We start from the raw sequence: 288,358 nt of genomic DNA, 5'->3' as shown, positions 1-288,358 counted from the left end.
TGACCTTTCCTCTATCCCAATGTCACCCCGTAGGTTTATACTATTACCTTTCACATAACCTGCTACAATTGCTTCTTACTATTCTTCTTGATCTAGTTTTTCCTTTTGTAAGTTAATAAATCTCCTTTATTGTTTAACCTATAATAACCTTTTTAAAAAAGAAAACACGAGGGGCGCCTGGGAGGCTCAGTGAGTTAAGCCTCTGCCTTCTGCTCAGGTCATGATCTCAGGGTCCTGGGATCGAGCCCCACATCGGGCTCTCTGCTCAGCAGGGAATCTTTTTCCTCCTCTTTCCCTGCCTGCCTCTCTACCTACTTGTGATCTCTCACTCTCTCTGTCAAATAAATAAATAAAATCTTAAAAAAAAGAAAAAATGAAACACGAGTAACCCACTCCCTGACATAAAACCATGCAATGGCTTCCCAGAGGATGGTGGCTGTGTATGCTGTAATAAGAAAACCTAAATCAACTGGGCTTAAACAATAAAGGGAATTTGATTCAAATTTTAAAAATCTAGAAGTAAAGCAACTCAAAAATCTCATCAAATTCCATTTTCTGCATTCTCCAGCCATCCCCAGTGGTATCTCCCAATCATAGTTCCTAAGAAGTCTGTAAGACACAATTGGGACAGCAGATTTTCTTGTTCATGTCCAAAAGGAGGAAGTAAGGGTCCAGTGGTTTACCCCAGTTGGTTCTCTTGGGTCACAGGCTCACCTTTGAAACAATGACTATGAGCAGAGGACTGGAGGAAGCTGATTGGCCTAAGCCAGCCAGGGCCCATTCCTGGAGCTAGAGATGGAGTTAGCTTCCCACTGAGGGGTGAGGGTAATGCATGAAGATGGAGAAGAGCCAGAAAATCCGGCTGCCTTGGTTCAGGCTGCTGTAACAGAATACCACAGAATGGGTGACTTAAACCACAGTCATTCCTTCCTCACAGCTCTGGAGGCTGGAAGTCTGAGATCAGAGTGACAGCATAGCTGGATTCTTCATGAAGGACTCTCCCAGGTTTACAGACAGCTGTCTTCTCCTTATATCCTCACAAGACGCTGATGGTCAGGGAGGGAGAGAAGGGGAGAGTAAGAGAGAGAGACAGCGGGGGAGGGAGAGGGCGCTCTCCAGTCTCATCCAAGGGTACTAATTCCGCTCCTGAGAGCACCATCCTCATGACCCCCTCGCGACCCCCGAGCCCCACCTCCTCACAGCATCACACTTGGAAGTTAAGATTTCAACATACGGATTTTAAGGCGACACAAACATTTAGTCCAGAACAGAGGACTAAATGGGGAAAACAGAGGTTAGGTAGGCAGCCAACAATGTCCACGATTCATGACCTGTAAGGTATTAACAATCCCTTTTCCTCTCCTAGCCTTCTTTCCAGCAGTCCCGTACCAGTGTCCCTCTCACCATATCCAGGGACAACGGTCCTTTTGTTACCCTTTAATGCCAGGAAGCTCACTGGCACCTCAGATTATCTGCATTCACTGCTCCTGCCTACATCACCCTTCTTCCGCAGCTCTTCACACAGCAGATTCCTTCTGTTCCTCTGGTCTTAATTCATAAGACTGTCTCTTTCTCTGTGGTTTGTTTAATTAAATGAACTGTGACGGATGGACACACCAGCTCTCTAACCATGGGGTCCTAGAAATCACTAAATTTCTGAGAGATTTTGGCACACACAGTGTAGTGACTTAAAAGTTCAGTCTACCTTTAATTACTATAATTTATATATAATCAACTGGAAGAGAAGTTTTATTTAATTTTAAAATAATTACTTATTGGTCATTTTCCCCTTTGAAAGAAAAAGAAACTCTCAGAGGAACATAAAAAAAAAAAATCTTGAAACCTTGCTTCTTCAGCAGAGAAGAAGTCCTGTTATTTCAGCAACAACCCCACTAAAAGAAGAAATATAAATCAACACCTTTGGAGCTGTTGAGCCAGAGACATGTTTTCAATGTCCGGAGCAGCTGCAGTAACTCTGCTTACAGGAGGCCATGTTGCCATCTGATCAGAAGCACTGTCTGAAAGCGTCCCAACTCTCACTATATTGTGATCATTCCTTTTATGAATATTGAGAACTTAGACTGACCCATTGTAGTGCATAAAATCACTAAATTAAACTTTTAGGAAGATGATTGATCTCTGAAAATTAAATACTGTAGATGAAAACAATCTGCAATATTTAGCACTTTTACTATTGCAATGACTTCAAAACTATTAATTGTTATACAAGCTTGCAAACATGTTGTGATATTTTGGAAAAAAGCTGGGGTTATGATAATTGATGTAGAGGAAAGTAAATTTTATAGGTCTAATGTCAAGATAAAACAAGGTACCAGAAACCTTTGATGCAGGAGATGCCTTTCATTGAAGAAAAGGGAAGAAATGGGCAACCCCAGCAGTTGTCCCTTTTCACTAGGTCCCTGTGAGACCTCATTCTAGCAGAGACCCAATTAATATTGATTACCAAGTGTCTATACAACGACAGTTCTTTGAGCAAAAACACATATATCTGTAAGGCAATGATGGGATGCTAATGCTGGCCTCATTTTAGAGCCTGCTAGATCTTGGACAGTCTTTGACTGTTCAGTTCAGCAATGCTTCAACCATTTAAAATGGTTTGTCATTTCCTTGTTTATGTATCCCATTGTTGCAACTATAGCATATGCCAGATTCCAGCATCTGATAGGTTGAAATATAATTTTTTTTTAATGACAGAGAGAGACAGCGAGAGAGGGAAAACAAGGAGAGGAAGTGGGAGATGGAGAAACAGGCTTCCCGCTGAGCAGGGAGCCCAATGCAGGGGGTGGGGGGTTGATCCCCAGGACCCTGTGATAATGATGGGAGCCAAAGGCAAACGCTGAATGACTGAGCCATTCAGGCACCCCCATAGGTTGAAATATAAATGAAAATGTAGCATGTGCATTTTACCAAAGTAAGATACAATCTATTGTAAGAAAGATTTATACATATATTATATATATGTTTATATATTTACATATTTTATATCCATCTATATATATATATATCACTAAAAACAATGAAAATGTTGATAATCTAACAATAACACATGATCAATTGTAAAAAGCATTCCCCTTTAAAAGCTGGTAAAACATTGAAAAATGTGCATCCTAGAATAGATGAGGTATGTTTGTCAAAGACAGAATGTAGTGCTAATCTTGATTTCTTTTCCTCAAAAGATTTATTTATCCATTTTAGAGAGAGAGAGAGAGTGAATAGGGGAAGGGGCAGAGGGAGAGAATCCTTCAAGCAGATCTCCCTACAGCACCCCTGTGCTGAGCACAGAGCCTGATGTGGGGCTGGATCCCATGACCCATGAGATCACAACTCATGAGATTACAAACTGAGTCACAAGCAAGAGTTGGATGCTCAACTCACTGAGCCACCCAGACACCCCCACTATCCTTGATTTCTCAGCTTAGAATTACTAAATCACAGGGATGACTGGGTGGCTCAATTGGTTAAGAACCTGCCTTTGACTCAGATTATGATTCCAGAGTCCTAGAATCAAGCCCACATTCTTCTCCCTCTCTCTCTGCCTCTATTCCCCTTGCTTGTGCTCTCTCTAATAATTTTTTTAAAAATCTTTAAGAAAAAATAAAAATACTAACTAACAGTTCCGTGGATCTCAGCAACTAGTTGAGCTACGAAAAGGTGACTTCTTGTATTTTGCTTCAAGTTCGAAAGAGGTAGTTTTAAATGCATTAAATATTTTTAGGTATATCTGGAATTGGACATTTTCAGTCTATACACCTAAAAGGCACATTGAGCTTTCTGACTTTACTTTCATTTGCCTCTACACTTTTCAACATAGAATGAAAGTTTTGGAGATAATGCTTAATAGATGTTTGACCTTGAACAAGCTATATCACCTCTGGGTTTTTTTCATTTGTAAATGAAGATATCGGTGATAAGGGCTCTTTTATAGCCTTGTTGTAAGACTTCAGTAAGGTGTGTGAAGTGGTAGGAATAAATGGTGCCTAGCCCATAGCAAGCACTGAGTAAATGGAAGCTCTAATTATTTCACATCCATTCAAAATACACGTGTTAAGTAGCATACAATTAAGTTCTATTGACACGCCCATTGGAAGGGGGAATAGGAAAGGAAAGCATTCCAGATATTATTGCTAATTTAGGAACCACCTCAAAACTTCGTATCTTAAAAGCGCTATTTTGTTGTGTACCCTGATTCTGGGTGTCAGGATTTCACACAGGACATAGTTCTATGATGTTGGGGGCCTCGGCTGGGAAAACTCAAAGGTAGGGGAGGATAACTCATCAGTCAAAGGCCATAACCATCTTTCTTTTCTTTCTTTCTTTCTTTTTTTTTTTTTAGAGAAAGAGAAGGGGGGAAGGGGTAAAGGAAAAGGAGGAGAGAATCTTAAGGAGGCTGCATGCCCAGTGCAGAGCCTGATGCAGGACTTGATCTCACAACCTGAGATCATGACCTGAGCGGAAATCATGTCGGATGATTTCCTGACTAAGCCATCGGATGCTGAGTCGGATGCTTAACTGACTGAGCCATCCAGGTGCCCCAAGGTCATAACCATCTTAAGGTATCTTTGCTCCTCTGTTTGGCAGCTGATGCTGGTTGTCGTTTGGGACCTCAGCTAGTCTGTCAGCCAGAAAATGTGCATGGATATTCTCCTTGTGGTCTGCCAGCAGACACTGGGGTGCCCTCACTGTGTGGTAGCTGGGTTCCCAGAGCAAGCATCCCAAGAGAGTCAGACAGCAACTGTGTTGATTTTACAGCCTAGCATTAAGTCACAGAGCACCACCAGATTTATGAAGAGCCCACATTTTAACAAGAGGAATGTCAGAGTCACATGGGAAGAAGAGCAAGTGAAATGGAAGATGTCATCACAAGCTGTTTGGAAAACACCATCTGCCAGAGAGAATGAGAAAAATGTGAGGGACAGAGACAAAATTCAAGAACAACCTGAAAGGCGAGCACTTCTTATGGCATAGCCGTGCACCAAAACATTTGAGAGAGACACTTGTTGACATTTGAAAATGTCTAGTAACTACCAGCCTAGTGCAGAAAATCATTCAGAACTATCAAAAATATGATTATGTTCATATACTCAGAAAGAGAACAGGTGCTAACAAAATTCTCATAGTCGCTTTTCAAACTAAGCTGATCAAAGCTAAGAAGAAATAAAGTTGTTTTTGGATATGTAGATACTCAGGACCTATCATAAACTAAGTGAGGAGAGACATTCAGTAGAACTAACATGTGCCTAGAAAAGCAAGCTAAAACAACTCTGGTCATAAGGGTTCTGGCTTTTTTTAAGATTAAATTAAAGAATTCATATGAATTAAAAAGTGACTTTCCTTGTGCATTCATATCCAACGTGCTTTAGTATAATATTTACTTTTTATATCTTATTTTTGAAACATTATGAGATTAGTGTCACTGCTCCCACTTTATAGATAAGAAAGCTGAGCCTCAAGAGGCTAAAAATTTGCCTTTCTACCTGAACCCTAATTCCCTGCACTTTCCCTTCCTTACACAATGCTTTTGATTTGATTTATCTTGTAGAGGACGTTTTAAAGTACCAAAATAGACATTTCTGGCCAGAGTTTGAAACAGGGAAATAGAATTCAAAGTACTATAGAAAGCTTTATATTTTTAACTACCAAAAACATTTTAAAGAGGGCACTGAATGTCCCAGTCAACAACAAGCTCAACAGGCCCTTGAAGCAACACAATTTGAGAGGGGCCCATCACACAGGGCCTGTCTTGACAGAGAGGATGTTTGTGAGGACAAAGAAACGGGATGAACTTCAATCAGAAGTCAGGGAGACTTCTTAAGGAAAGAAACGTGAATTTTTGAACAAAAAAGTATAAATATTCATTGGTAGTTTCAGAAATCATTAGGGACAAATGAGTAAGAGAAATAGAAATCTGAAGCTGACTGGGCTAATTAGCTAGAGAAATAAATATAGATGTTAAATCAGTGCTTCTGAAGCTTCATGGTACCATTAAAAAAATCACATTGACAGCAAAACATTTCAAAAGTTTTAACCTGGAAGATTCTTCTTCAATAGGCCCACTTTTTTTCTTTGTTCTTTAACTTCTTAGGCTGTAACCTGAACTCCTTAGAGACATAGTTACATTTGCATTTTTCTCACTGCCTAATTAACATGCCCATCCAGATTTCTGTCAGATAATAAATTATTTTATTGAGCTAGTAAACTCTTTTTATGCAGAAAGCTTTCTTTACAGACTGCACAATAAAGGCACTTTATTGTGGTTTGTGACTTAAACCAAAACGAATGTTGGGTGTTTTTTTTAAAATATGTGTCACAACGCAAAACACATGATAGAACTGAACTTTAAAATGTAATCTATTCCTGATACTTTCATCTAAGCAGTACATGAAGCTCTCCTATAGCATTGGCTACTATCTAACACCTTACTCAAGAAGTTAGCGGAACTTTATCATTCTTACATTGTAAAGTGAAAACAACTCACAGGTATGGCCCATAGCAGAAAATGGAAAAAGCAAATATAGAGTATTAAATTACATTCTTCCTACAAATAAGACAGTTCTGACTATTTAAGTGGGGGGGGGGGAGCCCTTTGCTGAAGCCTCTCACAGTAACGGTTGACATAATAGCATTTTATAACAAAATGGCAGATTCACCCAAGCTATTAATTGCACAAATTGGGAAATCTCCACATGAGAGTAATTTTAAATGCTTCATGTGCAAGTATGCGTGTGCCTCCCACACACACACACACATAGAGTAAGTAAAGAAATAAGAGGGAACCCTCTCTCTTTCTCTTTTTTTTAAAGATTTTACGTATTTATTTTGGGGGGGGATGAGCACATGAGGGGCAGAGGGAGAAGGAGAAGCAGACTCCCCACTGAGCAGGGAGCCCCCAGGATCCCAGGATCATGACCTGAGTCGAAGGCAGAAGCCTAACCGACTGAGCCACCCAGGTGCCCCTCTCTCTTTTAAGTGTCCTTATATATTACCTAAAGCTAGTTACTGGTGGTTTAAATCCTATTCAAAAGCTTCTATATCGCCTTTTACGAAGACGGCACCGAAAGCTAAGAAGGAAGCCCCTGCCCATCCCAAAGCGAAGCCAAAGCAAAGGCTTTGAAAGCCAAGAAAGCGGTGCTGAAAGGCGTCCACAAAGATCCGCACATCACCTACGTTCCAACGACCCAAGACTCTGCGTCTCCGAAGGCAACCCAAATACCCTCAAAAGAGTGCCCGCAGGAGAAACAAACTTGACCACTATGCCATCATCAAGTTCCCCCTGACTACTGAGTCAGCCATGAAGAAAATAGAAGACAACAACACACTTGTGTTCATTGTGGATGTCAAGGCCAACAAGCAGCAGATCAAACAGGCTGTGAAGAAGCTCTATGACATTGATGTAGCCAAGGTCAGCACCTGAATCAGGCCTGGTGGAGAGAAGAAGGCATACGTTCGGCTGGCCCCTGACTATGATGCTTTGGATGTTGCCAACAAAATTGGGATCATCTAAACTGAGTCCAGCTGGCTAAATGTAAATACAGTTTTTTCATGATTAAAAAAAAAATAGCTTCTATATCTGAGACATGATTTTTTAAGCTTTAGGTTCGAAATCTAGAATAACCAATTAAGAATGTGTTCATTTGTTTGTTTGTTTTACCATTTTACCATAACACTATCATTTGGGGTGGGGGGTGGGGGAGATAGCAATTAAAATATTCCTGCAGCTAGCAAGAGAGTACCAGGGGATCTGTGTTTGCTATTTTTTTCTGGTTCATCTGACCCAAGATGGATGGATGGACTTGAACAAAATCGTCAGAGGCTGATCCACGCTTCCTGGTTTATGTAAATACTCTGGCTACCGTAAGCCAGTCCCTACAAAGAGAGATAATTTCAGATCCCGACATCTGATGAAGGTTCACCCTCCTATAAATGATGGCTACTCAAAGGGCCATGCTTTACCATCTTCAACACATCTTCAAACACAGAGAAAATATTCTCTTTGGGAAATGACCATAAATTATTCATTTGTACCCAAGGATTTAAAGTCACATCTGTTATTGAGAAGGACATACTTTGAGCCATTTTTCAGGCTTTGATTTGGAACTTCAAGTGGGACCCAAGGGGAAGGTAACTGGTTAGTTAGCAAAAGCCCATACTCACATGCTGAGCACAGAGAAGCCTAAGATTTGTTAGAAGAGGTTTTTTTAAGAAGGAACTATATATACTAAAGTATATGAAAAATCCCCCTGGATTAGAAACTGCAATTTCCTTCAACTAGGTTTTTTTTGTTTTGTTTTGTTTTGTTTTTCGTCTGTGTGTGTGTGTTTTGTGGTTTTTGCTTGCTACCTTCAGAGCACTCAGAGCCTCCCAGACACCCTTAAACACTATCAGGCAGTAGACTGACAAAGACTGCTGACTTAGTTAACAGATCTGAAACTCCCCCCCCAAATCCTCAGTGAATGCCTCATTCATAGGACATAACATGAAATAGACTAGTTAAAAAATAAAGTAGTTTATTTTGAAGTTTAGATCATTGGATCCAGGTATTAAATGGAGAACAAATAAAAAACAGTCTGTTTTTAATATATAAGAGAAGTTGTATAAGAAGCATTTATCTCAACCTACTGATACTGTTTTATGTTAAATTGTTCAAGTTTTTAATTAATTTATTGTCTTAAATAGGTTAATGTTCCCACTTGAAATCTTATTTACACCATTTTCTGGCATAGACCCACTTTTCCAAAGGCATATCAAAGTTTAACGTCAACCTAGCCGGATGTTCATTATCATACTACCATAAAGTCCAAGTTAATGAAAATTGACACTGTGACTTTATGGCAACACAAAGGCACTGTTCCAAAGTGGTACTTACCCTTTATACATTTGTATTATGAAAAGTGTTTAAGCCAAAGTTAACTTTCTTTTCCTTCTACTGTACCTAAAAGATTCATTAATGGCCAAGATTTGGATTGAAAGAATAAAAAAGGGACCAGAAATAAATGATGGTCTGTAAAAATTATTCCCTCTCCTTCAGAGTCATGAAGCTACTCTAGGGCTTTCCAGAAATAACTCATAGACCAAAATAAACCTGGAACAAACATCTTTGGGTCTTAGGGTCAAGGTAAACCACAATCCTTCCTAAAAGCTCAAATTTGAAGTACCTTCCTAAGTGTTCCACTGACCAGTGTTAAATAACAACATAATCTGATTTTTAGCTTGGGGTACCTGGGTGGCTTAGTTGGTTAAACTTCCAAGTCTTGATTTCAGCTCAGGTCATGATCTTGGGATCCCAGGATCCTGCCCCACATGGGGCTCCACACTCAAGGCAGAATCTGCTTGAGAATTCTCTTTCCCCCTGCTCGTGCTCTCACTCTCTCTCTCTCCCAAATAAATAAAAATTTCTTTAAAATCTGCCTGTTGGCTTAAATAAAGGACAATTTACAGGAATGCTTTGCTGGCTATTTGATTCACAGTCACATCTCTGGTTCCCTGCAGCACTCCTTAGCCATGTGTATCGTGGTCAAGCACCCATATTTTGAGTGGTGCTAGACTCAAATCCCAGTTTAGCCATTTCTTAACCTATGTTAGTTTATTATTTTTAACCTCTGTTAGTTTAGATAAGTCATCTAATTTGTGTCAAAGCCTCTGCTTCTTTATGTAAGAAATAGTAATATTAATACCCACTTGACATATTCTTTCAAGAGAGAGAAATAATGGAGCAAAATGCCTAGCTCAGAGCCTAACAATTGTCTGATTATGATGATTATTTATTCAATAAATGTTTTTATCCAGTATCACCACTGTTACCTTTTATGAGTTCCAAAGAATCATGAGTCAGATAAACAGGACTGAATCCCATCCTGATAGTCATGTATTTAGAGCTCTTTACTGCAACAATCCAAGTGTAAAAAAAGGAGAACATTGTGCTCACCTGCCACTAGGAGGCATATTTTCTGCCAACCTGTTCATGTACTCTAGCATACACCATCTGTATGTGAGGGCTTTATAGAATATTTGCATCTCATGTTTATATTGTTTAATAATTGTTTGAAACTTGGGCCTTCATTTTTTTTCTATCTGCAGGTCTAGCCTCCATGCCTGCCTCATCTGTATGTTTTGGTATATAAACAAAAATTCAGGGCGCCTGGGTGGCTCAGTGGGTTAAAGCCTCTGCCTTCAGCTCAGGTCATGATCCCAGCATCCTGGGATCGAGTCCCACATGGGGCTCTCTGCTCAGTGGGGAGCCTACTTCCTCCTCTCTCTCTGCCTGCCTCTCTGCCTAGTTGTGATCTCTGTCTGTCAGAATAAATAAAAAATCTTAAAAAAAAAAAATTCAGTCTTTAGAATCAGACAGACAAAAGTTTGATTCCTGGCTCCAACAATTACTAGTTGTGAAACCTTGGGCAAATTACTGACTTCTACAAACCTATTTACTTCATCTATAAAACTGGAATACTAATTGCCTTATGATAGTATTGTGAGTATTAGAAACAAATAATTGTATGTTCTTGGCACAGAGTTGACTCTCAATGGGTGAGAACAAAACTGTTTCAGTTTTTGTGTTATTTCTGCCTAATTCTAAGCTTTAGTCTTAAGCTAAGCTATTTTGGTCTATCCAAGAATAAAGATCTCATTCTGAACTTCCATTTGGGGACAGGATAAAGTATCTGTGCTTCTCTTATTTCTCTTGCTAAGTACAGCTATAAACTATGGATGTTATATTTTAAAAAGAGAAAGAGACATAGAGAGACAGGGAGAAACCAAGAGAGAGAGAACCTCTCAAGACAGAAAGAAAACAAACCAGATAGAGAACTTGAGACCCAAAGAATGGCACTATATTGGGTTCCCTGGGTTTTCTTCTTGCCTCAAATATCCTAAATGTGGTCAAGAAGAAGTTGGCAACCTGAAACAACTAGTGAATGCACACAAAATACACAAAATAAGCTCCAAGAAAAACCTGCTCTTCTAGTCAGAAGACCAGGAAAGAAACAATCCAGCAAGACATAAAAACTTTTAGACAGTAACAACAGTCCTCTAGCCAAAATCTATGGGAAAATCTGTATCTTCCCTATAACCGTTGTCAGCAAAGACTAAGCAGAAAGCCAAGACTTCCATCACCATTTGGTGATAATGTGGCATCACTCCCAGGTGAGGTGGTGTCAAGAAGACCAAGAGGGAAGTGAGGACTTTCACCTGTCTTCCCATCTCTCTACCCTTGGGTTGTCAGTAAAGGCTATGTAGGGAAGAGTAATGAGGTACCCCTTCATTTCCCAGGCAGGATGTTACCCCTGGAGGTCCAGTGGGAAGTCTGAAGTCCCACACTTACACAGCAGTAACAAGGCCCTCAACCCTAAAGACTGTGTTAACAGAGGTTGAGTGGAAAACTTGGATTTCTATCACCACTGAGCAGTAAGGAGATGGCTCCCTACTTCCCTCATCCATATGGTATCAGATGTGTCACTAAGAAAACAGATTTAAATAAGACCAGAATCTCATAGCATAATGCCAAAAATATCCGAGATCTATTAGAAAAATAAAACACTCATCATACCAAGAACTAAGAAAATCTCAACTTGAGTGAGAAAAAAATATAATCAATAGTGTCAGTGGTGTGATGATACTAATGTTGGAATTATCAAAGAGTTTAAAACAGTCATCATAAAAATACTTCAATGAACAATTGCAAATATACTTGAAATTAATGAAAAAAATGGAAAGTCTAGCAAAGAAAGAGAAGACATGAAGAAATTTTTAAATGGAAAAACACAACTGAATTTTTTTTTAAAGATTTTATTTATTTATTTGACAGACAGAGATCACAAGTAGTCAGAGGGGTGGGCAGAGAGAGAGGAAAGGAAGCAGGCTCCCTGCTGAGCAGAGAGCCTGATGCATGGCTCGATCCCAGGACCCTGGGATCATGATCTGAGCCAAAGGCAAAGGCTTTAACCCACTGAACCACCCAGGTGCCCCACAACTGAATTTTCTAAAAAGTGGGTCGACTCACTAGCAGAGTAGAGAGAAACAAAAAATCAATAATCTTGAAGAGAGAAGGGGAGAAAATCAATCTGAACAACAGAATAAATACGTTGAAAAAAAAAAATAAATGAACACAGTCTCAGGGACCTGCGGAATTATAACAAAAGATTTAACATTCATGTCACCAATATTTTGGAAGAAAAAGAGAAAGACTTTTGGGATTGAAAGTCTTTGGAAAAGTAATACTTGACAAATTCCAAGTTTGGCAATAGACTATAAACCCACAGAATCCAAACAGGATAAACCCAGAGATATCCACAGCAAGACATATGATAACGAAACTTCTGAAAACTAAAGACAAAGTCTTGACAACAGAGAAATGGCACATTATTGTATCTACTTACAGGGATAAAACAATTGAAATGACAGCAGATTTCTCATCAGAAACCCTGGAAGCTAGAGAAAGGGACACTTTTCAAATATTGAAAGAAAGAAAAACAAAACAAAACTGTGAACCCAGGATCCTGTGTTCCATGAGATATTCTTCAGGAATTAAATGGAAATCAAGACATTGTCCAGTAAAGGAAACATGAGAATTTGAGAACCTTTTGCCAGTACCTACTCTAAAAGAATGACTAAAGAAGGGGCATCTGGGTAGCTCAGTTATTAGTATTTGCCTTCGGCTCAAATCATGATTGCAGGGCCCTGGGATTGAGCCCTGCATTTGAGCCCTACTTCAGGCTTACTGAAGCCTGCTTCTCCCTCTCCCACTCCCCCTGCTTGTGTTCCCTCTTTTGCCATCTCTCTCTCTCTCTCTCTTCAAATAAACAAATAAATATTTTTTTTAAAAAGCATGGCTAAAGAAAACCCTTAAAACAATGCAAATGTTAAAAGAGTGAACCTAGGAATTTCAAGAAGGAAGGAAAAATATAAAAAGTAAGCATTGGATAAATGCAATGGATGTGCTTTCTTCTCTTGAGTTTTCCCAATTATGTTTGATGCCTGAAGCAAAAATTATAATATAGCATGTAGTGCTCAAGATATGTAAAGGAAATACGTTAAGACTCTTATATTAAAAGAAGGTAAAGGGACTCAGAGGGAAGTAAAGTTTATCCCCTTTACTCAAGTTGGTAAAATGCTAATGGCAGTAAACTGTTATGTATATATAACTTAATACCTAGAGCTACAACTAGAAAATATAAACAGATACACTCAGAAATACTATGGATAACTCAAATGGAATTCTGAAATGTTGAAGTAGTTAAAAACAGGACTATCCTACAATCCAGCAGTTGCACTACTAGGATACCCAAATACCCAAAGGATACCAAAATACTGATTCAAAGGGGGCACATGCACCCCAATGTTTATAGCAGCATTATCAACAATAGCTAAATTACAGAAAGAGTCCAAATATCCATTGACCAACGAATGGATGAAGAAGATGTACTATATATGCAATATTACTCAGTCATCAAAAAGAATGAACTCTTGCCATTTTGCAACTGTGACTGAAACTAGAGTGTACTGTACTTACTGACATAATTCAGTCAGAGAAAGATATACCATATGATTTCACTCATATGTGAAACTCAAGAAACAAAACAGGTGAACATAGGAAAGTGAAGAGGAGAGAGAGAGAGAGAGAGTGAAACCACCACAAGAAACACTTAATTACAGAGAACAATCTGAAGGTTGACGGAGGGAAATGGGTGGGGGATGAGCCACATAGGTAGGTGATGGGCCTTAAGGAGGGCACTTTTGTGATAAGCACTGGGTATCACATGTAAGAAATGAATCAATAAATTCTACACCTAAAACCAATTTTACCATATATGTTAACTAGCAAGAATTGAAATAAAAAATTGGAATTAAAAAGAAGTTTAAGTAACCTACAGGAAGACAGAGTGGGAAATCCTTATTCTTCTAGAATTTAGAGTTGGGTAAAAATTGTTAATGGTTTAGTTGTGTTCTTCATCAATACAAAGCTATCCCCCAGCGTCAGCTTCCCTATAATGTGGCCACTGATTGTAACACATTGGTTTACACGCAGTGGGGTCCTCTAACAGCCATTACAGTATTGAACTCAATAGTCATCAAAATTTGTTTTTGAGAAAAACAATACATAAGGCTGATGATTTGAAGACCAAGAGGCCTATTTTTCCCAAAGAGTTAATATAGCCTTGGACCAAGCAAGATCGCAGGATCGGGGTACTTGGACTACCCTGAATTGTACCCTATCCCCCTCCCTCATACACATACATAATGGCTTTTCTTATATTGCATGTTGGCAAAAGCTGTCAGCTATACTTCTGTGCCGGCTTTTCAAAGAGACAGTCCTGCACCTAATATTAGTAACACTACTGGTATCTTCCATTCATTGGGCTCCTCTTCCATACCTACATTACCAGGTATCTTGTAATATTACTGTTAATCTTTAAAACAAGTCCTGGGGGGAACCTGGTTGGCTCGGTGGGCTAAAGCCTCTGCCTTCGGCTCAGGTCATGATCCCAGGGATCGAGCCCCCATATCAGGCTCCCTGCTGGGGGAGCCTCTCCCTCTCTCTCTGCCTGCCTTTCTGCCTACTTGTGATTTTTGTCTGTCAAATAAATAAAATCTCTTAAAAAAATTTGTTAAAACAAGTCCTGGAAGCATATTATCTCATTCACAAGTGTCCAATCCAGATGCCTAACTTGTATCTGTCTCCACTCAGTCGAACTGTGGCTGTGGAGAGAATTTTTTATCCAAAAATTGTTTTTTCACTACTTCACAGTGTTTGCATTAGGAGAAGATACCAGGAGAAATCCTGAGATTAGGCATGAGAAAAATTACCGACAAGAATTATAATCACAGGCTCAAAGGCAACCTAAAGGTTGTGTAGCCAGAGTGGAATGACTACATGGACATCCAAAAGAACAAAAGAAAAATCTTTATGGCCACCATGAAGTAAGAGAGGGAGTCATCAAACTACCCTGATAGGTTCTCACATAGATGAACTTCTTAAGCTCTTTTTATGCAGGAATCAAATATGTATGTGAATTCTCTAAATTGTAGGATAGCAGGCATTCAAATGCCTCTGGACATAAGGGGACAATCAAAGGGCTAAGTCTTTTTTAATTTTTAATTTTATTAAATAGGCTCCATGCCCAATGTGGGGCTTGAACTCAATGACTCTGAGGTCAAGAGTCACATGTTCTACCAATAAAAACAGTCAGGCATCCCAAGATGAGTCTTATAGACAGATTCTGATGCAGTGACTAGGTTTCTATTCACTTTCTTGAGGGTTTTTGATACACTTTCATGTCAAATGCGACCTAAATCTGGTCCTGAAAATTCCCCTCACCATCTTTCATGTAACAGGCTGCCTTTTCTTAAAGAGTGAGACAATTGAGATCTTGCCTAGTCTTGTGCTAAAGCAGCAAGTATTTGACGGAATCCCTCAGTCCTCTGAGCCTATTTCCCCATCTGCAAAGTAAAGAAGCTAGAGCAATTGATCTGTAAAATCAATTCCAAATGTAAAAAATTCCATGATCCCACTGAAAATATTTTAGAGATAAATCTCTAGCCCTGTTTGAGGAATATAATATTTATAATTCCTGTTGGCTCTGGGTTAGTACTCAATGTAGACTATTTTTTTCTGAAAGATAACACAATTTCACAACGACCAATCTTTGTAAAATTTTTAGTGTGTTAAAAAAAAAAAAGTGTGCTAGTGGTATCGAGCTATTTCAACTGTAGAGAACACACATTAATATCGCTGCTCTCTCATACAACATTTATTTTTCTATTTTCAGCTTCATGGCCATAAACTTCTCTTTCCACATCAGTCAAATGTTATTGTTTATTATTATTATTATTATTAATTTCACTATGTTTCCACATAGTCAGATAATTGACTATTAGTGGGAACCACCACACAAAGGATGTTGACAGATCAAGGCAAACCAGTCACCAGGATGAAAAATACAACTCAAATCACAAGTACCCCGAGCAGGAATTCAACACATTTGTGAAATAAAGCGACAGCCTTCAGCGTAGCTCTGGAGGTGCAAGGTGTTAGAGCGAGCCCACCCTTTTAAGCCATAATTTTCCTGACGTCCAGGGAGGTAAAGAGAGCTGCCCTCCTCTCTCCAACAACAGTTTTAAGAGTCAAACGGTAGGATGTCCCTAAAAGAACTTCGTGCACACAGAAGCATATGGACATGGAAATGTGTATGTACCTCTAGCTTTCCAGGAACAGGTTGCGCGTTATCCTATCAACTGAGCGGTAGTCTGATGCTCTAAAATCAGTAGTAAATCAGTATAAAACATGGTTTTATACTACTGCAACATTTCATGAAGTTTGTTCCATGGAATGTTAATAGATATTATGCAAATAACAGCAACTGTAAAACCCCTTACAAACTTTACTTGATCAAGGAGTTTGGAAAAAGCTTGGTTAGGTGAAGTTCAATAGACCTCCTTCCCGTGGAACTTCCTAATGTCTTTAATACGCTCGTGGGCAACACACCAAAGGCACCATATAATGCAGTCATTTCTAAGCTTATTTGACTATAAAACCACTTTCCCTTGGGACGTCTCTTGGCGGTAATGTCCACCGAGTATCATTAGGAAACAGAGCACTAATAAAAATGTGGGAGTTTGGTACAACAGGCTGAATGAAGCAGAACCCATTCAGCATATGCCTCCAAGCTGGAATTCCAGACAGACACACAGAAAGACATCAGAGGAGTGGTGCTGATTCCAGCTGGGTTAATCACTCTTTTAATGACATTAGGATAAGTAAGGCTTCTGGGCAGCAGCTATTTTAGACACAAGGCTTTTTTTGTTTGGTTTGGTTTGGTTTTTTGGTTTTTTCCCACTTCCCAGGTTTTGGTTTTTGTTTTTAAGATTTTATTTATTTATTTATTTGACAGACAGACAGACACAGTGAGATAGAGAGCAGAAGCATGGGGAGTGGGAGAGGGAAATGTTGGCTTACCATCGAGCAGGGAATCCCGATGTGGGGCTCAATCCCAGGATCCTGGGATCATGACATGAGCTGAAGGCAGACAGACACTCAACAACTGAGCTACCCAGGCAACCCCTACTTCCCAGATTTTAAAGTAAAGGCTCAGGTAAGCTGATGTTGTTTGGCCAAAACTTACCCACCCACATCACGGAGCTGTTCTCCCTTCTCACCCCACACCTTGAACTCATATTCTATTATCTCATGTTCTGCTCCTTTTGCTTTTCTATTCAACACTTATGATCCTAAATTTCCTGGGTCCCACCTGGACATCCTAGTGGAAGAGAGCATATGATGGTAAATAAGAACTCACACAACTCTGGATTTGAGTTCTAGGTTCAACACTCACAACCGACTAGCTGGGTAGCCTCAGGCAAGTTATTTCACTTTCCCTGGCCTCTATTTCCCCCAGAGTAAAGAGAATAAGATGGGCATCCTTATTATTTAAATTTAGGAACTGAATAAATTTAAATAAATCCTTTCCTATCCAAACTTCCACTACTTCCTGTCTGAAAATCAGGAACCAATTATCTTGCTAGTTAGTATCATATCCCTTGTTCTCCAACTTTGCTATCCAAACACAAAATAAATTTGACAGCAAGGAATATTTGTGGGACCTACTTCATAGAGTCATTGTGATGATTAAAGTGGTGACTATTTGTAAAGCACTTTGAGACTGGTACATAGTATTTCCTATTTCTATTGTTCCAATCAATATGACATAAAAATTCTATTCTATTAATACAGACCTCTTCTATGCAATTTGTTTTTACTTAACAGAAGCTCTTGGTACTGTGATCCATATATTAAGGGACCAACCCTCAAATTTTACTTGTGTGTTCATTAGCTTGTTTTTACCTGAGGATCTTTTTTAGGAAGGAAAAAAACATGAGGGTATGAATCAGCAGACTTCATTTCTAGTCAAACTAATTTCTGGCAAAGTACTAGTCATAACCCATCAGGCAGGGATGTAACGTATCTCAGTTTCCTCCTCAGGAAAATGGAACACATACCTGTTCTTTTTACCTCATGGGGTCGAGAAAGAAAATGAATGTAAACGTGATCTTCACATGCAATGCTGAGGAAAGAGGCTGCTTTTCACTCCACCCAGACCACTGCTTATTCTACTTGTGGACTATGACCTCAGGATTAGGGTGCAAAGACACACATGAAACTCACAGTCATGAACCAATCCATTCATGAGTGTATTTCACACTGTTTAACACACTGTTGGTCGTACCATAGGATGTGTTGGAAACAATATCCACTCAAGCCATAAACACTTCATTGAACACCAACTAGGTACTAGGAGCTGTTCTTGGTGCAACAGTGGTTGAATCCTGGAATAAGTGACTCATTACCTACAGAAACAGATGTTCCTGTGAATTTTCCCTCTAGCCTACCATATTGCTGGTCCTTATCAAGTTTTTTATATTCTTTGCTCCAGCCTCCTTCTCTGTAAAAATGGCCACCCGTTTCACGAGACTAGGACTATTCATAAAATCACGTTACTCAAGTGTGTGCATTTCCTCAAAAGGAAAAGTATAACTGAAAACCAGTTTACTTATCAGTAAAGTACCAGGGGACTGATTTCCAACTGCAAATGCTTGCTTTGTTGTTCATTCATTTTTTCCCCCTCAGAAATTTAATAAACTTTATCTAAAGGTCATGAGTTCTTCCTGAATAGCAGCAGCAAAGGTATTTGTATAGTATTTAATATTTAGCCAACCCTTTACAACTTTACTGTTTCTCTTCCTCCTAGCAACCCAAATTAGTTCATTACTATCATATTCTTCTTAGAAATGAAGAAGCTGAGGTCCCAAGCCCTACATGAGTGACCAAGCATAACATCAACTTTAGCCTTACTCTATCAGTCAAGTGAGAAGGAAATCATCAAATTGGACACTTTCAGCTTTTTAAAAATTTTATCCCCAAAGAAAAATTGACTGTGCAAAGAAGAATTAATCCTAGCAGGGAGGGAAAAAAAGGCTCAGATAAAATACGAATCTAGTGCTTTACAATAAATATTATTGTGTTATTTAATATAAAAGAAATTCTTCTTTCCCTATTTTCAATATCTTTTTTCCCTTACCCCAAGTATCTGCTAAATTATCCATGAAATATGCTCTCAGCTTATCTTAGACTAATGTAAAATTCTGAAAAAAGAGAGAGATAGAGAAGATAAAATTCCAGGAAACGAAAAACCTTGGGTGAGAAACACACAGGTGAAGTCACTAAGAGTGAATTCCAACAGCCCAGCCCCTGCGGTATGAGTTGTCGAATTCCAAAGCAACGTGTTCTTCTGAAGAAAGTTAAAAGTGGCACCTGTCTGAGATCACTTCTAAGTCATGCTCTGCCCTCAACTGGGCCCTTGCTGACCCTTAGTTTCTATGTTCTTATTTGTATCTCATCCCACTCACGTCTTGTACTTCACGCCCAACACATAGATTCTGCAAGTTACCTTGATTCTGGTAAGTGGATTTTGACCATTTAGGATGAATGAAAGAATCTTTCCCTTCTCCAGTTCCTGATTCGCCTAAGCAGACAAAACCATCTCTCACTGGCAAAGGAGAGGAAAACAAATCACACCGAGCTTCATCGGCTACCCTCTCCCTCCCCGCATGTCTCCCTGCTGCTCAAGAATAGATACTCCACCTTCTTGCCAAGGAAAACACTTTCAGCAAAGTCCCTCTGCTGCTTCCCTATGGCTGTTTTCAGTCTTTATTTTCCACCACCCCTCAGAGAGACTATGTGTAACATCCATGAAAGTTAAACTCTGGGGGCACCTGGGTGGCTCAGTCAGTTAAGCATCTGACTCCTGATCTCAGCTAGAGCCCATGGGTTGGGCTCCACACTGGGCATAGAACCTACTTAAAAAAAAAAAAAAAGTTAAATTCTAGAAGCTAAATTTTCCAGAAATCTCTGTCTGCATAACAGTTGGGGGGATTAAGAACTTTTCCCCCAAGGCCTATAAGTTCTCTCCGTATATTTATCTCTTGAGAACCTCTGAATTATTTTTAAGAGAGTAAGACTTGTACTATTTGTCTATGCAATAAATGTTGTCCATGAAGATAGTATAACTAGAGAGGAGTAACAGTTTGAAAAGGGGAAGGTAGAAGGACTCTGCTACTTGGTATAACATGAAACCTTGGCAAAGGACTTGCTGGGTTCCAGATGCTGTTCTTAGTACCTTAGGGATATGACCTCGTTTTTTTTCTTCTAAAACACTCTGTAGAGTATCTACTTTTTTATCCCTAGCTTACCATGAGGAAACCAAACTGTAGAAAGATTAGTAAGTTACCTACGGTCCCTCAGGTAATAACAAGGATTCCAACCCAAGAGCTGTCTTCATGTCCCATGCTCAGAACATGGCTTCCTGCTGCCCTGCAGGGCTGCCCACCATCCAGGCTGATGCAGGGCCCTGGTGACCACAGCTCCATGTAGACCAGTTTTTATAGTTGCTTATGTTTTTATGTTTTAAAAATTACCAGTATGTCTTCCCTCCCAAAAGACATCTTGCATACTGTGGGTAACCATCCCTGAAATTCTGTCATTAGAATCTGTGACTGTTTGGGCAAGTGTCTTTCGTCCCCCATCCCTGCTTTAAACAGTAAACTCCCTGAGAGCAGGTTGCGTGTCTCCTTCCTCTTTGCACCTTCCCGAAGGACCTAGTACAAGGCCATACATGCAACAAAACTCAGAAGTAAATTTCTAGGTGCAAAGACTCAAATTAGGTTCTCATTGAGTCTGAAAGGAAGTTTATCCTCCAGCATTCTAAGGACGTGAAGTGGGTAACAACCTGAAACTAATATCAGCCAGGACCCAGGACCAAGGCAGGGACAGGCTTATCAGATGACTCTGGTCACTGCAGAGCAAGGATCCCGAGGCAGTGCTGCAGGGATGCAAGACAGGCCCAGCCTGCTGAAACAGGAAGTGATGTGGCTTTCAGGAAGAACCTTCCCCGACTCAGCCATCCCTAGGGCGAACCCTGAGAACAAAGTGTACCCTCTACAACACCCACCCAGAACTCTGCTCCGTCCTTTAATCTAAAGAATTCATTCACCCAAACATCCCAGGGCTGTTGCCCAGTGTTCTCAGTTCCATGGAGACTGGACATGGTGCCTTCTGTGGCATCAGGAAATTTCCACAGCCCCTTGGGGTCTCTCGGGCTTTGTCTCCCACTCTCTCCTCCTCGTGCACCCAGCTCCAGCCAGCTGGCCTCCTCCACTCCATGGAAGCTCCTTCCTCAGCACTTCTGCCCTTGGTCTTGCCTCTGCCTGACTGGTACCCTCACCTGGTACTCTATGGGGGCTTCCCTAAACAGCTGATTTAAAATTACAGAGGCCCTTATGATCACAGACCTGTACCCCTGGGGCAAGTAATACATTATATGTTAATTAAAAATAAAATAATAAAATTGCAGAGTCCCACCATCCATGCTCCATGTCCCATCACTTGCTCTGCTTTCCTCTAACCGACTTACCTCTATCTAACACGCTATATGTTTGACTAACTTATTTTAATTATTGTCAGCCTTTCTGCACTAGAATATCAATTTCATGAGGCCAAGAATTTTGCTACTTTAATCACTAATGTATCCCTGTGCTTATAAAAGTACCTGGAAATGGTGGCATATCACAACTACTTTTTGATTGAATGAAGTTTCCTTCACTTTTGTTAATGATTCATTACCACCTAAAATACTTATGCACTTGATATGTACATAGATATAGAAATAAAGTCATATACACACACATAAATATGCATAGATATGTATACATATATACATATGAACACATACATATGCTCCTGGAGAGTATATTAGATATATTAAGAACATGATTAATACTAAAGACTGAGTGTTCTTGGAGTAAACACAGACATCCTAGGAAATATGTGAACTCACCCTCTATCCCATTAGCTTACTTTCTTAGATGTTTACACTGGGGCACACATATCCTGAACATTATCACTTCTCCTTCTGAGAATAAATAAACAAAAGCAGGAAATAGAGGCCTTCTTCTAACCCTCCAGAAAGAATTACATAGTATCGTCATTTTACCCACCATTTTACCCACCTCTATCTGGTCCCCATCTGCTACACAGAACATTTGTAATTACCACCTGGCTCATCCCAGGCTTCCTGCCAGTTCCCCTCCTCACCTACTTCCCTTCCTTAGTCTCCCTCTCATCAATCAATGAGTAAAGTCTAGGGCTGGCTCCACCAGGACCTTAAATAAAGACACTCCTTCATCACCATGGCAATAATCACCCCTCATACAACATTCTCTATACTGTGCCACTGGATCCTCTATTACTTCAAGTAAATACTGAGAGAAAATTAATCACAAGAGCGTCCATATGCACAAATCAATTCAGACCTGAATGTAGCAGGTTGCTTTTATACCCCACCCGTCTCCAACTGACAGTTTCAGACAGTGCCAAATCGTTCAGGAAAAGTGACTTTGGTTCAAGACAGAGAGCTAAAACTGAGAGAGAGCCCTTCTGAAACTAGAGCCCTGGGGAAAAGGGGCTAAAAAATTCCACCCTGTGGCCAAGAAATACAGAAAAACAACTTGTCTTTGCAGAGACCTGGTAAAGGAAGTCAAAATAAAACAAATGTGGTCTTGTGAAAAAGCAAAGCTCTTCGTCTATCCTACGTGTGGGTATAGAAATGAAGTTTACGCTATCCCCATTGTGCTGGAATCTTCTAGAGGAGAATAACATAAAAATTGCTCTCACCAAAGATACTACTCAGGCACCTGCCACACACAAACTCAGAACTTCTCTATAGAAATTTATCTACAACCGAGCAATTGGATTCCTGCAGAAAAATCATCCCAGTGGAAGATGAGTTCACAAGTAAAGATATAGATTTATATAAAAAAAAAAAAAAGACTCCCCAACAGAGAGTCAACAAGGAAAACAAATGAAAGTTTTGTATAGCGTATAGCACTGCCAATTCAAATACATAGGTTTCAATAAATATTTAAGAGGAAAGAAACAATAATGGTATAATGCTATAAACAGGAGGACCAATAAAGAACTCAACCAAGCTTCTAGAAGGGAAAAATAACACCATTCACAAACAATCAGCGCATACCATATCCATGAACTGTGGTGGTGAAAGTGGACTATCACCCTGGTGCCCTCCAGGAAAACCTGGAATGAGTCCATTTACATTTTATAAAAAGGAACTTTTCTAAGAGGTCAAAGGGTAGCACTCTGCCCCAATTCTAGCAATGAGAAAGCACAATAATTCTCTTCAGAGCCCCAGGGGAATGATACTGACAGAGGAACAACATAGGAGGATCCCGACTCAGTTGGGGTTTACACAACTTCTTGTCGTAACATAGTGCTGTGTCTAGTGAATACACAGGCATCCTTGGAAGAGGAGGCTTGAGGACAGCAAGTTGAGTTGCTGAGACAGACACTGAAGGTCCAAAGAGGGCCCAGGGGTCTTTTGAGTCTTACCAATAGGTAAAGGCAGCACTGTCCCTTTTCTTTTCCTTTTGTAATAAACACTGAGTGCAGATATATGACCGTAGATTTACTTTTTTCTTGGCCTTTAGATAATCAGACAGACTAAACAATGCATTTTTGTAGCCATATCTTTGATGCAGACCCATGTTGGAAAGAAAACATTAAACTCTTTCTACTTACCCAGCTCCTGGCAATAAGCTAGCATCCAGTGACCCCCTGGGCACCACTTTTGCATCGGTAATGTCCTTCTTCTGAGCATAATACATCTTTGTTGCATTATCTCCTAACCTGAATTGTTCCTCCAGAGTGCCTTCCAAAAGGGAAAATGGACACAGAACCAGAAACTCATAATGGTTTACAAAGCTCCCTCTGAGAGCTGTCTTTTTTTTGGGGGGGGGGGACTGTGAGCTGGCTTGATCTATTGGTCCACTGACACCTGCAGGGCTTCCTAGTGGAAGGATGTTAGAGGATGTACCATTGTTTCCAGTACAATATGCTTTGGGGATTAGTTCTTTTTAGGTTTAGTCTTTCTTGCATCACATGCCAGAATAAATATTATATTACTTCATAAGAGATCTCTAGTTTAATCTAGCTCAGAACATGTAGTTAGTCAACAAAGGGAGGCACTTTTGCCAAAATTCAGTAAGGTATTCAATTGGAAATGGTTACAAAAGTAACACCCAAAGCCAATAGAAATAAAAATTTTATTTTTATTTACGACAGTAATTTTGCAGAAAAAAATCCTGCACTAAAATTCATGGGTTAGTTTAGTAATCCCCAAGAAATCGTTTTAAGTCCTTTTATTCCACTTTTCCATAGTCCAGTAGTACTAAACTACCCAATTGACTCTAATAAACAAAATTGAGCAGGAAAAGCTTGTGACAAATGGGGCTGCAAGGGGAAAATGGTCTAACCATGACACCCAATTTACTACCAAGAACCAAAAGAATATTCAACACGGGATGGGAGGCCAGTTACATTTTGAGAAAATTGTGCTTACATTAGCACCTTAAAAAACTTCAGAAATCACACCTATATACATTAATAACTTAAGACATACGTTAAAATGTATGATTTCAGAAATTTTAATTATCTTCACAGATTTTTTTTGCCTTATTTCCTTTCCCCATCTTCAGAAAGCCATTAACCCCAGTTTCCTAAACCAATCTGAGCTGTAGATGATACAAACTTTGGACATGTCACATAAAAATCTTTTGCAATCATTTTGAGGAGATGAAGATTTTCATTTAAAAGCAGTATAAAATGAGCCTGAGTAGGACTAGTGAAATGAATTAGATAAGACTAGACTTTAAGTCATATATGTAAGAGGTCCTTGTGTCCATTTGAATTTTTTAAAAATTTCCTATCCATAGTTTGGTGCTTAAAAAACAAAAACTTTCCCAATATTAATTTTATCATTTTAAACAGAATGACCCAAAATATTCCATATGAAAACCTCCTTATAGCATGTCTGCATTTCATGCCCTGAAGACACTCAAAATCCCTTAAACTATCTTTACAGGCTCAGGAAATTGACCGAATTCATCAAATTGTTTAACATTTACAGTGATTAGTTGGTAGGATTTCTTTTACTTAAAGTTTTTAATTTGGCAATCCAATATAAAAATAAGAATAATATAAAACTGGTTTAAGTGTAATTAAGACTCACTTCTAAAATTACATCCTAAATATTCACAGAATTAGAGCCCATTTTTTTTTCATTGTGCAGTGTCTAAAAGCCTACAAATAACGAACAAATGTGATATTTTCCTATAAGGACAGATAAGTAAAATGCGATGTGGTGAACACCACAGAATTTGGTCTTGAAATGATGACGAGGTCTTAAAGAAATCTGGAAGAAAGTAAATGTTCTGTGTTTGCTTTCAGGGCTGACTTATTGCTGAGGACTGAGAATAAAGTTATTACAGAATGAGTCACCTGGAAAACACAGGCAAATAGAAGAATGCTGAGAACATGAGGACGTGTTACTCTTTCATTGGTACTTTAAGGATAAAACATAAAAACTGGATATTGCAAAGTGTCCCAAAAAGATTAATTTGTGAAAGCAATACATGATTGCATTTCTTTCTTTCTTTCTTTTTTGAGATTTTATTTATTTATTTGGCAGAAAGACAGAGAGCACAAGCAGGGGAAGCAGCAAGCTGAAGGAGAGGGAGAAGCAGGTTTCCCACTGAGCAGGGAGTCCAAGGCAGGTCTCCATGCCAGGACCCTGGAATTATGACCTGTGCCAAAGGCAGACATTTAACCCTCTGAGCCACCCAAGCACCCCTGCATTTCTTTAAATAACCATTATAGAAGGTTGGGGGTTTTTTAACCCCAAATTATCCAAACTCAGATTTTGAAACCAATTCTTCCATTTGGAGAAAAAATATAACAGAATTCACTGGCATGCAAAAGACACACACAAGCACACTCAAGGCAAATTTGGAATCACAGATCACAAAAGGATTATTCTGATCTTCCAAGAAAGATCAAATATATTCACAATTATATACTCAATTATATGCACAAAAAATGTTGAGGGTTTGGAACGTTATTTATTATTATTTGACAGATGAGAAAGTTATAAGCATAATAGTACTTTCTTTGTGAGCCTCTTGTATAACAGTAATCAGTGTTTTCTGCTGTAGGTTAAAATATTAAAAATTACAAGTTTTTTGCTTGTTAAAGAAAACTTTGCCAATTTTAAAGTATTATATCCTATGATAGAGTATACCATGTGTTTTACTTACCAAGCTACTATTGATATGTATCATTTTTGTTGTTTCCATATTATATTGCAGTTCATTTATCACCATCCCTTACAAAATGCCTGCCACATCAGGGCAAAGACAGCCAGATAATAAGAGAGAAAACTCTAGTCATGGCCACCTGACAATGTGCTGGTTCACTTTGGATAGTAAAATAATGATATAATGGTTTTTGAAGGAGGGAAGCTTTAAAAACTCCCAGAAGACATTTCCTAGAACTGAAGTCAAAGGAAAGCTATCTCAGAAGGCAGGATTAGGCTTTTAAAAAGTCACTTGCCTCAAGAGGAATGACAGCTTCAGAGGACATCTCTGCTTGTTCAGGGCCCCACCCTCAGAAGTTTATTTGTCATGTAACAATATTGACTCTAGGGTCAAACTCCAACTGCCAAGGACACGTCTCCTTAATGTATTTGAACTCCTTCTTCCATATATGGCTAAAGAATTTATGATGAGAACCAAATATGTATATAAATATTTTAAATCATCCCTATTTCCAGCCTATCCAAACTTTTATATTATTTTTTATAGCTTCTTTCCTATAAGACACATCTCCTCTATGATCTAAAAGGATTTCCAAATGTGGGCCTTTATTCAGGTAAAGCAAGACTTGAAGACCTATGAGACTAGGATTCCTTCCAGTTGAGTACAAAGTATAACATTTCTGATAACTAGGAAGAAGTGTTTGATTGTCTATAAAACAAGTACAGAGAGCTAAATTAAAAAAAAAAATTCTAAAGCTGTGGGCTCCTTGAGACGCCTAATTGATATATGAACACTTAAGTAAGAATGTTTAAGCTGGGGTGAATGGAGTCCTCCAAGGAGGATTCCTCACATGTGTGAGCATTTTTCCTACAGAGAACCTTGATGGATTTTATCACCTAGACCATATGAAGAATTGTCCAAATCATCCTACTTTAATGAGTAGAAGAGGATATTTTTAATTATTATACTCAGCCACAGGCCTAAAAGGAGACTCTTCTGGACAAACTGTATTCATGACCCAAGAAGATAAGCACTACCACAGCAGAGAAGTTGGCTTTTTTTCTCACCTTCCTAAGTGGACGAGTATTATTACCAAGGCTCTGTGCTGAGCCGTGTGCTCAATACTTCCCCTTGAGAGACCCATCCTATCATACAACTTTCAATATAACATGTCAGTGATGACTTTGCAGCCTTTGATACATGTCACAGCCCCAAACTTTAGACCCAGGAACCTCTCTCCATGTGAGAGGTAAGTCTGCTCTTGCTTTGTTCACTCCTGGAAGGAATGGAAGTAAGACTAAAACTGATTAAGTTCCTCAGATCTAATTATTCCTCAGAATAGGATTAAGACCTTCTTTGTCTGAAGTTGAAGATGAAGTTTTGAAAGTATTGGGATAACCTTCATGTGTTTATTTAAGTGTTTGTAAGATATAAGAAAAGATATTTTAACAAATCTGAATATTAGTCTGTGACTCATTAAAAATAACCTAGAATTATGGGGCGCCTGGGTGGCTCAGTGGGTTAAGCCGCTGCCTTCGGCTCAGGTCACGATCCCAGTGTCCTGGGATCGAGTTCCGCATCGGGCTCTCTGATCAGCGGAGAGCCTGCTTCCTCCTCTCTCTCTGCCTGCCTCTCTTCCTACCTGTGATCTCTCTCTGTCAAATAAATAAAATCTTTAAAAAAAAAAAAACCTAGAATTAGAATCTTAATTTAAAGGGTATAGTTGACTGTTTGTGAGCAATATTTAAAAAGGTTCATTGAACTGAAAGTAATATCCAGTAATTTCTATTTATGATATTTACAAGAATTACTAAAGTGCTTAGAAAGGTTTTTCTCATTATGTCTACAAATCTGCCCTACTGGGCAATTTAAATTTTAAGTGAATTAGATGTTCTGGTATTAAATTTATAAATTGTAGTTAAAAGTATTTGGGGGAGTCCCATTAGCAAAGTTTGTAAAAGAGGTTATTGATCCACTGAATTTAAATCTATTAACACAAAAAAATCAATTTGTGATTGTTTAATTGAATCTATTTTTTTAAAGATTTTCACTTATTTATTTGACAGAGAGAGAAGCAGTGAGAGAGGGAACACAAGCAGGGGGAGTAGCAGGCAGAGGGGGGAGCAGGCCTCCTGTCGGGGTCAGGGGGAGCTCCATACCAGGACCCTGGGACCATGACCTGAGCCAAAGGCAGATGCCCAATGACTGAGCCAGCCTGATGTCCACAGATTAAATTTAATCTGATAAATTTAATTTACTGAAATTGATTCTTAAGCCTGTAGATTTAGGAAAAGTTAGGCTTTAAGTTATCACCTTTACTACACTGAATAGCAATTAAACTCCACAAAGTGGGAAACAAATATTTTTGTATGCAAAAGCCCCATCAAACATCAAGATAACTAAAACGGCAATCAAGTATATGTCAAAATACTAATGTTATGCATCTATTTCTCCAAGCAAGAGTTTAGGAAAAGCATATTTATTCAGCAGCCTGATCTGCAGTTAGATAAATATTTCTGAAAAGCCCTCCGTGAGGGGCAAGTCCTTTAGGACAAGAAACTATTCTTTTCCTCTACATAAAGCTCATCACTATTCCATTTGGTTGGGGGAAGGTTAACATTTGCTTATAGGTTCATCTCTTTACTTCCTGACATCAGAAGGAAGCTTGGTAGACAGAAAGGAATACTGAATTAATTATCAGCAATTATGAGGGCTCTCAGTCATCCCTCCACTCATCACTCTTGTGTCACTGGGTCAATTATATCCACACATCTGAATTTATTTTCCTTATTTTTTAAAAGAATTGTGTCTGGTAAGGTTGTTATTATGACAATTTCATTTTTACAACAGTGTGTGTTGAAATTCTAAGCTTCGTGGTGGATTATAATCAAAGATTATATAGGAATTAAAGATTCTGCTGTTAGGGAGTTCATGGACTTAATATTATGTAATGGAGTTAATGGACTGAGACCTAAATGATTATAACTCAGAGAAGCAAGTGATACATTGTGTAACAGTAACTAATATTTCTAAGAGCCTGCTCTGTGCTATGTACCACTGAAGCACTTCACCTCAGTTATTTTATAAAATCTTCCATGGATATTAGAAAGGTCTTAGATATCAGCTTTTTGTCTGATATCCAAAGATATTTGCAAATATCTTCTCCCATTCCCTGAGTTGCCTCTTTGTTTTGTTGACTGTTTCCTTTGCTGTGCAGAAGCTTTTGATCTTGATCAAGTCCCAAAAGTTCATTTTTGCTTTTGTTTCCCTTCTTTGCCTTTGCAGACACATCTTGAAAGAAGTTGCTGGGGCCAGTGTCAAAGAAGTTACTGCCTATGTTCTCCTCTAGGATTTTGATAGATTCTTGCCTCATGTTGAGGTCTTTCATCCATTTCAAGTTTATCTTTGTGTATGGTGTAAGAGAATGGTCGAGCTTCATTCTTTTATATATAGCTGCCCAATTTTCCCAGCACCATTTATTAAAGAGATTGTCTTTTTTCCAATGGATATTTTTTCCTGCTTTGTCAAAGATTATTTGACCATAGAGTTGAGGGTCAATTTCTGGGCTCTCTCCTCTATTCTATTGGTCTACGTGTCTGTTTTTGTGCCAGTACCATGCTGTCTTGGTGATCACAGCTTTGTAGTAAAGCTTGATGTTCTCAGCTTTGTTTATCTTTTTCAACATTTCCTTAGTGATTTGGGGTCTTTTCTGGTTCCGTGCAAATTTTAGGATTGTTTATTCTATCATTTTGAAAAATGCTGGTGGAATTTTGATTGGGATGGCATTGAAAGTAAAGATTGCTCTGGGCAGTATAGACATTTTAACAATGTTTATAAGATCTCTAAAGAACTCCTCAAACTCAACACTCAAAAAACAGATAATCATGTCAGAAAATGGGCAGAAGACATTAACAGACACTTCTCCAAAGAAGACATACAAATGGCTAACAGACACATGAAAAAATGTTCATCATTGTTAGCCATCAGGGAGATTCAAATCAAAACCACTTTGAGATATCACCTTAAACCAGTTAGAATGGCCAAAATTAACAGGACAGGAAACAACATGTGTTGGAGGGCATGTGGAGAAAGGGGAACCCTCTTACACTGTTAGTGGGAATGCAAGTTGGTGCAGCCACTTTGGAAAACAGTGTGGAGATTAAAATTAAATATAGAGCTACCTTATGATCCTGCAATTGCACTACTGGATATTTACCCCAAAGATACAGATGTAGTGAAAAGAAGGCCTATCTGTACCCCAATGTTCATAGCAGCAATGGCCACAGTCACCAAACTGTGCAAAGAACCAAGATGCCCTTCAACAGACGAATGGATAAGGAAGAAGTGGTCCATATATACAATGGAATATTACATAGTCACCAGAAAGGATGAACATCCAGCTTTTGTATCAACATGGATGGCACTGGAGGAGATAATGCAGAATGAAATAAGTCTGACAGAGAAAGTCAATTATCATATGGTTTCACTTACTTGTGGAGCATAAGGAATAACACAGAGGACATTAGGAGAAGGAGGAAAAGTAAATTGGGGTATATCAGAGGGGAAGACCAAGCATGAAAGACTGTGGACTCTGAGAAACAAACTGAGGGTTTGGAGGGGAAGGGGTGGAGGATAGGTGAGGCTGGTGGTGGGTATTAAGGAGGGCACATATTGCATGGAGCACTGGATGTGGTGCATAAACAATGAATCTTGGAACACTGAAAAAATAAAATAAAATTTGTTTTAAAGAACAGCAAAAAAAGATAAAAAGCAGGTCATGCTATCTCTACTTTCAACTGAGATGACTAAAGTACAGAAAGTTTAAGCGATCTGCAGGATTTAGTAGAGAATGTCATAATCATAAAGCTGGATTTGAACCCAAATCACTCTAAATCTACAAATGGCCCTGTTTACCACTGCAGGATACTCCCTCTTAAGGGTGAAATCTAAACTCCTTATAACGACATCAGAGGAGACAGGCTCCCTCAAAACACCTTTCTGAACCTATTTGCCTATTAACTATCCAGAGAGATCTCACTCTAATACCCTCATCCCATTAAATATCCAACAAATAAATAGACAAATAAAAAATATCCAACAAACATATTTTGAAAATTCTTCATTTTCTCCATCTGGAAATCTTGCTTTCCACTACCACTGTAAACATTGTAGTGGATACAAATCTCTATCTTCTCTTTAAAATAACAAGAGCTAATGTCTATATCAATTACTTGTCCCTTATTGGATGAAATTCTCACATGGATGGTTAATTTCCAGTGAGTTTCTATCTTCATTTTTCAATCAGATTGTACCTAACCTTAGGACAGTAACAATGTTTCCAACTTCTTTGGGTGTCCCCATGACAGCTTACTGCCCTGAATGACAATTTTCTAGGTACATGTCTGGCTACCTCAATAACTGACCGTTTCTTATTCACCTTTCTATCTTTAGAGTCTGGCATGGTATTTGCTACACGAATAGGTTCAGTGACTATTTGGTGAAGAAACAAAATAATGTGTGACTACATGAAGTAATATAGTCACATGCCCAGTGCCTACTGGATTTCAATAATTGCTGGTTATTATTGTAATTCTCCAAATTCTGCTAAAAAATAGAAAATAATCTACTTTAAAATCTGCTTACATAAAAGCCTCCAAAAGTATGATAACATAAATGCATAAAACACAAATGTGTAGCATGCACTTAAATAACCTATTGTTAGGGTCACTGGTACTATGTGTAGTTTCACTTGCCAAACATTATCTTATATATCACATTATCAAATCCTACTTGGGGAATCAAAATGTTTATTTATTGGGGCACCTGGGTGGCTTAGTCAGTTAAGCATCTGCCGCTTGATCTCAGATCAGGTCTTGATCTCAGAGTCATGAGTTCAAGCCCCATGTTGGGCTGCATGCTAGATGTGCACTCTATTTTTAAAATAAGATACAGTAATTTATGAACAATAGAGTTTTACACTACTTGGCAAATCTGAAAGACTGATTGTATGATGTCACTGTTAAAAGTAATGAAACATAAAAGAAAAACTGGTACCGTCTACAAAACCCTCACTGCTTCACACCAAGACAGCTATGTATGCCGAAGATACCACAGTCATCATGACATGTGTAATGTATGTTCTAATAATTACTTCCTCCCTGTCATACTTTGGTCACTATGACAAATACTAATGGCACAAAATCAGGCACAGTGATACCATTGAATAATTACGATACCATTATAATTCATTATTATAACAGAGGCAAGATGTTTTCAATTACCAAGTGTATGGTCTGAGTTCTCCCCTCAAAATTCACATGTTGAAATCATAATACCCAGTACCTCAGAATATGACCATATTTGGAGATAGGGTCTTTAGAGATGTAAGTAAGGTAAAATAAGTCATTAGGATGGGCCCTAACCCAAGATGACTGGTGTCCTTCTAAGAACAGATTAGGACACTGGTACAGAAGAAAGGCCATGTGAATATGTAGGAAGAAGATAGCATCGAGGAGCCAAGGAGAGGCCTCACAAAAAATCAAATTTGCCAACATCTTGATCTCAGTCTTCTGGTATCCAAAACTGAGAAAATGAATTTCTGTTGTCTAAGCTGCCCACTCTGTGGAACTGTGTTCCAGCTCATCTAGCAAACTAATACACCAGGTACTTTTTCATTTCTTAATTCATTCAAATCTCATTTAGTACTCAAAACAATTATATATGGTAATAGTAACCCCTTTTTATAGAAAAGGAAACCGAAGTTTCAGGGAAGTTAAATGGCATCTCTGCTTATCCTGTGAGTATGCACCAGGATGCAGGATTCAGACTGAAATCTTGTGATCCCAAATCCTGCCCACTTTCTACTCTGAGCAGGTGATGGACTAGAGGACCCCTGGGCTTTGGTCCCAGCAATGCCCTAAAGGAGTTGTGGGGACCCTTGGAGTCATAACTTTTTAACATCTTTGTTTTTTTCTCTGCACAGTTGAGGGGTTGAGTTGAATATGAATAGACTCAGGGTTCACATAAAAGCTTTCCTAGTTTTAAAGTTTAGCTCAAATCACTGTCTTCCAAAACCTTTTTTTTTTTAAGATGTATTTATTGACTTGAGAGAGAAAGAGCACGTGTACAGACAGAGGGAGGGGGAGAGAGAGAATCACCAGCAGACTCCTGCTGAGTGTGCAGCCCCACAGAGGGCTCATCCCACAGCCCTGAGTTCACAACCTGAGCAGAAATCAAGAGTCGGAAGCTCAACCAACTGAACCAACCAGTCTTCAGTCAAACTTCTGAAGAAATTACCTCTGTAAACTCAGAATTGAAAGAAAATTCAGTACTTGGGGAATCACTATTTTGCCCATGGGAATTTTGGCTTTATAAAAATACATATACACTTGAAATATTATGATCTTAACCCATTTTAAAAGTTATTTTATAGGGTTTGTATCTCATTAGTTAATTTTCTATTACTAAAGATTTACCCATTCTGAGCTTTAAGGATTGTATATGGCTTCATCAACAAAACTCAGGGTTGAAATTTTTTATAGGAAATCAGTCTTGGGTGCCTGGGTGGCTCAGTGGGTTAAGCCTCTGCCTTCGGCTCAGGTCATGATCCCAGAGTCCTGGAATTGAGTCCTGCATCAGGCTCTCTGCTCAGCAGGGAGCCTGCTTCCCTCTCTCTCTTTCTCTGCCTGCCTCTACCTACTTGTGATCTCTCTCTGTCAAATAAATAAATAAAATATTAAAAAAAAAGTCTTAAAATCTTTAGTGAATAACTGTGTAATCTTGAGTGAAAAAAACTAGTTGCAGACCTTAGTTTCTAGGTCTGAAAAATGAAGTAAGTGGCTTTCTGCATGCCTCACAGGAAAGTTTGCAGTTAAATGAGAGAATACCTGTCAATTACTTTTGAACTTTTCTGGGGGAAATTGCTGCATATATTCAACTACAATGTAATTAATAAAAACCCATAGTATTAGTTTTCTTTTTTTCAGTAACTTCCTCAACTTTGAAATACTTTGTGATTGCTTGATTTGTAATTTCTTCACTGCCATTGTGAATATACATTTTGTTTGCCAGGAAGAGGAAGTGTAGGGTGGAAAATAATTTGTACTACAGTGGAGGGTAGCAGGTCAAAGACTGGCAGAGTTAAGAATTGTGAATCATCTCTTGTGTGTTCTCAACTACATAAAGGCAATCTGCCCAAGGGGGAGGGGACAAAAAATCTACAAACCACACACTCCATCCAATCATGTGAAGACAAATCAGCCTTCAGGCAAATCAAATGTCTTCATTTAAAGTTTACCTGGATTTGGCACTCTGCCCATCTTTTCCAAATCTCTTAACAATATACTTTCACAAACAATTAAAAACATGCCTACTGAAAAACATATCCTTTGCACTGTTATTTTTAAAAAACATGGAACTCTTTAGCCCAGGGAAGATCATCCCTGGGGAAAAGGAAAGTTCCTTTCTGGGTTTGCAACATGTAAATACGGGATCAGTGGGTGGGATTGAGGTGTGCTCTGCACATAAATAGGAGCACAAAGGGAGCCAGCACAGCAGGAGGCTTGGACAGCACAGAGGCGGCTGGCTCATACGGACAGGTGGGTGGGGAAACCAGGTAAGACTCCTGACAAGACTCTCCTACAGGGCACTAGCTCTGATGACCTCGTAAAGTTGCAGGAACCCAAGGAGAGAAAAGTTCAAAGTAGTTCCCAGGGACTTGGACCAGGAATAATGGACTTTCCATCCAAGGCTTACTGGGGCCTCTCTTTGGGCAGAGCTGGGAGAGGGCTGTTTCAAGGTAATGCTTTCTCCCTCTAGAAACAAGGGGTTTAGGGTCGGGTGAGCTCTAACAGCGGGCCCTGCGTCCTCTGCCACTGTGCACTGGTCACCATCTAATTCTCTGCTCTCACCCACGGCTGGAGCACAGACTCATGGGCTTGGCCAACCTCAGCTCGGACTGCCCGCTGGGAACTGCATTTCACGATTATCACTGCACCTCAGGAAACACAGTTCTGTCTCTCCATCTGCCATGAAGATATTCTTGTTGCATATGCAGTCTTGAAATTCACGGCATGGGCTCCAGGAGGAGAGATCTGGCTGCTTTCTGGAAGCATTTAGGAGCAGGGACACTGAAACCTTCTGCAGGTTCATTTCCTGCTAAAGATAAGAAGACAGACGTACGGTGACCAGAAAAAGGGCTAGTTCCATAGAGTGTGTGTGTGTGTGTGTGTGTACGCACACACACATACACGTGTGCATCCAAATTCTCTCTCTCCCAGTTAGCATTCTGTTGTGAGGTGGTTCAGGCAGGACCCTTGCAGAGCAGAGTCTACTTATTCTGCAGAGGGAGCAGAGAGCTCTGCAATGAGAATCCAATAGAATGAATCTCAGAAAGTGAGGCCACAGCAGTGTGTTTATATAGCAGGAGCAACAATAGGCTTCAGTGAGTCATCCTGCCAGAAACTCAGGCATTAAGTGCATCTTCCAACCTCTGAGTTACAGGACTATGACAAGGGAGCATGCCGCAAGAACCCTCCATGAGCCCCACAGATCAAATGCTTCACCCCCACGAGTCACGGTTTTTTCCTAACATAAAGAGAGGCTATTGCTATATATAAAAGACAAAAGCAAATGTTTGTTGATAAATTCCAAGGAGTTATTTGCCAGTTAGAGGTTATAGGTCATAGGTTTCTGAATCAACTCATATTTTGAAAGTACAATTAGGCTCACATCAAAGTTCCTGGGATGTGTGTGTGTGTGTGTGTGTGTGTATGTTTCTCTTCTATATGAAAAAGAAGTCTTTGTACTAAGACGGCTGGGAATTGCTGACCTATAGTACACATTCTTATTCGAGTAGAAAATGAAGCAAGTGTACCTTTGCTTTTTGTTTAGGTCTTCTTTCGAATAAGACATATTGTGGCCACATAGTATGATTTGGATAGATGATAATTGGTCAGGTAAAGCCAAGGCATCATCGGAATCTGGTAGCTTCAAACGCTTTTTATAAAAAAGAACAAACGCTCAGCAAAAATTCCCACTCAAACTATCAGAACGTGAGAAGCTTTCCCACCTTAAAAATACCAAGCACTGATAGTCCATCCTGCTTCCTTTGCAGTTTGCTGAGGCCTATACCCATGTTAGTGAGGTTTTTGTGAAAGGAGTTCAGTCTTTGTCTTTCCTGGAATCCCACCTCTAATCATGCATGTGATGGGTAACTGTAGTGATCTGCCAGTGCAACTCTCTTTACTAGTTAGCAACTCCCTCACTCACTCATCAACCTTAACGAACCGTTCTCTTTCCTGTTTATGGACATCTGCTTTGTAGTGGTGTAACTTTTCTGAAGAATTAACTGAAATACTGGAAGGGGGAAAAAAATTTAACAAGGAGATACACAGGGGTTGGTTTCTCTACCTTATAAGCCCCGTAGAATATTTTTGTGCCCCAAAACCCATGCCCACCATCACCTACCGATACAGGCCCATGGAGAGAGTCAAAGAATTGTTTCAGTAGAATAAACCCGCGTGGACATATTTTTGTCACCTCAGAACTAATAAATGGAATTTGAGTGAAAGTTACACGAGGGAGAGTTAGTTGGGCCTAAGTTTTCAGTTATGTGACAGAGTTGGCAGCTTTGAGTTATATAAGGATTCTCTTTACTTAGATCTTATTCTTTAATGGCAACGGCCCCATTTTCACAGAAGGCTAAAGAAGTACGTATATTGAGGGTGATTGTTTCAGGATGGGGAAAACAGGAGCCAGTGCTGCAAAATAGCAAGATGCAGAGGACTTGGTTCTCTACCCATCTCAGGAGGCTTCCTCTCCCTGAATTTCAGACTCTTCATCTATAAAATGAGGCGTGGGGAGTGGGAATGGAGGAGGCAGCCCCAAGGTGCCTTCCAGTGGTAAAATTTTTAAAATCTAAAATTTAAATGTAAATTCCCTTAAATGTAAAAGTGTATACATCTATTTTCCTAAAATACATCTATATACCTATTTCTATAGTGTAGGTTTCTGTGGAGAGCTCCCTCACTATATTTATATCTACGTGGGTCTGTATCTGTTGATGGATCCAAAAGTAGATAGATACTCACACTAGCATTCTTAGGAAAGGTCTGTGGAAGGGAGTGTTTCACACCAGCTGCATGTTTTCCATCTCAGCTAAATGTCAGTTCCTTTGTATCCCAGGGTCATGATACAGTCTAAAGACTGAGAAGGCTCCTAATTCCCTTTTGTTTCACTGATATTTTCCTTGTTGTCCATATCAGATTTGCCATGGAGAAGATCTCGGTGTCAGCATTCCTGCTCCTTGTCGCCCTCTCTTACACTCTGGCCAAAGACATCACAGCCAAATCAGGAGCTAAGAAAGACACCAAGGACTCTGGACCCAAACTGCCCCAGACCCTCTCCAGAGGTAGGAGTCCGCTTCCAGTCAGCTTTCAGTGCCCTTTCATTGAGAACCTGAGGCTTGGGTGCCGAAAAATATTTTTGAACTAAATTTATCAAAGTTGATCATTGTTTTGACTTTCTTTAGAGGGTTTTGCATCTGATTGGTATTCAGTATATATTTATTCCAGACTTTACCACTGCTTTTCAACAGCTTTAGTCAGAAATTATAATAGTTTTAAATACACCCATTCGTTTTGCTCTAGGTTGGGGTGATCAGCTCATCTGGACTCAGACTTACGAAGAAGCTTTGTACAAATCCAAGACAAGGTAAAGATACAGGTTACAGAGTTCTCTCCGAGCTCACAAGAGCACCCTCTAGTGGCACGTTGCTATACAAGAAATCCTGCTCATTAAAAATGACCCAATCTCTCTTTGGTCTCTTACAGCAACAAACCCATAATGATTATTCATCACTTGGATGAATGCCCACACAGTCAAGGTAATTTACTATTCTAAATATAATTTCCTTTATCGGCTTTTAGCTATAGGGACAAGGCTCACGTCACTCATCTTTTTATCCTTAGCGCCTGGCACAGTTAAATAAGACAGTATTTATATGTAAGAAAAATGTATTTTAAAGTAACTTCAAATATTTCCATACTTTGTGCTAACCAGTGGTGCACATTTTGAATGGGGGAAAAAAGCAAACTCTAGGATTCATCCTGACTTCTTGCTTTCTCTTGTAACCCATATCTACTATGCTAGCAAACACCTCCCAAATATACTGCTTTACCTCCCAAATATACCCAGAAGCCAGGCCCAGCTTGAAGGATGTGCAAACTGTGTGTTCACACAAGGCGGGGGGCCTGGAAGGTTTTTGTGCTGGATTTAAATCTCTGGTTGTTGCTGTCTTAATACTTGTAGAATTTTTTAATAAGGGGCTCCATAATTGTGGGGTTTTTTTTTAAGATTTTATTTATTTATTTGACAGAGATCACAAGTAGGCAGAAAGGCGGGCAGAGAGAGAGAGAGAGAGAGGGAAGCTGACTTCCTGCTAAGCAGAAAGCCCCATGTAGGGCTTGATCCCAGGACCCTGGGAACATGACCTGAGCTGAAAGCAGAGGCTTTAACCCACTGAGCCACCCAGGTGCCCCATAATTGTGTTTTGTCCTGGGATCCGTGTATCGTGTAGGTCCAGCCCCGGATCCAGCCACTTCTTACTGACTCCTTTCTACTGCCCTGATCCAAGCCAAGATTCCATCTGATCTAGAATACTGTATCAGCCACCTAACTAATCAGCCCACACTCAGCTCTCCACACTGAAGCCAGACTGAGGCTTCATAAATCAGACCCTTTCGCTCATGTGTTCAAGTGGCTTCTTATCACAAGTAAACGAAATCTGAATTCCTGATCATGGCCTGCAAGGCTGGACATAACCTGGCCCCTGGCTATCTTTGCTTTCCTTCCTACGCTGCCTTTGTGTTTTCTCTACTCCCTCTAACCTGGCCTTTGTGCAGTTTCCTCCAAGCTCATTCCTGCCTCCTGGCCACTGCTCCTGCGGCCTCCTCTGCCCAGCACAACAGACCCCCAAAATCTTCTAATGGATCATTCTCTCCTTTGATGTCATTCTCTCCTTTGATGTCACCTCCTCCGAGAGCTCTGCCTGAAACAGTCTAGAGCTCTTAAACCTCTTGCCTTGCTTTATTTTTCTTCGAAATACATTATCTCCAACTGAAGTTATTAGATATGTATTTGTTTATTTATTTTTGGTCTGTTTCCCACAGAAGCATTTGAGCTTTAGGAAGACAACAAATTATTTTCTTTTTTCTTCTTCTTTTTTTTTTTTTTCCATAAAACAGTTTGTACCACATGACGAGCAATAAATATAGGTTGGGGGAAAAAAATGGATGAATGAATGAATGGATGAAAGAATGAATGAGTGAATGGCAAGCATCAAAGGTAGTGAATGGACTAGATATTACTTCACTAATTGATTGCTAAAAAGGCAAAGTTGGATATTATATTGAAAATACAGTTCAGCTTAAGATATAACAGAGAGCAACAGTTTCAACCAGCGACGAGATGGATATTTACTGATTCTTTGGTCTATTCTAGCTTTAAAGAAAGTGTTTGCTGAAAATAAAGAAATCCAGAAGTTGGCAGAGCAGTTTGTCCTCCTCAATCTAGTTGTAAGTTCAGTTTTCGTCATCACAGACATTTCTCCGCGGCTCATTATGTGAAATGGATGACTCAGGTTTCCTATGCATGTTAGTCATACTGCACTGACTGGGGGCTGTTCCGGAGAGCTCATTTCACAGATGACAGAGAAAAAAGAGATATTTTACTCATCATCTATCTTGCCTGGCTGTGCTTTTATTCAGTAATTAACAATTCCAGGCTGTCTGAAAAATATGCTCTTGTGGTCAAGATTTTCTCTGTTGCTGTAAAAATGCAAGGTCTCTTTGCAGATCTCTTCCTGTGCTCTCTTCCCTGCAGTCCTGATGCTCTGCCCCCCCCCCCTTCTTAGTCCTCAGCTCTTCTCTCCTGGGGAGTGACAGGTCCCCAGCTGTCTAAAGCACCAGCTTTAGCCTCACTCATTCCCACCTTACTTTGCCATCAACACCCTTGCTGTTGGCCAAGCTTTCAGTCCGCAAGGTCTTTCTATTCACATGCAAACGGTTCCACCTTCCTTCCAAAGGGAAACTAGTAACAATCAACAACTCACAAAACCACTCTCCCTAACCCTAGGTCCTCTCCTGCCCTTCCTCCCCCCTTCCACCCGCTACTTTCACTCTCCCTCTCTCTCTCTCTCCCCCCCTCCCTCTTCGCAAGCTGACAAACTTGGCTTCTTCAAAGAACATTCACAGCAGTCGTTCTTCCTCACCTTCCACAGGCTTCTCCTCCTCTTTCTACCTTTTAATATTAGTGACTTGGTGAATCTCTGCCCGCTTCTCTTCCTAATATTTTATATTCTTTTTAATGTTTTATATTCTTTGTGGACAACTTCATCTACATCTGCCTTTAATCAATGCCCACGCACTGGTAATTGCCAAATCTTACCCAAACAGGCAACAAGTTCCAACTTGTGTGTGCAGTTGTGGTCCACATTTTGCATTATTAGCTTAAACTCAATGTGCTCAGTGCTGGATTTATCAGCTTGGTGCGGGATTTTCCAACAGCTCTTCTTTCATTAGTCCGTGTTTCACTGAAAGTTTCATTCGAGATTCCACTCTTACTCCCCCGCAGCAGTCAAGAAACCCTGTCGTTCTAACTTCTAAATATTTTTGCTGTAGGCCACTTCCCTATAAAGTGAGGACCACTGTTTAGTGTAAGAATTTCTCCCTCTGCCTAGGTCACTACAGTATTACTAAATGGCTCCCTGCCTACAAAATAAATCCTAGCTAATCCCACATAGCCTTCAGGGTAATGACTCTAAAAACCAAACTGGGATCATGGTACTTCTAAATCCCTCCAGGGGTTCTGATCTATTTATGAACACAGGCAAAAACTGGCATGGTGTGCAAGACCTCTCACGAGCCAACCCCAAAAGGAGCTTTCTAGCATCTTCTCTCACCACTGCCTCCTGTGTCCTCTGTATTTGAATCCTCCAAAAACACACAGTCCTACCAGAAAGTGCTGTGCTTCTCCTCTACCTTTGGACAAACTCTTCCCATTGCCTGGAGTAACCTTGTGTTCCATGTACCTGACTCCTACTCATTTATCTATTTTTAATTTTATTTATTTATTTGTTAGAGTGAGAGAGAGCACTGTCAGGCAGAGTGGCAGGCAGAGGCAGAGGGAGAGGCAGGCTCCCTGTGGAGCGAGGAGCCCAATGCAGGACTCAATCCCAGGACACTGGGATCATGACCTGAGCCAAAGGCAGCCGCTCAACCAACTGAGCCACCCAGATGTCCCGTCCTATTTATTTTTTTTAAGACTTCTCCCTCCCTAAGTCTTAGTCCAATTTATATAAAGGGTTAAATGCCCTGCTTTGGTCACCCATCGCACCTGCATGGCCTCCATAATACCACACCAAGTGGATCCTCGGTATTCATTTTCCTACCTGTGTCTCTCAGCTGACCCATGTTCCTTAAAGATGAGTGCCACAGACAAGCGTGTTTGTTTCTGTAATTTTCCAAAACTGACCTGTTTTTTTCACTACTCTATTTCCCCCATCTCTCTCATCCAAGATGTCTTCCCCACATAACTGGAACTCCCTCTTTATTCTCCCTTCTTGAATTTTTTTGCTCATGTTCCTTCAGCTCTCTACCTCAGGTTCCGCACTGCGTTTGGCTCTATCTTATTTATTATTTCATGTGTGTAACTCACCTCCTCATCTGTATTATCAACTCTCTGGGGAAGAGAGATGCCTTACAGTATTTCAAGATGTCTCCCCCAGTAGAAGACATATTTCTGTTTGACAGTACCTGAAGAACAGACAAGCTAAAACTGTCTTTTTTTAAAATCTTAGTATGAAACAACTGACAAACACCTTTCTCCGGATGGCCAGTATGTCCCCAGGATCATGTTTATTGGTAAGTAAAAATGACAATGAGATCAAGCACACTGATAATTGCCCAAGCACTTTGCTAACTCTTCCTCGGAGTCCCCCTCCCTCATCTGCCACTCCATCACGGCCAATGTCACTGCCCCACCGTAGCAAGGGGTGTAACATTCCCTTATGTGTCTCAACATTTCTTCATTACAAAGTTCAAGCTTCTACCTATTTCTTCCTTTGTTTCTCATCTGCACATGTAAACTTATCTTGTCCCATCACAAGTACATCGAAGAGGGAAGCACCCTGCTAACTTTTAAATGTATTGCCTGTTTTCCTGAGAACCTCAGGCCGGTAAATTCTTATTTTTCATCAGGCGAACTTCCAATTGGTATGCTGGATTTTTCTTTCTGACATTTTTTGGTAATTATTTCTGGGCAAGGTAGGAATATGGCTGCCAGGAAAGAAATCAGAGGAGCCATGCTCCTTCCAGCCGCTGGTACTTTTCACATCCTGTTCCCTCTGCTGGAAAGCTTTTCCTGCTTCCCCCATGCACCTTGTCATCACAGTTGCTCGCTGACCTGGCACAACTAACACCATGTGCCCATGTGGCACCATGTTCCTCTCAGCAGTCATTCTTCCCTCAGTTATAATTTTGCATTTATGGGGTCATGGTATTTGTTTGTTTGTTTAAGATTTTATTTATTTATTTGTCAGAGAGTGAGATCATGCAGAAGCAGGCAGAGTTGCAGGCAGAGGCAGAGAGAGAAGCAGGCTCCCCACTGAGCAAGGAGCCTGATGTGGGACTCGATTCCAGGACCCTAGGATCATGACCTTAGCTAAAGGCAATGGCTTAACCCACTGAGCCACTCGGGCATCCCGGGGGTGATTGTTCAGTATCTATTTTCCCCTGTAGGACTATAGCTCTTTGTGGCTGGGGTTGTGTGATTTTCTTCTGACCATGCATAAATAAATCCATCACACAGCAGAACTCACACTGATCAAGTGGTTCGGGGCTGGGGCTGGAATCCAGCCAAGTCCACACTAAATGCACAGGACAGGGGAGAGGAACACATGAAGGAGTGAAAAGCAGGAGGGCTGAACTCAAGCTAATTTTATACACTCAGTTACGTGAGGATTTAGAAAATTGAGAACGTTTAAATTGGGACTTTATGGGTCATCTTGTGACACTTTGCGCTAGAGTTCTTTTTATAGCATTTATTCCTGTCTAAGGGCATTGTAACCCACATTCCATGCCTTCCAAAAGAACCAACACGAGCTCAGGAGCGCGGACACCGGCTCCAGATTAGAATCACCTGGAAGATTTTAGAAAAACAAGCTGCTGGGCCACACCTCAAACCAATTAAATCAGAATCCTGCTGGGAATGGGAGGCAGGGGGTATTTCTTAAAGCTCTTCAGGTGGTTCAGGGGGGCAGCTTTGTGAGTCTAGGGTTGGGTGTTTCAAAAGCTTTTCTTATGTTAATTTATCGCAAAGAGTAGACCGTGTGTTTGTATCCTCTGCACTAGCAGAAGTATAATAGGTTTTAAGTCTTTGTTGAACAAATAAATGTCTGCTTCTTGTCATTAACATCAGTGGGGCCCATTTCAACATTCTGAAATGACAGATCATCCGCTTAAGTACCAGGGCCAGACTGTGCACACAGCCAACTGGGTCTCACGTGCCTCCACCATCTGATTTTCAGGACATGCTCTTTGGGCCTTTTCAAACCTCTCTGACAAGAGAAGGTTTCTAGGTCTGCATAGATCCTAGTACCTCCCTTATCGATATGCCTTATTTTAAAAATGCCTTCTTTTCCCATAAGTGGATAACTTCAAAATAAATATAAAACATGGGAAAATGGATTTAAAACACTAAGGACTATCATAGGTATGCATAAAGGAAGACTCCTAAATCTTTGTGTTTTAAATACAGCTAGATCACAAAAAAGTAAAAAACAGAGAGGGGCCCTATGTGCTTATTTGAACTTTGCTGCCATTAATGGTTTGCATTCTTTTATTCATTAAAAACAACCTTTTATTTCGAGAACTAGCATTGGAAGTCGGTTTCTAATTAGCTAGGTTGCTCCTGGTAACAGGCTGTGATTACAACATAAGCATTTCAAAAGTTCAAAATGCCTTAGTATAGAATGCCAGGGTTTTCACCAAAGCACCCAACATCCCCCTGCCAGTATGTCTTCTTCTGTTTTCAGGTTGCTATAGATAGGATAGCAGGGTTCATAACCTTGGCTACAAATAGCATTGTGCAGCTGTCGGGGGCTCTGGGCCCTGCTTTGGGGACTGGCAGCCACAGTCTGGGTTGCCAAGTAGATGGACTAGACCTTCATGAGGGGGATCACACGCTGTGTTCCTTTCATTGGCCATGGACAAGTACGTGGGCTTCCTCGCGCAACAGAGCTTCCTTGGAAACGTTGATTCCATTCCCATTTGCTTTTTCATTGTAGACCCATCCCTGACAGTTAGAGCTGACATCACTGGAAGATACTCAAATCGTCTCTACGCTTATGAGCCTTCAGATACAGCACTATGTAAGTGTCGCCTCCCGTGAACGTGTCTTGCTGTTGCACTTACAGTCCACGATGAGGAGGAAGGAAGCTGGGCTCAGACATGCAGAGAATCAGTGTGACCCCAACTAGCCTTGTGCCCTCAGGCAAATCATTTTCACTTTGGTCTCATTTATTTAAGTGAATAATTTGTGAAAGAGTCTTTTGATTGGGTATCTTTTTCTCTGGGAGGATTCTATAACCATATTACCTGCTTCTCAAGGTTTCTTTTTCTCTGGGAGGATTCTATAACCGTATTACCTGATTCTCAAGGTTTCCTCAGGCACCCTGTCGTAAAGAGTCCTACGACAGAATCAAGTGCAATACAGTAACTGTCCTATTACACGAGTAATAGGAATCTTCAGGCCTTCAGTATTTTTTCCAAATAATGAAAGTAAAATGATATGGTCCATTTGGTGATGCTGAGTTTAAATTCAATTTTAAAGATCAGTAGGAAAGATGGTTCCCAGGAGCTGGCAAGATACTCACTATCCCCAGAGTTGCCAAAAAATGGAAAGGAAAAAAAGTTAAACTCAGAGCAGACAGAGCACCTCAATAGGAGACTGTACCTGTTGTGGTTAATAATGAGTCCTTCTGGGAAGACAATTGGGTTTGTCCTAAGAACCAATTCAGCTCAGTGACTAGGGGGCCTGGAACTGTACTGCCCAATATGTGAGCCATGAGCTCCATGTAGCTCTTTAACATCATGTTAATTAAAATTTAAAATTCAATTCAGCAGGCACACTAACCACTGTTTGTTCTCAATGCACAGGCACTGAATATTTTTGTTCATCACAAAAATACCTGTTGAGTGGCACGACCTCCAACAGTGTGCTGGGGAAGCCTAGAGGCTGAATCTGGGCAGCAGCAAAGATGCTCATGGTCCATTAGAAATGCCTCTGGTGGGTGCGGGGAGGACCAGGGAAGCACATTCCAAGTACTAGCCCTTCTCGAGATAATGGCCAGTCTTATAGAAATAAGACTTTGAGCTCTTTAAAAGCACATATCTGGCACGGGTAATATCACAGTGCTTTGGTAGAAAAGACGTGTGAGAAATATTGGGAGAAAACTGGATTGTAGTAAAAGCCATGTCACATACTTTCAGAAAAAAATGTTTAACAAAATTACCAACAATACACCCTATCATGAAATAGCGCCCCATTCAATAATTCAAGTTTAGGGGTTTACTAGAGCTATCGGTATAATTCTGGCGATATCTTGACCTTGGCAACTTTTTCCCTGTTAGTGCTCGACAACATGAAGAAAGCTCTCAAGCTGCTGAAGACTGAATTGTAGAGAAAAAACATCTGCAAGCTTTTCCCTCTGTGTCCGGCCCTGAGACTTGGATCAAGAGGAGATCCTAGAAGACTTTGGAGAATGCAGGCACACTGATGGACATGCTGATTAGATTATGGTTATTGTTACAACAGATATTTTTTAAAAATCTGGTCTCAAGTACACCTGTATGAAAATAATATTGCATACTAGCATAGTAAGCCATGCTTTTTAAAAAAAAAAATTAAATCCTTTTGAGGTATTCAGACTGTTGTTGTCACCCCTAACTTAGTCCTTCGGAGAAAAGCTATTCAGTTCATTCACCCAACAGGACTTTTGTACACATGAAATGTTCAAAGAGGAGACAAAACAGACTTAACTGGAAGTAATGAAGACCAAAGTCAAAGTAATCACTTCACTATAGAGTTTCTCAGTGGGTGACGAGAAGTAGGCATGAGCTTAGTCAACAGAAGTATCAAAACAGAAGATGTGTTAGTGCAAAAGAATGTGTAGAAATGCACCCCAAGATCAGGTACCTCCTTGGAGACAGCCCTTCCTACCCTGACTGGAAACTCCTAGGTATACACTTCACTTCAAGAATTAATTTTAATTAGATTTTGTACAACTGAACCCTCTCAGGGTAAGTCTTTACAGATAGCTTTCTCTATCAGAGCCCTAATTTAGTGAAAAGGTCATTCAAAGAACATCTGTACCCATGAACGTAGCCTAAAGAAATCCTAAGAATTCATCTTACAGTACATTTGGTCTCTCAAGATTTTAGAGCACTGTCCTAGGATAAATTTAGCTGAGTTGTTCCCCTCTTCACCAAAATGTGACTAGCTGGAAGAAGAGCAAAGGGTAATGACATCATGTCTACAGAGCAGAGGTCAGAGGTCTTACCTTTGAAGTTGAGAGAGGTAGTGGCATCGAATAGGGGAGCAGCTTTTGCTACTTTCAACTCTTGATTCTGAATGACAAAAATTAGAACTGTGTATTAATTTCTTCACTACATATTTAATATCACATTCATTGTTACATGGAATTGCTTTTTTACCCAGCCCTGCTGACTTCTTTGGTCCACAAATGGCTGTGGTGGGCTGCACGATGCTTTGAGTATTGAGGTATTGAATAGCTACTTCTTGTCTTGACAAACTTTTCTTTGGCATCATTATCTTTTCCAGGGCAGAATATACATTTTAAATTCTTTTCTCTTTCACAGTACTATCAAAAATCTATGTACTAACTAATAGTTCTGTGCACATATGGCTGATGTAATGACATACAAATCCTCAGTAAAAATATCGGCAGAGGGATTGGGCTCTCTTCTTACAAGTGGGTACATATGTTTAGAAAAAGTTAAATATCCTATTCAGAAAGTTCTCAGAGTTAATGAAGGGGAAAAAAGCATTTTCACTTATATACATTTTTTTAAAGATTTTATTTATTTATTTGACACACAGAGAGACAGAGATCACAAGTAGGCAGAGAGGCAGGCAGAGAAATAGGAGGAAGCACGCTCCCTGCTGAGCAGAGAGCCTGATGTGGGGCTCGATCAGAGGACCCTGTGATCATGACTTGAGCCAAAGGCAGAGAGGCTTAACCCACTGAGCCACCGAAGTGTCCCAATATATACAAATATTTTGAATGACAGATTCTAAGATGTTCAGGTTTCCTCTATAGTACAGCAAAATAAAAATTTAAAAATTGGCAAAAAAAAAAAATTTAAAAATTGGCTTTTTTATTGGGCTGATAATAAGATTAAGTCCTTAAAATTTGTTGAATGACAAAATGTTATTTTAACAACATATATAATTTTTAAGATATAAATACATCTCTGGGAAGTCAAATGTTAAGGTCTCAAGGAAGATGAATCTCCCTTAGAAAAGTGTTAAACAGAGTCATGGTCTCCTCTACTTCTGAGAATTTGTCCTAATGCAAATCAGGAAATCATTCACGAGAAACAAAGTTCTGTGAAGATGTCAATGGCAACATTATTTAAACATACTTAAAAGAAATGGCAACTATCAAATATAGTGGTTACATAGTGTTTTCACACAAAGCGCAGTCTGTTCTCATCTATAAACATAAACATTGTGAAGAAACAAAGAGTAAGTGAGCCAGAATGTAGGTATTTCTGTGCTGTAACTGTAGCTCCGGGAACTGTGTGCACACACCGGTCAGAATGAGAAATGAAGGTGCAAAGGGAGGAAATTCTGCTTGAAGCTTGCGGAGTTATTAGCAAAGCCCGTTTGTTCTTGTCATCTCACAATCTTTCCTTTGTATTCAAATAAACTGAAGGGAAAGCATACCTTGACTATTTCTCCAACCACACAGAACTCGAAGAAAGCTGTAGGTCTAGAGAGCATTATTCCAAACCACTGAAGAAAAATGTTGGTAACACATTGGGAATACAAAATGGTACAGCCACTGTGGAAAACAATATGACGGTTGCTCAAGAACTTTAGCAACGAATAACCATACAATCCAGGAATTCCACTTCTGAGCATGTACCCAAAACCCCTGAAAGCAGGAAAGCTCTATCCGTGCATTCACTTTCAGAGCAGCATGAATCACAAGAGCCAGGAGGTGAAAGCAACCCAAACTCCATCGCTTGCTGAGTGCATCAACAAAATATGGCGAACGCCAACGACAGGACAGTATTCAGCCCTTAAAAGAAAGGACATTCTGACACCTGTTATAATATGGATGAACCTTGAAAACACTATGCTAAGTGAAAAAAGAAAGCAGTCACATAAGGACAAACGCTTTGTTTCCACTTACCTGGGGGATCTGGAAGAGTCAGATTCACAGACACAAAGGAGAACAGTAGTTGTCAGGGGCTAATGGAAGAGGGGGAGGGGAGGGGGAGGGGAGGAAATGGAGGTGGGGGGATTATTTGCCAGGTGCATACTGTCAGCTTGGGAAGATGAAAAAGCTCCTGGGGGATAATGGTTGGGCCACAAAGTGAATGTACTTAATGACACTGTATTACACATTTAAAAAATAGTCAAAATGATACATTTTATACTATGTGTATTTTACCACACGAAGAAAAGAATGTTTTATCATTCTTTTTTTCTGTGGGTCCTACTGGAGGCCCCACACCTGAGGAGGGGAAAGGGTAATTTAGAAAAAGTTGGTAACATAAATCATCTGTGAGTTATTTACATGGTGAGCAAAATGGTTAAACTATTTTCACCTGCTTGAGGACTGCTGTCCTCAATCATCTACAGTGTTTAGCTCTGCTCTGGGTTTTTTGTGTTTCAGGCATTCAATAATCCCAAGTAGCTTCTTTTATCTCCCAAGGTCCTTATATTTAGCAGTCACTGGTGAGCACAGGAGTGGGGGGAAAATAATGTAAAAAAAAAAAAAAAAAAAACTCTTAGGCAAGAACAGAGCTTCCTTCAGTTACTCACAAAGGAAGCGGACTTCAAAATCCAAGTAAAATGAGCCTCGCTTTTTTTTTTTTTAAAGATTTTACTTATTTATTTGACAGAGAGAAATTACAAGTACACTGAGAGGTAGGCAGAGAGAGAGAGAGAAGGAGGCAGGCTCCCCGCTGAGCAGAGAGCCCGACGCGGGACTTGATCCCAGGACCCTGAGATCATGACCTGAGCCGAAGGCAGCGGCTTAACCCACTGAGCCACCCAGGCGCCCTGAGCCTTGATTTTTTAAAAGGTTTTTATTTATTTATTTATTTTACAGAGATCACAAGTAGTCAGAGAGGCAGGCAGAGAGAGAGGAGGAAGCAGGCTCCCTGCTGAGCAGAGAGCCCGATGTGGGGCTCAATCCCAGGACCCTGAGATCATGACCTGAGCTGGAGGCAGAGGCTTAACCACTGAGCCACCAAGTTGCCCCAAATGAGCCTCACTTTTTAAAAAGGCACTTGTCAAGTTGTGACCCCATAAAACCAGATCCTGAAAGTAAGCAACGGTGGTTTCACCTTCCAAGTGGTATCACCGTCCACTGTTTGCCATATAATCTAACTCAGGCAACTCCCTCCCACCCTCATTTGAGAATGAATTCCCAACTCTGATTTTCCTGTGGAGAGTGGATGAGAAGTAGCCTGGCCTATGGCAGAAGGTCTGATTTTCCTCCTTGCCCACTGTCTCAGGGGTATGTTGATGACTACAGTTACCCAGTCAAGATGGTGACAAACAAGAAGACCTCTCTTCTCTTTTCCCTCTCTCTCTCTCTCTCCCTCTCCCTGGGGGTTCAGTGGAGAAATGGGGTAAAGGGCATGATTGGGTTGTTCCCTTAAAATTGTTTAGAAAACACTGACCAATAACACATACCATAACTGCATCTGGCATGAGTAGCCAGGTGTAAAAATTAACCACCAGCCCCCAACATAACGAGTGCATAGCAACTTTACACAAATCCCTTCAACATTTCCACAAACCCGAAAAACTTGGTCTTTAATTTTACTGTCAACTCTAATAAAACTGACCTGTGAAAGATCATATTTGTACAATCACGATGCCTGAAAGTGTCCTTTCCTCCTATGAAATACTATGAAAAAAAATTCTGTTCTAATTTCTTCAATACCAGCTATACAATGAAATTGTTTCATAAATTTACTTGGTGCCTTTTCAAAAGGATGAATAAACTTAAACAGAGTTAAACAAATATTTAGAAAAATTGCAGGAGGTTTTTCGCTTAAGGAAACTAAGAACTTGACACCCCACTTCTGGATGCTTTTCTCTCTCTGAAACGTTGTACACAGCAGCAGAGGACCTAGGTTGAACACGCAGAACTGGTTTTCAGACCAAACTGGCTGTTTTGATCACGCGGTGTCTGAGATGAATTTATGCCCCATGAACTCTGGTTTTAGAAATTGCAGCTTAACATTTTTCCCTTGTATTTGCACTTTATTAACTCAAGTTTCACCCTTCACATCAAGGCTATGTTCTAAGAACTATTCCCCTAAATGGGATACGTAAGTAGGGAATAAGAGAAATGTTAAAAACAAGTAGAGCTTCTTTCTTAAATAAATACTAGGTGGGGAGATGCAGAGAGAGCTCTTGAGTATGCATTATGGACGCTTGTTGTAATTCAAGGACAGACCACTCTGAAACACCTTCCTCTGATCTTATGTGTTTATGGGCAACATTTCTATGCACACAGGCAGCGGTGTTCCTGGAATCGTGGGATCAGCCCGACTTCCGCAGCCTCATTCACAGCCACTGAGGAATCAGGATAGACCTAGTCAGAGGCCTTTCCAGCAGGTTTATAATACACTGCAATGTGAGCTGTAACGTCAGCACGCAGACACAAACCAAGATCGCAGGAGACCTCCCAGGACAGTCTATAACCTTCAGAACTGCCTGCGGGAACAGAAAGCCCAAATTCATCTAACAAGGCTGCTCTTGGTACTTGAAAATGGATTATTTCTTGAGTGGTTAGTCATTAGTTACAATCCACTCTTATAATCCTATAGTTCAATAGCCCTAAAGATTCATGCTTCCCAGGCTCTGATTTGTAATTGGGTTGGCCCAAATAAGGCAACTGCAATCAGAGCACAGACCAAGGCTACGGAAGAGCTCTTCCCAATATAGTCACTTGTACCAAGAGAAGTATTACATGAAGAGACACCAGACTCTCACGGGAACTTCAAAATCTGACTAAGCAAACAAGGCAAATACAGAATGCCTTAAAGTGAAGACAGTATCCAAAAAGCTCACTTGTTCCGTGTGTCATTTACAGTCTCATCTGTGTAAGTGGGAACATCGTTAGTGTTGCCCAGAGCTCAAGATGGCGTTGAAGGATAGCAGACTATGGCACTCTTTGACATCAAGATTATTTTGAGCTCATTATTTCTGAAAACATGCAGACACAGGAATAGCTCTGTAAACAGAGAAGTTAACCCTTCATTAAGAAAAATTTACACTTAAAAAGGAAACCTCTGTACTTAGGAGCATCTCCTCTCTGCAGCATGAGAAGGATTCTGAATCACGAGGAACTTAGCACTGCAGAAGTCACTGACTTAAATCTCACAAGTCTTATCTTTATTTGGGGTCCTTTTCCTGGTGCTTTTACCCTCGTAACTGTCCTTCCCTCCAATTCCCACACCCAACACACACATCTTTATTTCATCTTTGGCTAAAGATAGCATCTAATACGGTGTCTTGGGCCATCTAGGGGAATGATTCCATTTTGGACAACATGTATACATGCTAGTAGATATGCATGCATGTTCATAAACCTGTTTTCCTCTTGTTAATCTCACCTGTACTGGACAGGGCCTAAGACAAGAACTCAGAAGAGTAGAGGGAAAATTATTTTTCCTCCCTTACTTTATCATGAGAATTGCATAATCGGGTTCTCTTGCAAGATCAGCTGGTCTTCTAGAGTCATGGACATGAAATTACCCCATAATACTCTAAAATTCTAAAGATCAACCACTTGCCCTCTTTCTTGACCTAAAACCCGCCATCATGCCAATTACCAATAAAATACTATATTCTACACAGAATGCAAGACAAGAACTTAATAACTGTCAGTAACATGAAAGAACTTACATATTTTCCCCAAATAAATACAAATGACCTCTCTTCTGAAAAACAGTTCTCGGGCACCTGGGTGGCTCAGTGGGTTAAAAGCCTCTGCCTTCGGCTTGGGTCATGGTCTCAGGGTCCTGGGATCGAGCCCCTCATTGGGTTCTCTGCTCAGCAGGGAGCCTGCTTTCTCCTCTCTCTCTCTGCCTGCCTCTCTGCCTACTTGTGATCTCTGTCTGTCAAATAAATAAATAAATAAAATCTTTTTAAAATAAATAAATAAACAACAGTTCTCACTGTGGAGAAAATATTAAACACTGAATCATTTCAAGAAAGAATTTAGGGAGGACTACCAGTAGACATTAGTCCTGGAAGTTCATTTTCGTGGCTGGATTATACACGGAGATAGCAGCACTCAGTTCTCGGTCAAAGGAAACAAAGCAATAAAGGAAAGAATTCCACTTAATCCATTTAGCAATTCTTCCATTACTTTCTTTTAACTGAAACATTCATACACGAGGAGAGGTTTCCATTCTTTAATTTTTTAACATAATATACAGAACCACAATACTATTTCCATTTCAAATTATGGGCGCTTACATTCAAATACGCTTGGATTTGACAAGCTGCTGTTACAATACTGAGAAAATTCATGAAAAAGGTATTTAACAATTTGTAAGATAATCAAGTATCTTTTTGCTACGTGGGCCAATGCATTAATAGTAACTTGTTTAAAAATGCAGTCTTTTGGACCTCAAATTATTAAAAAAGAATATGAAGATTATATAGTCATACTTTCTGAATTTCTCAGACCCATTCCATTTCAAAAGCTGAAGGCAAATGTTACACATCAGAACATTCATGAGATCATATCTGCTCTGTACCTACTTATTAAAATAAAAACCAGACCATACTTTCCTAAAGACACAGCTATTTCTAGGCTACATTAGTGTAATCATAAAAGACTACTAGAACTAAATTATCACTTTTATGTTAACAATTTTCACCACAATACATCTTTCCTAAAAAGATTTTTTAAAAAATGCAGGATTTTGGATTTCCCTTACTGAATTTAACATAATAGACTCTCATACTTTCTGGCTTTAATAAACTTCAACTCTTTTTTCCAACAGGAACTATCTACACAGCACAGTGCGACATACAATTAATTATTCCAGTGAGATGTATACTTAGATTTACAATATGATCAACACAATAGTGCCATACAAAGTTTTTCTGCAGGTAAAAATGCTAAGAAAGGCCACAGTGGACAGTGCCAGACACTGTGAATACAGTAGATTACAGGTACCACTGAGGGTCAGAGGAGACCACAAGTTTCTAATTTTTTTTCAGCAATGGGAAAAGAAAAACATTTAGAGAAACATAAGAATAAAAATATATAATTCCACTGTCAATAATAATGTAACTTTTCAGATACTGCTTTCTTAAACAGGCAAATTAGATGAACTTTAAGTTAGAGAAAGTGAACAAGATCCAAATACGAAAGATGTTTCTTGTTTTCTCATCAAAGGAATGCACTAGGATTAGCACGAGGATCTTTCTGGTTCCTGTATCTGTAGGTCAGCCAAACACCCAGGATCTGGAATGGAAGAAAGAAGAAAAGAAGAAAGAGAAAGTATCATGGTATCTGTTTCTTCAGTTTATCAGTACACAATCCGGTCCCTCTGAAGCACTTGGTTTTCTTTGTTCAAAGAGGAAGAGATTTCTTTTTCCCTTGAAAGTGCTAAAAGTAGCCCAAATTGAAGCCCTAAAAACAAGTAATATGAATACTAGCTCTCCAGAGATGTCTGTATCATAATCCCCAGCACCTGGGAATAGGTTACCTCACATGGTAACAAGAACCAGGCAGATGTGGCTTGGTTAAAGCTATTGAGACAGGGAGATCATATGGGTGGGTTCACTGATGTAGACACAAGGGTTCTTATAAAAGAGGGCAAGACAAAACAAAATCAGAGACATTGAGAAAAGATAAAATGATGTCAGAAGCAATAGGAAGCAGAGTCAGAGAGAAGATGTGGCATGGCTTCCTTGAAGATGGAGGACAAAGCCGTGAGCCACTGAGTACAGGCAGCCTCCAGAAGCTGCAAAAGTCAAGGACACAGCTTCTCGCAGAAAGCCTCCCAGAGAAGCCTGCCTTTCAGGCTTCTGACCCCAGCAGTAGAAGATAATAAATTTGTGCTGCTTTAAGCAATTCCATTTGTGACTATTTGCTAGAGCTGCAAGAGGAACTTTTACTGCTGAATTGTCTGCTGAAACACTGAATAGTCTGGATAGCTAAAATATCACATTATTTTGATAACTGAGAAACAAACTGGGTTCAGGAAAAATTTAGCACTAATGAAAACTCCACAATAACAAATTTTGCTAAAGCAGATCTTTAAAAAATATTCTAATTCCTATCTTTCTCAAGGCCTGGGGATCTCTCATTTTAGAAAAATACTGAGTTGTTACTGTTACTGTTTAATACTTAGTACTTTAGTACTTTAGTATTTAGTACTAAATACTGTTAGTATTTAGAAAAATACTGAGTTGTTACTGTTACTGAGTCGTTACTGTTACTGTGTTGTTTCCCACACTAGGTTCACCAAAGCGTTAACCAATATAATTTTTTTAAATTAAGAATGTGTTCATTCTGTTTCCACTACCTCAAAGTTGATTTACTTAACATAATCAAAAATTCTTTGAAAAAGACAGAAAATTTTAATGTAACAAAATGAACTTCAAATTACACCTTCCACTTTAGATCTGTGCCAACTTTTCATCTAAATTTTGTTTGACTTCATAACTACTCATTAGCCCTTTAAGCTACTTCTAGAGAATTGTGATCAATCCAAAATTTCCTCACTACCAGAGTAATAATCCCTGTGTTATACTAAAACTCACGACTGGCACTGATTATATTTATAACATGTAAGAGCCGATGGAACTATAGTTTGTGAGCTGAATCAAGGAAAGATAAATCTAATTTAAGGAAGTGGGAAGTTTGGGGTGGAGTATATATAATGGGGGGGGGTTTACTTAATAAACACATAAGGAGTACTTTGTGACAGGCTCTGTCGTTCACACTTTCCAATTCAAACAGTCCTCCCAAACACCCTGGATGATGGGAACAGTATCCTTTTACCAGCAAGGGAACTGAGGCAAAGAGGTTAAATAAGAGTCACACAGGTCATGAGGCCTAGAACCATGGTTCAAACCTACAATCTATGCTCTCAGTCATATTTGGGGATGTATGTGTAATCAATCTGACATACTAAAGGTCAATCTGGGGGAACATTCTACCCACCATGGCAACCAGGCTGGTTTTTACAACACTGAAACCCTTGCACACCTGTTGTGGACAGCAACTCCTCAGACACCCCTGCCCCCCTCCCAATCTGCACAAGTATCATTTCCTTCTCCCACCTCAGAAACACAGGCACACAGGGAGAGAGTTTGGGTGAGAATTTTTTGAGCTTTTAAATAGTCTGATTATCAGCCCTGGATATAGGCCAGTAGTGTAAGTTACAGGGAAAACAAAGCAAGTGGGTAAATTAAATGAGACACTCATAACCTGAAGCCTCATTTTACCAAAACTTCATTCCTCCATTTCAGCTGTAAGTGACAAAATCGGACTTTGTCCCATTGTTGAACCATGATCTCATCCCTCCCTCCCCAGGAGAGACTGGAGGGGATGCCACACCCAAAATACAAAAAGATCAAAGTTAGATAACTAATGGATTTTAAGCTTACAAAGCTGGTTAAAATGATCTAAAGAGTCTCAAGAGTAACTTTGATTAGAACTGATCATGAACTCCAGTGATCCCAGAACCTAGGCCTAGTATGCAGCCCACTAAGCATACAGTATATTACACAGAAATATGTGCAGTGAGCCTATACATTATTTTTATACTTATTTATTAAATTGTATGCTTATTTATTACATATAGAAAGGCAGAAAGTAATATGCCAAAATATAAACATTGGTTATTTTTCATTCACATTAGTAAATCCATCCAAATTTTCATGTTCAAAATTTTCTGTATTTTCTAAAGTTTCTACAAAGAATATGTACTAACTTCAACTTGTTAAAAGTTATTACATCTCAGCTATTTTTCAGATTCTAAATCAAAGCTTCTTTTATGGTTTAAATTTATTTTCAGCTATTATAAATAGTTCAAAATCAATCTGTTTCACCAAGGAAAGGAAGTCATTGGTTAGCTTCATCTCTCAGATTCAGTGAACTACTGAATAAAACAAAAAATTAAAAAGTTGGTATACCTATAATATATTCACTACCCAGAAAATAGCAGGTTGGATAAATTATTATTAAAATCTCTAGCCACATATGTAAAATATTAAAATATAGAGCAGGATTCCATGAAAGAACACCAAGTCTTCTTAGCTCTTAAGACACCTAAGACTCATGAGTTTATATTTTTTGTTTTTAAAGATTTTATTTATTTGAGAGAGAGAGAGCATAGGTGCATGGTGGGGGGGCAGAGGCAGGGAGAGAGAGTAAGAGGGAGTGCAGGGCCAGACATGGGGCTTGATCCCACCACCCATGAGATCATGACCTGAGCCTCAATCAGAACAGGTGTTGTTCAACTGACTGAAACACCCAGGCATGCCCCCATGAGTTTATATTCTTAAAAGAATTAATATTTTTTAAAAACAGCAGGGGGAAGGATGAATAGGCAGAACAGAGAAGATTTTTAGGGCAGTGAAAAATACTCTGTATTATATTCTAATGATGGATACAAGTCATTATATGTATGTTGAAATCCATAAAATGTACAAAAGTAAACCCTAATGTAAACTATGGACCTTGAGTGATTATGATGTGTCAATGCAGGTTCATCAGTTGCAACAAAAACACATTCTGTTGAGTAGTGGCGATAATGGGGGAGACCATGCCTATGTAAGGACAAAGGATATATGGGAAATTTCTGTAACCTTCTCTCAATTTTGCGAAGGACTTAAAAGTGCTCTTTAAAAAAAAAAAAGGGACAACTGAAGGTAATGTAACCTGATGAGAAAGAAAGAAAAGAAAATGGAGCTGCTCAAAAGAATTAAATTCTCAAAATAAATTCCAAATATAAAAAGGAAGCCATGTGGCAAAATCTGGCTCACGGGCTATATGGAGATTGCTCATTCCGGTTTTTCTCCTATCTGTATTTTTAAGTTTTCATGAAAAAAAAAAAAATCGTACTTTTAAAAAGGAAATGAAGGAATAATGCACAGAATTGTTTTTAAACAGTACATCAATTTTCTTGAATCAATGTCACAACCAACCCACAAGTAAGACAGCTCTTTCATGAGAAAAAGTGAAATGAAAAAAAAAAAAAAAAAAACAAGCTCAGGATAAGAAGAGATGTCAGTGGAGACTTCCTGTAAGAAATGAGTATTAACTGTGGTCTTTATCTCTACTTTGTTAATAACAACCAAATGTGAATTTTTCATTCTCCAGAGAAGAAAAGAAAACTGAAGAGAATAAAATATACATATATACAGATATATGTATCTATAATGTGCTGTATTTTGACCCAACATCATATCCATGTAGAGTGTATGCATTATCTACACAAATGCAGTATACGCATTATATATACCACATTAAATTTTATTTTCTCCTGTTAATCAATCTCATGCCATTCTGACTCTGCCCAGCTAGAAGGAACTTAAAGGGCAGAAAAAAGTATTCCTTTCCCACCCACTCTAATTTAACCAGCTCATTACTGAAGAACACAAACTGGCCCAAGGGTTTGCAGTTATAAACAACGAACATTCCTTTCTAGTCCATTTAAATAGCCATATGATTATCTCCATGAAATAAAGTGCTATAAATAGAATGTATAAATTTAAAAAATTTTAATTTTCATACATATTGTTAAGTCAACTATCGCAAAAAACATCTGTAGATATTTAGAGTTTAATAAAGACACTGCAAAAGGAATTAGCGTTCCTCCAAAATTATCAAATAACGAGTGTGGTTTTGCTTACAGACACCTATATTATACATAAATGTATTAATCAATATGATAGATATTTTAACATAGTATAAATATATGTGAGATAAATAAGAAATTAATAATAGTGTTTACCTGTAGTTTTTGGAAAGCTAGAGATAATGGGAGACGGGCTTGAAAGGCCATTTTTCAAAGCACATCTTTCTAAGTACGTATGTGAGTGTGTCCTAGACTATATATATTAAACAGCGTGAATGTCTCACCTATTCCAAAATTAAATTTAGAATTATAATTTATCATACAACTCTAATAGGAGAGACTCTAGAAATAACCCAGCCTAAACCATTTCATGTGTTCATTAAATTTTACATTAGCCTCCACCCTATATAAAATTAATGCTAGATCTGTGGGGTCTTCTGTTTTCAAGCCAGGGCTCCTCTGATTATAATACTAGTTCTCAATAAAGATATTTATCAATACATCCCCAAAATTAGGGGCCATGCTAAGGCAAAATGCCATGCCCTCTTGCCGTATAAAACAGAAAACCCCCTGACGAAAATGGAAAGATAAGGAGTTACTTGCACATACCTCTGTAAAGCTGAAGAAGAGACCAATGCCCCCGACAAACCTCAAAACCTCTCCGGCGTATTTTCCTATTATTGGAGCACAAGGTGAGCATGGGTGGCTGCTTTTGACACAGCTCTGTATCAATTTGGGAAAAAAAAAAGAACTTTTATATCAAAGTGCAATTATGAAAAGCAGATAAACACTGAACCCACCTAAAAATGAGTGGCTGGAATATTATATCCAATCTGGGCCTGGGCTGTTTCATAGCATCCTAAATTCTAAAATGGTTCCCACTGGGCACCTGGGTGGCTCAGTGGGTTAAGCCTCTGCCTTGGGCTCAGGTTATGATCTCAGGGTCCTGGGATCGAGTCCCGCATTGGGCTCTCTGCTCAGCAGGGAGCCTGCTTCCTCCTCTCTCTCTCTCTGCCTGCCTCTCTGCCTGCTTGTGATCTGTCTGTCAAATAAATAAAATCTTAAAAAATATACAAAATAAATAAAATGGTTCCTAAGTTTCCCAAGCCCAGTATACACACCTTGAATACCCCCCCACAGCCCCCAGCTTTGAGCATGGATGGGATTTGTGAATACGACAGTCACTCCCATCTTTATCATGCAGTTACACAAAGACACCATCTATGTTAACAGAATGGGGTGATTCTCATGCTGACTTGGAGGCCGCCATGTTGTGAGATGGCTGTACAGTTAGAACCTGAGAGCAGCCTCCAGGAACTGAGGAAAACCCAGCAAGAAAAATGGGACTTCAGCACTACAACTACCAGAAGCTGAATTCGGCCAACATCGGCTGAGCTTGGCAGACCACCCCAGGCCTCGGATGAGATGATCCCTGGCCAACACCTTGATTTCACCCAGGTGAGATCTTAAGTGGAGAACCCAACGAAGCCATTCTCACGCTCCTGATCCATGGAAACTGAGAGAACACCTGGGTAGAATTCATGTGTCACATAGCAGTAGAAAAATAATAATCCCATAAAAGAGGCCATGTTGAAAGGAAATCCAGCTCACAGCTCAGAGAGACGGTAATAGGAGTTTCCTGGAAATTTAAACACGTGTACTTCCTAGGACAGTCAAGCTCCAAATCTAGCCTCATATTGGGGTCGGTCCTGGGACAATAGTACAGCTCTAATTTGTCCATCGCTAACTCAGCTCCCCTGGAAACAACATGAAGTTGTAATGGGGATAAGGGGAAGGAGGAAAGGGGTTAGTTTCATGTATCCTCCCCGCTGGGGATGTTTAACTGGTTAAAAAGCCCCCAAATCCAGGAAAGACCATTCCTCCTACTGCCCTGAGATGCTTCAAAACCAAGATATTTCTACAGCTCTTCTGCGCCTCTAAGACTGATGTAGTCTTATTTTTCTTCCACAACTTGTTCTAGGAGGAATTGCATGGGAAGGAATTAGGGGCAAAGAACTGTGAGCATCTGTGTCTGGCAGGGCTCTGGGATACTTAGTACTCTCAGGAGTGGATATGAGAACAGACAAATGACACACCAGTGTACATGGAATATAATATAGGTTCATGTAAAACATTTTAAAAAAACAACTCAGCATAAGGAATTCCATTTTCTTCATGTTAATCATTATTCCTCTGTATATAATACGTCTCCAGAAAATATCTTATACTTTGTACTTACAGCCAGACAGGTGTCATTTGGGTTAAAACTTCGAAACCCACAGCAGTTTAAATTTCTCTGGATGTCATTTCGAGCACTTGCTGTATTGTTCCAACCCACTTCCAGAAGCTGACCCTGGAAAATGCATGTAATACATACACTGACATGAGTTATCCCTGCACAAAATGTATAGAGCTAAAGCTTGTGATTTTTAATACTGAGTGTACCTAAAATAAATGCTCTTCCTAAGATGATTAAAAGTTTTCAAAGGGTAATACCTAAATCTACAACAAAAATTAAAGCACATTGGGGACACATGGGTGGCTCAGTGGGTTAAAGCCTCTGCCTATGGCTCAGGTCATGATCCCAGGGTCCTGGCATAGAGCCCCTCTTCGGGCTCTGCTCAGCAGGGAGCCAGCTTCCCTTCCTCTCTCTCTGCCCACCTCTCTGCCTACTTGTGATCTCTGTCAAATAAATAAATAAAATCTTAAAAAAAAAAAAATTAAAGCACTGCTTCTATTCCAAGAGTGAAAAGTCTTCATTTTTACATGCTCTTTAAAAGAAGCACTTAGGTCATGATCTCAGGGTCCTGGGATCGAGCCCCGCATCAGGCTCCCTGCTCCGCAGGAAGCCTGCTTCCCTCTCTCTCTCTCTCTCTCTCTGCCTGCCTCTCTGCCTACTTGTGATCTCTGTCTGTCAAATAAATAAATAAAATCTTTAAAAAAAATAATAAAATAAAATAAAATTTAAAAAAAATAAAAGAAGCACTTAGTTCAAAAGATTCTCAGACTGAAACAAATTTTCCACTGCCCTAAACAGAACTGCATATTGTTTCACAAATTAAGAGTTTGAAAAGTGTAATTGCTAGAAAGGTATCACAAATGTTTCACTGCATAATGGTTGGAAAAGGCAGGGTGAACATCTTTCAGCAGTGGTGCTTTTTACCCAGGGAAGGGAAAAATCTCACTTCAAGGATGCCAAAAAGTAGCAACACCTTATGGCATTTCAGGGTTCCAATCAGCCCCACTAATACAATCAGGAACAGCAGATTCTAACTGTCTCCAGTGAAATGCCATTCTGAGGGAAGAGGAGTTATCATATATTCCAATCATTCTCCCTCTTTTTTCCTACACATACTGTGAGGTGTAATAAAATAAGAGAAAAAAAGTCTTTGCTTACCTGTTGCCCCTGGTTCAGGGCTAAGCAAGCACACGATACAGAAAACTGAACAATAAATACAAGTAAGAGAATAATCATGTACTGAGAATTCAAGTTAAGGTATTTCTCAACACTCTTAAAATAACAAAATAGAGGTACTGACAACTTCGGAATGTACTAGAAGGCATTCAACCAGGAAACAGAACAAATGGCGCCTAGAAAGTTTACAAAGAATTTACACAATTATTATTTTCATTAATACACTGTAGATAGTTCATAATAAAAATACTAATATTTAAAGGATAAAATATTAGAATTTCTTTTAAATTGAAATAAAAATCCTTACATGTATAAAATAAGAAATACGTATGGATAAATGTACTTAGGTTTTCTTAGAATTAAAATCTTAAAAAACAATCACTGAAATTCGCAACCACATACTAACCTTTTGGAAAGGGTCTAGAGGTCACTGAATCAGTTCAACTTACCTCTGAATTTGCACGGTATAAAAAGGACTATAATTTGCAGAATACATTCTTCATGATGTGAAAAGGAGAAAGTGGGAACATATAAACATACAGTAGTCTTACCCTAAGAAATATTCCTAATGTTGGTGGAACAAACACACGTAGGGCATGCTAAGAGTTGCTCTCTGGCAATGACTTTCTTAATGAGAATTCTAAATCAGTGGCAGTTATCAGAAGAATAAGCAATAAAAATAAGGACAAACTCAACTGGGTTAAAAATTCTGCTTTTAAAAAAGGATACAAAAAAAAGCAACACCTGATGGTGCTTTACAGCTCCAATCAGCCCCACCAACGCAATCAGGAACAGGAAGATGCCCACGGCGATGACCACGCCGACCACCCGGAGGCTGGAAATCAGCCCAAAACCAATGCCCCACGCCGCGATTCCAATGAGCAACAGACTGACCAACTACAAAGACAACCAGAAGGGTCAGGGATTGGATGGGGGCAGGAGGAAGAGAAGGACAGGAGGAAAACATCAATTTCTATAATAATACAAAGAACATTTTTCAGTGTCTTACAAATGACTGCTCATACTCAATACCAGAATACACACTAGATCTTAATAGATAGTATTGTTTCAACAAATTAATTTAATCCTCAGGCATGCTTTAAAATAAGTAATAATGAGCTATGAAATTGTTATGAAGCCTCAGAGGTCATCTGGCTTACTAAGCATAACTGATTTCTGCCTAAGCTTTTGCCATCATGGCGTATGTGAGACTCCCAGATGCCAACACAGCTCAGTCCAAAGTATTCATTTCTTCACATGGACATTACTTATGCTTCCTTCAAAGCCAGTTGTGACCTTCTCTATGATGCTTTCCTCGTTTTCCATAAACTGTTCTTTGAAGTTGGTTCTATTGTTCCCCTCCCCACACTCTCATTCTGTTGCCAAGCCTGTCTCTCCTAGAAGACTAAGAGTGCCTTGCGAGGGGGGCACCATCTTCTCATCTGTCTCTATTCCCAGAACCTATCACAGAACCCGGGCCTTGCAAACAATCAAAAATTTCTCAAAGAATTGTTGGAAAAAAATTGCTTTAGGTATCATCGTGTATCCTATGAGAATTTAGAGAGAGAGAGAGAAAGAGGTCATTAAAACTCTTCAGACAATGTAAGAGACTAGCTCTTTTGAGTAAAGTGGTATACTGAGCAAGATGAAATTATTTTATACTCCATTTATTTATATACTTATAAAACAAAACTAAGTGAAGAAGTAGAACACGTGCCTGAAAATCAGCCATTACCTGTAATAGACAAAGTTACAATCACTTCTTTAAAATAGCAAATGAAGAACACACCATGTAAATATGATGTTGAACTGATAGAAGATGAAGGTGAAACAGGTATGTGGGGGGGATGGGGATTGGGGTTTGGGGCAGGAAAAAGGCCATATCCTCTGAAGGTCAGCCGTTTCCTGGAGCAAGGTGACAGCGTCATACACAGTAGAGAGGAATCAAAATACGTAAAATATACTTCCTGGCATCAAGACCCAATAAACTTTGTTTTGAAAGATAAAATAAATCACCACTCACTCAAAAGGATTTTTACTCAAATATTTAATTTTTTATATATGAAATCATAGCTTAGAAACACAAATTCTAAATATCTTCATATCTAAAATGCCCTCCATGTGTACAGATACAAGTAAAACTGCTTAATATTGACAAAGAACACGTATTTGTATTTTTAAAAGCTTTTATTTATTTGAGAGAGAGAGAGAGAGAGAGCCCAAGAGAGCACAAGCAGGGGGAGTGGGAGGCAGAGGGAGAGGGAGAAACAGATTCCCCACTGAGCAGGAAGCCTGATGTGGGGCTCAATATGGGGCTTGATCCCTGGACTCTAGGATCATGACCAGAGCCGAAGGCAGACACTTAACCCACTGAGCCACCAGGCGTCCCCACCTGTTTCTTTTCACTTATGACAAAGCAGATCTAGAGAAGAAAGACACTGTCTGTAGCATGCTAGAACCAAGTCACGGAGTTACATGGAGTTGCTGTTCTCCGCGGTACTTAGTACACCTAGAAGGCTTTTGTTTTCAAAGGGAAGAAATTCTCAGAACGTTTGTAACCCAAAAATGGCCTGGTCCCTCTTGTTGTCTCAAATGCTCCTCATCAACAGGTCCGTTTGCTTCTGGCTTGTTCTTCTCTTCTCACTCACCATCTTCTCATGGCTTCCCACTATACTGGACTGAGAAAAAGTCCTCTGCTCCATCACAAGCGAGCTTACTTCCAACTCCATGGCATCCAAATATAGCAGGTTTCCTTCCACAAGGGGTGAAAGAAGAGGTGAGAGATGCGGGCACCGGCCTCCACACTGCACCGTGGTACCAAACAGGGAAGGTGCTCTGCGGGCGCAGCACATCAGAGCAACGCGCTCTATCCATCAGGGTTCTCCTGAGAAGGAGATCTAACAGATATATATTTAGAAATAGAGATTTATTTTAAGGAATTGGCTCATGCATTTGTGGGGCCAGCATGTCCAAAATGTGTGGGAGGACAGCAGCTTGACAATTCAGGCAGGTTTTCTCTGATACAGTCTGGAGGAAGAATTCTGTCTTCCTTAAGAAACCTCAGTCCTGGGATGCCTGGGTGGCTCAGTGGGTTAGGCCTCTGCCTTCCACTCAGGCCCTGATCTCAGGGTCTTGGGATCGAGTCCCACATCAGGCTCTCTGCTCAGCGGAGAGCCTGCTTCCCCCTCTCTCTCTGCCTGCCTCTCTGCTTACTTGTGATCTCTCTCTCTCTCTCTCTCTCTATCAGATAAATAAATAAAATCTTTTTAAAAAAGAAAAGAAACCTCAGTCTTGGGGTGCCTGGGTGACTCAGCTGGTTGGGCGTCTGCTTTCAGCTCCGGTCATGATACAGGGTCCTGGAATTAAGCCCCGCAAAGGGCTCCCTGCTCAGTGGGGAGTCTGCTTCTCCTTCTCCCTCTGCCCCTCCTTCCTGCTCCTGCCCTCGCTCACACGCTCTCTTTCCAATAAATAAAATCTTCTTAAAAAAAAAAAAAAAAAGGGAGAAGAAGAAGAAGAAAGAACCTGTCTTTGTTCTTAAGTTTTTCCACAGACTGGATAAGGCAGACCACAATGGGAGTAATCTACTAAACTTAAAGTTAATTGAGTGTAAAGGTTAAGTCTAAAACAATGCCTTCAAATCAGTAGCTACAGTAGCATTCAACCAAACAAACATTTGGCACCACTGCCTGGTCGAATTGACAGATAAAATTAACCAGCACATATGCAAACTTCAATTCTTGGGCTTGATGCCTATTGCCCAATTCAATTAAATTTGGGAGCAGGATTGTCACTCTCTATTTCTTTGAGTCTTAGAGTCAAAAAGATCAAAGGCATGAATAATATGATAGTTATAATTCTTTTAACCCCATAGTTTCAAAGAATCCTTTTGGAAGTCTACCAAATCCTTCCTATATTAATGAAATTCTTACAAGTCTAAATAGCCAACAATAAGTAACTACTGCCCACTGTACACCCAAAGCCAGAGACAAGATATCCCAACTAGAACAAAGGTTGGCAAATTTTCTCTATATAAGCCTAGATATTGATCATCCGTCCTCATGGATCACACGGTCTCTGCCACAACTAGTTGATTCTGCAACTCTAACACAAAAACAGCAGTAAACCAATGAGCAGAGCCGTGTTCCAATAACATTTCATTCACAGATACTGAAATTGAAATTCACGTAATTTTCATGTGCACCAAATATTATTCTTCCTATGATTTTTTTAATCATTTAAAACTATAAAGCCCTTCTTTGTTGGCAGGCTATCCAATAACAAGCAGTGGGATGGATATGACCCAAGAGCCATAGCTTGCTGACCTTTGCTCTAGGAGGCAGGGTAGCAGAGACTAAAACGTTAAAACAGGATGAATAATTGCCTTACCGGATATTTTTACAAGATGAGTCAGAGGATGGAACAATAATCCAAAAAAATCTAGATAAATAGAATAGGTCAGAGACTGTAAAGAAATAGTAAAGGAGCAGGTAATGGGCTGAAAAAAAATGACTATACTGTAAATACTACATTATATAACAAAAGAATAGGATATAAATATTCTATTATTTGTAATAAACATATAATAATATTTATTAAACATTTTATAAATATTATTTTATGTGGCAAGAGATGTGACTAAATTAAAAAATCTTAAAAAGAGGAGCTTATCCTGGCTTATCAGGTAGACCTTAGATGTCATCACAAGTATCCTTATAAGAGAGGCAGAAGGAGACACACAGAGAGGAGATGGCCACGTAACGACAGAGGCAGAGGGTGGCATGGCTCGAAGTCAAGGAATGCCCTCAGCTACCTGAAGATAGAAGAGGCAAAGAACAGATTCTCCCCCGGGGCTCTCAGAGAGAGTGCAACCCTGATGATGTCTTCGTTTTGGACTTCTGGTCTCCCAAACTGTGGGAATAAATTTCTATTGAGTTTAAGCTGCCATGTTTGTGGTAACTCATCCAAGAAACCCTACGAAACTAACACAGAACAATTCACACAGTAGGCACTGGACAAGTCAGGAATCTCCATTACAGAAAGCTGCCTGCTATTTTACCACTAGTGGAATCCTACCATGCGGCTGGAGTGAAGTATTCAGGTATCCTTGTCAGCACCCTCCTAGAAGACCAAATGCTTTATTTACAGCAGCAGCATCTCAACAAAATGTGAAAAATGTCTTCTGCTCTGTAAGTTACCAACTTACAGGGTCATTAATAATAAGAATATTTTCCCTTTTGAAAAACAACATCTACAACTAAAAGAGAGAAATACTCTTCCAGGTCACAGACTAGGCATTGTGCTTTTATTGAGAACAGTATCTAGAACATTCACAAATATCTCCGCTCAGATTTTTCTTTTCTAAGTAGGGGAAGAAAGGGGCTACTCCCATCAGTAGACCTCTCTGTCAAAAGTATTTTTCACCAAATTCACTCTGCTGTGTCTCTCACATAGGCATCAGACTATCCCTATCGCTAATACAAAGTGCTCCTTCTTGAAAAACACTGAAGAGAGTTTATCAGCATGTCACTTTAACACATCATCACCAGTTTCATGGCTTAAAAGAACAGATTTATTCTGCTGCAATTTTGGAAGTCAGAAGTCCAACATGGGTTGTTAAATCACATGTCAATAAGACTGCATTCCTTCTGGAAGCTCTGGGGGCAAATCCCTGTCCTTGCCTTTTCCACCTTCTAGAAGACACTTGCATTCCATTGCCTGTGACCACTTCCACCATCTTCAAAGCCGACATCGTAGCATATTCAAATCTCTTAGTCTACAACCTGTTTCCCCAAGCACATCTCCTTCTTTGAGGATAGCTCTCCTGCATCCCTCTTATAATGACCTTTGTGATTACATAGGGCTTTCCCAGATAATCCAGAATAATTGCCCCATCTCAAAATGCTTTACTTAATCACACTGCGAAGTCCCTATTGCTGTGGAAGGTCACATAACAATCCGTAGCCAAAGATTAGGATGTGTACCTTTGGGGGCAGAGAGATATTATTGAGCCTACTTTAGAGGGTTCTGAGGTCATTGACAACTGAGCAACCATAGAATCATTCCTATTCCAAATACTTGAAGATATTGTAAAAGATTGTAATATTTTATTTAAATATATACCTGAGCACCAAGAAACAATGGTTAAGTCCTATAGGCCAGAAAGGAAGTGGAACTGCAAGGTCAAAAATACAATCATAGAGCTGGTGGGGGTGGGGCAGGAGTTCTGGATGGGAAGGATAGGAAGGAGTTCCTAGATCAGAACAGTCCCTAAAAAGGAAGGACTTGGGTTTCAAACCAGGCAGGACTGGGATAGAGAGCTAAGACTACTTACGAGCATTTCTAGAAAGCTATACTTTCAGTGTAAGGTGTTATAGAAAAACTATACTACCACACCCAGGGTGATAGCAAAGATATTTGAGTCCCTTCAGAAAGTGTTTTGCCAGAAAGAGAAGCTCTAGGCCTAGAGTCTGGGTCTAAATGTCACAACCCAGGCATGTAGGAAATGGATTCTGATCAATCAACCAAGCAATTCAGATAAAAGCTGATCACAGGCAGTGATGGGATCTAGGGAAGGAAAACTCTCAGAAGGAAATCCAGAATAATTCAGGAGGGACATCTGCAAATTAGAGTCCTCACACCAGTCCCAAAGACAAAAGAAAAAACTTTTCTGTCAATCAAAAATCACAAAACACATAAGTGAAAAAAAAAAAAAAAAAAAAAGAACTACACTAGAGAGAGAAGACAGACACAGCAAAAGAAGAATTAGAGCCCCCAAGAAGTTGAGGTAATAGAACTAACCAAAATTATGAACTAACTAAAATTATGATGTTTAAACGGACTAAAAAGATAAAAGGATAAAAACAATATGGACAAAAAAAAAATTTTTTAAGAGAGACTTGGAAAAAGAGCCAATAGAGGAAAGCCAAAGTAGAAAGAAGAGAAACGTGTTAGAGGAAAGATAAATAACGCTTCCTTAAAAAAGAAAAGAATGACAGGCCTTCAGAAAAATTATTTTTTAAGAAAAAGAATAAGGCTAAATTCCCCCAAAATGTCATTAGCTGATTAAGAATAGCTATCGAAAACTCAAAACAAAAATCATATTCAATAATAAAACCTGAGAAACATTTCCTTCAAAATTGAGGATTAAGACCAGGGTGTTGTCACCCCTTCTATTCAGCATTATAGTGGAGATCTTAGACAACTGAGTAAGAGTGAAGCTTCAGAGGAAACACAGCTGTCATTATTCATATTAACAGCAGTAGCCACATGAGAAATAAAACAAGAGACTGCAAATATTAAAACTGGTAAGATAGAGAAAAGTTACTATGACCAGAAACAATACACAAACATCAACAGCATCCTGATGCACACCCTCCAAAATTTGTTATTCATTTTTTTAGGATGTGATTTTTAATGGGCCCCACAAATATCAGGTATATATAAGTAAATCTAAGAAAGGTATTATAAGACCTTCAAGGTGAAAATTGTGAAATTAATTGAAGCAAACAAAAAACTGCATTAATGAAGAGATATAACATGTTCATGGGGGGAACACTTATTTATAATAAGCCATCGATTTGCCTCCAATTTAGCCTACAAATTCAATCTATTTCTTTTTTTTTTTTTAAGATCTTATTTATTTGACACAGAGAGATCAAAAGTAGATATAGAGGCAGGCAGAGAGAGAAAAGGGAGTAAGCAGGCTCCCTGCTGAGCAGATAGCCTGATGCAGGACTTGATTCCAGGACCCTGAGATCATGACCTGAGCTGAAGGCAGAGGCTTAACCCACTGAGCCACCCAGGTGCCCAAATTCAATCTGTTTCTAATTAAAGTCTCAATAACTTTTTTTAGGGTGGAACTTGATACAACAATCCATTAATTTCCATGGAAGAATAAATGTCACTTGTTGCCCAAGGACTAGGAACATCTTTTAAGATTAAAGAGAAAAGCTGTATCTGCTCCATTCCTTCTCAGCCCAGAGGCACCTTTGCCAGCACCATGCTTAAGAAATGATCTTAGCAGCAAATCAGCCTTCAACTAACCATTCCAGACTCTCTATTTGTTGTTGTTTTCACCAAGCTCTGAAAAACCTGGGCCTGACTCAACATCTTTGGGGCAGGTTTTATTTATGTTTTTAATCAGTAAAATTAAACAAATAAAACTAAAAAACTAAGTTAAAAATTCAAACAAATATAACAACTTGTTGTAATGGTTCGATAATTAAAACCAAGTAGTTGACACAGATCTAAATAAACCAACAGTGTAGGCTTGGAGGGAGATGAAACTCCAAATCAGTAGGGAGAGAGGAGGCTTTCAATAATAGCACTGTGATAATTACCTGCACATTCTGAAAAAGAATAGTAGTCACTGTCTCACACCACAGATTTAAATCCTAAATATGAAATAAAACCAAACTTTTAGGAAAAAAAAATAAAGAAAAATGTTTTGACATTGTAGTTAAAGAAAAACTTCTTAAACAACCCCCCCAATCAAGTATCATACTAATGTAGTGTCTACTATGTGCAAGGAAGTATTCTGAATGCTTTACATTCACTAACTAATTTCATCTTCACAATAACCCTCAGAGGTAGGTAGTACTACTGCCTCCATTTTCCAGATGGGGAAAGTCAGACACAAAGATGTTAAGTAACTTGCCTAAGATTACACAGCAAGGAAAGGACAGAACTGGGATATGAACACAAGCTGTATGGCAGCAGATTCTGTGTTCTTACCTATCACTCTATACACCACATTAAAATTTTAAGATTCTACACAATAAAAATCATCAGACAGGGGCACCTGGGTGGCTCAGTGTGTTAAAGCCTCTGCCTTTAGCTCAGGACATGATCCCAGGGTACTGGGATTGAGCTCTGGCATTGGGCTCTATGCTCAGCGGGGAGCCTGCTTCCTCCTCTCTCTCTGCCTGCTTCTCTGCCTACCTGTGATCTCAATCTCTCTCTCTCTCTCTGTTAAATAAATAAAATTTTTTTTAAAAATCATCAGAAAATGTAGGATAAGCTCAAAACTATAAGATATTTTGAGCTCATATATATCAAAAAATGCCCACAAATCAATTCAAAAGAACAAAAAGCACAGAGTAAAGCAGACAAAGATAATAAGAGGCAATCTGCCAAGGAAGAATCCAAAAGGCAATCAATACCTGAAAGATGTTAAATCTCATTATACAATCAAGAAAACAAAAATCACAGCAATGGAAAATCATCTCACATGCACCAGATTGGGCAGGATTAAGCCTGATGATACTGAGAGGATCTATAATTCATTCAAGTCAAAGTGTAATTTTTGAAGCCACTTCATAGAACAATCCGGAAGCACCTAAGAAAACTAAAAATACATATCCCTTATTAACTAGCAATTCTGCTTCTAGATTAAAACCCAAAAGAAATACCCATGTCCCCAACTAGACATGATACATCAGGATTTTGCTGCAGCCTTGTCACAGTAAAAAACTGAAAACCACTTCAGAAACCATGACTATGGCATTCATAAACCCTGATGTGACCACACAGTAGAATACAAAAGATTTTTATCTATTTCTATTAAATCAATAAATTTCAAATAAATTACATAAATATAGAAGGCATACCACTTAATAAATTTTCAAGCACACAAAAAGTTACTCTATTTATGTTTTGTTGTTTTGTTTTTTTTTAAGTGGGGGGAGAGAAAGAGAGAGAAAATCTCAAGCAAGCTCCACACCCAGCACTGAGCCTGACACAGGGCTCCCTCTCCCAAATCTGAGCTGAAAGCAAGAGTCAGACGCTTAACTGACTCAGCCACCCAGGTGCCCCACAAAAAGTCATCTTTGTGGTTGACTAATATCTCAAACTGTCATAAGTACATAAACGTGCATGGAAATGACAGGTGTTGATTTTAGAACAGTGATGACTTTTTTTTTTTTTAAGATTTTATTTATTTATTTGACAGAGAGAGATCACAAGTAGATGGAGAGGCAGGCAGAGAGAGAGAGAGAGAGAGAGGGAAGCAGGCTCCCCGCTGAGCACAGAGCCCGATGCGGGACTCGATCCCAGGATCCCGAGATCATGACTTGAGCCGAAGGCAGCGGCTTAACCCACTGAGCCACCCAGGCGCCCCCAGTGATGACTTTTGAGGGGAAAAATGGGAAAGGAGATGGAGGCGGCCTTTAGCAGTGTAACACTTAACTTATAAAAACAGGGAGACATGGCAAAACACTGGCATCTGTGGAATCAGCCTGTTGGGTTCCCAAGAGTCTACCATTATATCTTCTCTGCACATGAAATATTTCCTAACTAAAACCAGCCTTGAAAATGTAACAGCTTCTTTCTTACCATGGCACCAATTTTAAATTATGCTATTTTGCTTTCCTCCGTCAATTGGTCCAACTTTCCTCATTGAGCCTTTGTTTCCACTGTTCCCCAAACACAGGCCCATAAATCAAGATATTCTCAATCATCTCTCAAATATTTCATATTAATTTTAATCTGTGCATCTTCAAGGACTGTCCATATTCTCTCCTATGATGGGCTCCCAGTTAGGAAAAAGGAAGGCTTTCAAATGACGGTAGTATACACCTGAAGGCAGGAGGCAATGATCTGTTATATCTTCACTTGTTTACAACAGAAAGCAAAGGTTTGGACTGGTCACACTTGGATGGTCGCATGTGTGAAAAAGACACCACCCTTTTTCTCCTTCTTGTGCCTAAGTCTCAGGCATAGGCATGTGGACACACACACAAATACACATTCTCATCTGTAAGCTGGAATAGAACATTGAGCTAACCGTCCAATCCGAAACAAATTCTGCAGTTATAACTACAACAGTATGACTGTCCGAACATAAACCTATTTGGGCTAGTCAATTCTGTGATAAACCCCCAAAATATCTTTTAATAAAATAATTGAAAACAACATAAATATTACAATCTGTGTAGCTAATGTTTCTAACACATTGCAAAACAGAGCCCACAAGTATTCATAATTAATTTTTAAAATTAGAAATCCCACCCAAAGGTTCATGTTATGTCTTTAATTAAATTCAATTAATTAAATTTGCCTATCAGAGTTTTTTTAACTTTTACTGTAAAGAAACCCTTTAAAGATAGTAATGAAACTATTTATTTCTGAGTAGTGGTAATTATATGTTTTGGTTGGCTTGTAATTTTGAAGAGAATGGGGCTATATGAAGTCTTCCAAACTAGTGATCTAAAAATTATTGATTCTGATAAAATTAATTCTAACTATATAATTAAAAAGCCTAAGTTTGTCCCTAGAACTTGGTAGACAAAGGAACTGCAAGAATCCTTTGTTCGATAATTAACAACAGTTTCCTATGAGACCAATTGTAATAGAAAGTAAATTTAGACCTATGACAAATAGTTTCCTTCCTTTGGGATACAGAATACTGATAAAAACAGATTATGGATCTGTTAACTCGTTGATAGCAATGTTTTTATGAGCAGGAAGCACCAACCTTTCCTGTTTTCTCTTTAAAACAAAGAGAAGTGTATCGCATGAAAAGAGCTTCTAAAAAGAGAGATTAGAAGAGCTATCATGGAAAAGACACACAAAGCAGGATTAGAAAAGTTAACTACAACTCGCATTACTTCCCCAGCCAAGCCCTGAAAGGAGGAGGTGGGGGCAGACACAACAGTTCACAGAGGGTGGACTGTGAGGAAGGTGCTAGTGGAAGAGACAAGGCAATCCTAACCAGGGCTCACAAGATAGCAGAAATTCGCAGAACACCAAAGCCCAAGGCTACCTGGCCAGTCATCGATTCCCTTCCATTTTATAGTTGATAAGAGTAACAAAAGTCCATGCCCAGTGACACGGAGGCAGAACTGTGGCAAACTTTCTGCTTGGTGTGTTTTTTTTTTTTTTCTCCCTGTGGGAACATATCATAGTGTGTGTAGCATTATATTTATGCAATTTTTAACACCGAGATATAATACTAACAACAATGTTATAGTGCTTAAGATACAGTTCTTGCTTTGTAGCCAGATCCTTGTGGGTTTGCATAGCATCTCTTCAACTTACTCCCCAGGAGACCTGGTTGCATAGCCACATAAAAACAGAAGAGTGAAGTCTTCTACTTATATGACTTTTCCATTTGTTAACTACCAAATTCATTTTACTTCCCCTTTATCCACCCCAGAAATGTTGGCACATACACTGACATTCACACAAAAGTCTATAGTGCACTGTCCAGAGTAAGGGAGCAAGAAGGAAAGTGTTTATCTTCGACATCACTCTAGCACATAAAATTATTCAAAATAAGCATGCATGTACTTGTAAACTTGTGGATACATGCAACACCATTACAGAACAAAGAAAAAAATACGTTGTGCATAATGATCTTTATAATCTAGCTTAAAAGTATGTGTTGAAATATTAAACCACCACACTAAACTTTTCAAATGATGAAGTTGCTAGCATATTCTAGAAGGAGGAACAGAAGAACAAAAGTACCACCCAGAAGAGGAATGACCTCTGTAATAGACATATTTTGCCTAGCACATCCATCTCCTATAAGCCTCTTAATCATGGTGTTTTACAGCCCCATCTGACCACCACCAGCACAGAGACACACAACATAGGTCTCTCAATCCTGGTTGCCCAGCCTCCTATCCACAGTGATTGATCCATGGAATGGGTCCATAAACGATGGGTCAATCAGCTGCTCCTTTCCATAATGAAAGGATATTGAAAGGAAAATAAATGGGTTCCTCTGGCATACCAAGCTATAAGAACAATTAAAATTGATGCTGCCAGTGGCCACTTTGGCACATGGAAAAAATCTATCTTCAAAAAGAATGTAAGCAGTGTCAAGCTGAGCTGAGAAAAAAGGAGCAAGAGAGTTCTGACTCTTTCTGAGCCCCTTGATCCAGCCATACTTGACAATCCACCTCTTTGGATGTCCCAATTCCATGTATGCTTACAAGGGTTTGTGCTCTCTCAAAAACATATTCTTTAAAGCTCATGTAAAACCCATAAGGAATTCTGGTTAATATAAGCTTCATCTCCCAAGTGTTGATCATAAATTTTTTAATATCTTCCAACTTTCAGAGCTTTTGTCTACCTTCACAATTAGAACCACATTCCCCACCTAGACTAACACAAAGTACTTCACCTTGAATGTAGGCTTTTAAAAAACATAAGCACCCCCCATTTTGGCTGAAAAGACCTCCTGGAAACTTGAAGGACAAAACAAGAAGGGAAATCAGTGATCCAGAGAAATGCCCTATACCATCTTCTGTCTGCAAACAGCCTGTCTAGACTTACCAAACTTAACTCCAGCCTGAACTCTACCGCAGAGCAGGTCAGTGGTTGCTTGCAGATTGGGAGCAGGGGTTGTGCAGCAGGAGGGAGGAATTACAAGGGAGGATAAGCAAACGGTGGGGGACAAGGTCTTGAATGTGGCCACTGGGTTCAGAGGTTAATGTATATACCAAAATTTACTAAATTTCTACTGTAAATACATGCAGCTTATGGTATATAAATAATACCTCAATAAAACTTTTAACAAAAGACACAGCTTTCCAAGCAAAAGCATTTTCCAAAAAAAAAAAAAAAAAGCATTTTACAGTATCATCCTTCTTCGGGAATGGAGCAAATCATAATGCCTAGAGTTGCCAATGCAACTTAGTGAAAAGGAAGAAAGTTACAAGCCAAGAAGGGTAGAGAAGGAACACAATGATGACTGGGACATTGATAAGACCCTTGAATCATGTCCCTGCTCTAGACTACCTGCTTCTGGACACATGAAAATAATAAAGCTTACTATTTTAAGCAGCAGTAGCTGGATTTGTATTACCAAGGGCTGGACTCTATTCCAGATACAGTGGTCTTTGGTCTTTTTCTAAAGCCAGTAAGATCTGGTCCTTTCCAGGGGGGCAACCAGTTGTTTCTCATCTTGGAATAAAGTCCAAATCCCAGGCTAACAAATTCAAGGACGTGAAGAGCCTGGATGACTGCTGGAGGTAATTCATTAGCCATTATTCCCCACTTCCAGCCAGACTTCAAATTCTTTCAAAGAGCCTTCTATACTTTAAGTGCCACATAAGCGAGGCACATGTTTTTCTGATATTCCTAGCTCCTGGCAAAGTGCCTGGTACAGAAGAGGTACTCAAAATACACTGCTGAATCAAAGAGCTCATGAAATTGCTCACTATGCTTTAAGGACAGGTAAATGCTTCTTCCCTAAACAGTAATATTTGGGGGAAAGAAACTCAGCCTAATGATGTCTCAGATTATTCTTTCTCTATATAACTTGTAAAAATTGGGGCACCTGGGTGGCTTAGCGGGTTAAGCCTCTGCCTTCAGCTCAGGTCATGATTTCAGGGTCCTGGGATCAAGCCCCACATCGGGCTCTCTGCTCAGTGGGGAACCTGTCCCCCACCCCCCACCACCCACTTGTGATCTATTTCTCTGTGTCAAATAAAATTTAAAAAATAATTTTAAAAAATTTCTTTCTTTCTTTCAGATACCCACCCCATTTCAAAACAAGAGGCAAAAAGCAACTTGAACTATTCTTAAAATATTTCTCATTACTTCTGCATGGTTTTTTTTAGCCTCTGAATTCTACCAGGGTAAGTGAATTGCTTTGAGGATGAAAGAGGAATAGAGAACATTGGACAAAACTGGATTTGATTTTGTATTAAGTTCTTCAAAAATATTTTATCAGCACTAAAGAGAGAGAAGTGACGATAAGTGTGAAGGATAAGAAATCTAAAACAGGAGTAAGATTCAGAGGGACTATACCACCAAAATGTAGCCCAGCATCCACAGACACATGAGGAAAGCAAAGACCACAGACAGCCTTCCCTGTTCCTGCTTCAACATTCCTCACCAGCAATTACACTTGATCACTGAACTCTCCCTCTGAACTTCTGCCTAATGTGGAAAAAAAAAAAACAAACAAACAAAAACTGAAGAACAGCTCAGCGATGACCAAGCATGCGTTTCTAGTATGACGCCAAACATCTGGATAGAAACTTGAAAATTCTATAAATAATCTAGATCCTGTTAAATACCCACACGTTTAGTGTTGAAGCCAGAAACGGAGATCCTGGACCTCCGTTCCTGGTTTCGTTTTTATTCTTCAAATGACACAAAGACACCCCACGTGCCTTTGTCACATATTTTCCTTCCTTATGTTCTCCATGGTGCCAAGCAGATTTTCTATTCACAAAACACATATACATGTTACATAATACCTGCTAAGAAGAAGTTATATAAAAGGATTCAAAAATATGGGATCCTGACTAATGTTCCAAGGGGAAGAGTTCAAGGCGGCCCTCACAGCTGTCAACCAAGTGCCAACTTCCCCCCTACTCCTGCCCGCCATGGGGCAGTTCTGGTAGACAAGAAGTGGGGTTACAGGCACAACAGCCCTGCACTGATTCTCTCATTCAATTAACTAAATGTCAACCATATGCCAGGGCTGTGCTGAGCCATCAGGAGAGGAAAAATGATGAAGACCCTGTCCATACTGTCGAGGGGCAGAGTTTGCCCTATAAAAAGCAGGATAACTGCTCTTTCCAACAACCTCATGGGTCAATTCCAGAACTGAGTCTTAGCCCCCCATCTTACTTAACAGCATTTGAGACAGATGTTCAATTTTGCTTCCTTAAAATAACTTGCATTTGGCTTCAAGGAAACCAACCTCTACCTCTTACCTTCTTGGGCTCCTTTCCTGGTTCCTACTTGTCTTCTGAGCTCTTATTTAAAAGGCCCCTTGGTTCACACCACAGATGACGGCATTTCTCCATCTATCCTCACTAACTTGTGGATCTCATCCAGCATCAACCTTAAAGCCCATTCTCTATGTTGGTGGTCACCAGGATTTTAACTTCCAGCTACTCCTCTCCCCTGAACTCCACTGTTGTCAGCCTCCCTACTGGGTGACATCTCTGTTTGGGTATCTGATTGGAATCACATCTAATACTGAACCCCTTATCTTCCTCCCAAAGCCTCCTCCTCCACCCAGTCTCCCCATTCCTATTAATAGAAGATCCATCCTACCAGTTGCTTAGGCCATAAATCATGAGTAATCCATGGCTCCTCTGTTTTTCTCACACCCCGTTCCAATCCACCAGAAAGCTATGTTGGCTCAACTTTCAAAATACACCCCAAATTGGACTATCTCCCTTACACTGACATCACACCAGTCCAAGCCCTCCACATCTCTTCCCTAAATGACTGCAGTAGCCTTCCATATAATCTCACTACTTCCACTGCGGTGGTCTATAATCCATTCTCAATTCGGTGGCCAGACAACATTTTAAAGGAAAAATCAGGCCCAAAGCTACCAAGGGCTACCCGGTTCACTCTATAGAAAAGCTCTTATCCTTCCAGGGGACTCAAGGCTTTCATACCTGCATCTCACACCTTCTCTGACTCACATCCTACACCCCTCCATGCCCTGCTCACTCTGTCCCAGTCACAATGGACTCATCTCTGTCCCTTGCATAAACCAGGCATTCTCCGCTTCCTCGATCTTCTCAAAATTCCATCTATCTGAAATGCGGTTCCCAGATATCTGTCCTACATCTCCTTCAAATCTTTGTCCCAGTGTTTGTCTTCCCAAGCAGGCGAATCCTGGCCATATATTAAATATGGATTTCTCCTCCCCTACCCACCCAGGCCTCACCATACTTCATTCTTCTTGTGCCATTTCTCTCCACAGCACTTTCTTACCTTTTCATATGATGTATAATTTATTTACTTACTCGCTCACCATCTACTTCATACCATAAACTTAAGACCCATGAAAGCAGCACATTTTGGTTTGCTTTGCTTATTTCTCTTAATGCTCAGTTAATCTTTATTTTTGGAATGAATAAAATGAAACATTATTTGGGAACATCTTATATTTATATAAGATTAAAAATAATGTATTAGACTAATAATATAAAAAATCCTAGCCAACTATGATTTAGAGTACAATTTTATAGGAAGTGGATTTGTTCTTCAAACATTTTAGGAAAACCCGGGAAGTGTATGAAAGGTTGGCCAACAACAGAGGATAAAAGAGTATTTTAAGAAACATATTAGATCCGGGGCACCTGGGTGGTTCAGTGGGTTAAAGCCTCTGCCCTCAGCTCAGGTCATGATCCCAGAGTCCTGGGATCAAGCCCCGCATCGGGCTCTCTGCACAGCGGGGAGACTGCTTCCTCCTCTCTCTCTCTCTTTGCCTGCCTCTCTGCCTACCTGTGATCTCTATCTGTCAAATAAATAAATAAAATCGTAAAAAGGAAAAAGAAAAGAAACATATTAGATCCTAACAGGGATATATAAAAGTAATGTCTACTTATTATTATTTTTTAACCCAATGTTAACTTTAATGTTTTAATATATTTGCCTGCCTCCTAGATTTGACTTTGAATAATTTTTTTTAAAGATTTTATTTATTTATTTAGAGAGACAGAGAGCATGAGGGCAGGGGGAGAAGAAGAGGGAGAGGAGAGAGAATCTCAAGCAGACTCTGTACTGAACCTGGAGCCCAACATAGGGCCTGACCTCCCGACCCTGAGATAACAGCCTGAGCCAAAACCAAAGGTCAGATGCTCAACTGACTGAGCCACCCAGGCACCCCTAATATTTAATCATTTCTGATTAAATATTATAATAATTTTTATCATTTTTATGAAGTTTTCATTAGGAATGTTTTCCAGTGGTGGAAAGGGAACAACCATTTCTGTAAAATCAATTCGAGGAGTATTTAGAGTGTATAGCTTTTACTATACACTCTACAGTTGTTTTTGTTTTTCTTTTTAAAGAAAATGCTACACCCTGAAGGATCTAGCAAAGAGAAAGCTAAGATCCCCGCCAACAATGACAAAAAAAAAAAAAGGTTAATGATCTAGCTGGGGTAAAAAGCAAACACAAAGCTATCTACGATATGGAAAGTTGGGATGGTCAGTGGCAAAGACAAAGTAAAACAAAATCTTACAATACTGACTCTCAGTTCTCACTGTAATTTAGAATTAGCTAGGAAAAAAATAACCACATGCCTTCACTTTCTCCACAGATCTGAATTAATCTGGAGTGGCACTCAAGTAGTAAGATTCCCAAGTAAAAATGTGAGGAAACAATGCCTTCTGACTGAGGAAATAAGAGGCTTTATTTGAGTAACTTTACAAAGACAGAGCAAGGTATTCTAGGCTGAGGGCAGAGGATCAGCAAAAACAGGCAACAAAGGGCATTTTGTGTGGGGAATTCTCTGTGGTGAAAAGATGTCCAGGGCTGCAGATGGGAGTGGCAGATGGTGAAAGATCTCGAAAGACACGTATGGAAGTTGGGTTGATTCTCTAAGAATTTTCACCTATTATCACAAACGGGTTTGGATCACTTGTTTTACAGCGGTAACATAATCTGGAGCATAAATTCAGATGAAAGGGAACACGAACAAAGAGGATCTAAACCTCACCTGCCATCACCAGTGGGGTATGTGTGTGTGTGTGTGTGTGTGTGTGTGTGTGTGTGTTTGAAGTGATAATGGCCCATTTTTAAACCCCTTAAAACTGTATGCAAATCAAGTCACCAAAATATTCAAACCTCACTTTTCAAATATGGGCTGAAATACAATTTTCCCAGAATGAATTGTTTCTTTCTTTGTAATGCCTCTTACATCATTAAACTTTATGAAAGTCAATAACCTTACTCTAAGTAGAGAAATGGCATAAATAGCACATTTTTGTTACCGTTTTTAAATCAAAAGGCTGGAAATTTTACAAACATACTTGGCAAAAAGGCAGACTATAAATATCAGCACAGCAACATCACATGAAAAGCTCAGGTTTTATAAACAGGGAATCATTTTTAAATAAAAAGTGCAAGAAAATAACCAGGCACCACTTAAACATTTTAAATTCATTCAGTAGTTTGAGCGAGAACACGGAGAGAAATAACACAAACCTAAGCACACGTGAAAGTATTAAACAGGAATAATTTGAAAAACGATGATCAGAATTTTGAAAAATAACAGTGTAATCATTTGAAAGAAACAGCAATGAATAGATTTTTCTTTGGCTGAAATACTAGTGTTTCTCATTTATTTTGGAGTTAAGACTGAACAAAATTATAGTTTTCCAGCACTCTAATAACCAGAATGAGACTCAAAAAAATGTATAGGTAAATCATTCCATATTTTACTTACTATACCGCTGTCACTTTTTTTCTTATAACTAAAAGATTAATATTACAACTTTGCTGCCTCCACAGAGCCTGCTTGAGTCAACACCAGCTCTCATGAAGTGCTAGAATTCCAATAGCTTAAAAAATCTTCATTATCACAAGCAGGTTTGTAATTCAGAAATTTAAAATAAACTTTTTCCTCTTGAAGCCGTAACAACTTAATTTTTTCTTTCTGTGGCACATCCAAAGCATTTATCCACATTTTCCCATTTTATCCTAAAAACTCATGAGGGAAGGATGAAAAATATCATCACCAGTTTATAAATGGAAAAACTGAAGCTTGAATAAAGGAAGCTGTTTGGCCAAGATTAAATTCCAAGCAAGTTGTAGAGTTGATATTCAAACTTAAGTTTTCTTCCTGAACCCAATTCTTTCTCTTCCCATAGACTGCAGAGACTTTTTTTTTTTTTTACCTTTATGTATAGTATGTTTTATCTACTTTAAGACAATTCAGTTTCAGGGATATTAAAATGTAAATTCTTGTAAATCAGGGTCTATGAAAGGATATAAATCAGTATAATTTTTGATGCTGTATGGGAATTTTTCCCAAAGCAAGCAAAGTTATGGGGAAAAAAATTGGAAAAAAAAAATCAAGGGGCATCTGGGTGGCTCAGTGGGTCAAAGCCTCTGCTTTCCACTCAGGTCATGATCCCAGGGTCCTGGGAGCGCGTCAGGCTCTCGAGAGCCTGCTTCTCTTCCTCTCTCTCTGCCTGTCTCTCTGCCTACTTGTGATCTCTGTCAAATAAATAAATAAAATCTCAAAAAAAAAAAAATCAAGAAAACAAACTTGGAAAAAATTTAGAAGAATGAATATGGAAAAAGAAACCTCTGAAATGACCCTTCTCATTTTAAGATCAGGTACTTATGTTCTTTACATTCCCAATTAAAACTATTCATATAGGGACGCCTGGGTGGCTCATTGGATTAAAGCCTCTGTCTTCTGAGGGTCCTGGGAGGGTCCTGGGATTGAGTCCCGCATCAGGCTCTCTGCTCAGCAGGAAGCCTGCTTCCTCCTCTCTCTCTGCCTGCTTCTCTGCCTACTTGTGATCTCTGTCAAATAAATAAATAAAATCTTTTAAAAAAATCCCTATTCATATATATGAATATATATTATATATATAATATTTAATACATATACTAAAAATCAGCAGTGCAACTCCTAAAAGTCTCTTCTTCTCTGCTAAGGAAGCACAAGGACATAAATTATAAATCTTCTAAATGTTCACATATTTTAGAATAATACTTATTTCATATCTTAAATTTCCCCACAAATCATAAGTACAATTTTAAAAAGTTGTTTGTCACTCTTTGTCAGAGAATTTTCAATCAGAAGTATTCTAAAACAAATTACTAAACATAAAATAGGCCATTTCCCAAAGTACTTTTCATTTGCATTTATGTCGTAAGCAGTATGAAAAAGATTCATGCTATTTCTACATTTTCTCCCATTTCTTTATAACTTCTTCACTACCCCGACTTCTCTAACCCACAAAGATGTCCCCTCATCCTAAATTTTAAGGTACCTCGAGTAAGTCATTCCCTCCTATCACACTTAATTTTCCCATTCCATGAATCCTAACTAGATGCTGTTTTCACACAGTGGGGAGGTTTTTGTCTTTGTATGCGTTTATTACTTCCCACAGTTCTCAGCAGAGTATACACGGTAGGCAAATGTTTATTGACTGAATAAAGCTCCTGAGTTCATACAAAGAAAAGAGTAATTAAAAAAAAAAAAAAAAAAAAGAGGTTTCACAAAGCCATATTGATTTTAAGGCCCAGTTTGTTTCACTGGTGTCTTCCCAAACTGAGAACAGTGCCTGTCATAAACAAATAAATATTTATTGAGTAAACAAACATTCAGTTTCTTGAAATACACTAAAGTTCTGAAGCCAGTTTTCTTCTTTCTGCTAACACCATGAAGGTGCAAGGAAAGGAATTCTGCTTCTCCTCTTCGTCCGTATCTATAAATAGTTTATGTTCACTACACGAACTTACACAGTACTAGGAATCCTATGGATTAAAATGACCAAACCCAGGGAGCATGGCTGGCTCAGTCGTTAAGCGTCATCTCAGGTCATGATCCCAGGGTCCTGGGACCAAGCCCCACACTGGGCTCCCTGCTGGGTGGGAAGCCTGCTTCTCCCTCTCCCAGTGTTCCCTCTCTTGCTATGTTTCTCTCTGTCAAATAAATAAAATATTTAAAATTAAATTAAATTAAATTACCAGGGGTGCCTGGGTGGTTCAGTAGGTTAAGCTTCTGCCTTCAGCTCAGGTCATGAACTCAGAGCCCCGCATCGGGCTCTCCGCTCAACAGGAAGCCTAAGATCTGCCTCTGCCTATTTGTGATCTCACTCTCTCTGTCAAATAAATAAATAAAATCTTTAAAAATAAATGAATAAATAAAATAAAATGACCAAACCATAAATAACAAGAATCAACTGCACCTTTGGCTAGTGATCAGAAGACCATGACAAGTTTGAGGGATGTTCCTTCAAGCTATTTTAGTGACATGCTTTCTGGTCCAACCATGAATTCGCTCTCATCTGAGGCTCATCTGCAGGCCACCTGAGCATGTGGACAGTCTGGCTCACAGAGTCCTAAGTTCCTCAAGAAAATACTTCAACACAAAAGCAGGCCGTGGCCTTTACACCCGCCACTCCCATATGCAATCCTGGCTTTACTAACACTTTTAGAAATGACCTCAGACTCAATTCTTCAACTCTGTGCAATTTTAGAGGTAGTTATTCTGGTGAGATTGGAACCTATGAAAGGTCTACCTATTTGTACCTTAGAAGTATCTCCCAAGTCTTCAACTTCAGCCCTGCCCCCAATCACTTCACAATTCTCATCTTCAATTATGGAGGGAGAGAGGAGGGAAGATACATAATCTCAGTAAGAGTAGTGGCTCATTTTCGCCATCCGTTTAAGACCTGTTCCAACTTTTTTACCTTTCATTCACCCCCAATCTAAACTGCTCACCTTATTTAAGCTTGCTCACAATATATAAGAAATACACATTAATTCATCTTAAGAAATATCCTTTTTATCTAAAAAGTCTAGGATTTAAAAGGATGCTAACCATTTTACAGCCTTATAAATTTCTAATTAAGGTTTACTGCAACAGCTATTCAAATCAATAGAATACACTTTGAAGATCAGTAAGTTGAATTATCTATGTAAGTCTTAAAATGTTCTTTTAGAATCACCTTTGTCCTTGCTTTCCTAATATACAGTGAATACAACTAGAAGGGACATATCTTGAAAACAACTAGACTTAAAAATAACTTGCCTTTTAATATATACTGCACATTAATCTATATAAATCAACTGTATTATGTACATGTATATATATTGCACCTTAATTTCTATAGACGTTTCAGTCAGGTAAGCATGCAAAGCAGATCTTCCACTGTAAGCACACATTATAAGGCTAAGTGTCTGGTGAGCAGATGACTAAATCATGGGGTGGGAGCAAAAGTCAGGGCACAAAATGGTGAATTTGAAGTTCTAAGCAGGCCCTCCATGCTAATAAAAGAAAATACCTGGAGAAGTGGTCAGCGCTTACTTAATAAACAATCAATATGATCAACATGCTTCAGGTGAGACAAAGGTGGATTTTGCTCGGAAACTTGACACACTCTCCAATTACAAGGAGATGAATCACCAGGTGTTTTTCAATTCCCCTCCCCCATGCCTACTATCAGTGACCCTGCTGATTAGATTCCTACCAACTAGCCAGAAAAGCAGACTTTATTCCACTGTCTCGCCTTCAAAGCTTAACAAACATGTTCATATACAAAGGAACAGTAATGGTAAAATGATCCAGGCTTGCTCTTCTGTTGATGACCACAAGGCCTCTCCATTCCAAGGATGTAACCTAAGCTTGCACAGATGGCCTAGCTCTCTGCTAATGCAGGGGAGCTGGGTTTGTTTTCAGGGTGGGTGCTGCAAACCGCCAGGTGTATTTATAGAAGGGAGCAAGACTAGGATGGAGGGATGATGACAGAATAGGAAGTTTCTTCCACCTGGGAGAGAAGCCCGTGGAAAGATCTGGATCCCACAGTCTAGGTTCTAGTCCTGACTTGCCAACTATGTAAACTTAGTGGGGGGGGGGGCACCTTTTTGGTCTATTATCTTAAGTATAAAATGTAGACAATGCCCCTTGCCTTGGATGGCTTTCAGAACAAGGAACGAAATCCTGGGATGTAGTAAGCAATGGATAAGCGTCAACCTGCTCTCCCATTCTTCTGTTCGCCCAGAATTGCGCCTCAAAAATCATAGAGATAGACTGCCCCTTTAAACTAAAAGGCCCAAGCTTGTTAGGAGAAAAGAAAGAAAGAAAGAAATGACAGGTGGAGGCTTGCTTATTTACTGGAGGATCTCGCTTAAAATGGAGTTAGGATATTAATAAGATGGGAGACCACATGGAAAAAGCATCCAGTATGAGCAAACTAACAAGAAAGAAAAAAAAAAAGAAGAAGAAGAAGAAAAAGAGGAAAAAGAAAAGAAAAGAGAGTCCTTTATGTAAGCACGAAACAAACTTCGGAAGCTGCGGATATCCTGTAAACCTACTCGGTGACCTCAATTCAAATCACAAGACCACGCAGAGCTAACCAAAATGCTCACTATCCATATGCCGCCTTGTCAGTTTCAGACCACGCTATTTTTGCAAAACTGTCCTCAAACCTGAGGCGGCTCTCCCGCCTCCAAATCCGCCCCAGATGGGTCTGGAAGCCAGGAGGGAGTATCAGAAGGAACAGCGATGGGAAAGTGGGAAGGTCTGGTCAAATGACTGAAAAACAAGGCGGTGGGTGAGGGGGCGGGGTAGAGCAATGTGGCAGCGCCGTGGCCAGTGAGCCAGAAAGACGACGGCTTCACAATGAAGGAAAGGAAGAGACTGCGACAAGCGCCGGCTCCCGGTCTCCGGCGGGCACTGATGGGGAGGCCAGGGGCGCGCAGAGCGTGGGAAGACGGGAACCGGGAGCGGAATGAAGTCAGAGTCGCTGGTCAGGCAGGAAAACCAAGGAGGAACCGAGCAGGTGCAAAGCCCGCGGGAGGGGAGGACCGGGCTCAGGGTACTCACTGTGTAGAGCAGGTTCAGCGCACACAGGCAGTTCTTGGAACACGCGAAGCCCCCGCAAACCATCTTGGAGCCTGTGGTTCCCGCAACGGCAGGTAGACGTGGCTCGGGCGGAGCCTCCGGAACAGCCTCTTTGTCCTTGCCTTTGGGGCCTGGCCGAGGCCGGGGTGGGGGGCCCTGGGCTGGGGTTGCAGTGCGCTGCGCGCCCGCCGCGGCTCGAACCCGCTCTGGAACCTGCGGCCGCCGCAGCTGGAGCCAGAGCCCGAGCCCCGCCCAGCCCCCCGCCTCGCCCCGCGCGCTGATTGGCCGCCGGCAGGGAACAAAGGTAGAAATATGCAAATAAATGCGCTCCGCCAGCCGGCAGCAGGGAGGGGCGGGGCGGCCCGGGGGCGAGGGGGAGGGGGCGGAGGCCGTAAGGGACCTAGCTCCCGGCCAGAGCTTGTGACCGCCGCCTCGCTGTCGTTTCCTGGGGAGCAGGTGAGAAGAAGAGGGCGGGGCCCGACGGAGATCCACGCTGGCAGGGCAGAATATGACAGCACCTCTCGGTTCTTGGCCCTGGTGGATGACGTGGCACCATTTTGAATGAGATTTGAAAATTAAGCACCTAGCCTTGTTTGAATGAATAGGTGGAGAAATAAATTAATGAATGTGAAAGATTTAAAAGAGACAACACAGTGAGGGAAAATGAAAAGAAGAAAATAAGTGAAAAAATAAAAGGAGAGAATGAAATCTCTGCTACTCTTAGGAAATAGGTAAAGTACATGGCCTATAAATGTGAGGACTCCTGTCAGGTCAAAATTTTTTCTACAAGGATTTGCAAAATACTAGTAACTATGAATATGTGCATGCCAGAGAAAATCAGGAGAGGTAATTTTGGTCTTTCAATCTTGAATTTCAATAAGCTTTTTTTTTTTTTTTTTTTTTCACAAATAAGGATTGTGCAAATTTTTTTTAAATGATAGAGTCTTCACGTCAGTCTTTGCATTGGCACTATTGAGTGTCTACTCTGGAAATCTTGTATTCTCAGATCCCTCACCTATAGATTGAGTTATTATGTTAAGCACTTTTTGCACAGTGCCTGGCACAAAGTAAGTGCTCAATGCATGTCAGCTAGTATTTGTAGATCTAACAGTTTTTTAATACCTGCTGTGTTCCAGGCAGTAACTAAGCCAATAAAGGCTTGGTTGTTTCCTAGTACCTTCTCCCAAAAAAGGTTCCTTTTATATAAAGAAATGTTCAGATACTTATGTGGAGCCTAAGGGTTCATGTTGAGTAAATTATGTGAAAGCAAATGCTAAATATATGTTAAATAGAACATTGCAGCTGATCAAAATAGTGTTCATGTAGTTTTCTGCTCCCGCTTCTAAGCTCTCTTTACCTCTCCAAACCCTACCACACCAAGAAGGTTTCATTGATTCTTTAGCTTTTGTATTCCACATTAACCTTTTGTAGACACTCAGAACTATTCCAAAAATTACTCTGGAAAATGACCTTCCAACTCAAACAATACAGTGCTGCCCAGCTTTCCTTTCTAAAAGCCAGAGACTTATTAAAGAGGAATTAGCAGGAAGATCTATTTTTCCTCTTCTCATTGCTGGATGCTGCCAATACGCTACCACTTCATTGCTCCCCCAACCATGGCAACTCTTCTTTGACTTCTTCGTAATACCCTCTCCTATCTCTGTGTGGGTTGAGTCTTTAATTTATCTCAGAGAAATGCTACCAATATGTTGGTCAGGGTCCAGTGGAAGGATAGAGCTCATTCAAATATCATAATTAAAAAGTTTAATAAAGAAGCTATTTTTAAAAGTGTGGACAAGTTTAAAGGAAGCCAATAAAGAATAGTGGAACAGTTTAGATCTAGCAAGAATGCGTAATTGCCACTTCCCTTAAGTCTGACCAGCAATTTAGGAAACAGTTACAAAAGTCAAGCAAGAGCTGTAGCTGTAGAAGCATTGTCAGATAAGAGTTATGGGCTTTAATAGAGAAAACCAAGGAACTACTGCAAATTAGAAAAAAAATGAATACAATGGGTTTCTTTTTAGGATTTATAAAAGACCATTTAATCCCATCCTAACAACAATGAGCCAAAAACACTACAAATTCAGTTTACAAAAAAAAAAAAAAAAAGCTATCAGAAAACTGAAGATCCAAAGACACCTAAAAGAACTAAAATCCAGGAGGAAATAAGACATTTTTAGGAAGAAGAGTTCACAGCTGCTTTTATCTCGTGTGGATTGGTTGCAGAAAGAACACTACATCAAATGAGAGACCAAGAATGACTAGCTGATCATTTAACCATCTTTTAATCTCCCCACGTCAACTATGACAGTTCCAGGAGGCCCCAGCCACAGAGTGAGTCTACAACTACTTGCTTTAACTTATAAGCTTTAACTTATAAACCTTCACTTAGTACAAGGGTTACATGTTTCAAAGTCTGTGGTCAGAGAAGAGTGCTCTTTCCCCAGCTATCTCAAGGTTAACATATCTCCCTCCCCCAACCCAAAAAAGTGATTAACAACTGGGGTAAGGATGGGAAAGATGAGAAAGACCCCTACAGAACAATATGGGTCTTTAATCCAAGGCATTGGCTGCTGATGACTAAGGGAGCAGCAGAAGAGAAAAATCCCTCTATGGTACATTGTTACAGCCCTCCAGACATGAGCTAGAACAGTAGGATAAGGAGAGACCTCACAAGGACATGAATGAAAACCAAGAACATGACTGGAGAACAAAGACCACTCCCCAGCAAACAAAATGGTAACAGCTAGGTTGTAAAGCACAGAGACCTTCCAGGGGTCAGAAAGCTGGTGACTGGGTATAAAGTAAAAAAGCTCTCTACACAGACCTCCTTTCTGTAGGAAAAAAGTCTTGATCATTCCCTCAAAAATATTTGAAGCCAATGCTGATTGAATCTATTTAAACCTCTAACAAATTCTGACCCCTCCCAACTATAGTTTAGACCGAGTTAAGCACCCAGTATAGCAACCTGATAGAATAAGGCATGTACCATTTTCTGGGACTAAATATTACTTAATTTATTCTCAATAGTTCTTTTATACATACTATCTGACACATAATAAAAATTATGAAGGTTGTGGATGATTAAAAACTTGGGGCTTAAGGTCAAAAGAAGAAATGGCGAATAGAACCAGACCCAGAGATGATCCTGATGTTAGAATTATCAGACAGGTACCGAAAACTCAATATGACAAATGTGTTAAAGAATTCCATGAAAAACAAGTAGGAAAATATGGGAAATTTTGAAAATCAAGATTGTTGGAAAAAATTTTAAATGAAATGAGAGATACACTCCAAAAAATTTTTAAATGTGATTTAAGCAAACTGAATAAAACAGACAGAAAAAACAAGTTGAAAGTAGGTCAACAGAAATTGCTCAAACTAAAACACAAAGATAAAAAGTCCTCCCTCCCCCCCAAAAAATGCACCAGGGCCTCTGATATTTGTGGGACAAGATCGAATAGTGTGTGTGTGCAGAAGACAAAAAAAAAAAAAAAAAAAAAAAATCAGAGAGAAGACATATATAAAGAGAATAATGGTTAGGAATCTTCCAAACTTAGAACTATTTACCCATGATCCAAAAATGGTCATTTCCACCATCCCCTACTGAGCAGAGGAACATAAGCCTGCCCAGATTCAACAAGAGGGAAACACAGACTCCACCTATTATGGGAGGGTTGCAAGGTCACATTATAGAGGAGCACATATATGGGGAAAACTTCAGTGTATCTTTGGAAAATAAAATCTGCCACAAGTAATGTCCTTTTTCCATATTATGCCTCCAAACTGCCCCTTTGTTGACAAATTGCCCCCTCTTTTTAGAGAGAGAGAGTGAGAGAGTGCAAAAGCAGATGATGGGGGAGGGGCAGAGAGAGAATCTAGCAGGCTCCATGTCCAGCATGGATTCCAACATGGGACTCAACCTCAAGACCCTAACATCATGACTGGAGCCAAAACCAAGAGTCAGATGATTAACCAGCTGAGCCACCCTACAAATTACCTTTGTTTATATGAGGAAAAAGAACAGGAAATTAGACTGTAGTTCTCAGAGAGTTTCAATGGAGACGAAGCTAAGAGACTATATTTTATTCAATGGAAGAGGAAGTTTTATGTTTATATAATAAATTTATCTTTGGCCATAAAATCAATAGAATGGATAACTGAAATTTCTTTTTGTTTTTATTTCTTAAGATTTTATTTATTTATTTGTAAAAGAGAGAGAAAGAGAGAACAAGAAAATGAGCACAAGCACAGAAAACAACAGGCAGAGGCAGAACCAGGCCTCCTGCTAAGCAAGGAACCAGATGCAGGACTCCATCCCAGGACCCTGGGATCATGACCTGAGCCGAAGGCAGAAGCTTAAAAGACTGAGCCACCCAGGTGTCTCTGAAATTTATTTCCTTTAAAAATTGGGTCTCCTAAAGGGGAACCCTCCTACACTGTTGGTGGGAATGCAAGCTGGGGCAGCCACTGTGGAAAACAGCATGGAGGTTCCTCAAAAAGTTGAAAATAGAGCTAACCTATGACCCAGCAATTGCACTACTGGGTATTTACCCTAAAGATAGAAACATAGTGATCTGAAGGGGCATGTGCACCCAAATGTTTATAGCAGCAATGTCCACAATAGCCAAACTATGGAAAGAACCTAGATGTCCATCAACAGATGAATGGATAAAAAAGATGTGGTATATATATACAATGGAATACTATGCAGCTGTCAAAAGAAATGAAATCTTGCCATTTGCAACAACGTGGATGGAACTAGAGGGTATTATGCTTAGTGAAATAAGTCAATCAGAGAAAGACAATTCTCATATAATCTCCCTGATATGAGGAAGCTGAGAGGCAATTTGGGGGATTTGGGGAGTAGGAAAGGAATAAATGAAACAAGATGGGATCAGGAGGGAGACAAATCATAAGAGACTCTTAATCTCACAAAACAAACTGATGGTTGCTGGGGAGAGGGGGGTAGGAAGAGGGTGGTTTGATTATGGACACTGGGGAAGGTATGCGCTACGGTGAATGCTGTGAAGTGCGTAAACCTGGCAATTCACAGACCTGTACCCCTGGGGCTAATAATATATTATATGTTAATAAAAAAATTAAAAATTTAAAAACTTGGGTCTCCTAAGCAAACCATTTTTAATAATGTTTAAGTGGGAATAAGTGGGATGCCTGGGTGACTTAGTCAGCTGGGCATCTGCCTTCAAACTCAGGTCATGATCCCAGGATCCTGGGATCAAGTCCCATATCGGGGCTCCTTGCTCAGCAAGGAGCTTGCTTCTCCCTCTGTCTGCTCTGCCTGCTACTTCCCCTGCTTGTGCTGTTTCTCTCTCTCTCTCTCTCTGACAAATAAATTTTTAAAAATCTTTAAAAAAATATAAAATAAATGGGAGTAAGAAAGATAAACTAAATTTAATCTAATCAGTTTTACATGTAATTTATTGGTTCTTAAATAAGTCTTTAATATGAAATGAATTATTAACAATTGAGGAGATTGGTACCCTCTTCTTCTCCTACTCCTTTGTTTTATTTTTATTATTTTGTTTATTTATTTATTTATTTTGAGCCAGGGAAATAGCATTCTTATGTTCTTGTGCATTGGTCCAGATCCTAGGAGAGGCAGACACCAAGGCTGGACTCTTCCAGTGCAAGAGATTTATTGGAAGACACATCTGTGAGCTTTCCTAGGAGCTACAGGAAGTTGGGAGCACTAGAAGAACATAATGGAGGTCTGACCTCTGTGAAGTAGAGAAGGAAGGAAGGAGAGAGAAGGAGGGAGAGAGGGAGGCAGAGGGGGAAGAAGAAAAAAGAAGAAGGAGGGAGAAAAGGAGATACAAACGTCAGGGCAGTTTTAAGATTTGGCAAGGCCAGAAGAGAGCCAAAGTCAGGTGTCCAAAAAATCTAGCATACTCCCGTGGAATGCAGTTGCCTCAGTATCCCTACCACACTTATTGGCTGGAAACATCAGCACAAATGCAAGGATGGATATCAGAATATAAAATTGAGACTAGCTTCAATTATGCTCTTCACAACAGATCCGAGAGGTGCTTTTTCTTGAAAAATAATTCTAACTATATTTTGCCCTTATGTCCTAAAAATATTTCTGTGGTCACATTTCAAACCATCTTTTAATTTTTCAGTCCTCATCATTTTATCAGGGAAGGAAATTCTCTAAGTTCTTCTGGGTAATCCATTTCAGGTTTTAACAAACATTTAAAAACTCTTCATGGGGGTGTCTGGCTGGCTCTATCAGTAGATCATGTGACTCTTGATCTTGGGGTCATGAGTTGGAGCCCCGCACTGAACATAGAATTTACCTAAAAAAAAAAGCTGTTAAAAATTTTTTTAATAAAAATTCTTCATGCTTTAGATTGAGCTTGACATTGTCTTGAAATTGTTATTGTTTTTTTGCCATTCAAGTTTAAGGTCAACATTTTTAAAAATAATTCAATACAAGGACTTCATTGTGTTCAATAATTTTTTTTTCAAGATTTATTTATTTGACAGAGAGAGAGAGAGAGAGTGAGCACAAGCAAGGGGAACTGCAGGCAGAGGGAAAGGGAAGAAGCAGGCTTCCTGTGGAGCAGAGAGTCTGATGTGAGGCTTGATCCCAGAACTCTGGGATCATGACCTGAGCTGAAGGCAGCCGCTTAACTGACTGAGCCACCCAGGCACCCCATGCTTAATAAATCGTGTGTGTGTGTGTGTGTGTTTTCAATAAATCTTAAGCAAAATAATTCCTAAGCTTTGGTACAGCATTGTTAACTGCTCTACCAAAAGACTTCCTGGACTTCTCAGAAATATGAACATGAAATTAGATAAACATGAAATTGTTCATACGCATTTTATAGTCACAAAAATTATCTGTGATACAGATCATTTTAAATCACTTCAACTGCAGTACACTTTGCTATGCTAAACCTGAAATCATTATTAAATAAATCAAATGCCAATTGTTAAAATATCTGTCAATGATTTTAACTAAAATTGATCCAGCTAAATGATTTCTAATGCCCAATAGGTTTTTTTTCTATTACACATTTTTTTTTGTCCATTATTCCTCTGATATTCTACTATCTCCAGGACAAAAAAGAAAGAACTGTAGAATCTTTCCTTTGAAATGATTTGTAATCTTTTGGTTTCAGTGAAGCATAAGAAATGAGTTTCTTGGCCAAAAAAAAGACAAAGAAACTGATCAGTAGCTGCTTCTCTCCTTCCGACTCTATCTCTTCCACTGTTTTCTCTGTGTTATCCTTTTTGATGTTATGCCAGACTTCAGTGATTGAAAGCGACATATTCTTCCTACAATAATATTGTCTCCCTTTTGCTATGCAGGATGTTTCATTATTGATGCCAAAGGATTTTAAATAATAGTTCATTTACAGGAAACTTTTTCTTCCAACCACAAATTAAACTTGAAGGTTTTTTGTTTTTGTTTTATTCTGTTTTTGCTTTTACCAACTTCTTTTCTTTTCCCTCCCCTGTGTTGTCAACGGGACTAAAAATATGCACCTATAGGACCATTTTGTCATATGCTATGGCACTAAAATCTCAATTTTGAATTTTTGCAACTATTTTTAGTAGTAGATTCAGCTATGATAGCACTGCATGCAATTCCAGGCACTAATGGGCAAATCTAGCTTGATGGCCAGACAAATCCAACCAGACCACTGATCAGCTGCCTCAAATGAGGGGAGACAATCAGCTTTCAGGAGGAGATAATCTGCTCACTCCTTGCCTCTGTTTTCTCCACATCCTCCCTTCCAAATTTTTTTTCATATGCTGCATGAATGAAGTACCAATGAGAGTATAATTTGAAATGAATTGATATTTTTAAGGTTCCAATCACATCCGAAAGAACTTTCTGGAAATCTACCCTACTGATTCTAAGGCCTGATCTGTTTCCATGCTGAGTATTGTAAATCCACTTATGTTGTATTTATTTAGTCCAATAGTTACTGCAGTAAAAATATAATTTTTATATTGAAAGCTAATAATAGTGCCTTAGTGAATACATATGTATCAGAGAACAACAGGTAAAATTGAATAGGAAAAGGTGCAATTAAAGGGGTCAACTGAATTTTTTTAAATAAGCTGACATTATGTTTGAGAAAATGGAAGGAAACCCGACATTTATAAGGAGGACCAGATGTTAAATTTTTTTAAAAACTATCTTTCTGCTTCTTATCTATGAACAGCTTATGAGTTCTAAAAGCAAGATTGATGGAGCATAATGTAGCTCCTGGCACAGTGGAAATCATTCAAGCTGGAAACCACTCAGATGTCCATCAATACTGGAAATGCATAATGAAATCATGCTACAGTCACATGATGGAAACCTATGTCCAAACTGAAAGTGAACAAAATACAGCTACCTCAACAATATAGATGCATCTTACAAACACGGAGTTAGAAGAAACCAGAAATATAAGAATGTATATTGTATAATTCCATTTATATAAAGCTCAAAAACACCAATTCTAATGCAATATTTAGAGATGAGTACTAGAGGGTCAAACTAGAAATAAAAGCAAGGGATTGATAAACATGACAGGAGAATCAAGCATTTGAGGAGCTATGTGAGGAAACTGTAATTGGAAAAAGGCACAGGGGGACTCCTGGGGGGTCAGTCATGGTCCTGGAGGATCCCTTTGTGATTAGATTGTGAAAGAGTGGAGGAGGGGAGAAAAATTTATAGCCTGAAGTAATCTCATATTTTAGACTATTTAAACAATATTCTTGTTATTCTAGAAAAAAATAGTAAAACCATCTGTGTATTTTTCAAAACTGGTTACTTGCACAGATTTTTTGTTTGAATGGTAACTGTTTTTTAGGGAATGAAGCTGATAAATTGACCTTTGTCATTTCACATCAGAGGGTTTTGGATATTAGCCTTATTGCCATAAAGTGCCAATTGTGTCTTCATGATATTTTTGGCAAAGTCTACCACGTACAATTTAGGGCAGCAAGACCTAGTTTTAGGAATTAAAAGTGTGCCAGAGTTAGGTCATATCCTGTTTACACAGGCTTAAATATACTAGTGCACATTGTTTAAAACTTTCCTGAAATAGGGGGCATGGTAAATTTTCTGAGATCGCACAGTGGTCAGAAAATATTTTCATTCTTCTTTGTCATTTTATTAATATCTCGTAGTATATTGAAATCCAGGTTGGATACGGTTTCTCCTTCTAAGTTTGAAGGGCTTTCTCTAATAAATTTTATCTTGCGGTGCTTTTGAAAATTCCACAGTCTTTTTGATTCTGATACTTTGAAGATTTTTTTTTTTTAAATACATACTTGAGAGAGAGTGAAAGCATGGGGAGGAGCAGAGGGGGAGAATCTCCAGCAGACTCCACGCTGAGCCTGAAGCCTGAGCCGGGGCTCGATCCCACAATCCTGAGATCATGACCTGTGCCAAAATCAACCAAGAGTTGTACACTCACGTGCCCCTCCTGATACTCTGGTTACGACAATTTGTATTTTTTTCTCTTTGGAAGCTTGTAAAATCTTCCCTTTGCCCTCAGTTTTCTAAAAATTTGGAGGATCTTTTTAAGAAAAAGAATACCAAAGTACAAAAACAAATGAACTTAAGTACCAAAAATAATTGTTTAAAATGGAAAAAGAAAACAATGAATTCTAAATTTTTAAAAGAAGCGGTAAGTACTACAAACCTCTCGAAATGCCAAAAAATCATATTGTTTTTATTTAATTAGTCGTTTGATATAATCCTATAATACACGTTAACTATATTTTGTCTTCTTACTCTCGGATTTCTTCTTTATATGAAAACCATTTTATAGTGTTTTCTACAAAAAAGATAGAAGCGTAATTCAATCTTTCCTCTAGCACAGTTGATTGAAGTTTAGTTTTTATTATCAGTAATTTAAACGAACATTTTCTGCTTTACAACTTACAGTCACAATTCATTATTGGTAATTCTATATACATTTGGGGAAAACCCCTCATCATTATCTATTTCTACAGAACACATTACCCCCATATTTAGTAGCTCAAGACAATAACCGTTATATTATATCTCATAATGTTAGAGGTCAAGTATTTGAACAGGACTTGACTGGCCAATTCTGTTCCACATGGTATTGCCAGAGCCACTGGTGATATTCAGGCAGCAGCCAGGTGGTCTGGAGGATCCGTCCTCACAGGCTGGGGCTCACCTGGGACGTCCTTTCTCCATGTCATTTCAGGGCCTCTCCATGCGATCTCTGTGAATTTACCACATGTGGCTCAGTGCTCTAAGAACAAGGTGGACACTAACAATCCTCTTAAAAAGTGGGACTCGGAACAGGCACAGTATCTCCACTGGACTTATCAGGCAGAGCTGCCAGAGGCTAGGCCAAATTCAAGGGGAGAGGAAAAGAGACCAGAACTCTTGATAGGAGTATGGTGAAGATTTTTTGTGGCTGTTTTTAATTATACTACAGTGATCCTATTTCAGTTATCTCTCAGCTACCTAACAAACCACCCCTAAAACACAGAAGCTTAAAAAAATAATTTGTTATCAGCCCTTATGGTTCTGTGTGTTTTGGGTACTCAGCTTGTCATCTCTCACTTGAGAGTTCTCATTCTGTTGCTAGCAGTTGGAGGCTAACATTAGAGTGATCTGGAGGCTCAGATTGGCCAGACATACAAGATGGCTTCCTTATTGCACGTCAGGAGCTGGGATGGCTGAGCAGGTGAGGAATGCAGGCTCCTCACATGACTAGCATAAGCTTTCTCACATGGTAATCTCAGGGAAAGTGGACTTCTCCCGTAATCTATTGCTGTTCCTGGAGCGTATGTTTCAAGAAATCTAGACAGAAGCTGCAAGACCTCTTAGAACGTAGCTTCAGAAGTCACCTCTATCAGCTCTACCCTACTTTATTGGTCAAAACCCTGATATGGCCAACCCAGATTTCAGGGGAGGAGACTTAGCCCTTATAGAAGGGCATAGCCCCCAGGAGGCACTGGGGTCTATCTTTGATGCTAGCTGCTACCCTATAATACATTTCTTTAATTTCAAGGCATTTCATAATCTTAAATACTCTTGAATTGACAACACTCAAGAAGTTTGCATTGATGTCCATGTGTAGTGAAATATTAGGAGTTTTATGTAATTCTGATAGGAGAAAACTTCCATTTTGGTGAAGTGTGGTTGAGACAAAATCTCCCATTTACAATTTTACATATCCAACGATTGAAAAAACTTTCTACAGACTTCTGGCCCTATACCTCACAAACCTTATTTTTTAATATTCTTTTTGTGCTTGGTTCCATAGGATAAAGCCATAACACATTATGACTTCTAGCACTGCACCTTCATGTTTCATGGGGTGAGGTGACCCAGTGTAGGTATGAATTTTCCTGGAAGCCAATCCTACAAGGGACTGGCTAAACTATATATGAAATATATGTGGGATAACTAATGACATATGGCAGAGACTGCAGGCTACACAACTATTCACAGTGAACCTAAATGAAATACATCCCCAACTCAACTTCCCCTAATTCAACCCAAATATGTTGACAGGCTCTACAAAGCCATTCAACAAAAGGAAGCAGATTAACAGGGGGAAGTTGGCATAGGGTGAGTCAGGTGTTGAGGGTGAAAATATCTTGTGTTCGCAAATTTTACAAAAACACTGAACTAGGGCGCCTGGGTGGCTCAGTGGGTTGAGCTTCTGCCTTAGGCTCGGGTCATGATCTCGGGGTCCTGGGATCAAGGCCTGCATTGGGCTCTCTGCTCAGCAGGGAGCCTGCTTCCCCCTCTCTCTCTGCCTGCCTCTCTTCCTACTTGTGATCTCTGTCTCTCAAATAAATAAATAAAATCTTAAAAAAAAAAAAAAGACACTGAACTATTTGAATACATTGCTAGAATCCATCCCAAAGCCAGAAAAATGTCTTACTCATAGTCTTCTCCATCCCACACCCACCTTCCTTCCTAGACTCTCCATCAGTTCAGGACAGCTTTCCTGGGGCTTGCTGTGCTAGCCTCTATAACTAGCCTCCTCACCTAGGATTTTAGCCTGCTTCAATCTATTCTCTGTCCTGCAACTAGAGTAATCATTCTAAAGCACAGAAAAGATATGACCTGATTATCAGGCTAGCTTAAAATTTTACTGGCTCTTTGCCATTTGTCCAATGCCTTAACATGGCTTACAAGGCTCTTATCTTTTCTTTTTTAAAAGATTTTATTTATTTATTTGAAATAAATAGAAAGATTGCACAAGCAGGGCAGAGGGGCAGAAGGGCAGAGGGAGAGGGAGAGGGAGAAGCAGGCTTCCTGCTGAGCGGGGAGCCTGATGCAGGGCTCCATCTCAGGACCCTGGGATCATGACCTGAGCAGAAGGCAGATGCTTAACTGACTGAGCCAGCGAGGTGCCCCTTCAAGGCTCTTTTCAAAGCTTGGACCATACCCATCTCTCATCCTAATACTTCTCACTGCCTTCAAGCACTCCTTAATTCAATCACTCCGTATTATTTTAATTCCCTGATATTCTTTCTCTCTAGGTCTTCTTAACTCCTAGGTCTGTGTTGGGTTCCTTAATAGTTAAGTATGGTAGACTAAGCTACAACAGAAGTTTGACCATTGACTTTCATAATCCTAATAATATAGACCTTTATTCCTCACACATGCAAAATTCAAAGTTCGAACATCTGTCTTCTGTGCAATGACCCAAGAGCCTGGAGAACACACACCTGCCATTAAAGCCTCCAGTCAGAAGGGATCCATGCACCTTCTATGCACTCTCCCTTGACTAGAATGAATTGAATAATTGGAACAATTGGTGAACACCACTAACTTGGTCACATTATTCATCAAAGCAACCCTCATCCCAGCTTCTACCAGCCCCGCTGCCATCTTCATCCTAACATTCATAGGTCTTTTGCTTAACTCCCTTTGTTTTATTGATATATGATAAATTTCATGAGAGAAGGAAGCATATTAGTATAGCTTAACATTTTGTTCTCCCCTAGTCTCAGCAAATTCTAGACACTCAATTCATGTCTATTGAATGAACAAACAAATGCACAAAATATTGACACTATTACGTGTTTATTAAAATATTTCTAGCCCCTACTTTCCATAATGCCCTGAATAAAATATAAATTATAACACTTGTTTTTATCTATTCCTTCACTTATTTTTGTACTATACTCCAATGAGATCACTGTAATTTTAAATGTTATTTACTCTATTTTAAGGACCACAAAGTTGAGGTTTTAGGGATCATAAGGAATTCATTACTGGTCACATAGTAGAGCAGCTTGGTTCTAATTCTAGGTCCCAGTCTACATCTAGGTACAAAAGGGCTCATTATTTTGTGCAGGTCTGAGTCACTCAAACCCTGCATTCTAAAGAAAAGCCAGTCTTGAGGACTGCCCTGGACCAGTTCCTCCAAGATGGCCTGAGCCCTTTGAATAGCTTACTTACATGTGTTTGCATGCCTGAGGTCATGGGCTATGTGTTTTTATAGTAAAAGTCTGTTTTGTTCTGGCAGGGCATGTGGGCAGGGAAGAGCCTGGAGTCTGAGTGGCGGTCAGTCATACTGGACTGCTCATCTACGGGACTGACCCCCAATAAAAGCCCTGGACGTGGAGGCGTAGGTGAACTTCCATGGTTGGCAACCCTTGACATGTGTTGTCACACCAGTATTGTTGGGAGAATTAAGTGTGTCCTCCCTGTGAGACCCCCAAGAGAAGGAACTCCTGAATACTTACACCTGATTACCCCTAGGCCTCTCCCCATGCACCTTGTTCCTTGGCTGATTGGTCTGTATCCTTTCACTGTAGTAAAGTGCAACCGTGCATATAACAGCCTTTCTGTATCCTTCTAGTGACTCCTGGAGCCCAAGGGTGGGCTTGGGGACCCCCACCACAGTTCCTAATACACTATGCTAACTACCCTACTGGGTCCTGAAGTATGTTCATTGTAAACTTAGGTTTTCCATTGGAAAATAAATGCTTTTTATAAGTAACATTTGTATCATAAAACATTCCAATGCTAATTTTTAGAGAGACATAGTTTTAAATTTGGTGTTTACTTACAAAATAACACCAATAAGAGATTTTTCAATCACTCCTGTGTTTCTTGGCAAGCACAAAGTAAACTTCCAGTTTTAACCAATTAGCTAAAGCAAAATGAAGTGAATTAGTTTATGCTGCTAAAAGGAAGTTTAACTATTGCCTCATTTTTAAAGAAAATCATAGGAAATATGACTATTATATTTATTTAGAGAAGTGGTTTTTGACATGTGGCATGATACAAATACCACTGATTTGGGAGTCTATAAATCTTGTTTTAGCCACAGATTAGACCTTGGTTAAGCATGACCCTCATTTTACTCATCTAGAACCTACAATTATACTCTACTTGTAATACCTTATTAAATCATAGTGAAGAGAAAAAGAGATAAAACATACAGAAAAAAATCTAAAAACATGAAAATAGTATGAGAATATGAGACTTTGATATATATTCTCAACTCAGTGGCAAAAAAGCAGTATTTTCAGTGCAACTCATTTGTGCTCTTAAGTGGACTCTTTTATAGTAGTTACTTGAATCCTTTACCCTGAAACTCATATTTAAAAGCTTGGGAATTTTAGTCATAAAAATAACATATACTTTTGGGCACCTGGGTGGCTTAGTTGTTAAGTGTCTGCCTTTGGCTCAGGTCATTATCCCAGGGTCCTGGGATCGAGTCCTGTATCAGGCTCCCCGCAGAGCAGGAAGTCTTCTTCTCCCTCTGCCCCTTTCCCCTGCTCATGCTTTCTCTCTCTCTCTCTCTCTATCTCTCTCTCAAAAATAAATAAATAAATAAAGTCTTAAAAAAAAAAAACCTTCTGGAATCTAGTACAGCAAACTCCTGGGTTCCTTGCTAGATTGTACATTGCACAATTTTATGTAACAGACATGGGTTGGCCTATACTATGCCTTATGGGTTGGGCACCTCCCCAGTATCCATTTACTCCAACTACCTTCTCCCTTGATAAACATATACACTAATTTCCCAAGCAGTACATGTAATACAGGGGAAGGTCATCTCACTCTATCTACAAGGATGAGTCTTCGATGGTTTAATAGCCTTCCCTTGGCCAGCAGCTCTAATTCAGATGTAGGCATGTGAAAAAAGTCTGATTAAGGAGACTCTCAGCAGTCTTGCTTGAAATAGTTGGGCAAAAGTTTCCTTTCATAGTGGGCAGATGTAAAGCATGGAATGTGCTGTGGTAAGCATGAGGATGAGGGTAACACAAATAAATCACAACCAATAGAATAAAAAAGAAATGGAGTCTGAGTCACTGGATTGAGTCAATCATGAAGCCCTGTCCTTCTTCTAAACTTGCAGACAGAGGACACCCACATAAGTCTTCATAAGGCCATTGAGTCAAGTATTCCCTGGGCAACCAAAGATATTTTAACAGATTGAATACCTAAATTCTGAAAATACCTGCAGGTACATGTACAATAAGTTCAAATATATGCAGTGAGGTTGTCGGAGGCAGGCCCCTGGCCTAGTTGCCAGGTTAGGATTGCCTCGTGAGACTAAGCAGAGCACCCAAAGAGGAAGTAAACAGCATTGGTTGCTAGCGAAGTTGTTCATTTAGATGCACAGCCTGATTTGCTCGCTCCTGTACCCTGCTCGCTGATTGGTCATGTAAGCGTATATAAGTGTGTAGACTTGCGGAAATAAGGAGAGAGAAGAGAGAGAAGATGCATCCGAACCAGGGCGTCTTGTCGTCCTTGCGGGGCGAGGGCGATATGAGGTGACCAACAAAGCTTCATTCAAAGGCCTGGATAAAACTGAGTTTACATGACAGCGTGTAAGTTAACTGAATTAAAATTGGTAACTCTATGGGAACATTGTAATGAGGCTCATTTTATGTCAGAGTTGTCCAGAAAAAAACAGAACCCAACAGCACAGAGAGGGAGGAAGGAGATTTATTTATAGGAACCCACTTATACAATTATGGAGGCCGAAAAGTCCCATGATTTGCTGTCTGAAAGCTGGAAAAGCCCTTGCATAATTCAGTTTGAGTCACAAGGCCTGAGAACCAAGGGAGCCTATGGTATGTCTGAGTCCAAAGCCTCCCAAATCAGAGAGGGGTCAATGATTTAAGTCTAGGTCCAAGGCTGAAAACTGGAGAACCAGAAGTGCTGATGTTCAAGGGCCAGAGAAGATGGATGTCCCGCCTCCAGCAAAAGGAGGGAATTTGACCTTCCTCTGCCTTTTGGATCTATTTAGGTGCTCAAACAATTGGGTGACCCCTACCCATCTTGGTGAAGTAGATCTTCCTTACTTTGTTTACCAATTCAAATGCTAGTCTCTTAAAACACACTTGGGGACACACCAGGAAATAGGATTTTGACAGCTCTCTGGGCCCCCCATAGTCCAGTCAAGTTGACTTGACTAAAATTAACCGTCACACTCATTAAATAACCTCTCAGATGAACTCAGCCCTGATCTTTTCCTTTTTTTTCTTTACCTTTTGTAATGACTTTGGAAAATTTCTTTATATTTTCTTTCATTTTACTCAAATATCATCCCTACCTGCTCCACCCCAGCAGTCTCTGACTTATGCAGCAATATTTAAGAGATACACGTGTTACTGATACAAGTGGCAGGTATTTTATGCAAAGAGTTACTTTACCATTAATTGAAATCTATTACTAGCAGGCAAAAAGTTTGGTAGGAAAGAGTTAAAATTGGCTGAATATTCTTTTTATTTTATTTTATTTTTTTAAGTAGACTCCATATCCAGCATTGGAGCCCAGTACAAGGCTTGAACTCATAACCTTGAGATCAAGACCAGAGTTGGCATCAAGAATCAGAAGCTTTACCAACTGAGCCACCCAGATGGCCCTGAACATGATATTTAAAATGTGGCTACTATATCATGGTATAAATTGTTGGGGAAATAGAATTAAAAACAACATCTTCTTTCAACCCAGAAATCCTCTCCACAAAGTAATAGAGAAACGTGTGTGTGTGTGTGTGTGTGTGTGTGTGTGTGCTACTGAATAAACATTAAACCAGCATGTGAAACAGGTCATAGGCAACCCTCTAAGTGACTGTAAGAACAGAAAGGACTCACATACCTTCCTGTAGCTAAGCAGATACAACCCATCATATACATATTTGCAAGAAAAATAATAACTACTCCTCAACTAAGAGGATGTGACCACACCATCTGTCACACAGAGATCATCCTAACTTTACCTGGCAAATGAGTGACCATCTATGTTAGCTAATTGGCTTTATCAAGAAGAAAAACATTTATCTTTATGATGGAAGGTAGTTTTGCAACCTGGAGCAGGTGCCCACCTAAGTTAGGCTATCATCATCCCAGGGAAACTGGGAGAGAGGGGTCCCATCTCTCTTGATGCTCACGTCTCAAAGACATGGCTCCCAGGTCCTTGAAAAACATATTCTCCATCATACCACTGGCCAAGTGCCAATCTAGTCTGCAAAAGAATTTATATACATTTCAAAGAGAGGAGAAGTACTGCTAATTACAACTTTTCTGGAATAAAAGGGGGGGAGGAAAAGCTCTTGTTTTCAACAGAGAGAATCAAGCCTCTTATTTTAATTTATATTTATCCTTACATGATGCACATATTTTATTTTAGTGTCCAAGAAAATAAAATGGATAAAATTTCATTCAACACGTATTTCTAGGAATGTCTACTGTGGGCAGGCGTGTGCTGGACAAATCCAAAGTCCTTTATTCTTATTTTAATATTTAAGAGGCTCTGAGCATTAGAAAGTTGTTAAAAATCCGGTGCAGAGATTCTTTCTGTAGCAAAACTTAACCTAAAATGACATGAGACAAAGTGCAGGCTTTTATTTATTCCACTTAGCATGAATAATTTTAAAACATTTTACTGAGAATTATTAATGTGCTTGAATACCAGACAATATCCTACACTCTGCTCAATTAGGTTTAGTGATTGTTTTATTTTAATTTTGGAGGGGGAAAAAAGCATTAAAACATGGCACAGTGAAAGGGAGGAGATTAGATTCAATACACATAAATTGCATCTAACGAATTTAATGCCATGTTATAACCAGTTAATGTAGATATAAGAAGTGAAATGATGAAAGTTCAACTGAGTAAATTTTAAAGATCTAGGTAGCTTTATTAATTGATTCATGAATCAGGCAGCATCCTTTTTAGTAAGTAGAGGGCAGTTCCAAGGACTACAGAAAAGGAAAGGTTTTTGAAGATAAAAGGGGCGTGGAAAAAAGGAAATTATTAGCAAAGATTCCATTGTTTGAGGCAAGGTTGCCCTCCTAAGGGAAACAGAAGGGAACTATCAGTACAATTCCTAGTGCTGACCAGGAAATTCCCACATTTGCTAGTTAAAGTTTACAAATCTGGGGGGCTGGAGCAGCAGTGAAGTTGGGTATTAGGTCTCAGTTTACTGAGTTGGGGACTTAACCTAAGTAATGCCATTTTGAGCCTGTGGTTTTCTTTTTAACAAGGTAGAAAGAGAAAGACAGACTGAAGGAAAAGGAAGATGCCAACATGATGTCTACATACATGGGCAAGGCTCATATTTATTTTTGGTTAAATATCCAGAATTTAGCACAGAGCCTAAAACAAAGTAGACACTCGGGGCGCCCATTTGGCTCAGTTGTTAAAGCTTCTGCCTCTGGCTCAGGTCATGAGGTCCTGGGATCCATCTCCCTGCTCAGCGGGAGGTCTGCTTCTCCCTCTCCCACTCCCCCTGCTTGTGTTCCCTCTCTTGCTGTGTCTCTCTCTGTCTAAATAATATTTTTAAAACAGACTCTTTAAAACAAAGTAGACGATAAATATTTGTCATGAAAGGTACAGGACGGAGGACAGCTGGAAAAGAACAGAAGACAGAAAAAGACATTCATAGCAAAACCACAGAGGGAAAAGGAACAACCAGCCCATTCCTTAAACGGGGGTGGTGGGGTGGGGCGGGGGGTGGGGTGGGTGGCGCGCACTCTGAGCCACAGGACGGCTATGAAGAGACAGGAAGGAAGGGGACGGGGTGACTAAACTATTACTCTGGTGACAGCTGTAGAGAGTGGAGAGAGACTTCAAGGTCTATTATCTTTGATCTTTGAAATGCTAATTCGCTGATTAAAGACTTTCTGACACTTGTTATTTATACTTAAATTTTCAAGGCACAGCACCTCCCCAGGCAGGAAATTATTCTTTCAGTTGCACTGACAGTGACTGAGGAGCTGAGGTGATGGGGTGAAGTCCTGACACGGTCTGAGGCTGTCCACCTTTTCTTTAGAATGAGTAAAAGAGACCCCAGCATCCGAGATGCTTGCACTTGAAAAGAGATGTTACACGGTAGGCAAGAGCATTGTTCTCCCCACCCCTCCCCGATTCTTTGTGTTTGGAAATATCATTCTTGGGCATTCATTCTCTAAGGAGACCTCTGAATAGGCATGATTCAGGAGATCCTTAAACCTTCAAATTGTTCCATGGATGATGTCTCCGATTTTGATTTTTTCCATTGTAAAATGTGGTTGTTCTTGTTAGATCCCAGATTTAATCCAGGTGTGAGGGAAGAACAAGAACCCAGGGACAGGGAGAACGAAGACAAAAGAAACCTGTCTGTGAGGAAATGTTTATCAGTTATTATCAGTTAGGTGATGTTAGCACTAAGTTCCACAAGATTATGAGAAAATTTGAACTTAAGGTGAAAACAGCCTAATTTTAGCTTTTTCTCATCTTAGAGCTGAGGAAGCTTTCATATATACTTTTTAAGATTTTATTTATTTATTTGAGAGAGCAAGAGAGAGAGAAGACAGTAGGGGTGAGGGAAAGGAGGGGCAGAAAGAGAAGCAGACTCCCCACTGAGCAGGGAGCCCAGCACCTCCGGGGTGATCCCAGGACCCTGGGATCAAGTCTTGAGCTGAAAGCAGACACTTAACCAACTGAGCCACCCATATGCCCCGATGCTTTTAAACACACTGATTTGTTGGTTTCACTTCAACATATTTTGAGCCAATTGCTTCAGACTGGCTCTTGCATATTCATATTAAATACACACACACACACACACACACACACGCATGCGCGCACACACACACACACACACACACACACACACCACACTCCAGAGGTAATTTTAATGAAAATCCAGAATTGACTACCTCTGCCCTAGGTGACCAGCTAGTCTCCTGTTATACTGAATACTGTCTACACCACTACAGTTCTCTTCTGACTTAAACACTTTTAACTGCATGTGTTGTTTTACCTCAAACTTAACTCTTGATTTTTATACCTCCCCCTTCATTCTTCTCAGGTTGGCCATCTCCTCCAAGGTACCTTCATCACGGCAAACAAACCTCATCGCCGCCACTGACTCATGGAAAAAACCACCTGACTTCCTGCTGCACCTCACACACCCTCACATTCCATCATCCAGTCCTGCTGATTTTACTTTTGGGAAATCTGTCTCCTTCCCCAGGTCCCTTTTGTCCTTACGGTGCTCCAGTACCCCCTCATATGTACCTGGGTTGCTAAGATGGTCTTTGGACAAGCTTCTCTTCTTCCACTCTCCTTTTCCTACAATTCATCCTCTGCGTACATTTGGTTAGGACTCACTATTGCTCAAGGGCTTTCGGGATCTCTCTTAGGCTAGATGGTTACTAGGGTTAGAATGGAGAAAATGGGGAAGTATTAGTCAAAGGATACAAACTTGCGGTTATGGCTTGAACGAGTTCTGGGGAATCTCTGTGCAGCATGGTGATTGTAGCTAATAATTCCATTTTATATACTTAAAAGTTGCTACAAGAGTAGATCTTAAAAGTTTCCACTACTAAAACAGAATGGTAATTATGTGATAGTAGGAAGAAGTGTTCTCTCCACCGGTGTGCACTCCACAAAATGATCACCACCATTGCACTCCAGTAGTAATCATTTTGCAATATATAAATGTATCGTGTCAGTTTGTCATACACTTCAAAGCTACACAATGTTCTATGTCAATTCTATCTCAATAAGGCTGGAAGAAAAGATAATTCTTGGCTATAAGAATAAAATCCAAATCGTTTCATTTGTCCCAGTCTACTTTTTACAGGCTTATTTCCCAGCCTCCTTCCCCAACTCCCCCAGCTTCTGCGTCTTCACTGACCTTTTTTTCTTTTTCTATTTCTAGGCCACATCGAATCTGGTCTCTTGTGTGGCCTTCATGCAGGATCATTGTTTGTTCTGCCAGAACTGTCCATCTTCCCATCTTTTCTTCCCCAACCCCACACCCCTGTTCCCCACACCATCTCCTGCCATGCTGGCCTGACCAAATTCTGTGCACCTTTAGCTTCTCAAGTTAATGTTACCTTCATTCTAAATTAGATCCATCTAACAAATGCTCTATCACCTTGTATTCTTCCTTCGAAGCATTTCCAATAATTGCAATTAAGTATTTATTTTTGTATTTACATAGTTTTCTTTCCCAGTAAAACTTGAGTTCCTCAAAGTCACAGACTAGGTCCGTCTCCTTAGTGCTGAGTGCCCACCATGGATCACAATACAGGTCTCCCAGTGCTTGAACATTAGATATCTGTTATACAAATGATTAAAATTGGAGCTTCCTCTTTACAGGGCATCAGTATCCATGGGTTTCTCTTGACTGGAAGACTGATACATACTCGTGATTCCCAGTTTGGCTCTAATGGGGAGCTGAGGATGAGGACATCAGGATTGTAAGAAATTGTAGACAATCCTGAGTAGGCGTAGCCCTGAGGTTTCCTAGTAATCTGTGTACTTTTACCTAGTCATTTTTGATAGATTAGCATCCTTGATAAAAGCATGTGCTTGTTGGCCCAGAAGGTTTTGGTGGATTACTGTTGGGTGTTATAGTAAAGCAGAGATCTGTCACGTAAGATGTGATGTAGCTCATGGAACATGAACTGTGGGGGAGGTATGACAGCTAAGAATGCCACTGCAGGCTCCCACTGACACCAGGGAACAGATCTCCAATCACTAACATACGTCAGTCATTCCATCACCCAGTCCAGCAACATCACCACATCTCTTCTTGAGGAGCTATACAATCTAGAATCATCCTTACCTTCTACCACATGGACATTTCTACAGTTCCTCCAGTGTTATATTAGCTATTTAACTAGACTTTCTATTCAATAAGAATAGTGGAATCATTTCTGTTTCACAGGCTGTTTATAGAAATATCAAATGCTTCTGCCACTTTTATTCTGGCCCAAAAATATGTAAACAATCAAAGAGAAATCTAATCTGTTCTTTTTTTGGCAATCATCTAATCATCTAATCACCAATGGAAAAACAATCTACTTTTTTTTAAATGGCAAATAGTAAGTGTAAACAAAAAGGAGGAGTAAGCTCGTAATACCTAGAATTATGTAGGAAGATAGTCTAGGCATAGTTTCTAACATACCCAGCTTTAGCCACTTGGCAGTGACACAGTTAACTAGACTCTAGAACTCATCAAGGAAACTGCTGGGACTTCTGAAGGCATAACCCAGCAGAAGAATGCATAACCTTCCTCCTTCTAGACACCCGATATCATGCGCTCGGTCATCTGCAGGAAGAGCTGCTTGTTTCAATATACAGAGCACCTCCAGACAGCAAATAATGCATGGGAAGCAATCTCGCGGTGGTCAACCAATAGCCACAGCTTGGAAACCTGTTTTCTAGTCTCAGGGGAGCCGTGGAGAATGAGACACATCATGAAACACATGTAGACACCCAAGTCCAGCAGCAGATCAGACCCCCATGAGCAATCTGGGTCTTTCTGCTCAACTTTCTGCATTATCTCTACTGATACACAGGTAAAAGTACAAAGGTGCACAGGTATAATGAAAAAGAAAAAAATTATCTATTTTTAAATGTAATGAGTGTAGGCCAAAGATTTATTCCCCCTCTTTACTATTCTTTTATTGACTATTTTCAGTGTGTGTAATAATGACCCATTATTATGACATAAATGTGTTTATCCATTATTCAAAGAATCTTTTTGATATTATTAACAACTAATATAGTTATATATTGTTACTATATATTATATATTGCTATATAATCTTGTTGCTATATAATATATATCTTGCTATATGATATATGTATTTTATATATATTTAATATATAATATAGTTGCTATATAATATATATCTTGCTATATGATATATATATTTTATATATATATTTAATATATAATATAGTTGCTATATAATATATCCCTTGTTGCTATTATTAACAACGATATAGCTATAATATAATAGTGCTTACTCTGTGCCAGACAATGTGCTTATTATATGCATTTTCTCATTTAATTGTGAGTAATTAAGTAATTTGCATAACTTTATATATGAAATATTGTACTATGAAATAACTTTCATCTCATTCAATTGCAACCTGTGAGAGGTTAATAAACTTTTGTATTAGGGACTGAATAACTTTAATAAAGGGAGGCTTGGGGGAATATTTGTGGGAAAGAAAAATCAAGTCAAAGAAAGTGAAGTCAGATTTCCATGACTTGTTTTCTGTAAAAATTTGAATGACTTAGTTTTGCCAAGCTGGTTCATCAGCTGTAGAATCAGATTAATAATAGCTCTACCCTATAGTTCTGCTTTGAAATTAAAAGATAGCATAATTATTTGGCCTTAGGAAATTAAGCATAATTACTGAAATGAAAATGCTATTTGCCTAATCACATTTATAGAAACCTTATTTGATCACTGTAGGTTTTAATTCAGCAAATGTTTAAATTAGCTCTGGGTGCCAACATTCCCAACTCTGAAAAATTTTAGAAAATGATAGGATACTGCATATTTCATAGTATTTGTTATATTCATGTTTCTAAAAGCAATTTCTAACCAATTTTAGGATGTTCAAAATTGGACATTTCATCTTAATTCTACCCAATACCTTAAAAGACATTTTTAGGCAAACTTGGTCCCAGACAGCCAAAGACCAAGCTTGCTGCTTTATCCTCAGTTCCACCTGGATTACCTAATGTTATTAGTTGGTGTCTTAGTCAGCTCAGTCTGCGATAACAAACTCCCATAGACTGGGTGGCTAACATAACAGACATTGATTTCTCGCAGATCTGAGGAAGTCCGCGATTGGGGTGGCAGCATGGTTGGTTTCTGGCAAGAGCTTTGTCACTGTGTCTTCACAGTGCAGGGAGATAGACACTGTAAGCTCTCTGGTAAGAACACGAATCCAATTACGGGGCCCCACTCTCACAATCCCATCTAAACCTAATTACCTCCCAAAGGCCCCACTTCTAAATACCATCACATTGGGAGGTAGGACTTCAAAATATGAATTTTGAGGGACACAAAACTCCAGTCTAGAACATTTGACTAGGGCTGCCACGGCAAAGGGCCACAAACTAGGCAGCTTCCACAGTAGAAATTCTTTGTCTTCTGGGTATTGAGGGTGGGAGTCTGACATCAGTACATCATAGGGCTGGTGCCTGCTCAGAACCAGGCAGAATCTACTCCATGACTCTCTCTCAGTTGTTGGCAGTTTGAGGGCAACCTTCGGCATTCTTTGGCTTCTGCTGGATCACTCTGATCTCTGTCCTCATCTTCACACCATGTTCTCCTTCTATGTCTGTGTCCAGATTTTTCCCATGACATAAAGACATCAGTCATCAGACGAGGAGCCTACCCCACTCCAGAATGATCTCATCTTAACTAATTACATCTGCAATTATCCTATTTCTGGGTAAGGTCACATTTTAAGGTATTAGGGGTTAGGACAACAAAATTTAATGGGGGACACGGGTCAATTCCTAAAACCTAGTTACTTTTAATATTCGTTAAGACTTAGATAAGGAGATGAAACATTTAGTCCCAGGTATCATAGGCTATATTATTTTTTCACATCACTATAAAATATTATTTAATGTATGATGTGGTCTATGTTTTCTCCCTTGAGAAAATATACTTTTCTTCTGGGAGGAGTATAGGCAATTGAAAGAAAGTTCTGAGCTTCGTGAATGAAAGGCAACTCTCATTTACACAAAGAAATTGAATCCGAAGTGTCATCTGAGAACACTTTGCCAAATCAAATTAGGAATTTGCTGAGTTTCCTGGTATGGTACCTCCAGTGTTTAAAAGTGATTTCTAAATTAGCTATTAAAAAGCATTTAATTTTGCACAAAGCAGCTTTCACTACAGAGCCTTAATTAAAAGTCACTATTCAATTATTTATGTACCACTCAGGGTATTCAAGTGATTTAGAAGGAACCAGCAAGTCACATTTTACAGATCCAGGCCCACTGACACACAACCACCATGGCAAATTTAAAATACTATCACAACTTTCCTTCTTCGTGTTTGTATTTATTCGCCTTTAGGCAAAGCTGCCAGCTAATGCGGTCTCTAACCACATCAAAGCCAAGAAGATGTTGGACATACTTGAATACTCAAAAGTCCAGAGCAATTCGGATCTCAGAAGTTTTACCAGCTTGCAGGAGAACAATAACATTGATAATACAAACAATTTTTTTTTTTTTTTGAGTTGGCTCCACACCCAACATGGGGCCCAAACTCAGGATCCTGAGACCAAGAGTCACAGCCTCTACCAGCTGAGCCAGCTACGTGTGCCAAAACAACATATTTTTTTTAAGAGCTAAGCACTAATCACACCGACAGAAAGAAGATTCTGTTATCTAATGCAACAAGGCATCTGCCACTCTTTGGTTACCAGGAGGCTCTGAGGCCACTGGAGGCTCCCGTCTGGTGGCTTCCAACCCCGGTCAGTTGCATTACAGGTTTCTGAAGAGGAGAGAGTATAAAGGCGTGCCATGGTCTCCCAAAACAAGAAGCAAATGAATGACATGGGTACTCACCACTCCTCTCTGATAACTTGATGATGTCTAAGAGGTGTTCTACAACCTGGACATCTACTGCAGGGGAGACCTACCAAGGCTGGCACTGCCCATCACAGACAAGTAGCTCAGGCAGGAGCCGTGGGTATTAAACTCTAGGTGGAAGCAGGTCATATAGTTCCAGGTGTGGCTTCTTGGGGCAGTGAAGCCTGGAGAGGCAGTGGGGGTTCCCACCAGCTACAGCTTCAACTGGCAAGCCTCAATCTCTCTTTTTATATGCACAGTATCCCAAAAATCTTAGTCCAGTTTTAAGTTTTAATATCTCAGTAGGATAGATACTACAAACTTACAAAAGGAGTATCATTTGGAAGACTCGTTTCTCTACATTTACTTAGTTTTGAAATATTTGGAAAATTAATGGTTAATTTTTTTTTTAGTCCCTCTGAAGACGGTAGACACTGACTAAAACAAAAGATTAAATTAAAAATGTATTATCTGGGGGGCACCTGGATGGCTCAGGGAGTTAAGCACTGACTTCCGCTCAGGTCATTATCCCGGGGGCCTAGGATCGAGCCCCATAGCCCCGCATCGGGCTCCCTGCTCAGCGGGGAGCCTGCTTCTCCCTCTCCTTCTGCACACCCCCCTGATTGTCTCTCTCACTCTCTTTCACGTAAATAAATAAAATCTTAATATATATATGTATATATTGTATGCTGCTGGTGGAAATGCAAAATGCTGCCGCCACTGTGCAAAGCAGGATGGCAAGTCCTCCGAAAATGGGAGATGGAGTCCCACTTCTGAATATGGAGCCAAAAGAATGGAAAGCTGGGTCTCGAGGAGATACTTGCACTCCCATACTCACGGCAGCATCATTCATGATAGCCGGGCAGTCGAAGCAACCCAAATGTCCACCGATGAATGAAGGGATAAACAAAATGTGGAACACATACACAGTGGAATACTGTTCCGCCTTAAAAAGCAGGGAAGTTTTGACTCATGCTACAATGTGGATGAACTTCAAGGACGTGATGCTAAGGGAAATGAGCCAGCCACAAAAAGACAAATACCATACAAATCCACTACTCTGACGTATCTACAGTGGTCATATTCATAGAAACAGAAAATAAAATGATGATTGCCAGGGGCTGGGAAAAGGAGAAATGGGGAGCTGTCGCTTATTGGGAATGACGTTTCAGTTTTGCAAGATGAAAGCGGTCTGGTGATCCGCTGCACAACAACGTGAAGATATTTAATACTACTTCACTGTACATTAACAAGCAGGGAAGATGGTACATTTTATGTGAATAAGTTTTTTACCACAACAAAAAACGTATCCTTCAAACTTTCTCAGTGCTGCATGAAAGTGTGATAAATGTAAATGATTGTATTTTCAAATGATTGGTTTTGGGTTTTTTTTTTTTTTTTAAGATATGAAGCATTTATGCTTCTCAGATTATCAAAACTTAAAATGTCACTGACTTTTGAGTTATCGTACATTTTGGAGCTTCCCTCCATTTGTGCCTGATAGTGAGCCCTAATAGGTTTAGGTTAGTTGAAATGCTCCTGCTCTAAAATCCATGTGGTAAATAAAAGCTTCAGCGTAATTTTTGAAACACTTGATATTTTAGAACTTTGTGTGGATTTGAAATGCACTTGCATTATAGCAGAAATTTCGTAATTACATTTGACATTACTTCCCAGCATATTCTAAAACAAAATTTTAAGTGTATATTTTAGAATAGTTGTAAGAATAGTTTAATTTTTTCTCTATTTGAATTATGAAAAGTTTCAAATATCTTAAAAAGAAAGAGAGATGCTGGGACAGCTGGATATCGATAGTTAAGATTCCCTTGCGTGCCTGTCAAAGGAGTTGGTGGGTCAGAACCCTCACAAAAGTACTATGCTATTGAGGAATAAAGAATTTTGTGTTATGTTTTGAAAGCAGCTGTTTTTAAAATCAACAAAGTATTTACTTACAAAATCAAATTTTACCAGTAACAAGGCTATGGGACACTCTTACTTAAATGACTAAACTTTTCTTTTTCTATGGGTTGAGTTGCTTCCAACAAGATCATTTACAGTAATCATGAGAGCTGGTGAGTCAACTCAGCTTCCTAAGACAAACATTGTTTACAACTTCAAGTGAACAAACACAATTCTCCAAAACAAATATTTTCACAAACACTGCTTTCCATAAAACAAAATAGTTCTAAGGTCAATAGTGCTTAGAGCATATTTAATAAAACAATATTAAATAGAGATACACAAAAAAACAAATAAAAAATTGAAATACTAGGGGAAAGTTCCCTTCTTTTAGGAAACAGACTAAGATATTTTAGTATATTAAGGAACAGGCTGAATGTTGATTTAACTTACTTTTTATGGCAAATAAGGGCTAAATATTCTTTATCTTCCTTCCTTATTTCTCTAAATATATAGTTATGACTGACCTGGTGCTTTGAGTTCTTGGAGTTAATTTGTTTCAGAACTGTTTCATTACTCTTCTCAGTTTTCACTTTAGGAATCATTATTTACAGTAGCTTTTTTTTTTCCTTTAACTTAATCAAGGCTGAATTAAAGTACCCTGAGCTAATCATTTCTTTTTCCCCTTGTAATGGTTCATTGTGAATGCACATTACAACCAACCTTCTTTATATTCTATTGACATTTTGACAATAGTTTTATGTTGAGCAATGCTACGATCTCCTTTCCCCCCACAAAGATACCCATGCCCTAAACTCCAGAACCTGTGAATATGTCTCTTTAGGGGATACAGGAACTTTGCAGATGTGACTAAACCAAGGACTTTAAGATGGGTGTGTCCTGGATTATCCTGGAGTCACCAGAGTCCTGTAAGTGGGAGAGCAGGACGTACAGAACAGAGACTCTGCTGCTGGCTTTGAACAGGGGGGAAGAGACCACAAGTCAAGGAAGACAGGCAGCTCCTAGAAGCCGAAAAAGGCGAGGACCTGGACTCTTCTCTAGAGGCCACACAAGGAACAGAACGTGAAGACCCATTTTATACTTGTGACCCATTTTATACTTGTGACCACCTGAAGGTGAAGGTGGTAAATCTGTGTGGTTTGTAAGCCACGTCTGTGGTGATCTGTTACAGTGTCAGGAGGAAATTAATACAAGAATGGTCTGCAAGCAACTTTCCCTCATCTCCTTCATGGGATCTGAAGATGTTGCCTGTGGTGCTGCTTTTAGGTGTGTTTGTATGGCCAGTACTGCTCACGCAAGTGCCTCCTGTTAGTGGCCTGAAGCGTGGTTGAGACGTGAGGGCAATGGTGAGCTGCCTTCTAGTAAACAGCGGGGTTTCTCCCACGTGTGATGACCTCAGTAACAGATTAGAAAGCCGTTCACTATAATCAAAACACTAACAAATTAAGTTGAAATAAGACAGACTTTCTAGAGGACAATTCAAGGAAATGGCATACCTAAACCCAATTAGTACCTCTAATCAGTAAGTTTCAACTGCTCCCCATCCCTGCTTCATGTCACTTGAGTTTCCTATAAATTTGAGTAGAATATACTCATTTTGAACCTTTATTGTTTCGAGATAAGTCTGGAACAATCAGATAAAATTGATACGAAAAATGTTTCCCAACTGCAATACTTTTATGCTCCTTAATTAAATATCGATCTTTGAGGTTTTCTTTGATTATCCTCTTTCCCATTTGGTTCAGAGCCCAGATTATCTTTGTACTTCTGCTTCCACATACAATTAAGACTGCTGCTCTCTCTCCTTTTATTCTCCCGGGCTGGGTGCTGTGATTGCTTTTTCTTCCCCATCCCCCCCCCACAACATTTGCCTTCCAAGATAATAACCTCAGAGCTGGTGTGTGTCTGTGTGTGTGTGTGTGTGTGTGCATGTATGTGAATGTGCACATCCGTGTGTCTCCATGTTCTCCATTTTTTTTTTTTTTTTCTGCTGAAATCCTGCTGAAAGAAGGCCTGGGAAGAAGAGTTGTTTTTTTTTTTTTTTTTTTTTTTTTTTAACAAGGCAAGGCTTGAAGTTATATTTAGTTCATCCTGGGTTTCACTATTCTAAATGTTAGCACCACCTCCCAATATCCCGATCAAGTTTTGAGAATTAAATCTTTAGCATTATGTGTTTTAATTTAAAAGGTTTTTTTCAGTGTTAATAAAACAAGGAGAAAAATATCCAATTTATCTCAAACAGACACGAGTAGGTACAGGTTTGGTATAGAGGTGAGCAGAGCTGCCTGCATTCCATAGCTCACTATTGTTTTGAACAATGCAAGTTTATCACCTTAGGGGTTTTTGTTGTTGTTGTTGTTTGTTGTTTTTTTTTAAATATAAGTTTTTATTTTTTTATTAACATATAATGTTTTACTAGCCCCAGGGGTACAGGTCCGTGAATCGCAAGGTTGACACACTTCACAGCACTCACCATAGCACATACCTTCCCCAATATCACCTTGGTTTTTAAAGTCAAAAATGTGCCAGAGGTTACCTAACCTACTCCATATTTCTTGGAAAATAGGCTATAATTTTTTCCCGAAACAGTACCTGTGGTGTTCGGAGGCTACACTCCCAGCCGACATGGACGGAAAGTTAGCGGGTCACTAAGCCAGGCCATCCAGCCCATCAGCCCCGGCTCTTCCCTCGCCCACCCCTTTAGTCCTCTCTCCGCTGAGATCCCTTTGCTCTTCAGAAGGAAGAACAACACCCAGAGGCTATGTCAGAAGGAAGAACAACACCCAGAGGCTATGTCAGAAGGAAGAAGAACACCCAGGACAAAAATGTGTTGAGAGTGGGGGCCTTGACGATGCAAACACATTTCACAGGGGCGTTCGGCGGCCCAGCGTCCCTCGGCCAGGAGTTAACTGGATACCGCTATTTGGCAAACCCTTGCTGGTTGGCTGCGACTTTTTTTTTTTTTTAATCCGCGTAGTCTTGCATGAGTTCTATGCACTTTTCCTGAATGCGCACATTTCTAACATATTTTGCAGTCCAATCTTCAAAGGCATCTTCTGTATTCATTTGGTTATTTGCAGATCTTTCACTATTGGAATAGGTCCCTATTTCCAGCATGATTTGAAGAACCGGAATATTTTCCCCACATCTAAAACAATGCACATAGCGTAAGAACCTCTGGGGAATTAATTTGTTTACTTGAAACTTTGTTGGTCATTGTCTTTGAAAAATATTTTTTCTTTCATACACAAGGGCAAGAAACAAACAAACCTTTGGACTCTATCTAAAGCAACTTTAGGAATTAACATTGACTTGACTATTTTTAACCAAAGGATGGTGGAGGAACTGGTCCGTGGCTTTTATTTGGCTTAAAAATTTTTACTATTGAGCATTTTAAAAAATTGTGTTTTGTGGTATTAGCAAGTCTTTAAATATTTCTATTATAACATTCTTTACACTGTCCTGAGAGTTTAGAGATAGGGTTCAAAGGGGTCAGAAAGAAGTTCTGGAGAATCAGCAAGTCTCAGGTCTTATGGTTGAATTATGGGATCACACACACTTAGAAAGATAGATACTCTTAGATTTCATCGTGTCTAACCATCTGATTTTGCAAGAGAAGGACCTCAAGTCCAGAGAAGATAAGAGTGAAGAAGAGAGAGCGCATGGTCTCTTTTATTAATTTTTATTTTTAAGATTTTACTTATTTATTTGATAGAGAGAGATCACAAGTAGATGGAGAGGCAGGCAGAGAGAGAGAGAGAGAGAGAGAGGGAAGCAGGCTCCCTGCTGAGCAGAGAGCCCGATGTGGGACTCGATCTCAGGACCCTGAGACCATGACCTGAGCCAAAGGCAGTGGCTTTAACCCACTGAGCTACCCAGGTGCCCTCTCTTTTATTAATTAAAAAAAAAAAAATTGGAGGGGAAAAACCATAGTTTCTTAAATCACATACATGCACTTGTCCCAAAAATGATGTTACTTCAGACTTTGAACATACATAGCCCTCCAAAGCTATCATAGAAATAAATGAATGATATAGCTCTATCCATCTATCTCCCTCCTAGTGTTTTTATTCCTCTGGTAGAATTCTGACTAACACAGATATTGGTATCCTTGTATCTTGATATCATATTATGATACAAACAATTGAGCCATTGAATAATCTCTGTCATGTAATGAAACCCACCATCTATTTTTAAAGTTATCATTAGTCTATTTTTAAAGTTACCAGTTTTCCCTGTAAAACTACCAGGAAGTAAGGCATTATTTATAATTTTGTGTTTTTCCTATCAGCTAGAACATAACAAGGTATAATAGCTTTCAAAGGCGCCTATCAGGATATAAAACAATCAGAGGCCTTATAATGCCCCAGTCTCCCGAGGTGTGACACTGTGATGCTCACTCACTGTGTGATATTAATTCTGTTATATAAATTATGACCTAAAGGAATGTCCAGTCCCTGGCCTTTTATTTATTTATTTATTTTTTAAATACAGTAGTGAGCATAGCTGCCTTCCTGGTTAAGTTTTGTGTGTGTGCGTGTGGGTTGTTTTTTTTTTTTTTTTTTTTTTGGTCATTGTTTTTGTTTTTAAAGAATATATTTATTTATTTGACAAAGAGAGAGACAGTGAGAGAGGCAACACAAGCAGGGGGAGTGGGAGAGGGAGAAGGAAGCCTCCAGCTGAGCAGGGAGCCAGATGTGGGGGCTGCATCCCAGGACCCTGCGATCATGACCTGAGCCAAAGACAGAAGCTTAACAACTAAGCCACCCTGGCACGCCCCCTGGTTAAGTTTTAACAGATTTTTGTCCCATGGACCTTAAAATAATTTTTATAAAACATCTGCTTTTCTTGCTGCTGCTAGGTAACTAATGTCTGATGGAGATGATATTTAAACTAAAAGAGGATTTCTAGAACCAGAACCCTCTCCTTGGAGCTGTGAGCAATCGAGTTGAACATAAGTTAACCAACTTTCATACATACCTCTGAGTAGGATCTAGGCATGGAGCAGAATGTGAATTATTGTTTGAGTTTATTGAAGTCAGATGCCAGATTCATAGTGGCATAGGCTCTTCCTTGTTATCTCTTAGGTCTCTTTTGACTTTTGGGGGAGGCTGAACCCCACCTGAAACCATTTACAATAACATGATAAATTGTTTCTAACATTAGCTCTCCAGATGTAGAAGCTACAGAGGTCCCCCCCCCTCAGGTTTTTTAATGAGAAAAATGTAACATAATTGAAAAAAGCTTACATGTAGTAAATATGTACATGAACTAGGATAGCTATGGCTATTGTATATATAGAGCTGTAAGCTGGACTAATGGGCTATTTAATAAGATTCCTAAAAGAAGGGGTGCCTGGGTGGCTCAGCCAAAGCCTCTACCTTTGGCTCAGGTCCTGATCTAACTGTCCTGGGATTGAGCCCGGCATCAGGCTCTCTGCTCAGCGGGGAACTTGCTTCCCCTACCCCCCGCCCGCCGTCTGCCTCTCTGCCCTACTTGTGATCTCTCTCACTCTCTGTCGAATAAATAAATAAAATCTTTAAAAAATTCCTAAAAGAATTTATTGTTAAAGTTCCTGCTTCTGGTAATGGCCAAGTAGTATCTATAAGACCAAACTCTCTATAGATAACAAAAACTGTAAACAAAGTAAGAAAAACAATTATTTGAAGTTACTGGAGAATGACCAAAACTCAGGCAGGTATGGTGGAGGGCAGAGAGTGGGAGGAGTTGACACTTAGAGGAAGGCAAGAACAATGGCTGAGTGTGTCTCCTCCATCCTTCTAAAAAAGCGTGTATGTGCGCGCGTGCAGGTCTGTGTGTGTGTGTGTAAATGCTTTGAGTTTGGGGCAGTTCCAAAACATTCATTTGAAACTCCCCCAACCTCTCACCAAAAAAAAATGGAGGTCAGACAGCAAAACAAACTCTTTAAGGGACTGAAAGACAAAAATTGCAATCTCAGAACACCATCCAGTGAAACTATTCTTTAATAATAAAAGCTATTAATAAAGACATTTTCAAGTAAAAATTAAGGTAATTTGTTAGCAGGTCTCTACCTCTAGCAATTCTCAAAATAGAGCCTTTTGGTTTTGGTTTTATCATTAAAAGAAATGATACAAGGTAAAAACTCAGTTCTTTGGGAAAGAAGGGAAGCTTTGAAATGGTACATAAGTGGATAGGTATACAACAAGTATTTTTCAACTAGAAAAATACACCAAACGGTTAAAACAAAAGGTGATTTTGTCTTCTGGAGTGTTTGCTGTTTGTAGACACAGTCTATATGATCACTATTACAAGAAAGGCTGGGAGAGAGGGTCAATACATCTGTACAGTTACAAGGAACTTCTATTTTTTGTAAAGTGTTACAATATTAATTCAAACTAGACTGAAAATTTGTGTTTATTCATTGTAATCCCCAGGGCAACCACTAAAAAGATAACAAAGAGGTATAGCTAGAAGGCAATAAATTAAAATGGAATTCTAAAAAAAAATCAATTAATTATAGAAGTAGGTAGGAAAGAATGGAGAGAGGAGTAAGATCCAGAGGGAAGTGGGAAAGTGGGAAGTAGGAAAACAATCGTAAAATTGTACACTTACATCTAACTATATTAGTAGTGGATCATACATGCCATTAAAAGGCACAGAGTATCAAGATGGACTTTTTAAAATTATTTTTATCTTTATTTTATTTTTTTTTAAGATTTTATTTATTTATTTGACAGACAGAGATCACAAGTAGGCTGAGAGGCAGGCAGAGAGACAGGAGGAAGCAGGCTCCCTGCAGAGCAGAAAGCCCAATGAGAGGCTTGATCCCAGGACCCTGGGATCCTGACCTGAGCCAAAGGCAAAGGCTTTAATCCACTGAGCCACCCAGGCGCCCCAAGATGGGCTTTTTTTTAAAAGTGAGACTCAGTTATATGGTGTGCCTAAGAGTCAACCTTAACATACCAGGACAAAGATAGCTTGGATGAAAAAAGATATGCCTCCTAAAAAGGGCGGAGGAGCTATACTATCAGAAAAAGTGCACTTCAAGATAAAGATTGTTACTAGAGGCAAAGAGGGACATTTCATAATGAAAAATTGTCCAGTTCATGAGAAAGACATAACAATCATAAATGTGTATCTATCTAATAACAGAGCCTCCAGGTATATGAAGCAAAATTGGTCAAATTAAACAGAGCCATGGGCAGTTTACAATCAAGGTTGATTTTGATACCCATTTCTCATCAGTTCATAGAATTACCGAACAAAGAAATCACTGAAGATAGAATCTCTGAACAACTCCATCAACCACCATGACCTCATATATATTTATAGAACATTCCATCCAACAACTGCAGATTAAACATGACTTCCAAGTGCACATGGTACATTCACCAAGGCAGACCACATGCTGTAAAACAAGTCTTAATAAATATACAAGCTCTGAAATCATAATGTGTGTGCTCTCTGATCACAATAAAATTATGGTGGAAAGCAACAGCATGTTAAAAAACAAATATCTGGAGATTTTTAGAATTTATTTATTTATTTTTAAAGATTTTATTATTTTTTTTAAAAAGATTTTATTTGACAGACCGATCACAAGTAGGCAGAGAGGCAGGCAGAGAGAGAGGAGGAACCAGACTCCCCACTGAGCAGAGAGCCCGATGCGGGGCTGGATCCTAGGACCCTGAGATAACGACCTGAGCCGAAGGCAGAAGCTTAACCCACTGAGTCACCCAGGCGCCCCTTAAATATTTTATTTTTAAGCAATCTCCATACCCAATGTGGGGCTCAAATTCATACTCCTGAGATCAAGACTCAGATGCTTCAAGACTCAGATGCTCCAAGCCAGCCAGGCACCCCAATAACTGGAAATTTAAAAATATACTTATAAATAGTCCTTGGACCATTGCCATTACTCATTACATTTCAGAAGCCACTGAGTGTTCGCATGCTATGATGTGAAACAGGTTTTGATGGGAACAAAAGACTAGAGGCCATATGGGCAAAGTAAACAAACAGCTTCTCTAAGCTCTGTGGAAAAGCTTTAAGGTTTGGCCAAAAGAAGATCAATGATCAGTGAGTTCATTTGTTATTTTATCCCCAGCAATACTTGGGCATCAGAACTTCACAATCCTTTGTTTTTTTTGTTTTTTTTTTTTTAAAGATTTATTTATTTTAGAGAAAGGAGGGGGAATGAATGAGCAAGCAGGGGGAGGGGTAGAGGAAGAAGGAGAGAGAGAAACCTCAAGCAGACTTCCCACTGAGCGGGAAACCCAACATGGGAATTGATGCCAGGACCCTGAGATAATGACCAGAGCTGAAACCAAGAGTCTGTTTGTCCAACCGACTGAGCTGCCTGGGCACCCCTTTTACCAATCTTTTGTTACAAGCTACCTAGCCTAAATGGAGTTCTCCTACTTATGCGTGGACACACGGACTTCATCTTTCACTACTCTCTTGCCCTTATGTTCCTCACCATTATCCAGAAATCTAGTTGGAGATATGTTTGGGCATACTTATCTTCTAGATTCCATTGCCATTTGGAAAATCTGCTGCTTGTTACTAAAACCCTGTGTTTGGTGATGAGCATATTGGAAAGAAGAAAAAATGAAATATGTTTTCATCTCATTGCTCAATAAGAAGATGAAAAGAAAAAACATCATTGTTCAGAAGAACTATTACTTTTTACAAGTCATTCCTACACAGTTGGGAATGAGTTCATACCAGCTTTCCAGCTACTTCCATGGCTTGATCTAAACCGTACAGCTACAGGACACTGTTATCTTCATCCTCTCACAGCGCTGAAGCATGCCAGGTCATCTTGCCTCCAGAGATATTTTTTAGTCTCTGATCGGCCTCCAAAAAAAGTGATGCCTTTCACCTCAGCTAACCTCTTATTTGTGCCAAAGCCTGGTCCTGCCTCTGTTCTACTTGTCCTCCTACCCTGTATCTTCAAGAATGTGAGCCAAAGTGGTCTACCACTCAAAGTTTAGGTCCAGCCAGTGTTTTTTGTTTGTTTGTTTGTTTGTTTTTAAACTGAGCCTGCATCAGAATCAGTAGAGTCCTTGTTAAAATAGATTGGAGGAAAAAAAAAAAAAAGATTGGAGGGTCTACCCCCAGAATTTCTGATTTAGCAGGTCTGGAGTGGATTCCAACAATATCCACTTCTTTTTTTTTTTTAATTTTTTTATTAAAGATTTTATTTATTTATTTGACAGAGAGAAATCACAAGTAGACGGAGAGGCAGGCAGAGAGAGAGAGGAAGGGAAGCAGGCTCCCTGCTGAGCAGAGAGCCCGATGCGGGACTCGATCCCAGGATCCCGAGATCATGACCTGAGCTGAAGGCAGCGGCTTAACCCACTGAGCCACCCAGGCGCCCCAATATCCACTTCTAGTTCCCAGGTGATGCTGATGTTGTTGGTTCTGGGAGTCTATGTATAGAAAACGATAGGATTTTCCTGCTCAAAGAGAAAGAGAAAGCTAAGAATCCAGTATTTACTCAACAGATTTCTTTTTTTCTCTTGTAAGAAGTCAAGTCTGGCTGAATTGAGATGTTTCCAATCCTTTCACACCTCTCAAGAATACTTTAGAATTTCAGAGGAAACAGGAGTTTGAGAGAGCAAGGGAAGAAATTATAGAAAGTGTTTAAGCTAGGTTCAGCTCTATGGGATTGGGTTTCTTCTACATCCCAGTTACCAAGGGATTAGAAACCATCTATCCCAGGGTTTTTTTTTTTTTTTAAAGATCTTATTTATTTTGAGAGAGAGAGAGAGGGAGAGAGCACGTGAGCACAAGCCAGAGGAAGAGGCAGAGGGAGAAGTAGACTCCCCGATAAGCAAGGAGCCTGACGTGGGACTTGATCCAAGAACCCTGGGATCATGCCCTGGGCAGAGGAAGATGCTTAACTGACTGAGCCACCCAGGAGCCCCATGGTTCTTAATATGTGGTCCATGGACCAGCAGCAGCAGCAGAACCTGGGAATTTATTTGAAATATAAATCCCCAGGCCCCACCCTAGATGTGCAAGTCAGAAACTCTGGGCTGTTGTCAACAATCCATAATCCACAACCCCTCCAGGTGATTCGCATGCCCATTAAAGTCAGAGAGCTAATGATCTAGCCCATGGAGGCTTCACCTTTCTTAGATCTGTTCTAGGATGGGGGTGTGGGCTGAGTGGCCCACAGTTGTCCAATACTGTGTTGTCAACACTCACAATGCACTCTTCTGGAGTTTGGCTAGACAATACTGCAACAAAGTATTTTTGCTTCCTTTGGAAACAGATTAGGGATAGTTTCAGGATCATTTCATCTGTTATGAGCCCACATGTTATTGGCTCTGTTTTAGAGAATACCACAATCAATGATGCATTTCTGCAGAGTATAATAATCCAAATTCTTACTAAGTACCAATCAGGCTGTGGTCTCAATGCTGAACTTTAAACAAACAAACAAACAAACAAATCAATGTATAGGAAAACATCAGAATGAATTTATGATCAACCTTTTAAAAGGAAATTCTTAAGGCACATTCACTCAGTTATTCATTCAAACATTTACTGAACACCTTCTCCACGAGCTATGCATCAGTCTAAGATACACAACGGAGCAGAACACAACAACCCACCTCCTTTGCTGAAGACATCAGAGACTGCAGAAATCAGTACGGGAATGGGTCTTAGGAACCATCTGCCCTGGTGGTTCTCAGTACCGTCCTCACACCAGGAGGATCAGTTATTCCCTGAAATTTGCCTGCAGACCTTGCCCGAGATGACCTTCTGAGTCAGAAACTCCAGGTGGAGGGGTGGGGGGGGGGCAGCGATCCAGATTAAGCCCTTTGGGTGATCTAGACACACACTGAGGATTCAGAATCATCAACCTAGCCTAATTATATTTTATCTTTCTTAGGTCACAGATCAGTCAGAGAACGGACTGAAATGAGTCTTGTGTACAACATTGGGTGGTGCGCACTGTGAAATCCCAGTTTAAGGCATGATCAGGTCCAGGCCCTTATTTTACAATTAAGCAAAGTAAATACGGAGAGTTAAGTCACTCGCTAATTAGTTAAACAGCTAATTAATGGCAGAATGCCGCCTCCAAGCTCAAGCCAAACGATCCCAAATTCATCTCCGTATTCCTCTGCCTACACAGCAGCAAAAACAAAATGTGGGAGACAGAACACAGAATTGAAGCCCCACTAATCTGTGATTTAATTTTTATTATTTATTTATTTATAAGATTTTATTTACTTATTTGACACACAGAGATCACAAGTAGGCAGAGAGGCAGGCAGAGAGAAAGAGGGAAGCAGGCTTCCTGCTGAGCAGAGAGCCTGATGCGGGGCTTGATCCCAGGACCCTGAGATCATGACCTGAGCCAAAGGCAGAGGCCTAACCCACTGAGCCACCCAGGTGACCCTGTGATTTAATTTTTAAAGAATCGATTTTGCCCATTTAAAAATGGGACTACTCCTTGGAGAAGGCAGCCACGATTTTCTTTTTGTAATGTCTACCATGAGGAAATGTGCGTGTTCCAAAATGATCTCTGAAAAACAGATATTATTCCCTGTGCCAAAATAAAATAGTGTAACTTTTGGCTCATTAAAAAAATAATGTTCTCGGGGCACCTGGGTGGCTCAGGTGGCTAAGTGTCTGACTCGATTTCAGCTCAGGTCATGATCTCAGGGGTGTGGGATGGAGCCCCTCATCTGGTTCCAAGGTGGGCACGGAGCCTGCTTAAGATTCTCTCTCTCTGGGGCACCTGGGTGGCTCAGTGGGTTAAAGCCTCTGCCTTCGGCTCAGGTCATGGTCTCAGAGTCCTGGGATCGAGCCCCGCATCAGGCTCTCTGCTCAGCAGGGAGCCTTCTTCCCCCTCTCTCTCTGCCTGCCTCTCTGCCTACTTGTAATCTCTGTCTGTCAAATAAATAAATAAAATCTTTAAAAAAAAATTCTCACTCTCCTTCTTCCTTTGCCTCCCTTAAATAATAAAAAATGTTCTCATGTTTCACATGCTCTTGCTGAAAGAGCTGGGTATCACTGTTGGTAGAGAGACTGTGCTCATTTAATTACATGCCAGAAAGGAACTAAACACAAAGAACAACAGCAAGGCAAAAAGTTGAATGAAAGAAGGCATAAACAAAGTAATGCTGTCTGCATCCGTTTCAAAGACGGGCAAAATGACTCTGCTGTCAGAACGCAGGATGATTTATGCTGAGGAGGTTAAGGTGGAGATTGGGAAAGGCATGGGGGTGACTCTGGAATTCTGCTAATGTTTCCTGTCTCATTGGATGGCTAGTTACGCAAGTGTGCTGTTTGTACTCAAGCCATAAACTATGCATTTTTATTTGTTTACCGATGAATAATTGAAACCCACAAAACCAAGGCGTAGAGATTTTAAATGTGGAAATATTAGCTCTAAAAAGGTGTTTTTCACAGAAAAATGTTTTACTCACACCTATTGTGCAAGAGGGCCACGACAGTGGAGAAGCATCTATCCGGAGGGACCTTGACGCTTGGACAGAAGTAACTGCTATTAGCTCAGAGAAGGTGAGGTCAGAGTGTTGAATCAGATAAGCCTAGAACACCACATTTGCTCAAATCAGATGATTCTAGAGCCAGGCAAGACCTGAGGTGTTTCCAGGCTGCTGGTTTTCTTGGCTTGAAAATGAAATATTTTACTTTCCCCTACACTTACAATTTTATACATTGGATCTGCTGAATTTCATATCTTGAGAGGCTAACAGTTTTAAAATTTATGATTAAAATGATACTGCCTTGAACTCTGTCTGAAATGGAGTAAAATGCATTCAAATGTATAAATGCAAATTCAGAAAATAAGACCACATTGTGTTAAAAATATTCAAATTCTTTGACCCAAATTCCATTTCTATTTTTTTGAATAAGTATAGATAAAGATTTATGTGAAAATGTTTTGAATGGTTATTTTTATTTATTTAATTTATTTATTTTTCAAAGATTTTATTTATTTGAGACAGAAAGAAAGAACACAAGAGCCGGGGAGTGACCAGAGAGCGAGAAGTAGGCTTCCCGCTGAGCAGGGAGCCTGATGCAGGGCCGGATCCCAGGACCCTGAGATCATGACCTGAGCAGAAGGTGGCTGCCTAACCAACTGAGCCACGCAGGTGCCCCTTAAACGGTTATTTTTAAAAGCAAAAAGTTATAAAATGTCTTATATTGAACCATAGAATCATAAATATGTCCCATACATAGTATGAACAATTATATATATTGTAAAATCATGTTTTTGAAGAGTTATTAATGTGGTAAAATGTTACAGAATATTTAATAAAGAGTAGGACATAAAATTGATGTAGAATGGACTTATTATTTAAAGAATTAAGCAAAACGATATTTGTAAAAATGTAAAAATATTAGAAGTGCTCATCTCTGTGGTAGAAAACTGTGTAATTAGGGGCACCTGGGTGGCTCAGTGTGTTAGAAAACTGTGTAATAGTTTCTTCCAAATTTTTTTTCCAAAATAAGCATGCTTTAGTTTTTTTAAATTAATGAGGTATTGCATGTTCTTTCTAAAGAAATTCAAGTATACAGAGTAAGAAGAAAAAAGTTCTCCTCCTCCCGGCACTGCCCAAGACTAATGCAAAAATAACAAATATTAGAAAATACCATTCCCTTTCTATGTATTTGTAAAGGTACATTGTATAAACACAGCTTTCCTTAATGGGGGAAAATTCTTTTTTTTGGATCTACCTCATTCCCTGATATGGATTTATCACAACTTATTCCACTAGTTCCTTTCTCAGACATTTTATTATTTTTTTTTAAGATTTATTTATTTATTTGAGAGAGAGCAAGAGAGAACAGGGGAAAGGGGGAGGGGGAGATAATATGCAAATAGCTTCCTGCTTTGCACAGAGCCCACCTTGGGGTGGATTTGATCCCACAATCCATGAGATCAAGACCAGAGCTGCAACCAAGAGGCAGACACTTAACCGAGTCACGCATGCACCACCTCTTAGACATTTAGACACAGACATTTTAAGAATGCCTCAGTTCCTCCCAGTTTCATCAATAGAATAATCACTGCACGTATGTCTGTGGGTACACCTATGGGATGGATTCCAGAATGGAAGGGCTGAGTCAAAGAATATGCGTTGTTTTTTTTTTTTAAGTGTTAATATTTATTGCCAAATTTTAACTCAAAAGGCTGTGTGCAAAAGAAAGAACCCATTTTCCCCACACACATTACTGTGGATTATTGGTTTTAGGAATTTTTTCAAACACAGTGAGTAAAATATTTCACCTTATTATTTTGAACATCTCTGATTAACAGAGATGGGTTAATAAGATGGGTTGGCCATCTTTCCATGTTGTCCATTTTAATCGGCTTTTCATACCATTTTGCATTTTTTAAATTTTATTGATTTATAAATGTTCCTTATATTGTAATTTTTATAAAAAGTATTTTCATCTAATCTGTTGAAACTGACCCCACATACATTTGGTGTTTATTTACTCATGTATGAATGTTTCAATATGGAAAAAGTGTTGACATTTTATAATCAGGTTTTGCAGGGAGCTTTGTGTTAATGCTTTTTCCATGCCTGTTATAAAGGTATTTCCTACATTTTCTTTTAGTGCTTTCAATGTTTTAAAATTAAATGAAGAGTTGTGATCTATCCAGACACTATTTTTTTGGTCAGTTTTAAAAATATTTAAGATGCTTTCTTTTATTTGAGTATAATTGACACACAATGTTACATTAGTTTCAGGTGTACAACACAATGATTCAATTCCATACATTATTATGTTTTTGCTCACGGCAAGCATAGCTACCATGTCACCATATGCTATTACAATACCATTGACTGTATTCCCAATGTTGTACCTTTTATTACCATGACTAACTCATTCCTTAACAGGAAGCCTGTATTTCCCACTCCCCTTCACCCATTCCCCACCCACTTGCATCTATATTTGTTCTTTGTATTTATGGGTCAGTTTCTTCTTTTTGTTTGTTCGTTTGTTTTGTTTTTTAGATTCTACATATTAGTGAAATAATGTGGTATTTGTCTTTGTCTGACTTATTTTACTTAGCTTAATATTCCCTAGGTCCATCCATGTTGTCACAAATGCCAAGTGTGTGTGTGTGTATACCACACCTTTTCTATTTTAACTATTGATGCAGATAGTCCTTGCTATTTGAGCATTCCCCCCTCCATGCATGCTTACCTTAAAATCGCTGCCTCAAATTCTGTTTGGGAAAAATATTCTGTGCTTGAAAGTGCTAAATATTTAGTATCCTATTATTGCTATATTTTATAGCTTAAAAAATTGATTTTCTGGAGATCTCCAGATGTTTATTCAATAAAATTGCTAGTTTAAAAAACACTTGCTTGAACTGTGGAGACATTTTTTCATTAATTTGATAGAACGTAGGGGAGAAAAGGAATACAGATGTGGGACTCAGAAGGTGGGACCTTAGTTCCATCTTGGTCACTAACTTTAAGGCTTCAGACAACTCCGTGCCTTTCTAGGTCTCAGTGTGGTCACTTTTGGTACAGTGGGAACAAAGTCAAATATCCTGTAACACACTTTTAATTCGTGATCTCCTAAAATGAAGGGGAAATTCTCTTACTCATTGATGTATAAAATTAAACATGATGTATATAAAGTAAGACATAAAAATTGACAAAATTTTTATTACAAATTGCAATATTCAAAATTTTACCTTTAATAAGTCTATTTTTGTCAAATATAAATACATATTTAACTTAATACACTTCTGAAATATGCCACTTTTCGTAATTGGCAGTCAGCACTTATCAAATTAGATGACCAAATTTATGTTCCAACTAAAATTTTTCATTTTCCATTCAATTAAACACATTAGCATGAACTCTAGGATGCGACTACCACTTCATAATTCTAATTTTTAGCTAGGAGAAAGGGTAGGTAGATAACAGAGGCCTAGAAGGTATCAGACTCCTCTCCCTTCAGGTTCCTGCTTTTCCCTCACAGGACTATTCTCGAAGAACAACACATTCTAGAATTGTTCCTTTGTTTAGTACCAGGTGGTTTCCATCTCTGTAACAGGAGACAAATTAGTATTTTCTTTTATAAAATAGCAGGACAATTGTGAACAGCTAGACCGGAAAGGAAATCTAGTCTGGAAGAGGGGGCATTGCTCAGCAGAATTTCAAGAAAAAGAATATTGGACAGATGTCCATTCAGGGGTACTCTAATCACTCCAAGGTGCTGTAAAGCTCTTTATGCCTGGCTTAGTTATTCTGCATTTACTGTTTCCAGTGTAATGAAAATGACATTCTCACTTACAGATGATTTTTCAAAAGGATCTATGCTGGGGTAGAGAACCTGACAGTGCTCTAATGGGAAGAAAGGAATTCATCAAAGACTGAGTGTTTAACATACAGGAGGAATCATCATGTTACAGATTTAGGTATGAGAGTAAGTCATAGGGAAAAGATCTCCTTTTCTTCTTGAGGACAAACAGGTAACCAGAAAGCTGTCTTTTGATTCAGGATGATGATGTGACAACATAAAGTTCTTCATGTAGTCAACTTGCTGATGTTTGCCACGCATCCTCCTTGTTTCAACTCTTACTTAGGGAAAAATGTTTGTCTTGGAGATAACCATTGCCCTGACAGCAACAGGTGCAGGCCTTAAGTTTTTCAAGAGTTAAGAAAGAGCTGTGTAATAAAACTATGAACTTTCATGAACAGGAAGATGCTTCACTGTTACTACTGAGGACAAGATAATTTAAAGACTAAACTCACTTAGTTAGAAATATAAACAAAGATCTATTTACATATGTACATCAATTAGCTCTCCTCCCAACAGGGAAGAAAGAGCGCTGAGGAAAACATGATAAGTGTGGAACTATGCATTTACATACCTAATAATTATTAATACTATCAACTTATGGTGTTAGTGCTAATGTGCATGAATTTTGGGTCGATTTCTATTTCAGTATGAAGACAAGTGAAATGCACTACTCACGATGGTAGAAGAAACAGTGTTGTTCCTATAGATGACAAGAAATGTAACCATTCACAATGTTGGGTGGAGAAAAAAAGCGTAACAATGAGAGGTCATCTGCTTAAGAAGTCAGGTGCACTGAAGAAATAAAAGCTCTGAGAATATAAGCCCAGATTTTTAAAAAGCCATTTATTTTAAAAAACTGGTTTGTCAAATCACATACACAAGCAGATACACAACTACCAAAGTGGCCCTGTTATAGACACCAGTGGGGCGTTCACCACACAGTACCTGAAAAATACAGCTAAAAAAGAGTAGGAGTCTGTTGAGTATTTAATTTCAGATACCTACTTGACTCCTTGTTGAATGGCTTTAAGTTAGCATATAGTGAGTGAGAGGTAGAGTCCCAAGAATAATAGCTGATGCCTCAGGGCTCCATTTAAAAACAAAACAAAAACGAAAACCATTCCCCCCCCTCTGCACAAGGGAAGCCTATCCTATTTTTTTTTTTTTTTCTTCTTCTTCTTTTTGAAAACTGAAGCCAAGTTTCTCTTCTCAAATGGTTCAGCATTCCCAGTAAAAGTGTTGTGTGGTAGCCTAGGTATTGTGCTTCGTGTGTCATTTAATTTTCTTCACCTTCCGATTCGGATTCTAGGGAGAGAAGAGAAAGTCAGGGATTTTATTCAGAGATTCCTTTAAAATTTTTTTAAAAAGATTTATTTTTTTATAAAAGAGAGAGAGTGTGTGTGTACCAGTGGGTGGAGGTGGGGAGAGAAAGAATCATCAAGCAGACTCCCCAGTGAGCGTATTGGGGAGCCTGATGCAGGGGTTTGGTCTCAAAACCCATGAAATCATGACCTGAGCCAAAACCATGAGTCAAGAGGCTTAACGGATGGAGCCATGAAGGCCTCCATCCTTTTTAAAAAATTTTATTTAGTAAATTCTACGCCCAATGTGGAACTCCAACTCATGACCCTGAGCTGCATGCTCTGCTGACTGAGCGAGCCAGGTGCCCCTAGAGGCTCCTTTAAATAAAGTCATGAAAGAGTTTCTAATATGCTACCCCACCCCAACTCCCCAAAGACATTTTTGTGCCGTAGGCATGCATTTACTAGAGAAGACAGTCATATGTGAGGACAGTAGCAAACTTCGGCTCCTTTTTGCTTTTCAATGAATTTTGCCTTTCTAAAAATGCAGCTTGCTCATAAATATTATTAGAGACTATAATTACTTTTACTTTTCTGGGTGACCTAAAATAAACTTCTCATGCTCAGTGGGATTCACTCTCAGCCATTATTCTTCCACCTAGTGCTCCAATTTTAAATCCCAGTAACTGGTTAAGGTGTTGTAAAAATCTATATAATCCCATAAAATGTAATTGAGCCAAAAATTATCTTTTCCTTTCACAATGGCTGATGATTTATTCCTTTGTTCCCCATTAGAGTGGATAATTTAACAGGCTGAATTTCTTTCTTTCTTTCTTTCTTTCTTTCTTTCTTTCTTTCTTTCTTTTTAAACCACATAGAACATTTCATTGCTTTGATTTCAGAAAGGAAGGCTAAGTTTGCAGGCAAGATGTCTGATATGGAAAACACCCTAAGCACTTGAGTTTTAGGAAAGCAAAAGAAGTCTGTGGAAGAGGTGGATACCTTAAATTAGAGTGAGAAAGTATTTGCTAAGTGGCCACCAAAGTTGTTAAATGGAATCATACCTTCCTCTGCGTTCTGTAGCCACTCAACGAATTTCTTCATCTGGTCAAGAAAAACACTTTTGCCTTTGGCAACGTGTGCCTCTTTGTACCATTTCAATATTGCTTCTTCACTCAGTACGTCAGCTGCAATTTCAAATCAAAGATTTCAAAGTTACTATGGAAATGTCATGTTTTAAAGCAACTTTAGGCCTTATAAGTTAACAGAAAGCAATCATTTTAAATATTAAAAGCCCTGCTATGAAAGAATCCATATCTGAAATTTATCAAGAAGATAGGAACCAAGCTCATTTCCATATAGCATGGTGCTGAATTTTAGGAGTTTGCTTAGCAAATACCTTAGTGACGATGATGACGATATACATCTCATCAGGCCCGATACATCGCAAGCTTATCTGTGAGTCACTACTGGGAGTTGGAAATCTTTCCCAGCACTAATGTGCTGGTAGGAAGTGGGTTATTCTGTAATTTTGCAAATGAATCAGCAATTCCAGCAATTCAGAACACTCTGTGTTCTGCCAACTTCAAACACATTTTGATTAAGCAGCAACCTCAAATGACTGGTCTTTTAAGGGGATATACTCTCTTAGGAGAAAAAAAAGGCAAATAAAAACATGTAACTAGAATGTAATAATGCTATCAACAATTAAATGTGAAGATGAGATATCTGGGTGTATCTCAGGACCAATACACACATTACTCAAAATTCTACATTTATTCTATCACTATGTCATGAATTTCCTATAACATAATATCCTAAACCACAAGAGTAATATTTTCCTTGTACTCTATTAAGATGAAACAGAGACATTAGGTAGACTTCTTACAGGACTCTAACAAAAAGCATTATCTATTAACTACTCATTACCTTAAATTCTAAATTCCACAGATGTGTCATGAAACCCTCAAGGTACCATTAATTTAGATAACTTAATATTAAGAATAGGAGGGGGAACAGGAAAATAATTGTCTACACATTTGCCAATGTTCCAATGGATATTCTTTTGGGATTTCAGAGTGAGAAATGAGATGGAAAGCAGATAAAAAGAATTTATTATTGTACCCAATGCCTGCCCAATAATGCTGAAAATCACACTAATGCTGTTTTTGCAGTTAAAATATAATTTTAACTTACAAAAATGAGAAAAATAATTTGATACTGTTTTCATTGAAATCATCACTGTTTTCATAACCAAAACCTGAAGTTTTTTTTTTTTTTTTTAAAGTTAATAACTGGCTTAGATTCAGTGGAAGAGACCGAATTGACTAAAAATGCCCATGATTGGTTTTAGAAAATATCATGTTTGTTTCCTTTATTTTCATCATTAAATACACTACATTTTGCAAAGGAAGAAGGAAGTCTGGATTTGTTCATTCCTAAGAACTGGGTATAAAAATTATAATCAGGAGTCCTACAAAATTACTCTTAGTGTCTAATCTTTAGCTTCCATTTCCAGCTCCCACTCTCCACTCGGAGCGATGAAAGAACTTTCCTGCCACTTGCCATCAAAGCCCAGTGTCTGTAGAGATGAGGAGCACACACTTCACAGCCAAAGAAATGACTTGTTCTTGTGTAAGACTGCTCTGCACAGATTTTTCAAGAACACTTACTGGCTCAAACATGGATTTTAAAGAAGTCCCTTTTATATAATTTGTCTTTGTAACATTTTTAGATTCTTGTGATTCATTTTTTATAAGATGCTATTTATTCATTTACTTGAGAGAGAGGGCAACAGTGGGGGGCACAAGAGGGAGAGGGAGAAGCAGACTCTCCCGTTGAGCAGGGAGCCTAATGTGGGGCTCAACGCCAGGACCCTGGGATCATGACCTGAGTCGAAGGCAGTCACTTAACCAAGTGAGCCACCCAGGCACCCCAACCAAGATGATTGTGATTTAAAGCACTTAATTTCCAAACTGTTTTGGTCATGCTCTCTATCAGTAAGACAATTTTGAGCATGTACATCGAACATGTTTTTCCATTTATAAATTATATGCAGTACTATAGAGCTATTATAATTTGATGGAATTTAAAATGTCACAAACACGCAGAGAAATACTATTTTACCTCCTCACTTTAATGAACTATGCATGATACAATGCTCATGGTGGAAAGCTGAGTTAGACCGCAGGTGAAGGTGCCTCTTTGCCTCAGGTCTTCCTTCTGAAGACTGAGAGCTCATTCATGTGTTTTATTGCCCCACAGAGGCCGAAAGAGGCCATGCAACTACTACATCACTGGTCAGCCACAGACACCAAATCATTAGGTAAAACTCATCAGATGCCCCGTTCACAGAAAATGAGACAAATCGCAAAGGTGAATTCTCAGAAGAGCCTACTTTAGTAATGAATACTTGCCACAAGACCAAATTTCTGCAACCAGGAAATAAACCATAAGGAAGCAAACTACCCAGGACAACTTCAGAGGCAAAGCCAAACATTGAGTTGAAGAAGAAACTCAACTTCTGTTTAGTGAAAAGTGTAATTTAAAGAGGAAAGAACTTTCTGAGGGATAGAGAACCTTTTCTCCCCAACTAAGGACAATTGGGGAGACGAGTTCATCAACATTGAACAATGGTGTTTGATGGGACCTCCCAGAAATGCCTTGCTAGGAATATAGAGCATCAGTAAAAATACAGTAAGAAAAACACTCTACAAGTACGTGCAGAATTCCTTCAGATTACAAAATATTTTTCTCCATTCTATCTAGCCGAATACTGTAGGTTCTTCCTCCAACATCCCACCGCTTTTCATCCTCCACTGTGTGAGTCTTATTTTGGAAATGAAATGGGGACTATAATTCTCGGTTTTCTTCTATACTTTGAAATTTAGGAGGTCAGGAACTATTTTATCCATCATCTCATTTTCAGCATTTAATGGGAGGCCTGCCATCTACTATGCATTTGATAAAGTCTGATGGACAATTTCATCAATTTGATGAGAAAAACTACTTATTTCTCAATTTGTAGAGTTAAAATTTAAATGCTGGGTTTTCATGAGAATCAAAGAGAAAATATCCTAGTGGTTTAAGAATGGCAAAGCAGGATTTAAGTTAAAATACACATCACTTGCAGGGCACCTGGGGCCTCAGCTGGTTAGTGTTCCACTCTTGGGTTTTGGCTCAGATCATGATCTCAGGGTTATGGGATCAAGCCCTCCATCAGGCTCCCTACTCAACATGGAGTTAGCCTAAGATTCCCTCTCCATCTGCCCTCCCCCAACTCACGCACTTGTATGTGTGTGCACCCTCTCTCTACAATAAATATGTAAATAAAATCTTTTAAAAATATATTTAAGAAAAACCCAAAACCACGTCACTTAGAACTTAGGAGACTCGTTATTTTAGGGGTATCACATAGAGACACAAGTCAAAAATAATTTACCTTAAGAATGCTGAGAACACATGGTGAAAGGGCCATTCAAGTTTTGTTTTAGGACAAGAAAAGAAAGTTTCTTTTAGAAAAATACGCATGAAGGACAGAACTCAACCTAAGAACTATCTGCAAATAATACAATCTATGACAGAGGTACCGATGGTGCTCGAGAAGAGACTCTTCTATTTTTGTGATCTACATGCTTAGACTAGTACTTAGCTTTAGAAAGAAAGGAAGAGAAATTATTTTAAGAAGTGACTAAAGTGGGGGTGCCTGGGTGGCTCAGTTGGTTAAGCCTCTGCCTCCTGGCTCAGGTCATGATCCCAGGGTCCTGGGATCAAGCCCCGCATCAGGCTCCCCCCCCCGCCCCCCTCTGCCTGCCTCTCTGCCTACTTGTAGTCTCTGTCTGTCAAATAAACAATTATTAAAAAAAAAAAAAAAAAGTGACTAACGTGATGTCTGAAAATCAGCGATGGACTATTTTTCTTATTACATAGTAATATAAAAACCTAGATTTTAATATAGAAAGTGAATCTTGACTCAATGACCAATCTCCACTTTTTTCCTTCATTCCTGAAAAGCACTATTACTCACAGTTTATTCACTTTTATTCCCTTACTATTCACATGTTTAAAATAAAATCTTTCAAAAATGGCATTCATTTAAAATAAGTCAGTTTGTCAAGGAGACACGGGGCATCATAGCCTTATTTCTGTTATCCTCAAGTTCTAGAAATACAGGGAAGGTGTGTGTGTACATAACGAGAGAGATTAAATGAAAAGGGACACATTATTTCTATTACATTTTTTAAAAACCTGCTTTGAAGCAGAATGTTCCTTACAATAAATAAAAGGAATCCACATCACTCACTAGAGAAACAAACTAGATCCTATTTGATATTTGTTGAATGTGTATGTATGTGTACATGGAATTAATTATAAGTATAATCTTGGAATAAGTTATTCCAGTGCACAGTATTTATCATTTCTGGCATTCAATAACCCTTTAGCCCACTGTCCTGACCAAGAATCTTGGCATCATCTGGAAATCTGTTAAAATGCAAATTTATGGGCCCAACCCTAGAGCTTTGGAACTAGAATCCCCAGAATCTGTGTTTTAACGAGGTGATTCATACACACAGTAGCACTGGGAAGAGAGTGTGTTAATACATATAAACTGTTCATCAAGCCTTTCTAGGTAGATAAAATACAGCACAAGAACATCCAAATCTGGGGCACCTGGGTGGCTCAGTCAGTTAAGTGTCTGCCTTTGGCTCAGGTCATGATCCCAGGGTCCTGTGATTGAGCCTCAGGTTGGGCTCCCTGCAGGAAGCTGGCTTCTCCATCTCCCTGCCGCCTTCCCTGCTTGTACTCTCTCTCTCTTTCAAATAAAGAAATAAAATCTTGAAAAAAAAAAAAGACCATCTAAGTCCTTGGGGGGGGGGGAGTACATCTCCTAGTACACAGGTGTTTGTCATGTAAGATTAAGTCAAAGAAAAAATACTCTCCAAAAAAGGAAAGAAGGTAAACATGGTAACTCTTTTAACAGTAGGATGGAAAATCATTCCTTGCGGATTCCATCTTTCCGAGAGAAAAAAAAAAGTAATTATTTCATTCAGAAAAACAGACTATATGTATAATTTTGTGGGAAATTATGAAATTACCTAAAAAACAGCATTTAGTTTTCACTTCTCAGTGATGTATTTTCAGTTTCCATTTTACAGTTTCCTAATTTCATTTACAACAATAACTAAGCCAGGATAAAATTGATGCTGACACCTTCCTGTGTTCCCTCGGGTCTGCTCATACTCTCTACAGACTGTACCGACTATTGTTTAAAAAGTGACCACCTCATTAATTAATGGCCTAAGGAAGACCTAATGCTGCTGCTTTTTACTTCTTGGTACCCACATCCGGTTATTTTATAATTTCAGGTCAGTGTTCTTTAGCATTTGGGGCTGAAGAATAGGGAATAACTCAAAGCAGCCGGTTTTGTTGTCAGTAGTTGATGTAAGGAGCACAATGGGGAAGGATGTCGACATTAATGGTTAAACTGGGAAACGGAAAAAGGATTTTAATAGACACCATTACTGACAAAAAGTTATGTGTGTATGCGCATGTGAATGAAGTAAGTCCAATGATAAAATGAGGTGCTCCTGGGGCACCTGGGTGACTCAGTAGGTTAAAGCCTCTGCCTTCGGCTCAGGTCATGATCCCAGGGTCCTAGGATTGAGCCCCGCATCGGGCTCTCTGCTCAGCAGGGAGCCTGCTTCCTCCTCTCTCTCTCTCTCTGCCTGCCTCTCTGCCTACTTGTGATCTCTCTCTGTCAAATAAATAAATAAAATCTTTAAAAAAAAAAAAAAAAAAAAAAAAGAAAGTAAATTGTGTGCTTAGGCTACTAGTTTATAAACAGTTTGCTTTTCTGTAGAGGAAAATACTGGCCACTCACAAAGCAAATGTGAAACCTGTCTCACAGGTCTCTCTACCAGTTTACAATGGAGTCAGCTATGGCTGGTGTTGACAGAATGGCCACCGGCTGGGTAGACACGGCTTCTTCTTGGCTACTGGGTAGCACAGGTGGGTTGGCAATATGACCTGCAGGTTTGGTTCTGATGAGACACCTTGGGTGTCCTTTAAGCCCTGGTTTTAGGATATTAGTATCTCATGACCATGTCTAAGAGGACTTCATTTGATCTGGCCAGAGGAAAACACCAATTATTGAACTTCAAATAGGACTTGGTAGTCAGCATGTTCTCCTGATATAAAAGTTGTGCAAAGAACCTTAATGCTGAGAAGTGAAGTATCACCCAAACACCCGTGGGCAAGACCTACACATCTAAAGAAACTGGATGGCCAATGAAAACCCTGAGACACTTGAACATGTTAATAGCTATTTAAAATTAGCTATTAATCAATAATGTAACATTTCTTTTACTTCACATGACCAAATTATCATTCAAAATTGACAAATTTAAGAACACATAAAAAAGAAAAGAAACATTTGGTTGATGTTAATTTATACTTTTTTTTTTTTAAATTAAATTGCCATTTAAGATTGTAGTACCTTCAAACAAGCATTTTATAATGGTCAAAATGTTATCATTTCTTCAGTTCTCCTTTCCCCCCCCATAAAACTACACAAACTCAGACCAAAAAATAGTTCAGACTCATTTTTTATATACTATAGGTGTTGAGACAGATCAGTTCAAAAGCATTCATTTATTAAAGGCTGTGCCAGTTGTCATGACAACCTAATCCTTACAAACACAATGAAAAGACAGTAAAGTGAAAAATCTAAAAATAGTCACTTCCTTAAAAAACATGAGAATGGTTGGGCCAAATAATTAAAATACAATGTAAAAAGCTAATTATTTCAGTAATTTTAGTCAGCTATTATAGCACCTGGGAAGGTCTAAACATACTACAGGCAACCTTTGGTAGCACTGTTATTAGACCTAATCCTTACAATTCAAAAGCAGACCTCATTACTTTGTGTTATTACAGTCTTTTTCACCATCCCTCCCCACCAAAAGTAATAACCGGTTTATCACCAGTCTTCTGGCAATGTGCCCAGGGGCCTAACCATGCATATAAGGCATTAGTACTTTCTTCACAAAAGATGGCTGCCTCACTGAAACTTGCAAAAATTAGCATGAACCCCAATGTCCCCCTCTGCCTCAACCTTTGCGCTGGGCTTCGAAGAGCTTCAGTAAAACACTGAAAACAGTACACACACACGAAAACAGCAACAAAAAACCAAACCAAAACAAAACCAAAAAAAACCATGGAAACACAGTGGTAGAGCAACATGGATAGATACCTTTATAAAAGAGAACCACGATCTTCTGAAAAGCTTTCATGAAATGGATGTTGTCATAACAATATTCTTGAACCTTCTGGAGGAGTATGAGCTCTGACTGGCCTTGGGAGCTGAACACAGCCAGCAGCGGAGCGTATTGCTGGAACAGAAGTGGGGAGTAAAACCAACCATTAATTTTCGTGGGAGGTACAGGGCCAAGAATACTTGAATTACAGCAGAAATCTGGAGATTTGCTTAGAAAGCATTCACTTTTAGGGATATTTTATTATGACATTATGTCCAATCAAAATTTAATTTTTATTTTTTTTTTTCAAAGATTTTATTTACTTGACAGAGAGATCACAAATAGGCAGAGAGGCAGGCAGAGGGGGGGGGAAGCGGGCTCCCTGCTGAGCAGAGACCCTTATGCGGGGCTTGATCCCAGGACTCTGGGAGACCATGACCTGAGCTGAAGGCAGAGGCTTAACCCACTGAGCCACACAGGTGCCCCCCAAATTTACTTTTTAATCCTAGTATCTTGGGGTGCCTGGGTGACTCAGTGGGTTAAAGTTAACTGACTGAGCCCCCCAGGTGCCCCCAACATGTGTTTAGTTAAGAATTTACCTTCAATATATTTCATAGACCCTTACACCTGTGACATTTTAGGTAGTGGCAAATTTGGAAGAAATAAAGCAACAACAAAAAACCAAAACACCCAGGAAATCTATCTCTGGCCTAAACCTGGGTGAACTGCAGTTGAACCCATGTGTCATGCGTACAGTTAACGAGCTGCAGTTGGCCTGCAACCAGGACTGGTCCCTGTTGACCCTGTACCTTCAGGTGCTTAAGGGCCTGCTCTGCAACCAGTTCTTCTTTCTTGTTCCACTCAACGGCATTCATTATACAGGTCCACAGAAGTCCAATCACCGCTGTCTCGGGAAGGTCATTCCTCTTCATTTCTTCTTTAACATAGAGCACCACCTGCATTTCATGGAGAAAGGAGTCAGAGAGTAAGAGGCAGATGGGAGCTTCCTTTTCACTGTGCCTGGTTAGTCAAAGGCTTTTGGGGGGACAAACATTCAGCTTGGTCCCTCCTTTCCTAGTACCTAGTCTCAGATTACAAGAGGAAGAAAGAACAATGATTTGTTCACAAAGCACAGTTATTTTTAGTCCAAAAATTAATAGGTTCCTGTCCAGCCAGGAGCTGCTGGGGAATAGGAAATAAGAGGGAATCTTTGTTTCTTCGGGGGTAATTCTTTTATGTGCAGGAGCCCCTCTGGGTCCAGCAGAGCTGATTACTTGAGCTGGTTTGATTCTCTGGGGTTTAAACAAGGCAATGGAACTATGAATCTTTACCTCCACCTCTCAGCTTTAAACCCCTTGATGAATAATGGCTTGGGTTTATGCAAGTCCATCCACCACAATATACTCCTTAATATATTGATTCCTTAATACAGAATGATTACTTTGGAGGACCCTCATGCCCCATGTGAGTAAACTGTCAAATGCAAAGGCAATTTTTTTTTTTTATAGGATTCGTATCAATGCAGCAACTCTGAACAGGTTTATTTCCCCCCTTACAACCATGTTTAAATATGCAAATTTATCCTCAAATCTGATGACATGGGATAAAAGATCTGCCCAGCTTTATGTATTTTATATCAAACTGGTTTAGAAAAAAATTTTTATCCCTTTTGAAATACAGTCACAAAGACAGGTTAGGTCCCCAGAAGTGATTAAACACCATAATCTATGTCAAGTTGTACTACTACTCTGTGGCTAGCGCAACTCTTCCCCCCTCCCTGACTTAAGTGAAAAGACACTGTTTCCTTCTCCCTGGCCTGGGACGCAGAGGTGTCAGGAATGGGGCGAGTGGCCTTCAAGAAGAGAAGGAACTGGGAAGCTAAAGAAAGCTGCAAAGACAGGCGACATGTTTGCATCCAGAAGCATCACAACATTTTTTGATTGTCCCTTTTTTTTTTTTTACCCTCCATGGACAATCATGTTCAAGTTCTTGCTTGGGGAAGCGTTACTCAATATATTGCTGACCTTACTGCCATGAGATTTAGAAATATTTTTTGTCCCAACACCTCCATCTGCTGGATAGCATTGGTCTGGGATTTTCCAGTCAAACCACGTAAGGGGCCACGTTGGGCTTAGAGCATGCAGAGTGCTAGGGGTTGGGGACTTAGAAGCAAACAGCAAAAGGAAAGGACTTGATTTAATTTTGGATTATCACGTTAAAGTTCAAATAGGAAGTTTTCTGGAGACAGGACTTTTAAAAACAATTACAAAGACATAGTCACAGCTCTATGAACTACTGTTATAAAAAATGTAATATTTACATTGACAGGGAAACCCAGCTACTCTGAGTGTGATCCAACAAGTCACTGGCCCAACTCATCCTTTTCCATAATATGAATTTAAAAACCATCAACATTTTTTCTCTTAAAATTAAAAAAGAATGAAAAAACTCTATATATTCCTTCCTGGTGATCCATGAAATAGCCAGTGTTGCTTTCAAACACTACCCATATGCTTAACCATATTATATTACCTGTGGTCAAATGGAAAAACCACCATATCATGGCGTATACTGATAGTGGATGGCAACTCTATCTGGCAGATGAGCTAATTTGCTCATCACAGTAGCCTGATATAATAAATCACATGTGTGGAAATGATCACTAATTTCTGGAACAAGCTAGAGGATTCTGAACCAAAACTTTGGCAATGAGCTAGTTTAAATGGTATACACAAGTAGAGGAAGTTCACAGAAGTAGACAATGGGAGGTCTCCTTAAGGAAGGTCAAGCTTGTGCGACACAATGCCATTCCTCTTAGGGCATGGGTTTTGCGGTGAGGGAAGCTGACGGTTCCCCACCTCCTTGATCGGACATTCCTGAGAAAGACGCTCCTGCAGCTCCTTCTGCAGCTCCTTCCTGGTGCCCAGGGACTGCTGGACGCGGAGGAAGTCAGAAAGCTCCTTCAGGCCTGCGTCGGTGAAGTATTTAGCAAAATGATCCACGCTCTGCCTATTAACCGGAAAGAGCTCCTGAAAGACAAAAGGAAAAAGACTGCTAAACAAAAAACCATTCAAATTCCAGCAAGCCTAAAGGACAACATTTTCATATTAAAACAGCACTAAGAATATCTCATATTTGGAATGCCAGAACAGAGAATGATTGCTGAGAAGAATAAATCTTGGGTATATTTCTTGAGCATTCGCTAAGCACCTTCTAAAATTAGGCAGTTTTACAGAGGAAGCAAAAAAAAAAAAGCTAAGCAACTTACATAAACTAGCTTCACCCATTTTGAACCATATTTACTTTTCTTTCACTTTAATCAGAGTGTAGCATGTATGAATACATAAGTAAATCTGCTAAATTAAGTGCAAATAACATGGTAACTTACCAGTTAATAGACAAAAGTCAGTTTTAATAATGGGGAGATGACTTGAGATAACATCAGAAAAACAACATTGACTATTATCTCAAGAACCTCTATTCACATTCTAAGATAATGCTATTATTCTAATACTAGCTTCCAGCTAAAGAGAATTCTTGTCTTATCTGTTAATCATGGTGGCTCTAAATTAAGTCACAGTAAGATCTAATCTAAACCCACCCTACCAAACTCTTTGGTTCATTACATAATTCTGCTGGAAATTTTTAAAGAGAGCAATTCACCATGGCTGCTTGCATATTTTTACCTCATTTCCATTTTACCTTACACAGCTTGGCAGAGTCTCAGTAACACTTAGTCATGTTCTAATCCTGTGTGACTTCAACACCCAACTAAGATATTAAGACAGTTTTCAAAGCTCTCACATTTTTTCAGACTGCTGCAGTCTAAAAAAATAGATCCAAACTTTTATGGAGGTTAGATTTGCACACACGCACGGTCAGTGGCTATATGGCTCCAGTAAAAATCTCAGTAGAAAAATTTGTAATAGGTTTGCCACCACATACAGGGACAGAGCCAAACTCTTCTATGACATGACTCAAAGTTCAATTCTCTGTATCACCCCAAAACTTCCCTTGTTGAGTTGTAAGTTTCAAAATGTCAGAAGAGTTGGTGGGAGCAGCTATTAAACACACGTTCATGTTTAGCAAACATTTCATATAGGACTGAAATTCTGCCATTTGTTCTCCCATTCAAAAGGTCTTCCAAATTCGGGATGCAGGGAACTAATCTGAGTTTCTTCCATGAATCAAAATGTGGTGGGCATTCTCCTCATAATTATGTAAAGTAAAAATTTTTACAGAGGATCAATTAAGTCTCAGTAACGCTAAGTAGCTTGAACAAAATTATGCAGCCAGATATATTTAAAGACGTAACTGAGTATACTCATGGCCAATAATTATTCCGTTATTTCACTCAGGCATTCAATATTCAATTTAGGAAGAAAGGTACTGCAAAGTTTGATCTAAAATTACGTTCAGAGAAATATACCATCAAACATATTACTGGTGGCTTATTTATGAAATATATCCAAAATCCTTATAAGTGACACATAATATACATTGAAGATTATTATTAAGATTAAACTGAAGTCAAGTCAGTCTAAATCCTATCATGACATTTACCGCTTGGAACAGGGTTTGTGTTTGTTAGAAAAACCCTATCCAGATACAAACATCCATCAGATTAAGGTCTCCCTGCTTCTGCTTTTGTTTCTGAGTCCATTCCCAAAACAAAGCCAAAGGGATCCCGTTTAGACCCTAAACACATGTGCACAGTTCTGCTGAGAACTTCTCCAAAGCTTTTCTTTCATCTGACTCACCAAACACATCCTCCCCTTCATATGAGCTTTTGTTTCTGAGTCCATTCCCAAAACAAAGCCAAAGGGATCCCATTTAGACCCTAAACACATGTGCACAGTTCTGCTGAGAACTTCTCCAAAGCTTTTCTTTCATCTGACTCACCAAACACATCCTCCCCTTCATATGAGCTTCCACCCTGCTCAGCCCACCTAGTCACTTTGATTTCTCCTTCTATGTGCAAGGATCTACCCAAAGTCAATGTAAAAGTGGGTTCTTGAAGGCAGGGAACTTTTCTGTCCTGTCCTCTCCTGTCTCCTCAGCTTCTAGGACCATGCCTGGCACAGCACAGACACTCAAATACAGGCTGACTAAAAATTATCAGTGGCAGAAAATAACTGGATTCTATACCTTTCTTCTTCTTTATCATATTCTAAAGACTTTAAAGACCCCCAAAGTGCTATTTTAAGGTAAACTTCAAGAGACAAAGGAATTTTAAGTGATTGAAAGTAAAAGCATTTACAGTTAAAATCATTCTTGGGTTTTCTGAGGGGAAGAGCCCATGTTTAGAATTAGACTGACAGATACCCTTGCACACTGCAATACCTCAAAAGTAAAAAACAGAGGACAGACCAGGTGAACAGAAGATAGCAAGGGTGTCTTTCAATTTTAGACTTTGTTCTAGATTGTGAAAGCAATGTCACTTGCAGAAATCTCTGTCATCTGCATAGCTGTTGAAAGAAATTGTAGAGAGCAGGGAGAAATTCAAGAACAAAATATTACTCTTGCTTTTTTTGGAAAAACATAAAGATAGAGAAATAAAAATATAATCAAACAATTGTGATCACGGGAGCTTCAAATCAACCACAATAAACTTATTTCCTTTCCTAAAAGCCTAAGTATTTCCAAGGTATCTTGGCATAATCAGGGAATCCTGTTTAAACTCTTATTTTGTTAACAAAGTAACAACTACGTGAGATCAGCATCATCCATCTCTAACCTAATGTAAGTGTTTAATTAGGTGGGACTGATGGGACTTATTATTATAACTTTAAACCTGCATAGTTACTAATTATAAAATAAAGTGTTAATTCTGATCAATGTTGACTCAATCCTGAGAAACTACCCAATTTGAAAGTCTCAGTAGTCCCTATGACTCTTTAATTTCATCATTCCATTTATTTACAAAGATTAAGATGGAATTTGTTTCGATCTGCCAAATATACAGAAATAAACGGAACCATGTTCCAAATGAAAACAGAACCAAGCATTTCAGTCACGCATTGTCAAAGCTGCAACTGAAGCATCAAGAGTACAATCCCTTGTCTAGACGACACTTACAAGCAGCCTCTTGTCTAAGTTGGCTTTTCTCAAAGAAGAGGTAACAGAGTTGGCATCCTTTTCTGCCATCCATGCTTTAAAAAGCTTGACAGCAAATGAGGCTGCAATGCCTGTTTAAAAAAAAGAAAAAGAAAAAAGTGAGAGTTTCATTCCTTTCATCAACACCCACTGGGTTTCCTGAAATGAGAAAAGTACTCAAAGACTTGATCTGGTAGAGGTATAACAGAGAGCTCTCCAGGTACAGTTCTAGTCTCTTCTTTAGGCACAGTTCTATTTTCATTACTCCAAAGAGAGCATTTTCATTAGAAGGAAAAAGAGTTAAAATATTTTTCAAAGTGGGTCTCCCTAATGCTAGCCTGGTATAGTTAACTGTAAATTTATTTATTTAGTTTTACCTTGGTTTAAAGCAGATTAAAAGCCCAGTATTTTCTAGTGACTTTGTCTCTACTTCACCATGTGGCTCACCAATAATGTGTTTAACAATAATCCTGAGGTACAACAAACAAATCTTGAGACATAAAAATGAAATGGCAACACATGAACTAATTTGCTAATAAATGATACCAGTTAAAAACCATTAATAGTGACAGATATAAATAAAGCTATATAAGAAAGTACATCATTTACCTTAAAATTTTACTTTTGTAAAAAGCATTTGAAAATGCTCATGAGTTAAGCTATAAAAATATTGATGCTGTTTCAAATTGAACTTTTTTCTCGATATTTTTAAAGAGATGATTAAAAGAGCTATGTTAATCAGAAAACCACTGAACTACATATCCATACCGACATTAGCATTTATTTCCAAATATAAGTAATTATCATTAGTAGATAGTTCTCCGGTGAACACTTCAACTTTCCAAGGTAATGTTACATTTACTTAATGAACAATTCAAATGTAGTTGAAATATTAAACTGGTATTTCTCAAGTGAAGTCTTCACTATTTTTGATCTAAGAAGCTCTATTCCCCTTTCCACTTTCCTAAGAGAATTTCAATTTTGGTTAGGCCAGGTGACTTCTAGTCTAAGTTCTGGTACGACGTCCTTCTGCAATGATTCATTTAGAGACTTCAGCAGAAGCCCATCTGCCCAGAGCATCTCCCTGGCAACTGCTACCAGGCCAAAACTGGTCATGTGGCTTATGGCAGCCAATCAGCTGAAGGCAAGATAAATTATCCTATGTTGAGAATTACTCTTCCACTCAATTTGAGCAGAAAGCATGTGCCATAACTACACCAGCAGACATCTTACAATTACTAGGGAAATCATCCTTGGAGTGAAGTTGATGCTATGAATGGTAGTGAGAAATTATGGGATAAAACATTCAAGACCCAGATGCCATTGTTGTTTCACCTTGTAGTCTATCCGACTTTTATATTTTTTTGTTACATAAGAAATAAATGTTCTTATATGCCAACAAATGTTCTTATATAGCAATTTTAAGTCTTGTCTTTGAGTTAGTTGCAAGTAAAAGTGTCCAGTTGATATATCATTTATACTAACCTCAGCTTTGTCAAATTTTCTTTATTTGAATAAGCAGAGGAACTAGCCAAAAAAGAAAAAAACAAAAAAACAGAAACCATGGCTAGGACAATAACACAGGTGCTACAACCTGGAGGATTTTATATTTGTTGACATGAATTTTTAACACTCCCATTCACCAAGTCGGTGTAAAATTTCCTATATATTTATGTCTTTAAATCAAAATAACAATTAAAATGTGGTATAATCTGTATTTCACTAGAAACAAAGCATTATAATATTTTAAACTAAGAATCCAAATCTTGGCTAAACCTATCACTTTGCATTAACAGTGTTTCTTATTAGAAAATCTGGAGAATTTCTCTGTACTCAAGATTCTCCTTGGTGGGATAATCTTATTCTCCTTAGCTATTTGCTGGGTGCAGAGTTGGGAAAAAAGGGTAATTTGTATTAATATGTTCCTACTTAGGAAGCAAAAGTTTAAGCCTCTAATTTCTAAAGATGGTGGAGAGTATAAGAAAAAACTGTATGGTAAAAGAACTACATCATTTCCGTAGCAAATGTATTTTCCTTCCCTCCCTTTTCTCAAATTCCAATACAAAAAATTTTAAATATACAGAAATATACAAAAAATTGAATAAATTGAATTTATTCACTCATATACCCACTATCTAAATTTTAATACTTTTATGCTTGCTTCATCACTGTCCATCTGTCTATCTATCTAATAATTTTTGATATATTACAAAGGAACTTACAGATCTCATGTAGGATTTTAATACAAAGAAAGACAAGTATTTTTTGTTATAAAGACTAGGATAATCTAATATAATTAACATATACTGTTTACATTTTACGTTGATTTATCTAAGTGTGAAAATGGCTCACAACATCAATAAGATGTGCAATATCACCATTTCTCTTCAGGAAAACACTTCAAAATGTCATAATATTAGCAACATATTAGTAACAATCACAGAGTCAGAATTATCATAAATCTAAGCTATGTTTCGCCAAAAACTATAGAAAATCTCTAAATAATATCTTGACTCTCAATTTACTAATCTTTTTTCAGCCAAAAGAAAACTATAATCCATTTCACTGCAGGCATCAATGAGGCTGGGACTTCAACATTTGTAGGAGAAAAACTAAGTTCTAAGCAGAAACAGATGTTTTCACAAAAGCTCCTTTATTTTTAAGAAAAAAATAACTCTTTGTTTTGTGTTACATTATAACTCGAATATCATTATCCTCCTCCAAGAGCCCACTTTTGTTGTATTCCCTAACCAAATGATTGTATACATGCCTATCAAAATTCTTAATGCCTTAAAATTAAAGCAAGACTTTGATGCAACCATCTGGACTTTTTTCTAAAACTGAGATAATGAATATCTTAAAATGTGATCAAAATGAATATCTGAGCACAAGATTTTGAGAAGTAATGGTTTAGAAGAATGGTTCTAACAGGGAAATAAACATTCAGGGCAGGAGAGGGGGGCATTTGGAAACAAGAAGGGGCCTTTTTCGTTATACTAAATAGAGGTGGGTGCTACATGTTGGCATTTTGTGTCCGAGGGCAAAGAGGTTAAATGTCCCACAAAGCACAATGAAGCACTTTCTCAGCAAAATATGCCAGTGACAACTAAATGGAGAGAAATGGCTTAGACTACAACAACTTCAGGGTATCTGACCTAGGCATTAAGTCATATACCCCAAATTTCAGTTTATTATTGGTTTTTCTTTGTACAGAAGTGTGCATATTCTTTCTTCCAATTCCCCACAATAAACATGTACAATTCTTACTGTTTAAAGATAAACAGAAAATCTCTTACATGGAGAATGGGTGGGTAGCAGATCACAGGAAGAAGAGGTGCTGGTATTTTCGTAAGCATGTGTGGCTTTACTTTTCACATTTGCCAGGTAAGAAAACACGAAGAGTCCTTACCTTCTTTGACTAGGCTGTCGGTGAAGAGACTGGTAAGGATGGTGGCGGGAAGGGTGCCATTGCCCAGCAGGATCCCCGACAGCATTGCCAGCTTCGTCTGCTCTGTTTCGGAAAAGGCTTTAAGGAAGAGGAGAAGCTGTGGGTCAAACAAAAGAAACCATGTCTATAAAGCAAAGGACTAAAGTAGGAAAAGAACGAACAGAACATCCATGCATGGCTAGATGTGAACAACCAGTTGGTCATACGCAGAGCAGAATTCTTGTTCATTAGAAACACATACATAGGTTCACTTAGAAACTGGATGCTAAGGAAAGTGACTTTCTCAGGCATGGTTCCTTTCTTCCAAGTTTACCTACACATAGCTATAGATAACATCCATGGGAACAAAAAGAGATATTTGGAGAACAGTGTGAATAGGTTACATAAAAAATTTACATTTGACTTTGCACAGGACTAAGAGTAAGTTTTACATAATGAGCATAACATTTACTGAAATACATTACTGTCCTTCACATTTTTCATTTTTGAGGGTGCCTTTGTCCCCCCCCACTACATCTATCCATTTCCTTTGGGCTTGTTATAGCACAATGAACAAAAACCAGGAAGAAGTCCGTAAGTTTTGACATCAGCATTCACTTGTCTGAATTCAGAGCATGTAATAATTCTTTAAGACAAGAGTCTTGGGTGAGAAAGGTTTTCTAAGTTCTTGATGCTCTTATAAAAATAACAAGACTCAAACTTGCTATTTCTTGGATCATGCAGCTTTACCAGCCCTGGTGATGGGGTAATGGAGGATCTGACCCAAGTTCTTAATGGAGAAAAGGCCTCTGATGTAAGTTGGAAAGAGCAGTTTTGGAGGGGAAATCAAAAAAGTAGCAACCCTAAAAAGGTTAAAGGAAAACCAAAGTAAAGGGGATTATACCCCACCTTCCATTTTTAATTCTAAGAATATTCAGCAATGCCCTCCTCTTTCCTAAGGTTCCCCCACCTAATGGGTTGACTCGATTCCATGACTATCTTCTCTGTTTCATAGTCCTGGGGCGTGTTACCAAGATCCCCAGGGCTCACTATCACTATTGGGTGAGGCCTTGCTGACTTTTTCACTACTTTGCACCAACCAAATGCCATTTATTCTGTGCAGCCCAAAGGGCAGTATTGATTTACTATCCCTGACAATTAAAGAATTATTACATTAAGAGAAATTATCGGATTCTAAATATTTGTATTATGAGTAAGCGGCAGAACTGGGATTGAACTAGTCCATTTCACTCCCATATCCCAGTAGGCATAATAGGTTATGCCTATTAAAGTCTCAATGAATTAAAGACAAAGTCATAAGAAAACACCAAGGGAATGAGAGCATCAATGGGGGAAGCTCCAGGGAATACCAGGAACAAGGGAGAGTAAAAGGACTGAGAAAATCATAGACCCTTCCCATTACTTTCACCTTTTCCTCTGATTGTAAAGATGATTAAGATTCAAGTGAATAATGAGAAATGGCTTCCAAAATAAACTTTTTTTTTTTTTAAGATTTTATTTATTTATTTGTCAGAGAGTGAGTGAGTGAGAGCGAGCACAGGCAGACAGAGTGGAAGGAAGAGTCAGAGGGAGAAGCAGGCTCCCTGCGGAGCAAGGAGCCTGATGTGGGACTCGATCCCAGGATGCTGGGATCATGACCTGAGCCGAAGGCAGCTGCTTAACCAACTGAGCCACCCAAGCGTCCCCCAAAATAAACTTTTAAACACTACTTTTGAAGCACATCAATATACTCACATTCATTAAAAATACTCCATTATAACAAAATAGTGCAAAAGATAGATTTTTTAAATTAATATTCACATTGGTCAATTACATATATATTTTTAAAGATTTTATTTATTTATTTGACAGATGGAGATCACAAGTAGGCAGAGAAGCAGGCAGAGAGAGAGGAGGAAGCAGCTTCCCTGCTGAGCAGAGAGCCAGATGCGGGTCTTGATCCCAGGACCCTGGAATCATGACCTGAGCTGAAGGCAGAGGCTTTAACCCACTGAGCCACCCAGGCACCCCTGGTCAATTATATTAATCAATGTTAAAATCAGATGCTGTGTGTATTCCAGAACATCCCTTTAAAAATGGATATATTGTGAAAAATAAATAGTTCTTCAAAGCATATTCATCACATGAATATAATAGCAAAGGAAATTTTCAAGGTACAAATGAGCTAAGCGAAATAAAAATATGAATGGTATTATTAGACAAAAGTGGTAAAATGCTTATTTAAATGCTTTACATAATTTCCATTATTTCACATTTCTATTATTTCCTCTCCTTTATTTAATCAAGTGCTTGTTATTTTGTAGGCACCTAGCAATGTAATGATCACATTTTTTTCCCAGTTAAAAAAGTTTTAATATACAATAGTAAGAATAAAATCGACTACCACAGAATAATAAAAATGTGATCTCCTCTCTAACCCTGCTTCCTTAGAATTAAGATTATTAGCTATTTAATGGGTGTACTTCCAGATTTTTAAATGCACTTATATAGGTCTCCTATTATAAATAATTATATAACCATATATACATGTATATAAATATATATAAACACGTATTGTTTTACCTGAATTATACATTTGTAACAGTTAAAACTTGTCAAGGGTACCAGCTATTTTTCCGATTCCTTTCTCTGTGTTAATACCTACAAAAGACTTGATCCTCATTTCACAGAAAAGTAAACTGAGGCACACAGAATTTAAGTAATATGCCTGAGGTTAAACAACCACATGGCTGCTTTGCACCTTCTCCAACTTGTCAGGGACATTCTCCCTAATCAATTCAAGTGGCTACTCTTCATTGTTTAAGGAATGATTTTACTGTCAAGAGCTTCCCTTATGTGTGGATCCACTTTTTTTTTTTTTTTAAATGGTATAGATTTACCCTGAATAGCGGGAAGTAAGTAAGTAGCAAAGTAGATGTTACGGTTCCTTTTTCCCTTGGTGTATAATTTAGGCAGATACCTAAAATTGGAAACAATAAAAAGCAACACACAAATCTGTAATAAGTTAATGGAGTGGGTGCTATATGTCAACACCCAAGAGTTAGAAACTAGAAGAGGGCGCATGTTGCAATTACTGAAAGGAGGGCTTTTTAAAATGAGGTGCGACTATTTCTTTTCCCATACTTGCTAGAGGTCACTCAACTATTCACCACCTTATAGGTTATCGGGTTTATTTCCACAAAACTATGAGGTATGTCATCTTATGGCAGCTATTTTACAGATGAGAAACACCACTGAGATTGACACTCATATATTATCTCCCAAGAAATGCTTTTATCCCCTTTGCTAAACTGTATTTTTGGAAATTAAAAAATGTAGCTGGGTATTAGCTGCTATCCATACATTCTTTCACTTGCTTTAACTGATTAAATCACCACACCTTGACTCTTTGCTTGATATAATAATTTTTCTTGCATATTTTGGTATCTCTAGTTTTTACTTGAAGCCCTCAAAGTCTGGGATCAGATGCTATAAAACCATTCCTATGGAGCAAAATAGGCTGTCTTACATTAAACATGAATGAAAAAGTCTAGGCTAATCGTGTATATTTTCCTATAGCTATTAGCTAATGACCTGTCGCACTCATTCATTCGACATATTATTAAAAGCTTACTATGTTCATGGTACTTCAGCACTATCACTGTATATGCAAAATTTTTGTCCCCCTCCACTTCATTACTTTAAACAGATAAGACATCACATTTGAATTTTTACCTTTTTCATTTCATCCTCAAACGCTTTTTCCAAATACTTATATCTCCTGATGAGTTTATTGAAGACCTAAACATAAGAGAACCGTTCAATATCATATAAACAATTCTAAAAGACAATAGATGTAGAAACTCACCACAACCACAACATGGACCTCTAATAATAATAATAGAAAATTGTACTTAAACGTGTGCATTCTGTGATAAAAGAATTGGAAGGATTTCAAAGGGGTTATTATGACCTGGGGGCAGTTTGGGGGGATGAATACATCCATGTAGAATAAAAGAAATTCAGTCAGGAGTAAACAGGTTAAGAAACCAAAAATAACTTTGATGGAAATATAATAATGCTAAAACTGTGAGACGCAGAGATTAAAAATGGAAATGAAGGGAGTTGTAGATATCATCACGAAGACCACGGCTATGAGGGAGATGAGAGCCGACTTAGGGATATCCTACTCTTAGACCTACACGAGCAAGTTTTTTGGCAGACAAGCAAAAATTGGTATAACTTAATGGTAATAAAAGATTACTAGCCCTCAAAATCTAGTCAGATCATTCAAGCAAGGTTTGCCACTGTGCCGGTAGAATTCTGGGCTGTTTTTTGTTTTTTTTTTTTAAGTGTAATGATGTTTGCTATGGTCTAAATGTTTGTGTTCCTACTAAGTTCCTATGTTGAAGCCCTAACCTCCAATGTGACTATATTTGCAAGTAGGGACTTTAAGAGGTGGTTAAATGAGGCCGTTAGGGGGACCCTAATCTGATAGGACTGATTGCCTTCTAAGAGCCAGAAGAAACTGTACTGGGATCCAAACTGGCTGACACCATGATCTGCCTCCCCAGCCTTCCTAACTGGGAATAATAAAATTCTACCATTAGAGTCATCCAGTCTACAGTATTTTGTTATGGTAGCCTGAATAGAATAATGCAATGTTCTTATTTAAATAAGAGATTTTATAAATGTTGATTATTTTTTATTATAACTGGAAATGATTTTTGAATCCAATTCCTTTCACTTATAGCCATATAATAAGCTCTCATCTAAAACTTTTAGCATGCTTATCCCTTAATTTGATCAAGATGGAGTCCAAGAGTAAAAATGACACTGTCGCCCCATGAGCAAAGAGTAATGACTCAGGCCGGCAACTAGAATGCAGTAAGGAAAAAGAATAAATGGTATGAAAATCCAGCAAACTTGATTTCCACTTTACACAGTCACTCGAGTCCTGGGACTTGCAATCATAGTCTAGCTGAGAATAACAACTGACTGTAAGAGCCAGTGACAGAATACGAAGACACCAATCTTAAACTGACTAGTCACGATGCATGTATGTTCAGCCTTACAAGGTCATGTTTACCAGGCTGTTCCATTCTACAGTTCCACCACTTCCTGACCTTCAGCGTATCTGTAGGATAAAGTCCTAGACGTGGAATGGCTGGGGGTCAAAGGAAGTGTGTAGTTTTAGTTTTAAAAAACAGCACCAAATTGCTCTCCCTAAACATTGTACCAATTTATACTCCCAGGAGAATTTATGCGAGCAACTGATCCTCTGTGTTCTGTATAGGTAAGAAGTAAAAAAAGCCTACTTTGGCAAAGTTTTAATGTCCACTGCCTTATTATGAATGCAGTTGAGTATCTTTTCATAGGTTTAAGAGCTATCTAACATTCCTATTAAAGAAGTAGCCTGTTGAATTTCTGAACCCAAAGTTACCCAAATTCTGCTCAAATGTTTCTCTTCTTACACCACAATCTCTAATGAGGGGCTCTACCTGAGCATAATTTCGGATGGTTTCATGATCTTCATTTGCTGAAAACACACAGTGGTTGGTCATCTTGGTCTTGTCACCATCATCTATGCGTGTTCCTCCAGGGGCTGAAAAGAGAAAGGTAATGATTAAGTCAATACTGAAATGAAAGGAGGATTTGCAGAACAGATCAATTCTAGGAGAACATCTAGGAGAACAGTAAAACTAGATGTAAAAATCTAGAATCACATAAAAATTCACAAGATAGGATACATGTAGAGATGCATATGTTGTTACATATTTGTGTCTATTTCTAATAGAAAGCAAATCAGTTGATCCATTTTATAGTACCACCATAGCGTGTGAGAGTAATGTTCTATCACTATAAGATCCTATCACTTTAAGTCTGGACTCAATTATTCTCCATGTAGTTCCTGATGTGTCCCACACTGGGACATGGTTCACTTTTTCAGGCTTAATAATATTTTGTGGGACTCCAGCTCACCACAACCATTGAGGTTGGCCAGACTTGGCTCTTAGAGCGGATCTTGTTAGTTTCCACTTGAGTAGGTTTGAGACCTTTTCCCTTCTCCACTAATGCTACTATCCACGCAGGGTTGAACACTCGACTCCTTGCTATTTGTATTTGATGACCTGGCAGCTGTGTTGGTTAGCAAAGAGTGTATTTGATTTTCTCTCATCTTTTTTCCCTTTGGCCTATACAACATCATGGAATAAATGGACTAGAAAAAAGGAAGGTCTCTTTTTCCTATGATTCAAATTTGCACATTCAAAGGCTTCTCCTGTAAGTTTCAATGATGGCCATTACAAACCCTGGTTGATTAGAAGAAAAGAATCAACACTAGGTGTTTTTGTTTTCTGATTCTCCTTCATTGTAATTAGGGTAGAGAGTTTGCATAAGCCAACTAATGCCTTTCAAACACTCAACAAATACTTGACGAATATATATGTGTGCCAGCCACTTCTTCTAAGCATTTATGTAACTATCTTGATTTAACTTGTGATTTCAGATCTTTGGATGAAAGTGCTAGACCTAGTCAACCTTTTTCAGACTCCAGCATATCATTTTATAAGCAAATTACTTTTTAGAAAAGTCAGCTCTTTCAGGAATCTATTTTCATGCAATTAATTTAGGCATAAGATTTTAATTAGCCTTCTGTAATGAATACAACCACCTGGAACAAAATTTTATTAAGATGATAATCTTCTAAAAACTTTGGGCTAATGACTCCTATCTCACAGAAGTTATATAACTGAAACGTCTGATTTTGAAACTCTAGTGTTATCTCTTAGGAGCTTAAGTTTTAAAAACTGCATTCTTTTACAAAACATTTGTTACACATTAATAATATTGCCGCAGCTTGTTAATTTCTTTTCCCCTGATACCGGACTCAAGTATTAATTGCCCTTTCTAAAATTTTGGTAAGCCTGCTCTTTTCCTCAAAATATAAGCAAAAGAAAATATTTCTTTTAACTACTCTTCAAAAAACACAACTAAAAAACCAGGATGACTACTGTTTTAAGAACAATGGAAGAAGGTAAATTTTATTTGTGGCTATGAAGACAATTCCCATACTCACTAAGTAAACAAAAGTGTTTATGTAAAAAGAACATGCCTGGCTGGCTTTCTTCATTACATCATAGGTCTGGCCTCAGTAGATATCTGGGGGTTGGGCCAGCTGTGCTCCTAAGTCTTACCATACGTGCTGCCTTACCTTTTTGGATATACAGATGTTGAGTCAAAGGGCAAAATCTGGATTGCAGATATAAATTTGCTGATCATCATAATATAGATGGTTAATGAAGATTTGAGATTACCAATGCAAAGTGTACAGATAATTTAATCCATACGTGGGGGCAGTAAGTATGGAAACCCAAGAGTCATGTGAAAGGCATCCAGAGAAATCGAAGTTGAAATGGTCTCATGCGAGGGAAGAAAGTAAACCATTTTAAGAATGACAGAGGGTCAGTAGGAGATGCCAAGAGGGCATTAAGAACTGAAAAAGGTCTACAGGAATGACTACTAAAGTCATGAGTGACGTTGGCAAGAACTGAAACTCGCTGGAGACTATTCTTGTGTAGAACTTACCAGTACCTCAATAAAAATATATCATCATTAATGAAATAGGAAAAGCCAATCATCACATCAGAAAATGTTCAACTTCACTATTGATTTAAAGTTTGTGAATGAAAACATCACTTACCTAATGGGCAAAATTAAAAAAAAAACTGAGAAGTTTGATAGTACCTAATATTATTGCTAAAGGTATAGGTAAACTTGTAGAAACACAATTTTTGATAAAACATTAATTAGAATATTCCTTTTGAGGGCTGGTCTTCTTTCTCTGATAGGTAGACAAAGATAAAGATAGCTCTAGCTCTATCCTTCAATTCATTAATCCCTTACTAAATATATAAAGATATAATCAGATAAAAGTACAAAGTTATGTGTATACAGATACTAACTATTCATTATAAAGAAAACTAGGAACAAATTAAATATGCTTCAAAATCGGTATGATTCTGGTTCTTTTTGGAATCCTCCAAGATAACACCCATAGGCATGAGAGCCAACAACATGTTGTTGAGTAAATATGAGAGCCAAGCAGAGTATCATATTTGTATAATATCACCCTATTCTTACAAATAAGTTTGTAGGTAAAGAGATTTCTAGAAGGGAATTAATCAAAATATTCACAAGTTATCTCTTGGGAAGTGAGATTTGAACACAATACACATAGCTCTTATACTTGGACTTGAATTATCAGCCGTGATCATATAAGATCTTTAAGAACAATAACAGCAATGAAACCAACCAGGTATGTGGTGAAAAGCAGCAGTACAGATCAAAAGGGGGCCAGCTAGTAAGTGGAGCCATGTACCCCAATGGAGAGATTTCTCAGAGGGAAGAATTTTTTTTTTTTTTTTTTTTTTTTAAAGATTTTATTTATTTATTTGACAGAGAGAAATCACAAGTAGATGGAGAGGCAGGCAGAGAGAGGGAGAGAGGGAAGCAGGCTCCCTGCTGAGCAGAGAGCCCGATGCGGGACTCGATCCCAGGACCCTGAGATCATGACCGGAGCCGAAGGCAGTGGCTTAACCCACTGAGCCACCCAGGCGCCCCTCAGAGGGAAGAATTTTTAAGTGTGGCTCTAACTAAAAATACATGAAAGTACGTACGTTGTCCTTAAATAGGATGGCTTAAAAAGGGTTTCTTTTGTCATTCTTTCTTTCTTTTTTTTTAGATTTTATTTATTTATGACAGAGAGAGAGAGAGCAAGAGAGGGAAGACAAACACCGGGAAGCTGGAGATGGAGAAGCAGGCTCCCCACTGAGCAGGGAGCCCGATACGGGGCAGCGATTCCAGGACGCTGGGATCATGAGCTGAGCTGAAGGCAGACACTTAACAACTGAGCCACCCAGGCAACCATTAAGCAATATTTCTCAAAGAAAGGCACTGATACTACACTGGACAGGGCCATTTTTCATTATATTGAATAGCCCTTGCAGAGCAAAATAGGTGGCACACCTCCCTCCACTACCAAGTCTTGTAGCAACCCAACCATTTCTACACACTTGCAAATGCCCCCAAGGCAGCTGAAAATCACTGGCCTAAGGGATCTGACCACTTCTCTTGATTTATGGTTACCACAGGAACTAATTATAAAAACTAAGCTCTAAGAATAACTAGGAGAGGAACAATGTGTCATTATGGCATCTAATCACCATTTAGATCAGCATACTATGTCACTGAAAGAGTATTCTAAAGCTTTCTTCCTTGATGTCTCTGCTCCATAATTTTTCTTTTGCTTTTTCAACATACCTTTAAAAAATTTTAGAACTTCTACCACTACTCCTTTTACCTATATGCTCACAACTACTCATTTTTTATTTTTATTTATTTTTTAAAAAAGATTTTATTTATTTATTTGACAGACAGAGATCACAAGTAGGCAGAGAGGCAGGCAGAGAGAGAGAGGAAGGGAAGCAGGCTCCCTGCAGAGCAGAGAGCCTGATGTGGGGCTCGATCCCAGGACCCTGGGATCATGACCTGAGCCGAAGGCAGAGGCTTAACCCAGAGCCACCCAGGCGCCCCACAACTACTCATTTTTTAAAAACCAGATTTGAACTGTATTTCTGACATTTTCTTATTTACGGGTTAAAAAGCATTTAATGAAAAACAGAGAATTACTTTTAAATTTGTTAATAGTTACATTTCACCACATGAAAAAAGGCTGGGCTTCGAAAGAAAGGTGCTGTGGCCTTTGGAGGTGAATTAAATACACTGGAAGGAACCAGCAGACATGCACAGAATTATACTCTACTACAGAAATTACTTACTCTTCCTGTATCTGCTCCAGAAGCACGTGAAAATTAGGGACTCATAAGCAGCTGGCCTTTGGCTGTAAAGCAAAGTGGCCATGCTATGACATCCATAAAAACTGTTATTTCTAAGCCTTTCTTAACCACTAACTATTTCTACAGCCCTGCCATTAACATTCCAAAGTAGGTAAAAATTGTAGAGGCTCCCATCTGTGTTTTTTTTTTATCAAGTCTCATTAACGTGAATTTGTAAAGATTCTATCTTACAAGGAAATACTCCACTGGAATGGAAAGTACTAGAGGAAGAATCGATAACGCACGGCTTACCAAGCATGCTGCCAGCCACCAGGATATCGAAGAGTGTGTCTGCATAGCGACGATAATCTAATCTCGAGCCTGTGGAATCCAGAAACTTGGCTACAGCTTCAAGGTCGTCACCAGCTTCATTAAGCCCTTGGACAAGTGTATCCCTGAAGACTGTGGGTTCGAATTTCTCTTTTTCATCTAAAATAAATAAGTTACAAAATATTCCTTTTATTTACAGAACGTATTCCCCGATGCAACCGTATATTTCCTTTGTTCATTATTCTTTATTTGAGAGTGTGGTTGTTTAAAAGTTGGAAGACAACTAATTTTTTATTAGATTTACATGTTCTGAAACCCCTTGTTGAAACATTTACTCAATCACATGATTTATTTTCTATTTAAAGGGGTCACAAAACTATGTTAAAAGTTGAACTAATACATAATAAAAATTGATAACTGATCATTTCTGTCATTTGTAGGATAGGCCAATGTAATCTATTAACCCTAATCACTTGAGAAAAAATTAAGTATAACAATCAAAACTTAAAATTTTGTTTTATTTAGGATAAAAAAAATGACTCAGGGAGAATTGCCTAAGAATAAAGGAGAATATACAATTAACAAAATAAAGATTAGGAGCAAGGAAATGAAGAGGGACATTTCTTTATTATTTATTATTCTTATTCTTATTACTGACATATACTAGTTTCAGTTATCAATATTGCAATTCTATAACTGACACAATATTTTCAGATGCGCAGTACGTTTCAATGTTTTTGTATTTTGCAAAATGATTATCATGGTAAGTCTAGATAACATCCACCACCATACACAGTTAGAATTCTTTTTTCTTGTGATGAGAACTTTTCAGATCTAGCCTACCAGCAACTTTCTATCATACTATACAGTATCATTAACTGTAGTCACCAAGCGGTACATCACATCCCTGGAACTTACTTATTTCATTACTCTAAGTTTGTTCCTTCTGACTACCTTCACCCATTTTGCCAGCCCCTTCACTCCCTGTCTCTGGCAACCACTAGTCTGTTCTCTGTGTGTAAGTTTGGGGTTTTTGTTTTGTCTTGGAGATTCCACACATAATTAAGATCATATGGTGTTTGTGTTTTTCTGTCTGACTTATTTCATTTATCATAACGCCGTCAAGGTCTACCCATTTGTCCCAAACAGTAAGATTTCCTTCTCTTTATGGCTCAATAATAATCTATGGTATATATGTATATACCACATTTTCTTTATCCATTCATCCATCAATGGATACTTAGGTTGCTTCCATACCTTGGCTATTGTAAATAATGCTGCAATGAACATGGGGGTGCCTCTATCTTTTCAAATTACTGTTTTCATTTTCTTTTTTTTTTTTTAAGATTTTATTTATTTATTTGACAGACAGAGATCACAAGTAGGCAGAGAGAGAGGAAGGGAAGCAGGCTCCCCGCTGAGCAGCGAACCGATATGGGGCTGGATCCCAGGACCCTGGGATCATGACCTGAGCGACAGCAGAGGCTTTAACCTACTGAGCCACCCAGATGCCCCTGTTTTAATTTTCTTAAGATAAATACCCAGTAGTAGATCACTGAATCATATGGAAGTTTATTTTAAAATTTTAAAAAAGATTTATTTATTTATTTGAGAGAGAGCGTGGGTGCCATGGGAAAAGAGAAAAAGGGAAAATCCTCTAGCTGACTCCCTGCTGAGAATAGAGTCCAACTGGGGCTGGATCCCAGGACCCTGAGATGAGGACCTGAGCTGAAATCAAGAGTCAGCCACTTAATCAATTCAGTCACCCAGGTATGGCTATGCCATTCTACATTCCCACCAATACTTCATGAAGATTTCCTTTTCTCCATATGTATATCAACACTTATTTTATTTTCCAAGATAAGTTATTCCAGGGCACTTAAAATTTTTTTTTTTTTAAAGATTTTATTTATTTATTTGACAGAGAGAAATCACAAGTAGATGGAGAGGCAGGCAGAGAGAGAGAGAGGGAAGCAGGCTCTCAGCAGAGAGCCCGATGTGGGACTCGATCCCAGGACTCTGAGATCATGACCTGAGCCGAAGGCAGCGGCTTAACCCACTGAGCCACCCAGGCGCCCTAAAATTTTTAATATATATCATGAACTATATATGTATACTTATGGCTTCAGAGCAGATGTTCCCAATCTTTTTGGTCTCATGACCCCTTGCCACCCTTAAAAAAGTACTGAGGATTCCAGAGCTTTCTTGTGTAAGAAGGTTGTAACTATGGATACTTACTTTATAGAAATTAAAACAAAATTTAAAAATATTTATCAAATTAAAAAAAAATTAGTGTGAAGACAGGCTTTGTTTAATCTCTTTAATGCCTGGCTTAATAGCAGACAGATGGATTCCCATATCCACTGTTTGCAATCTGTTGTGATATCACACATCATGTAGCCTCTGGGAAACGACCATAAACCATGAGTGAACATGTAAAAGAGGCAAAACAAATCTTAGTTATAATGAAAATAGTTTTGAATTTGTAGAACCCCTGAAAGGGCTTCAGAGGATGTAAGGATATGCATATATGGAGTTTCCTACCTTTAGCAGACTCAAGAGAGACTTCTTATGGAAGGTCAGTTTGGAGTCAGATCTTATTTTTTTAAAATTTTCTTTCTTTCTTTTCTTTCTTTTTTTTTTTTTAAAGTAATCTCTATGCCCAGTGTGGGGCCTGAGCTCATGACCCCGAGATCAAGAGTCCCATGTTTTATCAACTGAACCAGCTGGGGGCCCCTGGAACCAGATCTTAAACAAAGCAAGGATCATACACTGTTGAAAAGAAGTGAAGATGACAAACCAGAGGTCAGAAGAGGCAGAAAAAGAATATGACTAAATTAAAGGTAAATGTAGGGTTCAATTCAAAAGGAGTTCACCTTCCTCTCTTCTTTCTGAGAATAAGTTTGGATGTGGAAAGGGGTGGGGGGTGGGGGAGGATGAATGAGAAACTTCACAAAAATCCCATCATAAATACCTTTAGAGAGATAAGCAGACACTGCAACTGTCAAAAAGGAGGAGGAGGAAGAAAGGAAGAATAAAATGTTAAAAAAAGAAGAAACATTTCATGAATAAAAAGAGTTCTTGGAAATGAAAACTATGATAGAAAAAGTCAAAAACTCAATAGAAGAGTTGAAAAAGAAAGCTGAGACTATCTCTCAGAAACTAGAAAAAAAATTCAAGAAAAAGAGACATAAAAAATAGGAACAAAAAAAAAAAATAAGAAAAAGGGCACACCATTCAAATGTCCAAACACTAATTTTAATAAGAATTTTTTTAAGATTTTATTAAAAAAAAAAAAAAATCTCTATACCCAAAGCAGGGCTCAAACTCATAACCTGAGATCAAGAGTCACATATTCCACAGACTGAGCCAGCCAGGTGCCCTGATAGTTTTTTTTTTAAAGGAAGAAAAGGATTTAAAAATTTCAAGAAAAATTTTACAGAGTTGAAGGACAGGACTTTCTCAGTAAAGAGCCATCTGCAAACAAGGATTCAAAGTGGACCCACAGTAAGACGATTAGATGCTGACGTTCTCGTGTAATCCCAATGCTGGGAACAAAGTAGCTATCTGCAGTTTCAGGGGCAAAAACCCAAATCACATATAAACTATCAAAAAACAGAATGACATTAAAGATGTTTATTTATTTATTTTTTGACACAGAGAAAGAGAGAGCTCACCAGTGGTGGGGGGAGGAGGGTGGCAGTCAGAGGGAGAGGGGGGAAGCAGGCTCCCCATTGAGCAAGGAGCCTGATGCAGGATTTGATCCCAGGACCCTGGGACCATGACCTGAGCCCAAGGCAGCTGCTTAACTGACCAAGCCACCCAGGTACCCCAGAATGACATTAAATTGCTCAACAGGAATACCAGAAACCAGAAGAAATTTCTTCAAAATTCTGATGGAAAATGGTTTCCAGACTCTAAGTCTGGGGTTCAAACTGTCAACTAAGTGTAAAAGCTGAATAAACGTATTTTGAGACATATGAGGCCTCAAAAATGTTTCTCACACACTCTTTTCTAAAAAGCTACTGAAGCCGATGCTCCACCAAGATGAGAGAACAACTCATGATCTCATGATTTATCAAGTCATGAGATCCCAGGAAAAAGAGAAAAAAAATAGGAGATGGAAAACCGGACTCTCCGGGAGAGTGGAGAAAAGATACTGTAAACATTTCACATTGTCAGCTGTACCGCTGGCCTAGAGGGCTTATCACTATGATAGCATCATCTGATAGATAATAAGAAATCCTCAAGTTTTTGTATTAAAAGAGTTACATAATGAAGGGAAAGGTTGGTACTAAGTCGTGTTAAGGCACAGACAACAACAGCAAAAAAAGGGGTAAATTATGAAATTTAAATTATGAAACATTAACTCCAAAGATCAAATGATGTTCAGGAGAAGAAAAGTAATCCAGCAACAGCTGAACTGTAAAGGGCGTGTGCAAAGTCACAGCAAGAGAAGCCCTATGCGGTCATCTAGCTAGAAGAATCGAGAGGACGCCTGCAGGTGAATAGTCAGTGAAGAGAGCGAAATCCTCATCTTCCTTAGTATCAAGTGCAGATACGATGCCTCCCCCAGAAAAGTCAGGAAACAACCATGTAAGAATGCTCTGTGGTTAGGCGAAGGTACGATTAAAAGGAGCCTATGAAGAGCAGAAGGCATTCCTCTGGGGAGTCTATCTGCTCTTGCTAGAAGATGTTTTGCAGAATGTTTGACTATTTAAACCATGTGACCTGCATACATTTAAAAGCGACTTGAAAACCAGATAGTACCTGTCTGGTTTGTACAGACTGACTACTTATACTGGTCCAGTAAGAGGGCTGAGTTATAAGGAGTTAACCCCACGGCATCAGAAGCAGATAAGAATGGCATTCCCAGTACCAGTCAGAGTCACACAGCATAAGATGCCATCAAGACAGACGTAACTTGAACACTATTTTTCACGAACAAGAGAGAAAAGTTCTTTTGATGCCATAAGCAAAACATTATGTAGCAAAGAACATGCCAATGTTGACCACAGAAAAAATATAATTAAGGTCTTGTTTTGTGGAGGGGGAGGAAGAGAATGGGGAACTCCAAAGGAACAGATGACAAGAAGCTGGAGGAGGGGGCAGCTGCGACTGCGCGGGAAGAACTCACTGGCAAACGAAGGACATTTCACCCCCCCACTCGGGGTCCAGCCAAAAGGTAATTCTCCTAACCCCTTGGCAAAAAAGTTTTCTTTCCTGTTATATGAGAACATGAGAAATGAAAACACCACAAGTTGTTTATTGTCTCGTAACCAGCTTTCAAAACCAACTGGGGCCATTCCGGCGATGGCACTAAGACCTACTTGAATGTTGATTCGGGTGGTTGGGACAGACTTCGGTGCTTCAAAAATTATAAATTTGAGGCATTGGAAAATGAAAGTTAGTAAACAAGTAAAACATCTAGACCATGCTAATAATTCACGCAGAGGACTTTGGTTTGAATCAGAGAGACAACTTAAAAACTCAGTGTTTGTATAAAGCCCTTCATTTCAGTTCTATTTTCCCAAGAGATGTGCCAAGGAAGAGGAAAGTAAGGCGAGGAAGACAGCATGTCATGGCCGAAGATACTCTGGCAGTGAGCGATAATGCATTAGGTCAGGATGATCGCCTGTAGCTCTGGCATCTTAAGAAGTCGTGATGGCATGCGGGGATTAATCATGCTTTTGCAGGCTGAAAAGAAGCTCCCATCTGTTAAGATGAAATACCCATCCAGAGGAATACAAAATTCCCAAACAAGAAAATGGCAAGAACACTGACAAAAGTTGGGGGAAACACAGACAATATTTTACCCCAAAGTTCTTTTTTATCTGAAACGAAATTACATATCCTTTGTATTCCACTTGAGGACAGTCTAGCAAAAATACCAATAAAATCCTAAAGAAAATACGCTATTACTTCCTTGTGTTTCCATTTGGCAGGTATAACCTCCCTTGAAGTGGGAAGTGTATAATTAGGGTCTCAAATGTATACTGTGTTGGTGACTCACAAGTGTGACACTAGAGGGTTAGTCAGGCTGGCCCATTATACTGACAGAGAGAAACAGGCTTATTTCTGATGCTCATATATGCCTGTAAGTTATCTGAACACATTGCTTCCTCTGGGAACCACAGTAACTAGTTAATGTAACCTTTTTCCTACTGTTGATTAAGTGAAAAATAACAAAACCTACATCCTTTTTTGAATGTTACTTAAGTATAATAAATGAATAAGAACAATCATGGGCTTTCTAACCATACACATACAAATATATTCACATATATATATATATATTTATATATATATATATATATTACACACGCACACACACACATGTATATATATATCACACATATTTCAACATTTGAAGGTTCATTAGATTAGTGGCTAACACTTACTATCTCAGAGTGATTAAAACTGCAAAGACAGATGAAAATTCTCAGGGGGAACCCAGGGTTTGTGAGCACCCTGGATGCCTGTAGTTGGTCATTTTTTTCTCTCCTACTTTCACTAATTTTAATCCAATTTCTCTACAAGATTTATAGGGAGGCGAGATCAGTTATTAAATATTTCATTTAGCTAAGCATAACAATATCTAAGGGGAGAAATTTCCACTGTTTCAAATTCCCACAAGCCACGCTAGAAAACATAATTCTTTGAAGAAAATACCACAAACAAGATGTGTATATTTTATAAAGGAAAAGAGTCTGAATAGATTTCTAAATGATGGGTCCTATCATGTTTAATTTTGATGTTAAGCAATAGAAAATACATTCTTTTTTACTAACTTGACATGGCAGAGTATTAGCTTTGCTAGCAAACAGTTTCAAACTGAAGACAGATCCCCAGAAGACAGCCTATTAAAATGACCTTGAAATAGCCTCACTAGATTTTTTGCCTCAGCTCTATAAAACTGCCAACCATTTATCTGAAGTCAGCCCTATCATAATCGCAAAAGAAAAACAAAGACGATAAATCATCAGGAGGCAATTCACTAGCATAAAGTGTAGAAAATGAGGTTGACTCCATTTTTTTTTTTTGCCCCTGCCAGCATTTTGGCACAAAATAGTTGAAGTGCTGCTGAAATCCCCAGCAGCCCCGAGTTATATAAATCCCGATCAACTGACAAATAATACGTATTTCTGGGTAGCTCTCTCTGAGTATTACAGCAGCAGGAAGACACAGGCACAATCTTGCCCACTGAATGAATCAGAGACAAACCAGCTCAGAATTAGAGAAAACCTTTCCAGTTCAAAACTGAAGACTGACTCTCTAAGGGCCAGTTTACTTGTTGCGTCAAGCCGGCTGTTGTGCAATCCTTGGGTCCTCTCTTGGCTTTTAAGCTCAGTTACGGTGAATCAGCGTCACAGGAATAAAGCTGCTCAAGCTGGAGATCCAGCTCTGAGATTAACACATTCCCCCAGTGGGCAGGGGAAAGTGAACCTTTCTGCACCTCACAGTTGGGCATATGTTAGATATTATCACATTACCAGGCTCCACAATACCTTAACTATAATTAGTGTTCTGAACTATACTGCTCCTTACAGACAAAGTCCTTTTAAAATCATCTCGACATCATTTCTTCCCCATTGCTTTTAAACCATGAGATAATGAAAGTAATGAATTGACTGTAAGATCTCGTATTGATAATGTCTGGATTTCAATGGGGAAATGCAATGGGGACACAATTTCTAAGCCTAAGATAAGGGCCAAGATGAGGACCAAGCAAGCAGAGGGAGATAAACGGCTCAAGCCACATGCCTTAGTTTATAGGGATGGGCCAGGGATGAAAAAAAAAAAAAAAAAAATAGAGAAGGGGAAAGCACAAGACAAAAATATTGTACAAAATAACCATCTTTTGCTTACTTTACAGTTTTTTGTTTTCATCTTTAGTAGGAACATGAATTCCCAGCAAGCAGCATTTATAGTTAAATTCAGCCTCCAAACAGTGTGGAAATTCCTTAAGAAATTAAAAATAGAGATTCCCTATGACCCTGCAATTGCACTACTGGGTATTTACCCCAAAGATACAGACGTAGTGAAAAGAAGGGCCATCTGTACCCCAATGTTCTAGCAGCAATGGCCACGGTCGCCAAACTGTGGAAAGAGCCAAGATGCCCTTCAATGGACAAATGGATAAGGAAGATGTGGTCCATATACACTATGGAGTATTATCCCTCCATCAGAAAGGATGAATACCCAACTTTTGTAGCAACATGGACGGGACTGGAAGAGATTATGTTGAGTGAAATAAGTCAAGCAGAGAGAGTCAATTATCATATGGTTTCACTTATTTGTGGAGCATAAGAAATAACATGGAGGACATGGGGAGATGGAGAGAAGGGAGTTGAGAGAAACTGGAGGGGGAGATGAATCATGAGAGACTATGGACTCTGAAAAACAATGTGAGGGTTTTGAAGGGGAGGGGGGTGGGAGGTTGGGGGACCCTGGCGGTGGGTATTACGGAGGGCATGTATTGCATGGAGCACTGGGTGTGGTGCATTAACAATGAATTCTGTTACACTTAAAAGAAATTAAATTAAAAAAAAAAAAAATCTGGCAAAAAAAAAAAAAAAAAATTTCAACCTCCACTGCTATCTAGTCACTCTCATGAACTCCTCTACTCCAAACAACTGATTGCATTTGGAATTCCTCTCCTTCTGCAAGGCTGGACTTGCTACTTATGCAGTTAAGTACTTATGCAAGAGGGCAGAAGCTGCAGGGGCTAACCCAACATTGGAAATGCCAAAGCCATATACTATGGGCTATGAGCTATCAATTTAACAATTTGGTATTTGGTGATCATTACCTGCCATCAAGCTTCACCACAGCAGTGAGGCCTGCACAAGAGATATCCAACTGTCATTTCATCTTTCTACATGATACTTCCTTAAATATGTTTCAGTTATTGTCCTCAGTGTTAGTCAACATAATAATTTCTTATCATATTACCTTTTAAAAAAAGTATCCTTATCAAGTTATAGCTCAATTATTTTTTAAGTCCAAAGGACTTCTATATAATTACACAAAACTGATGAAAAATTTACAACTATTCTTTACACAGGAAGGATGGTAAGGTGAACACAGCATAAAAAGAAGTCACTTGGGGGCGCCTGGGGGGCTCAGTGGGTTAAAGCCTCTGCCTTCGGCTCAGTTCATGACCCCAGGGTCCTGGGATGGAGCCCAACATCGGGTTCGCTGATCAGCGGGGAGCCTGCTTTCTCCTCTCTCTCTCTCTGCCTACTTGTGATCTCTCTGTCAAATAAATAAAATCTTAAAAAAAGAAAAAAAAAAAGAAATAAAACTGTTAAAAAAAAAAAAGTCACTCACACAAACAAAAATGTTACCAGTCATCAAACAGGGTCTGTTACTACCTTTCCACAATAAAAAGACATCTGAAAATATCCTGAGCTTTAAAGATATTTAGGCAGCAAATTTAATTTAAGTTGACTTCTTAAATTTTCAAGTGTAAAAACTCATCAATATCTCCTTCCCTGATTTACTTTTCTCCTAAATTTTACCATCTTTGTACTCAACATTTCCTTAAAAACAACAAAGGAAGCAAAACTCAAATACAAATGCTGATGTCAAGAATAGTAGAGTTTATTGTCTTCACAGGAGAGTGAGGAAACCTGACCAGATAGAATCATTCTCCTTTAGTAGATAAAGACACAAAGTTCAAATTAAATGATCTGTCCAAAATCAAACATGTAAATAACCTACCATTCAAAGGCTTGAATGCAAAACTTCAGATCCTACATCTAGAGCTCAAAAGAAGAGAACAAGGGAGGTTCAGTGGAAAGAGGGACAATTCTAATCCCTCTGCAATCTCCCAACTTGGTTAGAACTTTACCCACTTTCCCAACCCCCACATACACGCAGACACGCAGCACAACCTTACCCCTTTTCCGAGTTTTGAACCGCTGGCCTGTTAGCACTGGCTTCTGATGCTTATTCATAAAATTTCTGAAAACAAAGAAAATAAATATTATATATTTCAAATAAGCAGTTCACATAAAAATATATGGCTAATAAGCATATGTTCTACCTCACTTGTACTGAATATACTTTTATTTTTCTATTTTATTTTATTTTTTTTTAAGATTTTATTTATTTATTTGACAGAGAGAGATCACAAGTAGGCAGAGAGGCAGGCAGAGAGAGAGAGAGAGGAGGAAGCAGGCTCCCCGCTGAGCAGAGAGCCTGATGCAGAACTCGATCCCAGGACCCTGAGATCATGACCTGAGCCGAAGGCAGCGGCTTAACCCACTGAGCCACCCAGGCGCCCCTGAATATACTTTTAAAAGCAGGTTTAATTTAACTGTTGAACTAGCAAAACTTCTGAAATCTAATACTATCTAGTATTGGCAAGAGACACAGGGAAAACGACCACAGGCATAAACTTTGACAGAGGGAATAAATTCTATGCAGTACTTTGGGGAAGCAGTTGGTGAATATAAATATTTACATATACATAACCTGTGGTCCACAATTCTTTTACTAGAAATTCACTTTGCCGTTTTACCCACACAAATATGCATAATTATGCCTGTATGCATGCGTGTATGTGCGTGTGTATAAAAGGATTTAGTCATGGGGTGCCTGGGTGGCTCAGTGGGTTGAACATCTGCCTTCAGCTCAGGTCATGGTCTCATGGTCCTAGGACGGAGCCCTGGCCTCAGGCTCTCTGCTCAGCAGGCAGCCTGCCTAAAACCCCCCCACCCCCGCCGTCTCTTTCTGCCTGCCTCTCTCCCTACTTGCGATTTCTCTATCAAATAAATAAATAAATCTTTAAAAAACAAGTGTGAAGTGTAATTTTCTGGTTAAAAAGGGAATATAAATAATCCTTGCTGTTCTCTGCAAAGAAAATTTAAGATTACATTATCTTCAAAAAAAAAAAAAGTAAAAAGAACTTGCTCTGTAATACCTCTTACATATTAAGAATAATTTTGTGGCATTAATATTATAATATGAAAATATGTCCAGATTGCCAAAATTATGAAGACAACACAATTAAGAAAATGTCAAGCAAATTATTTAATTACCTTTCAAAGTTCTTTTTAAATTTTGATTTGAGAATATCTAGATTTTTAAAATTAATTGTCACCACTAAACAATCAAGAAAATGTGCTCTATTCAAGTGAATGATTTAATTATGTCTCAAAGTTTTAAAGGATCCTTAAGAACATGTAAAAATGATTCTATTTATATACCCAAACTTTCCATACCACAAAAGAAGAAAATCTATTTTCACAGGAAAAGTAATCTGTTTACCACTTAAAACTTTAATCATAATTTAAAAAGTGGAATGGATTCAAAAGAAAAGTAACAAACCCAAGAAGGATTTTCTGTTATGCTTTAAGTAGAGAGAATTTTTATTAATACTATAAAGTGGACTTAATATATCAGGCTTTAAGCTATAAAGGTGACTAAGCCAGATTCCATGCCCTCAGGGAGCACAGGGCCTAGAGGAGATAAAACAGGCAAACATTTACCATACAATAGCAGTACAGATCTAGAACAAAGGGTAGAGAAAGGGATCACTCTGTGGGGGGTGGGGGCAGCAGCTACACACTGAAATAGTTACAAATGCAATAAACTTAATGAAATCTCATTTTATTTGATGGAAGTTAGAAATAGAGTTTCTAATGCATTATTTACATTCTCTACTAAACTCTTTCATTCAGAAATTTCCTTGTTGGCATTTTCGACAGATCACTCTGGACTAGCAAACATTTCACTGGGGTACTTAAAATGAATATTCATGTGTGTTTCTTGTTTCTACACCTCCCCAAACACTACAAATATTACATAAAATATTTTCCTGTGCCAGCAAAGAAAAAAATACCTGCTAAAGAGTTTAGGTCTCATATTGAGGTATAAAAATAAAAACAGACTCCAAGTAGCCTGAAACTTTTCTAGCAGGTGACGATGCTGCGGTTACTCTTTGCTAAAGATGTCTCTATTTTGGAATCAATAAAGAATATTTTAAAAGTGGGAGCCTTCTCTAATAGTTTTATTTTACAGTCCAGAATAGAAACTCATGGAATTCTCTAACTCTACCTTAGCATTTTGTTGCTGTTTTTCTGCTAATGAGTAATTACCACAAAACATAGCCTACTGCCGAGGACGAGAGAATTACTCTATTTTAAAAATCTATAGTTCCGTTTATAGTTTCTTCAGTTCTAAGCACAAAAGTTTGTTTCTTCGTGGTCTCATCTTGTGACCTTATTTTGCACGCCCTCCATATACGGGAGGTGGAAAACAGCAGAGTAACATGTCAACAAAAATCATACAAAGATTCTGACGTACACAGCAGCAAAAAATTAACACAAACACAAACAGCAACTCACCGACTGGTATTGAAAGACTAAATGAAGATATTCTGTTCACCAAAAGTCTCTACCGCTTAGCTGTTGCTATTTAGAGCAGAGGCTTGGCTTGTCTCTAAATTTAGCCATCCGTGCTACATTATAATCTGCTCCAGCGAGGGTCAGGCTTTATAAGGCACTCACTGAAGCCCGGGTGGGAGAGGGAAGCAAGGGCACTTTGAGTAAGAAACTGTGCTAGTTTCAATCTGGGAAAGTAACGAGGAATAACAAAGATGGCTGCATTAGGCCAATGTCAAATGCTTATTTTCATTGGGTTGCATGAAAACAACCAACTAAAAATACATACACATAGGTATGTATACATACGTATTTTAAATCAGAGTTTAACAGAATCCTCAGAGACAAAACTTATCTGGGGTACAGTTTATAATGCATACAAAAATCCTTAAGCCAAACATACAGATAAAATAAAAATAAGCTCATTCCCCGCCCCCCAACAATGGAAAAACACGACTGGATTTAAACATTTCACATTATCTAAGAGACTCCCTTTCTTGGATATTCCACAAGAGAAAGGACAATAAAATATTAAAAAGATTCAATCAATCAAAATTTCAAAACTAAGTACATTATTAATGAAATAAACATCTTTTGAATAAACTCCTGAACTGAAAGACCCAACTAAAACATTTTTCCGCTTAACACGGAAGAAATAAAACTTCACCCACCTCCCTCTGTTACTATTCTGTCCTGGGTCCTTTGTAGATTCTACCCCTTACTCCCAACTGACTCTGGGCCCAAGTGTGATTATGGGCCAGCAGTTCAGATGGATTGGCCTCTTGGCAACTGTGTACTAATTCTGCTAGTTGCCCAGCACACCTTGAGTGGATTGACAGGTTGTATGCTGTCCTGCCCGTTTTCTTCTTTAATTCCCTTCATTTTGGAAAGAACCTGATCTACCAGAGAAAGACTGATTTTCTTGTTGTTCCTATGAAGGGATGACTGTTCTGGTCTGGATAATTGCTGAACTATGATAATCTGCCTTATTTCATATGTTATACTGCTAATATATGCATATAACTAGGTTATTCAAACAACCTCATATATGCATATGAATATGCTAATGGGGGTCACAATCTTCTCCTATAAAGGGATAAAAGAAAATGAGACATATGGTGTGTTCCAACTAGTCAGTTCTGCTATTAGAGCCTGAAAGCAGCCATAGATCATATGTAAAGAAGTTATTCCAATAAAACTTTATTTACAGAACAAGTGGTGGATCACACTGGGATCTCAGGCTATGGTTTATCATCCTCCATTCTAAAGCCATGTATCCAACAGAAGTGTCTGTGATGGTGGAAATGTTCTGTCTAATATGGAAGCTACTAGACACATGTAGCCCTTGAGTCCTTGAAATGTGGCAGTGTAACTGCGTGTAACTAATTAAATAAATTAAATTTATTTAATTTTCATTAATTAAAGTGAAAATAGCCAATATCGCTAATGGTTATGTTAGACAAGCCAGTTCTAAAGAATTCATTATGACCCAACACACTTCATTTTGATAAAAGAGGTGAAAATACATCCAAAGAATAGAAAGTTTTTAATTAACTTTTTTTTTTTTTTCAAATAAAGTAGCTCTGAGGAGCATTTTGCCCAAATTTCAAAACCAGGAGGCTATAGTGAGAAAGAAAAAAAACAAACAAAAACAAAACAAAACTTCAAAGCAAAACTCTGTGTGTAGTAAATAATCCTGGAGACAGTAAGAAGAAAAAAAGATTTTCAATTCTAAGATAATAAAAGTTATAGGGCAACAATATCATCTCCAAAGTATAAAGTGTTTCATAGAGAAACAGTAACACTAGCACACAATACCCGTAATATTACTGAGTCACTTCATTGCAACATTCTCAGGAAGTACTTTGTGTTTAGGAGTAACTTTCAAGAACTTTTATTCTATGTTCCAAAGAAGCAAAATAATGTACAATAAAAAGAACAAACTAAAAATCGCCCATAGTTATGAACTCTTCTTTCCATTTAAGTGAAAACTCCAAGGATGTACATCATAAAATCCTTTACAGAAAGTTGTCATGTCCAGGAGTCATTTGGGTTGATAATAATGATCTCAAAAGAAGCAAAAATAATTAAGGTGCACTCTGAATGTGTAAATTATTAACATTCTAAAGCAATAGACCAGATAAATGTTTACAGTAACACTTACTTTGCCCAGAATAACATTAGCTTGTTTAATGTCCTTGTCATGATTTTATACCAAATAGCCTCTCTATAACCAAAATCACCCAGCCTCTATAAAATGTTTCATTGCATCTCCAAGCAAACTCTATGTAGGTTTTAGTTTTTATAATAATTGAGAAAGATGGAATTTAAAATAGTAGCCTACCTATAAATGAAAAATGTTTCTAAATAAAATCAGACATTCCCTTCTTTAGGACAAAAATATTACTGTTATATTCATATCCCCTTTACTCTCTCTTATCTTTAATGGTATGAAAGCACAAAAATAATCTTTCTTAAAGAACACCAATCTTTAAAAACAAAACAAAACAAAACCAAACTTAACAGTAGAGTTCACTCCTCAAAAATTTACAGCTATGTATTTCCAGAGGGACATTAATGGTGGAAACTTAAATCGTGCTAAGCAACCACCTGACAAGGAAAGAAGGACCAATGCCCAAGGGAATTATGTTGTGAAAAAGAGTACTAAGAGCTAACTGTTCATCTAAATCTTTTAAGATACAAAGACATCACGGTAAAATTTCCTTTAGCACATTTCCCAATTTCATACCTTAAACTTATAAGTATACCTACCTTGTTTCCAAATGCTGATATCCTGTTTTCCTTGTAGCAAAAATAGAAATATTCTAAAAATTACATTTTAAGTATCACCTACCTCTTCATAGAAATAAATGAAGATAATGTGTAATGTCATTTATTTCCTCCTAGTGAAATTAATTTAGAAACCCTTCTAGAATTAGAAATAAAATCCTAATAAAATGCTTTCATCCTACCAGTTCATGCTCTCTGCTTACAGTCACTTCTACAAAGCACCCTGGGCACATACATTCCCTTCTCTGAGCTTCCATTTTCCCCAGAAGCAATCTCTCCCCGGATCCTTCCCTTCCTTTAATAACTGACCAGGCATATTCATTCAACTTTACAGATGGTCTAATCCTGCTGATGTGATTTTGAAGTCTCTCCATACTTGAAAAGACACAAGCACACATATACAACAGACACTGTAGCACACTTTGGCTTTTAGTAAACCAGTCCCTCAAATATAATGCTTCAAAGTATTTTAATAGCAAAATGCTCCCAAGCCTCTGTTCTGGGTAAGTTAAGCCACTTGGAACTTTCGTTTACCAGACAACAGCATTGTGATGAGCGCATATCTACAATATTTCAAACCATGAATTTTGAGAATTTAGAGGAGATGGTGGTATAAAACAAGGATTTGCCCAAATATTAGGCATCTGTGGTTTAAATGTTATTAATTTGTATTTTGGGGGCAGCCTTTCATTCTGGGGTCATTGCATCTCCCCAGGGGATATGTAGCAATGTCTGTAGATCTTTATTTTGTCACACTGGGGAAGTGGGGATGCTACTGACATCTAGTTGGGAGATGCCACGGACCCCACTAAGTAATGGACACCACACAGGAGAGCCCCTGCAACAAAGGGTTCTCTGGCCCAAAGTTTTAATTGTGCCAACACTAGAAAATCCTACACCTAAAAGGAAAAAATTGTGAGCAAAACCAGAGATGTTCTTTGCTCCCAAGAGTTAAAAATTGTACACATACATCTAGAACATTCCAGATCAACAACGAGGCAGATATTTTCTCAAGTGACTTATTTCTGTTTGCCAAACATTGATGTTAATTTTAGAGAAAACACATTTATCACTGAGTAGCCTGTCATAGCTAAAATCAAAAGTGCAATTAGTATACAAAATAAATGCTTCCCGCAGTCTTTAATACTAATTGCTGTCTTTCCACACTGATAATTCTACACCCTCTGGTCGTCAGGGGGAAGATGGAGGGTAGGCAACAATATGAGAGTGAAGAGGGAGGCAGAAAAAGAGCACGATGAGCAAATAAATTTTCCTTACTTTTGGATATCACAGTAGTGAGAACAGAAAGACAACAATGAAAAAGATAAAATACACGACTGAAAACTGCAACTGTTTAATTTTTCAGACTTGGAGAAAACAATGGTATGTTAAGTAGGAACAGCAAAGCAAAAAAAAAAACAAAAAACAAAAAACAACAAACAAACAAAACCCAGCAAACAAAACAACCCACAAAACAACAACAAAACAAAACAACCTATCCAACAAATTCTATATACATGATATGATCTAAGCTATATAAAGCCCACAAGCACTCAACAGTGGTCAACATGAGCACTAAGTTCAAAGGGCATTTTCCTCTTACATTACTGGTCTGCATCTTCTATAATATAAGGATATATAACTTTTTAATTAGAAAAATTTTATGTGTTTAAATAGAAATGATTTACCTTCTTTTGAAGTTTAAACCAATCTCCAAAGGGTCACAAATAATATTATCTGTGCATAACGAGAAATAGGATAAAGGATCTAAATATCACACCCTACTAAAAGAAACAAAGGTCTCTTGGACAAGTGGCTGATTCCAAGGTTGGAGCATGGAGGATAGCATATGATCCTGAGATGTCTTGTATCAAAAAAGTAAATTGCTTTTAACAAAAAAAATCAAACTACATAGAAACCATCCTGAGGACAATCCACTGGCATCACCTGAGACAATCTGGCCATCAAAATAATGGAAAATAGGAAGGATAATGACTCATTGAATAAAGAAAGAATCTACAAGTCCATACTCATTTATTTCAGGCAAAGCAAACAGATCAGTGCACAAGGGGAAAGGAATTGGGGAGAAATGAAAGTTTTCTTTTCAGTAGAATGCCAACTGATAGAGAGGGAAACATGGAGTAGAAAAATCACCATTTTGCAATCATTGTACCAAAAATTGATTCTTGCAAGAATCACCAACATATACCAAAAGTGCTGCGACACGTGCGCATGTGGGCAGGCGTGCTTGATGATCAACAGGATATTCAGATAGCCTCATGCAGCTTTGTAAAAATTACTAAAAGAAAAATGGTAACTCCACAGTGGAGAAACAAGGTCATGCCTTAAACCCAGAGACAACAGACATCACATGGCTCTGGGTGCTTATAGTTAGAACAGGATATTATTTATGTGGCATTCCAAACAAAAATGCATGATCTCAATCTAATGTTGAGGAAACAAATGCAGATATAGGGACACACATCCTTCCAAACAACTGGCCTGCATTCTTTAAAAATGTCAGTGTCTGAAAAATAAAAATCAAAGAACGGTAGCCAATAAAAGGAGACTCAAGAAGACGTTATTAAAAGCAGCATGCAATCCTTGACTGGATGCTGTACCGCCCTGTAAAAATTTGTTAATATACTCAGGACATCACTGGGGCAACTGATGAAATCTGAGTACAGACTATGGAGATCAGTATGGTTTCTATGTTAAATCCATTCAATTTTAGTACTGTACTGTGGCTCTTTACGAGAACTATCTTCTTCTAAGGAAATGTGCTCTGATGTAATAAGGGGCAAAGGCTATGCGACCCAGTCTGCGATGGTTCAGAAATAAAGTGGATACATATGTGTAGAACCAATGGGCAAAGGCCAACACTGGAAGTCCTGCAGACTTGAGCGACTCAGGCTGGGCCAGGAGAACAATGCAGTGAGCCGAAAAAGCCCAGCACTTAAACAACACAGGGGATTCTATATTTTCTGGGACTGCTTAGAAATAAAGCTTGCCACAAAGAGGGTTACTATAACCTTCCAGATCCTACAGAATTTGGTCGGGTGTGAAGCAGGAAATAATCCTGCTGTATGGATTGCACGCTCCAAGTAAAAAAGCAAATAATGCAAAAGTCAAATCTTGATTTGAAGAAGTCTATGATGTTCCTCTGGTTAATATATCTCCTTGTACTTGACTGTCCCATGTGCGAGAAAATAGTTCCCCCAAACACCCTGACTGTAACATCAGAATGGGGATTCTTTACGCCAGTGCAAACACAGACTACACAAAATCTTTGGCGAGAGCCAGGTACCACCTGCTTAACCATGCCCTGCACTATGTGTATTATCTCTGCAATGGAGATAGTCTTCTATGTTACAGGCTTATTGGAGGAGAGAATGAGAAGTATATTAAATGAAACTTATTGTTATTATTATTAAAGATTACCATAATAGAAAGAAAGTAAACAGTGGGGGAAAAATGTGTATGTACGCATGCAAAACAATATGTGAGGTTTTTAAAGATAAGAAGCTCTCACTTTTACTATGTCAGAACAAATACCTAAAGGCAAAGTTATGGTTCCTGAGCAGACAAGGCTTCTAAAAATTTTAAGTAAAACAGCCCATTGTTTTTTTCCTGTATAATTAAAAAAATATTTATCAAAGCAAAAAGCATGCAAGTATAAAATGTTACATAATAACTGATTTAAAAAGACCATTCCAGAATTTACCTACCAAATTAATTTCTTCCTTCAATACAGGGTAACTATACATTAAGTTAAATATGCTGTCATTAATCAAATTTCCTTTTAGTAGTATTTTTATGAATTCCTTTTTAATGTAATGGTCAGTGGCAATGGATATACTTTTCTTGTTCTAAAAAAATATTTATTTGAGAGAGAGGGAAAAAGAGAATCCTAAGCAGACTCCATGTTGAGCATGTGGGGCTTGGGACTGGATCTCATGACACTGAGATCATGACCTGAGCTGAAACCAAGAGCCAGACAGAGACTCAACCAACTGAGCCACTCAGACACCCCTGAATATACTTTTCAGAAAGCAATTTAAAATATTTACTGATGAGGTGCCTACCTGGCTGGCTTGGTTGGACATGTGATTCTTGATCTCAGGGTTGTGAATTTGAGCTCCACATTAGGTGTAGAGATTATTTAAAAATAAATAATTAAATTAACTTACACACACACACAATAACACCCCAAATACATTTATTGATCAACTGTATTATCAACAGAGTAAATATAAAATCTCACAAAGTGATGATTTAGAAGGGCTATATGTACCAAGATATGGTTTTATGTTACCCACTGTTTATTTCATTAATATATGGTCATATATTTTATATATTATAATGTATAACTAATGATTCTTTGAATAAGGTATGAAAATACTTTTTATAGAGAAAATAATTCCTTAAAAATTGATAATAAAATTGGCTCATCATAAATCCATTACTGCCCATTTAGGGTAAAGAGGGAAAAAAGATGGAGAAAAAATATCTATAATTCTAACTTTAAGTAATGGCCACTGTATACATTTTAACATACTGCTTAATCCTCCACTGGGAGAGTGCATATATGCAGAAAATATTTAAATCCAATTCTATCATCTTCTCTAATACCACAACAAAGAACAACTTTAACAAAATTGCATTAGAACGTACAGTCACGAAATCCGATTTAATGACATCCTCTAGGATCTTTATTTTAAAAGCCACATATTCTAATGCATCACTTTAGGAAAATTGGAAACATTTTATTTTATTGGGCTCTTGTAAGCTGCAAAGCACTACTAATACACTGATGGCACAAAAAACCTAGCACAGTATAAAAGGCATAAAAGTGAAAAAATAAAGACCACTACTTTCCAACTTTCATTCGTTATCTTATGTTCATTAAGTGGAACCCCACTCCACACAAAAATAAAAAATACTTCAAAGTTGTCTTATGTATCCTTTCAGAAAATGTCTATGCATATATGTCAGCAAGTCCATAAGTGCGTATAAAAAATGGGTTGAGGGGGCAAGCTGGTTGAACGTCGGACTCTTGATTTCAGCTCACGTCACCTTCTCCAGGTCAGGAGATCAAATCCTGCACCACTGCTCAGGGCGGAGCCTGCTTGAGACTTTTTCTTCCCTCTCCCTCTGCCCCTCCCCCACCTCTCAAATAAATACGTATTAAAAAAGAAAAGAAAATGACTTGAACATTTCCGAGGGGAACCCAAGATATGCCAGACCATGTGCTATCAAAAGATCCATAAATTCATCGGTTGTACCAAATGTACTACTCTCGTAGGGGATGACGATAATGGCAAAGGCTGTGTTATGTGTGGAGGCAGAAGGTCAGTCAGGTAATCTCTGCACCTTCCTCTTAATTTTGCTATGAACCTAAAACTGCTCTAAAAAAGCAGTCTTAAAAAGATAAGAATCAGCAGGGAGTGGTGCTAAATGCCAGAGAGCAAGTCAGTTTATTAGAGCAGATTTTGTATCAAAACAAACCCGTTAAGAGTATATATGACTACTAGTTCAAGTGAGAAGTTAGAAGATATTATTACGACAAGGAGGACTGAGGTGTATTTCATTTTTCTCAGGACTTTAATTTAGGACAGGAAAATAGAATCCCCTGGGCCGGGGGGCGGGGAGAACACTCCTGACTAATAACCAGTGGGCAAAGTCAGCTTTGGAGCATTTGCTTAAACAACATGATAATGGACCATGAGGAAGCTCAAAGGTGGTGGTGGGCAGGCATCCAACTTTCCACATTTATGAGTTCTCTCAACCAAGCAACTCTTGCCTCCATCCTCCCAGAAGGGGGCCTGCCCAAGCCTGTCTAGCAGATGAAGCCGTATTTGAAGGCTTGCACACAAAAAACACTCACCACACACACGGGTATTTCACAATGGGCAGAGCATGAATTGGAGAGAAATGCCGAAGCCAAGCCTAGGTCTTAATGGTAATTCGCAGACGATACACAGCACACTTATGATATGGGACCGTATTCCCCGATATGATTTTAGAACAGTTGACTACACAAACTCAAATTTAAAAAGACGAGAAACCAAAAACTTAACAAACAAAACATCAGAGAGTATATTTTTTTAAAGGTGTAAACCTAAAGAGAACCATGTGTTTGTATTTCTTTATCAAGCATACAACTGGTACTGGTCAACAGTACCAGTTTTGGGGGGCCGGCCAAAACAGTGGCATGGTGCTCACTCTCTAGCAGGTGGAGATGGGACCCAAGCACTGTGCCAAAAAGAGCCCAGCGGTGTGAGTTAATAAGAAGTAATGGCCTCCAGTATGTTAAAGGGATCAAATGATGCATTTGAGCTGCAGGTGTGTTTACTGACGTTTTAATCATTAAATATGCGTTTCTTAGTTGACATCCATGAAGCATAGAACACTTTGAAAAGCAGGGACCTAACACCAGATGCTCATCTAACAATGCAAGAAGGCTCTCAGGTACCACACCACTTGCTTGAGGTCATGCATTCCACCCTAACATTGGTGATGAAGGAGAGATGAAAGCAAAAATTCCCTCCACCAGGAGCTTACATTCAGGGAACAGTGAGGGCCAGAACCTGATCAACCCAGTCCCCATCTTAGTGTACTTTGCAAAAAGCCAACCAAAATCATGCTGTGTCTTGGGCCATTATTTATATGATACTCGAAGGCAGCTTTTTCATTATTTGCCTCATAGATTTTATGGTTCAGAATTAGAGAGAAAAGCATAAATATTAATGTTCAAGTCTAGTTCAGCACTTGGATAAATTGAATTGGCATATGCTACCTCCCAAATGCCAAATAATCTTCCATGGAGTTCGTTTAAGGAAAAAACATTTATCTTTAGTGAGAGGAATTAACAGAACTCCTGCCCTTGCGGGACATGTAAATAGTAGGAAATTTATGGCACCATGGCTTCTAGTACTACAGAAGCTGATTATCATATTGTTTCCTGCAGAGACTCACCTCTAACAAAAACATAATCTTCACACTCCTGAATACTGATGCCACGTCCCTTCCCCCAGCCAACAGTTTCCTCTGTCCCAGCAATGTGGGGTTCTCCTTCCTGTTTATAATAACCCAATTCTATTACCTTGTATACTGAGAAAAACACATGTCATTTTTTTTCTTAGAAATGGTCACATGAGACTTCATCAAGATAAAAACTGCAGAGCAAAGAAACAAACAACAAAACTAAAAGGCAACCTACCTTTTGGTAGGTTGAATGGGAGAAGATATTTGCAAATGACATAACGGATAAAGGGCTAATATCAAAAATCCATATAGAACTTATCAAACTCAACAGCCAAAACCCAAAAAATTCAGTCAGGAAATGGGCAGAAGACATGAACAGATGTCTGTCCAAAGAAGACACACAAATGGCAAACACATGAAAAGATGCTCAATATCACTCATCATCAGGGAAACACAAACCAAAACCACAATGAGATACCACCTCACATGGGTCAGAATGGCTAAAAATAACAATTCAGGAAAAAACAGTTGTTGGCGAGGATGAGCAGACATGGGAACCCTCTTACACTGCTGATGGGAATGCTAGCTGGGACAGCCACTCTAGAAAACTATGGAGATTCCTCAAAAAGTTAAATACAGAGCTACCCTATGACCCAGCAACTGTATTACCAGGTATTTATCCAAAGGATACAAACATAGTGATTCAAAGGGGCATGTGCACCCCAATATTTAGAGCAGCAAAGTCCACAATGCCAAATTATGGAAAAAGTCCAGACATCCATTGAAAGATGAATGAATGAAGAAAACACACACACACACACACACACACACACGTATATATAGGTATATACACACACACACATATATTATATATGCACATATATACATACACATATACATACATATGTGTATACACACACACACACACATATATATATAATGGAATATTACTCAACCATCAAAAAGAATGAAATCATGCCATTTGCAATGGTGTGGATAGAACTAGAGTGTATTATGCTAAGCAAAATAAGCTATTTTGAGAAAGACAAATACCATAAGATCTCACACAAATGTGGAATTTAAGTAACAAAACAGACGAAAATTGGGGAAAGGAAGGAATAATAAAATTAAATACAGAGAGGGAGGCAAACCATAAGAGAATCTTAACTATAGGGAACAAACTGAGGGTTGCTGGTGGAGAGGTGGATGGGGGTAATGGGGTAAGTAGGTGATGGGCATTAAGGAGGGCCCTTGATTTAACACTGGGTGCTATATGCAACTGATGAATCACTAAATTCTACCCATGAAGCTAATAATATACTATATGTTAACTAACTTGATTTTAAAAAGATCTTAAAAAAAAAAAATCACAAATCCAGGAAGCTGCTGTAGTTAGTTTGAGAAGTAGTAAGGTCCTTTGTGGGAATGTACAAGAACAGGATGATAGTAGAATATTCTAAAACTGCTAACCTCACAGTGACTTACAATATATTCTCTGCAGTGTTTAAGAGTTGGTGTTCCTTCTTATTACTTACCTCTGCCTGGGGGTTTTCTTGTGATTTATTTATAAGTCTTCAAAGATCACAGTACATCTAACAATTGGTTTTTGTTTTGTTTGAAGATTTATTTCTTCATTTCAGAAAAATGCTACACAGATTCAAATGAAGGAAGGATGGAGGGACAGACCCTCTCCAGATCTCCATCCCACAACCCATGAGATCATGAGCTAAGCTGAATGAGAGTCCCATGCTTAACCAACTGAGCACCCCAGGTGGCCCAAACAACTGTTTTTGAAAGTCCTCATCTAACATAAAAATAAATTGAAATATGAATAGATAAAATATAATTCTACATCTTTCACAGATTTAAGTTATTGTTTTCCTACTAAAATGTTATTTGCATAATTAAGAAAATTAAAAATAGAAAATTGAATGACATATATTTATGTAGACATGTAGGTAAGTATTAAAGACTCCATTTACTTCAGAGAGAGAAAGAGTGTATGAGGACGAGTGGGGGCAGGGGTAGAGGGAGAGGGAAAGTGGGCTCCCCACTTATTGTGGGGCTTGATCCCAGGACCCTGTGATAAGGACCTGAGCCAAAGTCAGACACCTAACTGACTAAGCCACCCAGGCTCCCCAAGACACTATCTTTAATATTAATGTGGGGCATTATGCTTTCTTATATGTTATTATATTTTTCTTTTTTGACATAAAGAAACAAAAGATACATCTGATATTAAAAATCAAGAAAGCATAACAAAGGCACTGTCTCTTTGGCATTTGCCAAAAGAACAGTTCATTCAATGAGTTACTCAAACCTTTATTTTCAAAATAAATGTTTTACAAATATAACTATCAGAACATTTTTTGGCACTCTTCACTCAACACATGCCAAATCCAGAACAAGCCAAATCATTCCATTTGGCATTTAACTGCCCAAAAAACACTTACTGAAGAGACCCATAGTATCAATATCAACATTCAAGTGAGCTAAAAATGGAAAGTATTCTTGTGTATATCCTAATGTTTGTACATTTTATATTAAAAATACAAAAACTATTCTAAACCATCAAATGTTTTATTGCCTAATAGATACCAAGGGAAAATGCTGCAGAAACTCCTAACAACATCTATAATCCTGCATTGAAATGATTCACATTAATCTGATTATTAAATCCCTGTCCTATCTCTCAGGTTTAATTTGTTTCAGGATTCAACTGATTAAAGGTAATGAGAAAAATATTAGAATAGTCTGATTAGAAAGAAGTCAAATTGAAAGAGTAAGAAGTCTTAAGATTTCTTTAAGGTACAGATATTAAAAATTCCATGGATCCGATATGCAGATAGATTTTATTTAAAAGTAAACCTCACAAAGAGCTTCCAATTTATTTCCTAGCTACTTATATTCTAGTTATTTTGAATAATTTCAAGTCACTGTGTAATCAAAGGCAAAATATTCTAATAGATACATGACTTTCTCTTCCATTGTCTGTTTTAATGTCTATTATCAACTTCCTGCCAAGGCCAACGCTGAAGACAGTGGTTTGTAATTTTAAATTTAGTCTGAAACATGCACCGTCACATTTCATAAACTACTTGAGAGCAAGAACACCATCAAAGTGTGCTTTAAAATATAATCTACTACTTCTATGATCTTAAAAAGATGACACACTGAGGAAAACATGTCTTTGGGTGAAAACCATTGCTAGTTCCACTCTGGCTGCCTGTAAAACTGTAGCCCATATTTATCTTATAAATATTTATAATGTTATAATATTTTTTATAATTGTTTTTCTAGGGGGTTGTTCTCTCTGGCTTGCCAAATTCACCAATCCTTCCGGACTCAGTTCAAAATTTCACTTTCTCCAGGAATTAGCCCTCCCACTGAGCTCCACCCATTCTGGCTGGAGATTTAAGGCTGTGTGGAGGAGGGGTCATTTGAGCTGAGAAGGGTTTGAGTAAAATTTGATATGCAAAAATGGGCAGAGGAGGGCATTCCAGGATCAGGAAGCCAGTGGGTGGGCAGAGGAGTAACAACATCGTTCCCATGAGAGCTGATAGACTGGCAGGCCCAGGAGAAGCCACTTGAACAAGGAAAGGGTTCTCAAAGGTTATCTGACCTATGGGCTGACATAAGCAGGACAAGTTTTAGGATGATTACTTCATACTGTCCCTATTGGTTCAGGGACTAGCCTGTCTCGTGAACGATAGTGTAAGCCTCTTGAGGATAAAGATCATGTCTTATTCTCTGGAATTCATTAATCATAACAGATTCCTATTAACATATCAATTCTGGGCTATAATTCTAGAATTGTATCTTTTATGATTCTCTCTTTTAAAAATAATTTTTATCTTGGGGCACCTGGGTGGCTCAGTACATTAAATGTCTGCCTTCAGCTCAGGTCATGATCTCAGGGTCCTGAAATCAAACTACGGGTCTGGCTCCCTGCTCTGCTTCTGTGCCTCCCTATTGCTTCTGCTTGCTCTCTCTCCCTCTCTCTCTCAAATAAATAAATAGACTCTCTAAAAAAATAATTTTTATCTTCCCAAATTAAGGAAGACAGGTATACAGCAAATGGTAACACCAATACAATTTTATATTGAAATGTTTTATCAACTGGCCTATAATTGTGTTTTTCCCAAATGTAAACAGACAGAATTGGCCCTAAAAATAACAACTTGTTTTTATACAACATTTCACAGTACAGAGTATTCTCAAGCGTCCTCAAAGTCACCCTGTAAGTTTGGTGAGCATCTCTACTGTATATATACGAAGAAACTGAAAGCAAGGGAGATTGCTTTGGAAAATACATCTCACCCAGAAGCTGGAGCCATGGTCTTCTCCCTCCAATTCCCAAGACTCTAGTTGTGCTTGGCCGACTCCCAGAGACCATCCATAATCATTTCCTACCACATTAGAAGAGGCTACTTAATGGGCCTGCTTTACTCCAAGATCAACAGACCAGGAAGAGGGTGATCAATGCAGTTTAAAGGGCTGCTTTGTCTTCCAGGTTTAACACAATCGCACCATAGACAATCAAATGACAAGTGACAAAACCACCAATTTTCTAGCCTGAATGTATTAATTGGTAATGAAAAGGGAATACTAACTTCTTCCTCCTGATGCAGAAGCAGCTTTCTATTTTTAATTATTGGAATAGGTCTGTTATACTTAGATAAGAGGTACTGGCCTAGAGTTTTAAATTCCACAGCAATACAGTTTATATAAATATGAGATGAAGCTGGAGATAAACTAATGTATGCTTCAGCAACACCTGGCAGTGGTATAGACTGGCTACCTTGTCCTCAGACTTGTGAAGACTTCATTCTGAAGCTTAAGTAAATCTTCAAAAATCCTACAAAGTCTAGGAAGACATGTTAAAAACGATACAAGCAACCTCCATGTTGGCCTTGGGAAACATTAACATTTAAAAAGTCCAAAACATAAGAAAAGAAACAAACATCAGGAAACCTTAAGTTACAAAGTTGTTAAGAATCCAAAAAGTAAATGTGAAAATAAGCATGCTGTTAAGCAAACCCTGAGTAAGAATCTTGCAGGCACAAGTTCTGAGTCTGGCCCTTCTCTTCTTACTTTAATATACTTGTCCTAACAATGCTAATATTGCTCACAAGAGTTTTGGTACTTCTTTTGTGGGAAATTGTTTATGAGACATAGAAGAAAACCAGTATCTCCACTTGATTCACATCTTGGGTTTTTTTTTTTTTTTTCCAGTTAAATTAAATATATTTGTACCCTTTGTTCAGACATGTCTGCAAATTACTTTGTCATTTTTTCAAAATAGATAAAAATTAGCTTCCAGGGAGATACTCATAAGCCTGGGACACAAGCACTGAGCAATGCCACCTACCTTTCAGTTTTGTGGAGAAGCTAAAATGTGATATGAACAGTTTATGGAAATGCGTTGTTCACAAGATAGTCCTCTGCAGATTTGAGGTGCAACTGTTTTAACATTAAACGAATAATTGCATAAGCTAAACTCTGAGCGTAGAGAAAGAACATTTGTATTCCTAGTATTTCTTCTGCTTTGTTAAACAACAACAATTTTTAGAGGCTGTAATACTTCCACACTCTCCTTTTAAAAACGTCATTATGGAAAATTTGAAACATACACAAAAGTAGAGAGTATAATGAAGTCAATGTACTCATCACCCAGCTTCAAGTGTTAACAAGTCAATTTCCTTATTAATACTCTTAAACTCACTGTTTGTCCCCCATGGTCCCAGAATTATATTGAAGCAAATCTCAGATGCCATACAATTCCCTCCTTAAATAATTCCATACATATCTCTAAAAGACAAGGAGGGATCTTTAAAAACATATATATTTATATATATATATCTACAATAGTTTTTTTTTTTTTCAAATGTAAAAGAAAATAAAATTCCGTGATGGCATCGAATATTTTCAGTCAAAAAGTGTACCTAAGAAAAGATAATCAAATGTCAAGGAAACATTACCCAGAAAGACACAATGCTCAAAAACAAGCTCTCCCCCTGCAACAAAAAGGAAACAGCAGTCTCTGAAAGCAGAGAGTTGGAGGTCTGGGGATTTAATGAGGGAAATCCAGGAATGGTATGCAAAATCTGTAACATGTACATATCAACACTTTTTTTTCTTAGTTGACAGGATTCATCAATCAGAATGTCAAGAACCTTGAGAGCTAAACATTTCAAGACCTTCTGCCCTTGATTATGGCTGTGTGTGCTCAGTGCCACATCACTTCAAATTGCCAGGAAGGATTACTCGAGTACAGAAACAAATCCACCTAAAATAACTTAGAGATCAAACTCAATTCAAATCAGCAAGCACGGAGTACACACGAGGTGCCAGACGCTAGGATATGATTTTGAGAAGCCATGAGGTGCCAGACTCTGGGATATGATTTTGAGAAACAAGGGTAAGTTAGTCCTAGTTAATTCAGAGTTGAGAAGGAGATGGGGTCAAACAGGTTCATAAGAACTATAATAGAATGTCATGAAAAGGTACCTGCTTCAGGTATTTTCATGGGGAGCCAGATGAAGAAGCAATGATTAGGATGGGGAGACCTTAGGGTGCCTAAGAAGGTAGGAGAGACTTAGGGCATGCCAATAATGGTACCAGTGACTCCTGTTTCAAAATTTTACTCATCCCCCTCAAACATAAGAAGAAATGTGTTTCCTAGCATCTGTAATGCCCCACTGGATAAGGTGGGAGAGGTGATCATGAAAATAAGTGGTATTCTGAAAGCTAAGCAGGCCAGCAGATTTGAGAAGGAGACAGGAGACTTAGTGGTGAAGGAAGGGAGGGCATTCCAGGAAGAGAAAAACAGGAACAACGGGGTGGAAATTACTGGCATGTAAGGGAACCAGCAGTGTGGTGACCTTAGAGTGTGTGGGAGGGGCTGGCTGACTGGAAATGCAGGCTGGGACTAGAAGCTGGAGCCTTCCAAGCAAGAACTGGGCCTCTGTTCTGTGGCCAGTGGAAAGCTATTGACATGTTTTAAGTGAATCAATTCTGTCTTTACAGAGTATATCTCCTTCTTGGGTGGATGATGGGTGCTCCAGGTTTATTGAACGGGAGGCACCTGAATTAGCTACATGGGGTGAGATGAGAGAGAAGCAGGCTACTTAGGAATCTGCAGCAATGCCAGGAGGGGAGGAGACATAAAAATTTCAGACATTTCAGAAACATTATTTTTAAAAAGGTGACAAAAGAAACAGAAGAGAGACCAAAGCATCATGCAAATTTTATTATGCAGTGTGGAACAGTGTGTTTGTATGCTCCAAGTTCTGTCAAAAAGTGGGAATATACATATAAGCTATAAACACATAAAATATCTCAAGAAGGATAGGAGAGAAACAGATAACCAATGGTTGCAGGGCAACCCAGGAGAAAAGACTGGGAAAAGAGGTAGGAAAGATACTTGTATCTCTGGCATGCTGAGATCACATGAATGTGTTATCTATTAGCTAGTTGAAAGAATATATAATTTCCCCCTTACTGCCAGCCACATAGGTGGAAAACAGTAAAAAGAGAAAAGGTTTGGGAGACAGATCTGGGTTCCAGTTCTAGCTCTGACACTTCCTAACTGCGGGGCAGTGGGCAAATTTATTAAGTTCTTTTAGTTTCTGTCCTCTTATTTGCCACAACACTGGCTACCTCAGGTCATTATAACATGGTTAAATTTAATCCCATAGAAATCATCTGTTAGAATATCTGGCATGGATTAAATACTCTGTAAGTGGGTGGTAGCTATTTTATTACCAATAAAACTTCTTTGACATGAATAAATTCTTAGTACAAGAAAAGTTCCTTGATCAAGTTTAAGGTATGCTCATTAGTTAATCTGATTCTTACATTAGGTATTTACCCTGTACAAAATGATTAATGCAATCCATCTGATGAATGCTATCCATTACACATCTGTTTCTAGGAATTTAAACAACTTATTATTTAATCTGCATTTCTTCACAGATGCTAGTTTTTGTCTTGAAATGGCACTGACTAAATTTACTGAGGTCACTGTATTCAGAGGACTAAATACCAACCACATGCCAATAAGCACCAAGAAAATAGGTAATAAGCTGCTATCCTCGAGGAACTAACAACTTCAGTGAGACAAACAGGTGTGACCTTCAAGTAACTATGGCCCCAATCTGGCACAGTAGATGGAAATACTGGCAGTGAAGTACCCAATTCTGGACACACATCCACCATAAGATGCTCAGTCACATGCTAGAAGAGGAGGTTACTCTGCAAGCATTTTCTTAGGTTTGTGGGTTTCTTCTGCATGATACTGTGTTTTAAATCAATTTTAACTGTGGCAGTAACAGCATTTTAAGTGTTACAAAAGATGGGTCAGTCTCAAAAGCCTTACTACTTGTTGTTTGAACAAGGCACATCATTATTAAATGCATCATCAAACAACAGTTTCTTTGTTATACATTGAGATGAATAATTACAAAGTATTTTCATGTGAGATATTCTGGCTCAGATCTGCCTCAGCCTGTAAAGATGAAGGCTTAAAAAGAAAACAGTTGGAGTTTAGAAAAGATTTTGTTAAATGCAGGAAATAATGATGAACATCTTCCAGGATTTCAGAAGTGTTGGTGAATGCTTAAGGAAAAAAAGGAAGAAAGAAAGAAAGATGAGAGAAAGAAAGAGAGAAAGAGAGAAGGAGAGAAAGAAGAAAGAAAGAAAGAAAGAAAGAAAGAAAGAAAGAAAGAAAGAAAGAAAGAAATGGAAGGCATAAGGCCAGAAGAAAATGCATTTCATTTCACATAGGGCACTGTGGGGAGAAAGTGGGTGGTGGGGATGCTTAACAAAAAAGTCCAGAGGATTATTCAAATATTTCTCTTTGAAGTAGATGGGTCTAGAAGAAAAATCAATAGTAGTCCATAGAGAAACAACAGTAACACATAAACACTAATTTCTACAGAAGCTTTCATTGAGGCGGTAAATATGTTAAGGATGCGCGCCCTGGAGGAATGACCCACCTCATATTAGCCAGCAAGTCTTGTTTCTGAGCCACAGGAGGGTACACACTTGTATTTACCCCCTAGCTACCTACGGTGTTAGCTCAAAGCTCGAGGCAACATATTACAGTTGAATGAAGGTTGGATTAAGAGGCTAATCTAAGGCTATATATAGACAGCAACACCAATTTAATCTCCGCCCCCTTCCCCTCCCCTCCCTATTTCCATAAATCTCCAGATCGGAGTTACAAAGAGACTGGGAACTCTAGCAGAGCAGAGGCCCTTCCTTCCCCCTTCCCCCCAGGCCATCTCTCATAAACGCAGTATTAGTTTAAGTGTAAATTGCTTCCAAACATCCTTAACAGGCACCATAGGGCGATCAGATCCGGTTTTCTTCTCCGGCTTCCACAGACGCCAGGAGATGACAAGTAGTGTGTGTGTGTGTTGGACCGGGTTGAGGGGGTGGGGGTGGCGGTCGAGGCTTGCCAACAGAGAACTACCTTCTTCAGAGACTATTCTCACGCTGCGCTCAGCTCTCTCGCACCGGGGAGCTCTCCTCCCCATCCCGCCCCTAGCCCAAAGCCCCAGCCCCGGCCTCCGGGAAGCCGCAGCTGGCCGTGCCACGCACGAGACGACAGGCGCCCGCCGCTTCCCATCGCGTGGCCCGCCCCCGCCGGCTCGCTGTCCTGGGGTCTCCCCGGGCGGCCACATGTGGCAAGTGGCGACTCTTCCATCGGGGGTACTGACACGGTATATGCGATGGTAGTGGGGCAGAGAGCAGGCTTCCCCACCGGGGGACAGGAAGCCGCCCCAGGAGGCACATGCTTCCTGCCCGCCAGCTCCGGCCCGGATGGAAGCCCCAGGCTGGGCGGCGGCCGCGCTTCCCGCAGCCTTCCAGGTTTCCCCTGTCCCACCTGGGTTGCTTCTCACCTGTCCGAGGAGGTAGCGGCGACGCGCGAGGCTGCAGGCTGCGGCGATTCCGGCAGCGGCGGTGGCACCCGCGGCAGTGGAGGCGGCAGACAATGGAGGAGTGAAGGACAGACACATTGACATCGACCCACAGAGCCCGGCGCAGCCCCGCCTCCCGCGTAGCCCCGCCTCCCAGCCCGCCCCCGGCCCGGGCTGAGCCACTCCTGGGGAAACGATGGGGAATTGCAGAGGCAGCCAAGGATCTCTGCACCCGTCGAGCAGCCATGGACCGACCCAGAACTTCTGAAAAAGAATTTAAATATTGTCTGTGTCTAAATATGGAAAAAAGCTGCATAGGGGGGTGGAGAACGTGGAAGAGAAATTTAATTCCCCCCTTTGATTTTCTCCATTGGGTTTTTCCTTGCCAGGCTGCTCCAATGGGAGTCTCTCGCTGCCGCCTCCTGTAGCTCCTCCTCCCGGCCTGGCCAATGACACGCGGGCGGGCGGCGACTGTCGCTGGGTTTGCAGCGACAGACCTCCCGGCTCGCCCGAGCTCGCCAGCTGCTCGCCAGCTTGCGGGAGGGAGGAGAGAATTCGAACGCTTCCGCGCTTGGCTACTCAGCGTCCTGGTCTCGAGTTGCCCCACTGCGGTTGGCATTCCTAACACACATAGATAGTTTCTTTTTAATACCGCCAAAGAAACAGAATCATCTTCAAGCTGGCGGGAGCAATGGTTCATATAACGAAAGGCGAGCTGACCCAGGAAGAAAAGGAGCTGCTAGAAGTCATCGGGAAAGGTATGGGTGCTGGGCTGCAACGGGGCGCTGCCTGCCTGGTCTGGGGGCGTGGCGGAGCCCTGGAGGCGCTGCTGGCCGGGCTGACCCTCCGGCGAGGTTTTGCGAGGTTGGTGGCCTCGCACCAGGAAATAGCATTTCCCTCGGTGGTCTGGGACCGGTTGCGGGGGCGGAGAGGAGGGGAGCAAGAAGCAGTGCTGGGACAAGAGCCGAGGTTGCAGGGGTTCGTCTCCCAAACCAGCTTTTGGAAAGATACACATATACAGGCCCCAACTCAGGTTATAACGAGCGACCTCGGCGTGTGGGTCCCACGATGCGCATTCTTCAAAACTCTCAACGTGATTTTGATCACCGTCAGTCTTGGCGACGGTGGCCTCAGGTTCTTAGAAGGGTGTCTAAAGGGCCCTTTCGACTTCCGGAGACCGAAAGATCTGGATCCCATAGTTGTCCCCGCCCCCGCCTGGGGGTGGAGGGAACTCCTGTGGAGAAGGGTTCTTTATAAGGACACAGAACTAGGTCTGTAATTTACCACATGGAGGGTTCTGCGTCCGGGCCTCCCCGGCTTCTTTTCAGAAGCCCCCAGCCTCCGCAGGAACCCTCAGGGAAGCGAAGAGGTTGGCTAGGCGTCCGCAGCCTTCGGCGCACTTAAGCACAGCTTGATCTTCTCCCCGCTCTCTTCAGCTCCTTCCCTTCCACTCTCCCAACGCCTATCCCACTTCCGCCTCTTCGGGTCTTGGGCAGGGAAGTGTAGGCCGCCGGGACGAGCCAGAAGCCATGTTTCTCCTTCAGTCCCCGAGTGGATGTCCCAGAGGAGTTCCCTGCTGAGTCCTGTTACCTGGCAGGTGCCAAGCGCGTGACTACGTGGCTTCTCCTGCACAGTCACCGCTCGGGGATGGGCAGGGGGGGACTGTGGACAGAGTTAAGGTGGTTGGTCCGGGATGAGAATGCCATATCTGTCCTGGAATGGCACAGAGGCTTTATTGCGGGGCTTCCCAGTTTCCAGTCCTCTTTCTTTTAAGCAGTCAGGCTCAAAGAGTAAGGCAGATTTATTCTTCATACTGACAAGGGAAGTCTAAATGTAAAAGAGAAAAAAAGTCGGATTTGAACACGACAGGTGCTGATGAGCTGAGCCCACCTCATCTGATCTCAACAATTTTAAGTAAGTCACAGCTACATTTATCATAAGTGGTCTTTGCCTAGAACTCTGGGACATGGACTTGGTGCTTTTGTTGTTTGTTCTGCACAGTTCTGGCCGAACTTTTTGGCAAGGCAATTTTTTGTTCTTCCCGTCTCTGGGTAATTTCTCCGTTCCCTCTTTGGTTTTGGGATTCAGTTCAGCGAACATGTGAGCCCCAGCTGTGTGCCAGGTACTGTGCTGGAAGAAGGAAACAGGATCCACTCAGAATCCACCAGGAATGGACATTCTGCTTTTAAACAGTCCGGCACTATCAGTTTTTCAAATTATAAACAATTGAGCAGTTTTATAAAGTGGGTTTTTGGAAGAGATGGGGGGAAGGAATCCTTGGATATTTCCTTAGGTATACACAAGTTTTTATTTTAAAGATCATATAAAAGAATTAATGTCAAATTTAGTCTGGGTAGTGCTGTGATGTTTCTGGGTCCACATTGTACATCAGGTTGCATTCGTGCTGAGACAGTGTGGTTCACCAATTTCGTTGGCCCAACCAGTGAGAAAACAACTGAGATGGACTCAGTCTGTGATACAGTCTTGTCAAGTGAAGGTCCTTGGGCCATCACTGTACTCTCAAAGAAAAATAATGGGAGATGTGAGAAAATAATGACTAGTCAGCCTTTATTGAATGTTGGTGTGAGCCAGGTATGAGCTCTTGATGAGCTAGGAATTATTTTTAAGCAACAGCATGATGAGAGACTACATGGGGTGGTTCACCATGCAGGTCTAATTTGGAATCCTACCATGATCATATGCTGGTGATGTGGCCTTGGGCAAGTTACTGTCCTGAGCTTCTCCTTGGTACTGACTTCATAACATTGTTGGGAGGATCAAATGAATTAGTGGCTATAAAGCATTGAAAGTGCTATTTGTCTTATCTATTACTGTGGTAATACAGTGATCTCCAATTTATAGACGCAGAAACTGAGGAACTGAGAAGTTAGATAACTTGTCCAGTGTCACACGGGAAATAAGTGGCAAAGCAGAAATCTCATTTGGCTTATAGTCCTAGAAATACAGTGGACTTGAAAACTAATTAAACAGGAGCTCCTGGGTGGTTCATACAGTTATCTGCCTTCAGCTCACATCATGATCCCAGAGTTCTGGGATCGAGTTCCACATTGGGCTCTCTGCTCAGCAGGGAGCCTGCTTCTCCCTCTCCCTCTGCCTGGCAATACACCTACTTGTGATCTCTTTCTTCCTATCAAATAAGTAAGAAAAATCTTAAAAAAAAAAAAAAAAGAAAGAAAGAAAGAAAGAAAACTAAAGAAAAAGTGAAACCAGAACCATATCTGTCCATACCATATTCACTTCTAGAGGCAATTTAATATCAGCAACAACAGTATCATCTGTCAAGTTAAATTCACTTTAATTTTCAAATGTTACTGATTTTGTAGTTTTGTGTACATTTGATTTGTGAAATACATTTTGGTTTAGAGTTGAATGAAGGTCCTATGCAAAGTTTGTATTTATACTTATAAGAAATATATTTTTTTAAGTAGGTGGATAGAGTTCCTAATTTTTTCCCCCATTGATATATTTCTCAACTTTGGGAGGTACTAGATCAGTCAGCACTAGTACTTGGAACTGACAATAAACTTTCATTCAAGTGTGACCTGTCATTTTGGCCAATCCAAAATAAACTCAGCATATGACTGAATATCTCTCTTTGGCCAGTCAGTACCTTTCAGAAGTTAAGTAGACTGTGAGTGAGACTTAACAATTTAGAGAATACTGCACATTGCTCCTGGACACTTTTAGAAAAATTTCTTCTTCAGGTGACTTCATATGCTAGGTATCTTACAGATTGTATATTTGTTAGAAATACCAAGAAGTTCCAGTTAAAACTGAGAAGCTCTTACATATATACCATTCATATCATAGTTAATGATGGCATCCATTCGATGACATTTAAGAACAGAAAATTGGAATCACTGAAGCACATCCAGTGGGCTTATATTACATGTACATTGACCCATTCTTCTAAGTTCTGATATCTTTTTTCTTGAGCACTGAGAAAGCACTATTTCAAAATAAATTAAACTTTCCTTAAGGGTATAAACCAGAAGATCTTCCATTACTTGTTTAGTACCTGAAATCTCTGGGATTGTGGGCTTAATGAGAAAGTAATGAATTTATTACTTTTTTTTCATTATTTACATAATGAAAAATTATGAAATGGGCTTGGACAATAAGGTTTATTTTACCAACAAATTGCAGTAAAAAGCCCGATAAGTGGTACATATTTTAAGTGTATTCTAAATCTTCTATAATTTTCTAGTGAATGTCATTAATTAAGGAATTAAATTAATTAAATTAGGAAAATAAAATTAGAAATCATCACAAGTTTTTCTTCTTTGGGTATTTTGCTCATCTGTTTTCTAAAATCTGGAAGCCCAAACAGTTTGAGAAAAAAAATTTCATCCTGGTCCCTGCATTTTAAAAAGTGAAGTGGAGCTTTGCGCAGTGGCAGTATCGTAGCCAATGAGGTTTATCCGAGGCGCCATTATTGCTAATTATTTTTTTATTTTTTATTTTTTATTTTTTTTTAAAGATTTTATTTATTTATTTGACAGAGAGAAATCACAAGTAGACGGAGATGCAGGCAGAGAGAGAGAGAGGGAAGCAGGCTCCCTGCTGAGCAGAGAGCCCGATGCGGGACTCGATCCCAGGACCCTGAGATCATGACCTGAGCCGAAGGCAGCAGCTTAACCCACTGAGCCACCCAGGCGCCCCCATTATTGCTAATTAAAAAGTGAAGTGGAAATCAGTGGTATATGTGTTCATCTCTCATCTTTATTTACTTACATTGAATTGCTTCCTGACAAGACAGATTTAACTTAGACTGTTGGCCATGGGGCTAAACACTTTATAGAATTATCGACCTATTTTCTTGCATGAGCCTAATGTTTGTGATTGTAATCCCCACCCTCCCCTAACATGGAACGTGCTTTGACATGCTCACAGTCCCTGTAGTATTCTCCCTTTCCTGCATAAACATCTCCTAATCAGATGGGAAATCACTTCATTCATTTCTCACTGGATAATGGAAATCAGCCAAAGCATCTTCCTGAAGTAAAATTGGGTGGCCAGAGTTTTTGTTCTATTTTAATTCCTTTCTAAAGATGTTGGAGAAAGTCTCTGTTGAGAAGGCCAGGGATGAATAATGTTCCATGTAGAACTTGCTCATAAGCTTGAGGGCTTTCCCCCATTCATCCTGTAGTCCTTCAGCCAGTGATACAAACTGCCCTCCGATGGAGTAGAGGGTCAGAAAAATGCACTATTTACGTGATAGCTGCTGTCAGAATCCAGGGATTTGTAGATCATTCACTTGACACATTACCCCAGCAGAGCTATTTCTCTGTCAGTCTAGGAGATATTTCTCTGTCCATTCCCTGTTCATGTGAGGCAACCAGATGACTTGCCTAAGGAGCAGGTCAGGGAGAGAGAAAAATGCTAATCTTTATTTTGCATTCCACATTTAACCTGGAAAACTAGCAGAAGTTAGCACATTCTTAAACTGTAATTTTCAGTTGAAGGAGAGAAAAAACTCCCAGTTGTGGGATGTTCCTATTCTTTTATATCCTTGTGAAGGAGAGGTTTGTCTCATTCTTTCTTCCTGAGAACATTCTAATTTCATTGTTCTTTTCCCCATCAAACCAGAAATTTTATGGCAGAACAAGTAGCTGACTATTATTAACGATGATAATAGCAACATTCTTGCAACTACTTGCTTATGTCAGTATGCCTCACAGAAGACTGGAAAAACTTGACAGTTGTGGCCCAACTATAGCTTATTTCCAAATTTACAAACGGCTAACCTTCAGGTTTATGTTCGAGGACATTCAGTATGACAGTCTGAGTAATAACCATAGGCACTTTTCTATGGAACTGGGCTACAAAGAAATGTTTACCTAAGCATTTCTTTTTTTTCTTTTCTTTTCTTTCTTTCTTTCTTTCTTTTTTTTTTTAATCTAAGCATTTCTAAACCAAGAATTCTATTATAAGTATGCTGCCATCAAGTCACAGGGCCTGGTGATGGCAGAGTATAGAGATCCTGATTGTATTTTGAACTCCAGTTATTACACGAACTGGAATTTAAGCTTTAGATTGCGGGTTGGACTAGATGCCCTTTAAGATTTCAGTAGTAAGAGTCTCATGTTTTGTGGTTATTGTATCACTGCCAAAAGGAAAATATGGCCAATTTAATATACTCTAAGGTCAGTGGAAGTAAAAACACGGTGGAACTATTTTCGTGTCTATAAATCTGTTCTTCTGTCTAATTACTCGGTGGAAAAAATGCTGTTATGTTGATGCTTTATTTCTTAACAGTCTAACCAGACTAGTTTTAGTTTTACATATAACCCTTTAACATTTGTTTTCGTGATGTTAGATTTTTTTTGTTGTAATGATAACCTTATTTTTCATTTCCTTCCTTCTTTCCTTCTTTTCTTCTTTCCTCCCTACTTCCCTTCCTCCTTCCCTTCCTTCCTTCCTTATTTTTCTTTTCTAAAGGTACGGTCCAAGAAGCTGGAACACTATTAGCCAGCAAGAACGTCCGCGTCAACTGTTTGGATGAGGTAAGATTTAAAAAGTTGAATAAAGTGCTTTACTTTTTATAAGAGTGGATAATACCTAAAATGTAATATTCACAGTTGTTTGCTAGCATTTGTGCTTAAGTTATACTAATCTCTAAGCCAAAGTGAGCAGACAGGTTACAAAGACAAGCATGTAAAAACATGTTTAATTTTATTAGTCAAGTCCACATTAAACCACATCATATCATTTCTTATAAAGAGTGAGAAACACTGGACTTCTCTGTACTAATGAATTAGGTGTAAATTGACATCACACACTGGAGAAAATTTTAGAATATGTGTCATTTTTAAATATGCATACTTTTGATACAGCAGTTCTAAACTCAACTTCCTAGAATAACTGCTCTTCAAAATAACTTTCTGCATTGATGGTGGTGTCTTTCCTGGCCGGTCCGATATCGGCCATTAACCACATGTGGCTAGTGTCTTCTTTATTTTATAGTGTGTCTCTAGTGTTAGAAAGTAAGCTGAACAATACTTGCTCATGCAAAAGAGGAAGGGGTTTTACTGACCCTCTACTTAGAAATAGGTACCAAAATTAACATCAGACAAAATAAAGTTTAAAGCAAAAAATAAAAAAAAATTTTGTTAAATGACTTTCTCATCGATTAAATTAATAATTAATAACCTACCAAGAATATTGTAGCTTTAAGCCTTCACTTACAAGCTTATAAGCTTTGAAGTACATAAAGAAAAAGAGAATTCAAAGGAGAAATTTGTAAGACCACAGTAACGCCTTTAAGAAACCACCAGATTAAATAGCAAAAAAGTAATTTAGGGAACAAAAAATTTGGGTAACTAATTGACAGTCAATGCACTGTGTGTAACTTGGACAAAAATAGTACATTGTCTTTTACATGGAACACTGATAAAAATTAGTCTATGTATTATGCTATTTTATAAAGGCAATTTTAGCTAATTTCAAAGAAATTCACCTAATGCAGTAGAATACACTGAAAATACACAAAAATATGATCCAAATAATAAAACGACCTGAAATTTTTATTTTAATTCTAAGTAATTCTTGGGTTAAAGAAGGACTAGAGGTAGTAATTGTCTGCAATTTAGAACTGTAAGCAAACTTATCAAAAGTTCCTGTTTATCAAAAGCTGGATTATATGGCCAAAGTGATAGAAGAAATTTTGCAGCATTTATTGTTATACTTTCAATCTGTGTGGTGTTGTGAGCTTTTAATTTGAAATCTTTAATAAAGCTTAGGCTATCCTCAGAGAGCAGAGGAAATGAACCCGTGAACGTGAATGTTTGAAAAAGCCATCAGGCCCAAGCAACAAAAGGAAAACTGAAAACTAAAATTTTTATGCTTCACAGTATGCCATGAAAAAAGTGAAAAGATAATCCACAGATTGGTTTTACAGATCATATCTGATAAGGGACTTCTAACTGGAAGCTATTACAAATTCTACAACTCAATAATAAAAAGACAAATAACACATTAAAAAATGGGCAAAGGTTCTGACTAGGTACTGCTCCAAAAAGATATTCAGATGACCAATATGCACGTGAAAAAGTGCTGAATATTAGCTATGAGGGAACTACAGCGAGGTACCACCTCACACTCCCTGGGATGGCTATAAAGACAATGAAAATGAAAAGCAAATGGAAAAATGCTCAATATTAGCTGCCCTCAACACTCAGCGGGGCACCTGCCTCTCGCTTTCCCTCTCCCTCTGCCTGCTACTCCGCCTGCTTGTGCGCTCTCTCTCTCTCTCTCTCTCCCCCCCCCTCTGTCAAATAAATAAATAAAATTCAAAACAAGACAAAAAAACCTTAGAAGAATGGGGATCAAGCCAAGGAGATTCTTGGGGATCCTGGGGACAGTTTTGGCTTCCTTGATATTCCTTGAAGGTAATACTTCTCTCACCACTTGCATTCTCTTTCCCTGGAGGTTTTTTCCACTAGTCATTTAAATCCTTTGTGTAGCCATTCCCTTTAGGAAAGGGATTTGTCCAAAGCCACCTGCCTAGACATTTCTTAACTCTCCTTTTTCAACTAATAATCTCTTCTTGCTCTCTGCCATTCTGTTTCCCTCTTTTCGATGTTCTTTCTCTAGAGCACTTGAACCACCTGTCCTGTCACCTCAACTAAAATTTGAATGTCAGGGACTTAGTCTGGAGGAGCATGGAATTAGTTCATTGCTACCCACAGCACATAAACCTGTGACGGATATATATTAGGCACTCAGGAAATATTTGCTGAATGAATGAAAGCTTTAGGTAATGATAGAGAATTATAACATAATAGGCTAATATTGATAAATTCTTCGATTTAAGAATCATGGGGGAGAAGCTTCAGTTCTTTTTCGGTCATTAATATCTAAAGAATTTTAGCTGCTTGTTTTTCAAGCAGTTCAGTTAAGCAGACTTCTTCCAGAGTTGCCTTTGGGAAATGACAGGGAAGTGGGGAATTTTACTTTTGATGTTTCAAGTGATTCGAATATGCTGTAGATTATAAGACTCATCCAGATTTCAGAAATAGTAAAAAAAAAAAAGGAAGGGGGTGGAGATCGGTGATAATTTGTAAGATTCTAATATTTGCGAAGGACAACTCAGTTTCAGAGATGTTAAAATATAACTGATGAATTACATGTAACACTGTGATAACATTTTATGAAACCTTATTTCCCCTTTCGTGATTTGAGTTGGGATGGACATTAGGTATTATTTTTTTCTAACTGATAATAGCTTGTTTCATTTTTATAACTAGAAGATGACATTTTCAATTTAATTTATTTTGAACATGGGCATATTCTTTTCTATATCTAGTAGATTGATAGTATTTTAAATTATCCAATTCCTTTTATACTGGAATACATAAAAATACTAGAAAGACTAGAAAATTTGTAGGATGGTAGCTGCTTTATATCTGTTTGGAACATCAAAATTTATTAATGTCACTTCCTTATTTTCTTTGCCCTTTGAGATGTTTCCATAAAGAACAGTCTGTACTATAACTCAGATAATGCATAGTAAAAATTACATTCAAAATTTGTAATTCTTTTTGTTCTTATGATTCAAAATTGAACTAAGAAAGTGTATGAGATATCCTCTTACTTGGAAAGCTTCTATACATTTCATAATACACATTATGTTGTATACCTGAAATTAATACAACATTGTATGTAAATTATACCTCAGTAAAAAAAAAAAAAAAAGAAAAAGAAAAAAAGAAAAGCTTAATATAAATGATCAGTTAGCACATGTTTGGCTTCTGTTTCCCAGGATCAAACAGCCCAGCACTGACAGCTGATATGGGAAAAAGATACACAGCTTTATAGACATGACAAAGATAACAAGTTCAGAGATTGCACAGAAAATGATATGATTGGGTTTGCTCATTGCCCCTTTAAAAAGCTCTCATGGATTGCCTCTGAAAAACCAGTCCCTGTTAAGACTGCTGGTAAATAAGAAAGAGCAAAAAGAAAGAAAATTAAAAAAAAAAAAAAGAGGAAACAGGATCAGGAATCTGGGAGGCAGGCAGATTAAGTGGACGGAAGTGATCAACACAGAGGACAGTTAAAACACAAGCAGACATAAACAGGTGAGGACACTTTGCAATGTAACCTCCCCAAATTTTGCACATCTTCTTAGTTCTTAAGCATCTTTTCTCATTGTGTTGAATGCTGCTTTAGATTTTTTAAATATATAGAACAGTATATATATGTCCTATATTATATTTACGTGTCCTATATTATATATAGGACAGTATTATAGTGTTAGGCTTATTCATTCAGTCTTTCCTTGTAGGATGGGGTTGGGGTGTGATTGACTGCCCATCTGCCTGTACTGTGTCCTTCCCCACCTCACAGGTTAATGCCAGCTTCTTGTGTCCAGGTTATAGCATCCTTTGGGGGCTATCACCCTAGCCATGTTCTGAATACATTTTGCCTCACTCAAAAGGTAATAACCGGATAGTTCATTCCCACTTCTCAAAGCTGAGAGAGAGAGAGAGAGAGTGTGTGTGTGTGTGTGTAATGAGATCCTGATTACCCTCACCTTCCTGAGCCACTCCCAACCTTGAAATACCTCATTCTTGTAGATACTCCCAACAAAGGAAGTCTTAACATTATAATCTTATCAATGTTTTATTGTTCTCAAGAAACAATGAGGACTCCTACTGGGATGTCTTCTGGAGAGCCTCTTGAAAGGTCCCAGCCTTCCTATAATTCTCTCACCAGTAACCCTTCAAGAATATTGGTTGGGCGCCTGGATGACTCAAGTCAGTTAAGTGTCTGCCTTCTGCTCAGTCCTCGTATCCCTGGGGCATCAGGCTCCATGCTCTGCCTGGAGTCTGCTTCTCCTCTGCCTGCTGCTCCCCCTGCTTGTGTTCTCTCTTACTCTCCCTTTCTGACAAATAAGTAAAATCTCAAAAAAAAAAAAAAATACTGCTAGCTTCTGTTCATAATAATAGTGTGGGATCATAAAGAACAATTCAAAGCATGTTAGTATTCGGAGGTTTACGAGATTGTGTTTTGGAGAGGTTTTTATCAAAAACAGCTTTGATATGCCAGCATTTTTTGCTTATCCTGGTTTACTTGAGAACAACTTGTTCATTTATCTACCAAATAGTATCAGATTCCCAGAACAAATAAAGCTGGATGTTTCACTGGATATGCACAAAGCATATGGAGACTAAACAGTGGAGTGTAAATACTTACAACCATTTCTCGGTATTTATACATTCAGTCATGTATGTGATCAAATCATACATATTCAAAATGTACATGTGGTTTGGGGATCATTGTTTTTAAAATGATACCATGGAAATAGACATTTGCTGCATCTTGTTTTTCTCATTGTCAGTAATTCGTGGAACTCTCTCCAGTTCTCTAGATACAGATTCGCTCCTGTCCCTGGCTTCATGGCATTCCATGTTGTGGATATAACATACTCCATTCAGCTTTCTCTTTGATAGGCATTCTAATTGTTTTGTGTTTGTTTATTGGTTTTTAAAAATATCTCTGCATTCGGGCACCTGGGTGGCTCAGTGGGTTAAGCTTTTGCCTTCGGCTTGGGTCAAGGTCTCAGGGTCTTGGGATCAAGGCCTGCATCGGGCTCTCTGCTCTCTGGAGAGCCTGCTTCCCCCTCTCTCTCTGCCTGCCTCTCTGCCTACTTGTGATCTCTCTCTCTCTCTGTCAAATAAATAAATAAAATCTTAAAAAAAAATTCTGCATTCGTATTTGTTGGCTCATTTGTTTTCCTAGGAACTAAGTGTGAGATGAGAGCCCAGATGATCTAGGTTTGGTACTTGCCTGGCCATTTTACTGCTGCTTATGTGAGGGTGAGCAAGTCTTCTCTGAATCTGTCTGCTAAACTATTAAAAAAAAAAAATTAGGTAACAAAACCATCGTTTTTCCTCAGCAGTTTATGAAAGATCCAAGTGAGGAAATGAACATAAAGTCCTTTACAAATTATAAAGGTGAATTTATTAATTCATGTTTCTTTTATGTTTTTGAATAATTGCAGGAATTGTTCATAGGGGAAGAGGTAAATAAGTAAAATTAATACTTTTTTCCTTTCTGTTGAAGAATGGAATGACTCCTCTAATGCATGCTGCCTATAAAGGGAAGCTTGATATGTGCAAATTACTTTTACGACATGGAGCTGATGTAAATTGTCATCAACATGAGCACGGATACACAGCCCTCATGTTTGCTGCGCTTTCTGGTGAAGTTTTGGCATTTATTCTAATATCTTACTATTAGTCATCCCTACAAATTTGTTATAAGTATATGCATACTTTTAAATTAAATGCTTTTTTGTTATAGTAATTTTAAGATCGGTTCTTATAGAAAAGGTAGGAATTGGTTTTTGAAGTTATAACGTATGAAATATATTTAATTTGTAATATGTTTCTTTACTTATTTAAATCATTTAATTGTACTGACGGTCTATTTTGTGTAGAGTTAGGAAGTTGAATCGATTTTCTTTCAGATTAGTTCTGTTGATGTTCTGTATCTTTGTATTATGAAGTAATCTGAGAACTTGGTTCTCTTGAGAAAATAGCTGCTATGATAGAGTTGTCTCTCTGTTTCACTGACATTTATGTACTGAATTCTGCTGATCCAATTAGAAATTTACTCTTGACAAACCATAAGTGACTCTTAATCTCACAAAACAAACTGAGGGTTGCTGGGGGGAGGGGGGTTAGGGAGAAGGGGGGTAAGGTTATGGACATTGGGGGTGGTGTGTGCTTTGGTGAGTGCTGTGGGGTGTGTGGACCTGGCGATTCACGGACCCTGTACCCCTGGGGGTAAAAATATATGTTTATAAAAAATAAAAAATTAAAAAAAAAAAATTTACTCTTACTCATGTTGCTTATGATTTGTAAATAAAGACAACCGGGAAACATTTAAAATTAAGTGGAGTTAACCATAGTTGTAGTTTTTTTTCCTAATAAACTGAGGATGTAATATAATATTCTCACACTTGAAAAGCAGTAATCTGTATTTTGATAAGCCTGGGACAGGAAAGCATGGGGGTGCTTCAATGGGCTAGCTATGTAACGCGTATTAATGAGGGCATTTGCTATGGGCAATGGGCATTGTACGTAAGTGGTGATTCACTGAATTCTACACCCGAAACTAACATTGTACTGTGTGTCAACTAGCTGGAATTTAAATAAAAACTTGGGATAAAAGGAAAGCATTTCTAAATATGATACATAAAATATACAATTAAAATAGGACAACATTGACCAATTTGATTATATATAAGTTTAACATTTCCAAATATAGAATATACCATATAGAGAGTAAAATACAAATGCAAAACTAAGGAAAATATTTATTACGTATCTCTAAGGGTCATAACACTCTATATCAGGAGTTCTCATAAATGATTTAGAAACAAGTGCTGTAATACAAAATTGTATTGGACCAAATTGAACAGAAAACACAAGAAATAGAATTGGTTCATGAGGATATGAAAGGCTTTCACCAATAAACAAAGAAATGCAGATTACAAGAATAAATGATCATTTGTCAGTTACCATATTGGCAGAGGTCAAGAAGAGAGCTAATGTCCAGCATTGGTTGTAGGGATTTCTCTGAACCATTTTGGGATATGCATATCAGCCCAACCTTGCTGGAAGTCAGCCTGGCAAAATGCAGCTAAAATATGCATGACTTTGATTCTTACGGTGTTTTCCAGGAACTGTTCTAAGGAAATCATAGTTCAAACTTGCTAAAATTAATGGAAAATGCTGGTCACTGAGTATAATTTACAATAGCAAGTATCTGTGATGATTACATTAGTAATAGAATGCAAATAGAATAAAGGCAAATGGATGTTTAGAGAGAAGAGTATAGAAAGATAGACCATCACCTGTTAAATCATTATTCCAGGGCTTATAGGTGTGAGGGTTGGAATGGATTGGTAGATACCAAGTGGAAACGTGTTTTCATTTTCTCTCTCTTTATTGTTGATATTTTTTGTTTTGACTTTAACTAAGAATTATCTGTCAGAAAAATATATTTGGTTTTGTTAGAAAAAAGTGATAATTCCTAATTCCTTCCATTTTTTAATTGCCTGAAGGCATTTTACGCAAAATGAGGTTAATTTCTATGTGGATTTTAGTGTCATTTTCCCATTTACTATAGTTATGGTTTATACTTTAGGAAAAAAAATGAAAATATTCACAAGATAGAAACCTAAAATTAAATGGGGGACAAGGGTCCAGATAAATTAGAAGGAGATATTTGAATTGTGCTACCCTTAGTATTAACCGACAGGTTACTTTTTAACATCAGGTAACAAAGACATCACATGGGTAATGTTGGAAGCCGGAGCTGAGACAGATGTTGTCAACTCTGTGGGAAGAACTGCAGCTCAGATGGCAGCCTTTGTGGGTGAGTTCATGGCAGTTTTAAATTTAAGCTTTATCTAAAGTGTCCTCCATGAAAAAATACCACTTTGCTTCTCAGAATACAAACTGTGTCATGTATGTTTATTTATTTTTTATTTTTTTAAAGATTTTATTTATTTATTTGTCAGAGAGAGAGAGCGTGCTAAGCAGGGGGAGGGGCAGGCAGATGGAAAAGCAGGTTCCGTGATGAGCAGGGAGCCCGATGAGGGTCTTCATCCTGAGATCATGACCTGAGCTGAAGGCAGATACTTAGCTGACTGAACCACCCAAGCATCTCTCTCATGTTTATTTTTAAAAATGCAAAATGTATACATTTTACTAGGTTTTGTCTAACTTAGCGAACTATGTAGTAATGCTGTGGAGATAACGAGGCTGTTTTGAATTTGTGAGATACCGAGAATAGTGGGGCCATTTGGGTTGTAGTTAAGTGCTTTGAATGAGTATATTTTATTTCTCTAAGGGAACTAGTTTACTCTAAAATCAAGAACATGAACTCTGAAGTCAATAATCGTCAGTTGAAATTCTGGCTGTACCACTCAGTACCAGGTTACTTAATCATTCTGACCTTCAGTTTCCTCATTGTAACTCGGTTCATGGTTACTGAAAGGACTAAGTGAAATATTGATGTAGGGAGCTTTACAGGTAGCACGAAAGAGATGCCATCAGTCACCGTTGCTAATAAAAATGTCAACAATGCAATTTCTTCCTAGAAAGGAACATTAATAATAATATAATATATAGCTGCCTCATTATCATCCTCATCAAGTACAGACATTTATTGTATCTGCCAGTATTTCCTGGTGTATCAGTCCTATTCCAGGACATAATAGGAAGGGTTTGGAAGAGAATGGCGTGCATATTTGGTCACTGGTATTTTGGTCCCACTGATTTGGCAGTTGATAAGAGTCCAGAGATGGACAAGCAAATATATAGACATCTGATTTATTGGGAATGCAGCCGGTGGCCTTTTTGGGACTAATAAATCATTAAACAAATACTTAATGTTCATAGTCTAGATACCAAGCATTGCTCTAGATGCTACCAAGCATCGCTCTAGTGGTGAGTGAGACAGAGGCTCTTCATGCTGTCACGGCAGTGAGAGGCTAATGGCAGAGACAAGCATTGTGGAAATATACTTCATGGGACATCTTAAGGGTTTCATAGAAGTATATCAGAGAGAGGGATCTTTTATCCTGCCCCAAGGGGGTTTCAAGAGAAATTACATTTAAGATGAAATATAGTGGGAATTAGTCTGTTAGTCTGATATTAGGAGGCAGTGACTGTGTATTTTGCCAAAAGTTGTTACTGTCTCAAAACTGCAAATAGTAGCTACCAATGATTAGGTCAGATAGTCACCGAGACACTCTGTGACAGCTCTGTCATAGCAGATATTCTCATTTTACCTCAATTTCAGGAGGATTTGAGAAAAGTATGGCCTTGCATTGTAAACTTAAGAGAATTAATATTTATCTCCTACCACAAGGGGCTCCCTGGTTCCCCCCAGCTCTCCTCTCAGTTAATGTTGAGGCTGTCAGTATAAGACTCATCTAGGATGATCTTGATTCTCCTATTTTAGTTCATGTCTGCTGCTGAATCATGACAAGATCACAGGCAAATCTCTTCCCTCCATAGACCTCCTGTTTTCTGATCTGTGCCATGAGGCCTGGCAGTTAGATCATAGGAAGTTCTGCTGAACTCTGCAGGTTTTCATTTATGTCCCTAGTGTAGGAAAACAGAGCTCAGACAGAGATTCGGGAACTTTCCTCAGTTCACAGGGCTAGAAGTGAAGGAGCCTGTTCTTTCAAAAATTAATACAGTGTTCTTTTCCTTAACACTACTGCATCCATAAAAATCTAAGGTAGAAATTGTCCACCATCCCATCCTAAAATAAGAGAAACAAGAGTGATATTTTCATTCCACTTTAATCTATATAGAGTGACTTCATAGGCAAAAATTAAACCCCTATTAGTTGACATTATATTTTCCTTTATGGTCAGTCCTTTTAAAAAGTCATTGTCCCCTTTTATAGCCCATGAGCGGAAAAGTTTATATAAATATGGGCACGTGTACAAGATCATTATCTTTTAAAAAATATCTTTCTATCTTTTAAAAAATATTTTATCTTACAAAGATACTCCTTGTGATTGTTTCCTTTCCTGACCAGTATGCTGTGGAAGTCCCTCTCATCTCAGTAGGTCTAAATTCAGTTCCTCCAACAGTTACTAATATTCCATGATCCAGGCACTCATAGTTCATTTAGCTCTCCCCATGAATAAATTGTACAGGCTTTTAAAAAGATTTTATTTATTTATTTATTTATTTATTTATTTATTTAAGAGAGCACACATGATTGCGGGGGTGGGGGGGTGGCAGAGGAACAGAGGGAGAGGGACAAACAGACCCCACTTGGAGCACAGAGCCTGACACAGGGCTCAATCCTATAACCTGAGCCAAAATCGAGAGCTCGATGCCCAACTGATTGAGCCACCTGTGTGCCCCTGTTGCACAATTTTCAAAAATCACTATAAATAATACAATGATCCTTTGATCTTACATTTTTACATGGTACTACTTTAATATGTATAAAACATATTCTCAGAAGTTAAATGGCTGAGACGCACGGTTTGTATTTTTAATTTTAGTCTAAGTCTAGATTGCTTTCCACAAGGGCATAGAAATTCACACTCCTGTGAAAATCTTCTTCAGCACTGGGTGCTTTCACTCTTGTGTTTTTGCCAATCTGATAGTTGACAAGATGGGATATTGTGAATCTGCTTTTCCCTCATTATTCATGAAATTCAGCTGCTTCTGTTGTTACTTATCTATATTTTTCTTTTCTGTGGATGACTACTCATACTCATTATGTATTTTTCCTTTGGGTTGTCTTTTCTTACTGCTTTGAGGAGATTTATGTATATTATGGATGCGACATTATGTCTATCACACGTGTTTCAGATACTCCTTATATATTTTTCTTTTGACTTTCTGGGAAATTTTGCCATAGAAACTTTATTTTTAAGTAATCATAGTTTTGTTTGTTTGATTGTTTTAAATTCCTTCCATGGTTCTTGTCTTGTCAAAAGAGTTCTTCACTGTCAGTTAACTATTCTCCTAAATTTCTTTCAGATTTTTTTTTTTTACTTTTTTTATATTTTTAAGATTTAATTTTTTTAGAGTTCATTTCCCCTGGATATTTAGTTAGTTATGATAGCACCACTTACAAAACCACTCAACATTTTCCTGCTGAAAGTGAAATACCAGTTTTGTGGTAAGTTAAATTCTCTTCTCTACTGGTATCTATTTCTGGACCCCATATTCTCTTCATGGGGCTGCTTGTTTGTCACTTGGTGTATTCATACCACGTTGTCTGATCACATTGACTTTAAAGCAAGTGTTCCCTTTACTTATTCCTCTTTCAATACATTCCTCACTCCCCTCTTTCTTTGTTTTTTTTTGTTTTGTTTTGTTTTATTTTTTATTTGTTGGTTCTTGTTGGATTTTCATTAAATGGTTATGTAATTAGTTGCAGAGACTGCATGGTATGCCTATATATTGCTTTTTGTTTCTTTTACTTATTTTTTGTTCTTTGGTCTTAACCATTAGATTCCCTCACAGCAGGTCTTTCTTAAAACTACATATTTTTCCAAGTTTATTTCTAAATAGTTGGTAGTTATTGCACATATTTTAAGAATTCCCACCACCACTTCCATGCTGTCCTTTCTAGCTGGTTATGGACAATAAGGAGAAAGTCATTGATTTGTTTTTTTGCTTGTCATTTTTACTAGAGTCTTCCTGGCTTTGTAGCTATTCAATTTCATTTATTTTCTATTTGAATTAGCTCTAGGCTTCAAAGTAAGAAGAAATAGTAATAGTGAAAATTGGCATGTCTGTTTTTTTTCTGTTTTTAATGGAAATATTTTTTTAGCTCTTCACTTTTTATAATATCGCTTTTGGTTTTGCCATTGCTGAATGCCACTCTGTCTTGTTTCAGTTTTTAGTTCTACTCTTTCTGATAGTCCATTCATTTTGGGTTTTTGGGTTTTTTGTTGGTTTGGTTTTTTTTCAGATTTTATTTAAATTCAAGTTAATTAAAATATAATGTATTATTGGCTTCAGGGGTAGAATATAGTGATTATCAGTTGCATATAACACCTAGTGCTCATCCCATCAAGGGCCCTGCTTAATGCCCATCACCCAATTACCCCATTCCCACACCTATCTCCAGTCCAGCAGCCCTCAGTTTATTCCCTATAGTTAAGAGTCTCTTGGTTTGCCTCCCTCTCTCTTTTTATCTTACTTTATTTTTCCTTCCTTTCTCCTATCTTCATCAGTTTTGTTTCTTAACATCCACATATGAGTGAAATCATATGCTAATTGTCTTTCTATGACTGACTTACTTCACTTAGCATTAATACCCTCTCTGTCCATCCAGGTCATGGCAAATGGCAAAATTTCATTCTTTTTGGTGGCTGAGGAGTATTCCATTGTCTGTATGGACCACATCTTCTCTATCCATTCAGCAGTCCATGGACATCTGGGCTCTTTCCATAGTTCGGCTGTATTGCTGCTATAAACATTGGGGTGCATGTGCCTGTTTGAATCACTATTTTTGTATCCTTTGGATAAATACCTAGTAGTGCAGCTGCTGGATGATAGAAAAGTTCTATTTTTACCTTTCTGAGGACCCTCCATGCTATTTCCCAGAGCGGCTGCACCAGTTTGCTATTATAGTCCTTCTTGATTCCTTTTTGGGTTTTGGCATTTGTCAATAATCTCTTTGCCCATCTCTTTGTTCTCAATCTTTATTATTTCATTATATTACGGTAACTACTGCTACATCTATATGTTTATAAACCCATGTACATGTGCTCTGCTCTCTAACCCAAAATCATAGTCTCTGGCTTTTAACAGGTACTCAGCTTGTGCGTATATATCATTACTGATAAACTTGATTGCATCCCTCCTCTTTTACCTCATTATTTTTATGCTTTGTTTTACTTGGTGGTTGCTGGTTGTTTTTGTTTGTGCTTGTATATTATGTGTGTGTGTGTGTGTGTGTGTGTGTGTGTGTGTTTCCTTAATGTGACTGGCCTGGTCATTTTAGAGTACATTTATTTCTTCTTTTATTAACTAGAGAGATCAATAAAGTTTTCCCATTCCACTAATGCTTACTCTCCTATTCACAACACTGCCGATTAAACCCATATTTGCCAGTTAAAAGCAAGAACAAAACTATCCCCCATGGCCCACCCGCAAGGCACTGGATTTGCCCATTTAACGGTTCCAACATGAGGAAATCCTTCCAGCTCACTTGTTTTTCCACATTCTCTGCCTCATCAGACAACACGTCTTTCCTTTCCTCCTCCACCATTGCCACCAGCTGTGGACTTGGTTGAGAGGGTTCAGTATTTTTAGTACCAAAATGTTATTTGCATGTCATCCATCATGGGTTACTTCTCTTTGACTAATCCTCACAGTCAACAAGATAATTTCTCAGTCAAGTTGCCTCCACCCATTATTCAGATGAACCGTCTCTGCCGTCCACAGTTGGTGTCTACTCCCCCTTTCTCCTTCCCCTTGCTCCATCTTCAGCTGTCTGTTCCCATTTAGATTTGGCTTACAGGACCTTCTCGCATGGTTTATAGGTTGAATATGGTTTGAAATCCATGGTAACCGAAATTCTCTTTCTCCCTGAAATGTGAGTCGTACCAGAGCTGGTTTCACGGTTCTTGGATCACTATTCTGTTCCCTCCGTCATACATAGAAGTTACTTCACACTTCACACTTTGGAAATGAGAATTTATTTTCCCTTATAATAATCATTCTGGAAGTATATTTCCATTTCAGTTTATCTTAGAAAATAAAAAATTTTACTAACATGTGATTAGTCGTGTATATGCTTACCCCAAGTAAACCAGCCGTTTCAGTTTATCTTAGAAAATAAAAAATTTTACTAACATGTGATTAGTTGTGTATATGCTTGCCCTGAGTAAACCAGCCTAGGACGGACTCAGTGACCCTATTCAGTCAGGTAGACTACAGTCTAGTGATGGTAGTACTGGCCCCAGATGCACTGCCCAAGCCCCTTGCCCAGCATTTATTTTCTGTAATAGTCATACTATTTTATTTGTATTTATTCAGAATTCATTAAATTAAACACCAGTAAAACTAAATATTGAATTGTTTCAGTTATAAACACTTAAATAGGGCGCCTGGGTGGCTCAGTGGGTTAAGCCGCTGCCTTCGGCTCAGGTCATGATCTCAGGGTCCTGGGATCGAGTCCCGCATCAGGCTCTCTGCTCAGCAGGGAGCCTGCTTCCTCCTCTCTCTCTCTGCCTGCCTCTCTGCCTACTTGTAATCTCTGTCTGTCAAATAAATAAATAAAATCTTTAAAACAATAAAATAAAATAAAATAAAATAAACAAATATAAATTAAATAAAAGTTTATGATCATTAAGTATATATCACTCTAATGTAAATTATTAGCAGATAAGTTAAAATAAAATATCAAAATAATCTAAGCTCTACCTAAAATGTAAAAAAAATTAACCCTGAAGTAAAGAAAAGGTAAAGTAATATTATGTTGTCCTTCTTACAAAGGTGTAATGTTAAGAGATCTCTAGTCTTGTGATACTGACATTGTTATGTAGCTGGTATTTTTATGTACAGATATTGCCAACTGCTCAGAGGGATTTTCCTGAGTATATTAGTAGAGAGATTGAGGAGAAAATAAGAGTAACAAACTAATTCCTTGTTTCCCCCGACTCCCTTATTTTTAGCTCATTCTCTGTCAATTTTGGTTTTTTTGTAGGAGCTATTTTATTATGTTTTTAATTGAATTTAGTTTTATTTAAATTCAATTAATTAACATATAGTGTATTATTAGTTTCAGAGGTAGAGTTCAGTGATTCATTAGTTGTATATAACACCCAGTGCCCATTACATCATGTGCCTTCCCTCATGCCCATCACCCAGTTATTCCACCCCCATGCCCTTGCAGCAGCTATTTTAGAACTTTTTTTTTTTAATATTTTATTTATTTATTTGGCACAGAGAGAGCTTGAGAGAGCAGAAGCAGGGGGAACAGCAGAGGGAGAAGCAGGCTCCCTGCTGAGCAGGAAGTCCAATGTGGGACTCGATCCCAGGACCCTGGGATCATGACCTGAGCTGAAGGTAGATGCCCAACCAACTTAGCCACCCAGGCACCCTGAACTTTTTTTTTTCTTTAATTAAATAGCATCACATACCTGTTTATCAAAGCTGGGTATAGATTGTGTTTTAAGGAAACAATATAGTTTGTCTTCATCTCTGGTTTCTTCCTGCATCATTGTAAATTCCCACAAACAGTGACCTGTGTTAATTTTGGTGCCATCATGTCATGTCCTGCTTATCATAGGGGATTTGCTTGGTTGTTTTGGCCTTTTCCTTCAGGAACGTTATGGAAATAGAGATGATTGTTTGCTAAACAGAGCACCTCATATTTTTACTGAATGCTGTTATTGTTTGGCTCCTCCCCAAGATACATATATCAGAGCTTTCTGATTAAAAAAAAAAGGGGGGGGAAAGAAAGGCAGAAAGAAAAAAAAAAAAGCCCAAAACCCCACCCTAGTGTTTCAGTACTTAAGAATGGCATTAAATACCAAAAATGTGTTTGTGATCACTACTAAAATTTCCTTTTAAATCAGGGATGTGTTCTTCTATCATTTGCTTAGTTCTTAATTCTCCATCCATTTCTCATTTCCCTTCAAAGATTTCTACTATTTTCACCTTTAAATTTCCTGGATCTGCCCTTCTGCTCTCATCTCTTCCATAATGATATCCATTTCCTCATTTTTCTCTGTTTTGAGATATTTCATCCACTTTGTCTTCAATATTATTCTTTTAGTCCTCAGTAGTAACCTGGATTACCTCTTTCAGTTTGTCTCTTGATTTTATTTTAATTTTTATTTTTTGTCTATTAATGTTAGCATTGTGAATCTTTCTGCAGTCCACAAAACTTTACATTTTGTAATTGATCTACTTAAGTGTTCTTGCTTGGTGATTATGGTTATGGTTCGGTTGTGGTTGTGGTCGATGTTGTAAGTGTACTTCCTACCAACGAGGCCGTCTGCTGGAGGCAGTGCACAAGTCTTCCATGATGCTGGCTCCCCTTGGGTACTTCACTTCTTGTCTCCTACGTAGCTGGGTCAAGCTGATAATGGTTATGAAGCAGTGAAGAGAAGGGCACTGTGTCGAACCCAGGGGTATAGAACTCTAAGTAAACTCCCAGGCAAGCAGAGCTCTCTGCCAACCTCAAGTACCAGCATCCACCCTGCAGATCACTTTGTCAGCAGGATCGAGAGATGCTCGCAGGACCATGCACAAGTGGACTGGGGCGACATTGGCCCCCCAGGGCAAATCGCTCTCCAGGAACCCCCATGCCTGGTCCCAGAACTCTCTGCTGCTGGTTGTCCTGTCTTGTGGACAGAGATCCCAAAGGAGCCTGCACCTGCCAGTGTGCCCTGAGGGTTCTGCCTGTTTGCCCAGAATGGCCACTTCCCTGCCCTAGAGAGTTAGTGGCAAGGGAGCTGGGGAGGAACAGGAAAACATGTTCAGGTCACCAAATTCCCCAGGGACAGTCTTGCTTCCCTAGGACCAGTTTTTCCTCCAGAGGTGTTACAGACAAGTGGCATAGGGATCTATAAGAAGCCATAATACAAATTCTGAGCTTAAGCCAGCGAAAGCTTTTTCCCTAATTCATTTCACAAAGAGACCAAGCTTTTCTCAAATTCATTGGGAGGGGAGATTAGTGTAATAGTAATAATAATAATAAGCTTAATGTAGAATAAATTTATATTCTGTGTAAAGAAAGCCAGATGTGATTAGGGAAGAATGGCCATCATTTCCATACGGCTGGAAGAAGAGACATTTAAACTTAATTAAAAACAAGCGACTTTGGGGACGCCTGGGTGGCTCAGTTGGTTAAGCAGCTGCCTTCGGCTCAGGTCATAATCCCAGCATCCTGGGATCGAGTCCCACATCGGGCTTCTTGCTCAGCAGGGAGCCTGCTTCTCCCTCTGCCTCTGCCTGCCATTCTGTCTGCCTGTGCTCGCTCCCCCCCCCCCGATAAATAAATAAAATCTTTAAAAAAAAAAAAAAACAAGCGACTTTTGTCAAATATTGAGGGTCGCTCACAAATTGAACTCCATTTTTTGATAATCCACATAACCTTCTTATGTACTGTGGATTCTATGTCTTTAAAAGGGGATTATGGGGATGCCTGGGTGGCTCAGTTGGCTAAGCAGCTGCCTTCGGCTCGGGTCATGATCCCAGCGTCCTGGGATCGAGTCCCACATCGGGTTCCTTGCTCAGCAGGGAGCCTGCTTCTCCCTCTGCCTCTGCCTGCCATTCTGTCTGCCTGTGCTCGCTCTCTCCCCCTCTCTCTCTCTGATAAATAAATAAAATCTTAAAAAAAAAATAAAAGGGGATTATGTCTTGGATTTCACAAAGGGTGCTTATAGATGTTCCTCAAAACATTTTACCTCTCCTTGTCCTCTTCTTCTGACTTTTCCTGAAAATTAAAGATGTTGGTTCATATTTTACTTTATGAGAAAATCATACCCTAATTAATACAAAAATTGGAAAATGTCATATTTTGAATAACAAAATAACAGATTTCCTGTTTTTCTATTAAAAGGTCAACACGACTGTGTGACGATCATCAATAATTTCTTTCCTCGCGAGAGATTGGATTATTACACTAAACCCCAGGGGCTGGATAAAGAGCCGAAACTGCCTCCAAAGTTGGCAGGCCCACTGCACAAAATTATTACTACAACCAATCTTCATCCTGTCAAGGTAATGTTGTGTTTATTGTCTTTGCTTTTTATTTAAATATTCCTTCAGCGTTGAAACTGCTCTTAATTCTATAAGATCATAGTTGCCATGGTTGGGTTTTGTGGATCTTGAGCTTGAGGTGAGGCTCTGTTGTTCAGTTGGTACAGTGAAGGGACTATTCGGTTTAAGCCTGAGAGCAGGTGAGGGGCACAGGCTAGACTGGGAGGAAAAGCCAGGCAAAGAGGTGGGTTCAGCTGAAGCCCACCTTCCACCTCACCTCATTGGAAGTTCTGGACTCTTCATGGCTCCAGAGAAGCAAGGGAGCTATTCTTTTGGATCACTCAGTTGCCGTTCTCTGAGGGCTGTCCTCAGAGAGAAAGGACAGGTTCCCAGGTAGTTCCCAAGAAGGCCACATCTGATGGATGGAGTTGGTTCCCTGGAGAAGGAGGCAGCTCTGAGCCCCTAGCAACCAACAGTCCCGGAAGCTGAGAGTGGGGATTTTGGTGGGGCACCAACAGCATCTGCCACAATAATTATTCTTCTAAGAAGTGTTCTGAAATCTCGTCCTGAGCTCATATTTTAATATTAGTAATTATTTGATGCCTTTAAGCAATACAGTTCTTCCAGTATTAGTCAAATCACACAGATTTTCAAACTTTTTAGACCAACCCAGAAGTTCATTTGGCTTACCAGAGAAACTTCAGGAGCCATTTGGAACTATTTTCACTGCTCTTTTCTTCAGAGTTTACGTATAACCTTTTTTGTTTATTTACCAAATTTTTTTTATCTTTACTTTTTATAAATCAATCCAGATGAGTATAATCTCCTCAATGAATCATTACATAAAACTCTCTGTATGCTACAGTGATGCTCTCCTTTTTCAAATTTTACTCATCTCTATCTTCATTCATGTGTAGTTTTGATAGTAATTCAGGACTGTTTGGTGAGCAAGGTGGTAAACCGGATCAAACACTGAGGTTTTCTCTTAATAAAAAATGATATTATAGATGCAGTAAATTAAATTTCCCTTCAAGTCTATTACATTGAGTCTGTGGAACATACCGGACACCATTAAAATAAGTATTATAAGTAACTCTTTTGAAGCCTAGCACTCCTTTGAAGATAGACATTCCAATTTTTTTTTTTTTAAAGATTTTATTTATTTTATTTGACAGAGAGAGAGATCACAAGTAGGCAGAGAGGCAGGCAGAGAGAGAGGGGGAAGCAGGCTCCCTGCTGAGCAGAGAGCCCGATGCGGGGCTCGATCCCAGGACACCAGGATCATGACCCGAGCCGAAGGCAGAGGCTTTAATCCACTGAGCCACCCAGGCGCCCCGACATTCCAAATTTTATGTAATGTTATTACTTTATCGATGCTTCCATTTCCACACAGACTCTGAACCTCAAGAAACAAACAAACCAACAAAATATACGTGTTCTGTGGCTTTCCACCCAAATTACTTTCCTGGGCCAGTAAGAGAGAGGACGGACTCGCAGATCCATTTTCATAAAGTAGGCTGGTAGAGCCTCTTCTGTTTTTATTTTTCAAAACTCAAATGTCCTTCCCATTCTGAAAGAACCCCCGGAGGTAACCCTTGTGATCCTAAGAGGGCAAAAAAGAAGTTCAGCCTTGAACCATTTGTTCGTATTTACGGTGGAGAGTATATGGAACTTAGAATTTAACCTTTTAAAAAATAGGTAGCCTCTTCTGTATCAGTGTTTTGTTTTGTTCTGTTCTGTTTCTTTCCCGGCATACACAAGCGAAGAGATAACGCCCGTATAGGAGCTACTTATAGCACCCTTACTCTTAGTGGTGGGGCAGGCTAGGTAGGAAGACAGGATTTTTCCTAGGGATACATTATTTCTCAATATGGAGAATGTGTGTGGATTGGGTCCTTCTTGTTCTTCTGCGGCCCAAGCATTATAGAATCTTCAGGTTTAGACTGATTTGTAGAAATTCCCTGTGTTTTTCTGATTTACTGTAATTTATGTTTATGTTTCTACCCCTTAATGTTGCAGGAATCTCAATGATTGCAATAATTGAGTCTATAGAGTAATTTTTGGATGTTTACATGGAACCTAGACTCTTGGGGTTAAATGTCCTAAGAATTATTTTATTTTATCTCTAATTGTCTATAAGAGCACCTGTTTGAGTAAATTAGAATAAGGGTATATTTATACAGGCAATAAATGGTAAAGGTATAGAAACGCAAATCGCCTACATTCTATTTTTTTTTTTACTCTTGGTCTTATAAAAGATACTATTCTATGATTCTCGTACCTTTCTCCAGACTAGACCTTGTTTTTGTAGGTATAAATGATCTATTCACTTAAAAACCTACCCCCTTGTCCCCCACACTTTAGATTAAAGTTGTACAGTGCTTTTGTGATGCCTTATTTTCGTTGCTTTAGCCCTTTCCAAGCCAGCGAGGGTCTTCCTGGGGTGTATTATAAAAAAGGAACTAACAGCCATTTTATAAAGTCAAAGGTCTTTTAAAAGCAGCACAAAAATCCTCCTCAACACATGATGCCCCTTTTCACCACAGTGCACATCACACCGCTGTATTGGCAGCGAGGGTAAGTGACTTCTGTGGCATCAGGATGTTTGTTTTCAGCAGGGACTTAGGCAGTTGTGCTGAAGCCCAAAGTACACAGGTTATAAAGGAGAAAAAGAGAGTCACAGGAAAAATAATAACAGAATTGAGCGTAGTCTCTAAGGGGTCAGGGGACGGATGTACACAAGGGATCCTGTCTTTGATTATTAACTTTCTTGGTTTGGTAATTTTTTCTTAGAGGGTATTTAAAAAATAAAAAATTCAAAATGCCACTATGTAAACATATTCTAACATTTTTGGGGGAGAGGAGCTATATCAGGCTTTTACACTTAATGGAATACATTTATTCCTCTTTGATAATTAATAATGAGATTTTCTTTATAATGGATGACTTTGTAATGCTGCAGAGATTAGAAGAAGGTAGCTAATTCAAATATTATTCTTTTGTGATTACCTGTGAAATGTTTCAGTAGGCTCATAGTAGAGCTGTGGTTATATATCATTTTTCTTTGGGTATACTAGTATATACTTTGAAGTAAATAAAGCACAACATCTTGGGGCACCTGGATGGCTTAGTTGGTTAAGTGACTGCCTTTGGTCATGATCCTGGGGTCCCAGGATCAAGTCCTGCATCAGGCTCCCTGCTCAGAAGGTAGTCTGCTTCTTCCTCTGACCCAGCCCCCTCATACTCTCTGTCTCTCATTTGCTCTCTCAAATAAATAAAATAAATAAATAAAATAAAATCTTTAAAAACAAAACAAAACCTAATGTCTTAACAAAGAAAAGAAACAATTAACCTGAGATTAATGGTTCTGAGATTTTTTTTTTAAGTTTTTACTTCTCAGTTTAAGATCCTATGCTTTGATTATAAATGCTTTACCCAAAAATGTTGAACAGTTTCAAATGATTAGTGTTGACAATAGAAATATAAATGTGTGATTAATGAGCCTTTTTTGCCAAAAGTTAATTTTTGATATATGTTATTGTAGGGAAAGTCATCGGCACATTTACCAACAAATCTTCTTATACTTATTTCATGACCCCTCATTTATTACTGAGTGCTGTATTTTAAGTAAAATACTCGATTATACATCAATCTGGTAGTCCCCAAAATAAGTACAAATCATATTTTAATTTCACGAGAACTCTTAATCTCTGTTAAATTTTCAGGTAGGAAGGTATGCATGGGATTCATAGAAGTTTATAAATGATCTTCCTGTTGGAAGCAAAGGATCTAATTCGTGCAATCTGCTGTCTGTGATTCCCTGATATTTACATTCCCCATGATAGGCGTTTCACTGTAACACATAGGTTAACAAACACGACTTTCTGCCCTGTGCAAACAGTTGTGCCTGTGTTACACATGTGTTTACATTACTGGTATGTCCACATGAATGTTTCCAGTGGCCCTCTGCAGACCTACTTCAGGTAGGTAATCATCTTCCCAGTAACAAAGCCAGTAAAAAACAGTACTCCTCGTTACGCTGATCTTGCACTTAATCTGTGCCTATATGAGATGTGTGGGACTCATAATGCATCAGATTTGATAACTCTCTAACATTTCTCCTTGAAGGCTTTTAATTTGCTTTCCTCTTTGACCTTTTCTCATTACCATAGATGATAAGCATATCATAAAAATTTCCACAGAGAAATGTAGTTCATTGGAAAGTAATACACCTTTTTTTTTTAGGCTTCTTTCTGTAAAAACCTCATCTTCTTACAATTAATAAGAATTAATGAGAATTACAGTACTCCTAGCCATGAAATTCTAGTAATGTTAGCTAGAAGTGGTGATTGCTTGGGGATTTGATTCTGTATATAAAGGAAATGTATGTGTGCCGTGTCTACCTTTAAAGTGCTTTTAACAGAGACTCTAAAACCATGACTGTGAGTAGCATGCTAACACCCGGGTTTAGCTTGATAGCAAATCACTGTATAACTCAGATACACAGAGTTCAAGAGATTTCAGGATGCCAGGGTCCTTCTGTATTCGTTTTAGAACTTGGATCATTGGCAGTTTGCATTCCAGTTTGAATTAACTTCGTAAACATGTGACCCTGAGAGACACTTTATTTGGTGATCTGTTGAAATCAACCCAAAATAAGTATCCAATTTGTACATGAAAAGTCTCTCATGGAATTTCGAAGCTCACTGGAATGTCTTCTAGATCGTGATGCTTGTCAATGAGAACCCTCTGCTGGCAGAAGAGACAGCCCTGAATAAGTGCTACAAGGTGATGGATTTGATCTGTGAGAAATGCATGAAGCAGAGAGACATGAATGAAGTGTTGGCTATGAAAATGCATTACATCAGCTGTATCTTCCAGAAATGTATTAGCTTCTTAAAGGATGGAGAGAATAAACTGGACGCTCTGATCAAAAGGTACCATTTCAGCCATGCCACGTGTAAAATATACTCAGATGGATAATGTTTTATTATACAAAGCCTCATCATGGATTAAAAAATTAAGCATTTTAGCAGCAGTTGTTATTGTTGGGCTCACATTTAGTCTGCAAGAAATAAGAGCAGTGTTCTCTTTAGGTTGAATGATTATTCAGTTCTCTACTTTTTACAACAATGCTTTCATTATCCCCAGTTTACAGGTGAGAGAGCTGAAGTGTTTAGGTAGCTTGTGTAAGATGTAGAAGGTAGCCCAAGTCCAATTTTGAGGATGGGTATACCATGCCTCAGGTTGTTGCTCTGGGTTCATCATGGCGCTCAGCCCATCTCCATTATTGAACCTGGGAGAGCTGCGTGTTATCCTTGTTCTCTGACCCCCTGGGGTCAAATTCCACACACCCCCCCTAGTTTTACTGAGAAAGGTGAACTGTGTCAGCAGTGTGTAACCTAATGAGAGTTTTCACTCTTTGTACAAATAACTGGCATGGTAATGAGTAACTAGCTACTCCGGTAATGGCGGTTCGTGTGTGTTTTATGGCAGGGGTCCCTTTTACGAATACCTCCCAGGGCACGTAAGCAGGATAAGGACTAGCCAAACATGCAGGTAGAACAGCAGTTTGAATTAAGTCTATCAGCACGATTGGAAGAGACAATGAAAATCTCGGGTAGTACAGAAATTACTCCCAGTTCATGGGTTCAGCTGGGAGGAAATGCTTAGAGATTCAACTCCAGTTACTTTTTAAAAAATATCTTTCAGCTTGTTAAAAGGCCGAGCTTCAGATGGCTTTCCGGTATATCAAGAAAAGATCATAAGGGAAAGCATCAGGAAATTTCCTTACTGTGAAGCCACACTCCTCCAGCAGCTGGTGCGAAGCATTGCTCCTGTGGAAATTGTAAGTTAACTCTACCAGTAAGACCTGATTACCATATTTTGTACAATTACAGACAAGTTCTCTTTAACATATGGGTTTATTAATGTAATAGAGAGATAAGTATTTGTTATTTTAAACAGTTTTCAGAAACAGACATGGCGATAGGCATACCTGTTTCTGGGCATCCGTTTCCCCTCTCTTGAGCCTCTTTTTTCATTTTTATATAGCTCATGGTTTAATAAGTAGTATTCTCCTATGTCAGAATGTAGATGGTTATGTGGAAAATTACATTTTAAAGACTTCTGTGAAACCGTAAATGTGGGTAATACAGATAACACACATGTACAGTTGTAGCTCATGAAAAACCAGTACAAAGTCCCATATTAGATGGAAGTAGGAATTGATTGTCTAGGTTGATGGTTCCTGGTCGGTGGGGATGTGAAGGGATGAGCCATGGGAGGCTCATTGTATGTCCTGATGAGCAATCTCAAAGTATGTCCCAGCTTCTCATATTCTACCTTAATGCCTCTGATTATAAATGTTTCATACTTAACAAAATTCTGTTTATACTTCTATACTTCCATATGCTCCGTATGTACAGCTATAGGAAGCAAATTTCACCTTTATTATCTGTTCTTTAAATTATTTATTGTCCTTTTATCATATACTTATTTAAGTAGTATGTCTTTTTTTTTTTTAAGATTTTATTTATTTATTTGACAGACAGAGATCACAGGTAGGCAGAGAGGCAGGCAGAGAGAGAGAGAGAGAGAGGAGGAAGCAGGCTCCCCACTGAGCAGAGAGCCCGATGTGGGGCTCGATCCCAGGACCCTGGGATCATGACCTGAGCTGAAGGCAGAGGCTTAGAGCCACCAGGCGGCCCTAAGTAGTATGTCTTAAGATTCGCCCTCACTCTTCGTGTTTTGAACACATTTCTGTTCACCGTATCTACACCAGTCATGCCTTGCTATATTTCAATCAAATCCTTTATCAGCCTTTGTCTGTTGGGTCAGAAGCTGATCCTCACATTGGTCCCATCCATGACTTCCTCCCACCCTCCAGCAAATGTCGGTTCTTCTCTGCCTTCTCTAGGCGGTCCCATCCTTCTCAGTGTGAGAAATGAGGACAGGTGGGTTCTCAGGGCTCCTTCATATATTAAGACTTTGTCTGATCAGAGCCGTGAAATAAGAAAGACCTGAAGAGACAAGGTGATTTCATGAAGTTCGTGCATTCGTTTATCCCAGAGAGTTCTCCATGATTTCACATAGAGATTTTTTTACCCTTACTTTTTAATATACTTGGCTATTTGGTATTTGAACTTTTGGAAGATTAAAGGTAGCAAATTATGAGGGTGGTTTATCAATTATGAATTTGGTTTGGTCCACATATCAAACTCCAACTAACCATGAGTTAAATCAGTAGGGTTTATTCATTGCCATATACTCAGAAGCACAGAGATAGGCACACCAGATCCAGCACAGATCTTCTCTTAGCTTTGCAGGTTGTCTGGGGAAGAGAGCAGTTTTGGTTGGTCTGGACCCTGCTCCTTTGAATGACGTTCCGCTTCTCTTGGTGGAGAAATTGGGGGAATGGATGTCAGAGAAGCGGCTAGCCGACCAGCCGTGGGCTGTTTTCAACACTAACAAGTGGTAGCTGACATTTCACCTTCAAAGTGGAAAACAGCAGAACTGAAAATAGCTCAGAGTACTTTAAAGAAAAAGTCAAAGCAGAACAATGTGGAGTTGAGCCATTCACTGTAGCCCTGTGTCATAGCATTATTGTCCTTCGAGTTGATGCAGTGTAATCATTAATGTTTACCCTCGTGATCTGAGTCATTGAGGAAAGGTTTATTAATAGAGAGAATAGGATATAATGCAACTTAGAAAATTTTTCTCTCTTTAAAAATTTTTCTTCTTACAGGGCACGTGGGTGGCTCAGTCGTTAAGCGTCTGCCTTCGGCTCAGGTCACGATCCCAGGCTCCTGGGATCGAGCCCCGAATCAGGCTCTCTGCTTAGTGGGGAGCCTGCTTCTCCCTCTCCTACTCCCCCTGCTTCTGTTCCCTCTCTTGTTGTGTCTCTCTGTCAAATAAGTTTTTAAAAATCTTTAAAAACAAATAAATAAAAAATAAAAGTAAAAACTTTTCTTCTTTAAGAGTTATATATTCTCTCTGGAAAACTTGATTTATCTGGACAGTGCCTGTGGTTGTGAGTGTCCCAGGAAGCCACTGTTTACTTCCTAATGGGTTTTGTTAAACTTGCAAGTTCACAAGCCACTGAAGTAGCACTAACCATTTCCTGTCACAGGGTAATTCTCAGGGTTGGCCTGCCATGAGGATTGCCTGTGGCACTTTCTGACTGTGCTGATGCCTGGGCCCTCCCACCAAGGTTTCGGTTCCCTCTTCCTCCTGTGGATCTCTGGCTTCTCCCTGTCACAAAGCTCAGCAGAAAATGTGAAGCAACAGAGTATCCTATTAAAGTTGTTGTGTTTTATCACTTGCCAGAGTATTTTGACTTCCGGGAGACTAGCTAATGTCTCTGATTTTATAGGATGTGTTGAGTAAAGCATCCTGTTTGTTTTTAAGTTGAGTATCTTTCTGTGGGAGGAGCTCTGGTGCTTAAACAAATTCTTATATAACAAAGTAAATGATGAGATTTTGTATAACAAGAAAGAGTTCTTGCCACCAAGATTTTGTATAACGAGAAAGAGTGACAAGAAAGATTCTATGTCATTATTCAGGGGTACCCTAGATTCTTTTCTGAAGCAGTAATTGACTCTGACTACCATGCTCTTATAAGGTAACATAGATAAAGTGTAGGTCACCGGCAGCCTGAATGACTCCATCTCTGGTGTGCCTGCTTCTGGACATCATTCATGGAGTGTCATCTCTGTAGTCTTCCGATGGCAATTTTAAAGTGTGTTTTGCTCTTCTTCATACCTCCTCTAGGGTTCTGATCCCACTGCATTCTCTGTTCTTACCCAAGCCATCACTGGTCAGGTGGGTTTTGTGGATGTGGAATTTTGCACTACCTGTGGAGAGAAGGGAGCAAGTAAAAGATGTTCCGTCTGCAAGATGGTAAGAATGAAGTTCCTTGAAGTTCTTCAGTATGGTTTAGGTTTCATATCGTTTGATAACTGACTTGTAATGTTCTCTAAATAAAATGGTTGACGTTAGTTTTCTAATACATTCTAATAGAGCATAAATTCTAATTCTGTGCATCTAATAATTAAAAGTCATTTTGAAAGAGCAGTATGGGATAAATGTTCGGCGCAGTTCTTTGCCATATGTTCCAGGCTGCCGCAGCATCTGGGTAAACCGCTTCCAAGAAAGAAGGAATACAAGTGAATGAATAGAGAAAGATTGTAACACATTGACTATTGTAGATATGAGCGCCTAGAACAGGCCAGTTCATAAATACGCCATCTTAAATCTTCTGATGGTGACTTGAACCATAATCTCTTCATCATCTCTTGTAGACCGCCAGCTCCCTTGTGACTGCCACCCATCTTTAAGCTCTTCTGAACTCCACTCCCCACTTCTGCTGCCATGATCTTTGTAAAGGGCCTACCTTCTCCTCACAGATAGTACCCATAAGCATTCATCTGTACATTCACTTTACCCTCTAAGTTATATTGATTTATTTATTTCATTATATTAATCTCCTCTTGTTTTCAAGTTTGGAATTCTTCAGCATATTAATAATAGCTATCACATTTTGTTGTGACTTATTTCTGCAGCTTCATTCTCCTTCAACTACTTACTTCTTTGAACTTCAGTTTCCTTGTACGTGAAATGGGGTTAGCGTTGTGAGAATTCATTCATTGAGACCATCTACGTAGGTTAACCGTTGCTGCATGTAAAACACTTATGACAACAATCATTTGCTAATTTCCCATGTTGGCCGCTGGCTGGGATTAGCCAGGGTACTTTTTCTCCCTGTGTCTCCTGTCCTTCTTGGACCAGCAGGCCAGACTGAGCCGTTCTAGTAATGATAGTAGAGGTAAAAGGGCACAAGGTCCCTCATAGTCTAGTCTTGAAATTGTCATATTCTTACATTCCTTTGGCCAAAACAAGTCACAGGGCCAAATTTAGAGTGAATTCTCCTTCCCATCAGAGAAAAGAACTTTGAAATCTCATGAGGAAGTATACACAGGAAGGGAAGAATAAAGAATCGGGACCAATGAAACAGCCTACAATACATGTCCTCTCTATGTAAGGGTTTAGCACAGTGCTTGGCATATAATCTTGCAAAAATCTCAATTCCATTTACAGAAACTCCTCCCTGTCCTTGAACATATAATTCACGTTCCTTCTTGCACTTTTGTACAAGATAATCTCTGCTTGGAATGCTTCTTGCCCATTTCTCTGTTGACTGACTCTGTTCATACAGAGTGAGTCACTGCTTTCTTTGTGCTCCTGTTGCTGTTACAACCTGTATTACGATGTGAGTCATGTTGGGTATCTGCCTCCCTCCATGCCGTTCCATCCAGCTCTTTCTCAAGCTTAGTTTCCTCTGAGACAGCTCTATCTTCCTTGACATTGTACAATCCTGACACATAGTAGGTTCTTCTTAAATCATTTGTTAAGGTCTTTGGTAGACCACTTAATATATATCTATTGTTGTAAAGTATAAGTTAAAAATGACAAATATAAATCAGTGGCCATCATGGTTTTAAAAAGAAGGCGTAGGGGCACCTGGGTGGCGCAGTCGGTTGGGCGTCTGACTCTTGGTTTTGGCTCACGTTGTCATCTCAAGATCATGGAATCAAGCCCTGTGTTGGGCTCCACACTCAGTGCAGAGTCTGCTTGGGACTCTGTCTTCCTCTGCCCACCCCCAACCCCCCCATGCTCTCATTTGCTGTCTTTCTCAAAATAAATAAATCTTTATAAAAATAAAGGAAAGCATAGAAAACAGCATTTTTTACAGCATAGCTCTTGGCTTAATGTCATAGTTGGAATATCATGCAGTCACAGCTCTTGAAATGAAGTAAACTTACAATTGTTTTCAGGTTATATATTGTGATCAGACCTGCCAGAAAACACACTGGTTTGCACATAAGAAAATCTGTAAGGATCTAAAGGACATTTACGAAAAGCAACAATTGGAAGCTGCCAAAGAAAAGAGTGAAGAGGAAAACAGTATGTATATAAAAAGCAAGCTCATACTGCTTCTCTTGGGCAGAGGAATGATATTATTAATGATAATACAGGCACCAAGGAACTGAGTCTTCTCTGGGGACCAAAAATACTTGGACTTGACCGATAAAAGAATCACATTTCAGTGTGTCCCTCTTTGGAGTTGTTGGGATAATGTACAGAATATGGTTAGCCTAGAAGTCTCTGGAAGACAGGAGCTATAGAATTCTAAGGCATATCGTTTATTCTGTATTCTATGTTCTGACTCACAGGAATGCCCTGCAATGATGGGACTCTAAATGAGTGTTCACTTATACTCGGCTCACAAGGGATCTTAAGGTCTTTGACTAAGGAAATAATTAAATTTCCCCTAATGGCTACCCAAAGATTTTAAGGTTGGGAACCTTTAATTTTTTCAATTAAAATACAAAGCTGTAGGTGAAATTACAGAGTAAATTTATAAATTACAGATTAGATTGTAGCGCTAATGTACGGATTAGGTTTCTCCAAGTATCTAGGCATTGAACTCCATATTACTTTCTCTCTCCCTCCCTCATGAGGTGTATGACTCATTTTCATCAGAAACAGTGAGTTGCCTTAGCAGGGATTCCCAGACTGCAGTGGAACCCACCTCCAGGCCCGCGTCCCACCCCAGAGAACATATCATACATTTTGTGGAGCACATCTAGCTTGAAAAGGTTGCCTGGTTGACTGATAACAAAGCCCTTCCACCCCCACCCTTCAGTAGACTGCATTGCCTTCACCACCTGCTTGAGAAACACTAGGAATAGGGTTGAACAATTCGTACAAAATTTAATTTGTATAAATAATCGTCAGAGATTATTTATCTCATCAGAGAATCGTCAGGCTTTCTGACTGCCATGCCTTCTCCTGTTTTCCGGACCCAACTTGTATCCTGCATGTTGAAGACAGAGGCTGACAGCTGGTCCTGTTACCTAATGAGGGAGAGAGTAAGATGGTCAGGACAGAGGGAGTTCCCGGCTGGTAGGCATCAGCAGGGGCCGCCCACCCTTGGAAGTGTCATAGACACCTTTATTCTCCAGCTGTGTAGGCGACACTTCCTTACCCCCCACTTCATAGGTAAGGAAAGCACCCTGTGCAGGCACTTACCCAAAGACCTCAAGCTCCCTCATGGCAAAGCTCTCTTCGAAGGCAGGTCCCAGACAAGCATTTCAGAGATTTCCAGGCTTGGCTGCAGAGCCAGAGGCTTAGGTCCAAATCCTGGTTCTGCTGCTATCCTGACTGTGAAACTCTGAGGAAGTTGTCAAGCCCATCTCTTCTCAGTTTCCACATGTGTAAAAATCATGACAATAATGATAATAGGGATCATTTACCTCATGTGGCTGTTGTGAGGATTCAGTAATTTAATACACGGAAAGCATTCAGACGATAGACTGACATGTGATAGGACAGCAAAATGACCTTCTCTCTCTCTCTCTCTTTTTTCTTTTTATCAGATGGCAAACTTGATGTCAATTCTAATTGTGTTCATGAAGAGCAGCCGGAGGCTGATGTGGGGATCTCCCAAGAGACTTGTCAGCCTAAGGAGTCTGCGGAAGGGGAGAAAGAATGTTCTCCAAGTGGAGCGGGTTTGGAAGGCTTCCAGGAGGCTCCTGCAGGCCCTCAGGAATCTGAGGAGTGAAGGGCAGAGTGGGGCCGGCACGGATGGTTCACGCCCTGGCAGGTAGCCAGATAGCTCACGTGACTGTGTCCTCACTGCCTCATGACCCCTGCATGGCACCATGGCGGGAGTCCATGTTTCCTAGAATGGATGCCTTCAAGCAAAGCTCTGTCTACCATGCCCTGCGTTCCTGGTGATTTCTGTACTGTGATTGGAGTTACTCCAAGGGAAAAATGTGTGTTTCAAAGTATCGCAGAAACATTTTGACTCCTTTTCTGAGGCCAGCTTCTCAGCAGTTGTTCTCAAAACAAAAGACATCCCCTTCAAGAAGAAATGTAGGCTCTGGGGAACAAAGGGGCAAGAAGAACAGGCGTTGGAGAAAGATTCTTCAGGAAGGAAGACTTTATGAGCCACGGAGATGGATAGTTAAACAAGTCATAACTTATATGTGAATAAGATGCATATAAATAGCATTTATAATAGTGAAGTTCTACTTATTTAGATGCAGTGAAATGAAGAAAAGGTGTACATTACAGGGTCTGTCACAGTTCATTCATTGTAGTTTTGTATAGAAACAATTTCAGCAGTCTGAACTTTATATAGTTCCTGCAGTGACATTTTATCTACAGCATTTGTACCTTCAGATATGTCAGAACAAAGGCATAGCTACAATTATCTCAGCATGTGCATTAAAAGGGGTATCTCATGAAATTTCTGATAAAATAATGGCTAAACATAGTGTGTCCCCAGTTATGAAACAGATTCATGTGCTATATTCTACTTGAAAGGATTTTTTCTTTCTGTAAGCTTTTCATGGGGCTCTTCCTTTCATGCCCAGAAACTGATTTATAACTCACTTTTAGAATGTGCTGCCACCACTGCTCAGCACATGCCGTACAGAAGCCAGGCTAGGGCCTGATCGCCGAAGACAGCGCTATGTTTCAGAGTTTCTTGTAATGATTGTAAAATAAATCATGCCTACTGATATAACCAACACCACATCTTGTTTCCTGGTTTATTGCTGTTGAGGGATGGCAAACACTAGAGAAATATTAGAGAACCTACATTTTAGGAAATCAGCAAATGCTAGAGAACAGAGTAAGAAGGGTTTTCATGAGTACTATTGCAAATCAAAATGACTCCAGTACCCACCTCACTTCGCTGATCAAGATTCTTCTATGTTGCTGGTTCTCCCTGCCTTCACTCATTGACTTTTCTCCCAACCTTAGCACTACACCTGTACGCCCTCTAATACACTGTTCCTCGAAGACTCCTTGTGAGTGAATTCAATGCAAACCGTTAGCTGGGTAGGAATTCAGCAGGCAGATTGGCCCCTAAACTTGTCAGTCATGACAAGCCTCACTTACCGGTCAAGGTACCTCATCTACACACTGAGAAACATCCCTCTTTGACTAGTAAAGTCATCCTCACAGGCTGCCCTCTCCCACTGGTGTTTTTATGTGTGTTATCTGATTTTTAATCTTTTATCTTTTTTTTTTGGTATGTGTGTTACCGCCATTTTGTGTTACCGTTACAATGCCTGTCTTCGAATACATAGAGAATTATGCAAAAGCAGGAAGAAATAGGAAAACTGAGAGATGTGGCAATGGAGAGGAACTTTTTCCCTTCATTGAAGTGAATGCTAACAGGAATCAGAATCTAGCATGGCTATAACTGCCAGTGGACAAAGGACTTCAGGTATAAGCCGTGTCAGTGTTAAAATTTTCTATGAAGTATTTTGGGGAAGACGGGGTTGGAAAATGGAGTTTAAGAGACAATCGGATTGGTTCTAATTATAATTCCTTCCTTTGTCATACATAATCTCCAATTGATATTTCCATTATAATGTCAATATAGGTGGATCATTTTTGTTTTTAGCCATGTTGAATTATTTTCGATATGCTATCAAGAAACTTTTCTTGGAGCACCTGGGTGGCTCAGTCAGTTAAACATCTGCCTTTGGCTCAGGTTATTCATGATCCCAGGGTCCTGGGATGGAGCCCCGAGTTAGGCTCCCTGCTCATCAGGAGTCTCTTTCTCTATCTCCTTTTGCCCTTCCCCCCCACTGCTCATGTACTCTTGCTCTCAAATAAATAAATAAAATCCTTAAAAAATACATAATCTGAACACTTCTGCTTCTGGAAGCAGAATAGACACACTTTTCTCTATTCCTTCTGTTAGGTAAAACTACAGTCCTTGGACATTATATATCAAACAAACCTAAGAAGACTCTGTAAGATGGAAAAAGAATGAAGCAAACCTTTTTTTCCATATAAATGAAGACATATTTCCATTAGTTCTTTAAAAAGAAGAGTAAATAAAATTTGCTAGCCATGTTTTTATGATTGGAGTAATGTTTTCATCCTTTTCAGTGATAGTGGGATTCAAAATAAAATATCTGGCTACACATTCTTTTATAATTCTTTTAGTTGTTAACTGGGACACTATAATGTCCAATTTGCTCCAGTGGAATTCGAAATTAGTATTGCCGATGCCACTTATGGGCCCACTTAAATCTGATCCCAAATGTACCGTTTACGTCATGAAATAGGTTGCTGCTCTGCTCACCGAACTTTATTGCTTCGTGGGGCCTACAGTACTCAGCTCATGATGAGTAACTTTGGTCAAAGTTACTTGATGTTCGTTGATCAGGCTCTTAGTGCTAGGGTGGATGCAGTAGCCTGTCCCAAACTTCTCTTCCAACAATGACCAGTTCTCTGACGAAGATGGCCTTATTCAAGAACCTTTTGAGACTGCACCAGGACTCTCTTAGATTTTGCAAGACTCCACAAAGCCTCCTTACCTACCACAAATACTTCCAGCACCATGGATTTTACTGAGTTATTCTATTCATTATCTATTGCTGTGTAAGAAGTTACCCCCAAAATGTATCAGCTTGAAGCATCCACAAGCATTATCTCATGTAATTTTTGTAGGCCAGAAACACAGGAGCCGCTCAACTCGGTGATTCTGACTTGGGGATTCTCGGAACGGTGCGGAGCAGCTTTTGGCCAGAAGTTCATTCACCTGAAAGTTTCACGAGATTGAGGATATGCTGGCAAAACTGCTCTCTTATAAGGTTGCAGCGACAGGCCTTAGTCCCTCATTGGATTTTCGGAAAGTGGCCTCAGTTCCTCACCGATGAGCCCCTCCAGAGGACTGCCTAAATGTCCTCAGAACATGGTAGCTGGCTTCTTGCAGAATAAAAGATCCAGAAGAGAGAACAAGAGAACATTTTGATCCTTTCTGTGACCAAATCTGGGAAGCCGCACACCATCACATTTGTCTTGAGCCACAACATCCACATCGATGCTCAGCTCTCTGCATTTTCTTGACCTCTGGCAGATCATGCCTGAATTTTCAGACCGTGGCTTTGTACAGAATCGGAAGTGCCCACAAGTAAAAGGAGGTTACAGATTCTCAGGGGCAGTTCACTGTTCCCTCTAGGGCTCCTGTCCCTTGTCTGTTGGATTTCAGCCCCACTTGTCCAGTGTCTTTTCTGTCTGTGTTACTCTGCGGTGGTTGAAGCACAATCAGATAGGAGAAGTCATGCTGCTTTTTATAAGGTTTTGTTTTGTTTTAAGATTTTTTTTAAAGATTTTTAAAGATTTTTTTAAAGATTTTAAAAATTTATTTGCCAGAGAGATCACAAGTAGCCAGAGAGGCAGGTGGGGGGGCGGTGGGAAGCAGGCTCCCCGCTGAGCAGAGAGCCCACAGGGCTCCATCCGAGGACCCTGAGATCATGACCTGAGCCAAGGGCAGAGGCTTTAACCCACTGGAACCACCCAGGCACCCTTGCTTTTTATAAGCTTTTGATCTAACTCTTTAGCTTAGCCGGGGAAAACCAGAAAAGCATTTTGACTCTCAGCACAAGGCAACTGCTAAACGCTTTTCTGGTTTCTCTTCCCCCTAGAAGCAGGCCTCCGGGGAGGCCACCCTCACATCATTAGCCCACACCCTCAACTGGCAAATGCCTTCGAAGGCAACATCAAAAGATGATAGGCTGGATAAATAAATTGTGGTATCCTCATACAATGAAACAGCATACAGCAATGAGAACACAGAGCTATCACCTCGAGCAACAACATGGGTGAGTTATATAGTATTGAGTAAGAGAAGCCAGACACAAAATAATGCAACTTCTCTCATTGCGCTTATATGCCTTTCAAAGACAGACGCGATTAATTGATGATTTAGAGTTCATCACAGTGATGTCTCTAAAAGGGTGGCTCCTAATAGGGAATAGGACTGGCAACAGGAATGAAGAGGCTGTTCACGTGCTGGTAATAATCTCTCTCTTGATCTAGGACTGCTGTTACATGAACATGTTCATTTTTTTGAAACTCTGTTGAGCTGAACACAATGATCTGTGTACATTTCTGTAGACATGTTTTACTTGAACAAAAACGTAAAATGTGTGAGGATTATATTAGTGGTGTTTCTGCTTCTGTTTACGTGTTTCTTTTTTTTTTTTTAAGATTTTATTTATTTATTTGACAGAGAGAGATCACAAGTAGGCAGAGAGGCAGGCAGAGAGAGAGAGAGGAGGAAGCAGGTTCTCTGCTCAGCAGGGAGCCCAATGCGGGACTTGATCCCAGGACCCTGAGATCATGACCTGAGCCGAAGGCAGCGGCTTAACCCACGGAGCCATCCAGGCGCCCCTACGTGTTTCAAATAATATAATAAATGTATAATATGCTTGATCACAGAGAAGTTTAATAAACAACAGAAATCCACTAGGATTTCTAGAAATACTAGGGGCTATCTCAGTGTAACTGTAAGCATTTGAGTGGGTTCTCTGTCTTTCTCGTCAATGTATTTTTCCTCTCGTGTTGGAACTGTGTCCCAGTTCAGGAAGGTAAAAGCCATAGCTGATCTCTTCAGGGACCTTACAAACACAGCATCTTCTGGGTCATCGAACACAGTTCTGCAAAAATGGCAATCATGTCAGAAAAAAAAAATCCATTAAGCCACAGTGAAATTTTAATTTAAACAAATGCCATATTTTTCTAAGCTATTTATAGCCTAGTACCACTAACAGATAACTTTGGGCCTCTACGGACTCTATTGACTCTCAGAATAAGGAATACTATTTTTACTGTATACATTGTTTATTTTTTAAATAAACATAAAATAAAAATAAACATTTTTTAAATAAACATATTTAAATGAACATATTTGGGACCAGCTATCCCAGTTTAAGTCTCACACCTTAATGTGTTTATGATTTGAAGCCAGTGCTAAATGAGGTGATTAAAATATTTGTAGATGTCATATGCATATGAGTGTCTTAAGTACATTTTATTAGAAAGTTATGATTTCTCCACATTATGCTCTTATTTTATAAATGTGTTTGGGGTAATATTTTTCAACCCTGAATCCAAAGAAAAAAATGCCTAAGTGCAAAATTTAAAAAGAGTGATGATTTTTAAAGTTCATCAATATTCATGAATTTGAAAGGTTTTCCATAGTTTAATGAAGTATTTGCTTTTGAAAATGTAAATCCCAAGGAATTTAAATGTTAATCTGCATAACTTCTGTCACTGAACATATTTAGAGGAATATTAAACATTTGTAATTTGCTAATAAGTTTTAGGTTTTATTTTTTATGCATTGAATCAGCTTTTCATTTTTTTCTGGTTATAATAATATTAAAAACCTAAGTATGTCAAATATGAATAAATAGCTTGAGCTTATATATCTCAGAAAGACAGCATTTTTTCCCCATCTATTGAAGTTAGTCATTTTTTAACTCATTAAAATCTATTTTGGGAAATGAAGATAATTTAAAGTCAACACAATTATGAAATAATTTGATAATAAAAGTAAAGTTAAAAAGCACTTACTTGTCTACATTATTCGCAAAAGCAAAATCTAAAAAAAAAACACATTTCTGAATTAGTATTTTTCAAATGTTTACTCAGCATTTAAAAACAGTGGAGCTTTTCCTATAAGAAAAAGTCTAGAACCCAACTCTCTGATATTTCAATGGTTATTTAGATGAGTAGAATAGTTCAATCCTTCAAAAAATGCCTTGATACCTGAGCTCAAACTTAACTTTTCTCTTAGGTATAGTGCCTCTGGTTTGCCTTAGGTTTTGAGGCAAATTCTTTAATTCAATACAGATCTCAAAACTCTGAGAACAGAATGCTTAATCAATTAAGTTACCAGTGGAATCCAAGTGGGGATTTTTATAATTAAGATACTGAGTCTCATGCAGAAACCAATCCTTTTTTTTTTTTTTTTTTTTTTCCCAGATAGACACATGCATCTATAAATGGACTAACAGACTGAATGAGGAGAAATATTTCGGGCAGTTTAAACCATTTGGATTCTTGGCATTAACTTCAAAGAAATCGAACAAACAAATCCTAGATCACAAGAATCTCCATCTTTCCTAGCTTTGGGAGCTCAAAGACTAGTCCTCAAAGCCGGGATTTCTTATGGTATCTTCCAGAGGCTGTCATCGCTTTGTTCATTCCTCTCCAGAGGCCTCGGGCCTCTGGAACGTACCAGCACCTGTTGGGCCACCAAAGCCCACAATGTGAGTCCTGCCAATCTGCAAGCAGCAGCTCTGCCTTATGAGATGAGTTCATGGCATCCTGCTCTTCACAAATGGGTAACCCAGGGCTCCCATTCCCTTTCTGATCTTCCCAGACTCTTTTCTTACATTTTTAAAGACTATTTATTTATTTATTTATTTATTTTTAAGGAATCTCTACTCCATTGTGGGGCTTGAACTCATGTCCCCAAATTAAGAGTCCCATGCTCTTTCCACTGAGCCAAGCCTGGTGCCCCCTCCTACATTTTTTAAAAATTATTAAGTGCACCTTTTGCTTACAATGGATATAAATGGGAAAACAATAGAGAGCGAAACTTCTTGTGACCTTTCTCCTTCCTCTTCTCGGAGGTTATCACTGTTGGAGTTTTGTATGTATGTTTCCAGCCTCCTATGTGCATACACACATGTACTTACATACATGTATGTACCCCGCTCCAATTTTGTTAGTACTCTGCATTACACTACTCCATGATGCATGTTTTATACTCAGTATATCATAGAATAATTCTCAAGTACAACAGTGCATACTGTATGAATGTGCCATCACTTAATATTCTGTGAAGGACCATCCAGAGTATTTTCATTATTTTTTTCTACTACACAAAATATTTCAATGAATAGCTTTACATATAAATCTTTGTTCCTATATGCAAATACTTCTGCAAAGAGCCTACAAATTTAATTGCTATGTTGAATGACTTGCACATTTTATATGTTGGTGGATGCTTCATATTGTCATATGATCTTCCAAGAAAGATGAACTCATTTACACTCTCATCATGAACATGTAAGTTGTACTTTTTCTCCCTTAATTATTCACTTTTAATAACCTTTTCAACTTCTAAGTATCTGCAGGATGAAAATAATATCTCATTTTTTTATTTTGCATTTATTCACTCACTAGTAAGTCTGATCATTAGATATCACATTTATTCCCTTCTCCAAATGCATTATCCATAGCTTTTGTCACTTTTTTAACTTGGAGTTTACCGATTGATTTATAGAAACACTGTAATATAACGGGAGTTAACTTTTGCCTATTGTATGTATTGTAACGATTTCTTCTAATATCTCTTAATTTTGTCCCTTCATCATATAATGGTTTTCCTTTATATGTAGTTTAAATCTGTCAACATTTCATTTTTGTGGCCACAGGTTTTATGTAAAGCTTTGATTGGCTGCCTTCTCAGAATTATAAAAGGTTTTTTCTTTTTTCAGTACTTTTCATTTACATTTAGATTCTTAATCTTTCTGGAATGTATTTTTCCCTGCGATGTCTCCCTAAGAAAGTGGTTTTAGTTTCTTCCTTTTTTTTTTTTTTTCAAGTGGGCTCCATACCCAGTGTGGAGCCCAACACAGGGCTTGCACTCACGACCCTGAGGTCAAGATGTGAGCTGAGATCAAGGGTTGGAATGCTAATGGACTGAACCACCCTGGCACCCAGTTTTAGTTTATTTCTTTGGCCCAGGGTCCTCCGTAGCATGCATCAGGGCCAGTGACCCCATCATTATTTTCTATGCAAATGGTGCCTGCCTGGCTTCCATGGCGCGCTCTGCTGCCTGCTGATTTTTGCCTTCACAGATTCTTCTGACCCTGCACGTTTCTCAATTCCCAACCAATCTCCAGATCTCACACTGGCCTCTGCTACCTCTCTGAGGCTTCGTGGACAAAGAGCACTTGGCATTTGCTTTCCAGGGTTTGCCCGGTGTCACTGCTACCCAGAATCAGGGATGTCTTTAAAGCCTGGCTTCCTGAACCTTCAGTCCCCCAGCTCAAAACTTTTAATTTTGAAAAATTTTTAATTTTTACACCTGGGTGGCAGAATCAGTTAAGCATCTAACTCTTGGTTTTGGCTCAGGTCATGATCTCAGGGTCGTGAGATTGAGCCCTGCACGAGACTGTGCTCTGCAAGAAGTCGGCTTGAGATATTCTCTCCTCCTCTGCCCCTCCCACTCCTGCTCTCTCTCTCTCTCTCTTTCAAATATGTAAATAAATCTTTTTTTTTTTTAAGATTTTATTTATTTGACAGACGCAGATCACAAGTAGGCAGAGAAGCAGGCAGAGAAAGAGGAGGAAGCAGGCTCCCTGCTGAGCAGAGAGCCCGATGTGGAACTCGAACCCAGGACCTTGGGATCATGACCTGAGCTGAAGGCAGAGGCTTTATCCCACTGAGCCACCCAGGCGCCCCTATGTAAATAAATCTTTAGGAAAAAACTTCTAGTTTTCACGTTTCTCTGGATTCTGTCTTCTTGCCTTGTATCTGGATTCACCTACTGTGGTGAACTACCATTTTTTAAACAGTCTACCTGATTTTCTTTTTGGTTGTCTTCTTACTCTTCCTAGCACATGCTTTAGCTGCTAGGCCCAGGCTCAGGGACATCATCCCCCAGCCTTGTCTCAGCACCTGGAGTTCTGTCTTATTTAGGGGAAAAGAGAAAACATCACAGAAACCCAGCAGCTTCACTTGGACTGCTAGAAGACATTTAAAAATTTTTTTGATATTTTCATTTCATTTCTTTTTTTTAAAGATTTTTTTTTTTTTTTAATTTGAGAGAAACAAGGAGAGTGAGCATGAGAGAGAAATAGAAAGCCATCGGGAGGAAAGACAGAGGGAGAGGGTGAAGAAGGTTCTCCACTGAGCAGGGAGCCCAACGTGGGGCTCCATCCCAGGACCCAGAAATCATGACCTGAGCAAAGGCAGCTGCTTGACCGACTGAGCCATTCAGGTGCCCCTATTTTCATTTCTTTTAAATGCCTTAATGTCTTTTCCCATTTAGGTAGCTGGTGGGAAATCTGTAAATACCTGCTTCTTTAACGCCGTATAAAAAGCCCACAGCGTTTTAATTCTGAGGTTGTTGATTATCGTGCAAGAATCACGAAAGACATTAATGGAAACAGGTGCGTGTATTTTGCTCATATCTATTTGACATGTATGGATAGCTGGGATTTAAAGAAATTCCAAGTTGACCTTTACTCCTTGAGCTATTTGAACATAATTGGTTTCTCTCCCAATTTAAGATTAAAGATAATGAAGTCAAAATGTGGTGTGAAAATTGCCTTATGAACAGTTTTAGGTGTGGTTTCCTTCCAGTAAAAGAATTCAGAATCCTAAATGTTCATGTCCCAGCAAGATGAGACTTACATCAAAGCAAATACAGAAACTATATAACTCTAAGACGTATTTTCAAAACCTATTACATAGTGGGTTTTATTAGTTTCTTTATACATGGTCAGCTACTAAGAAAAGCTAAAATAAGCCAAGCTAAAGTATTGGACTAAAAATACTATTTAGTTGCTATGCTATATTGGCATTCTGTAGGAAAGGAGTAGATTAGGGTCAGGCCAATTTTTAAGAGGACTACAGTCAACATAGCTATGAATTAATAAGAACAACTCTCAAGTGCAATAAAACACTCTCCCTATTCTTTCTTCCTCTGATTTTGTTTTTAGAGGCTTAATATGGAAAAACAGTAAAGAGAATAAAATGCTAACAGTTTTTCCAAAAGCAATCTGATTGCACCAAAGAAAAGTACTAAACATCGTGATCATTGGTCCCCCTCACACCTGTAACTACTGTAGCCAGAAAAACATATAGGGTGGTCTTACATTGCTTGTTACTGTGTAAGCTATTTTTAGGAGTGGAGATTTTCTATGTGGGGATGCAATTCCTAGCACAGCCTGGTTCACTCACACTAATCTGATAACGTTCAGTTTGCGCATCTTAACATGAAGTGAAAGAAAACCAGGGTTGAGACTAACAGAGCAGCTCAGTTTATCACTCCCTCAATATGTGGTAGATCAGGAGTTGCAATATTTCCATACTGAGTGTCGTCATAGCCAGAGGAAGATACAGTCCCTATTTTTAAGAATCAGAAAGCTGAAACAAATTTATGTCCGGGCTAATAAAACTTCTAACTACTAACACAGCTGGTGTTCAAACCTAGGTCGGATCTGATCCCAAAACTTGTGTTTTGTGCTCTCTCCTCTACACGGGTGGTTCTTTAACTGGTATGTGTCTCAGGATCACCTGAAAGGCTTGTTAAAACACAGCTTTTTGGGTCCTGGAGTTTCTAATTTAGTAGATCTCTTTGGGGGTAAGATTTTGCATTCATAATGAGTTCTTAAGTGATGCTGCTGTTACGGGTCTGGGGACCACATTTGCAAAACCAATGCGCTACACTAGTCCCTTTTGCATCCAGAACATGGCCTACAGACATTTTTTCCATTCTTCAGGACATGGAATCACTAAAGGAGCAAGTTCAATGACACCTCATGGAAATAATCATATAAATTGATGCATTCTAAAGGGTAATTAGCTTAGTTCCTAAAAAGTCATGGAAACAAATTTAGAGATTTATTTTAGGGGTGCTGGGTGGCTCAGTGGGTTAAGCCGCTGCCTTCGGCTCAGGTCATGATTTCAGGGTCCTGAGATCAAGCATCGGGCTCTCTGCTCAGCAGGGAACCTGCTTGCCCCTCTCTCTGCCTGCCTCTCTGCCTACTTGTGCTCTTTCTTTCTCTGTCAAATAAATTAAAAAAAAAATTATTTTAAATTTTAAAAGAATAAAGGTCCATAACAACCAGATATAATTATGAACCTTGACCGATGTCTGGGTTGAAAAAGAAGCTACAGCAACCATCTTGAACCAACTGGGAAACTTTGAATATGTATTATTGTATGTTAAATAATATCTGTACGCAAAGTATTTTTTTTTAGGTATGGTGGCATTGTGGGCATATAGGACAGTGTCCTTATTTTTAAACTTATAGGCTAAATTATTTAGGAGTGATGTCCATGATGTCAACAAGTAAAACATTTAAATTGTTCAGTGGTATTTTGATGTTTTCCAGTTTACATTGAGTTGGTGATTTCCAATCAGACGTAACTAGAAACTTCTGAGGAAGTCCTTAAAGAAAAAAAAAAAAGGCAAAGCCTCATCTATGAAGGGTGAAAAGGGCAGAATACTAATAATCATATCATACATGAGCATATGTAGGTATTTAATATTCCTTCAAGGTTTCTTCTTTTAGAAAATTTCTCACATTAAAAAGTTGAGGGGAAAGTCTTGATTTTGCCTTTTTTTTTTTCATCTCTTGCTCACTTTTGATTAGCTTAGCCAGTTGTAGAATTTTTGGTTGACAATTACTTTTCCTTAGCATTTTAAAAGTCTTGGATCACTGTATTCTGACTTCATAATTGCAGTTGGGGATTTTGTTGTGAATCTATAAATTATTATTTTATAGGTAATGTCCTTTTTCATTCTATTTTTAGGTCATTTTGCCTTCAGTGTGGCTTTTTGTCATCGCTGTATGTTATTTATGTCTTCGAATATCTAAGGACTCATAGCTTATCAAATTTGGAAAATCTTCGTCATTATCAGTTCAAACATTGCCCTCTGCCCAATTTCTCTATTTTTTCCTTGCAGGAAAAATAAGCTGATACTGGACCTTCTGTTTCTAATGTCTTCTTGTCCCAAAGCTAATTAGTATTTTCTACTTCTTCTTCTTTCTCTATGCTGCATTCTGGGCAATTTCTTCAAAATTATTTCCCAATTTAATATTTTTTCCTTCATTTCTATAAAATATTTTTTAGTTTTTTTTTTTTTTTTTTTTTTTTTTTTTGAAAATCTATGTTTGTCTCTTGGGCAGAGTGTCATGAAGAAAATGTTTCTGTCTTTGCACCTTTTTTTTTTTTTCTATCTCCTGTGATGCCTGGTGATGTAACAGCCACCTTGTAACCAAAAAGCACACTAAGAGTAGATATGGATATATTCTTGAAAACCAATGATATCACTGAACTTTGTGCTAACACAGCACACCCTACCTTTGTACTCTTTGCTGTGTGAGAAAACCTCTACTTCCTTAAGTCATTGAAGTTGTATTTCTGTTACGTATAAGAAATTAAATTCCAACAAATGAAACATCACTGAAGGTATATAGATCCAACCAAAACATTAACAGCGATTATTTCTGGGTGAAGGAATTGTAGATGATCTATCTTTCTTCTTAATGTTTTTTCCATATTATCAGCAACTTATAGTTTTAATTGGTGAAACTGCCCAGTGATAGTGGTAATAGTAACAACAGATCATTTACTGAGCCTTTTATACTGTACTAGAAACTGAAGTAAGAACTTCAAGAAAATATGTCATTGTTATCATTATTACTTCACTTAATTTAATATATACAAATGGAGATAAAATTGCATATTGCTTTAATTAGACTAATAAAATTGGAAAATATTCATTTCACTATGTAGATATTTCACTTATTATAAATTGCAGTTGTTACTATTACAATCCAGTTAGCCGAAGTCTAAGCACTTTTAATTTCATTTTTCTTTTCAAAATACCTGGAGGTACTCTCTGGGCTGGTTTTTGCTTAAGTGGTGCTCTAGGATTCCATGAGGCATCTACTCTTCTTCCGAATGCTATTGATTGAATGACATGAGTCCTTTTATGGTTAAAAACGGTAATCATTGATCTTCTCTCATCTTCTGTAACTTCTGACAAATGCAAATAGTAATGTTATTGCATAGCATTATAGAGATGCAGAGGCATTCAGAATACAATTGAAGAGTTTCAATAATGTGTTTATCTGAACTATGTTATATGTGAACACACTGTCAAAACCGTGAAGGGCAGTCACAGTGATTTCCATAATCTTACAAATGCTCGGTATATGCCACTCATGTTGCAAGGCACAGATCCTCCTAATGCATCCCAAACACTTTCTAACACATCACCATGGATGGCTGCAATCACAGCTATGATACAGTCCTTCCTTTCCTCAGGGCTGTGAGGAATAACAGGAATAAATGTAGGTTTTAGATATCCTCGTTGGGGAGTTAGTAATTAATTATTAAGAATTTTCAAACCTATAGAGATAGAAAGGTAGGTAGAGGGATGGGGAACACACTTGGACGTGAGAGGCTCCCCCGAGATGTAAAGTAAATGCAGTGAGGCTGCTTATCTTTGTGGCTCAGATAAATCAGACATGCTAGTTTGTCTACAATGTTTAAGATGTATTCATAGAGAAGTTATCATTGAATATACAAGTTTTAATATATATGTTTACAGAATTGCAAAGAATATAATTTTTAGAACTTAAATAAGCCTTAAGAGATTTTGTCCAATTCTTTCATTTGTGAAATAAAACACTAAAATATCAGGAATAGATGATTTGGCATTCAATACATTCATGTCCAAATCAGGATGAGGAGACCTATTCTCACACTCAGTTAGGTGGCCTTTTCCATACAGTGATCAAGAGAAATGAATTCCTAAACTAGGGCAAATTTCACAGAGCAAAAATTTCAAAAATAAGTCATTGAAAAACCTTCACTTACAAAGAGAACTATTTTCAAAGACTTTCAGCATTTTTAAACTAGTGAACTATAAGACTGCCTTTCAAATATTTCTCTGTAAGAGGTATCCTTACCTTTTCGGTCAAGATATTGTACTTCTGGAAGGTGGTAGATTACAAATAAACGGTACAGGTTATATTGGCACAAAGGGTTTTGGTAGAGAGCTGCAAAGAAAGAATCCAAATTAAGATGTCAGATTTCAAAACTGGTTTGATTTATCACTGGATAAAATTTAGGAAATTGCAGAATTAATATGAAACGTAAGAACATGTAAAATTCTGCTTCATAGACCAAACCATTGGCCTCCCTAATCTCACTTATTCAGAGCAGCACTTATTTCTCATTTGTGAAATTCATTCATTCAACAAATATTTCTTGAGTGCTTACTGTATATACTAAGAACCGTGCAAGGTGCTGGAGACATAGTGTTGACCCAATTCTACCACGAACGAGGAAAATTTTAGCCATCAGTTAATTAGTAAATGAAGAACAAGAGATCAGCTCTGTGGGGTCTTGATGCTGTTCTCTGTGACAGGATTTATTCACTTGGTTCTCTTCTTCCAGTCTCGGAGGTCACACGGGTGCCGCCTGGAGATGGGTAGAAGTGCCGTACATGGCACGGACCAAATAAAGTTTTCCTTCTCCACTTAAAACCACTGCACATATTTCTGAGTACCTAAGCACCTGTAGCAGCTTCACATCTCCGCAGGAACAGACCAGAGCTGGTGCTGATCTTGGATGGTGTCTCCCTCTGGCCAGATGCACGTGCCTCTGACTTCCTTAGCTCAGGTGCTGGGATCCCTCATGAATCAGGCTGTGTCCCACAGGGGCTGGAGGTGGGAAGCAAGCGCAGGTGGAAGAGCTCCTGGCGTGGCTGACGTCACAGGCTCTACGCATCCACATGCAGGTACATTTTTTTAAATCTTCAACTAGAAGTCGTGAGAAATTTATTTTTAGGGAAAGAGTAGTATCGCTACTCTATTCTTCCCTGGATATATTAAACAGGGTTATTTTAATACAATGTGAAATAAAACTTTTATGATTTCCACGTGGGTATCTTTAGCTCTTGGAGTCTGCTTACATGCAATTAATTTGCAGACAGCCCTTCGCGGGGGAAAAAAGCGTCTGGGGAGGAGAATCACCACTAGGTGGCAGTAGGAGAAAGAGTTCCAGCCGTCGTATAAACACATCACTCCCTCCCGAAATGGGGCTCATTTATTGCACATGTTAAATTTAGGAGTAGCGCTGTGGCATTTGACTGTAAAATAGAGAGAGGCTTGATAAAAGCACGAAAATATTAAGCATGAGAAGCCCAGGAAAGAGCAGTTGGCAACATGAAGAAGACGAGGGCGTGCTTAGAACACAATGATTTTGCTAAAAACTGAAAAAATTAACTCATCTAGATGTTTTCCCTGTAGGTTATAAAACATTTTGATATTTACTGTATAAACACAAACTTTTCTGGCTAATCAAATTATTACTTATGGCTCTTCCCTGTGGAAAACTTGAGCTTTAGAAGGACTTAGAGCAGGCAATGGAAGACACCTGGTAGCTCTTAAAGGAAAGCTCTTGGAATGAGGAAGGCAGACAAGAAACTGGGGATCTGGGGCGCCTGGGTGGCTCAGTGGGTTAAGATGCTGCCTTCGGCTCAGGTCATGATCTCAGGGTCCTGGGATTGAGTCCCACATTGGGCTCTCTGCTCAGCAGGGGGCCTGCTTCCCTTCCTCTCTCTCTGCCTACTTGTGATCTCTGTCAAATAAATAAATAAAATCTTTAAAAAAGAAAGAAAGAAACTAGAGAGCCAGGAGCACCCAGGAATTTAAAAAGACAGGAAATGTGTGTGCAGTGAGGGAAAGAGAGGAAAAATGAAATGGAAGATTTGCAGGATTTCTCGAGTGACAGAAAGGGTTTACATTTTAAGCTTAAAAGGGAGGGAATTTAAAGTGGTAACCAATAATTACAAGTACTGGACAGGGAGTAGAACGGATGTATATTAAACCATTAATAAGGGCAGGTTCTTAAAAGATCCACAGGGATCACGCATTGTAGCTTGAGCCAGAAAGAGAACAGAAACGTCCTTCAGTGATGGAAAAGCAAAACACAATCGTTGCTAACGAGAGTTCAGGAGGAAGAGAAAGTCCCATCACAAATGCTTTAGTGCAGAAGTCGGCTCTGCGGTTGCTGCGTTGGAGAATCCCATCTGACAACTCAGGACCCTGTGGTCCATTCTGGCAGCAGGGAGTGGAATCTGCCGCTGCCTAGGATGTTCACAGAACGGGAACCAGTGACATTTACTCTTTGCATCCCCTTCAGACTCTTTTCCCTCTGGGAACATTCCTATTTCATGTCTTCTCTTGGCATCTTCCAGTCTTTAGTTAAGTCACTTCTTTACGTAAATTGAAAAGCCTTCTAGCTTCAGCGAAACAGAACATCAGATTTAGACTTACTGCCGTTACAGGACTTATGAATAACACGTCCCAGTACTGAAAACTTGATGGCTCACCGTTTATTGCATCCTAATGTAAAATCTAAGGGACCGCAGGTCAGAACAATGGGCTGGTAGCCCTGCCTCTGCTTAAATAAGCTTAAAAAAAAAATAGAAATGAATAATTTAAGAGACATCTCATCTTTATGATTTTCTCTTTTTTCTTTGCTCTTAAGTTTTAGAAAGAGGCAATCTTATTTTCAACTCTTTTTTCCCCCCCTCTTCCAGACTATTAAACATTTAACATTTTGGATTTATGAGTTTTGGATTGCTGCTATAAAATTATCATAAATTAAGTTTCTGAGATATGAAATCAGTTTCCTGTGTCTGAAAGTTCTGAAGGCCTCCCGTGATGTATGGGTACATTCCTTTAAAAACTATGAAGCAAAATTGCTTACACTTTCACTTTCAATAGGTTAATACTATTTAATCCACTTTCCCCCTAGGCTACTTATGGAGTACACCTCCGTGGCGCCAGCACTGTCTTGCTTATCTTAATTTTGGATTCTGAGTCTAAGCAATTTACATCTATCCAATAATATATCAAAATGCCTTTACTACCTTACTGTACAAGCTTGAATTACATTAGTCCCATGTATGAAGCTACTTATTACTGAAACAGAGGAGAAAAAAATTATCCAAATAGTTGGCTTCAGTCAATTTTTTAAAACTTTAGAAGCTAAATTAAGAAGCATCATTTAAATGAACATTAGTTTTAAGACCACCATTGAAAGAAAGTTGAGTTGATTGGTAATGTACCAAAACATCCACTTTTTAAAAAAGATTTATTTCTTTACTAGAAAGAGAGAGAGAGAGACAGTGCATGCATGGGGAGGAACAGAGGGAGAGAGAAGAAGAGAAGCAGACTCTGCTAAGCATGGAGCTGGACATGGGATTTGATCCCATGACCCTAAGATCATGAACTGAGCCAAAATCAAGAGTTGGATGCCTAACTGACTGAGCCACCCAGGTGCTCCAAAATATCCCTTTTAATATATGGGGAAAATGATACAGAGAAGTTAAAAGTCATAATGTCCTATGTCTATGCAGACCAGCCTGTGGGAATGAGTCTAGCTGTCAATGGTCAGACACTATGATTTTGAGGTTCTGGTTCAAGGTTGCTTAGTTAGGTCAGCCCCTCCATCATTACCACCATCTTGCTTTAACATCTATGGGCCACTGCACACCATGTGCTTGTACTGAATATGGAAATCATCCTCAATTTTTGAAAGGGGAGCTTGGACTAAAGCAGGGGATGAAGAGAGTTGCAAGAGTCAGAATATGCTCTTCTTCACCACAAATAGCAAAGACTCACTTGGCTCTTTGTATTGGGTGATTGTTCTGTTTAGTCCTTTGGGAGGGGTGGTCCCACCTTGAAGGGCATTTCTGGTAGAGGCTCAGAGGAAGAGACTGATGAGATCATAGTCACACCCTGATCTCAGTGTCCCTCTTCAGCCCGTGGCTATTTGCAGTCAGTGGTGGACTGGGGCCAAGTGAAGAAGGATAGAGAATGTTTTAGAGTAGAACCTGAAGAAAATGGAGACCCTCTCCTGAAAGGAGCATTCTGTCTCTAATGAAGAATCCTTAAATCACCACTAGGAAGCAAGTCCTAAAAATTAAGGAATGTAGGTGTCTAAGTGTAATTTCCGACAGTGGAGCTTAACGAAACAAGCAAAACTTGAGAGAAATGAGGAAGTAAGATTTTAGGAACGGGAGAATGTCAGTATCTTGTGACTGAGGCGGTGCTGTTCTCCCCATGTGCTAGGAAAGAGGCAGGGAGACGGAAGGTCAGGGAAAGTCATCAGCCAGGAAGTAGATCCTGACTGAGGAAGACTTTGCAGAAAGGGAGGGAAGAGGAAAATGGAGCCGGAGAGGAAGGGTGTGGAAAGGTAGACCGCCTGGAGAGAAGAGGTGGGGCCCTCCTGACTCAGTCTGGAAGTCAGGAATTCGTTTCCAGGACCTCACACTCAGCAGCTGGGTTAGGCCTCCCTGAAGCTCCCAGCCCTGCTTCTCCTGGGCCATCTCTTGGCAAGCCTCCTCATAAACGCCAATGGAGGGGAAAATGCCAAAATGGATTAAAGGTTTCCCCTCCAGGCTGTTTTCTCACCCTCTGAAGACCTTGTAATTGGAGTGGAATAATAACCACACTTCAGCACTTTATACGGTTTTAGGGCTTGAAAAGGCAAAAATTTTAACATTGAAAGTGCATGGATCTCTCATTTTAATTAATGAACTGAATCTAATCTGTGATTGCAAATGAGGCTCATGGAAACGGAATCTGGGCACATCATTGCCCCAATACAATTAGTAGTCCAGTACTTGGAAACTTTTTCGCCACATAATATCTTTAACCAAAATGGGTCAAGTGTTCACTGTATGCATTATTTGCTACCAAAACTTTTCTAAAAATGCTTTCTTTGAGAAATTGGACACAGCATTCGCTCCATTTCAAAAAATGACCTCACTACAAAGATTCTCAGTTGGAACCATTGTGGTTATGTAACTTGAATTATAATCACTATGGTTTTAAGTAGAGGTCACTTAAACTGTTGTGACAGGTAATGACAGGGACATTGTACTACCTGATTGGCAGAACAGCTTTCAAAGAACTGGAAAAGACCCTCCTGTCTCCCACCTCAGGGCTGACACAAGTCTGTGCTCACACACACATGCTGAACAAGGGGGGCATGGACTGGATTTCAGACACTCCTCACTCCCGGGCCAGGCACCTTCGTTCAGGGCATAATCCTGTTGACTATGATAGGATGACCTTGGCTGCTAACTTCCAAATCTTGTATTGTAAGATAAGTTTCCTTAAATTACTGAGTTCTTACATTTAGCAAATCATCCAATTAGTTTCATATCAAGCTCCCTCAGCTCTCTGAAAAATATTTAGGCCGAAAGTTATAAAACCATAAACCATGGGACTTTTGTGTCACCATGTATTAGAGTGTCACATGATAAATATTTACTTAATGGATGAATAAAAGATAAATACTTATTAAACAAGTGAATGAATAAATGCGAAACAAAGAAACAAGGCATGAGTTTAAGTTTTGACATTTCTTAGTAGTTTGGTTAAAGCTCGGACACTTGCATTCCCACCATTCAAGAGGAAGTCATTCTAATCACATTGTAGGATTTCTGTGAAGATTTAAACGAGACCATAATAAGAAAGCATTTTCTCAACAGGGAAGACATTCAAATATGTTGTTATAACAATTATTATTTCAGATGTCAGTTATATTGTTAAAAATCCATTTACTACTCAGCAGACTTTCAAGACTGTGAGCATCTTAATTCATCATCTAATTTACATAATCCACAGTAAAACCATTTTTGTTTCTGTCACTGCTTCAAAATAACACTAATGTCAAGAAATTCTCTTTAAAAACATGTCTTATGGAGTTAGCTTGATATTTGAGGTGATCCTGAGAGCCAGCTAGTAGCCCATTTTATGGAAAAACGAAGATAAGTGAGAGTTCCAGATCTAGCAGAGTCAGTCTTTTCATCTCAGAAGCGTTTGTTCAGCGCACAAGGGCCAGATGGTTCCAGTACACAGGCCAGTGCTGAATCTTTCACAGAACTTATCATGTTTCAAAAATAAGCATGGGATTATTTGCATGTTAAAAGGTGTCTAATGTAGCAAAGCAGCCATGCTGCCAGCTCCAGGGGACACCATCCAGTGTGTAGTCAATAGAAATGCGTCCCATGGGGTGCCTGAGTGGCTCAGTTGGTTAAGCCTCTGCCTTCAGCTCAGGTCATGATCTCAGGCTCCTGGGATCGAGCCCCACATCCGGCTCTCTAAAAAAAAGAAATGTGCCCCTTGGACCTATGCTCTGAGAAGAACAAGATGGGAACTAACAGGAGATAATGAAAGCCCGTTTAAATAGGGGGAAGCAGAGAAGAAAGGGTGGTGATAGGTTCATTTAACTAGTAAGTGGGTAAGGACGGTGAGGGAGTGTGGATGGTCTTGACCAAATGTACAGTTTCAGGCCTGAGTGGATGTGCTAAGGGGAGATGTGGGATGTGGGAATCAACTCAGATTATTGTATGTTTGTGAAGCTTCTTTTCAAAGGGAAAATCCACACAATTTTAGATTAACAAAAAAGAAGCATGGAATTCCCATGAACTTGGTATAGTTTTAATATTTGGGTTTAAACAATGTCCATATAAGCACATGAGTCATTTCTCCTCAATACAGTAGATGTTATTACTGATTAGCACTGAAAGCATATGAAAACTATAATTACTCTGTGTATTAATCTGATCAGAACCTTCACCATCAACACCAGTTTGCACATATTCAAAACATTGTTTCAGGCAATTCTGAGAAGTGAATAGAAAATGAATAGAAAAAAAAAACCATCTATTTCATGACATTATATAAACAAGTCTCCTAACTCTCAAGTTTGGGAACCCACTCATCAGTCTGAGTGTCTTTTCCCTTTGGTACACCCAGAAAATTTCATCCGCTATTGCAATCCTGTGCGGGTTATTTACCCTTCAAGATTATGAGCTTATTGAGCAAGAACTGTGTATTATTTATTTTTCCAACCCATTTCACAGTTTCTTCCATGGCGTAGGTTACCTCCTTGCTGGGTGTGAATGAATGAAATTTGCTGTTCACCTACTGGAAAGCTTAAAAAAAAGAACTTTTATCTTTTGGTGTCAGTTTTATTAATATAATTCATATACCACATGATTCTCCCATTGTAAGTATAAATTAATGTTTTTTAGTATATTCGAAGAGTTGGCCAACCATCACCACAGTCAATTGTAAAACATTTTCATCACTCCTAGAAGAACCCCACACCTCCTTATTCTTTAAGGAGGCTCCCTGGTCCCCTCTGTCCCCCAGTCCTGGACAAACAAGAATCTATTTAAAAATAGCTATCACTCAGTGTGGTTAACTCCATAGGTGTGTCTATTCGGGACACGTCATGTAAGCGGAATCATACAACGCATGCTAAAACTTAGTTCCGAGATAAAGCCAAATACACAGATTTAAACAGGTAAGCCTTTTGTCGCTTTTGTCACTTCCCTTTGTCATGCCATGTCATATCTCAAAAAATGTTTTCCATCTGTTTTTCTTGCAAGAACATCTTTTAAAAGAGAGTAAGATTAAATCTTATTTTCAAGAATATTTAAGGATTTCGTTATAAACATTGATCAATTTTAAACTTAAAAAATAACCCCTGTCCTGTGTCGTTACTCTTTTGACTTATGGCCATAGAAGCAAACAAACAAATACTTAGGATCTTCAGATTTGGCATCCCCTTTAATTCCTTCACTGTGGCGTCAATGTTTGTTAGCTCATTGTGGTGGAGCAGGAGCAAGTACAATGAAGGCAGAGAGTGCAGGCCTGAAAGACATTTTTTTTTAACAAGATTTTAAATGTTGTCAATGCTAATTAAACATGCCAGCTAAACAAAAGCAAAAAACACATTTCAGCTGGTACAAGGAGTCATTATTAATAATAATGTGATTTATCATTAAATATGCAACAAAGCACAAGAATTCAAATAATTGAGTGTGATGTGGACATGTAGAACCAACTTCTTTCCACTGTTATTGTTTTCTGGTTTTGTTTTGTTTTGTTTTGTTTTCCTGTAGTAATCATTTTGTTTGTTTGATTTCGGAGGGGTTATTTTCTTTACTCTTCTTCTTTTTGTTGTGTTTTGTTTTGTCAGTGTTACTTAGATTCATAATGCCAATCAAGGGAGAAAAATCACTCATTTAGTTCAGTACCTTCCCCGTGCTCAGCTAAATATTTTCTTTACACAACAGGAAGCCACATATTCATATTATTTGTGTTGATTCTAAATTTCACATATTCCCACATTTTTAACAGAAATGGAAGTGGGCTGTGTCTTTACCATAGCCACATCGCAGCTGACTTGGCAAAGTTTCTTTCTCCGTGGTACATGGAATCATGGTGGATCTTAAAATTTATGACATTTTGACTCTATGATACATGAAATTTAAAAAGATTGTTTGGGGCTGTGCCTCTTTGTATTTCGTGATCCTAGTACATCGTGTTCTTTTATACCTGACTTGAAATCATCAACTTAGAGATAGTTACGCATGTAAAATTAACTCAGAGCGAAAAGAGGAGTTTGGCTGCTAAAAATCATAGCCACTGAAAACAGTGAGGCTATTTGTGAAGTTTTTATATTGATTAATGCTCCCAAACATTGTTAAAATTTGCTTCCCTAATACCCACTTTGTGTTCAGCTATGCAGGAGCATGGCACAATTTCTATTTAAAACAAGATTCTTTCACATTTTGAATAAGGCACAGGACAATATTACATTAAGACTGTAATCTGAAGCACATTTTTCAAAATGAAATGTATACAAGAACATTTTAAAAAATGAATTTCATCCCATATTTTCACCAGAAATGTTCTAATAGATATTTGCATGCCATTAGCAGTATGATAGTTATTAGTTCTTACTCAAGTGAAAATCTATTCAGTCAGCAGAAAACATTGAAGACATACCTTCTATGTCAAATATGGCATTGTTGTTCAGATAGAGCTCTGACAGACAATAGTTTCTAGTTAGGAATGTTAATCCTTGGAGCTGAAAATGAGAGAGAATAATATACTTTCTATAGTAATTTATATATATGTATGTGTATTTATATCTATATAAATAAATGTGTATATATATTTATAAAATTAGAGTATGATCAGAGAAGTTTGATGTTTGCTATCATTATTTCTGACCATTTGGTCTGGGCTATGAGTTTCCATCTGGATTGTCTTTGAGGACATTGGGATGAAAAAGACTTTTTCAGCTAACTGAAGACAAAGCTCTCATCCTATCTCTCTCAAACTTCTTGCATAGTTTTCAATGCCTCTGTAATCTGACCTAGCCCCTTTGCTCTAACTCTGTTTCTCCCAGTTCTGCCGCCTGCAGTCTCACTGTCCCCACGTACCCACTAACCCACCATCACACATTATTTAGTGACCAGTGTGTGCCCAGGGCTTTCTCCTCAACGCTGAGGCCATGTTTGCATCTGTGTATGAGTCACGCTTTCTCCTTTGCCTGCATAACTTTTCTCCCTGGTGCATTTCTGGTAGTTCTTAAGGATCGGCCCTTGTTCAACCGGACATACCAAACTATGGTGGAGGGGCACCTGAGTGGCTCATCTGGTTGAGTGCCCAGCGGAGGCCGTGATTTCGTGACACTGAGCTTGGGGTTCACACTCAGAGGGGAGTTTGCTTGAGATTCTCCCTCTCCTTCTGCCCCTCCCATTTTCCAAACAGTATGGTGAAGTCACATCTTTTTTTTTTTTAAGGTTTGGTTTATTTATCTGAGAGGGAGAGGGAGAGGGAGAGGGAAAGGGAGCAAGCATGAGGGGGAGAGGGTCAAAAGGAAACAGAGAAGCAGTCTCCTTGCTGAGCAGGGAGCCCCATGCAAGACTGGATCCCAGGGCCCTGGGATCATGTCTTGAGCTGAAGGCAGACGCTTAACTGACTGAGCTACCCAGCCACCCCTCACATCTTACTTTTAAGATTAGATTAGAAATGTGGTTGTATGAACTGCAAATAGTCAAAAGCAGTCTTGGAAATTCCTCAAATGAGCCATTAAGTACTATATTCAGAAACAGGGTATTCAACTCTAGACTGAGGGTCAGAAGTGACTGTTACTCTGCAAGGAGAACTGATTTTTTAAAAAAATATTGACTCTAAAACCTCGATAAAATTTAACAATTTGTTTGAGTTATGAGGATAGTAGAGCCATAGAGGTGTGGCAGGTATCTTCTAAAAATAGCAGGTTAGTTAAATATAAAGTATCTTTCTACTTAATACAGGATCAGGGAGAATATTCCCATTGAATAGTTACTGACCAAGTGCTTAGTACTTTCTATACAGAAATATACATCACTTTCTATGTGGAAGTATATGCTCATGATTAGACATTAATATTAGGTGTTTATTAAAGCTTATCATAGTAATGATTGTTATCATTAAATATAACTGTTTTAGCCTTTGATGGATTGATTCAGATAGATGCCGATGCATTGGACTCAGTGAGGATTTATTGCAAATTTTAGCCCTGAGACATAGTTCAGAAAAGCTATTGTAGATTTGTATGCAACACTTCAAAACTGTTTTCTTTAATTAATTTTCTTTAATTTTATTGTTGCATCTGCAACACACATTATGAAGCTATGAAAGGCACGTGTGCTGCTCATCTCATCATTTCACAGATTCATCTGCATCCAATTAGGTCAGCACCCATGCAGGAGGGCCACCAGCAATTTCCCACAGCTTTTCCTAAGTCACGAGAGGGACTATGTTCCTCCCAAGCAGGAGACCATGCAACGCACTGAGGGTGCGGGGGTCCCAATGGGCTTCCTATCCCTTTCTCCTCTTCCATTCTTCCTTCCACTCACCATGATCTGATCGAACGATGGCCACACCTGACACAAGAATAGAAAACAAAACCCAGTGGAAGCCATGACTACTACTTCTCTTCTTTCTCAGTTGCCCGCCAGACCACACATCAACAGAACCTTTCTAACTACTCAAGACTTTCATTTCTTTTGCATGACTTATTAACCCAAGAAGAATACTAATAAACTTAATAGTTTCATCTCAATTATAGAATCATGGTTTTCCCAAGAGCCTTAATATCCTTTGGGCCATGATTACTGGGATTTTAAGACTGCACTGTTGTTGGGGTAAGATGGGTAGGGGAATGGAGTGGAAAGAGATAAAGCCAGTTCAAGAGGACCCTGCAAGCAATTACAAGATTTTGTGCAGAGGACTGTGAAAGAAAATGTTTTAGAAAGAAAATGGCAGGAAAGAACACAGTTTAGAAGGGAGAGTAAGCATAATGGCAGGAGTTGAATGAGAAGGGCGTTACCCTAATTCAGAAGACTATGTGGTGGTCCAGAGTAGAGTAATGGCAGTGGGAGGAGAAAAGTACCGGGAATTGAGAGAGAGAGTTCCAAGGTAGGAATCGCAGGACTTAATAGACACTGCAATGTAGCAAGTTGTTGAAGTCAAGATCTAGGAGCGAAACTGCAAGACACGCTGATTGCCCTGACACTTAAGCCATCGTTAAAGTAAATGACATATATATAATATGTATAGTATTATAACTATCCACTTAGAAAAATCTACACTATTAATCTGAAGGATCACCATAGGTTTTATGTGGAATGTGACATTTCACAAATCATTTATTTTGGTTCAGGGCTCGGCACATAGCTAGTGCTCAATAAACGAGCTATTATTACTTAACCATTATTTTTTATACATAGAGAGAGAGAGATGAGAGTACTTCCATTTAAAGTAAAGCACTTACATGTAGTCCCCAGGGTAGCAGTGGAGGAAAAAGTATGCCAGCATGAATTTAAAATTAAAGAGGCATTCTTTTAGAACAGGGCTTCTCAACCTCTGTAACTATGGACATGTAGGGCCAGGTTATTCTTTGCTGGGGTTGGGAGTTCTGTCCTGTGCATTGTAGTATGTTTAAGAACAAATCTAGTCTCTCCCCACTAGATGCCAGTAGGACACACACACTCCACTTGGGACAATCAAAAAGTGTCTCCAGAAATTGCCAAATGTCTGCTGTAAGGGAAAGATGGTGTGTGTGTGTGAGTGTGTGTGTGTGTGTGTGTACAAAGTCACTTCTTGTTGGGAACAGCTGATTTAGAGTCAAGGGAAGAGGGAGTGTCATATTGATAAAATGCTAGCTATCATTGGCCCCTGTGCTAGATGGTTTCACAGGCATTATCTAATGTGATGCTTATAGTAGCCCTGTGTTATTTGTTTTATTCCTTATTTACCTAGGAGTAAACTGGGCTCAGTGAAGTTAAACAACTTTCTCAAGGTAACAGAGCAAGGATAAATCCAAGTCTGTCTGATTCTCAAATTAAAACCTGGCATATAGTACATCATAATTGGGTTCATTAAAATAGTTGAATCTCTATATAAAGTAGCCAGAAGACATGAATTTGAACATACTTTGAAGTAATGGAAAATATTGTTAGCTTGAGCAATGGAAAATACTTCTTAAATTATTTTTCTACTATTTCAGCAATGTTTTTCACCAAAAATCATGTTTAAAATACATCCAGAAATATTTGGCATAAAATGGAAAAAAATAGAAAAACTAATCTCACAAAATATATGTCCACCAAAGTACTACACACATACTAAACCAACTAAAATTCCATCATGTATGTTGTAATGCTACATGAAAAAAAAGTATCAATTCAAAATATTCTTTAAAAGTATTTAAAATAGCACCTTAAAAACTATTTAGTTTTTCAAATGCTCTAAGCTAACTTATTAAGTATTAAATGTGTATTAGGTATTAAATGAATATTAAATGAATAAATAAATATATATGTACCAGAATATTACTGAAGGAACCAACTAGCATTGCATATATTGGCATATGGAGCATTTTCCAATACTCAATCTAAAATTTTCCATTGTTGGGAGCCTGGGTGGCTCAGTGGGTTAAAGCCTCTGCCTTTGGCTCAGGTCATGATCTCAGGGTCCTGGGATCGAGCTCAGCAGGGAGCCTACTTGTGATCTCTGTCTGTCAAATAAATAAATCAAAATCTTTAAAAAAATAAAAAATAAAAAAATAAAGTTTTCCATTGTTCAAATTACTAATATTTTCTAATCAAAATATTTTCAAATTTATGTCTTCTCGATGGTATATGTATTTATATATATATATATATATATATATATATATATATATTTAATCTTCACAACAGGGGCACCTGGGTGGCTCAGTGGGTTAAAGACTCTGCTTTCAGCTCAGATCATGATCTCAGGGTCCTGGGATTGAGCCCCACATCGGGCTCTCTGCTCAGTGGGGAGCCTGCTTCCTCCTCTCTCTCTGCCTGCCTCTCTGCCTACTTGTGATCTCTCTCTCTCTGTAAAATAAAAAAAAAAATCTTTAATCTTCACAACAGACTCATGAGGTATGAGTACTATCATTACCTTATTTTAAGGTAAAATCATTTTAAGTCCTAACTAGATATACAGCGTAGATATCTATGACTCTCACAACCAAGCAGTGAAGCCTTATTTAGGTTATTCATGTTGATTTCCTTTTTTTGAAAAGGTTTTAAATATTTGGCAAAATATAATTCTTTCAACGAAGTTGACATAAAGGATAGAATTAATGTTGCCCTGAGGCAACAGAAACATGTAAGAGCCCAAATTAAGTGGAATGCATGCTAGTTCATTTTATTCCTTAACAGTTTTTGTGCTCTGCTACGGGATTTGTGCAGCTCTAAATTGTTTTTTAGAACAAAGTATGTTATGTATAAATGAATAAATAACTATGTATATACCTAGACCTTGTTGAAGGAACCAACTAAAATTCCATGTGTTATAAAGCTACTTGGAGAAAGATAGTAATTCAAAGAATTCTTTACAACTATTTAAAATAGCACATTAAAAATAATTCTTTCATATTTTAAATTGTGATTTGCTAATTTTGTACATCAGTATTCCTTTCTAAAATATACATATTTGTGCTATTTACCAAATTCTCAATATGTGCAAAATGCTTAGGAGGTGGGAAACAGTAACATTTAAAAAAAAAATGTATTAACATATAATGTATTGTTTGTTTCGGGGTACAGGTCTATGATTCATCAGTCTTAGACCACACCCAGCGCTCACCACAACACGTAATGTCCATTACGCAGTCACCCCATCCTCCCACCCCCCTCCCCTCCAGCAACCCTCAGTTTGTTTACTGAGATTAAGCATCTCTTGTGGTTTGTCTTCCTTTCTGGTTTCCTCTTGGGAAACAGTAACATATCTTAATGGCATAGAAGAATGAGTCCAGGATCTTTCTTAAAGTGATTTTGCTTATTTCAATCAGAGCATTCTCTGGTCAGTTAGTAGAGAATGTGTCATTATAAATAAGTATTTCAATGATTTTTTAGATGATGAAGGCTATAAACAATGATTTTGCCAGAAGAGGTATTTTTATTTGAATTTTATTTGTAAAGTTTGTCACCTGTTTTGTCTTTACTACCTGGCAGAAACTGAGAACCCATTTTAGACAGTCGCTTGGTGAAGCTTTCTACAGGTTTTTCATCAAATGCTGCTTCTAATCTGAGCCAAATCAAATATTCCAAAGGACTGCTAGTTCTTCCAGAAATTAAAGGATACCAGCATTGTGGGACTCAGTAGAAAATTTTTGAGGTGATGAGCCCAAACACAAATAGATCAATGGGTAGACCATTTGAAATTGTACTGTTCAAGGCTAGTCATTCCACTTCTCATGGAGGGTTGGAAAGGATTGACCATGGACCTAAACCTCCTTCAGTCAGGCTTGCTGGAAGATGAGGCAAGGGAGTCTTTGGAAGGCCTCATCTAAGAGGATCTAAGAGCAGCTGCCTTCCTCTGACTTTATGAGGGTAGCTGAACAAAAGGCGACCCAGAAATGGAGGTGATGCAGAACTGGTGACTGATAAATGCAAGTATGAGGAGCAAGTAAGCCCTCAGAGAGTATCCTGAAGGAACCAGAGCTGCCTGAGCAAATCTGGCAAAGCTGGGGCATTGGAAGCAACTTGGCATCTATTCTGCTAATCCAGGGTCAGACCAGAAGCTCCAGTCTGGTCACCCACTATGTGATAATGGGGAGAAGTGCCTCTGCTCCTAGTATATTATGTTCCAAATATATCAGACTATGTTCATCGCCTCCCCAAAATATTGCTTTCTGGCATTCCATTCCAGGCAGTTGGCAAATGCCGTGCCCTCACCATGAGCACAGCCACTCCCTCTGCCCTTAATTTTATTAGAGCAGGTATTGTCACATTTATTGTTGTATATTCTATCAGTGGCTTAAGGTGAGTACACAACAAGCCACATCAGATAGGAGGATTTTGGCTTTGGGTAACTTCTGAGCTCAACTCAAACTGGCCCATTAATAACTGAGAACCTTTATTTTCTCACATACCAAGAACTCCAGAGGTAGTGAGAGCCTCCCTCTTAGTTCATAATGATTCTCTGGGCCCTACTTTTCTTTAAATGTCACCTACATTCTCAAGCTGATGGGAGGGTTCCTGCTTCATATCCAGGCAAGAAAACATCAGGGAAACGAGGGACTGCTCTGCTAGTGCTCTCTTTTAGGAATGAGGAAACCACTCACAAAAGGCTCCCCGCAGATCCCATGTCTTTATTACCTTAACTGGGACATGTGCCCATTCATCTATTAGCCACTCACAAGGACAATGGGATTATCCTGAATGGGTTAGACAGTTCAGGATCCACTTCCTAGAACCGGGGATGGGGTCACCTACCTCAGTAAAAAGGAGATGTATGTGCCAAAAACTAAATCCAGATTCTGCTCGATAGGTAAAAGGAAAAAATGGACACTGAATGGACAACCATAATATCCAGTACATACATCTCAGCAAAAGTACGGATTGGATAAATGAATCAGCAACAAAGATGGGTTCATTTTACTACTTTGTGCCTTCATTTATCCCAAATAGAAGGTAGTTTAAGATATTCATTAGTGTCAGAACAGGCTGATCACAAATTCAGACCACTGTTAATTAAATGCTGCAATTCTAAATATTTACCTATTTCTACATATTTACATATTTAAATATTTAAATTCTTATGTCAATGTTAATGTTTTCCTCGATATTTCTCTACACCATTTCTATGCTGGTATAATGACTTCTTAGTGGTGATCCTATTGCTGTCTGGATTTTATTTTATTTTTTAAAAGACTTTATTTATTTATTTGACAGAGAGTCAGCAATAGAGAGAGAACACAAGCAGGGTAAGTGGTAGAGGGAGAAGCAGGCCTGCCTCCCTCTGAGCAGGGAGCCTGATGCGGGACTTGATCCCAGGACCCTGGATCATGACCTGAGCCGAAGGCAAATGCTTAATGACTGAACCATCCAGTCGCCCCTGCTTTCTGGATTGTAAAGAAAAGTAATAATCAAAGTTTTACGTATGAATTTTGGTGAAGTACTATCGTAGCTAATACGCTTATCAGAGTTTGGGATTCTGACTAAGACTTTAGTTTTTCATGAAGTGTGACTATTAGGCAGGAACCAGTCAATTACTGGCCAATAGGAAAACTCTCAGAAGTTTATTTACTTACACAAGCAACACTCAAAACTTGTTTTGGGGAGGATATCCTTTCGGCGTTCTAGGAACTAAGTAAGTCTATTATTGTAAAGAACAAAGTTAAGTGATGAGGATTTTGGAAATAATATAGTTGGTTTGTTGAAAGTAAAGAGTCAACACAAGGAGAGAATTCAGTCTCTTGTTGCATTCCTTCCCCACCCACTGCCCTTCGGAAACAGAAGAGAGTGAAATTGTTGGCAGCGTATACAATCCCTTCCTATGTACATAATGGTTCTTATGTATTGTGTGAAATATTCAATGGTTGGAGAGGGGATGGTGTTCACTACCAAAAGCCAAAAAATGTTTTCCAAAAATCTCTAATTATCTCTCTCCCTTTAGGCACACTGCGGACACTGAACATGTTCTTTCCTTCAGAACTGAACCCCGCAAGAGGCACACATGGAAAACAAAGATTAGTCACTTTTGCCATGCCTTTGATGATTTCCACCTTTATCAGAAGTCGCACACTGGGACCCAGGATAATTTTTGGCAGGGTGTTTAAAAGAGTTTTAAACCTCCGTGCCCTTTTATGGTGCGTGCAATTCCCATTTCAGCTTCTGGTCGCCTGGATCTCAAGGTGATTGCATTTGTTCTCCTAGAAAGGATTTCAAGCTTAGGAGACTTATGCTTCCACTTAACAGAAGAAGAAGACCGGAAATCCTATGTAATATTGCAATGCTTTTATAAACATGGCTGCCTAGGGACTCAACGCTGTGAATCTGGGCTACACAAGCAGAATACTGCTGAAAATTGAAATTATTTCTTTTTAATCAGTGGGTGTTCAAAATGTTCAGATTGGGTATTCAATTCATAAGGAACAAAAATACAAGCTGTTGGAATGTCAAATTACTGGAAGTTGAGAATAGCCAACTGACTAACTCTAATGATTGTTTGGGTTTGCATTTTAGTTCAGCCCTACTCTTTGACATGGAGGGAACTTGGAGCCCCAGTCAGACACCCACTATAGGGGAGGCAGTGGGAGGGCCTCACCTCCTGAACCTTAGCCTCTAAGAGAAACTTTAAGGGCCATGCTCAGTGACCTTGACGAGAGTTGCCTGCAGTTGGGGACCTGTTGGTCCCCTATGTCTGGTAATTCCTAAGAAAACTAGATCAACTTGGGTAACAGTTGGGAGGTAACCACCCCCCTTGGCTTCTGACAGCAGGAAAAACTTGTGAGTGCTGGGACCTGCACACCAGGTCACAAAAGGCATATTGATCTGGGGTACTCCACAAGGAATCCCACCAAGGGAGTAGTCTACCTCAGCTTGAGGCTGTCAGTTGTAAGTACCACTGGGATAAAAGTGGAGAGGAAGTCAGGAGTGGCCAGGGAAGAGGAATTAGAGTTGAAGAAACCTACTTCTGAATAATCCGTTGAGAGAAAAGAAGTTGACTTTGAACATGTGTTAGTACCAGATGGTACAGATCAGGTAAGAACTTTGTTTCTCTCCAGCCCTTCCTCCACATCTCCCCATTCTATGTCAATGTTGGATAAGGAAGGAAAAGTGAGGAGAAGGAAAGGAGAGAAAAACAACCAGCTACACCTTCTAGCTAATAAAAAAGGCAGGTGGCCACCTGCAGTCAACTCCAGCTGAATAAGCAAGGGGATGTAGGGAGATGGCTTATTTACAAATGAGGACTGGAAATGGATTATTATACTCTCTTATACATTCTCATTGCCATTTTTTTTTTAAAGATTTATTTATTTTAGAGAGCACGCATGCTAGCTTGCGAGTGGGGGTAGGGGCAGAGAGAAAGAATCTTCAAGCAGAATCCCCATTGAGTGTGGAGCCCTATGTGGGGCTCGATCTCATGACCCATGAGATCCTGACTGGAACTAAAAATCAAAAGTCTGATGCCTAACTGACTGAGCCACCCTGGTGCCTTGATATTCTCATTTCTGAACTGGAACCACAAATAAATAAATAAATAATCTCTTTTTTAAAGGTTGGGGGCGGTTCCTGCATGGCTCAGTTGTTAAGCGTCTGTCTTCTGCTCGGGTCATGATCCCGGGTTTGAGCTCCATCATTGGGCTCCTGCTCCACAGGAAACCTGTTCTTTTCCCACTCCCCCTGCTTGTATTCCCTTTCTAGCTGTGTCTCTCTCTGTCAAAAAATAAATAAATCTTGAATGGGAGCCATGGCTAGGACTCCAATGGACTCTAAGATTTTGAATTACATAAGAGGAATGGGAAGAGTCACCAAGATTGCTGAAGTTTTCTTCCAGGAGTCCAGAAGAAATAGCCTCCTCTGGGCAGCTTTGATAGGACATGAGAGACAAAAGTAAAGTTGCAGTCTGATAACATCTCACAAATTGTGCAGTTCAATATAGTAATGTATGTATGTGTTTGTGTGTATAGAGTTTCTTACCTAAAGTTAGTTAGGAATACAAAATACTAATACTTTTAAAGATTAACTCCATTATAAATAGGAGATTAAGACAGTGATTTAAGTACAGAGCTATTTAATGATAAAATATAACACTACCTTGTTGTGATGTAGCCATAAATATTTTAATTTTCTAAACCTAGATAGATCAATGACCTCTGTCAGATTCCTGAAAAGAAAAGAAAAAGTGAATATTAGTAACAGTTAATTTATTAATAGGTAAGGTGAGTTATATAGTAGAACTTTGGAATAACTGGAAAGGCCTCTCTCTTCTTTCCAGATTGTTGTCACACCTACCTACTAATTTCTGAAGTACTATCATTAAAACTTCATCCATTTTTTTAAAGATTTTATTTATTTAACAGAGGGAGAGACAGCAAGAGAGGCAACACAAGCAGGGGTTGTCGAGAGGGAGAAGCAGGCTTCCTGCAGAGTGCAGAGCCAGACGCGGGGCTCAATCCCAGGACCCTAGGATCATGACCTGAACTGAAGGCTGACACCCAAATGACGGAACCACCCAGGCACCGCAACACTTCATTCATTTGGATTAATATTTTTGTCAGCCAGTTTAAAAGAAATACTGAAGGCAAACACTCTATCACATTACTAGAAATTTATACTTCGTTATGATTACATTTATTGGGACCTTAATTTGAAAAAAAAAAGATTTTACTGGGGACTGGGCAGAGGGGAAAAAGTAAGTGGGAAAGACAGTGGATTTGTGCCTACATGTGAAAACCCTGTTGGCTCCTACTTGGACAACATCTGCAAGGTTCTTGCTTTGGGCTTCTCCAGATCTTGGCCACAATATATTTAAGATGGGGAAATGGCCATATGCCAAGAGACAGAGACTAGGTGAAGTGTTTTATTTTCCTTTATTGTTTAGTAGCTATGGGGTCAAAATATTACCATCCTTCTTGAGCTGTGCAGGTGGTCCTGAACCTTGTTGCTGTTGCTGCTCTCTCTGCAAAGGGACAAGCATGGGTGGGGAAGAGGAGTGACCACAAATGGGGCAAAGCCCTGAGGATTGGTCCTTGACTGCTATGGGCTAGAATATTCAGATCTGTTTTATTTCTCAGGGCAGAAACTGTGCCCAGGCTGGGTATGTATACATGTGTGTCTTTATGCATCAGACACCATAGAGCACACACTCTGTGCCAGGAAGTCTTCCAAGTCCTTAACCAATACCAAAGTTCATTAATGTTACATCTGTTAACTCATTTGCGGCAACATCCTTTCACAAGTTTTTTTTTTTTTTTTTTTTTTTTTTTTTTAAACTTTGGGATACTGAGGGGCTATATTTTTTGAAATATTTTAATGAAAATGCTATGAAGTTTTTAACAAATTTTTTTAGGAGAACGTGCATTTAAATCATGCGAAAATATTTCTAAACAAAGGAAACATTTTTCAACAACTCTTTTATATTGAAAGATTTCAAAACTAAAAAATGTTGAAGGAATAATACAATGAAAGGTTGTAGAGCCCTTATAATGTTAAATATTTTGCCACACTTAAGCTTGCTCTCTCTTATCTATGTAATAGATGTTACTTATTGGCTGATAATTTTCTTGCTGAATCATCTGAAAATGAAATTGCAGACTTATCACCGTTAGGGCTTTCACTCCTAAATACTTCAGCATGTATATCCCTCAAACAGGGACATGCTCCTGCATGACCACAACACTGTTATCACACCTTAAAAATTAAATTGAATTCAATATCATCTAGCATTCCTTTAGTATTCATGTTGTGCCTGTTGCCCCTAATTTTTTTAATAGTTCTTTTCTTTTTCAGTCCAGAATCCCATCAACATTTATGCTTTGCATTTCAGTTGATATAATCCCTTAGTCTTCTTAATTTAGAATATTCCCCTTTTATTACCTTGACATTGATTTTTGAAGAGTCCAGGACAGTCATCTAATGGAATGTCTCCCATTCCTGATTTGTCTGCTTGCTTCCTCATGATTAACTTCCAGGTGGACCATTTTTCAGGAACAAAGGTGGTGATTACTGCATCACAGAAGGAGGCAAGTAATGCCACTTGGTCCCACTCTTGGTGATGGAAGTTCAGCCCCTTGGTTCTGGCTCTGTCCACCAAGTTTCTCCATTGGAAAAGCACAAATGCTGTCATTGAGAAGTAACATGTGGGGCAAACCTCTGATGACTATGTGTATGTCTCAAGCCCCAATAACTTATTCAATGGCTTTAGCTTCAGCTGATGATCATTGCTGAATCAGATGGTTTGGGATTTCTGTTAAATAGGTAATGGGTATTAAGGAATGTGCTTGTAATGAGAACCAGGTATTAGGTAAGTGATGAATTCCTAAATTCTGCACCTGAAACCAATATTACACTGTATGTTAACCACCTGCAATTTAAATAAAAACTTGAGAAGAATATCCACCCTTCCCCTTTCTTTCTTTCAGTCACTCTCTTTCCTACTCTACTTGTATCTGAAGTTTTTCTTATTCCTTTTCCATTTTTTTTTTTTAATTCTCAAACTATCCCAAATAAGACTTCAAGCAGACCACACATCCTTTAGACATGCACTGTTAGTCTTCGAGTGCTTCTCTGGCACAACAAAATATTCCAGACTCGTCAAGAGCAACTTCTAATAGGAGACTTATACACATAATGCATTCTCTTCTCACTGTAGATATATAGCCTATTTCTTGGAAGAAGCATTTGGATCCTGGTACACCTAAATTTTTCATTGGGCAGAAAAGATAATACATTAGCTTCATCCGTTCCTGTGAAAAATAAAACAATCATTATGTGGTAGCAGAGAAGCTCAAACCCCACTTAGAGGATTTCCCCAAGGATTTCCCAGAAAAGTTATTTTAATACATTAATACTTTGAAATATCACCTGTGTCAAGTTAATGTCATTAATTTTCCTATACTAGTGATTTTGATGCTGAATTTCCAGCTATTACATAATGTAATAAAGTGATTCCCTTTTTTTTTTTTTTTTAAGATTTTATTTATTTATTTGACAGACAGAGACCACAAGTAGGCAGAGAGGCAGGCAGAGAGAGAAGGGAAGCAGGCTCCCTGCTGAGCAGAGATCCCGATGCGGGACTGGATCCCAGGAACCTGAGATCATGACCTGAGCCAAAGGCAGAGGCTTAACCCACTGAGCCACCCAGGTGCCCTAAAGTGATTCCCTTTTAAAGGGATTTTAACTCAAGTCAAACAGTTTAGTTTTGTGGGGGAGGAGCAAGATGGTGGAGGAGGAAGAGACCTAAATATTGCTGGGTCCCAGGAGTTCAGCTAGGTGATCATCAAACCATTCTGAATACCTACAAACTCAATAGGAGAGAAAAGAGAAGAGCAGCAATTCTAGGAACAGAAGGCGACCACTTTCTGGAAGGTAAGACATGTGGAGAAATGACTCTGAAGTGATATATGGGAAGATAGACCTTGGGGGAAAAGGCTGGTTCCCGGCAGGTGGCGGAGCAGTGGAGCACAAAATCAGAACTTTTAGAAGTCTGCTCCACTGGAGGATGTCACTCCAGAGGCTAAGCACGGGGTGGAGCCCTCACAGGGACAGTGTGGCCTCAGGATCTGCTGGGTCACAAAAAGACCGGGATGTCTGGGCATAGCAGAGCTCCTAGGTGTCAGAGTCAGGAAGCCTCAACTAGAGTTGAGGACTATGCTCTCAGCTCCGGGTTACCTTACACTGTGATCCAAGGCACAGTTGGACCACTGGTCTTAAAGCAGAGACCCCAGAAAAATATACACTAACAAATCAGAAGAGACCCAAAACCAGGGGCAGAAGAAAGGAGGGGAGAAAAAAATATACACACACATACAGACACACACACACACACACACACACACATATTAGACTGGTGAATAGAACAGGACCACACACTTGATTTTGATTTGGGGTGTATTTTGATCTGTAAGAAGAAACTGCCTCCAAAAATTTAAAGAAAGAAAAACATATATATATATATATATATATATATATATATACACAAAAATAAGGGTAAGCATGATGAAGGGATGGAATGTAACTGTAAAGGTGACAATGAAAAAACATTTTAAAAAAAGGAATTGATAAGAAGTTGGTCAAAAAAGGAAAAAAAAAAAAAAAGAATGGGATCAGGCTGGAGACTAGAACAAATCCCTGTGCTAGATTTAGGATATATGTTGATCTGTTAGAAGAAACCATATCCCAAAATTTTAAAGAAAGAAAAACCTATATATACACACAAAATAAGGTTAAATACAGTGAAGGGATAGATTGTGACTATAACAATGAAAATTTTAAAAGATTTAAAAAAAACATATTGATAAGATAAAATAGTTAAAAAGGTTAAAATAGGAAAGAGGAAACATTTAAAAAGTAGAATAGGAAAAAATAAAATTTACAAAATTTAACTTCGAAAGATTAAAGAATCATGGGGAAAAAGCCATGAATTCTATGTGTTTTATTCTCCTGGCTCTGGAGTTCCACAGCTCTCATTGATTAGTGAACTTGGTTTTGGCTGGATGTTCTTGCTGATCTTCTCAGAGAGGGGCCTGTTGCTGTAATTGTCAGATGTCTTTGCCTGAGGTGGAATTGCACCACCCTTGCCAGGAGCCGGGCTAAATAATCTGCTTGGGTTTATTCCCCAAACGCTTTCCGTAGAGTTCTGGAGGACGGGAATGAAAATGGTGGCCTCCCAATCTCTGGCCCAGAGGAGCTGAGGGCTTGGGGCCCCACTCCTCAGTGCGCCCTCAGAGAAAAGCGCTCAATCGCTCCTGTCTTCCTGGTCTCCGGTCACACTCCGAACTCACCCAGCATGTGATGGAGAGTTTCTATCTCTGGCGCACGGCCCCATGTGGAGTTTCCAAACCCAGTATTTTCCTGCCATGCTCCCATGCTGCTTCTCCGGAGGAGGAAGGAGGACGTTTCTCCAGATCTACAACCTGTTGGGTCCCTGCTTGAAGAGCAGTGGCCTGACTGTGCCTCTGATCACAGTTTAAGGTAACCCTGAGCTGAGAGCCCCTCCTCGGCTCCATCTCTGCAACCGGCTTCCCTGCTCCAATACCTTTATCGAAAAGAAAAGAGAAAAGACCCAATTGCTGCCAATAGCCTCTGGCTATTTGGGGTCTTTTCTGGTTCCATATAAATTTTAGGATTATTTGTTCCATTTCTTTGAAAAAATTTATAGTATTTTGATAGGGACTGTGTTAAATGTGTATGTTGCTTTAGATAGCACAGACATTTTCACAATATTTGTTCTTCCAATCCATGAGCATGGAACATTTTTCCATTTCTTTGTGTCTTCCTCGTTTTCTTTCAGGAATACTTTATAGTTTTCTGAGTACAGAATCTGTACCTCTTTGGTTAGGCTTTTTCCTTGGTATCTTATGCTTTTGGGTGCAATTGTAAATGGTATTGACTCCTTAATTTCTCTTTCTTCTGTCTTGCTGTTGGTGTATAGAAATGCAACTGATTTCTATGCACTGATTTTATAGCCTGACATTTCACTGAATTCCTGTATGAGTTCTAGCAGTTTTGGAGGGAGTCTTTTGGGTTTTCCACATAAAGTATCATATCATCTGCAAAAAGTGAGAGTTTGACTTCTTCTTTGCCAATTCGGATGCCTTTAATTTCTTTTTGTTGTCTGATTGCTGAGGCTAGGACTTCTAGTACTATGTTGAATAGCAGTGGTGATAGTGGACATCCCTGCCATGTTCCTAACCTTAGGGGAAAAGCTCTCAGTTTTCCCAAATTGAGAATGATATTCACTATGGGCTTTTCGAAGATGGCTTTGATGGTATTGAGGTATGTACCCTCTATTCCTAAACTGTGAAGAGTTTTGATCAAGAAAGGATGCTGTACTTTGTCAAATGCTTTTTCAGCATCTATTGAGAGTATCATATGGTTCTTGTTCTTTCTTTTATTAATGTATTATATCACATTGATTAATTTGCAGCCCAAGAACAGATCTCACTTGGTCATGGAAAATAATCATTTTAATATACTGTTGGAGCCTATTGGCTAGTATTTTGGTGATAACTTTTGCATCCATATTCATCAAGGATGTTGGTCTATAATTCTCCTTTTTGATGGGGTCTTTGTCTGGTTTGGGGATCAAGGTAATGCTGGCCTCATAAAATGAGCTTAGAAGTTTTCCTTCCATTTCTATTTTTTGGAACAGTTTCAGAAGAATAGGTATTAATTCTTCTCTAAATGTTTGGTAGAATTCTCCTGGGAAACTGCTTCAGTCTCCTTACTGGTTATGAGTCTATTCAGGTTTTCTATTTATTCCTGGTTCAGTTTTGGTAGTTTATACATCTCTAAGAATGCATCCATATCTTCCAGATTGTCAAATTTGCTGGTGTATTTTTGCTTATAATTCTTGAGATGTTTTTATTTCTTTGGTGTTGGTTGTGATCTCTCCTATTTCATTCATGATATCCTTAATCTCCGGAAACAAACCGAGGATTGCTGGGGGTATGGGGAGAGGGATAAGGTGGTTGGGTTATGGACATTGGGGAGGGTATGAGTGCTGTGAATTGTGTAAGACTGATGATTCACAGACCTGTACCCCTGAAGGAAATAATACATTATATGTTAATAAAGCAAAAAGATGTGCAGACAAAAAAGCAAAAAATAAAGTGTTAGTTCTTCACTTAAACCTGTCCAAAATCAATAATGGGCTGTTGCATTTCAAGGTGATGCCAATGGAAGACAAAGAGAGGAAATTCTAATGATGGCAATGACTCGTGCTGAGAATAGTATATCAGCACTGTTGTTGTATGTGTTCTCCATGATTACTCAAGAAGACATTGGTAAGTCACCCCACCCCACCCCAACACAAATCCAGGGCAACAGAGACTCAGGCAAATAACCTAGTTTACCCACTGTATTGGTCTCTGGACTGAGAAACTTTTTTTTTTTTTACCAGATGGATTGCATAGTTACTTAGTATTTTGGGGGGATATAAAATGTGTTTCCTTCACTAGAGAACTAATTGCCCACTGTCAGAGGACCAATATTTCTATTTTTTCCTCTAGTGTTTTAAAGCTTTTCTTACTGTTCTTTACTTGCCCTTACAGTGCACTGTTGTTAAAATCATGAAAGGTTTGGAGTTGCAATCTTTTGACCACATAAAATATGTATTGTTATTATAAAACTAACTGATCTGTAGAAAGGGTCCAAGAGTAACTTTAAGTGTGTCAGAATTATCTACCATACTGTTCCCTTCTAAAATATGTATTTTAAAAAATCTTGAATTGGCCAGCTATTTTTCCCCTTGGACTGTTACCAAGATAAATATTTTTCTCTTCACTTATAACCTGAAAATATATATACACATAACAAAAGAAATACATTTATTCATAAAGGATTTCCTCAAGTAACCAAAGATAAAGTGATTAAACTCAGTGATAAAGTGGGACATCTTTGGAAGGTAGCTGAGTTTAAAAAAAAAAAAAAAAAGAGTAGTTGAGTTCCAGAGATTACATGAATAGAAATATGACAAACTGATTTTAATTTCATACATGGAGTTCATAGAAATTAAAAAGCATGAAGTGTGGGGGGGAGAAGAGTAGGAATAGGATCATTGTTATTAAATGCAATGTCTAGTTGCACAGATGTCACTTGTTGGCAAGCAATACCTGTGGTGTCAGAGTCCCATCTAACCTGTAACTTCCTCTTCCTCTTACCCCTGGGTTCTCTCTCAGGCACTCTGAATACTCTGCAGAAGAAGAGCCCACTTTGTTGGCTGCCACCTTAGGGAGTTGGAGGGGTTGTTACATAACGAAGGTTTCCTACTTACCAGTGAAATTAGTACAGGGATTGTTGGTGAGGGGTCTAGTATCAAAGGATTATTATTATAATATAGGGGTATGATGAGCCATTATTTTCTAGTAGTAGTAATTCTGTTAACTCTATCAATGCTCACTGAGTGCTTACTGTGTAAGCACCTCTTCTACTTTCTGTAAGACTGTCTTCTACTTTCTTCTAACTCACCCAATGTTTACCTAACAACCCGGTGAAAAAGATAGCATTGTTATATTCAGGAAGGAGTCTTGCCAGATGAAATACAAGACCCATTTACATGTGAATTTCAGAGAAACCCAAGGAAGTACGGGACAAACTTAATACCAAAGAAAAATTATATTCATTTGTTTCCATTAAATTTACATGTAACTGGACTTACTGTATTTTTATTTACTAAACTTGACAATCCTAACAGGGAGATTGATGACATGCCCAAGATCACCCAGCTAGAAGGGGCAGAGCTGGGCTTCAAACTCAGAATGGTTCCATAATCTTTGTTTTCATCCATTTCCATCTTGCTTCTCTAATAGAGACTTGGACACCAATGAATAGAATGGTAAAGTAATTAGAGCATAGTACTTGCCTATCCAGTTCTTGGGGAAAACAACATTTGAATCTGGGACCCCTGGGTGACTCAGTCAGTTACATATCTGCTTTCAGCTCAGGTCATGATCCCAGGGTCCTAGGACTGAGTCCCGCATCAGGCTCTTGCTCAGTGGGGAGCCTGCTTCTCCCTCTGCCTTCCACTCCCCCTTCTTATGCTTGCTCTCTATTTCTCCCTTTCTCTCTGATAAATAAATATATAAAATCTTTGAAAAAAAAATCTGAATCTGTGAAACATTATAATATGATGCTCTTCTATTTCTTATATAAAGTACACTCACTTTTGAGAAAGGAACAGCTCAAAGACATCAGCATCCCTCTTGAAGCCACATATCTTTAGTTGATCTTCAACTGCCTGATAACATATAATTAATCTGTCAAGCCACATTCCACTGAGCAAAAATACAGAGACATTTGCAGTCAATAACAATAACGTCTACAAGAAGATCAAACGAAAGGTGAATACGGAGGCAACCACTCTAAACTGATAAATTCCAACACTACAATTATATACTATTTAATCATTTTTGTGGTTGAATTTCATTATCCTTAATCCTGGGCACAGATGTGTAAATAATTTTTAATCAAAGAGAAAAAAATGCGTACGTGTACATGAGCACCAAAAACAAGTTTTCAGTTCTCTATGAGGCAGAGTGATTTGGTCTTTAAATATTCTTAAATGTTCTTTCAAACATGAAGAACTCATATATACAGAAGATATTTGGTGCTATGATTGCAGGTGGAGTGCGGTACAATGCACATTATTGTACAGGTGCTTGACACTGTGAGTTCTCAATAAACATCAGAGGAATGCATGAGTGAATAAATATCATTTCCTTTCTTTGCAAAGGAACCATGTCTTCATTTTTCACCAGTTACTAACATTTTTCCTTCAAAAACAGCAATTTAAGTGCTTTGCTTTTTCTTCCTAAGAGCTTTTGCTAGATTACAAAATAACATTTACAAGCCACATGGCCTAAAATGATATGGAAAAAGTAAAGCCTATCTATAATTTGCCATGAAGGAGTAAAGCTAACAAGACACAACAGAAGTGGAAAGTATAATTGTTGCACTACTGGAATCTGACAAACACTGTAATTATCACAGTCAAAACAGTGACCAAAGTTCGGTTGGCATTTGTTGTGGGTGGTGAGGTTATGATGTCACTAAGTGATTTATGAAATTTTGACAGGAGTTTTGTTATTTAGTAGAAGACTTAAAAAAAAAGTTAGATTTAATGGGATGAACACATATCATAAGAATTGAAGAAGATAGATATATCAGGGATTGAGTGTCATTGCTAATTTTTATCCCAAAGTTCTATGTTACCTTGTCACACAAGTTGAATCTTGGGGCTTAGAGAATTCGTTGGCTCACATAGAGGTATTTCTATCAGGGCATTTTGTAACTCTATAAAAGGCAAGCTGATTTTAGGGCTTAGAAAAAAACCCATTGGAGGAGGCCTCTGCATCTGGGTCTGGATGTTTTAACTTAAACATCTAAACTAGCAGCTTCTTCTATACATGGTCAATCGCGACTGTGTCAAAGTGGAATTAAAACTTTGCAATGCCTGGGGCACCTGGGTGGCTCAGTGGGTTAAAGGTTCTGCCTTCAGCTCAGGTCATGATCCCAGGGTCCTGGGATTGAGCCCCACATCAGGTTCTCTGCTCAGCAGGGAGCCTGCTTCCGCCTCTCTCTCTCTCTCTGCCTGCCTCTCTGCCTACTTGTGATCTCTCTCTGTTAAATAAATAAATAAAATCTTAAAAATCCACAAAACTTTGCAATGCTCTATTAAAGTTATAAATGTGCTTTTAACTCAATCCTGCCATTCTACATCCAGCACTCAAAAATATAGCAGGACTCGAGTGCACACATATACATGATTTGATACATTTGTGAAATATGCCTCACATTAATGGGAATATAGAATTCCCACATTAAAGGAAATTCTAACTTCACAATAGAATCCTGCGTAGTAACTTAAATATATGCAGAAATAGATACCTACACATCCAAAATTAAAAATGCCATTGGAGTTATATGTCAACATTATTTTTATTACCAATGACACTTATTTTTATCTATTTATATATTTTAAAGGGAGAGAGAGGGCAAGTGGGAGGGGCAGAGGGAGAGGGAGAGGGAAACTCAGACAGACTCCATGCTGACTATGGAGCCCTGTTTGGACCTCAATGTGGGGCTGGATCTCACAACCCTGAGATCAGTATTGGAGCTGGAAGCTTAACCAACTGTGCCTCCCAGGTGCCCCGTCAATGACATCTATATGCACACAAATGCACACACTCCAAATTGTTAAGAAAATTATCACTTGAGATCATGCAGTAGTTTCACGTTCTGAGCAATACATTTAAAAACAATTATTTGACAAAAATTAAAAAAAATAAAAGTAACATTCAAATATTTTAAAATAAGCACCTATTAATTTAGTCGTGGGAGAGTAACACAAATTTTGAAAATTTCAGCCATAGAATGAATATTTAAGGATTTAAGTCAAATTTTGAAAATTAAGAGATGAAGAAGGAAATTGAAACTATCAGCATAATATCTAAGTCACTGCTATAATAAATTATTTATTTATCCAGCTTTTTATCATGGTATTTTTCTTTCCAACCAAAAATTTCATATGACTCTAACAACAAGCATTAATGTCAAAGTGCCAAAGAACATAAATCTGTGCTAAGAAGTTTCAAGTTTCAGTGAATCCGTTGATTGGGATCCAGTTCCCAATCAACACACAACTTCACCAGGAGCATATTCCTTTCACCTAAAGAAGGACACCAAGCACTCTTCCCCTGAACTATTTTTTTTTTTTTAATTGTGGTAAAATATATAGACTATCGGAATTTACTGTTTTCACTGCATAGTTCTGTGGAAACATGGCCACCATTCGTTTCCAGAAGTTTCTCGTCTTCCCCAAATGAAACTGTATGCCTTCAACACTAACTGCCAATTTTCCCCTTCCCTCAGCCCCTGGGAGCCACCCTGCTATTTTCTCTCTCTCTAAATTCGACGACTCCAGGTGCCTCATCTAAGTGGAATCAGACAATATTTGTCCTTTTGTGACTGGCTTATTTTGCTCTGCCTAACGTCTTTAGTGTTCATCCCCGTCGTAGTGTGTGTCAACCTTTTCTTCTTTTTTAAGGAAGAATCATGTTTTATTGTAGGTGTATACTAAATTTTGTTTTTCCCTTTATGTATCTGTGGACACTTGGGTCGCCTCGATCTTTTGACGAAGCAAGGCCTCAGAAAGATGAGCGCAGTGTGTGTGATGGGCCGAGGTGCAGAGAGAACTGCAGATAGGAAGCAAGGCTGCCTCTGGCGAATCAAGGCAAGGCACCAGGAGAGTGGCAAGTGGGAAGGAGCAGTGAGTGAGCAGGCATGACAGAGGGCATGCGAGAGAATTGATGGAAACTGGCAAATAATGAGACAGAATACGGGCTAGCAAAGTCACAATTGGTGATGCTAATGAATGTGTTCATGCGATGATGATGAGAAGGTGATTGGAAGGGAAGATGGACTCAGCTGGAAACATGGAAATTGGGGTGCTGGTGAGACACACAGGTCAAGGCATCCAGCAGCAAGCTGCCGGTGGAAGGGAGGAGCTCAGCAGAGATATCAGGCTGGGGATGACAGACTGGTCGGTGCACAAGAGCAAGTGGGACCCCGGTTCAATCATTGGGAAGGAGCCACATTGAGAGAGAGGAGGAGGGAATGAAGCTGCAGAAGCAGAAAGCAGAAGAAAGAGGGTTTGGAGGGAAGGTTGCAAAGTTGGAGAAACAAGAGCACAGTGGGAGCTAAGATGGCAAATTTCAAGAAGGTAGAATTTGAATCTGCAGTGTTGTGTCGGGTAGTAGAGGATATTACTCAGCAGAGGTACTGAATTCGGACAACAGTTGTCTGACTGGGTGGGAGAGGAATCAGATTTCAAATTAACTCATTCACCAAACAGGGATATAAAAACAATGCAACATGGAATTAGGGTATGGGGAGTTCCAGCACAAGGAGGATAACAGCAGTTTCCTCCCCGGACCCTTGCCTGAGGATCTAGATAAAACAGGGGGAAAAAATGTTTGAAAATGGTGGGATTATGAAATCCCAGAAGAATAAAGTCTGTGTTAAAATCTACAGACGAAAACATTCTCTTTGCTGACTTAGGTACTGCAGCGATAAATTCCTACAGCTACATGCAAGCCACACGCTCCGCAGCTTAGTTAGGACTTAGTGTGTGTAGCTTTCAAATCCTTACAGAAGCCCCAGCCTTGATATACATGGCAGCCCCAAGCCTCCCCAGAGTGCCCTAGAACTCTTCAGCACTTGGGAGCTCCTATGGCCAACAATTCTGACAAATTTTCCCACTCAAGCATTCTTTAAGCTTAACTGCCCACAACTCTATTTGTACTGTTCATCAGAGAAATCTTCCTCCTCCATGTGTCCATTTGCACTTTATATAAATAACCCAGAAATGACTCTTTAGGGGGAGGGTATTTCTGGGTTATTTATATTTGTGGGAGAGTCAAGATTCCAAATTGATGGTTTTATTATGTAATCTCTAAACTGCCAATGTTACATAAGCGGCAGACAGTAAGCCAGGAAAGGTTCATGTAAATCCGCCAGTGAGGATCAGAGGCATCCCCAAACCCTACCCTGGAGATTACGGACCTCCAGCCTCAGTGGAGGGCCTAGGGTCTGCCATTGTTCTACCCGCTCCGGCCGACCGCTGGCTGGCGCAGGGACCTGAGGGGCTCGTGGCCTGGAGCCCCTGGAAGGGGGTGCCACTTACCCTGCGGCTGATCTCGAAGGCAACTTCCGGAGCCCTGACTAAGCTCGTAGAGTGTAGGGAGACATGGGGCAGATGGTTCGGGTCCCAGGCCATCAGGGCACTAAGGGAGGCTAGCAGCACCTACTAGCCATCCAACCTAGCTCCACGGCTCATTGGTCCGTTACCAACAGTTACCGCAATCTGGGCGACTAAAAGCCAATCCAAACTAGGAAAGATTTGAAGCCAGTCCCTTCTATGACGTTTTCACGTGTGGCCCTGTAGCGCCCACCACATTGTACCTTGAACACACTCGCGTTTATCCAGCGGGCCGTGCAGATTGCCGCCCATGCCAGAGAGGGAGGGGTCCGCTATGTCAGAGCACTCCAGTAGCAATCACCCACTAATAATAATTTCATTGATCTGAGCTCTAAATACTAGAAAGCTTAGCTTTCTGAAGAGTAGACGTACCACTGGCCACATGAGGGTGGGTTGAAGGAATGCCCTACAGAATCCTAGTGGGGCTCGAAGCAAAGAAGAAAAAGAATCAATATTGCTCATCCTCTGTTATTTAAAATTTTGACATTCTGTTCATCATGAATGCTGTTGCATTAATTTTGAATTTTACATATATCTATATATATATCTATATCTATGTGTATATATATATATATATATATATATATATATATCTCATCAGCACTTGTTTTGATTGCTGAGTTTGGATTCCTTACATTTTTGTAATTTTTGTACTAAGACCAGTGTCCTACTTGCCTCCTCCTAGATCCGGTCCTGGAATGCAGGTGGAGGTAGCAATATCAAGGAGACCCAGATTCCACGTTTGCAGAAAAATGGAACTCTTGACTGATCTTATTGTGAAGGGCAAGTGCATGTTGGTTCAGTAGCTGAAAACTCCTCCCTCTAGCAGAAAATGGGTAAGTGAAGCCACTACGTGGCAAGGTTTTTCCAATCTTCAAGGTGTTATTGTTGTTTAATTGATGGCTCCCCTCCTTCTATTGGAACCTCTTACATAGGCTATGTTATGATTTTATTTATATGAGTCTTGTTCCCCTCTAGCTTGGGACATTTTGAAGGCAGGATTCTCTCTGGTTCATCACTGTTTTCTGTCTGGGCCCAGTACCCTGAATTCTATAAATGTTGATTTAATTGAATGAGTTGGTTTCTTGGGTCCAAATTTGAACTTGAAATCTAGAATTAAATGTAGCTGTTAGAAAGGGGTCAGGGTACTTGCATGAAAACATGCTGGTGTTGGAATAGAGCTTTTACAAATGTCTCAGAAAAATCAAACGCCCACTCTTTTAGTACTTCTGAAATGTATTTGGGTCTGGTAGAGTTGGGTAGGTAGAAGTCTTCCAAGTTATCACAGAAGGAGGGATCATCTGAGAATGATTGTCCAAGTGGTTTTATATCCCAGAAATAAAAATCAATTGAGAGGAATGATCCACTGAGAAAATGCATAAAGTAATTGACTGGTGTCCTGTCTCCTATTTTTGCTCTTAAACACGGGTTATAGAATTTCAAATATCATTCATGTATATGCTACAAGAAAAATGGAAATACATGCTATTTGTTCTACTTCGTACATTACACAAACATGAGTTTTAGAATCAAATGCAAAATGCATTTCCAGAGCATCTTACATAAGTAAACTACCAACCAGTTGATTTCTACTAAAATCACATTTAAAGATTATATCCTTTATTTTTTAAAATCTTTTTACTCAATATTAAGAAGAGAAAAAAAATTTTTGAAAAAGAGCTCTATTCTTCGTAAAGGAACTCAGAAACTCATTTATTATAAATCTTAATGTGTTCTCTCTTTGAGAAAAATTCATAATTTAATTGATCATGAGGACTAAAACAGTGCAAATTTAATTTCAGAATGTCAAAGATGGAGGTTAGCGAAGCACATTTTTGGTAAGAGGCACTATCTAGAAAGCCTCACATTGGTGGCATAAAATTTTTACAAAAGAAGTATCTTTAGCAGAGTGAGCAGAGATTTTTTTTTAACCTCTGTGAGGTAGGATTAGAGCCTGAGGAATTCAGCTTGAAATTTTAAAAATCCATGTAAAATGTACATTCTGCTTTACAATCAATCTTGTTTTAATATGAAAATAAAGTGGCTCCCATAACTCCCCTCAAATCTTTGAGTAATATTTACACTCAAGCAAGACACCCTGTGTTTATCCTGTGGCTTTACCTCCCTGGCATACTGCCATTGCCTGCAGGGGTGTGCATACCCCATTTGAAAGCTCTATCATATCATGTATGTGGCTTTGGATAAGAAGAAAGAGCCTGGGCTCCAAGTTGGGGCATGTGGGGTTTGGTCTCAGCTCTGACATTAACTAGTTGTTGGCCACTTTCAAGTCACTTAATATCTCTGGGCTTCAGTGTCTTCAATAGTAAAATGAACCAGTTGGAAGTTTAGCTCAAAAATCTAATTACACTCCTCTAGAAAAGTAGTATGTATTGTTCACAGAGTAAAATGTTCTTGTTGAGATGTTGACATGTGATTGTTTTTTAAGAAGAATTTTCCAGTGGAAAATGTGTGAGAAAAAAAAATTATGGGTGTGATAGTTACCATTAAAGCTAAATAATTTTTTAAATCTTCCGATTTTTGCCTGAGCAATTCCAATAATCAGTCTACATGCTATTTTTGCAAGTGAGTGAAAAATATTTATTGCATGAAATAATCATCATCAGCCATTTTCTACTGTGTAGAATGTGCATAGAATGAGAAACATATCAGCCACAATCCAAATATATTTTTATGTGTTTAAAAATATATCTTTCTATTGATAGTTGATAAGCATAGTATCAACATTCATTGCTTTAAGTTTAGGTAAAATACCATTTTAGATAATAACTACAATTTTTTATTTATACAAAATGAAAATGAATGAAATATTGAGAATTCATGGAATTCTCCATGAGTCTTTCATGTTACTGTAAGTCTTACAGGAAGAGACACTGACTGCCTTTGTTCAGGACTACATTTTAAATTTTTATAATGAACACACTTGGAAGATATAGTGTCTATCTCCTGAGCAAATTGTGGGTGTGTTTTGGTTTTCTTAGTTTTTTCACTAAGCAGCATAATAAATTCAATGTCTCCTTCCCTTATAATAAAGATAAGATCAGGCAGACTTTTACTGTCCAGTATAAAAGATTTAGGTTTTCTAAGTTTAGCATTCCTCTCCTCTAACACAGTCTACTGTGTATGACCACATCACCTGGCCTGCTTCTCATTACCTTTTGGAAATTGTGGCTGAAGGATACCCAGGCTGTGCTGTTACTGTGAGTAGTAAACTGTCCTTAGTCTCTGACCCAGAAGTCTCATATCATCCAGCTACCTATGAAACTGTTGCTTGCTAACAACTTGTTTCTGCCTGTCTGGTTTTGTCTTTTTTTTTTTTTAAAGAATGGAATGCGTCCTTCTATTTTTTTTTTTAATATTTTATTTATTTATTTGACAGAGAGAGAGAGAGAGATCACAAGTAGCAGAGAGGCAGAGAGAGGGAGGGGGAAGCAGACTCCCTGCTGAGCGGAGAGCCCGATGGGCTCCATCCCAGGACCCTGGGATCATGACCGGAGCCGAAGGCAGACGCTTAACCAACTGAGCCACCCAGGTGCCCCGGAATGTGTCCTTCTAATTTGTTCTTTAGCTTTCATGTTTCTCTTTACCATCTCGTGAACTTCCATCTTTCAACCTAAACTACTGGGTTGAATTGTTGCATTATGTTCCCTTGTAATGTTTCTTATGGTTTATTTATGCATTACTCTGCTGATGGACATTTATGTTGTCCAATTCTCTTTTCTTTTTGCTATGATAACCAATGCTATAAGAAGTGTCTTTGTACTCCTGAGTATTACATTAGGTGAAATTCTTTGATAGTATTAATGAGTCATATATTTGTTTCTTTCTCTACAGGATGGTATTTTGTTAAATTTTGCCAATCTAATTGGAGAAAAATTTTATCTTGATGTTTTAATTTGTACATACTTAGTGAAGTTGAGTATCATTCAAATGCTTATTGGTCCTTTGTATTTTCTTTTTCCGTGAATTGTGATTTCATGTTAATTGCTTAACTTTGAACGTGAAGATTGAAATGACTGAAACCCACACTACGAACTAGATCTATAGAATTTCCCAGTTATTTCTTAAAGTCACCCAATGATTCAAGTCATCTTGTAACATCTTGCACAATTGTCTTCCCTTGCTCTCTCTCCCTGGCTAATGTCTGCTGCTTTCAGAATGCTGAGATAAACATTATTTCTCTGTCCCTGAAGTACTCTTTTACTGATCCCAGGGATCCATGCCCAAGATGCTATCACCTGATGTTTTAAGTGTTGCCATTGTTTAAATCATCCGTGGATTCTGAGCTAATAGGGAAGCATCACTCTCTCCCCAACCCCATGACATGTTTTGTCACCAAAATTCTGAAGGAATTTTGCCCATATTTATTAGTTCTTGAACTCTCACAAAAAAAGAAAAAAAATAGCCATTTACAGTTCTGCCTTTCATACCTTATTTCCTCTCAAAACCCACACACAATCCTCAAAATAGCTACCTGAACAGGAACAGGAAGTGGTTCAAGTTTGGAAACATTTCTATACTCTCTGGAAAACCTTAAAACCTCTAGATGGGACTATAACTTCACCAAATAGTGTAATTTTCAATTCCAAACCTGTGCTGATTTTGGTGTGATTTTACATATTCTCCCACAATCATTGGGTCCCATGTCTAAGCTCTATCCATGCCCTCACATAGCCACCCTTTGACTATTCGTTGTGCCTAGAGGAGCATATATGCCCATCAGGGTATATAGGTATAGAGTGTGGAAAAGTGTAGGCTCGTCTAGTTGTCTAATGGGGTGGGCAGGGTTGGAGGTGGTGAGTTCAGAGGAAGAGTTGAACAGGGGCTTTTAAATCATGGGGCCTAGTACAGAAGACCTCATGCCTGAAATTAGAAATTGTAACTGGGTGGAAAGGTTATACAATTCTTTAAAATTAATTTCTATTGTAGGATTTCATTGTGTGATATCATTAAAATTACTAACTGTTCCCTCACTTGGTTCAGTTTAGACTTCTTGAGTTCTTGAGTTACTGGTACAGAGAAATTTATCCTAAACTGGCAGAGAAGTCTTGATAATACTAGCAGGAATGCTGTGTTTTGTCACATATATAATATCACAATTAGACATTTGAAGCATAAATTCTCTCTATATATAAATGTGTGGGGATTATGTGTATATATGCACATGTATGTATATGCGAGTGCATGTATGCATGTATGTGTGTGTACATATACATTCACACACATGTATGTCCATGCACACACACACACACACAAACACATAGTAGACAACCTCTACAATACCCCTGGTGATCCCTACTTCCTGGTTTTCACATCCTTGTATAACTCCCTTCCCTTGCACATGGGCCAGATTTATGGGCTTCTGATTCATAGAATATGGTAGGTGGATAGGATATCACTTCTGAGATTAGATTTCAAAAGGACCGTGGTTTCTGTCTTGGTCCGCTCTCTCTTGTTCTCTGGCCTGGTCTGAGGTAAAGTTGCTGTCATGTTGTGAGCTGACCTAGAGAAAAGCCCACATGACAAGGTATTGTTGTCTCTAGCCAAAAGCTGGAGAGGACCTGAAGCCTGCCAATAGCCATGTGAGTCATCCTGGAAATAGACACACCCCCACCAAAGCCTTCAGATAACTATAGCCCTGGTCTGGCTTGTAGCTTTGTGAGAGACTCTGACCCAGGGGCACCCAGTTGAGCCATACCCAGATTCCCAACATTCAAAATGGAGATAATAAGTGTTTGTTGTTTTGTTTTTAATTCTGAAGTGATTTGTTATGCAGTAATAGATAACTAATTATATATTTTAATGTCTATTTTTTATTCCATGTATATTAAATATGTATATATGAATTTAAATTACAAGTATGAAGAGATCTAAAAAGCTATATTTCTAGTTGAAAAGCTATTCTTCTTAAAAGAATTCTTGTACCCTGTTACCATATGTAGTAAAATCTGACAAAATTTCTCCTTCTGACAATTTCCATATTAATATTTAAATCTGGAAAGCCAAATTTACCCTTGGAATGTTAGCTACATGCAACCACATGTTTAGTTGTAAAAATAAACCTAACTCTTTTATCATAATAGCCGGTAATTTAGTTGAAAGATAATTTTAAAAATATTTATTATTAAACAACTTAATCTAAGTTGTGTTAACTTAAAAAAAATCATTAACTGAATGAATACTATCAGCAAGTCAATAAATATTCTTTCATTTCTTTATGAAAACTTTTTCAAATGTGATATATACTTAACAATGGGACAGTATTAAGTATTATTATTTTGTCAACTTTGGGGTGTTATTTTGGGGCTCAGTTTTCACTTCTCAACATAATAGTTTTTTCCTACGCTCTTTCTAACTCAAGCATCTGAAACTGCTGAGATTTTCTTCATAGTCCCATAACTTTTAAAGTACATTTCAGGGGTTGCCTGTGCTCAGTGGGTTAAGCATCTGCCTTCGGCTTAGGTTGTGATCTCAGGGTCCTGGGATCCAGCCCCGCATCGGGCTCCCTGCTCAGCAGGGAGCCTGCTTCCCCCCTCTTCTCTCCCTGCTGCTCTGCCTACTTGGGATCTCTCTTTCTGTGTTAAATAAATAAATAAATAAAATATGTTTTTAAAAAGTACACTTCAAAATGAAGACTCAGCTTGGAAGTCATTTTTTCTTTAAGGCCTGGATTAGTTTTGCATAATAAGATCACTGTTAGCAGTGGCATCCAAAATTCCTGGGGACAGATTTTTTATTGGTCTTGTTTACATACTTACAGTGACAGAAAAAGATTCCCAAACTAGCTCCAGGAAGCTTGGGATACCATGTGTGGCCAGACTTGGGCCATCAAGCCATTTAAAGAGCTCTTCTTTCTACATGAGGAAGCTATTTTAGATGACCCGATATCCTTCATTTATGCACTCATTCATTGAGTCAGGCATTGAAATTGACTGAATCCCTACCATAAATCACATACTCTGCCAAGGAACAGAGAATGTGAATTAAGACACTCCAAAGAAAGGGAGTTATGAAGCAAATAGTATTAGCTCCCATAGCTCTAAACATACTGTAATTGTGTTTGGTTCTGCTTGATATTGGCTGGCATTCAAATGGATCATTAAAGATGTTACTATTATTTGCTTAGAGCCTGAAGTGTTTCAATTACCCTTGTACAGAATTCCAAACTGTCTTATTGACTGTAATAACTGTGTGCTCTTTATTGCCTTTATTCAGTTGTAAGGTTCATATTAATGATGCTTTCATCACCAACTTTTCACACAAAACAAATAGGAGACAAAGGTTCAATAATCATTTTAATTATAAGCACTACATTTTGGTAAGTAGTTCAGAAGAAATCTTTTTCAGAAGAAGTACAAAGACATGAAGAGGTTTTTTTGCATTGCAAGTTTAATGTTTCTAAAGTTTTAGAAAATAATTTTCATTTCATGAATTCATTTTATGTTATAACAAAGAAAGAAAATGTGTTTCCACCACTAGGGTACAGTTTCCAAGAAGTTTAGCAATTTTTCTTAAATTTGGATAGAAAAGATAGACAAACAGCTCACTTAGTTTTGTCCAATTCTTTATCCTTTACCTCTAGTGATCTTACTTATGCAGTAAGCAGCAGAAATCCAGCTCAATGCCATCAGACTCCTACTATTTGTATAGGTGATGGCTGTGAGTGACTTTTGCTAGCATGAACTATTAAAAACAGGGGAGCGAGGTAAAGGGAGTGAGAGAATAGAACAAAGGAGAAGGAGGAGAGAGAGCAAAAGGGAAGAAAGACAGAAGGGGAGGGCTGGAGAGAAAAGAGAGACAGGGTGACGATAAGAAAGAAAAGAGGAAAAAAATGTAAAGAAGCAGGTGATAGAGAGAAGGAAGAGAGTAGCAAAGGATGGGACATAATTGTGATTAGGAATTACATTATTGTCTTTTGATCCCCACATCTTACCTTTTGAAAGGCGATGTCCTTCTTTGGGGGCACTGCTTTATCCCTGATTGTATGGCCCAGCTCTCAAAGCTCTCAAAGCTCCTGGCATCAAAGGTGGGCCTATAATCCAAGAGACACTAAGCAGAATAATTACTCCTAGGTTTTCCCAGTTGGAATTAGGGGGAAGGATGCTATGTGGTATACGACCTAAAGTTAATATTACATGTTGCCTTAATATCTAAAACTGGGGGACGCCTGGGTGGCTCAGTTGGTTAAGCAGCTGCCTTCGGCTCAGGTCATGATCCCAGCATCCTGGGATTGAGTCCCACATCGGGCTCCTTGCTCAGCGGGGAGCCTGCTTCTCCCTCTGCCTCTGCCTGCCATTCTGTCTGCCTGTGTTCGCTCTCTCCCCCTCTCTCTCTCTGATAAATTAAAAAAAAAAAAAAAATCTAAAACTGGGAAGGCCTAAAATGACTGAACCATGTGCTCCCTCCTTACTCTCTTCCCACAGATAAAGTCTCCTAGCCAAGTGATGCTCCTCATCCAACAGAACAAATACAGTGCATATCCCGGGGTAGCTGGTTTCACTTCTCTGCCAGCCAAAGAGTTATTGAAACAACCCAATCACATCCTTGTGTGGGAACCAAGGCATCTCATCCTCTGTGCCAAGTCTGCCTCCTAAAGGCTCTGGCTGTCCACTCTGTTCCAGAGCACAGCCCCTATGGAGTCCTGCGTGGCCTGCAGTGTCCTCCTCCCCTGGGCTGTGAGGGCAGGAGATGAAGAAATTGCTGCCAGTCACATCTCTCCAGAGTCAGGTGTCATGCGTTTGGTCATCCCCAGAAGCCTGGGGTGGAGCTCCTTCCCTTCCCAACAATCTGAAAAGGAGTCAGGGAACTGGGTGCCGCCAGCCATGTTTGCAGCCATGTATAGGGGCTGGGCTGGGCATGAAAAGCCAGCACATGACGAGCGGTAGAATTGGGAGAAAATGGGTGAGGGATGCCTGCAGATTTAGAATTCCTGGTTCTGTCACCACTGAGGTTCTGACTTCCTAGCAGTTTTTCTTCCTTTTTTTTTTTTTTCTTCTTCTTCCCCTTTCTTGTTGGTGTTTCTTCCAATGACATCCAAGAGTTCAGATGGATGCAAGCAGCAAGGGAAAAGAGGGAGAAGAATGAAAAGAAAGAAAAGTGGTACATGGTGAGTTGTCTTATCATTAAGCTGCTAGCCAATGAGCCTAGAAGATGCTATTGGCCATGTTTCTACATAGAAAGTGGATTTACAATAGAAGAGAATAAAACTACCATACAGAGCAAGAGAAGGTCAAGTCTAAAGGTAGTCCACCATTGTAGCTAACTCCACACCTGCTTGTGGTTGACTGCAGCTTAGATGCAAGTCAGTTTACTTTCCTTCTGCTTTAAGCTAGTTTGCATTAGATTCTTTACTTTAAATCAAGAGTCCAACCATGTTCGTTGATGTGAAAATATTATCTTGAGGGTGAACCTCATAATGTCATGTCATTTTCACATCTATGGGTCATTTCTTGGGTCTACATCTGGCCCACACTGACCCTAATTTTTACTGTAACACTTGCCCAGAGCTTGTGTCTACTGACCTCTGCCCCTTCCCTCCACTAAATTAATTAACCAAAGGTAAATGTGATATTATTTCTGGTAGCCTTGTATCCTTCTCTTTCTCTCCAAAAATCTACATTACAGTAATTGGATAGCTGCCAAGAGCTTGAAGTACAGCTGCATTTTTTAATTAATTAAATATCATAATCCTGTTTGCAGCTTCTATCAGTAACTGGAATGAATGTTATAGAAAGAGCATTCACTAAAAGGAATGTGTTGTGTAATCTAATGTATGCTAAATGTAGGTGGTCTGAAAACTATTTCACTGCATTCCTACTTTTGCTCATAAACTTTAAAAAATTTGTCACTACAATGTGAGTGCCATTCAACGAAAGGAAGTCAGCTAAGCCCTTTATAAAACATTATTTTAAATACTCTTTTCTACATTTTCCAAGGCAGATTGTATCGTTAGTTAATCCGTCTACCTATTGTAATAGTAGGTGGTAAAAAATGTCCTGCATCCTGTCTCCATACATTCTTTTTCAATTTCCCTTTGTTGATTTTTGTTATATTTTTATATCATAGCTTTAGTAACTAGGATGTCTTCAGGTGAAGAAAATCCCTTCTTTCCGATCTTTGTCAACTACAAGTTAGTGACTCAAAGTATTACATGTGCACTCCCATAATTGTTTATCTTGGTGTGGCCCATGCTGAATATTAGTGCTGCTATCAAAATTATTCTGTTCTCTGACATGATCTCTTGGTATTTCTTGGTTATGTTTTCTCTAAAAGTTCAGGAATTGCTTGTCGGAAATCCCTTGACAAGAAAATTTACCAAGGACGTTACTACATTGGTAAGCTTGACAGTTTCTTTGCTAGGAAATGCTAGCTTCCAGAGCTTAACTTCTTACCCTACAGCTATTTTTTCCTCTCGTGTCATTGTCTTCCTATACTATTCTGGTTGAATAAACTATTTTTTATTAACTTCGTTTTATTACTTTCATAGGGATCATACCTAAACTGTACAGCTATGGTAACATAACACGTTCGTACTTTGTACTAATTAAGACAATTTAAGAAACTTTATTTAACTGGTAGAATGACCTTGAGGCTCTCATGTAGAACTCCACCTAGGAGAGACCCACTGGAAAATCACAAAGTCCAGCTATGGCTTTTTCCTAGGGCAGCTTCCATACCCTGGATCGTATACTGTTTATGTGTAAATGATTTTGGTTGTTGCTTCCAGTAACCCTGAGGGTTGGTCCCTCTGATTCATCATGGACAAGGCCAGTAGCAGACTCATTGTCAGGGACAGGGACCAACTTTGGATTAAAGGGATTATGATCGGTTAGGATGGTTTGCATTATAGTATCAGAACCCTAAGCTTTACCTGTTTAAGCAGCAAGGCACTATCTTGTGTCCATGAACAAGAAGTCCAAAGGGAGATCAGTTCTAGGTTCTAGATAGTCAGGGCCAGAGTTCCAGATCTCTGCTCGTTTTAAATCCTGCCCTTCTCTAAGCTGGCTTTCATTTTGGGTTTTCAGTTAGCCTTTCTCCTCACGAGACAGTAGGAGCATCTCCAGGTTTTACATTCTGACACGCCGCTATTAAGAGGAAGAAGAGGGCTTACTTCATGTTCGCCTTATAAGAGGTGCAACATTTCCCTAAGTGCTTCCCTTCCATGTATCCTTGGCCAAAATGGAGTCACATACCCACCTAAAATCAGTCACTGGCAAGGGGAGTGGTATCTCTATGACTGGTAGATAATCAAGATCCACTCTGATGTGTTCTCCGGCTGCCCTGCCAGGTGGACTCATCCCTCACTTCTCTTGGAAGCAGAGAGTTCACACCTATCAGCCTGGACCCCCACATAGATGCACATGGACGGCCTCCCCCACCTGCTAGAGCTTCTACACCACCCGCTGGGCTGCCCTTCTTCACAAGGACATGATCTTCCCGTGGCTTGAACTCTGACACTGCACACTCTTCCCATCTATCCTCCCCCACCGCCTGGAACAGTTCTGGCGATGTGCCAAGGCTCTGAATTCCCTGTATGGGTCGGCTGTGTGCGAGGACACCTTCTCCACCTGCTTGGGCTCTGACACCTGCACCCTCCTTCATCCTGTGGAGTCTGACTTCTTGCCAGCAGTGTTCTGTTCCAGAAAGAGTTAAACTTTGCTCAATGCAATTTTTATAGCAGTCTATTTAAAGAATAACAAATAGCTATCTATTTAAAGAATGGCAAATAGCTATGTACAAAGTAAAAAAAAAAAAAAAAAAAGGCAATGAGATTTTTCCACTCACAGAAAAAAAAAAAAGAAGGTGTCAGAAGAGCAAGCTGTGATAGTGTGTGCACACTGTTGCTATAGTAGAGACAGCTAATAAGTGTGGTTTTCATAAATTAAGAAAAATAGATAACTACTTCCCCCACCTATCAGCGGTATCTCAAGTTACAGAAATGGAGAGTAGCAATTTCAAATGACATTTCAACTCTTCAAACTGGGTGGTGATCCTTGTCAATTGGACATGGAAGAATAAGAATGTGGTCCTGTTGTTCCCAAAACTGGATTTAAAATAAAACAGTTGTGTTTTAAGAGTTAACGTCATGGTAGTCTTGATCAGTCCCCAGCATAAGTACATTGCAAGAAGGTAACTTTGAGTGGCAACAAACCTTTGATTTACCTGCAAGATTTCCACACAGGCTCATTTTATGGAGGAGAAGCCTGAGGCACAGAGGGCTAAGTACCTGGTCCAGGGGCCACAGCAGGTGAGCGGAAAGCAGCCTGATTCCTTTGCCCTTCTTTTCTAGAATGTGTGCTGATCTGTGGGAAAAATACCTGACTGCAGTATTATCTTGAATAGGAGAAAACTGGGAAGTAACGCTAGAAGAGAGAGGATTAATGAATCATCCGTTCTGTGGAAATGAAACAGCTGTTGAAGAATGAGGCAATCGAGTCGCCTTTATTGACGGGGAAAGATGTTTAGTTTATCATGCAATGTTTGCTGTAAAAACTGGGTGGAGACCATCTATAGATTATAAAGAGAGTATTTGTATAAATCCATAAATGCCCGAAGCAGGGTAGAAAGATTCTAGCCAAAATGTCCACAGTCTGGTGGACGGTCTGGGGAGGAGAGCATGGGATGTGAAAAGAGCAATGTTAGGGGATGGAGTTGTAGCAATGGAAAGGAAAGGTCGAACAGGTCAGCTGAGGAAGAAGAATGCTCAGGAGGTCTGTGCTATTCAGAGGATGGGGCTTGATCCCACAGGGCAGAGGCAAGGGCTCTCCTATCTCGGTTTCATGCAGGGAGATCAGCTGCCAGGACCAGCTCCAGGGTGGTATCAGGCATATCTAGGCCAGGTGTGCTCAGCTGGGTCCCTCATCTTTTCAGGGTTAACAGGAACCCTGTGCCTACCAGCCCATCTCAGGTAAATGGTACACAGAGCTTGGGTCCGTGGAGGGTCCCTAACCAGATGAAAAAAGCTCAAATGGGTCCCAGGGACCCAGGTGTTCCTTTTGGAGCTTCTGTTGGGGATTGGCCAGCCCTTGCTCATGGAGGGTCTACTCAGAATCTTCTCACCTGGCTTCAGGAGAAGTTTAGGAACCTCCATCATGTTCTGGGGCAGTGACTGGTGTGGGGGGCCTCACACAGCATTGAGACTCAGTTCTTGGCCGGTGGTGGGGTGGAGCAAGCGGTCATGGTTAATTTGTCAGTCTCTTGCCTTTGAAACTTGTGTCATTCCATTTAAGAGGTCATGTTTTATTTCTGACAGTGAGGATCAGCTTCCAGAATTCTGGGTCAAATGGGTAAGCCTTGAAGCCCTTCTGTCAGAGTAGCTTCTTCTGGTTTCATATGTTACTTGTCAACATATGAGTAACACGGTGCCTCCCTGATGGAACTGAACTGCACAAGGGCAGATACTGTCCCCAGGCAGCCCAGATTCTGAGCACAGGATCAGAGAGGGAAGACAGCCTGGATCCTCCAAGTGGCTTCCTCTAACTCATCACAAGGTCCACAGGATAGTTGGGAGAGCTCTGGGACCTGGTAAATGGGGAAGGTCCCCTTGCTTGAAGTCTCCATTGCTACACTCTGATGGTGGCCCCAGGGTGGGAGAGCATAGAACTCCAAGGCTTCCCCCAAGATGACAGGGTCGTTATCCTCATATGGTTTCATCTCTTAGCAAATTCGCTATTCAGTTTCAGTATTTTCCTCTATCAGTCTGTCTGTTTGGCAAATATCAGAGACAGTTTGGGTAAAATTTGATGACTTCTGGAAGTTAGAAACAATGAAATTCAAATGGAAATAGT

The 288,358-nt window shown here is 39.0% G+C and overlaps 5 protein-coding genes and 1 pseudogene across 9 annotated transcripts; 3 read left to right on the top strand and 3 right to left on the bottom strand.

Annotated features, from left to right (window-relative positions):
* Nucleotides 1-34,722: 34,722 nt before the first annotated feature.
* Nucleotides 34,723-46,215, top strand: AGR2 (anterior gradient 2, protein disulphide isomerase family member). Of its 2 annotated transcripts, none has more exons than XM_004743391.3 (8): nucleotides 34,723-34,829; nucleotides 37,497-37,642; nucleotides 37,881-37,944; nucleotides 38,064-38,116; nucleotides 39,733-39,806; nucleotides 42,089-42,152; nucleotides 44,576-44,659; nucleotides 45,921-46,215. In XM_004743391.3, the coding sequence occupies exons 2-8, from the start codon at nucleotides 37,504-37,506 to the stop codon at nucleotides 45,968-45,970; spliced, it is 528 nt and encodes a 175-aa protein (XP_004743448.1). In that variant the 5' UTR covers nucleotides 34,723-34,829; nucleotides 37,497-37,503; the 3' UTR covers nucleotides 45,971-46,215. The 2 variants fall into 2 exon arrangements, with proteins under 2 accessions (XP_004743448.1, XP_004743449.1); XM_004743392.3 differs by having other exon boundaries at nucleotides 34,764-34,846.
* Nucleotides 46,216-52,968: 6,753 nt separating this feature from the next.
* Nucleotides 52,969-86,348, bottom strand: TSPAN13 (tetraspanin 13). Its single transcript, XM_004743393.3, has 6 exons — nucleotides 86,090-86,348; nucleotides 62,539-62,706; nucleotides 61,792-61,872; nucleotides 60,634-60,747; nucleotides 59,004-59,117; nucleotides 52,969-54,046 (listed from the first exon to the last, which is right to left on the bottom strand). Exons 1-6 carry the CDS (start codon nucleotides 86,150-86,152, stop codon nucleotides 53,972-53,974), a joined length of 615 nt encoding a protein of 204 aa, XP_004743450.1. The 5' UTR covers nucleotides 86,153-86,348; the 3' UTR covers nucleotides 52,969-53,971.
* Nucleotides 86,349-130,983: 44,635 nt separating this feature from the next.
* On the bottom strand, nucleotides 130,984-191,628 carry BZW2 (basic leucine zipper and W2 domains 2). Of its 2 annotated transcripts, none has more exons than XM_004743397.3 (12): nucleotides 191,480-191,628; nucleotides 169,307-169,371; nucleotides 159,385-159,561; nucleotides 154,738-154,841; nucleotides 152,972-153,037; nucleotides 149,219-149,354; nucleotides 145,792-145,901; nucleotides 142,572-142,742; nucleotides 140,523-140,669; nucleotides 139,710-139,848; nucleotides 132,523-132,645; nucleotides 130,984-131,462 (listed from the first exon to the last, which is right to left on the bottom strand). In XM_004743397.3, exons 2-12 carry the CDS (start codon nucleotides 169,362-169,364, stop codon nucleotides 131,434-131,436), a joined length of 1,260 nt encoding a protein of 419 aa, XP_004743454.1. In that variant the 5' UTR covers nucleotides 169,365-169,371; nucleotides 191,480-191,628; the 3' UTR covers nucleotides 130,984-131,433. The 2 variants fall into 2 exon arrangements, with proteins under 2 accessions (XP_004743454.1, XP_004743452.2); XM_004743395.3 differs by lacking the exon at nucleotides 191,480-191,628 and adding an exon at nucleotides 171,759-171,862.
* Nucleotides 191,629-191,965: 337 nt separating this feature from the next.
* On the top strand, nucleotides 191,966-229,345 carry ANKMY2 (ankyrin repeat and MYND domain containing 2). 3 transcript variants are annotated; one of them, XM_004743398.3, is made up of 10 exons: nucleotides 191,966-192,255; nucleotides 197,960-198,024; nucleotides 203,588-203,726; nucleotides 205,811-205,909; nucleotides 215,603-215,763; nucleotides 220,465-220,679; nucleotides 221,455-221,590; nucleotides 224,515-224,643; nucleotides 226,578-226,707; nucleotides 228,183-229,345. In XM_004743398.3, the coding sequence occupies exons 1-10, from the start codon at nucleotides 192,189-192,191 to the stop codon at nucleotides 228,365-228,367; spliced, it is 1,326 nt and encodes a 441-aa protein (XP_004743455.1). In that variant the 5' UTR covers nucleotides 191,966-192,188; the 3' UTR covers nucleotides 228,368-229,345. The 3 variants fall into 3 exon arrangements, with proteins under 3 accessions (XP_004743455.1, XP_004743456.1, XP_044918679.1); XM_004743399.3 differs by lacking the exon at nucleotides 191,966-192,255 and adding an exon at nucleotides 192,730-193,411; XM_045062744.1 differs by lacking the exons at nucleotides 191,966-192,255; nucleotides 197,960-198,024 and adding an exon at nucleotides 203,196-203,478.
* On the top strand, nucleotides 195,900-195,998 carry LOC123387070 (annotated as a pseudogene).
* Nucleotides 229,346-233,050: 3,705 nt separating the features above from the next.
* On the bottom strand, nucleotides 233,051-274,647 carry LRRC72 (leucine rich repeat containing 72). Its single transcript, XM_004743400.3, has 9 exons — nucleotides 274,479-274,647; nucleotides 269,959-270,032; nucleotides 261,389-261,458; nucleotides 251,262-251,343; nucleotides 250,011-250,121; nucleotides 242,346-242,435; nucleotides 241,258-241,410; nucleotides 234,193-234,220; nucleotides 233,051-233,273 (listed from the first exon to the last, which is right to left on the bottom strand). The coding sequence occupies exons 1-9, from the start codon at nucleotides 274,569-274,571 to the stop codon at nucleotides 233,108-233,110; spliced, it is 867 nt and encodes a 288-aa protein (XP_004743457.2). The 5' UTR covers nucleotides 274,572-274,647; the 3' UTR covers nucleotides 233,051-233,107.
* Between the last annotated feature and the right edge of the window lie 13,711 nt (nucleotides 274,648-288,358).

The sequence above is a fragment of the Mustela putorius genome, unplaced genomic scaffold, assembly GCF_011764305.1.
Source record: "Mustela putorius furo isolate JIRA1106 unplaced genomic scaffold, ASM1176430v1.1 tig00003845_pilon_pilon_pilon, whole genome shotgun sequence".
NCBI classification, from domain to species: Eukaryota; Metazoa; Chordata; class Mammalia; order Carnivora; family Mustelidae; genus Mustela; species Mustela putorius.
The sequence above is the reverse complement of the archived record's forward strand: the minus strand, read 5'-3'. Positions and strand labels throughout refer to the sequence as shown.

What these genes read in the sequence shown, in the direction of transcription:
- TSPAN13 (XM_004743393.3), bottom strand. Translation starts at nt 86,152, where the DNA reads ATGGTTTGCGGGGGCTTCGCGTGTTCCAAGAACTGCCTGTGTGCGCTG. An exon ending in CGCTGAACCTGCTCTACACA is followed by an intron (nt 62,707 to 86,089) that starts GTGAGTACCCTG and finishes TTGTCTTTGTAG; the next exon opens with TTGGTCAGTCTGTTGCTCAT. An exon ending in CAAATGACACCTGTCTGGCT is followed by an intron (nt 59,118 to 60,633) that starts GTAAGTACAAAG and finishes AAATTGATACAG; the next exon opens with AGCTGTGTCAAAAGCAGCCA.
- LRRC72 (XM_004743400.3), bottom strand. Translation starts at nt 274,571, where the DNA reads ATGGCCTGGGACCCGAACCATCTGCCCCATGTCTCCCTACACTCTACG. An exon ending in GAGCTGTTCCTTTCTCAAAA is followed by an intron (nt 261,459 to 269,958) that starts GTGAGTGTACTT and finishes TTTTCTTTTCAG; the next exon opens with GAATCTGACAGAGGTCATTG. An exon ending in GCCAAATCTGAAGATCCTAA is followed by an intron (nt 242,436 to 250,010) that starts GTATTTGTTTGT and finishes CTTTCTTTGCAG; the next exon opens with CTCTCTACCAAAACCCTTTG.
- ANKMY2 (XM_004743398.3), top strand. Translation starts at nt 192,189, where the DNA reads ATGGTTCATATAACGAAAGGCGAGCTGACCCAGGAAGAAAAGGAGCTG. An exon ending in GCGTCAACTGTTTGGATGAG is followed by an intron (nt 198,025 to 203,587) that starts GTAAGATTTAAA and finishes TTTCTGTTGAAG; the next exon opens with AATGGAATGACTCCTCTAAT. An exon ending in CATGTTTGCTGCGCTTTCTG is followed by an intron (nt 203,727 to 205,810) that starts GTGAAGTTTTGG and finishes TTTTAACATCAG; the next exon opens with GTAACAAAGACATCACATGG.
- BZW2 (XM_004743397.3), bottom strand. Translation starts at nt 169,364, where the DNA reads ATGAATAAGCATCAGAAGCCAGTGCTAACAGGCCAGCGGTTCAAAACT. An exon ending in AGGAATGTCCGATCAAGGAG is followed by an intron (nt 140,670 to 142,571) that starts GTGGGGAACCGT and finishes CATGAAATGCAG; the next exon opens with GTGGTGCTCTATGTTAAAGA. An exon ending in GCTACAGAACGCAGAGGAAG is followed by an intron (nt 131,463 to 132,522) that starts GTATGATTCCAT and finishes TTCTCTCCCTAG; the next exon opens with AATCCGAATCGGAAGGTGAA.
- AGR2 (XM_004743391.3), top strand. Translation starts at nt 37,504, where the DNA reads ATGGAGAAGATCTCGGTGTCAGCATTCCTGCTCCTTGTCGCCCTCTCT. An exon ending in TGAATGCCCACACAGTCAAG is followed by an intron (nt 38,117 to 39,732) that starts GTAATTTACTAT and finishes GGTCTATTCTAG; the next exon opens with CTTTAAAGAAAGTGTTTGCT. An exon ending in TTGTCCTCCTCAATCTAGTT is followed by an intron (nt 39,807 to 42,088) that starts GTAAGTTCAGTT and finishes TTAAAATCTTAG; the next exon opens with TATGAAACAACTGACAAACA.